The sequence below is a fragment of the Acanthopagrus latus genome, chromosome 24, assembly GCF_904848185.1.
Source record: "Acanthopagrus latus isolate v.2019 chromosome 24, fAcaLat1.1, whole genome shotgun sequence".
Lineage (NCBI taxonomy): Eukaryota > Metazoa > Chordata > Actinopteri > Spariformes > Sparidae > Acanthopagrus > Acanthopagrus latus.
Window position 1 is genome coordinate 9,327,181 of NC_051062.1, and position 226,965 is coordinate 9,554,145.

Consider the following 226,965-nt stretch of genomic DNA (forward strand, 5'->3'; position numbering starts at 1 on the left):
AAGTGTAGACACATGGCTTTAAAGTACATTTAAAACTCACGTCAGCACTTGCAAACTCAACTATTCCTGCTATTTGTTACCTTTTGTACCTTTAAATTTACAACGGCAAATTAAAATAAAACAACGGTAGGCAGCGAACACTCACATTTGAGAATCTGAACTGAGAGATCAATTTGCTTTAAGGCCTTAAAACATGACAAAATCAATTAATTGATAAACTATCAATATAACTGCCAAATAAAATTCTAATAAATTAACTTCTGTCAGTGATAATGCAGATTATACTCAAAAATACTTGTTGAGTTGGCTTGGTAAATGAGTAAATTTGTCGACTCTACGTTGTTTTTCTTTCATTATGTTTTGTCGTTAACATTACTGTGACTTTTAATCACATTCTTGAATGATCGACTGATTGGCTGTCAGTCAAACCATCCAGCCAGTCCTGACGAGCACTTTTAAACACCTTGTAATTAGGGTGAGGCCCATGTTCTTTTTACTACCGCTCATATTTTAAATGTATGACTCAAAGCTGTCGGTCTCTTTTAACTGACAGGTGACAGGTAACTGACAGAGTTATGTATCAGTTTCAGGTTCTCAATGTTACTAAATCATCTAGATCTGTTCGTTTTGTTTTACTGTGTATAAAGATTCATCAACTGTTTGCCATTTTTGAGTGTGCATTAAATAAAGTCTGTATGCTGAATCTAAATCTGATTAACTCATGAGATCAGGAGGGTTGTAACATAACAAATGACTTACCTGAATTCTGCAAGTCATGCTGTTGTCATGAGAGTCTTGTTTCACAGTGACCCCCTCCGAACAATACCTGACAATGTATCGAAAACATCTGAGATGAGATTTTAAAAATGAAAATATTTCAACTCGACAAAACCGGTCAGGCGGGGTTGGGGGGGAACAAGGCTACAGCGGCAGCAGGGTGACATATAATAGATCACTGAATGAGACATAACAAACAAGGGAGACCTTTGGCTTTAAATGGAAAACTGATAAACAAAAACACTCATTACTGTAAAAGTTAAAGGCAAATCAGATGTCAGTTCATGTTGTGCAGACTGTTGTGTTGCTCAGTATAGTAAATATAAATTATCTGATACATTTATCTTGCAGGGGAATAGTATGCTGTATTGATTAATGTACATTATATGTGCATATTCCAACACAAAATTTGAAATTAATTAAATTACTAAATGAAGAAGCAAGTGTGAACCTGAGGTGTTCAGGGTCTCTGGGAATCTGGGGCACTGGTTCTGGACTTATTCATATGAACATGAAATAACAGACATCTAACGTGTTAATAATGAGTTTATTTTTGTTGCGTTTCAGAAGATGAACAACCCTCATAGATTAATTTTCACCCCCTCACCATCTAAAGACTGCTGCATTGTAATAAATGTATTAATGTATAAGTATAAACATGTGGAACTTTTGTGAAATAATAAAACCAACTAGAGCAAAAACAATTATGAGTATAGTTGGAAATGATAATACAAGCCTTTTTTGTAAATAACATCATTATTGTTCTGTTTACTTTCATAGAGTTCCTCTGTGAGTTATGTACTAAACAGCTGTATTTGTGTGGGCTAAATAACAGTGAAATATGTAAGAATTAGTACACCAATAAATAGGGAGCTGCATGTCCATGAGTAGCTACTGACTGCTGATATGTAGCGGCTGTTAGCTAGTTAGCTCAGTTAGCCATGCAGTAAGCTACAGAGGTCCAAGGTGGGAGCTCAGAGTGGTTTAAGTGGTATCTCTGCAACACAATACATATGGCATATTGTATATCTTTACATTCTTTTGATAGTTGTAGTTAATTTTTTATTTTCTATTATTTATTCTGACATTGTGCACCTTTAATGGTAATTTTGGTGAGAAGATATTGTTGTATATTATGCTTATGCTGTGTATTTTGACACTGCGGGGCTTTAATTGTGTTTGATGCAAAATCAAAAAGACAAGTTAATAATAAACCATCTTTTTACTCTCTAATCTGCCTAAACTGTCAATTACTGTCATTACGAATTTATTACAGGCAACACAGCGGGCAGCCTCGTCTTATGGGGTCCTGGGAGTAAAATACGCGGAAGCGACAGGCGGAAGGAGCCTCGGCGGAAGCGGTTTGGTCTGTCAAGGGAAGAAAAATTTGCAGAATTTGACACAAAGCGGTTAATCCCACCGTGTAGCTCCGATCATTCCCCCTTTTCCTCGACACCGGCGTCCGCTGCGATGATCCTGTTAGAAATCAATAACCGCATTATAGAAGAGACGCTCACGTTGAAGTTCGACGGCGCATCCAACGGGTGAGAAATCATTGTTACACCTGGCTAGCCATGCTAACGACAGCTAGCTTCCCCTTTAGCGTTTGACTGGAGATGGTGGCTGCGTTAAAGGAAGCCGTGGGGGTCTCGGATGCAGCTGATAAACGTGTGCAGCGTTGTGAAAGTTAGCTAACTAGCCTCATTTGAGTAATTAAAAAATGTTGAAAACACACTGAATTAGCTTGCAGACTCGTCCGTGACTGGGTTGCCTGAAGCTGGGGTGTGTCTGCACGGTCCGTGTAGTGCCAGAAATTGTAACCCCATTGAATTGCATGTCCCCTGGCGGTCCGCCCCCACTGTCCGTGAATGCAAAATAACAAAGTATTATATATTAATTTTCGAACACTGACTTGTCAAATAATAAATAACTAATTTTAATACGTTTTCCGTGGATCCATAGCATTAGACTGACGTTAGCTAGCTGCTATACAGCTGATGTGGGATGCTAGCTTCCTCGTCGGTAACGGAGGATCCATTTTTGGATATCCTGGTATTAACCCAAAACGTATACAAACGGCTCCATTAGGCATTTATTATAGACATTTTACCCATATTAATTGGGGGATTAAACCGGTTAAACCCATTTTTATGAGGCTTACAGAGTTTGACACAACAGGTCTGTCAAGCTAGTAAAAACTGGCCATATCCGGTGTCCTTTCCCCCACGTCATGTGTCACAAACCGCAGTGTTACAGCACAGGGCTGATTATATTTCATGAATGTTGCTGTTTCCAGGCAATACAGACCATTAATTTGCTTTGAACGGTACAACAGAGCCAGTTTAGCGGCTACTTGTTAGCTAACCATCGCCCGTCTCTCCAGCTTCCGCATTCCTGTAGTCAAGCTGAGTCAAGTCTGAGCGCTGTGTGCAGCCAGCTGCAGCTGCTGAAGCATGCAGACTATATAGAGGAGACAAGCTGCTGCAGCATCCACCTTAGAAATACTCCTTTAACAGCACAGGCCAGTATAGTAGTTTGCTGGTTTAAGAAAATATGCCCACAGGGATTCATTTCAGTTGAAAATCCTCTTTGTTTGGGCCGGACAGCTGATGTCAGGGGGTTGAAATTTAGAATATGAAGATTAATGTTTTCACCAGGTAATGCGATGAGGTCATATTGTGTTTTGTTGGCGATGGCACATGCTGGCCTGTAGAGATATTGATCTTTGTGTTTTATGCTCACGACTTTGAACATCTGAAACAGATTTGTTTCTCATTTTTCTCCTGCTTCGATACTCGTATCGCTCTCTCTTCCCCCTGACTCACATTAACCTCAAATGCCAGATCCAAACAGAATAAATGCAGATGCTTCCTGAAAGAAATGTGATGTTTAATGTTTAGTACAGTCATTCTGCTGCTCTCTGCTACTAGTCAAGGAAAGAACGGTCATAACCTGATGTCTTGTCATAGCTTTCATATAGTTATCTTTTAATGAAACACCTTTTAATTGTGTCACTTCTCCCCGTGGTGTCAAATTGCATCATTTTTCAAGGCACTGCACTAAAGTGAGAAATTCCAGTATGAACAACACTGTTATTAACTTGTTTACAGGTTATTTCCTGATTATTTTGCCAGTTGTGTAAACTAAAAATGTCTGGGATTGGTAAAAAAAACAGTGAAGCCTTGATATTTTGTGCCACTGATGGTGTATGAAATTCAATTCAACATTATGTCTGTTGCACCGTCTCATACAAACACAGATATCAGTGCTTGCAATAAAAACACAAAGGAAAGGAAAGAAAACAACCAAGACATTCTAAACAAAGCAGACACATCTGTGCATACATACATACTTTATATTAAAAAAATACATGCATGTACACACAAACACACACACAATTACAGTGTGTACATTGTTGAATTCACTAATAAAGATCCTCACAGTTGAGAAGCTGGGACCAGAGATTGATCATATCAATTTTATGAAATAATGTGCACATTTGAAGTGACATATTTACAGAATTTTCAGTAAAATGTAATGTCTGTCTAATCAGAGCTTGGGTTAGATTAGAAAGCTGGGCATCCGTTATTGATCTTAACAACAGCACTTAACTGTTTCAACCTGGATGTAGGATTGCAAATTTTTTGTACAGTTGTCCTAATTTTTGACCGTTTTCTGAGTGTTTTCTCACTTTTAGACAAGTCAGCTATTTTAAGTTTAAAAATGCAACTGAAATGACCTTTTAGGAACTTCTCTAATGTATTTATTCGTAACTTGTTTTTCCTCTGCTTGCAGAACCAAACCAGAGGCCGTCGATGTGACGTTTGCAGGTGAGAGACAACGTGGCACCTTATCTAACAGCTTTTTATTAGATACTGCATCAGATTCCTTTTGTATGTCCTTTGTTTGGATCAGACCACACAGTTGCTCAACAGCTTGGTTGCAGATGTTGATTTTCACCACTAGGTATATTAGAAGGTTTTAAGGCTGTTGCAGCAGGTGATAGTGATTCATAGCTGCGCTGCTGCTGTCATCACACAACTTATCTTCCTATTATGCAATTAACCTGTTGCACACGATCGGCCCTGCCAGTAATCACTGCCAGATAGCGCCGAGTTACAGCTCACTTGTGAAATTGACTGAAATAATCTTGTGCCACCAGCATGAAACTGAGGTTGCTAATTAAGAGGGGCGCATTCATCCGAGCACGAACTGTGTCGAGCTGCTGGGAGTAAAAGGGTCGGGGGGGGGGGGGGGTCCCTCAATCATCACCCGCTTTATTTTCTCATTTCTGCCGCAGACTTCGATGGCGTCTTGTACCACATCTCCAACCCCAATGGGGACAAGACCAAAGTGATGGTCAGCATCTCCCTGAAGTTCTACAAGGAGCTGCAGGAGCACGGTGCTGATGAGGTACGACACGAACGCGCAGAGGAAAAAAAAGTTTCCCCTTTGCATGCCCTGACAGAAAACAGGGCCTCGCAGACAGTTCTGGGTGGTTTTTAGAATTGTTATGCTATTTTCACAACCTTCAACACAGGTGTGCACACAGTATATAAATATTAAAGCACAATCCAGGCTGGAAAAGCCCTGGAAAAACCTTAGAGTGTAGAAATTATGTTGAGGGGGAACTGTGTAATTTTTGGAGCAGAAATTCAAATTCAGAAATAAAGATTTTCCTTTAAGGATCAGTCTGTTCGATTTATTCAGTCATAAAAACAGAGAGTTTGTTCATTCAGTTTTTTTAGGGGTTTGAAAAAAAACAGTGAATGAAGATCTTTCTCTTCTTCCCCCGAACCTTCACAGCTCACACCTTTTAAACGTTTGTTTTCTGTTTGGTTTGGGTGTCGATCTAAGATGACGGCGTATCAAAAAATATAAAGCTGACTGAGGTCATGATTTGCTACATTTAGACAGCACACCTCCGCCACAAGAGCTCCGTTGCCATGTAAGGAAGAAAGCAGCTGCCGAGGCCTCTGGCAGAAACAGGAAGTGAGTCTCGTGTGACTCACCCCGGGCGAGGAAGTGCTGACTGCGAGCAGTGAGCCACTGTGTGCGAGTGTCTTGGCTGCCGTCCAGACACTTCTCTCCTTGTTCCCTCAATCTGAAGAGTGGAGGGATAAGCGAACAGCCCCGACAGTGTCACAGTCAGTTATTGGGCCTGTGAAGAGTCTTATTTGGATGGTGGAGGTGGAGGTGGAGGTGGAGGGGACGGTGTTGTAATTGATCGGCTCTCTGCTTCGTGTTTTTGCATGCGGCTCAGGTTACAGTTCGCTGGAAAAATAGCACAACACCGTCTTTTGTCGGGTCTATTATTGCCATACCTGAGTTTGATTTGCATATATCTCCACAAGTCCCCCCTCGCATTCCTCAGTGACAGGTATCCATTATAGCGGAGGCCCCCGTGTTATGATTGTAACCTCCAAAAGACAGAACACCTCCTTCCTGTCTGCTGCCGTACAGAGACTTTTTGTTTCTTTGCTCAGCTTTCCTAAGTGTTGACGTTTTCTTCTCTCAAACAGCCGGCTCAGGGGATCTCCACAATCACTGAAAAGTGTTAATAATATTGAAAAATCAAAGGACAGCTGATCGTCACTCTCTTTAACTCTTGTTTCTCATTATTCGAGCATTACAGTAGAAACAAGTGAGCGTTCAGTCACGTCCTCAGTTGCTGTCTTTCCCCGTGTCCTTTGATTCTGCTTCAGATTCTGCGTCGTGTCTTTTCTGTGCTGTGCTTGATTTAAAAGAGAAGTGCAATATAAATAAATGTCTTTCTATTTTTTTTTTATTTCAGCTGCTCAAGAGGGTCTATGGGAATTTCCTGGTTTCACCAGAGGCCGGTAAGTTCTCGAAAGTTTACTGATCGTTCTTTTTTCTACTGCGGCCAACAGAGCTGCCTTTACATCCTATCGTGATCATATTTAGATCTTTAACATCAGATTAGTTTTTAAAATCTGAACACCAACGTGACACTTGATCACGTAGCAGTCCATGTCAACGTATTTCCTCATTTCTAGAATATCTTGGTTCAGTATTTTCTTACTGGCTTCTTGAGGAGAAAACTTCAGGGTTGATGGGAAAATCGAAACAGCCCTCATGTAATCCTCGTCATTTCCTCCCAGGCTACAACGTGTCCCTCCTCTACGACCTGGACGCACTACCAGCCAACAAAGATGAGGTCGTGCACCAGGCGGGCATGCTCAAGAGGAACTGTTTCGCCTCCGTCTTTGAAAAGTACTTCAAGTTCCAGGAAGAGGGCAAAGAGGGCGAGCAGAGGGCCGTGGTCCACTACAGAGACGACGAGTCCATGTACGTCAGGGAGGGTTTGGAAACGTCTCAGGATTACTCTTCTGGTCTTAACTCCTCTGGAGGTCTTAGCTTACTGACATGTTCTGTCTTCTCAGGTATGTGGAGTCCAAGAAAGACAGGGTGACGGTGGTGTTCAGCACAGTGTTCAAAGACGACGACGATGTCATCATCGGCAAGGTCTTCATGCAGGTGTGTGAGGCCACGTGTGCATGAAACTCACTGTGAAAGACAGCACCTACAGATCAGGACAAACTGAAGCAAAATGGCTTAAATCCAGAATTACTCTGGTTCAGCTTCTTTAAAAAGAGGCCATTTACAATTAATTTGTATCTGGTTAACAGTTAAAAAAAAGGAGACAATAAAAATAGCACATTTAGTCTTTAAATAGTGTCACCACCAGGCTGGCAGTGTGGGGAACCATTTTAGAACCAAGTGTGAACATTAAGCTAACATAATAATGTTTTAAGCTAATATAATAACAATTGAGGTAATGTTATGATGTTCTAACATAATGTAATAACACTAACATTTAGGAAGCTAACGTCCTTAAGTATTTTCTTGAGGATTAACTCAATTTAAACTCAAAGTGTACTAATGTAATACATATTTTCAGACATGAATTTTATGTTTTTTCTTTTAATGCTTGTAGTTTGTAATTGTAAGGATTGTATTAGCAGTGATAAGTAATTGATTATACTCCGTTATGTTGCATCTTACTGTGAATAAAAAAATAAAACCTCTAAATCTGGTACTATACGCTGCTTGTTCCGTCCGTAGGAGTTCAAGGAGGGTCGGCGAGCCAGCCACACAGCCCCTCAGGTGCTGTTCAGCCACAGGGAGCCTCCGCTGGAGCTGAAGGACACAGACGCCGCTGTTGGGGACAACATTGGATACATCACCTTCGGTCAGTACCTGTACAGCAAGTTGCACGTGTACCTCTGCGATTGTTTAACTCATTTGACACTGATCTGTTGATGTCTTCAGTCCTGTTCCCACGTCACACCAATGCCAATGCCAGAGACAACACCATCAACCTCATCCACACCTTCAGGGACTACCTGCACTACCACATAAAGTGCTCCAAGGTCAGTTCCACTCAAACCCTGGTCCAGTACCAGAACCAAATGCTGCATCAGTTCTTTTACAAATCGTTCTGTAGGATCAGGGCATTTTTACCGTGGAAGGTCCGCCACAGCACCTGTCGCACACCCACTGAAGCTGAACGTCTGTTTTAATCACAGGTTACACGCAGGTTGTCGTCCGTAATCGTACGTCTTTAGTACTTCTCAGTGCCTGACAGTCCTGTCTCCACAAAGTCCAGCCGCGGGTGAGATCAAACGAAGGCTGTAAACTGATGACGACTCGCTCTGCCTCTCTCAGCGATCGCACAGGTTTTCAGCGCTGCACCTGTGTACACATTACACACGGCGACTGATGGCCCCGTCACTGCTGTAAACCCTAATCAGAGTCATTTTAGGATGACTTGCATGTCAGAGGGATGTGTCGGGGCTATTGTGTGTCGCGTTTCGTAGGCGCCCAGCGTCGAGAGTGCAGGTAATGGAAGTGGGCGTTTCTGCCTGCATGGGTGACACGGCAGATAGATTTACGGGCATCTGTGGGTGGGTGACACTTCAGAACGAGGAGGTTACACGCCGACCAAACAGCGGCTTGCTATTGTCCCTCTCTGCCGCGCTCTGTGTTTAAGCACCTGGCTCAAAACGTCAACATTCCTCGGCTGCATTGTAAGATGTTTGTTTTTGCCCAATGAAAACTTGATGGAAATCTTTCTCCCCACAGGCCTACATCCACACACGTATGAGGGCCAAGACGTCAGACTTCCTCAAGGTGCTGAACCGGGCTCGACCCGACGCCGAGAAGAAGGAGATGAAGACCATCTCGTAAGTAACCCCTGCCCACACCCGCCTCCCGCTTCTACGCCGATTCGTCGTCACTGAGCATTCGTGTCAGGACAAGTACGCGCGATAAAACCAGATTTGGCTCAGACATACGCTGTCTTTGCGTTTTGTTTCTTTCTGAGTCGACTGTAATCTGCAGCTTTGTATCTTTAGTGTGTTTTCGAGGCGTGTGGTCACTGTTTTCGCAGTGTTTGAAGTGAGTCAGAAAGGAATTTTTACAGACCTCCTCTCTTCTGAACCCTCCAAACAGTTGCACACAAACTGTTTTTAGCCTTCTAGCCCCGAAATAATTGGAAGATATGTACCGCCAGAGCACAGAGAGTCTTTGTTCTGTGGTTGATGTGTAACCGGAATGGGCAGAGAACCCCCCACAGCTGTCATCTTTGTGAGTTTCGAACATCTCACACTAACCCTTGGCTGCAAGATCCACAAGTGTTGCCAGCTATGAAATTCGCAGGAATAAGGAAGCGAAATGGAAGTGTCAATCACACGCCGTTTGTTTTGTTAATCAGCGAGATAACGAAGATGAGGATTTCACAGTTGCTCTCCCAGTTCCAAAACAAACACACCGTGGCAACTAATACAGGCTCATCAGAAAGGGCCGACGTTTTGGTACAGCTTCAGGCTTTTGGTTTTGGTTTAACAGAATAGGTTCTTGATCGGTATTTGCTTCCTAGCCAAGAGTTTGATGAGACGATTGGTATCACTCTCATACCTGTGCAGCAGGCTTAACTTAGCACAAAGACCGAAACTAAATTTAGCTATCGGCACTTCTAAAGCTTTAACACATTATGTCATGTTTGTTCAGTCGGAGCATAAGCCAAGGTGTCAAAATAACAAGTGGGGTTTTGGTGGGAGGTTGTGTGCCGGAATAGTTCTTGGCGGGGAGCAGTGATTTCCTGGTGCCTCTGCTGGCCGCCTCACAGTGACAACAAACGAGATATAAATGATAAAAAAATGGTGAGGTTTTGAGGACAGGTAGATTTATTTACCCTCAAACCGAGTCAGTGTAGCCATTTCCTCATTTCTCGTCTTTTTGCTAAGCTAAGCTAACCGACTGAGCTATGATTTACAGCACAGGCGTGTAAGTGCTATCAGTCTCCTCGTCTGACTCTCGACAAGAAAGCAGATATCCTAATTCCCTGCTGAAAGGTTTTTCCGTGATGTCTAACGTGTCTTTTGTTTGATTTTCAGTGGAAAGACCTTCTCCCGCTGAGGCCGACCCCCCCACACCAGAGAAATTCAAAACCACCCCCCAAGTCGGACACGCCCAAACGCGCTACACCGAGACTCAACGCCACATCGGACAGGACTCCAGGACGCCTCTAAATGCCCTCGCCCAACCCCTGAAAACGTGTCCACAGTCTTTGTTTTTTGTTTTGTTTTGTTCTTTTTTCTTCTTTTTTTTAATGAATAATAATGTTGGCTGTACTTAGGGAAAGCCAAGGCTCAAGATAAATGGAAAAAAGGGCATTCCTTGCTTTGCATAGTTAAAGAGAATTATTAGTCCTATATAAATATATATATGAAAAAAAAGATTGAAATTTTTGATACGATATCTTTTACTCCATTTGGTACTCTTGCTTGCCCCCCTCGACCCACCTCACCATGCAATATCCACCTGTTGGATGAATTCAGTCCCCCTCTTCCTCCCTCCCTCCCCTGTGCTTTCATGTCGTCTGTACCATCTTCATTTGAAGAAATAAATAAATCACTCTTACAAAAAAAAAAGCTCTATGGCAGTTGTCTGCACTGACAACAGCGTGACTCTTATACAAACGCATGTGGTGTTTCTGTTGACACGAACAGACTTCGGTTGAATTTATTTAGTCGACAATTTCCTTGTAACGAGATCGCTAGACTGCTACAGTAACAGACACTGGATGTTGACTCCATTTATGGATTCAGTTTGATTAATTTTGTCTTTTGTTGCTGATGATATTTCATTTCCTAGTGTGCAGGGAGCATTTTCTATGCAGCTGGTCCATTATAGCTGGTAGTTCACTTGTCATATTGATATTGAATGTCGTACATAGAGCTACATATTAGAGCTAAAACAAAGATTTAATGGTAACAGTTTAGTAAATGCTCTTACACTAAAGTAAATGTATTTTAAACTTATGTTCCGACTTAAGAAGAGGTTTGCTCACATCACTTAGTTGTCAAGGATATTTTGTTGAAATATAAAATCAGCTGTGTTATCTCAATATTTTTTGAAGTACATCATATGAAGGTAAACAACAATTGCCACATGATTAACGTATCAACAGACTAAATGAAACACTCCTGGGTGACTTTTTCAATACCATATTTATTTATTTATTTATTCGGCGACATGCGAGGAAAAAACCAACTCCCTCAGGAGCTCATAGTGGCTTTACAGGTTTGGCAGCGACAGTGAGAAACAGTTTGATACGATGCTGCGATAGAGGAGGAACAGAGCAGAGCTACTCCTTGGGCTTTTCATCTTCATTATCAGAGGAGGAGGAGGAGGAGGAGGAAGATGAGGAGGAGGAGGAAGAAGAAGAGGAAGAGGATGAATTTTTCTTATTTTTGGACTTTTTTGATTTCTTCTTCTTTGCGGGGCCGTCGCTCGCCACCTTCTCAGTAGCGACCGTCTCGGCCTTGATTGGGTCCTCGTCCAGCTGTTCTGCCTCGGCCGGGGCGTCTTCAGGGGCTTTTGGGGGAGTGGATTTGTCAGCAGGGGCACTTTCTTGCTTCACCAGGGCTTCTTCTTGCACTTCCTCCCGCTTCCTGGGCACCTCCTCCTCAGGCTTTGGCGGATCTGCAAACAAGATGAATCCAATTTTTTTCTTTCTTTTTTTTCTTACAGACAGTTTCCAGGCCCAAACATTCAGTCTAATGAATCTCTGTGTGCGTCTGCCAGAGAATCAACGAGTGATCAAATACGGGACAAATAAATCATATACATGGTTTTTTTTGTGTGATTGATTTGTGATTGCATGCAATTAACAGGGTGCAACGTGACAGCTGGGTGCAGTTAAGTGACGTGAATAGCTTAAAGGAAATCATTTGACTTTTTGAGAAATAATGACAATGAGAAGATTGACACCGCTCAAATCTTGTCCGTTAAATGTTAAAGGGTTAAATTTCAAGTTTTGACGAGGGTCAAAATCTGACAAATTAAGGAGCCAACTGAGTGTCAAGACCAAACTGCTTTAAAGGCTTCCCAGTCAGTATTTTGACCCGGGTCTTTCCTTGGCAGCAGAAACAAACTTGTTCAATCAGCGTCACAGCACAAACATGGCGGAGATGATCTTCCCCTGGTGGGATCCAGAACTTACCGCTCTGCACCGCGTCCTCTAAAGAAAACTCCAAGCTGTCGGGGGGAGAGGAGGATAAGCATGCTAACGTAACCAGTGGGAAACAGGCACACCATGTTTTGTCCTTTAAACCTTGTTAAAAGATGTGGTTTGACATCTTGGGAAAGATATTCATTACCTTTTTCTTGCGAGGAGCTAGATGATAAGATGCTATAGCTATTGTATACAGTTAGCTTAGCCTAGCAGGAACAGGGGGAACAGCTAGACGAACTCTGTACAAAGCTAACAAAATCTGACAATTAGCATGTTGCATAACCCTTTGTAAACCCACAAGTAGTTATTTTTTTATTTTTCATACTGATTAAAATCTTTTGAGGAGGGAGTGTGCAGACTTTTGTAATTTTCTGACAGAGCCATGCTAGCTGTTTCACCCCTGTTTCCATTCTTTGTGCTAAGCTAGGCTAAGCTAACTAGCTGTAGCTTAACACTTGCTGTATGAAACATGAGAGCAGAATCCATTTTCTCATCTAACTCTCTGCCTGAGAGCTCCAAATGATGTTTTCCCAAATGTCAACCTCTCTCTTCTGGACAAATATGTCATTGTAAGTTGTTTTTTTTCCAAAAAAATATAAATTTGCATATTTAAACATCACACGGCTACAACAACCGTCACACAGTATTTCTGAGCCGTGGCCAGCCTCACCTTTCAGGATCGGCCGTCATGCCTTGAATCAGCTGTTGGTAGTGATCTATTTCCGCCTCCAGCTTCATCTTGACACACACCAGGTTGTTGTTGGTCTCCACCTGGTGCTCCACCTGCGCCCTGACCTTCCTCAGCTCCTGCTCCAGGTCCAGTATCACCTGGTTGAGGGGGGCCAGGCGCTGACCGTTGTCTACTTTGGTGTTCTTGAGGGTTTCCTCCAGATGGTAGATCTGAAAGAGAGACATGCAGTTGATTTATGGGGTCATGTACTCAAATACTTGTGGCTTTTGAGCCTTAAATACATAAAAAAGATCTCTGCGACTTGTTTGTTTTGTTACGTCAGAGCAGGTCCAGGTGGCCCTTCAGACTGCAGTGAGACATGTCAGGCTTAAAGCAGCAGGTTTGTGTAATGACAGGGCCGACAGGAATGCTAATGAAGAGGTAGACTAACATCCTGAGGGCGGTTTTTATCTTTCCTGACATGATAACGTACTGATAATTTCATAAACAAGTTGCTCGATACACCTCTGGAATAATCGCTTCAACAGGTAAAAGGACTTATTCTTGAATAGCTGTGCATTACCGTGCTGTGCAGACTCTGGATCTCGACCTCCAGAGATTGCTTCTTCTTGAGCAGATCCTTGAGATCCACCTTTCCGGAGTTCAAGGCCTCGTTGTTTTGGGCCTCCTCCACCTTGATGTTGTCAAACTGCAGAAAGAAGGAAGAAGACGATGAGATGAACAGAGGATGAAAAAGAGTCGACCGGCTTCAAGCGCCTGAACGTACCTTGCTCTGATACCAATCGTCCGTCTCCTTCAGGTTCTTCTTGGCCAGTTTGTCGTACTGGGCTCGGATCTTGTTGAGCATCTCGGCCAGGTTGGAGTTCTGGGAGTCGATCTCCACGTTCACCTCCGAGTCCCTGATCTTCTCACGCAGGACTTCCACCTCCTAGGAACCACAGCGACATCTTTACCCCAAATCCAACACGTTCAAATGTTATTCCCCCCTGATGTCTAAGTCTCAGATCTCACCTCTTTGTGCTCCTGGTTGAGGCGAGCGAGCTCCTCCTTCACCAGTTCGATCTCCTTCTTCGTCTGCTTACAGTTCAGCCTGGTGTCTTCTTTGGTCTTTTTGAGATCTTCGATGTCTTTCTCCAGCTCCTTCCTGGCCTCCGTCTCATCCTTCAGCCTGCACATGAGGGGAGGAACCCAACCATCATCGTCTCCCAGTGTTTCGTTTCAATCAGCTTTGTGATCCGAATCATCGTCAACTCACTTGTTCTTGAAGTCCTCGTCAGCCAGCTTGGTGTTGTCGATCTGGAGCAGCAGCTTGGCGTTATCCATGGTGATGTCTCTGATCTGAGGAGAGGGATGCACACTTCATACTGAGGGGAAGTTCCCAAATGTTAAACTAGAGAATAACAAACCCAGAGTATTGTTTTTCATCACCAACCTTCTTCTTGAGGTCCTCCAGGGGTTTCTCCACATCATCCCAGTTGCGCCCCTCCGGTGCTTTCCTCTTGGCCAGAATATCATCGATCTGTTTCTCCAGGTCGCTGTTCTCCTTCTCCAGCTGCCTCACCCTGCCCAGGTAGCCTGACAGCCGGTCGTTCAGACCCCGCAGGGTCTGCTTGTCGTCGGCGGGGGCGGCAGCAGCAGGAGCGGCAGCGGGAGGTGGAGGCGGTGCGGCAGCGGCGGTGGGTGCCGCTTCCTTCGGGGCGGCGGAGTCTCTCTCCGGATCGTTACGCATCACGTTACGCAGCCCCTGCAGGCTCGCCACGGACACCCTGGAGCCTCTGCCCCCGGCTCCACCGAACATGCTTGCGGCTGTGTTAGAAGGCATGACTGCAGACAGAGAGCGCTGGCTCGGAGAGTCAGAGGATGGATGTGACGGACAGGTACAGGTGGGTTTTATACCCGCTTTTACGCACCAATCCGTCCCCCGACAGATGCCATTGGCTCACCGCGTCTGGACAAACTGGCACAAAGTGGAAAATCAAGTATTTCATGCAGATGTTTTATGATTCCGCTCACTTGTCCTCTCTGGATTGGACGCGTGCAGAGGTGAGGGGAGGTGAGGGGTGGTCCCTGTCCACCTTTAAAAGCAGGTGATCCGGAGCGCTGCGGGTATCTTCCAGTCTTCAAGCCTCCAGTCTTCAGCGTACAGTTCCAAGCAGCAGGATGTCTAAAGGAAGAGACTACAGCAGCCAGTCCTACTCCCCCAGCGGCACCGGACCCGCCCGCAGCTACCCGACCGCCAACAACATCGACCCGTCGGGTAAATCCCGCGAGAAGGAGGACATGGTCGGACTGAATGACAAGTTCGTCAGGCTGATTGATAAGGTCTGTACAGTACTTTATCATTATTAGTGTTTAGTCTATTATTATTATTACTACTGCTCTGTTAAATTAATGTATTGGTTAAAGGGGCACTGTGTAGTTTTGATGAGGAAAATTTAACTTTTAATATTGTAGTTATAAATATAAACTCAGAAATATTTTGTTTTTTCCTTATCTGAATAAACAAACTGTTCTCAGAGGAAAATAATGTTCACTGTCTGAAGCTACAGAGGTGGCAGGGTCCGCCACATATAAACAAAGTACAGCATTATGAAGCTGTGTTGTCTTTTATGGTCAGTTTTTTTTTTTTAATTTAATTTATTTTGGCATGATTAAGATTTCCTCCCCGTAAACTACATATTGTTCCTTTAAATACCATTGATTGTAACTTATCATCTTCAAATTGAACCACAATCAGGTTTAATTAGACTAAAAAGACTAGAAATAATTTATTTGATTACAGATAAAAGGCAAATAAATACATTATCAAAACATGGAGAGAAAAATAACAGAACAGTATTATTATTATTTTTGACATCTTTTGGGGTTTATTCTTATTATAAGATTTCATATCATTCAATGTTTGTGCATCATTTATAAAGATAATTAGTTATTGAATTAATATTGTTTATGTACAGTGATGCGAAAAAGTTCATATATGTTCAGAAGATAAAGTTGATTACTTGATAATGTCAATACAAAATGAGTACTTTGTGCATGTGTAGTGTGTGAAGCTCTGTATTTATAAGATCTAATTAATTGGGTATTAGATTATCTAAGTGTACACCTTGGCCTTTTTCAAACATGCATTATTTTTTAAAATAATTTCTGGATTAAAGATAAAGGTTTTCTCTCTTTTATGTTTTCATTATAATTTCATGAAGAGTTTCAAATGCCGGAGCTCGACTCGAAGCACAAAACCAGCGTCTGCGTTTGTGTTTGATTCGTGTGACCTGAGGCCATGAAAATCACCTCCCTCTGCAGGATTCAGGAGGGTGGAGACTTGTGTGTGACGCCACCTTGTGGATCATAACATAACTTTAAGTCTGAGGTCTAAAAGGTTCAGCAGTTTTTGAATGTGAGCTGAAATAAATTGGGTGGGAATGAGCAGAAAGATTTGCATGTGATGGAAGAAGGTCTGTGAAGTTTTGATAGGACGATACACGTTCATGTTTGGAGCGAGCAGAACTCCTCAACACCAACCACATAATGATAACATGTCAAACTCTCAAAGGCTTCTGGCCACAGTATATAATTAGACCCACCATTCCTTTTTTTTTTTGTTTCTCTCTCTTTGTTTTGACCTTTTACGTCCGTCTCCTGCCTCAGGTGAAGAGCCTGGAGGACGAGAACAAGAAGCTGGACACGAAGCTGAAGATCCTGAAGGAGCAGGAGGACTACGACGGGAAGATCGACAACATCGTGAGGCAGATCGAGGACGAGCTGCAGCAGCAGATCGACAGCTTGCTCCGCGACCAGGAGAAGCTGCAGGCGGAGCTGCGCAAGAACCAGGAGGAGGTGGAGGACACCAAGAAGAGGTCAGGAGGTCACGATGGAGCTCATTTGATGGAGTTTGTCTTCTTGTTCACAGTTTGAACCTCAATCAACTTTGAATGTGTCTTTGTTTTCTTTTGGTTTCCAGCTACGAGGACGAGTTTCAAAAGAAAGCTGATCTGGAGAATGAGTTTGTCGTCAACAAAAAGGTACGGGAGGCTTCTTGTGCTGCGTATTTATTCCACTTCTTTCAAAGTGATTTCTTCACTCTATGCCTTGTTTTTGTTATTAACCATGTGTGTAATGTGAACCAGGATGTAGATGAAGGTCACCTGGAGGCAGTGGATCTGGCTCTGGAGCTGGAGGACCTGATGGGAAAGCTGGACTTCCTCAGGGTTGGCTTTGATGAGGTACCGATGAGTTATCATGTTCTCGTTCTTTATGAAGTTTTAATGAACTCATCAGATTCATGCGCTGATGTGCTGAGAGGGAAAACATGGCAACAGATATCATGGAAAAGGAACGATACGATAAAAACTGAACTCTGTTATGCCCACTTCTGCCCCCTGCAGGAGATCAAGGAGCTGGAGTCTCAAGTCCAGAACCAGACGGTGATCCTACGTGACGACAGCAAACGGTCTCTGGACCTGGACGAGATCATCGAGAGCGTCAAGAAGCAGTATGAGAACATGGCGAACCGCTCGAGGCAGGAGGCTGAGCACTGGAACCAGAAAAAGGTGGGTTAAAACAGAAGATCACGCTCAAAGAAGACGACTTAGCGCTTGTTTTTTTAAGATCACTCTTGATATTGCTCACATTTTTATGTTTCTCCCACACTAGATGGACGCCTTGGTCTTACATGCAGGACAGCGTGAGCAGGACGTGCGTGATTTAAGGAGGGACATCTCCGACGTGGTGCGCCACATCCAGAGGCTCAAGGGCGACCTGGAAAGTCTCATAAGAAAGGTTTGGATCACACACACACACACGAGAAACTCTCAGAGTTCAGCCGAACGTGTCGCTCATGTCTGATCGTCTCTGTTTTCAGGAAGAGTCCCTGAAGCAGGACATCAACGAGGCGAGGGCAGAAGGGGACGGCAACGTGGAGAAGGCACGGGACGACATCAGCCAGCTGAAGGAAGCCCTGAGACGGGCTAAGCAGGACTTGGCCGGGCAGATCCGCGACCACCAGGAGCTGATGAACCTCAAGCTGGCCCTGGACATCGAGATCGCCACCTACCACAAGCTGCTGGAGGGCGAGGAGCGGAGGTACGCCGTTCTGCAGCACATCAACACGCATGAGCCTCTATTCAGTTTATCCACTCATGATGCTGTTTGCTGAAGTATACCATGACGTATTAATGCTTGCACTAACACCTGTCTCTGCTTCATCTTTGTGAAGAATGATTGACCTCATGCGCCACTCAGGTGAGAACCATTTTGTTACTTTACTTTTGTTGTTAGCAGCCCTGTTAACCCCGTAAAAATCTACTAATATGGCTTCTCTTGCTTCATTTGGTTGCTTCGTGGTGTATTTGACTTTTTTTTCCCAACCAGATGATGCATATAATAATAATATAATAATATAAACATATGGATATTATTTATTATTTATTTGAAGCGGCTCAGCATCAAAATAAACTCATAGTGCATAAATTTACAGCTGCAATGTGGAAGAAAACATTCAAAATGTACCTAAAATTATCAACAAAACTCGACCAAATAATAGTTTTGACTTCGGGATGTCTTTGCATTGTGTTGCAGAGATACAGTATATCTACAGGAAGTTAGCATGCTAACCAGCTAGCCCTGGTTGGTCCTGTCACATAATAACAAGGAAAACTCCCAGTCTGGACCACTAGCTGCAGGGCTAACTGAGCTAACTAGTTAAAGGCAGATACAGTTTGCGATGCCCTCTATGTGTTTTCGGTATTAATTTTGACATCCATCCATAAGTTCTAATTATGCATGTCATAATAATATATTTTATATTAAAGGGTTATACTGGCTTACAGTTTAGTTAACTTTAAAGTTGCGTTGTACAAAAACTTTAGTGGAAAACATGTTAAAAAGAATTCTGGGAAATGTAGGAAATCACTATGTAAAGACATATGTTTATTTAGTTTATGGTATTAAAAAAACACACATAGTGCACATTTAATATAATACATTAAATAGTTACACTATAAAACTCAGCATCAGTTTAATACATACCAGCTTATTCATGATTGCCTCGTGTTTTGTATGCCTCTAAAATCAAACCTTTCTTTCGCTCAGATTTCTAAAACCCAAAACCAATCCAAGTCCTTACTTGCACGCAGACGTTCACCTGCCAGTGAAGCCACGAGCGCCAGGACGCACCATCATCCCTCCAACCACCAGCAAACGGCCGACCACCACCTCTGTCCTGGCCGACGACATTATCCCAGCAGGCACCGTCACCCCACCAGAGGACCCCGCCTCCAAGAAGCGCCTGCTGATCCGGGTGCAGGTGGAGGCGGGCAGGGTCGTGTCTGAAAGCTCCCATTACACTGACGAATGACAGTCGCTGTCAGACACCTCTCTGTCTGCAGCATTACAGCAAATCCACAAAATGTGAATTAAATTAAGATTAAATTAAATTAAATTAAACACATCAAGAATCATCATGTAAGTTACTTTCAAAGCAGTCATCATTTTCCTCTGTGCGCCTTCTGGTAGCGTGAACTGTCTGACAGTTGCTTCTCGGCAGGTTGAGCGTCTTTTTCCCAGAATCTGTGCTGGACGCTGGAGACATTTTGTTTATGTCGGGCTGTTTTTAAAAAAGGCTTTCTTATCTTTGTTTGCATTTTGAGACTTGCAGTGTTCTGTTAAACCTTTGTGAGCTAAAAGAAAACCCCCACCTATCTAAAGATGTAGAGGTGAGCAATAAAATGAGGAACTTAAAGGCGTGAAAGGTTTCTGTTCTGTCATTCCACATCTTGTTAATATCAGGCCGTACTCAGATGTTCCTCAAACATGGATCTGGGGTAGCGACTACGTGCATGATCTGGCTTTCTTCTGAATACCATAAATAAAGACACTCGTCTTTGTCTCTGTCTCAGTGGTGTTATATGCTGTTTTTCCCCCTGAATTTCTTCTTCTTCTTTTACTTGTATTTGCATATTTGTACCTCAGACATGTCAAATTAAAGACGAGGCAATCAGAAGGCATTGCAGAGTTTACTGTGAGGGTGACATGTACTTTCAATGGATATACAGTTAATAAATAAAGCAACATGAACAATATGTCTGCTCTGTTTTTCTTCACACAAACACAGACAGTATCCTGAAAGGAAACATTGAGACATTTTGGGAAATATGCTGACAGTATTTGCATCCTTGCTGTGAGTTAGATCAGAAAATCGACACCGCTGTCATATCTCTGCAGTGTACGTGTAGCTGGAGCGAGGAGACGGTTAGCTTAGCTTAGCATTACACCTATGTGTGTGGATGTGTAGGACAGGACCTTTGTCGTCATGGTGACAACAATAAATGTCATCAAAACTAGTTAGTTAGGTTTAGGAAAAGAACCATGGTTCAAGTAAAAATAAGTACGTCACTTATGTTAAGTATGTAAGGGTGCGCTCCATTTGAAATGGGAAGTTAACATTTCCAAGTTCCCCGCCAGCAGTTTCAGCCTGAACAGCCCCTGAAGTGAAAGTCGGACACACCTCAGCAGCCTCGACCTCAAAATCCAAGATGGCTGTCTGGTGTATCAGCGGCTGTGAAAGCTGCAGAAAATTAATAGCACTTCTGTCTTATTAAATAAGTATTACACACAACTTCTGTCTGTGGACTTGTTGTTTCTGCGTTTGTATGCACAAAATGCCAGTCTGTGGTTGGAACACGGTTAACTCAGGTGTGGATTCATTCCCAGCTCCGACATAATAATCCAATGGGACATTTTTTCTGGCTACTGGGGTTTTGTAAGTAAAGGCTGTCGTAACATTGGCATGGCACCCGTCCAAAGATACCCTTTAAAACTCGCTTGATTACACAGTTTATCTAATTATTTTAGTCCCAACAAAAAAACAATGATAATTCGTCACGTTACGAGTGGTTAGTAACGTCTACCTGCCAAAAACAGAAAGCACAAAAAGTGCTGAGAATCCACACTGAGTTTTGGTCCAGTGTGATCGTTAGATACGAGTCTACTTGATTAAGACAGCGTTCAGTCATTAGGAGCTTGGAGCCTGAAAGTCTCGTCCTCTCTTCATTTTCCTTCCTCCTCCTCCTCCTCCTCTCCCGGTTCTCCTCTGTCTTCAGGACACATGCGTCCATGACATCGTGATGTGGAAAACATACTGGAACATGGCTTGGCACGGACGAAAAGACACACTGTACCCTGACCCCATGATGATATCCCGTCCCTCCTTAACGTCCAACAACAGTTCAGACCTTGTTTGCTCTTTGATTTGATTAAAGTCTGCTTTTCCTCCCCGGCTCCCCTTCGCAGACCGTCTCTTTCCCACCCACACGCTTAAAACCACATTTTGATCGGGGAAACAAATAGAACGTCAGACAGTCAGCGTTTAATCAGGTCTCAAATAAAAATCTAATTCCCCTTTGAATGGATCTGTACAGCAAATACGAGATTTAGCCTTCAGATACAAGAGATGTTTCTGTGAACCACAGGCCTGATTTCTGTATGTTAAACCATCCTGTAACAAATCGGATGGAAGAAAAACCATTTCTTCCATCTCGTGTTCACGCTGAGGCTCTAATCCTCTTCCCGTCCTGCATCGCGCACCGTGGATGATTCCCTCTCCCCTCTTCAGCTTGCATACCAGTTTACAGATAAACACTAATGAGGGAGGTGGGAGTAAACATTTCAAGCAGGCGGGTGACGGATGAAGAAAACCCACGACCGGTTAAACTGCCGTCTGGAGCAGACAGATACACTGAGCTGTGTTTGGGGTCGTTTGATTCAACTTCGCAATGTGATCGTAATGAGAATTTACACTTTACAGGCTTTTGATTTTAATTTGATTTTTACCCGAACACACAGCGAGACCTCTTTGAATAATGAGAGCCATCAGGAGAGCAGAACCTTTCTCAGAGCTGTGATGAGAAGCCTCTAGATGAGGCTGTAGTGTCACTGGAGATGATGGCTGGTTATAAAGCTTTGCCATAAACAGCATTGACTTACTCATCCCTCACCTTTTCAACGATAGCAACTAATACAGTAGTATATTCAATTAAATTAGTACCATGTGATGGTCATCCTTCATAAATGGACAGCTACAGACAGAACCTATATTTCAAAAGCCAGTGTCATGGTTGTAAAACAACATGCAGCCTTCTTTAAGGAACACTGATAAATAAATTGTGAATAAATCGATGCAAATGTGTTTTTTCTGCCGGACTGCAATAATTCTTCCTGGTGCACTTGATCAATATACTGTGTGTGTGATGTTCATCAACCCCTAGCAGCATCATTTCCTGCAGAAATATTCATAGTCATCGGTACTTCCTCAGACCGCCACTTCCTCGGATCCCTGCGTCCTCCGCCGCCACCGGTCTCGGAGTTTCTGGAGCAGTTTGCATACAGGCTCTGTGTACTGCCTGTTGGCCAGGCCGAGCACCAGCGGCACCACGGCCATGCTTCCTATGCCGGTGCACGACAGCACGATGTGAGTGGTGGAGCTCCACTTGGTGTCGCTGATCAGCAACGCCACGCAGACGTGCATGTAGATGAGGTAGGGAACCCAGCACGCCAGAAACGTCAGCGACACCGCCACCACGCAGCGGGTGTACCGCAGGTTCAGCCTCTGCTCGCGGTCCGAGGCCTGACTGCCTCGCTCCACCGAGCGATGGAGGCGACAGATGTCCTTCAGCTGGCCTCGGGTGATCCACAAAACGCGGCCGGTCATGCCAGCGATGGTAAGAATGGCAGGTAGGACGAGTCCATACACCTCCAAGTAGATAAAAGCATTGGAGAACACTCGCCTGTACGAGCAGCAGGCGGTTGCGTTTGTCGAACAGTTTGAAAGCGGCACAATCTTTTGGCTCCCTGCGCAGCAGTCGTCCCAGTCTGGCCCCGACCAGTTGTTCCACCCAAAAGCAGGAAGTGACGCATACAGAAGCGGCGGCGCCCACACCGCAAGCAGCGCCAGGGGAAAACTGCGGTGCATCCACAAGTTGCTGTAATGCAGGGGGTCGACGATGCAAATGTAGCGCTCGTAGTGGACCATCACCAGGTTGAAAAGGAACGCCAGGAAGAGGAAGTTTGGGAAAATGTGAGCCACCATGCAGGAGTTCAGACTCAACTCCCGGTTGAGGCCCATTAAGGGTATGAAAGGCAGAGCGACGCCGGTGCACAGATCCGCCACCAGCAGGCTGAGGAAGAAGTAGTTGGGCGTGTTGTGGAGCTGGCGGTTCCAGGCGATGCCCAGGATGATGAAGAGGTTGGCCAGGATGATGGACGTCGACAGCGGTATGGTGATGGCGTAGATGAGCTGCTCCCCGGCGAGCAAGGCATGGGAGTCGTTGTAATCCATCTTGTGTTTAATCTGCAGACTTCCTCCCATTCGCTGTCCGGCTCCACTCCCATCAACATGCAGCTAGCCTGGCGGGAAGGAGACACATGGTTATGAAACATATGCAAAGGAGGAAATAAGAAGTATAGTCCGTATCGGGAGGAGGCTGGAGATGGACGGTCAAGTTAAACAAGCACAGGACTTTTAATCAGGAGGCTGATGTGTGAAACTAGAAGTCAGCAGTGACTTAATTTGACTTACTAACACAGCGAAGTTTCGCCCCAGAACAATGCTGTTTCCTGAAACCAAACCAAATACTTTCAGTGCCTTAGTTGCACAGTTTTGTCAAAGGTACGTTTGTAAATGAAGTTACAGAAGGAACGTAGTTATTTTAAGCTGAACCACGATGTTGTCCTCAACCTAACCAAATCGTTGAAGTGTTCAGCGAAGGTCCGGCGACTGTGTCATGCATGTGACATCGGGTTATTTTGGGAACAGTTATTCACTGTGGGGAGTCGCCGGCATTTGACCTATTCACTGGTTTTGACACTAAACTGTGCTGCTTTTTTTTTTTTCTTTTTTTTTTGGTGACTATCTGGTTTGCCGTTATTGCTCAACGTGCGTAAACAAAGGCCTCGGAGAAGCCCGCGGAGGAAATGCAATTGAGCAGAGATGGAGAAAAGATGTGGTAGAAAAACACAGCAGGAAGCGAAGCAGAGCAGATTATCAGAAACAGATAGGAGGCGCTTTCTATTTATAAAGACGATAGAGATGTTACTGATCGAGCAAGAGATGTTCATTCAGGCCGCTGGGTCGAGCTGCTCCTCTGCAATCGGCAGTCGGCAATCTTACATCGAGAAACCTTCCTTCTTTAAATAAACAGAGAGTGTTTGGAAGGACGGCGTCGTGTTCAACCTCAAAACGGCGACCACTTTTCAAAGCAATCTCAAGTGGATGGTGGAAAGATGTTTTGAATGATTTATTCAAACGGAGTCTGGATGGACGAGGAGAAGGGGAGGGGAGTCAATGTCAAGAGCAAAGATTGACCAAAGTGCAGCCAGGGAACATGAAACTGATAATATTTACAAGAGCAGCCTCTTCATAATGCACAGCACATTCTCTCTTTGGCGTATTCGAAGGAGTGAAAGAGACTTGAACAGCAAAGGAAACACCAGCGACAGCCCAGCGACCACATCCTGCTGTGCTCCTTTTCTGTCATCTCGTTTGACCACCGACACTAAATTCAGCCTCTTTTGTTTGCTAACAGCCGAGATAAGAGCGCACGTTAATGGACGCGGGGCCACTGTCATTCAATAATTCATCGGGGCAGGACTCTGGAGTTACACCTCCCTTTGTGTCTTATTATATGTTTTAGAAAGTGATACACCCCGTGGAGACAATCCAAACAAGTCCGTTTTACCTACATCACACACAGTTTTATGTCTATACGCGTTGCGATTGCGCTTTATGACGTCCTGTTTATGTGTGGGTAAGTGCTTTATAGTGTCTGTTTAACTTGGACTTAAAAAAACACAAGAATCATTGACATTTAGAAATGAACACATTGCAACATGCCAGTATTTCAACATTACATCCAATCTGCAAGCTCATTCAGAGGAGTCTTACAGTGTCAAAGTTTCAGTTTCAGCTTCAGCAGTTACTGATATTAAAAGGTCTTTAGTGCTTGATTTTTACGCCTGCTGTCTGGCTGTGTTGGATTTATCAAAAAAAAAAAGAAAAAAAGAAAAAGCAGAGTCAAAATGTGACTTCACAATGCAAATACATGTTTCAGAAAAGCAATCACACGACTTTAAATGTTTAGAAACAGAAATGCACAGTGATCAGCTGCAGATTATGAGCAGTGAGTCTTTTACCTTGGGATGAACGGTCCAGTCATGTGTCCCTTCACAAAGGCAGCGCTCATAAAACACAGCTCCTTATCGCTCCCTGATAACTTAAGCCTGTTCCCCTGCATGTCATGTCCACGAGCAGAAGCTGCAGCATCCGCCGTGACCTACAGGAGCTTCTCTCTGGTTTTCGTTTTTTTAATCCTTTAAGATCCCTTCAGTCACAGCAGCCTTTTAAAATGCTCAACAAGCGAGGAGCCAAGTGTGTGGCTGCTCCTCTCAGATACTTTAAAGGGGAAGTGCACACTGAAGGAGGAGGAGGAGGTGGTGACGGCAGCTTTACTGGACGTCTTTTCCTGAAAGGGTGGGGGGGGGGGGGTCGCTCTTTCACTAACCCTTCACCGACTAACTTTTTGCTCTTCTTTTTCGCCCATTGGCCTCCTGCTGTTTCATCACCGTCCAGGCCCCTGCAGAGCGTCTCCATGAATGGAAGAGGATGGGAGGCTGTTATCACGGCAACCCTGAAAAATGATAAGTGCATTCCAGGGTAACATCAGGAGGCCCGGCATGTGGTTTCACACCCGGCATGATGCTCTCCAGATGCTCGGGAGACAGACTCTGCAACGTGTAATGTCGATATTAGTTTGAGAATCATGGGGGAAAAAACATCCATCTGTTAATATGTTTTTTTTTTCTTTTGATACACATCCATGAAAGTCTCACGGTCCTCTGTGAAGCTCACGCATACGTTTTTAGCATTTGTAGCTTAAAACTCAGTTTTCCAGATTATTTAAAAGCTGTGAAGAAACTTAATTCTAAAGAAATGGGGACAGGAGAGGGAGTTTGGTGTAGGTCTGTAGTTTTGAGGAAGTGGGGGATATACCTCTTTTTTTTCCAACAGCAATGAATGAAATAGGCCTGGAAGTAAAAGTATAAACATGCATGGTTGGTTGGTTTGTCAGCCTGATTACACAAAAACTACTGGACAGATTTTCATGAAACCTTAACAGAGGATGGCTCTTGTCCCAGAATAGACCCCTATCAACTTAAATAAAGGGACGGATCCAGAAACTTTTATCGGCGGCTTACTGTGGCTGCGCAGCGCAGCGGCAGGCTAACACTCTCAGCAGAGACAGTGAATAAGCTTATGTTATTCTCAAAATGTCCATTTCTTTAAATCCAGTTAGGTGTTTACTAAGTGAAGCCACCTTTCGCGTAAGGTTAAGCTGCGTTTATATCATTTTCTGACCCAATCACTTTGTCATTTGGTGTAAAGCACGTCAGGAGCAGCCGTACTGTGTGTAAGGTCAAAACAAATGCTAAGATGTATTTGCTCCCCTTTTTTTTGTTTTGGCCCATGACCAATTTAAAACATATACATACAACAGTGTGTACGTCTGAATTCATAACAGCTGTCAGACGCACCTCACATTTAAACACAGCGCTGGATGGAAAGCCAGCGGCGACCTGTTTTGTTGGCCAAACACGTAAGACTCCTTTTGCCTGATAGCACGGAGCAGACGTGGAGCTGGTGGAGATGGACGAGCTCCAGTCAGATAATGGTTTTAAACAGAAATGTTCCTGCGCCGGGGAACATCTGGGAAGACACTACACAGGGAAGACAAGCCGGACACGAAAGCACAACATCCGAACAATAATAAGGAGAAGAGCATCTGGGCTTTCCTGGAACGCCTTACTTAACACGATATCTAGAATGATGTGGGATAATCTTGTTTTTCTCTATAAACAGTGGAAAAATGTAATGTGATATGATTAATTAAGGTTATTATTATTACATTCAGTCATTTACAGACATCTGCAAGCAAAGAAGCTCAAAACTGTCTCGTCATGTTAGCTAACGCTCGCTAAAATCTGTGACACCATATATATATATATATATATATATATATATATATATATATATATATATATATATACACTTATGTTTTCCATGACAAAAGTGAGGAAACCACCCCAAGGTAGAGATGAAATCTGCAAAATAAGGCCAGAATTCAATGATAACTCCAAAAATATGGGGGAGGCATAACCGCTAAATGCTGCTCACTGTATTTGCGATAGCTATCTTTGGCTGCCACAAGGTTGTTATCTCTGCTGGCCGTGGTTAGTTTTTGTAAGGGTTTTTTGTTATTGTTATTTCAGAGTATCTAAATCTTTTTTTCCTTAAACAGGCAATAAAGTGAGCTGAAAGCTACATGTCAAGGAAAAACGGAGACAAAATAGGGCTACACCATTAGCTGCCATTAGCTAATTAGCTCAGTCAGCCATTCATTTTTGTCTGTTTGTTCATTTATTTTTTCAGAAGATCTGGGTCTTTTTCCTTAAATAGGCCAGAAAGTGAGCGAAAAAAAACACCACAAATTGATAAAAAAGAAAGAAAGAAATTAACCTGCTGCTGGCTAATTAGCTCAGTTAGCCATTTCTGTTAAGTGACAGGTACATTTCCTACTTAAAAATGATATATCAGTCACTTAAGTACCGACTGGATCTCTGTTGTTACCCTGGTCTCTTGCTTAAACATGTTTTCTCCCTGTGTCGATTTTTTCTCAACCAGATGTATTTTTAATGCGTTTGCCTCCTCGTCCTCCTGACATGTTTACCTTGGCACCTGCACCTCTCTCTCTCTCTCTCTCCCTCTCTCTCTCTCTCTCTGCTTGTTGGGCATCTGTTCTATCAGCACAGCAGCGCTCGGAGAATATGAGCCGCGGTTTAATGGATCAGGCTCGGGGGCCCCCCATCAAGGGCCGAAGGTGATAATCCTTTAGGCCACTCCTCGCCTTTGTCTGCACACAGGCTGACCTTTGAGGCCAAACACACTGCTGTGACAAATGAGGAAAATATGCTGCCGCTACCTGAACGCCACACTTGGCAGGTGTTATTTTATTTTGTGCTTCATCTTCTGTCCTGAACTGACGCAACGACAGTGTCACGCTGCCTGCAAAAAAGCGAACAAACATGTTCGAGCATGCCGGTTGATTTCCTGCCTGGGTGAGTTATGCATGTCCAGGTAGGAGGAAGAAGCACTTGTGCACAGGATGCTGGTGTTTATGAAGTCAAGCGGCGAGAACAACAATGGAGTGAGGAAAAGAGCAGATTTCGGCCTCGGATGTCATTCTTTAACAAACGTACGCTACATCGGCAAACACTCAGCCACACTTACGACCAGCTGCTTGGCCTATATTAAAGCACGGACATGGCAACAAGCGACAAAGTGGCCGGTGAGCTGATGCATTTCCTGATTGCGAGGGCAGTAAAGTCTCATAATTGCTCTATTTTTGTGCAGTGTTCACAACACAGCATCTACGTATTTCATAGAAAGCATAGCTGCTAGACAGAGCTGTGCATTCAGTCAGGCTCACGTTTTGTTTCACAGATAACTGGAGCCTTTTCACGTGTTTTCTGAAAGTGGGACACTAAAAAAAAAAAAAAAAAAAAAAGGGTGGACAGGGCAGATGGTTGCAGTTATGTGGTGAGGCCCCTGTAGGTCACCATAACACACATGCGCAATTCAACATCAGTAAATAAGTTGCTCTTAAAGGAGCTCTGCTGAGCTTCTGTGTTGTGTAGAAGCCCGTCCATATGTTTAACGGACTTGTGGACTTGGAGCAAAATTTGCATCTACATGTTACAAGAGTCTGACGCAAACCACAGCAGGGGACAGATCAAACTACTGTCCTCCTATTCACCTCAACATGAACTGATCTACTCATTGTATTATTTATCATTTATAACAATCAGATCCAAACTGCTGTCACTGCTTGAGATCCTCCTCCTTAAGGGTCGTGTCGTCTGCGTACTGACTCACCTCCTCCTCTATACCCCAAAATCTGATCAAATAAATAAAAAGGGACCACAGTAAAAAGCTCAGTTGGATGGTAGTCTAAACACGCAGAGAGCCCACTTGAATTCAGAAAAGATTTTACAGTTAATTGCGTCTTCTTCTCATGATGCAACATGTCGCCGTGACCCAGCAGAATGACTTTTGTCCTCAGCAGCTTGGTTCAATCCAAACCGATGCACGTGGACAAAAATAGACGCAAGTATAAACGATGTCCTCGGATGCAGATGAGGTTCAAGTGTTTTAAGTGGTCGGGGTGGACATTAGTCATGAATGACACGGTCCTCGGTGAACCAGAAGGAGGTATACTATTTATTATTTGGTATTTACACTTGAGTTGGCGAGATAATTCCTGACTGATCCGTCTGAGACCTGGAAGACCACACACATGAATAAAAAAAAAAAAAACTCCAATTGCGGGAAAAATTATAATGAATTCCTCTATTCGTACTTGTGTTATCTCTAAAACATTTCGAACATTAAAAAGGGATGTCAAAGGAGAAGGACTGTAATGTATCACTCTGTGAAACTCTGTTTACTCTCTCAGATTCTTGGACAAGAGCACACTTAGAAGAAACAGCTTGTTCTACAGAATCAAGAGGTGAAACTCCGGACATACAAGATGGTGCCGGAACACAATGTTTTAAAAATCCTGAGGAGAAGGGAAAACATTCTCCGGTGTTGGAGAAGTAAAAAGTCTGATCATGAAAAGTCTCTGCTGTTCCTCCTGGAATATTTCCTCTTCTCTTCTCTTGACTCTCTTTACCGATCTGGTCTCTGTAGGCAGAAGACTTTCGCCTGGTTGTCTCCGGAAGCGGTGACAGCGACGGATGCTTCCCTGAAAGAGGATGACGTCAAGAAGGAAATCAACATTCCTCAGTGACTGACGAAACATTGAAGACTGAGAGAGAGCGATGACTGTATCAAAGTGGTACCTGTTGATGGTGAAGTCGAGGATCTCTGCGGTGTGGCCGCGGTACTCGGACACCATGCTGCCAGTACGAGCGTCCCACAAGCGCAGTGCTCCGTCTAAGCAGCAGGTGGACACCACAGAAGAAGACTCTTCCCACTGCAGGTGAACGATGCCGGCCTGGAGGAACACAGACAGGGAATTTAGGTATGTTAGCCAATTAGCTAACCATCACAATATCAGTTACAACTTGTTTCCAAGTTGGTCTAAAATCAGCACACGAGCCACAACGACTCAACTGGACCTCCCTGGTGGTACCAGAGGTGCCTCCTGGGAGATCTGTGATCTAACTGCAAAGCCTCCGTATGTTATGGAAAGTCAAGACAAGTGAGAATCTGTAGTGGTTATGCACGGGGAGCTGACCTCATGTTGACACCTGTGCCTCAGGACCTGTGTGGAGAGGTCGTATATAGCCAGAGTTCCCTCCAGGTACGCCACAGCTATGAGAGGAAGACTGGAAGGAGAAGAATGACGGAACAAAGAGGAAAATTTATAAAGAGCTTTGATCCTCAGTAAGTCTGAAATCAGGCTGCAACTAGTGACTTTCTTTATTATCAATGAATGTGACAATTATTTTCTGGATTAATGTATTTCAGATACTGGAATAATGGAGTGGGTAGATATCCGGTAGTTATTATAAAGTTGTCTGATATCTTATTTCATCTTCTTCCAGCTGCACTACTGGTCTAATTACTTTGTGTGCTTGTGTTTAAGTGTATTTGTTACAACTTACGTGTTGCAGAACCCCACAGACTCCACGGAGTTGGTTTCTTCGTCGTCTTTTGATGCTTTGGCTTTGCCTCCGTCCACAGAGAACGATCCCACCACCTGTAAACACAGAGATCGGACGCTGTAAAGAACAATTTATCCTACAAACAAACCCTCTTCTCCATCTTTTCTTCCATCACTCTCACACCCACCTTGCCCGTGGCGGTGTTGATGAGCTTGGCGCAACCGTCCACTGACCCCGTCAGCACCAGGGAGCCGTCCTTGTTGCACGCCAGGGTGGTAAGCGCCCCCTGGTGGCCGTCCTGACCTGTTGAACAAACAGACCATTCATGAAACAGTCATGCATTTTATACTGTAAACAAATCACAAATTATAAGTCACCTAGATAACAAAAATGCAGCTGTGACAGCAGGATAAAGCGGCCAGACTCACCTTTAATGACATAGACGGCGTTTCCCTGCTTCAGATCCCACACGCGTACTGTTCCATCTTCATAACCCACGACAGCCCGTTTACCTGGAGAAACATTTAAATTAATACGATAAATACATTTCTTTGTGTTCGCCGGCATTTTAAATACAGCTGCATGGTTTTTAAACTGTGCTTTTAAATCCTGCAAGGCATCTTTTTTCCTCACCATCAGGGAGGACTTTGCCGCTGGTGGCCTGGCACGCGGAGCTCTGGAAGGTTTTACAGTCCCCCGACGGGATCTTCCACATCCACACATTACCGTCGTCTGTCCCCGCCAGCAGCACCGGCGCGCAGGGATGCCACTCCAACCACTGAGGAGGAAGCAAGGCAGACAACCGTGATTTAATAGCTGCTGTGCCTTGCTAAAGGGCAACTCAGCGGTCGCGGTTGAGGGAAGGGGTGCATGTGTGATCACTCACTTCCTCCGCAAGACCACAAATTCTCAGCGCGAGCGGCTGTCCTCTCCTAATAAATTCCTTCAGCCCCAGTAAAAGACTTCACACAAGTGCTTACAGATGCACAAACTAAACAGACACACAAATACACAGTCGGGCCGAGGCAGCGTTTCTGGATCACACTCTCTCTCATACCTCCAGATCTCCCACTTCAAACGACCAGATCTCCTCTTTGGTTTCCACTTTCCACGCTTTAATCAAGCCGCTCATGTCACCCGTCGCCACCAGGGACGAGTCGTGGCTGAACACGGCGCACGTCACAGAGTCTTTGTGACCTGTGGGGGCAAAGGAAAACATACCTTTGAAGATCTCTTTTTAAATTTGTCTCAGCTAAAAGCAGAGAAACACAACACTGTTTATGTCCTGGCTGCCTAACTGCACATGAACAAGTCACCTTCTATTAAACACTGATCGATACACCTCACAAGTCAGAGTTTACTGAGATTGAATAATCTGAATCTGCAAAGAATCTGATATATATCTTCCTCTCATGTCTCAATACATTGCCTCTTGAACGTCTGTATAACCAGCCCTCAACACTCACCCGAGCACTCCAGCAGAACTTCTCCATCGCTCAACCTCCAGACATACGCCTTGTCATCCTCTCCTCCTGTCACCGCCATGCTGTTCGTGGCAGGATCCAGACTCACACAGAACACTGAGCCTGGACAGAGGAAGGGAAAAGAAAAGTAAAGGTTTAACAGACTGAATCAGCCTGATCACAAGATCACAATAAACCCAAGGTAAGGTTGCTACCAGAGTGTTTGGAGAAGGTGAGCTCGCTGTCATCCTGCTCTGCCTCCATCTCGTCCTCTGTCTCCCAGCCTTCATCATCCGCGTTTCCAGCGTCTTCGAAGTCAACGTCCCCCAAGTCATCGGCCAGATCATCTGACAGTGAGAGAAAAATATGGAAGTGTCATTTAGCTTTTAAGTCTCATTCCAGCTAACAAAAACAATAATCTAGCCTAACACAGAATGTCACAGGCATGGTTAGAGTTGTCAAAAGCTACTTGTAAACAGTTTTCTACCCACCAGGACCAGGCTCCGTATCGTCCAGGTCGATGACTTCAACAATTTCCTCATCTCCGTGGAGTTCAATCGCGTCCTGCTCCGTGTTATCCATGCTGTTAGCAGGCTAAAAGCTAGTAAAACAGCTGAAAAGTAACCGTCCGAGTGAAGCTAGCTAACCTGACTTTAGGCTACCTCACTTTTAGCAGCTCACGGAGTTCTTACGTGAGTCAAACGTACACTTTCACTCGCGTACTTCACATTTAGTGTCGTATGAATGTAGATACACAGTTGTTAAATGTCAAACTGTCTCCCCATGTTTTTCTCACGTTGCTGTGACTGGAGAGACAGACGCGTGATGATGACGTAGGTAAATGGGCGCACCATGGATGTCGTGTTGCTTTTTCGCCACAAGATGGCGGCGTCGCACAAAGTAGCTTGAGCGGCGCCACTCGGAGAGTACTGGCTGAGGTTGGAGCATGTTTTAATATCTGGAGCTCGTTTATAAGGATGTTTCGACACATTTGGTGAGTTATTATTCCCTTTGATATTGGAATGAACATAAAACGTATCTGTTTTTACGTTTTTTCTGGAAAAAAGTGGTTTTCGAGGTCAACAGACTGCTTCTTTTAGCATGATAGCTGCTACTTCCACCACAATACAGGTTGTTCACGGCTTATTTTGCTTTAAAATGTTAGTATAATGTATTTTAATGTATTATCTGTAATAATTTTTGTTTGCTTTTTATTTTACGCATAGCTTACAGAACAATGTCTATAATTATATGAAGTAAATAAAAGAGCTAGGCTCAGTGAAGAGATAATAAGCTAATGTTACTTGTCTGTGTGTTTGACAGGAAATTAAGGCGACAGTAAGTATTATTTTTAATCTTTTAAAGGAGAGAAGCAGATGTGTTAAACTACAGTATCTGTCCTAATAATGTAACATTTTTGCTAAGTTTGTTTAAATCGGCTAATATTGGCTTTATCTACCAGTGTAATATTGCTTGCTAATTTTGTATGTGTATATCCTTAATATTTTCTTCTATTAGTGAACGGTATTTGCCTCAGTTGATTTGAAATGGCCTTTTCCCCTTAAGTCCTGTTTCTTTTGTTCTCTGTATCTGTAACTGTCCTCGAGAACTCATTGTTGGATAAGAAAAGTGCTCCCACATCTCCTAGTAAGGATAATATCACCATTATCAACAGCATCATGAAGATAATGATTATTTTTTGCCCACAGCTTCTATTTTTGAGCTGTTTCTGGCCCAGGAAGCAAAAGTCCTTGCATGTGCAAAATTTTCTTCGCCAGACACTCACTCTTAAAAATGTCACTGTGAATAGTTCCTCATTGTGTGTGATGGTAATAATATGTCCCTTTTCAGTCTCATTATGATACCGTTCCTGCCTCTTACAATGTGATTATGCTGCTCCTCCAAGGAAAGGAATCTATTTTTATTAACAATCAGTGGCCTTCGCTGTGTTGAGTAGTAACTTGAGAGTTCAGACACTTGAAATCATCATCATTCTGTCACAAAACTGTTATTTAGACAGCTGTTATTACTGGAGCAAGTATGAGGCAATGCGTGCATGCTATTGACGCTGTCCATCTTCATTCCATTGTGGGAATTTTTGAAGCCACTGCAGGGCATAGATGTTGCACATAGAGCTAAGACACTCATACTTAATGGCATTAAGTTGAGATGGCATAAGTTGAAGTGAAAAACTGATGGAGGTATTTCTGTTTTCAGACATTATCTAATATTCCCACGTTGATGGAAAGTCAGGTGAAGTGTCATAGTCCACAAAACCTTCCTGGAGATTTACAGCTTTTGTGTTACAGAATTCTCCAAAACGGCTGAAGTAGATGGAGACTTGGCTCAAAAACAACTGGAACTAAACATACAATGACTCAATACAGATCCTCCAGTGTAATACAAGTCTCTGAAAACCCCCCAGATCCCAGATTAATTTGAAAAGAAGTTATTTACCCCTTCAACGTTCAGTCAAGCTCCTACACCCACCTCTGACAGAGGGGTTATTAATGCTTTTATCTTAGCAGCTCCAGGGAAGATTTGGGGTGTAAATAACATTTTTTTTGTCAATTTGGGAGCTTCCAGAGACTTGGACTACACCAGAGGAGCTGAGCAGAAACATTTAATGATTTTTTTTGGTAGTTTTTTTAATTTTGAATCCCCATCTACATAAGCTGTTAAGGAGAATGCAGCAAACACAACAATCGGAGCAAACAGCACATTTTTAAATTAATTAATTTCATTAGCAATCAGATAAAACATTATTACTTTTGATACTTGAGTACATTTATTGCTAGAAAAGGTTTAAGGACGTTTCCTCAAATACTCTTCGTATGGGTAACTTTCACTGCTACCGAAGTTAAATCTTAATACAGTAACTTTACTTTTACTCAAGACTGACTTTTGGGTACTTTTTACAAAACTGCTGGACATTCATAAAACACTGTTAAAGAGAGTTAATCTATCTGAGGAGGAAGAGGAAGAAAGAAGGTTTTTCTAAAACTGAGAGTCTTACCAGTCACCTCCAGGAAATCAAGCCAAAAATGTTTCCAGAATGAATCCCTGCCAACCTCGGGTATGCCGAGCCTGACCTCTGACCCCCTTGTGCAGGAGGGAATGTGATGACAAAGTTTCTAAGCTCGTATTTAAGGATATTTGTGAGACTGCAGTAAACCACAGGAATAACATTAGCAGCAGAGCCGTAATCCATTTTCAAAGGAGCTCCCCTCTCTTCCTTAATCTTGCCATCAAAAGTTCCCTCGCCAGGGATATTTTATGAACACTTAACACAGTTTGTCTACTTCAGGTTTTTGGGGTTTTATGTCTCTTGCTATATGCTCCTGGCAGGGCTCAGGCACTGCATGCCCAAAGAAGTTTTACTGGCTGCCCAGGCCCTCCATTTCAAGCCTTCCCTGGAAAAATACAACCACCTCATGATGTGGTGAGATGTGGAAACATCAGGGTGTACGTTATTTAGACATTTTAAATCTGCAGTGAGTGAGAGATTTATAAACTCTCCGTTCGGTTATGAGTAAGGCTGGAAGAGGCCGTTGAACTTTCACGCTGGAAAGTTAGATGACATTAGTTACGACGCTGGTTACAGACTCTTTATTTCATCAATCTACTTCTGCATTTCGTCGGTTTTTCTGGCTGTCGTGCCAGCAAAGGACTTAATTCAGCCCCTGTTCATATAACTTAAGAGACATTGCTGGATAAATTTGGGAATATTGCTCAAGCTTGCGGACATTTTTACTACCGTGTAGAGGTTGATTTTGAAGGATGATAGAAATACCGATCCAAGAGCTGATATTTTTTGTTGTAATTAGATTAACTCGTATTCATGTGAAAACATGGCAAGTGAAGACACCATTTTCCAAGAAAAGGCCTTTGAAACAGCAGTTAAACCGTCATGAGACACTAAAACCCTGACTTAAGGAATTCCTTTAGGTTTAGCGGCCCTTCGAGGCAGTGTGGTTAATAAATAAGATTCAGAAATGTCCACAGAAGTAAAAATAAAACTTGACTGGTCACGTCTGAGGTCGACAGCTTGTTGAATATAGTTGGGCAGATGCAGAAGTTTAATCCTAGTTAGGGGCTCTGACTGTATGTAGAGTCAGGAGTAACAGGAAATGCCATATATGCAGCCGAGATCATGAGCTGGTTTGACCTCAGAAAACATGTGATTCAGTCCCCTGAGCAACCAGGACATCAACTGAAACACAAATCATGAGCAGAAACAAGTCATTTCACCACTTTCTGTTACTAAGTTTGTCTTTTTTTCATTTTGTTGACAGATGTTGGTTGTGAACGTATATTTAATCAGGTACTGTAGGCCAACTTTAGTTCAGCTTTGATGCACTTGTACTTTGAATATTTCCATTTCCACAATGTTATTTATTTAGGTGGATGTAAACAGAGAGACAAGAGGGAAGAAATGAAAGTTTTCAGTAAGTTGTACTTTGTGTAGCAATAATTAGCAAATGTTAGCAAACTAGCATGCTAGACTTCGTGTAAAGGTGGAAAACACTGTACCTGCTGAACATCCACATGTAAACGTTGTCACTGTGTGACTAAGGATGAGAGCATGCTGACATTGACTAATTGTAGTGCTAATTATGTCACAGAGCTGCTAGCATGACCGTAGGCTCTTCAGTCTCGCTAAACAACTAAAACTAGAGTCATTAGACAATACAAGGCAAACAATGTTGCCTCTATATTGATGAGATAATATTGTAAAGTTGTATGTACAGTTTTCTGTATAAAAAGTACTTTTACCTTTTTAAGCTAGGCTACTTAGCATACATTTAGCCAATCCCAGGCGACGTCTGTATTTTTACCTCAGTAGGATTGTGAATGCAGCACTTAAACTTGTAATGAAGCACATTTGCATTGTTGTTTTGGTAGTCCAGTAAAAAAATGTCTGTGCATTTCACAATACTGAACCTCATTCAAATTTTAGTCAAATTTACACTTTGACAACACTGACAGAAGTTGATTTGCAAGTGTAAAGTGTGTAAAGATGACAGGAATGATGTCTTCAGGTGCAGCAGCAGACTGAAGGTTTGTTCAGCGCTAGTGGAGGTTTTCTTCCTCTGGGTGCATTCCAGTTTGGTTTTGTCTCAGTCTCTTGAATCTGCCTATTTTTACCCAGACACCGTGGAACAGCACTTTGGGTGGGCTCCTCTCTGCCGTCATCCGAACAGCAGAGACCGGGAGCGACCCGTCATAACAACATTTCTCGGTTTATCACTCCGGCAAGCTGGTTTATGTCTGAAAAGCAGGACACTCTGGGGTGCTGTTGCTTTATAGGCACACACACATGGAACCACACATCTGCCTGACCAAGACATGGAGGCATATGCATCTACTTTTGTGTGTGTGCATGTGCACTACACGCACCTTTACCCACACACACACGTACACACAAACAGTATCATTAATAAGGCCTGGGAGCTGTTGCTGTGTGAGAGGTAATTACTCCATGCAGCTCAGCGAGGCTTTGATGGAAAGTTTTAGACTAACTGGCTCGACTGTAAGAAGCCTTGACTCTGCTTCTTTTTTAACAAGAAGTCTTTATGGCTCCTTTTGCTCTCTTTTCTCTCTTAAACGCTCCAGTTTCACGGCATCCTGGAAAGATTTTATGTCTTGTTTTTTTTTTTTTTTTTTTAAATATAGGCATGCAAATGAACAAGAAAAGACCTTAATTCGCTTAATAACGCTGATTAATGTTGGAGGCTGTTGTTGCACAGTTCCATCACATGCCGTCCAACACGCTGTGAGATGTTTAGAAGTGTTTTCTTTCTTGCTGGCGAAGCAAACTTCTTTATGACGCTGAGGTCTGCCTGCTTTGTCTGCATGCTGCGTCTGACTCATGTGGGACCGTGTTGGGTGAGATGACGGCTTCCCTTCTCAAACCACTAACAGCCAGTTGTGTGTGTACTGCAAGAGGTCTGGTCCACAGCCTGTGTGTGATGTGTCTGCTGTGGTAGCAGAGCGGTAGTTTGCGCCGGCCGTACACGCTCGCCTGTTGACTTTCTAGCCTGATTGCTGCTCCTCTTCCAGCCGCTGGCCAAAAACATGGTGTATTTTTGGAACATCATTACTCAGGATCTGTGTTTTTAGCCAGAGCCATGTAAGGTACTTTGGTACAGACGCTTTTAAAGGCATCGCGCTCCAAATAGGAGGACTTATAAACCTGAAATGGAAGGAGGTGATGAGCACTCCCCTGGATGCAAAATAGTTAAACTAACATAATCAGCGATTTGGCAACCCCAGTGCGATGTTCACTGAATTGCGAATGTGCTGCTCTGGGCAATATAAGCCAATCTAATCCCTGCTTTGACATCACTGCTCTGGACACACTCACTCTCACACACGCACGTATACACACATTTGAGTGTTTTATGCGAGTCTGCGTCAGCAGAAGCCCATAGACAAACAATGCAGATGCAGATGTCCAAGACCAATCTGTGCTCAGTGACAGAACGAGTGTGCATCTGTATGGAGTGTGTGTGTCTCAGTGACGTCCGTCTTACTGAATACGATGAGAAGATTGTGTAAATTGTTTAACAATTTGCAACGTATCTGTATCTTCAGGTACTTCTCTTTCTCATCGAGTTGTTCCATTTTCTGCTTTTCTGCTTTTTACTCGTACTCCACTAGATTTTGGAGGCAAATGTTGTACTTTTCACTCCCGCTGCATTTATTAATAACTTATGTCACAGCAGATACAAATAGAAAATATAATCAACTGAAAACATGCTGTGTATGTATAAGATAGTGAAGACTTTATTGATCCCCATGCAGGTGGACATTCACAAGCTACCCAGCAGTATATTGTATACACTAAAACAATAACTAAAATATTAAGTGTTAGGGTAAATGTACACAATACTGCATCTACAGTTACAATTCAATAATTTAATATGCAGTATGTTATTCAGAAATGAGTCATACTGCATAACAGGTAGACCTACAGTTGGTTTTTGTTTACTTTCAGAACTTTAAGTTAACTGTTTCCATGCTAACAGTTTTGTTCTCTTACTTTTTTAAAATCTTTAATCTGTGACTTTTACTTTTAGGTAACAGTATTCCTATATTGTAACCTCGCTACACTAAAAGTAAGAGATCTGACCTCTTCTTCCATCTCTGGAAGTTACATCAGTCTTTTTTCCAGGTTTTTGCAGGTTGTCACAAAAACATGAAAATGGCTTCAAGCGTGTAAACACAGGTATATATGTAATGTTTGTATTTATATACAGTATATACAGAGGGAGATGGTCTGCAGCCATACAGCCATGCAGGCCTTAAAGAGCTTACTCAAGCACAACAACATCAGAGATGCCTCCAAGACTGACTGCCTTACGTAACCAAGGCTCCATAGCTCATCCACAGAAATTATAATCCTCTGTTGCTATGGATACGGCTGTCCCAGCGGGCCTCCCCTGTACTCCAAAAGAGGAGCGACCTCGATTAATAAATTCAACTTGTACCCGGGCAGCTCAGAGATGGAAATGAGTTAAAAAAATAATGAAAAGGGGACTTTGGACAGTAGTAAAAGTGGTGATAGTGACCAGGAGGAGCAGGGCTCGAGAAACCCTGCCAGAGTGCCCTTGAGCAAGGGATTGTTGTGATCTTCTAATCTCCCTGTAGAGGAAAAGAGAAAACAGAAGTAACAGAAGAAAGGATTATACACTATGTGAATAAAACATTACAGTTGTATTATAATGGTACAAGATGAAAACAATCATTCCCAACCAGGATATGAAGTGAATGCTACGTCTACCATTGCCTAAGGTTTGCCTGCAGAAAGTTTGTGCCCAGACTAATTTGATAAAAACAAAACAAATGGAAAAAATATCTACCCATTGAGTCAGGTATTGCACAGGAACCCTGTCAGTATGTGTTTCCATTAAGAGTACATACAAAAAAAAAATAAAAAAGATATAATAATGATATAGATAGAAGCTAGAAATAAGCTGAAATGGAATCAAACAAATAAAACCAGAGAATAAAAATGACTGTGCAGCAGACGATATGAATGATATAGTTAAAAGTATTTAATTAAATATATAAGGCCTGGGAGCTGTTAAATTAAATACTATATTGGTTGAACTCTTCTGCTTCTTTCATTCCAAGTGTTACTAGTCGACGTTCTTGACCTGACTGAATGCAATAATAACAGTTAATCTGTGTGAAAACATTAATGTAACAATAACCACAATTATATTATCAATAGAGAACACAATTAGAAAACGATGGGTGATGTTTTTGAAGAGGTCCTTTAGATTATCTTACTTTGAAGAGTAAGGATGTTGCAATGATACTGACACACCTGACCTTTAACTCCTGGAAGATAAGGGTTTGAAGAAATGAAGGTAATATTATCCCTTCAGCTATAACTAAAAATATTCCGGTCAAGGTGAAATGCTGTTTGTCAGAGTTTATTTCCTTTTCTGAGTGGCACCCTTAACAGATCTTGGCAGTGATGAAGTTTAGTCATGTTACAAACACTTCTACTCCTGGCTCGGTCCATTCAGGAGCTAAGTTGAGCTGTATAGTCTACCTGCACGTGGAATAATAACACTGTCTACGCCTGCAGATGTAGCCTGTATAGAAACTGGTTAGCATATTACAGTAATCAAGTCAGCTAAACCAGGCAGTGGTGTCGCAGTTTTGCCCGTGGGTGGCTGCTGAGACTCAAAATCAAATATAAAGTAATGGAAATAAAATCAGATTGGATTAGAGGAGGCAGTGCGGAAGGCGTTTCATGTTGCAGTGAGCGAGAATTGGATAAAAACGCTTGTTTCATTTTGCCACTATGGAAAGTGTTGAATAATGGAAGGAAGGTTAATGATGTTGATGTAGATTTCAGGCAGCAAATTGCTTTCCATCATTAATAATTACAACACAAATGCTGTAATAACACAATGTGCAAAACATGTTAGGCCAAAATCTATAGATTAATATAATATTTATTTATTATATTTATTAAAGAATTACAGGAACGAGTAGTAGGTGTTACAGAGGTATGACAGCAGAACTTCAACAAAATAATAGCATTATCAGTGTACTGTAGGCACATTTGTCATAACGTTGAGGATGACAGCATGAAATTGGAACAAAATCTGTTTCAAGAGACAACTACAGGAACTTTCTATCTTAAACTGCTATGTCATAATGACACACCATAGCAGATGAACCCATCTTAAAGCAGAAATACACCACTTAGATGTGCAGGCCAACTGTAAATGACAGCCTGTTGTAATTATTGTAAAGGACATTAACTCTACAATATTGACAATATGGTAAACATGAACTGTTATAATGCCACTGTAAACTAACTTCTGCATAGAAAAGACACACAAATTAAAAGTCTTAGGTATGTTATTTTTGTAACTACTGAAAACTAACATGATCTTTTACATTTTGACATCTATGTATTGTGTTGCAGAGATGCCTACTATAGCTGGCATGCTAACCTGCTAGCCTCCTGTGCTAACTCCCCTGGTTCTGAGCTCTTAGTCCAGACCTCCTAACCGAGCTGACTAGCTAACCACAGCTCCAGTAAGCAGCAGTTAGCAGTTACTATGGTGATATCCTATGGACCAATGGCCAATGGATAATGATGCATTATTATACATTATTCTGCAGTTTTAGTACTTTTTTTCTCATTTTGAATACTTGACTTTTACTTGTAACAGAGTATTATTTACACTGTGGTATTGTTATTTAGTTGTTACTAAAAATGCAACTAAAGTTATTGACGGAACATGAAGCAATGGCAATTTTTAAGACGTTAAGTATTGTGTTGCATCGTATTGAGATATACTGAAGTTAGCATGCTAACCTGCTAACCTCCTGTTAGTGGTGTCAGCACCAACGTTTCCCTGGTTCAAGCTCCGAGCTCTGTGCTCAGACCACTACACCAACTGCTAACTCAGCTAACCAGCTTACAACAACTCTAGTAAAGTTAGTGGTTCATATGGTTTTGTTTTGAGTATGAACCTGACAGGTGGCCAGTTGTTACATATTGCACCTTTTAAGTGACGTATATTTATGTATTATTATACAGTGATGTACATTATTCTGCATAGTTAGTACTTCTACTTTTGGTACGTAAAGCATGTTTTTGAAGCAGCTTCTGAGCTCCTAGTCTGGACCACTAGATGCATGGCTAACCGAGCTAACTACCTAGCAGCAGGTCTAGTAAGCTGCAGTTAGCAGTTACTATGGCGATGTCCTCCTCCTTGTTTTGAGTGTGAACCTGACAGATGGCCCATTCTTACATATTGCACCTTTACAGTGATGCATTATAACACAGTAATAATATATTATTCTACTTTTGATACTTTTAGTATGTTTTGATGCTAATACTTTTGTACTTTACTGGTTATAAACACGTGTTTTTTACTTGTAACGGAGTATTTACACACTGTGGTTTCTGCTACTTGCACTTCTTCCACCTCTGCCTTTAACACAGGACACGCCCATAGACTTTTTTTTTCCTTATTAACAACACAGCCGTAACTACAACCTCACAGCCAAACTGTTCACACACACATATGATACCACGCTGTACACTAGCAGATAATCACATTTTCATCCGGCTGAGCCCGCCCCTGGTACAAAAAAAAAAAAAAAAAAGTAGGGGCGCTCCATGTGACGCTGGGGCTGTAACAAAAATCCAGTATGGCGGAATCTATCAGGAGATGAATTTCTTCGTCCCCCCCCCTCCTGCGCCGAGAGAGAAAACCACCGGAGTCTAGCATGGGAGAGGAATAAAAAAGCCCCTGCGGGACACATGTTGGGACGACTGGCCTCCTCCGGGCCCGTGTAGGTGAGCTGCTGGTGCGTTTGTGTGCTCGCGGGATGAACGTGTAGCCGAGCTGCGCCGCTTTGATGTTGATATTCAGGCAGCAGGGGATGCGATGCACAGACAGGATTCATCAAAACAATGTCCGGCTGAAGTTTCCACTCCGCTCCAGCTCCAGCTTCAGCTCCGGCTTCGGCTTCGGCTTCCCCCGGGTTGTGTGTTTATCTCACGGCTGCAGTTAAGCACGACTTGTGGTAGGAACAATCTCGCTTTTATTTTACGTTTCCATACGGTTTGTTGAAGCTGTAGCGGGCGGGAAGTGTGTAGGCAACAAGGAGGAGGAGGAGGAGGAGGGGGGTGGTTGGACAGCCGATGTTTATTATGCCGATTGTTGCTGAGCTATTTTTAGTGCACGGCCCCAGCCTTAGGCTTTAATACAATATCCACACAGCCAGCGAGACTCTATCGCCTCATACTCGTGTTGTTGGCGAGATAAATGCGTAAAAACGAAGGCACAGGCCCTGCGTAAAGTGTGTGTGTTTGAGTGTGTGTGTGTGTGTGTGAATGGTTCGGGATGGGCGGTGGTAATTCTCTGCATGCGTCAATCTTTCGTTCTTTCTTTTTTTTTTGTGAATGGGGGCGTACGGGTTGTTGGAAGCTGTTAAAGCAACATCAAAGCTGCATATTAGTGCAGCTGTAAAGTGTCCTTAAGCGGTTTGTGGAGCAGGAAATATTAGTCAGAACATGTGAATTGTGTCGTCGGATACGTTTAGGGAGTTTGAGTTTTGAGACTGTGAAGCTAACTGAGTGCACACACCTTTTTTGTGTGTGTGTGTGGCATGCTGGTGTGATTATTAAAGCTTATTGGATGTTGATTCAAACTTCTTCCCCTCAGTAACTCCTGTTTTTAACCCATGTTCCCGTCTGTTTTTGTATTATTTCTTCATCTCGGCCTCCAGGGCTCGTCTCCCCAGATCTGTCACCCTGCATCAAGCAAGCTCCTCTTAGGGACAATGGCCTAGGACACACACACACACACACATATGAATACCCCTCCCGAGACAGATGAGATGCCCTGGGAGAATGGTGTTGCATGAAGCCCCCCCGGAGTGTCAGCTACTCCCCGTGACACACACGTTCGCCTCCCTGCCCCTCCTTGCTTCAGCTTTTCTATCACAAAGCGCAAGAGTGCGTGCGTTGTGCAGTGACCGACTTTTTTTGGGGGGGCAATTTGTCCCGCGGCAGCACTGTCTGGCCCTCTTGTCTTGAGACCCACCCCCCTCGGTGCACACACACACACACATCCGCGCATCCATCCCGCTTCAGAGGACCTCAGAGACCTCTGCCAACACACACACAAGGGCGTGAACATGCACACTACCCCCCATCCACCTCGCCCTCGGGCAGTCTTACCCCTTCTTTTTCTGCGGTGCTGAAGTCGACTTGATGCTCTGGGCTCAAGCCGTGATTACATCTGACACTCCTGCTTCAGGCCTGAGGAATTCAGGCTACTCCCCGAAAAAAACAAAGAAAAAGAACAATCATTTATTTCCAGAAACAGCAAAAGGGCCAATCAGCCGCTTCCAAAAACAAAGGAGAGCTCATTTATCCGCAAATCAAATAAAAAGAATCGCAGGTTTCTGCTCTGTAAAATTCACATGTTCATGAGACAAACAGAACGGTTCCACCCGGTTCTACAGTGGAAGTAATACATCATAGTTTTTCCATATTTTTCTTAATCTTGGAGCGCCCCAGTCAAAAAGCAACATGTCTGGGACAAGCAATTTATTGCCTGATTGGTTTACAGCGAGGTCGAACTTGAGGCTGTATTGAATATTGAATACTAGATGGTGGTCTTGGATCGGCACAACAGCAGTATTTCACTTAAAAACATTTTTTTTAAAAACCCGACATGTATTTCAAGGTGCTGGAACTAGAATAAATGTGTTAGAGTCATTTGAATAAATACTCTATTTTAGGCGTTGGCCTTTTTAAAAGTATTTTACTCATGTTAAAGGTGCAATAAAGTAATATCTGCATCAGATTTTAGCTAAAAACATTCAAAATTAACAAAAGATTATCATCAGTATATGAAGAAATATCACTTTTAAGATTATGTCAAAGACGGAGAAACCACTTGCTGCATAGCTAACTGAGCCAACTTACTACAGCCTTAGATAGTGAACAGCACTTAGCGCTTATTCTGGTGATATGCTCCTTGTTTGGTTTCACACATTTCACCTTTAATTTTAGAAAAGAGATTTAGAAATAATCACCACAAATTTGCAAGGGACAAGCTGAATTTATATTTTAGTCCTTTTTACTGAAATTATCCCCCTGAATGTGATATCGACGCTCCGTGTAACATCAGTGTTTCAGAAGCGCAGCAGCTCTTTCAGTCAAATAACAGATGCTTTGTGGCTGTACTTGAATATGACAATCTTTATTTCCTCCTAACCCTCTCTGTCATCGCGCTTTTAAACGTCAATATAGTCAATCTCATAGCACAGCTGTTGACTGTTGTTAAACTTATTATGAGCAGCGATCAAATTTCTCCCTTGTTCCGTTGCCTGAAAACAGAAAACAGATGTTTAAAAAGAAACAAGGACGTATCAACAATAAGCCGATTCTCTCAGGACTGATATTATCAAAGGACCTCTTGTGCCTGGAGGAAATATAGTAGGTAACATGTGGTGGAGTTTTTTACAAATTACAGACATGGCAGATTTGCATGGGATTAAGATCACAGACATCCTCCGCAATCATTACAAATTACATGAGGTCCACAGGTAATATTAGTCCAGTGTGTATAGGGCTTAAGTGGATGAACAGTCTAGTGAGTTCAGAAAATGACATCACTTTAATGTAATGCAGCCTTTAAAACCAAGAAGAGACAGACAGAGGTGGATATACAGTCTGTAGTCTCACTTCATGATGAGGAAAGAATATTGATAATAAAGAAGATTTGATGAAAATAAAACTGTCTGACTTCTTGGAACAGTTACAGATGGTCAGATCGTATCAGCTGTATACCATAAGTGGAATCCAAGACAAATCAACAGTTGTCACAGAGATCAATACTATAACTGGAAAATGAGCTGTGTGTGTGTGTGAGACATCAATAAGGATATCCAGCTCTCTCTCTCTGTCACGATGCTGACTCAACTCATCCTGATATCACTGCTCCCTTTTTCACACATTTGAAAATCGGTATCAGTTGTGTGAAGTTCACATGAGGCCAGGGGTTGATGTGGCACAGAAAGCCGAGCTGGCAGCCCTGAATGAATGTACCTGGTAGGGGAACTTTCAGAATGAAACTGACAGAATGACTCCGCTCAAAAAGATAAATATTGGTGCCAGCACCAGTCCAACTTGTTTATGTGCTGCACTGAAAGATTGATGCTTCTTATTTGGATTGCAGTTTCCAATCCACAGTATATATAAACCTTTAAAAAAAATCAAATGAAAACTGGATTTGTTCAGAAATTAGATATAATTTTAAAGAAAAGTAATGACACATTCCTTTTCTTCCTCTCTGATAGGTTGGTACCGGTGCTAGACAGCGATCTTCCGCTCTGACTGGACTAGCACAAAGCAAAAGCCTCATGGGGATTGGCTGCTGCCACTGGACGTCTGCTTCCTGTTTCCAGCCTTGAGGGATTCTTGAGGGACCGTCCTGAGTGTTGGATCAGCCCTAACACACACACACACACACGCACACGCACACACACTCCCTGACATCCACAGTGTTGGCAGGATAACAGCAATCAGATTGCTGTTCTGTAAATCACATCTGCACTCACCCAAACACACAAGCCTAGCCGGGTGCTCACCTGCCGCACTGCGCGGACACCGACCTGTCAGCGATGACATCACACAGCCACCAAGGTAAGATCATCATCATCAAACCTCTTGTTTCCTTTTGTGATAACATGGAATTCAAGAAGGTTTACTCCCGTGACTCGAACTTATGACACAGCAGGATGCAGCATGCAGGATAAAGTTGTGTTATTGCAGATTGATTAACAGCTTTTTTGGGGTAATTTTTGGTCTGTTGTGAGTAAATACCAAGAATACATCCATGAACCCAGATGATATCGTCCTTTCACTAAACAAATGTAGAAATCCATAGTACAGTTAGATTTTTAGTTGTTATTTTTATACAGCTGCAGACTCTAATAAAACAGCACCACATATATGTGGTAGAGCACAGGCGTGTAGAAAGTTGTGATATATTTATAGTGAAGAGAGGGCGCTCTACCATGTTTTGACCATGGGAAGGCGGCCATAGAGGTCATGTTTTATCTATGATAGGGGCTTCCAAGAGGACACTTTCGCTGTTTCGTGTTTCGTGTTTTTTCAAACATCACAGTGGGTGAATAATTGGAGTCGCTAAAACTTACATAACCCTCAAAGACCTAGACAGCCGCTGGTCGCCAAAATTTGTTTTCTGATATGTTTAACAGCTTTTGAACCGCTTTTCCCATCCATAATGTGTAAGAAACGTATGTTAAGTTGAGTTTCTCAGCTTTACATTGGTCATAGTGGTATCAGTTGGCAACGAGGAGCTCTGTAGTCGATGCGATTATGTCATCAAGGTCTGCAGCAATGATTCGTCAAGGGAACCCACATCATTTTTCTTTTTTCCTTTCCAATGGGCAGCAGTTGATGATGATTTAATACCCTTTATATTTACTTGCTGCACTTTTTTTGGACACATCTACATGGTCAGTAAATGAATTATAGGATTACTCCTGTTTTTCTTTGAAAAACGCCAAGGATAATATTAAAAATAAATGGCTGCTACTTGCTCAGGAAAGGTCTGATGAGGACAAAAAACTCACATGGAAGTCTAAAACACCCAAGTGCTTCTTTTTAAAAGAGAGAATAGAACTTCTGTGTGAGTTCGCAGTCAATAACATAACATTTTGACTGATGTTTTTTAACAGTTATGCCAAATTTGTCCATTTTCAGACAAAACAAATGTAAAACTTGGACTTTGAATAAGCCAGACTGACAGGCTGATACATATTTGGAACTAATATTTAAAATAAACGCAGCTTCTGCCTCATTTATGCAGGCAGATGTTCTAATGCAGGTTCTGTAAATCCTTTAAGTTTTCAGGAGTTTCTTGATGTAGGAGAGCATCGATGTTTACTAATTTTATTAAATTAAAACTTTAAATCTTGATATGTTGGCACAAAAAGATCCAAATAAAATTGTGGTTGTGCACAAATCCCATTGTAGGATATTGATGAAATATGTTAGATTAAGTTGAGAAAAATCATGTTTAACTTCCTGTAAGAACTCAAGAGAGGCAGACCGATGATGAAATGTTGTAGCATCTTCTCACTGTGTGTGCTGAAGAAACACCCATCCATCACTGCTGCTGAAACGCGTTGGGAATCTTCAACCGAATTTGTAACTGTCACGTGAGGAGTAATGAGAGTTTAGCTCCTCAATATGGTCACATTAAGGGAAATCTCTCTGCTGCTCTCTCTGCTGTGTTGATATATGTGAACATGTTGAACACAGACACATCACCGCTCACGAAAACGCAATAAAACATTTTAATCTGGTCTTATGACTGTTAATTGGCGCGATTCAATATGAATGAGCTCCGGAGGGTGAGAGAAAAAGTCTATAACACGGGCTCATTAAGAGAGTCCACGTTTTGTCTTTGACACCTAATCAAGCTCAGTTTAGAAGCGTCGCGTTTGCGTTTTAGTGAGATGATGAATTATTCGGTGAGCAGCTGGCAGATGAAAAGGTTAGCTTCCTGCCCCGGACGGTGTGGTACCTGACAGTATCGGCCTTGTTTACTTTGTACACCTGGGAACGTGTGCACTATAAATACCACAGCTGAGGTAACCGCCGGGCCCCGACAGATACGAGCGAGCTGCAGCCTCAGCCGGCGCCCTCGGCCCTCCAACATCTCCATCGCTGGCACATGAGTACAAGGAACGCAGGGTAGAGCAGCTTTACAGAAATCATGCAGCATGGACTCACTTTCCCCATCACCAAGTCTGGCCAAGCACTTTATATTGTTAGAGCAACCTCAGATTAGTGCAGCTCAACAGTTAACAGGAGACAAGACTGACAAGATGAAACTAATCCTAAGAAATTATTTTCAGAGCAATTAACACGAACTGATGTACAGTGACATGTAAAATGGTAGGAGGTGTGTTACAGTAGTTTGATGAGATATCTGTTGGTGAACATATTTGAGTTTTTATGATCAAGTCAGAGAATAGAAATTGTTTATTTCACTGATTGCTATAATTATGTCTCAGCAGTACATTTGGAAGTCGATGCTGAAAATGAAAATGTTAAATTATCCAAGCATTAATCCTGAATGAAGTTTTTCAGTAGAATTTTGACTCCCATAGATTTGTAGAGAAAAAAAAGGAAATTAAACCATCTGTGTCATCTTTAGTCTTCCCCAAAATCAAGTGTGGCTTCACATTGTCATTGGTTGCACCAGTGTACCTTGAATTTAGCAGTTCAGATTTTAAAAAAAGTACTCTTCTTCCTCTTCAATTTCTTGTTGAGTGTTCTGTCAATGAAACAAAGAAAATAATTTATGTGCATCTGTTTTCCTGTTTAAAACTAATTGAATCATTGGGTACACCTACATTATGTGCTGGTGCACCTGTACAACCTGAGTATAAAGTCAGAGAGGAGCCCTGTAGAGTGATTTCATTCTTTATGTTGTCTTATATTTGGCTATCACAGATCATAAGGTAGTAAGTGTAAAGGATCCTGCCACAATATATCAGTTTACATATATATGTTGATTGATGTGACGTTATAGTTTACGTAAAGCTCCAAAAACACTGGCTCTTACATTTTCTATAATACAAATCAATAGCTTCTTTCAAAAGACACAATGAACAAACACAACTCCACGTATAAAATTGGCCAAAAGCCCCTAAATAGGAAATTAAACCAGTCACGCAGACTCGTTTAGCCTTTTTTCGAAATCAATAACGGCTTTATTTCCAAAAGTTAATCTCCAAATGATGCCTCTATCATTATTTTATCATAATACAGTTCTGTTGGATGAAGACAAACAGCGATATTGAATCAATGCCCAGCTCTGAACACAGCCAAGGCAGGAAACTTCACTCCATTCTGTCCACGGCTGCAGCAGCTGATAAAGCAGATAAACTAACCAGCTCCTGTCAAAATATGATAAGATTTAGCCCTTTTTAATTTCCCACCCTGCCCTCCTTTACGTCTCATCTTCACAGTTTGCTTCCCAGGAGAGCACCAAACACGGATACCCACGATCTGCCCGCCGTCACCTGTGCTAACTCACCTCTCGCCGAAAACAAAAATAGCTGCGGTCTGTTGTTTGAGTCCAGGGGAAACAATTCATACCTGCAGCGGCTGTTTCTCACTGTCTCGTTTTCCTCTGAAAAGCCTTCAGAGGAGACGCTCTCGGTCCTCTGAGTGCTGCCAAGTGTGGGCGTCAATTTGAGGTGTTGCTTCTCTCGTTTGAATGACAGCTTAGAGACACACTTGTTGGATGCTGGAGCGCGGAGAGAGACAGAAACAAGCAGCCAAGAGACATTTAAAGACATGAAATGTGAAAAATTGGCCTTGTGGTGCTTGTCGGGCTATGGCAGTGATGTTTATAGGAGAGCAGGGGAAGGAATGTGTTCTCTTTTAAGAGACGCATCAGTTTGATTTCTCTGTTCTTGAGACTGAGATGCGAGGGAAATTGATCCTGCGGCTTCTGGTTGCATCAGGGTTGTCTGCTACTGTCTGCTAAATTGAATCTGTTTTATATTGAGAGTAATTAAACAAGATTGGCTTTGTTCTCGGGGTGAACAATGAGACTTTCAGATCCGCGGCTTTGTTGTGCTCTTATGTTTGCAGTGCGATCCGAAGCTGCCAACTTTCTCTCCGCACTCGCTTTGCACTTATTTCCAATCATGCACCAGCCCTCTAAGTAAAGCCATGAGTGTGTATGTGTGTGAGAGTGTGTGTGTGTGTGTGTGTGTGTGTGTGTGTGTGTGTTTATGTTCACCCTCATGCAGCAGCAGCTCTGGCGGGTGTTTGCGAGTGCGTGCCTGCCTGCTTGTGTGCCATTTTTGTAATCTGTAAATGAGCTTACTAGCACGCATGTTTTTTTTTTTCTTTATTTAATTTTTTTATTTTTATCCAGGACTTACTCATTTTCTTTATTACAGCAGCAGTGGGATTTTTAGATTAAATATCATTTACCGCAAATCTCTTCCTAGAAAAGTGAAATGTAAAACGCTTTGTTGGGTTTATAATTCCCAGAACAAAAGGGGTCATGCTGATAAGGGCCCCTCACATCTGACTTTTTCTTTTGTGAGACATATCAGCAAAGAGTCTGGAGTGTTTACACAAGAGTGATTACTCTGTGTACTGAGAGCTGTTGCACGTTAGCCAGCAACATTTGTTTTGCACTTGCGCTTTAGCAATGAGCTAACGTGTTGACCGTGTTTTGTTGAGCGGGGTGGTTTCTGTAAACGCCAGGATGAGTTGTACGTGTCGTGGCTATAAATGGAGGACAGTACATTGAATAAAAACACACTCAGATTCAAAACAGAAGCATGATGATGAACTAGCGCCGACTGCTTGACATAATTATCCGTTGAACATTTGTGGATGGAAGCGAAATAGTTTCCACAACTAGTGATTGTCTTGATTTATTGAACCTTTAAAAACTTTATTATGCTGTCAGACATGTCTGTTTCCCATGATTCTCCGGGGCCCCTCTGTGGTTGTGGTCGCTTGCCAAGCTCTCTTATCAGTTCCTCGTGACAACCCGGGTTGCCCTCTCGTCGGATAAAGAGGGAGAGCACATAAACCACATGTGTCTGTGTAAGTATTATGAGAGCAAGGACAGTAATGACAACAGAGGTAATCCTCTCCCTCAAATCATCATTTATATCACGGCTTGAAAAGGTTACAACAAAAGGATGAAAAAATGAGTGAGAATGAAACATTATGAGTGCAGATGACAGCAGAGAACATGTACAACATGTACCATACACCCAGAACAATAACTATGACAGATGAACCAATATGGAAACAATAACTGCTAATTATCTCCTTGTTGTGACAGGTACAATAACCTTTATTATTGATCTTACAAATGCAGTGAAGGCTAAGTTTTTAGACTGACACTTTTACTTGATGTTACAATAATTATTATCAGGTGAGACCTTATTTCCTTAATAACAAGATTGTTTAGGCCACCAAAACTACCCAAATGAATTGCACTGATTAAAAGTAAGATTAAAAGTAGGTATTCACATACAAGGAATAAAACTTTTGGTGCAAAACAAGCACAGTAAGTAGAACAAATATAAAGTATGATAAAAACAAGTACTGCCAGTTGAGAAGCAGACATAGAAAATAGACAAATGACAGCAAGGCTTCATGGTGTGACGTGCACATGAACCCAGCTAAAGATTTTCTTTGAAGAAAACATTTATCTTTGCATTTACAGTTATATAATGTCTTAAGAAATTCAATCAAAATGTATTAATGGGTGCAGCTAAATGAAAAAGTTAGGCTGATCAGTGCAGCTAGTGAAAAAGGTGTGGAGAGTAAATTAAATAAATGTATTAGAAAAATATGTACCATATGTTTTTAAATGTGAAAAACACTCACCAGGAAATGTTTAAAACTTGATACAATACTTAAAAATATTGGTATTGGATGCCATTTTTGATTCCCCAGGGGACATTTGGCAAAACACTGAGGGCACACATTTTTAGGTTTCAGGCTATAACACAACAACCAGGTACGATTTTTCTTGCCTAGAAATAGACAAAAGCTTTAGATTAGCTCTTGAGGAAAAATGTGGTAGTTGGAGAAGCGGCTTGTCGCACAAATGACAGTAACTGCGCCACCTTAAAGGTCAGTCCACCTTAAGTGAGCCTGGTCGTCGACACAAACTTGGTGACTAACTTTACTTTAATCAGCAGTTTGCAAGGAAGTTACGAGAACCTGGCTTATCCTGAGGATTTGTAGCATTAATTCACTGAAAACAGCCAAAACGGTACGCACAATTTAGCCTACTTGTCTATTGATAAATAATCAAACTCTATATGCACTGAAAAATCATTATTTTTGTTGAGGTAAATCCTTTAACTCCACCGATATAAACCTTACATAATTCCGGTGGCTCCTTCAGGTGTTACAGTGTCTTATTAAAAAGGGAAGTTGATGCCACAAGCTGGCAACGATTTGTTTTTGTCTTAGTCTTTCCAGGAATATCTGCAGTGCTAACACTGGAGCAAAAACTGGGTCTGCACATGAGTCATCCACACACACACTCACACACACACACTGAGGCCAGTAAGCGGTTGGTAAGTAAGTGCCAGGTACAGTAAGTGATTATTTGTGAATGAGAGGTTTGAACTTTACATTTTTGCATGTAAGGATGAGGAATTAACACATTCCACGAGCAAAAGAGCATCCAGAGCAGGATACAAAATGTGTTGCAGGTTAGGTTTTTTTTTTTTACTGCTTTATTTTGCACTCTCTGTGTGGGCGTGAGCGCCTTTTATGGCTCTGAACCGTTGAACTTGACACAGTGCTCCTTTCCTCGAAGGCTCAGCTGTATCTAGGTTACAAGCGCAACAGTTTCCAGGTTTATACAGCCTTGAAACACAACAAAAACAGTGCGGAAAATCAAACAAACTAACACAAACGCTAACGAGTAAGGTCAGGAGATTGTATGATTTGGGCTGGTACCCAAGATTAGATAATGTCTCTTCAGGCTTCAGGCGCTGGTAGATATGTTGATTTGCAAATACAGATTTATGTCTTGTACAAACTGGTCTTGAGTTGTGTTTGCATTAGTCGAGGTTAGATTTAATTGACACTGGGTAAAAAGGAATACCATTGTATCAGGAATATAATTCATGTCTGTTTGAACACCAGCCAGTTTCTATGAGGTTAGAATTGAGTCAGTAAGATGTTTGATAGGCAAAGGAATCTTTCATCCAGACACAGGAAACTGAGCAGAAGCATTAGGTTTGAGATATCTCATTTGCTAACAGCCATCTTATAATTTAAGATACCTCATGGTGCCTTCGTACTACAGCACGACTGGCCGTCCCATCTAACGTGGCCCGGCTAGCTCAGTCGGTAGAGCATGAGACTCTTAATCTCAGGGTCGTGGGTTCGAGCCCCACGTTGGGCGAGCTTTTTTTTTTTTCTTTAAATTTCCCCGAAAAGAAGTATTTGTGGTTCTGACAACTACCAGCAAGAGAGCAAATACCATACCACAATTCTCTAGATGTCTAATAGTTGTGTCGTAATGTGTCGTAATCTGTGTTTTCTGAATTCAAACCTGCTGCATTTTGTATTTGTGTGTCTAATTATGAAAGCACGTTTACTAAATGGTCTGTGGGGAGTTTTGGTAGTAATGGCGAGAGACTGCCACTGACGTCAACAGTACTACAGACGAGGTAGTGACACACACACACGTTAATGCCCTGGTGGATAGCTTTTGCCTTGCTGGTGTGGGACAACTGACACAAGGGACAAAGAGCACTACAGTGCAAGCGCCTATCAATGCACAGCCTTTACTGATGTTACCTTTAACAAATAAGACCCTAAGGTGTTTTAAACGCTCACACCGTGACGATCGTGACCTCCTGGATTGAAGCGTCTGCTCCTGCTGTGTTGCTGTGTTGTTCATGCCAGTCCTCACGATCCTATCTGAAGTGATAAAAAATCCTGGAGGCCGTGTCGTCTATCCCTCTCAAGGTAATTGTTGTCGTGGCCAAAAACTAATCTTGTAGGTTTATTAGGGCAGGCTCTCATAAAACTCCTGCACTATCCCCCTGCTGCTGGCAGACTTGGATTTTGCCTCCTCATATGTAGAAGGAACAGAAAGAAGATTTCACCCAGGTTTTTGTGACATTTTGTATTCATTTTTACTCAAAAATTACAGCCTATTTTTGTGTCATCTGAACTGTCTTTGTGTCTCACCCCAGTATTTGATAAACACCGCGACTCAGTACGCACACAGATCTCTGGATGGCTATAAGTCTATATTATGGATTCGCTTTTTATTACACCTGCCAGATACTATTAATGGTGGCAGCAGTGGCATAGAGATTTAAGGAACAGGCTCTGGACTGGAAGATCACCGGCTTGTACTGGCTGGCAAATGGAAAAAGTGAACGGGGAGCACTTTTTCTTCCCTTGGTAGGAGAAAGTGAGGAAACTTCGGTGTCCTTGGGAAAGACACATAATTCTTAAATGCTTGAGCAGAGCTGCCACAGAAAGGCTCATGTCAGATGTAAAACCGTTGAGAAGAGCAAAAGGAAGCTTCCTAATCTGTCATCTTTTCATAAAAAGTCAGAGCTTCACTGCAGCGGTGCCCTAAACAGCTGTGAGGCCAGAATGTATATCTGCTTAATGTATTAAATGTACATGTCTCTCGTCCTGCCTTCCAGTCTGGACCCATTCGGTGACCCCTTTTTCATCCTCTTATCCACATGCATGCAATCACACATCACGCTGCTCACATCCAGGGTTGAAGGGGTTAAAAGTTTTCGCTGCAATAAAGAGGGCCCGGCTTATCCCTGAGTCTATTTTTAGAAGCGCGCACACACACACACACACACACACACACACACACAAGATGTGAGCACGTGCATGCATGGCGAACAAACAATCATTATTTTTGGTCTCCCGTGTTGATTCCCCTCTTCACGACTGAGCGGTTTGTTGTCGGCTAAAAATGGAGCGCGGGACGAGTGCATGCATGACACAACCGCTGCCTCTTTTGTGCGCCGGTCAGTGTGATACGAGCATGAGCCTCATTCAGAGTAATTTCAAGCCCTTATCGTCACGTTTCTCTGCCGTCCACTCGTGGCGACATGTTGTTTCAATCCTTCAAAACCAAATTACGAAATTGTGGCAGATTGCAAAGGGCACTTCAGCGGCGTGTTCCCACAATGCCGCACCCTCCCTCCCTCGCTGAACCCAGCGAACAGAGATGAGGTTCCTGCCAGCCAGACAGTTCGTCAGTTCTGTCCTCCCATGTGCCGTCAACTTGGCTGAACATGACGAACAGTCCATCCATCCCAGAACAAACCCAGGGGGGTCTCTTGTGCAACGGCCGACCCCCTACATGCACAAGCTCCGCTTTGTCCTTGTGCAAGTGGGGCGCAACACCCATCTCGACCACCCATCCCCCTCCAAAAACAAACACCTCACACAGGGTGGATGTCCTGGTGTATTAGAAAAGCTCTGTATTTAATTGGTATTAGGACAGAAACCGCAGTGCGGGGACATGAGCTAATGAAAGGAACGGGACACATCATTTGTCCCTGTGTCTTTTGTCTCATCCCGGCTGAGAAACGGGATACACTGTGTTCTGCCAACGAGCTGTCAGCCGCAATTACGGTTTACACCGGCGCTTCGAAGCCCTATCCTTGTGCCTTTTGACATTGTGCTCCACGGTGCTTGACAAGAAGCATGAATGTCTGGCCTGGGCACCAAGGAAATACTGCCATTATGCAAGCAGATCAGAGTATGATCGTTGTTGGGACCCAAAACATACGAACGCTTGCAGAAGTCAAAACATCCCAAATGTTATGTGGTGCACCTGTTACTCTGTATGCATAGTAGCTGTCATCACACATGTTGTGGGTGTTTGTTGTTGTATGGCATTAGACCAAGCTACAGAGGCATTACAGTTGCATCACAGATATCCTAGCAACCGTGTGCGGCACCATCATGGACGTCCTATTAAGACTGTGGACGAATAAATCTCAAAATACATGAAAAACACTCAGCATAGAGAGGGATAGAGTATGTCAAAAGTGGTGTGTGTTGGTCAGTTCAATAATTCATGAATCTTTCCATTTTCTGTGGCTAATTATTGCTGCACCTCAGGGGGCCGCAGTATATCCCAGAATGCACTGGGGAAGAGCAGGAAAACACCTTTCACAGCTCGACCTGCAGCTCTCTGCCATTGATGCTCAAAAGCTTTAATTCACACAGAAAAAAAGTCATTTTTACAACAGATTTAAATGCAGAAAACAGTCAGAAATCTGACTGTCATAGACTTATTTCAGTTTCCTGATTGACTAAGTACCAGAAGAAAAGAAATCAGTCTGTTAACTTTTCACGCAGATATCGAAAGTCTAATCAAACGAACCAAAGGTGTCAGCTTCACCGCAGGTTTTATCCACCTCCACTTTGCTTTAATGGCTCTCTCTTAATCAAGCTGCAGCTCATGCCCATAAATTTGCTGCCTTTTTTGAATAGTAGCTCTAAAGTCACACAATTATTAATGAGCTAATAAATCACGTGCAAATGCTTATCCGACAGTCACGGTCATATTAAACGTATAAATCTGAACGGATTTAACGCTGGCATTTCAGCTCTTTGGATCTGAGACTCTTTGTTAGAGCTCCATCCTCTCTGCACTTGTAGTTTTTGGCCCCTTTATTGGTGGACTGACCTCATGACTTTAACGTGTTTTGGACTTGAAACAGACAGTCGCCAATTCCCAACTAATTTGTGATCGTACATCAAATGACGGCATCTCTGAGAATACAAAGAAGCGCTGAGATGCCATGCTAAATTGCATTACCGCTGTGTTTTTCCAACTTAAATGAGGGTCAAATGGTTGTTTCCGACTGTTCACGGGACGCAAACTGGTGGCGGCTCACACAGGGGTCACCCATTCTCTTTTATCAGTCGCTGTGACGTCAGCCGGTGCCCTCGGGAAGCAAATTTGCGACCCAGAGGAAAAGGCTCTTCAAGGAGAGGCGTGTTTGATTAATCGTATTGTTCCTGTCTGGTTCACCTTGCTCACTGGAGTCACCCTGGACGAAGCAGCCAGAACGGAAGTGCACTGAATGTAATGAGGCCGGAGCATCCTTCCTCTTTCGCTCTCTCTCTGTCACTGTCTCTGTCTTTGTAAACGCCACAGCAGCACAGACATCTCATTTCTTCTACATAACAAAGGCCTCTGTCAACATGCAGCATGCAGACCGGGGGTCAAGCTCTTCCATCTCTCCATGCTGTCACAAAACTACATTCATGCAGTGCAGCGGACAGGGTCTCTCCACCATTCGGTCAGCTCATTACTGCACCCCTCCCCGTTAAAAGCGCAGATCATAACATGCGTGTTTTCGACGAGCGGTAGCTGCATTAGCTCGAGCCGACTGACTCTCCGCCTGAGGCTAGCTGAGGCTATTTATAGCTCCCCGGCTCCCAATGCTTGCCTAGTGGGACCGAGAAGAGAGGAAAGAGAGAAAGAAAGAAAGAAAGAAAGATAAGGAGGGAGGGAAGAGAGCGGGAGCTGGAAGGAGGAGGGGGCTGCTGGGTAACTAGGCTACATTCAAGATTGATGGAGCATGTTGCCAAGGTGTAGGGCACTTCTCCTATGCAAGTGTGTGTTGTGCTTGTGTAGGTCCTCGCAGGATGTGTGCGTGCATACACACCTGTGCGTCTCAGGTATCAACTGCGCGGTTTGGACTGAAAGCTTACACACTTTGTCTAACTAACCACAGACAAAGACATCCGTCCCCCTAATTCCCCACACTTAAGTCAGAGATGTGAAGCCGCTGCCGGCAATTTGTGCAAAAACCGGCGTAGAATTACCCCGAGCCACAGGTGTCATCACACACAGATGCACCTCATTTCCATTGCAAAACACGGTGATGTGTGTGCGCCATTTGAATGGGCTCGTCAAGAGATATCAGCTATCATTGATGTGTTTGGTTTGGAGGCGGCGTGACCACCTGTCTGCTGCTGCAATATTTCCTGAACTTTTACATGAAACATGACACAATGTGTTTGTACGAGACCGCAGGTTTGACCTGTGTCTACATTATAGTAAATCAAGCGGCGATGTGTGGCAGCCACTGCTGAGGAAATCAGGGTAAATACACAAATGTGTCGAGATTCGTTTGAACAGGACGGAACGCGATGATCAAGTCCACACCCAAGTCCTCACGCAGGTTGACCGCAAGATTTCCCTGTGTCTCGCAAAGGTCTGGAGTTTGAATTGCACCTTGTTTTGATGTAGTTTCTTTTTTCTGCATCATGATGCATCAATCAGAATATGTGGCAGCCACTAATCAGAAGATTAGGTAAATAAATGTGTGTTGGGATTTGTTTGAACAGGACTGAACCAAATGTGATGATGGAGGTCCACACCCAAGCCCTCACAGGGATTGACCGCAAGTTTGACTTGTGTCTTGTAAAAGTTTGGAGTTTCAATTGCACCTGTTTTAATTTTTTTTTTTTTTCGGCACCAGAATACCTCAAGCATAAATATGTGGCAGGCACCGGTGAGAAGATTTAGGTAAATAAACAAATGTGTGTTGGGATCCGTTTGAACAGGACTGAACGTGATGATCGCAGTCCACACCCAAGTCCTCACAGGGATTGGTGCATCAGGGGGTGCAGCCATTCATGCAATGTGGTGCGAGACCAATACACACATAATCAGCGTGCGATGCATCCTCCAGCTTCATGGCTAATTAAGTGTGTGTGTGTGTGTGTGTGTGTGTGTGTGTGCGCGTGTATCGGTGTGTATGTGCCAGTCTGGTCCAGGGAGAATTCCAGAAATAGATCGTGCACAGTGAGACACTCGCCTGTTTTCCTCTCTTTTATTCCTCCAAAGGGATTTTACATGGCTTTTCATCTCCCATCCAAAGGAATAATTGCATGTTTGCATGCCTTAGATGTCTTTAAGCCTTGCGCTCAGAATATATATGGATCAGGTGCTCATCGTGACTAAAAATACATGCATGTGTGCAGAATGTGTGTGTTAGTAGTCACTGATTTGATGTTGCATGTCAATTCCATCCTCTTCTCTAGCCTCCGTTTTATTTTTTTTTTTGCGCCGTTTCGGTGTTTTTTTCATCCATCGCCTCATCCTCCTCGCCTCCCTCTCCTCTCTCCTCTCTCCCCTCCTTACCTCTGTCTTCCCCCTCTCCCCCCCCAATGCACCCTCCTCCCCCTCCTACACCACCCCCCTCTCTGTCGCTCTGCTTTTTATAGCCATGTCTTCCCAGGGCTCGGCAGCTACAAAAGCCTTTTCATGTTGCCACTATAATTACAGCCTACACACTTGCGCACACACACGCACACATGCACACACACACACCGACTGACATGCATGCATACACACACTAACACAGGAGAGGAGCAGCAGCACTGTGTCTTTGTGTCTGCATGTGTGTGCGTGCTCTGCATGTGCTGTTATACACAAAAGGGTGAGCTATTTTTACCTCTCTCCCTCCCTCCCTCCCCTCCTCTCCATCACCCCCCGCCCCCCTCCTCCCCCCCTCTTCATCCCTCTCTGCTGCTGCCAGCCACATTTGCTATGCTGAGCACAGGCAGTATCAGTCGAGCCCAACATCCCTCCTCTCGCACACTGAACTCACACACGAGCTGATGAAGGCTGCTCCCTCGGTATCCCTCAGATTTCCAGCTTATTTTAGAGCACCTCTGCAGCTGAGCATCCCGACACATTCACAGCTTTCGCCGGTCATGGATCAGGCACTCGCTCGGGTGGCGGTAGCGGTGCCGCGGCATGTGCTCGCGGCTTTGCAGATGACCTGAAGCCCGCGCGCTCGGACTGTGGTCTTAACTGCCTGATTAGCAGGTTTGTGACTGGAAGCTCGTCTCAATGTTGCGGACAATATTTGAAGCGGAGTGTGCTCTCTCTCCCACAGAGGGGATCCTGGGAAAGGATCAGCCGCTGGAGGTTCTGAAGACATCGGCGCTCAACCACATCCCAACAGGTTGGACACTCTATGTTTGTTTGTTAGTGTATGTGTGCATGTGCTGTGTGTGTGTGTGTGTGCGTGTGTGTGTGTGTGCACCTACGTGATTTCACTATTAACCACATCCTGTGTGACTTTGTGTGTTTCTCAGATGTGTCCGATTGTCGTTCATGTTTCGTTCTAATCACTGATGTGTCTTCACTTTTTAAGGTGTCTGTTTTTATGCAGCAGCACTGTGACTTGCAACTCAGAAATATGGTTTGAGCTAATGGACAGTGATGCGTTTCCAAAAGTCTTCAAAAGAATCCATGCTTACTCTCCCATCCGTTGTAGTGATGCAGTTATCTCACAGTGCCATTTTGTTGAATGGAAGCACAGACGCCCTGAATGTAGGCGCTCTGTTTGTGAGCTTAGGTGAAACTGTTGTTGATATCTCAAGAGCATCGGCTGCCAGAAATATACAGCAAGACGAGCATTTGTGCATCTCGCTGATGCGTTTGCAAGTTCCAGAGAACATCCCAAAAATATCAGAGCTAACCTTTACAACTGAAAATATTAAAGGATTAGGTTTCGGTGTCCTTTGCGAGGACACAGTCAAACTGTATTTACACTAGCTTGCTCTACCTCCAGTGAGAACGAAGCAGTATAGAGGGAGGCGAGAGTGCAGAAATGAAAAGGGGCACAGATGGAGATGAGGTAATCTGAAGGAGAAATGAGTCTGAGGTAATATATGCATAATGCATTATCTAATTCCATAACGAGGAAGCTTAAACTCTTCTGCGAATTCCATTTCTCACTACGGAGTACGATTCGGATTTTCCCCTTAAAAGATAATGAAAATAGTACGAGTGTGATTCATAATTTACTCCCCATGCTGCTCTGTTGCTCTCTGTTTCTATGATTTCACAGCAGCGTGCAGGTGGATCAAGCAGCAACGAGCTCACTCAGCCTGTTGCTTTGGATCACATGCGAGCAGATAAAGAGCAGCTTCCTCTCGTCCCGGACCTTTCTGAAGCCTCACATGTGCTCCCGTGTTGTTGTTGTTGGGGTTCATTTTCTGCGTGCCTCGGGCTAGGCTGTTGAAATATTTAAATTCACTGGAGTGACTTCATCAGATATTCTTGAAATCTGTTGTCTTGGATGCGGAGCTGCTGGGACTTCCACGCTGTTAAGAGTGTGTGACCTGGACTGTTTGGATCGGGCACAGGATGAGGAGAGTGCACCCGTCTGAGAGCATTAAACTGCACTCTGTAGCCCCCCCGCTACATCCCAGACTAGTTTCCTCATAGAAAATGCAATTGTTGCATTGAAAGAGTCCTGAATGCTTTGCCATCTAATCTCTGTGTAATCAGATCCTGGTGGATGCATTCAAGCTCCAACACACATTGCCTCTTTTTGTTTGGGATGCAAAGCTGTGGTGGCTGCACCTGCAGGGAGCTCCATGACTCAAAGTAAATACCTGACATGTGTGGGTTGTTTTAAGTGACTCTGCTCTTTTGACTCTTTGAACTTTTGTTATGATTAACTGAGGCTGCATAATTAAGAGAAATATAATCAAATATTACCAAGAAGCTGCCTTTTTTCATAAGGGTACTTTGTGTGACAAAATGGCAATAAAATGCAGTACTGTAGTGCTGCAGAGACGTCCTGGCTTGTAAATCTTGTTCTGCTGATGTCAAAAAACGTGGTTTCATTTCAGGGTGCAAACTTAGCTTGACAGGTTGCATATGGAAAATGAAATGGCATGTATAACCAACAGACAAAGAATGATTTGCACAATGAAATGCATGAACAAATGTAGTCTTTAAATCTCTTCCTTTGTCCAGCTATCAGTACAAAAGCCAGATAATCTTCATTTACTGTCATAAATGAGAAAAAAATCAGCAAATCCTGACATGTTAGAAACTGGAACCACCAAATAAGTGACACTGAAATGCCAGAAATTATTAATGGATCATCAAAATTGTTGGCGATTAATCTTCTTTTCAGCCGACAAAAGAAAATCGCGCTAGCAGCTTTGGTAGCAAACCTATAAATCATCTGGTAATTGGTGGTTTTGTGGCCCAAAACCAAGAGACGTTTAATTTACAATCACATAAGACAAAGAAAAGTAAATCCTCATGAATGACGAGCTGTAAAGGGAACGTCTGGAGATTTAATCCAAACATGAATCAACACATTGATTGATGATAAAAATAATCATTAGTGTCTGTACATGCAACTGTACATGCGGGACAGCGTAGGATCTGACTTCTTCATCTGGTACAACCAGTCGGGAGTATCCTCACAGCACCAAACACGTTTCTGCACGTACTACCCCTCAACCTTCACACGTCGCCCCCTCCTTCTACGTCTCACGTGTTGTGTCTCTGCCTCGCGTTCAACCATCTCCTTCCTCTACAGCTGCGGTGCTGCAGACCGTTTGTATGATGTCACTGAGGCGGCGACAAGTCAGAGCTCGCTTTTTGGCAGAACGAGACTCGCTGCACCTCGGCACGTCCCTCCGTCACACCCTCCCTCTTCTTCTCGGGGAATTTAGTCTTGTTTTTCAAGAGGTCACGCTGCCATTTTGGCAAAATCAGACGATCAGGAGAGGCTCTTATCGTCTCGGGGAGTTCGAGCTTGCACTGAGGCTAATTCAGAGCAGCTGAGAGAGAAAGTAACGAAAGCTTGATGCTCACCAAACCCACCCTCGGAGACCAATCAGGAAGCGGGACGCGGCTGTTTTCCCCCATCAACAGATGTGCTACTTGTTGCCGCTCATCTCACCCTGCTGCTAAATTCACTGTGAAGCGCTGTGCAGAATATCTCCTCTTTTTTTGTCATCTCTTTGCATGGTTTTTAAAAAGAAAAAAAAAAAGATCATTTCACTGAGGCCGCTCTCAACAGCTCTGCTCGGCTCAGTGTGACATCTATTAAGCCTAACGAGTGTTGAGCTCAGGCAGTCAGACCGTGGGATATACACTCGGCGAACCGAGTCTCAAATCAGAGACGCCAGCCCTCTGCATTGTCTGGTATAAATAGATCTGCAATTGGAGCCAGAAGAGTTGTGGAGTGCGCCCGAGGGCTTGTAAACAGATTGTGATTTGTTGCGGGGAGATGGAGGGAAGAAAGGTGGGAGGGAGCGACTGAGCAGAGAAGGACGCAGAGCAGGGGCCGGAGGATACTGTAGGGCGCGAAGGAGGAGGACGGAGGGTATCGAGGCGAGAAACCTGCAGAAGGAGAAGGTGGTGGAGGAGTAATGGGTCAGAATCGGAGCAGGAGGAAGAAAAACGGCTTCATAAGAAATAACTGAGATGACGAGATGTTCAGATCACGTCGTGGAGATCCCCTCTCATGCTTAAAAAATGTTCCATATCAAACTGCAGGAAACTTTTAAAATGCTCAAAGGAAAGACGAGAAATGTGAGGTTTTCTCTGCTTCCCTTCACACTTCAGATCGTAGCGAAAATGAGTTTGACAAACGTCTTTGCTCTTGTCAAACTCCTGTTGTTCCTGGTGAGGTTGTCAGTTGTGTAAGACTCCTGGAAGCGCCCCCTGGTTTCCCGCAAGACGGCACGTTCGTCTTTGTTTTGGTGTTCTCTCCGTGCCCCCATATTGTCGGATATCTTGTGCACATCAGTAAACCGAGGTACGTGTTTGACGTCACAGCTTGTACACAAAGATGTGCTGATATCAGAGTTTATCTTTGAGAAGTGGCAGCCAGGTTAGTCTGATAGGCTTCTCATCGACCATCATTGTCTTTTATAACTGGCCTGTGTACCACAATGTTTCTGGGTAATTAAGTCAGTGTTGTGTTTTGACCTGTGAGAGACGAGGTTTCTCCATGTTTTTTTTAATTTTTTTTATTCAAACCTGTGTAGCTGGATTTTATTGAGCAATTTAATGAGCTTGACCTGCAACCGATTGTTCATTAACCTTTTTTTAAAAAAAAATGTATGTGATCAATTGTTTGGACAAAAAATGTTACATAATAGATAAAAATGCATATTAAGATGGCTTTAATGCATCATGCAAACAGTAGAGCACAAGTAAAGACAAGAAAAATCATCATTTCTCACTTTTCAGTTGCTGGAACTCAATTTATTTTGTTGCATTTTTGCTTGAAAAGTTGTATAAATTGTTCATCAATCAAAAGCAAAATAGTGCCAATTAATATTCCTATGAAATGACAAATAAATTAAGCAACTGACTGTTTCAGCTCTAACCAAATATATATCCTTTAGCTGCTAAGCTAAAAGCGTAAGAACATAAGCTTGTCCGCATGTCGTGTCTTTTTTCTTTTGGTTTCCCATCTAGTTCAGTTGTTTAGGAGAATGCTGCAACGCTGTTTTGCAGAGAAGCTCCAGATATGATTTGTGGACGACAAAACCGTCCATTCAGACTTTCCATCGGCATGACGATGAGTAGCTAATGACTGAATTCTGATTTTCTGGTGAACTTTTAACTTCTATCCTGGCGTTCTCAAACATGTACAATTAAGCAGAACTTTAGCAATAAAATGTCAAAATAAGAGATGCGTACAGTATTGGATAAATAAAAAAACTACAGCAACAACATAGAAAGAATAAAAAAACAGTAGTCTAATGCTAATCCCTCATTTTATTATGATCCTCCAGTATTTAAATATCAGGGGAGCCTCCCTGCAGGGAAAGTCCTCACCGGCTTCACCTGAAACCATTTTGTGGATTTATTTGTTTGGAATTCCAGGCCTGGAATTTGAGCACACAGTATTAAAACCGCACAAGAGCGAGATAGAGGGGGAGAGAGAGGGAGGGAGGGAAAGAGAGAGAGGGTGAGGGATGGCTATTATAAGTAGAGGAGGGAGGAGGGAGGGGGGAGCCAAAGGAGACATGCAGCCGAATGGGACGCCTGCAAGTGTGTGGGAGATATTTGATGCACTACAACCGGCAAGGAGGGTTTTCCTTGGCCTTGGAAGCAAGGAAAGCAGGTCGAGCAGGGAAAGAGTGGAGAGGGTGAGGAGAGAGAGAGTGAGAATGCAGCGTGTGTGTGTGTGTGTGTGTGTGTGTGTGTGTGTGTGTGTGTGACGTCTGTTCCTGGAAAAGCAGAGAGCTGCAGAATAAACAGGCTGCATGCCTGAGACTGCCCTGTGATGTCACCACTGGGCAAACGAGGGACGAGGGGAGGAGAGAGAGAGAGAGAGAGAGAGAGAGAGAGACGCCCATCAGGTTAAAGAGGAGAGGGGATGAGCGAGGAGCAAAAAGTGGCAGAGGTGGAGAGCAGGAGGAGAAGTCAGAGTGTATTGTCATCCTCTGTCATAGACTGAAAGAAGGGAGGAGGAAGAGGAGGAGGAGGTGCAGTGATAAGGAGGAGAGGACGTAGAGAGGAAGCTGCTGAAAGAGAGGAGGAGGAGGAGGAGGAGAGCACTGATGGGTACGTTTAACGACACCACTGATTCTGTATCTGCATCTCCCTCTTTTGTGCTGCGAGCAATTAGCGCCGACAAGGATGCCATGCGAGGTGTGTTTGTGCATGTGCGTGCGCGGGGCTGTTAGTGTCGAGCAGGAACATTTTGTACGGGTGGAGATTGTGTATGAGTTATGGAATTGCATCGGCCAAGCCTGCTGTTTTCAGTCATGATCACGTGTGTCCTGCGCTGTCTTTCTTTTATTTTCTTACACGTCAGACTACAAATAATTTACTTACTAGTTAAGAAAAAAAGCAAAAAAAAAAAGGAACTGAAAATGCAGCTTCTTTCCCACCCGGAAGTCCCCATTCACAGCACATTTATCTTTGACGTCAGCTTTGAACTGACCCTGAAGACTTAATATGGAGTCCTTGCTACTTTCAGCCTCCTGAATAGTCAGGGAGACTCAGGATCTCAAACTGCAAAGTGACTCATGCAGATCAAGGTACAATGGTGACATAACTACATGAAGCCAATGAAAAAAGTTTCAGTCATTTCAAGATCCAGCATCTTGTCGCCGAAACTCAAACTTTCTCCACAGTGATTCAGGACTGTAGGAGTTATAGTCTTTGCTAACGAGCCCCCGTCTCTCCCTCATCAACTGCCAAACTGCAGCCGCCGTTGCTTCCAAAACGAGCAAGGGCCAATTCTGAGGGCGTCACTGCATTTAATTAAGCATCGGGGTACCTTGTTAGGCAAATTCACAAATGGCAAAAAGCGTGTAGCTCCTTTTCTTGTATGGAAATTAATAGCGATATCTTATGACAAGGGAATGTCAAATCTCATCTCCTGTGGGTCAAAACAAAAAGATTCATTTCACCATGAACGCGTTGCAAGGAGCTTGTAAGACGCCTGAGTCATGTGTTGTTGTCATCCTTCACATGACGGCGGTCCTTAAGGACCTGGTGCATGTTGTTGCTGCGTTCTCACCTGCTGCACGAAAACATAAAACAGTGAAGCTTGTTTGGATGCAAGATCAGCCTGAAGATGAAAGTCTCCTTACCGAGGACGGTCCGTGAATGTTTTATGTCTTTATTTTTCAATCGTGGCACATCTCTTAGAATGATATATGAAGAGAGGTTGTCTGTGAAATGGGAAGGAATAGAGAGCAAATTTTCCAGTGATGTGTATATATTTTTTTTTCAGACATCCCTCAAGTCAGTTTGTCGCAGTAAAGTGTATTTATGATGAGTCTTAAGTCCTGAGGTATTTTCAAACTTGGATTGAGTACAAGTGCGACATCCTAAAAATAATCTGAAGAAATCTCTCCAGGTGTGCAGCCGAGTGTAAATTTGCCACAGGATAATGCTTCCCGTGTATTTTTCTCATGTTAAGCTATTAAGTGTACCAGCGGTGTTTGCCTCTTTATTAACACAAAGTTCCGGGTAAGTATCTCTGGCTCTCGCCGCGCTCTCTGTAAACATGTAGGTAAATAATCAGCCAGTCGCCTCCTATTTATTCAGATTTAATGGGGAGGAAGCTGCGTGATTGGGAGGCTTCCTGTGCAGTGATTTGTGGGTGGCTGAAGCGGCTCAAGGCCTGCACCTCGCCGGGTCAATGCAATCTTTGTCAGATGTCGCCGGGCTGCATGTGTGAGTGCAGCATCAGTCATAGGCTGTGTGTGTGTGTGTGTGTGCAGAGGACAGTCAGAGTTGACGTCGCTGCAGATGCTTCAATGCTGTGTGACGCTTTACGATTCCCCTGTTATTTTCTCTTTCACCAGGAGGTCAGAGGTCAGGGTGAGCTATTGAAAAACACTCCTATATTGTATCATTTCAAAAAATGGAGAACAGATTGATTACTTTTTGACACACACCAAAGATTTAGACCTTTTGCTTGGGATCGCCGGTCAAATAACAATCAATACTTCTCAATTAGAGGCATCTATCATGTTGCACATGGCTATAGTTAATATTGGCTATTTTGATTTATCGCTCTGATATCACTGTTGGTGTTTTTTGCTGAACATATGAGATTGGGCTTTAATGACAACTGCATTTTAGGAGAATAATCCCATAAAGTTGTTGAATAGTTGATTAATTGCATTAGATTTATAAAAAAAATTTCACCCAGTAACATTTATAGCTCAATCGATGTTCAAATTTTGGGGGAAATGCCAATACCAATACTAGGGAGTCTAAAACAACTGAGGGCTTTTTTAGTTTTGTCCTTATTTAACAAGCTTAAATTGAAATTGGAATAATACCACTAACATATGAAAGATATGGTATATTTCAGGGTTTGTTAAAAGCTGATGCTAAACTGCATGGCTGGCTTTCATCTATTTGAGGTCACAACAGCCATAATAGTGTGGTAAGCATGAAGGATTCAGAATGTAGACTGGGAGCTAAACTGCATTGCCATATTTAGTTTGTGTAGAGAAGTAGCTGATTTCCTTTATAGTGCATGTAAATTGAAAGCTTAGCTAAGAAAACTACAAATGTGCCTCTCTCATGCGTCTGTGTATTTCCTTGACTGCAACTGCAGAAAAGCTGGTGAAAATGAGAACAGGCATTAATTAAAAATCACAAAGCTTTGAATCTCTTTTGAAACCCTTTGATGCTTCAAGAATTGATGCTCATGCTGAAGCAGTTTGGTGCCAACAGGTATGCTTTCTTTATTAAGCTCGATGCTGCACCCCAGAGCAGGCAGACCCATTATAAATGTTTTGAAGAGCTTTGATTTAATCCCAGTCAGCTACACTGAGTTTATCCTTGCAGTTGTACTAACCAACTGCGCAAACACCAAGGTGCCTTGTAGGATCAATGGGACGCAAAGGAACAGGTTATTTTGGAGCACTCTGGAAAATGATAAGAAAAAAGGACAGACAGTGTCGACAACCCCCTCATCATCCCTCTGTCTCTCTTCGCCCTTGCAGTGGACATCAACTCTGCGCTTCCCCTGCGTCTCCCTCCGGCCGCCATCCCAATGGACCTACGCGTGGACCATCACCAGCAACAGCAGCAGCAGCAGGTGTCCTCGCTGTCCCCGCCCGGTCAGCAGTCGTCCTGCCCGGGCCAGGCCGGCGGGGTGGGGGCCTCGGTCCGCGAGCAGCAGCTGCAGCAGGAGCTGCTGACCCTGAAGCAGAAGCAGCAGATCCAGCGGCAGATCCTCATCGCCGAGTTCCAGCGGCAGCACGAGCAGCTGTCCCGGCAGCACGAGGCCCAGCTGCAGGAACACATTAAGGTACGCAAATTTACATATCTGTCGGGTAACTGGAGTAATTCCATTTTATGTCACGACAATATAGTTTGGAGGCAAATATTGTGCTCTTTATTTGACTTTAATTTGACAGATGTAGTTACTTGTTAGCTCGCAGACTCTGTTTATTGCTACAAAAATGAATCAACTACTAAACTGTGATGTATTAGTGTAGATTTATCTTCCAGAGTTAAAAATATCTGCAGTATATGCATGCATCAATAGTTAATTTAGTAATATAACATATATCATTCTGTAACTGGCCATTCCGTGTTACGAGTAATTTGATTTTTTGTACTTTAACTGAATTTCAACCCCAAAATATCCTTCACCATTGAATATGTATCATAAATGCAACTAAACACATTACAACTGAAATAAAAGTAAAGTTATAGAGGTAAAAAACAACATAAAATGATTTGTGAAAGTCAGATTTGGAGTACAGAGGAGATGAGAACAGCCACAGACATTTCAAGGATATTACAGCAGTCCATGTCATCATAGTTCAAGATCTGATTCCATTAATGGGTATTTTAACAGATAAAAATTGTATAATTCAGGCAGCAAATGTATTATTTACACCTGAATGATGAATAATTCAAAGATTTAAACTCTCATTTAGTCAGTTCCTCCACAGTTTTGCAACCCTTTGATTCTGAAAGTGGTTTTACAGTCCAGAAAAGCTCTGAGTGATCTCAGATCATTAAAGAAACACAACGGTGCCTCTTCACTCTACTCAGTGGTTAGATTGAAGATGTTCAGAGTTGTCTTTGTCTTTTTCTGCCCTTTCCATCGTCATTTTTCCGTGCACAAAAGTAGCAAATAGCATTGTCTGTTCCTCTAGTATTCCTCTCAGTTACATATCTAATTTAACTTTTGATTTTGAATGGTAGCATTTGTTGGAAATATCAGTTTTTGGCTGTGAGCGTAGAGCATGCCATCATCCTCAAAGATTTAGTATATCAAGGGAAATGGACCTTTATCCGAGGGAAAAGTGGCGTCATCAGTCATTAAAGCTGTCGACCAACAGCAGCCAGCAGCGTCCATAAACAAATACAGTTAAAGCTGCACAACAGAACCAGACCAAGTTTTTATTTAACTCCTCCAAGTGGCAGGCTCGTAGCCCAAACCTATTTAAAACTTTAGGAAACAAAGCAGAGGCAGCTCTTAATTTAGTCTGCCACAGGATTCTTCGTTAACAGAGCAAACTCGCCAACAGAGAGCAGCTCTGTCAGCCTTAAATCTCTGTGCTGCGAGAGAAGAGGGAGCCGAGAACAAGGAGGCACTTTGCCTTCATTTACTTCAACTTCAGGGATGGATAGCAGCAATCTAAGGATGTGCTCGGATTCAGAAAACGTGTGAAAGACAGACTTGCACCGGTGGTGTGTTACATAACTACACTCTTATGCACCAGTCCTGTTGTGGCCTTACTTTAAATATCAGCGTCCAATAATACATCCTGGATGTTCAGAGGGAGCGTGAAGACTCTGGTTAATAAACAAAATGGCACTTTGCAGCACGCATGGAGCGCGACATGACACGTAGCAGATGAAGGTGTCGTAGTGACCTGGAAATACAAAGTGAATCTAGATCAGCACGCCCACACTCGGCAGCCTTAATACATCGGGGCCCCTGAGAGCACCGGAGAGCTCCTGTGGGGCTGAAATGTCATGTAAAAATATTCCAGTGTTTGTTCTGTGTGAGAGTTTTACAGCTGTAACGTGAGTTGTAACACTCGCAAGCAGCACATACAGCTGAACTACTTTGAATAAAATGTCTAGAAATGGATCGTGGGGGCAGGAGATTAGATCGCAAAGCACAGGATTATATTAGTTTGAATGTAATGATATGATTCAGACTGGAGGAGTCTGTCACTTTCATTCTTTCTTTTGTTCTTTCCTTTTCTCTTCATTCATTACTTCCTGTCTACCTCCTGTCATTCTTCTCTGTCCCTCGTTCTGTTTTTCCTCCGCATTTACTCCTTCCTTCCTATCTTCCTGTTGTGTTTCTTTCTTCTCTTCCCTCTAAGTCTCCTCTGTCTTGTCTTCCCTCTCTTTTTCCCTTCCTCTGTTCCTTCCTTCCTTTCCTCATCATGTATTTCTTTCCTCTCTGTGGTTCCTCTCTTCTTGTTTTTCTGCATTTCTTTCTTCATTCATTACTTCCTGTCAAAGTCTTTTCTCTCTCTCTTTCTTCTTCCCTCTTTCTGCCTTTTTCTTTCTTCTCTTTACTCTGTCTAGTCCCCTCAGTCTTTTCTGTTTTTTTTTTGTCAGCCGTCTTTCCTCGCGGTTTCACTTTCTATATTCATTATGTCCTCTGTTCCTTCATCTCTCACGACCTATTTTACTTCTTTCCCGTCGTCTTTTTTTTAGCTTCCTGTTTGTCACCTACATCTTTCATCGCTTACTGTCTTTTGTTTTGTTTTTTCACTGCATTTATTCCTGTCTTTCCGTGTTTTATCTTTAGTCCCTTCCTTCCTTTCTTCCTGTCTCTCTCCTCTCATGGTTTCCTCTCCTTCTTTACTCATTTCCTGGCTTATTTCTTTTTTCATTTCTATCTATCTTATTTCATTCTTTGCTGTCTACGATCACCTTTTTTTTATTTGTCAGTGTCATCTTGTCTTCCTTCCTCCTTGTCCCTATGTGCTCTCCTTTCTTCTCTCCTTTCTGTTTTAACGTCCTTCTCTCTTACCACACTCTCCTCATTTCTTCTTTCGTTCTTGCTTTCTTTCTTTTTTTTTTTTTTTTAAACAATCAGTATCACAGAGTTTTGGTATCATCAAGTTTCTTAGCACTTCTCCAGACCATCTGTAATGAAAAAAGCCTGGTGCAGATGCATCATTCTTTCAGGACTATTACAGCCTGTACTGTGGGAGCGCTGAGGCTCCTCTGCTGGGTCGTTTGGTGATGTTGAGAGGGATGAGTGATGCTGTCTGAAGGGCCGTCTGGCCTGTGGTGGGGCTGCAGGACCACTCAGGTGGAGACCAGTGACGCACAGCCAGAGCAGGGAGGCCCGGCCTCAATCAGCCCCATTCACAGCCCCTCTGTGTACACACACACACGCACACACACACACACACACAGGCGTATAAGCATTAAAACATACTCAAATATCAGTAAACACACAGTCACACGCATGCTTCCACACACACTCAAATGTCTGCAAACACGTCGACAACAGGGAGCTCTGATAAAGTGAGAGCTATCCTGAAGCTCTTCTAGTCAAAAAGGGAGAGTGTGTGTGCACATCTCTGGTCTGTCGAGCCTCAGGGGTCTGTGTGTGTGCATGTGGGCGAGGAGGTTACTTTGAGTCTTCCCACCCACTCAATCCCCTATCCCCAACGTTGATTGAAAGGCAAAAAAAACACACACAAAAAAAAAACGGATCGAGGCTCTGGGCTGGAAGCGGGCCAGAGAGCCGATGCGCTTTTCTCACGAGCCCCGCCTCACCTTCCTCTCACCTTCAGCCACTAATATATTCACAGGCTTGTCTCAAACATTTGATTTGCCCCGGCGGTAAACACGGGAGCATGTTCCGGCTACTGAGCGTCTGTTTGGGGTGTTTAAAAACGCCATCAGAAGTTGATTACACGCAGTTACAGTAAACTGATCAAATATTGCCGTTGGGTGTGCGATGATGGGGGGGAAGAGGAGGCACGTCAGAGAGAGGTCGTTATGGAGTGCAAGCACAGACTGCTCGCCTATTTATCGTATATTACAGAGACATTAAAGAGTAATTTGGACACTTTATTTGGTGCCTTGGGTCAAAGATGTGTATTAAGGCTACGAAGGAGGTGAGAGCAGTGTGCATTTGTAGCATTTAATTGGTGCTCTTATCCTCAGTGACTCACTGTGCATTCTGGGCCTCATTCAAGGACTCTTCAGTGGGACGAAGAGCACATTTGGGCTTTTATTTGTGACCTTTTGGTAAAAGGACAAACTGTCAAGCCACAGTCGGGCTTGTTCCTCCCATATAAAGGGCCTGAGGAGGACGGCTTTTTACATTTAAAGCATTTAGCAGATGCTCTTCTCTGTTTATTTGGATTGATGAGGAAGTGAGCAGATTGGATTATGTGTCTTGCGAAAGCCTCATCCCTCGTTAAATTGTTTATGTTTATTTGAAGGATTAAGCTTGTGGCCTGAGGTTTTTTATGGAATTGCAAAAGGTTTTATTTTATTGCCTCAAACAGCTGTCAGACTTAATTATTTCAGATGTCAACGTAAGCTCACCCGGAGTAGAATGTAAATAGACGTCGAAAGAGAAGCAATTAATTGATTATTTTTAGAACAGGAACCCGAGGATGTGCACTTTTAAGCATTTATCCAACAATTACCTTCCACAAACTCTCAAATATGAGTCCGATTTCTATTAGACTAAGTCTTTTGCTGACGTGATTGTGACGTTTGTCTTCCTGCAGCAGCAACAAGAGCTCCTGGCGCTGAAGCATCAGCAGGAGCTTCTGGAGCACCAGAGGAAGATGGAGAACCATCGGCTGGAGCAGGAGCTGGAGAAGCAGCAGAGGGAGCAGAAGCTGCAGCTGCTGAAGAACAAGGAGAGGGGACAAGAGAGTAAGTTGCAGATACAGAAACAAGATGGGAAACTGGAAAGTGCTGCTGTGGTGAAACGGTCAATTAAAGCATACTGCATGTTTGTTGACACATGTTGCGATTATGACATGATTTACAATTAGTGGGAATTACAATTTTTGTATTAAAGTTTTCATGATGAAGTGTCATTTTTCTTACTGTTGGACAAGGAGCCTGACCTTTAGGCGAAGCTAACCCTGCTGCGCTACAGTACTGCCTGCAGCTTCTTCTGATTTTTTATATTTGACTTATATTTGACTTGTATGGTGATTTTGATTGATGGATTGAATTTGATTAATTGTGCATCCTCACTTTGGAGGACCGCCAACCTGTTTTCTTGGCACATTTCTGATCCGTCTCACATAATTACCAAAGTATGAAAATCACACAAAACCTCATTCCTACTTTGAAAATTTGAAAGCAAAACTCAGTCTGACACCGAACTCAGATTGTAAGTGTTTCTTTTTTGTTTTGTTTTCTCTCACCTTCAATGGAACATGTATTCACACATAAAGAGCAACAACAAACATTGGAGCGATGAAAACTAGAGTTTCACACCTCTTGTCAAAAATTCTGTACTAAATACACAACACAAGACCAACCAGAATTAAAACGCAGGCACAAGCTCATAAATAGCATCTAGTTATTGTGTGCACTCTCTTCATATTAGTTCTGTCGAGGTAAATATCCGCTGCTGACCACCGACAAAAAGTTTCCCATTTTGAGTCTGGTTGCAAGACCTCTTTATACAAAATGATCCAAGGTTGAAAGGACCGTTGAGATCAGTGTTCACAGAGTGTGTTTGTGTGTGTATGCGCATGCGAGCTCGTCCGTGTATTTCCATTTTACTTGGAGAACCTGTGTGTTTACTGTGGTAAACGAGCTGTATTAGCCGGTGGCCTTGGCTAGGGCTAAGCCAAGTTATTACTGCTGCCTGCTGGATGTCTCTCAACAGTTCATTGAAAGCGAGTGGACAGGAGTCCTTGAGAGCAGTTTACACACTATATGGAAAGTGGTTACAGATCGAGGCTGCATCCGTGCGAGTCGAGGGAGGTTGCTCAGTGTGTTTGCTCTCACGTGTACCTGAGCGGGTGCAGTTTGTGGTCAATTACTCAACATTTTGTGTTTTTTAATTTCTTTTTTCCGGCATTCTTTCTTTCAAAAATCCCTTTAGGTGTTATAATCAGACTCCAAGGACGTGTCAAGTAGTTTCATCATTAATGAATCTGCTAATGATTATTTAATTATTTATTTATTTTGTTCACTCTTAGTTTTATGAAGCTGAAGGTGATGTCTGTAAATTGCTTAGATTTTTGAGCTGGCCTTGTACTGGATTATGTGGTCAGTGCAGAAACAAATATCACAATATGTATACACAGCATATATATATATATATATATATATATATATATATATATATATATATATATATATATATATATATATATATATATATATATAAAAAATCCTATTTTGCAATTATTCCTCATATGTGGTTATCAAACACTTGGAGTTGGGATATTTAACACTTTAACTTACAACTTTTTTGGAGTTATTCTGACTCTGCCCCCTTTCTGTCTACAAACAGTGTTCTGGGGAGCTTATTTTCTTCTGAGAATAGCTTGTGTTTGTTTTATTACCTCATTGATTTCGTAAATATTAAAATTCTGACATTGAATCAACACAGTGCCCCTTGAATTAACCGGCTTTAAATGCACATGACTGCTTGTATTCGAGCCATTTCATAAATATCTGTATCTCAGTCTCACTCAGCATGTCATAGTAAATGTTCCCAGTTCGTGTTTTGACAGAGACCCATCTCTCAGTTTCTTCTTCTTCTTCACTCCACAGGTGCCGTGGCCAGTACTGAGGTGAAGATGCGACTCCAGGAGTTTGTCCTGAACAAGAAGAAGGCGCTGGCTCAGCGGAGCCTCAACCAGGGAGGCCACCCCAATGATGCTCCCTACTGGTACCGGTGAGGGACAGTTGTTGTTTAAACACGTAGAGACAGAAAAGTAAAGAAGATGCATTTAGATTTGACTCCACTAACTCAAGGAGTAAAAAAAAACTTGAAGGCTGTCGTGCGTTGACAAATCACTGTCACTCCTGTCAGTTGTGAGCTGGAAAACAATTTGAATATATTTGTGTTTCAACACTTAGTAATGTTTGTAAGCAGTTGAATACAGTAAATGCTTCTTTAAAAGGTTCGGACGGTAAATTTTCTCCCTGGCAGCTGATGAATAATGTATTGGACTGTGTCTTAATCTGTCACCGGGCCTCCACTCTTCCTCACCTGCCACACTGTATGAGCCTGACTGAGAGATGGATCGAGCAGGGCTGTAAAACAAAGATGGGAAAACACATTCACGCTCACACAGATACACGTGAGAGCAGGATATTGGAACCTGATGATAGGGGCTCTTACAGTGAAGGCTCGGCCTTGAATATTTATTATAGCATCTCCAGGGCACTTTGCAGGTGTGTACATTTGGTGTTTCCTCTTTGTTCGCTCTGGCTGTCACATGCTGTTATTGAGTCCGTGGGTAAATGTGGACGCTTCGCATGACTGCAGGCATGGTTATGCAAACCAAAGAATTTAATATGGAAATGGAAATGACAGTCGAATTTGTGTAAAACAAAAAATCTGTCGGACTCTCAGTCATTAAGATAATTTACTACTTTTGCAGTTTTTGAATGAAAGATGGAAATTATGTCAATTAAATTCTAGATCTTGTTAGTAGTGACACTGAAAGATATGGAGTTGTGGAAGAAGTAATCAGCTACTTTAATCAAGTAAAAGTAGGATTACAACATTGTAATAATACTTCAAAATATTACTCAAATAAAATAACAGACATATCTGCAGTACTTTCAGTAAAAAAGGTAGAGGTACTCCTAGTGGCTTGCCTCTTTCATGGTGTTAAATGTAATATAGGATTGTTGTCACAGTAATTGTATTTACATACACATGCAATAATATGTGAGCAGCAGTCTTTTTTGTAGGTGGCTGCGATGGAGGTGATTTTAACAACTTCATATAATGTTGGTTAGTTTAATCAACAAAACATCTCACATAATAAATGTACTTGCTGCTGTTTTGTAACACCACCTAACACAACCCTGAAATATTTGAACACTGTCGTTGTGCGCTGGCCACAATTTCCAAACGATGTTCTCCACGATTATGTATTTCACGTTGGCACTCAAACCATAAAATGCAAACACATAACAAAATAAATAACGTTACATAATCTTGACGTGTGACCCAATAAAACACCCACAAGTGTTGACTTTGAGCAGCTCAAAGCGGCACAAACTTTCTCTTTCTATATCCGTCTCTTTCTTTCCATAAAGTGAATTTTTCTCCTTTCATTGGACTCATCAACCCCCATCAGTTTTGGAAGAGATGTGTGTGTACATCCGCTTGTCAGGAACACAAATTTGGTGTGAAGCCAACTCGGCTTAACTTTGCCGACAAACACCACCTTATTCTGTAGGCAGTGAGCAGATGGCAGCGCATGTCTGCGAGCCTTGCCAGGGGATTTGCATGATGCGTTAATCATACAGATCTTTGACAGCCATGAAGTTAGTGGCTTGATTCATTCAGTCCCTTTAGGTCCACTGAGTTATGAGTGTTGCCCTTGTTTTGCATGAGTTTGTGATCTTTGTGAAACCATTAACACCGTGTGTGTTTGTCTTTTTGTTCTATAGCAAAACTCAACACAGCTCTCTCGACCAGAGCTCGCCTCCACAGACTGGCGTGTCCACCTACAACCAACCTGTGCTGGGTGTCTACAACCCTCGGGACGACTTCCCACTGCGAAAGACCGGTACATCACACACACACACACACACGCTTACACACCTAGTTTTGGCAGCGCTTTCACATTTAGAGAGGATTAGACACACACATGCACGCCTGCTAGTGTAGCGTCCAGTAGCTGCTATGCAGACTCACATCCAGCATAATTTAGATGGCATCAGGGCTCTGCAACCTTAATCACATCCACATTAGGTTGTCAGGGTCTCCCAGCATCCCCCGCATGAGTGTGTTAGAGAGAGTACAAGCGTAGGTAGTCCAAGAGTTCAGTAGAGTGAAAGAGGTTTTTACCTCTTTAGCACCTGACGTTTTATTAGTTTTAATGTTTACCTATCCTGTGGGGTTGTTTTGAATCAGCTGTGGTTTGCAAAAAGTATTCAAAAGTCATACTTTAGTTAAAGATATCTTGTTACAATACTATTTTGAAAAATAAAAATGGTAAATGGAGAAAGACGGAGAGTAAAAAGAGCCTGATCTTGTACTAATAATTACAAATCAATTATTTAAGCCAAGACTTAAGAGCGGGGAATACATATATATATATATATATATATATATATATATATATATATATATATATATATATATATATATATATATATATATATATATATATATGTTTAGCTCAGGTCAGATTTAAGGTCAGTTAAGGTGACGTTCAACAGAACTCTGATGCTTCCTGTTGTATTATTATGTGTTAAACGGACATTTCTGCTGCCTTCAGTTTGTTGGATAATTGCATATTAAAAGTAATTGGCCCCAAAAGATCCTTTTTGGGGGTTCTGTCAGTAGGGAACATCTCCTCTAGTAGAGCAACAATTACTTTTGGAGTTCCCCAGGGCTCTATTCGCGGCCCTTTATTGTTTTCAATCTGCATGATACCTCCGGGTCAAGTAATTCACAACTGCAATTGCTCTTTTCACTATTATTCTGATTATCGTGCATAGTAAACCCATCAGACCTTTCCTCTACTCACATACTCATAACCTTAGAGATGTAAAATCTTGGACGTCCAATCATTTTTTGATGTTAATTGCTGCTAAAACCTTTGGGCCTGTAACAAATTGATCTCCTTCCCTCGTACTAAGAAAAAAATCTTTTAGTGTTTTTCCATGACACACAAACTACACACAGTAAACATATTGCAACAAATTTACATGTTGATGAATATAGATTCTGAATATTTGAAAATATTTCAAAACGTAGTTTTCACAGTATCGATGTTCCTTCACTGCTCCTTCAAATTGTAACTGTACCACTGTGTAGAGCAGCATGTTTTCTTTAAAGCGAGTGACAAATCTTGTCAAAAGTCACTAAAGCTACTAAACTAAAACACTGAAGAAAGCACCAGTGGAAAGAAGTTTTTTTGTGGCCAACAATCTAATGTCCTCGTGGTTCAGTGCTCAAACTAAAGAAACCTTCACAGAGTAAAACCAGCTGTCTACAGCATATTTTTTGTCAGGTGTGTGTATGTGTACAGCTTTGTGTGTTTGTGCAAAGTGTGAGTGGTGTGTGCGGTGGTGTAGCTGTGAAGCAGCGGTCGTCTTACAGTGCAATTATTCACTTAGTGCAGCGGCAGGCGGCTACAGCCCAGCCCTGTTGACTCTGAGCCTTCGGGCTGCTGGCTACGACGGCAGATAGACCACAGTTGACACTGGCCCACACAGCCACATTCCACCCTGGGAGAGGAGAAGAAGATGAGGGATAGGAAGAAAGGAGGAGAAAGGGAAGAGGACAAAAGATGGAGAGAGGGAGATGACAGTGGAAAACCGTTGAGTGGATTTAAACTAAATCCAGCAAGTGGCACGATAATGCCACAAGCCCCAAAACTTTCTTCATGCAGTTAAGGGGAAAGAAGGCAGGAAGATGGTGGGGAGTAAAAAGATCGTCCCTGGAGCGTCAGTTCATCGCTTGATTTCTATAAGGCTAAGGATTGTACTCCGCTGCAGAGAGAGCAGAGAACCTGTGCCACCCTGATATTTGCCCACAGCGATGACGTGCTTTGCGGGGTTTACTTATGGTAATGCCAGCTCGGGAGAGGTTAGAGGCCCTTTTATATCACCGCCTGGCCATAAAGTAGAGGATTGGCACCCAGCGCTCCCAGCAACGGTCAATGGACGCAACAGCACCCTTTTGTGCATCTCCCATCTCACCTTTTACATTTCAGAAATATAGTGGAGCTGATACTCCTATGTAGAGCACAATTAGAACAGTGCAGCAAGAGATTAAGCTAAAAGAAAAACATTGTGAAATTCTAATCCTCAAGATTTCAGTTCTGGTTGATTTTGCGACCTCTGTGATTACCGATGGTCGAAGCAAGAGATGTTAAATTATACAGAAGCAAACTTTAGCGGCTAGTTTTTCAGAAATACAACAGAAGAGCAACTGAAAATAAGCTCACATTGTTTTGACGTGATTTCATGCTGCACACAGCAACAGCAGGACATAGCTGTTGGACGCCTCATTGAATGTTTTTAATGTGGCAGCAGCTGTAGGAAGTCTGAAGTTAGCTTTAGCAGTCATTTAATACAGGTCTGCTAGAGTGTTAGCGGTGGGAAGAGGAATCATAGCTGCATTGTTTCCTTGAAATCACTTAAAACCAAATCCGAATGCTGCACAGTAGCAGTAGACTCCTGCAGTATTCATTCTATACATGCTGAACAAAGTGCAGCCGTAAACTAGAATGTCAGTCAGTAGAGCGCATTCCTCCACCAAGGCCAACAGTCCCCTTTAACTCAATCAAGCCTCATCCAAAAGCATACCGAAATCTTTCCAGGTCCAGATTGTTATCAGGATCTGCGACAAATTGTACTCACTCAGGGATGTCACCTAAATATGCCAGATTATTTTATCATCAAGATTCATTCATTAATCCCTTAGAAATTAATGACATTTTTGAAAAAGGCCTGGAGCCGTCCCTTTATCTAGGATCTACACCAAAACTGAATGGGGTCTATTCTGGCTGAGACCCATCCTTCATCCAACTTTTGTTGATATCTGTTCAGTAGTTTTTCTTATATCCTGCTGACAAACCAACCAACCAACAAACGGACACAGGTAAAAACACCTTACCTCCTTGGTAGAGGTAATAATCTAAAAAAATCAGGTCTTATGATCCAGTCCAAGAGATGCTTCAGCCAAATGAAAGCCATAAACTCTTGTTGCACAGGACACGTTTAGGGGTGAGAGGACATCGCATTTACATGTTCACTTGTACATGAATGGCGGATGGGAAAGTTTGAGGCCCTGGGACCTTTGATCAAGGCAGAGCAAGGCATCCTATCCCTTCTTTTCACTGTCACCACTAATATGTTTTTTGTGGCCTAACTGGGGCAGCCCGTCCTTCACATGGATACAATAGCACATAGGCAGACTGGTACTGTACAGTGTAAGCCAGATTGCTCGCTCATGAATACAAAGCAACATGCGGCTGTCTGAACACAGGATGTCACACAGTGAACCTTTTACTTCGGTTGTGAGGCCCATTTTTAACAGGGTGACAATGCACCATCTGTGTACTAAATATCATGTGTGATTGTATGTGCTCATGCTTCCCCGAGGCCTCTAACAAAGCCTTTCATTTTTGATGAAGCGGTCATGTTAGTCCATAATTTCCTATTCTAATCTGAAGTAACAATCTTTTAAGTCATGTAGTCATGCTTTCCCTTAAGTTATATGATTACCAGAAATGACGTAAGATGGATCAAGACACTTTTACAATCACACAACCTCCCTAAAAAAGTAACTGATATCAGATTTTCTAATAATCCTTGAAACTGCTATTTCGTGTCACATTATGTTGTTTTCTCTTTAGTCCACTCAAAGAGAAAAGAGAAAAGGTATTGACATTTTCCCCCATCGACTCCACTTGGCTGTGACTTTACCTTTGCTGTGATTATTTCAGGTGCCGTCATATTCGATCGTTTGTCTTTTGAAAATGAGTTTTCACTCTTCTGAAATAGGGAGCACAAACCCAATTACTCTACTTGAACAGGCTAATTACTGCTACTGATGGTGTGTTATGATCTTATGTGTTCAGCTTTCAGGGTAATATAAGTAAATTTCTTTAAAATATTGAACAAAATCATTTTCAAATGACGGATTTGTTTGATTTCATCATGCAGACGAACGATTTCCAGGATCGTTTTCTTCGTAAAAGAGTTTCAGCCAATTTTTATGAACTTAGATTGAACTTTTATTCTCTGCACAGTGGAAAGACAAGTGAATTAAGCCTGGTGCCTCACATAACAAACTTTTCTATCAAACTTAAAGCTTCAGTTTTTCCCAAAAATATTTCCCACAAAAGAAAACTCTATCAATCTCTAGCAATTGTCAGATAATGATTAAATAGATAGATGATTAAATGTAGCTACTTATTTAAACACATGTAATTTCTAGATTTTTCCAAATGTAGTAGTTTTTTTCAGTCACAGAAACAGGTTGGAGAATATTTCTGCAGCAACACTATTAAATAGTCAAAAAAAAACAACTTTTAACTGTTACTCGACTGTTAAATATCTGTTAACCGCTTAACCAAGAATTATGAATATTAGTTGCAACTTTACAATAACACTTGCAGAATAAATGATTTATGAGGCATTTCATTGGTTGCTCACTGTCAAATAAGTATTATCTAATCTATAAATTCAGCATTTATCATTAAATGTTAACATGTTGTATATGTATTTGTACAGCATGATAATTTATACTTAAGACCGGTGTTATACACTGTTTTACTATTCAGTGTGGCTTTGTTTCCAATGAACTGTCCCTTGACCTAGATTGTTAATGCCTTGCTTTGTTTTTATTTTGCAGAATACTTTAAATGTTATTGTCTCCAAACATCTAAAAATGAAATTCAGTGACAGGATCAGAAATCTGGATTTGTAGTACAAACACTAATTGGTTTGACTCCATCTGGACTGAGCTTTCCCTCCCACTTTGTGCTACTGTACATTCACACTTCATAGTTCACACTTCACACACACTCTTGATCACACGCTTATTATTATCTGACACTGTGAATGGGAACATGTTCATTCTTGATGAATGTTTCCAAAAAGGATTTTTCTGAGGGGTGTTTTTCAGGTAAAGTAGCCTTTCATCGCTGTATAGATAAGGAATAAAGTAACAGATTAATCTGGTTATGTCATAATCAGGGTTAGCAGTGTACCACATTGGATTTAGCCCTCCTTTGATAATTAAAAATTGGATAATGAATAGTGAAATTATCCGAGGTCACTGATTGGCAGGGCAGAGTAAACAGAACATTAGCCTGTGTGGCGGCAGCCAAGGTGACATGCCGTTCCCTTCTCCCTGTCTCTATTCACAAGTCTGTGACAGTTTACAAAAAAGACCAAAGGGCCTTTAGACAATCAGACATGGCTACCAAATTGGAGCTAATTGCTTTTTAGCCGCGATGTCGTTAGGAAAATAGATCAGAATTTGGCAAATTCAGAAAGCATTTAAAAAGGAGGGAACAGTAAATGAATAGCAGCATACCAGTGTGTCTCCCAAACAGGTTTCATAACAGAGCAGCTCTGTGGAGGGGCGCTCCATGACAGATCAATGCGTGGAGCTCCCAGTTTAAGATGAAAGCCTGTGAGACTGTAGCTGAGGTAACTCTCCCACCCTTCTGATTGATTTGTCCAAAGCTGCACCGCCGCCAGTTCGCTGTGTAACATCAAGGAGGCTCAACGAGGGTGTTGGCGCCTGAGTTGGCAAGAAGTTGTAGTGTGCCAGTAGTTGAAATGGCACACTGCAGTTCATGAGAATAAACTCCTGAAATAAGAGTAATTTGTTCACATGAAAAACACAACAAAACCTTTTCTCAGGCTACAACAAGAACCACTGACACACCTCGTTAGAAGTACAACAGATAATCAGACACAGGTGTGGCTCCTAATGAACTCTCATTAAGTGAGACAGACTGCATTCAGCTGTGTTGGAGATGTTCACTCAAAACTTATAATTTCCTTTAATTATATCCCAGAATAGAGAAGTGTTGAACGTCTTCTCGATTGTGCTTTGCTGAAGTGAACAAGAAGATGCAAGTGTTCTGGCAAGCGTTTTAGAAATTAGGATGAGCTTCTTGAACGTGTCCTTTTGCTACAGTTTGTATTTCTTTTCACACTGGACAAAACACCTTCCAACACCTACCTGGCTCTGTGGAAAAGGATACAATATGTATTCAAACAACAGTTTTCTTTATTTCGCTTGCCAGTTAGTTATCCATGATGGTGCATGATATGATCTTGAAAAGGCAGGGGAAGAGCTCCACCGTATACTTCAGAACGTCACTCAGACAGTGATTGAATGAATGAATCATGTTCAGTGGTTCGCCTCTCTCCATCCTCCTTTTAGCCTCGGAGCCCAACTTGAAGCTGCGCTCCAGGCTGAAGCAGAAGGTGAGCGAGCGGAGGAGCAGCCCGCTGCTGCGCCGCCGAGACAGCCCCATCACTACCGCCAAGAAGCGCTCGCTCGACATGGCAGGTGAGGGATGCGCAGACACTCAGCTGTCCAGTGATCAAAAAGTTCTCCTCCAGGCTGCTGTATGTTCTTGTACGTATTTGATTTGTGCGCGTTTGCTTCAGACTCGGCATGTAGCAGCGCCCCCGGCTCAGGCCCGAGCTCCCCGAATAACAGCTCCAACAACATCCCCAATGAGAACGGCATCACTGTGTCTGTCTCCAACAACACGGAGGTAACACACACTCACACACATACAGTGAGCCACTTCAGTGAACTGATATATGAGTTTGCTGATCACTTTTTTGTACAAGTTAGACATTTTATTGTTGTTTGCTTTCAGAGTAGCTCCATTGTTAAATGTGGGCGGTAGGTGCTACTTATTAGGTTTTAGACTTAGCCGTCTATAGCATGTACAAAACCTCTGAGTGAAGCATGGCGCTGCAGAGGAGGAAGACAGCCGAAGAGCTGGCAAGATGCTATTTGTGGCAGCCATTAGGGGCACTCAGGCAGCATGGAGGAGACTTGTGGCCGTGACGATTTTGATATCGCCAGTAGGGTGCAAGTGTAGCTCTTTCCCTGTGTGTGGACATCTACTGCTGCAGTGATGCAAACAGATAAATCATTTAAATGTGCTTCCCAGGCGTCTTTGGCCCAGAGGCTGTGCAGCAGTGCTGAGCGGGGCTCCGTTAACCAGCTGTCCCTCTACACTTCGCCATCCTTACCCAACATCACCCTGGGGCTGCCCGCCACTGCCACGGCCACTGCTGCTTCCAACGTGAGGACGGAACGGTCTGTGCATCTGTTTATCTGTGAATTTATCTGTTTACTAACCAACTTTAACCATGTTCTCCAGGTGACGTCAGCCCAGCAGGACGGAGGACTGCAGCCGGCCCTCTCCCTCAGCCCTCCCTTTCTCTCCGGTGGCCACTTGACACCCTACCTGACAGAGGCTGGAGCGGGAACCGGCGGACACGGTGCACACAGTCCGCTGCTTCAACACATGGTGCTCATGGAGCAGAGCCCAGCACAGAGCCCCCTAGTGACAGGTAGGAGTACTAATGGATGTTTGATTGAAGGTAGGAGTGATTAAAAGTGATAAAAGAAGCATTGGCAGCTTTATTAGAGGATGCGGCTCTGGAAAAATTGATGGAAACAAGAGGAAAAAGAACAAGAAGCACAACTCTGAGTAAAAGTTAAAGTATTATGCAGTTTTTCGATCTCTGGTGACACATGAATAAAGAAAATCATGGCCACACACTGAGGGATGTGTGTCTGTGGTACACTGTGTACCCCCTCACACTGACAGACGTCCATTCATTTGCTCAAACTAATGAGCTCCTTTCATATGTCAGCGTATGCTACGAGAATGTGACATAGTCGCATTGTGCGACCTTTCCCATCAGCTCATTCATTGACTACCATTTCGCTGCTATTTTGAGCGGGGCACTAGCAGTGAATGGGCTAATGACGCACATACAGACGCATGTGCGTGCACAATAAAACGTACAGACAAGGACGTGTGCACACCCACACACAGACCAGCAGCACAGAGCGAATTACAGCCCAGATGCAGTAATTTACCTCTCAGCTCAAACATAAAAAAAAAAAAAGCTGACAACGTGACAGAAACAGTTTGAAAGCACTCTGTGAGTTTAGTCATTTCCTCTGATATTTTCACAGTAATCAAGCTTCTCAGATCATTTCCCCAGTCTGTTTTTCTTACACCCGGATGATATACTGTAAATGCACTGGGCTGTTCACTTTCCCTGGCTCGGATCATCACAATAGAAGGACTGCAGTATGGCAGCACAGATGGTTGTTTTTATTTGGTTCACAGATACATCTGCTGACTAATCTTAGGTCCAACACCAGCGATGGTGAAAGTAGGAATTATGTTTTTATTTTGTGTTTCGGGAATTTATCTCCTCAGAGCAGCTTTTAGTTAAATGTCATGTCTTCTTTACTGACCCGACTGGAGATGTTAAAGTCATTGTAATCAGCTGCTGCACAGTTTTTCCGCTTCATTCAGACATGGATAATATAAACCTGTCCTTGACTGGAGGACAACATAATAATTCACTGACCAAATTTTAATTTAGGAATCTGGAAAAATGTGGCATCTGTTCTGGTCGTCACCAAAACTCTCCCCGCAGACACAGAACGATACATCATCATGACACTTAGTCTAAATGTGTTTTAGAATTGGTTTTTGGTCATGTCATCAACAAAACACTCACCACTGAGGACTGTAGTTTTCTGAAACAGCTGCATGAGCCTGATACTCAGTCAGATTTAAACTAAAGCTGCAACTGTCTGAAGAATAAATCGTCTTTTTTTTCTGTTTGGGCGAGAGCTCACATTTTTTTATGTTACAAATTTTCAAACCTGCCACTGAAACCGATACTGTCTTTTACCATGTTGGCAAAATGTGGATGAACCTTAACTCACTCTAATAACCATTTTAAACAAACATCACACACACAGGAAATACTGACACGTTTATATTCAACTGCATTGCAGTCTTAAATGTATTTAGAAATTCTCTTGAAAAGCTCTTTAAGGACTAAGTTTGTGTGTCCGATACTCACAGAGACTCTATGAAAGCCTTTTGTGTTTGCTCTCCTAATACCACTATAATCAAATATGATGTATGTAAATATGCTGTAAAAACCATATGAAGACAACACATACAGCATCACAATGTAACGATATCCAACATCTGTGTAACTTGAGTCTTTCCCTGTTTGTGTCCAAGGCGTGAGCGGCCTGTCCATGTCCCCAGCAGCATCCATGGCCAAGCTGCAGCGGCAGCACCGGCCTCTGGGACGGACCCAGTCGGCCCCTTTGCCCCAGGGGAGCGCGGCACAGGCCCACGCCCAGGCCCTGGCCCTGCAGCAGCTGGTGGTCCAGCAGCAGCACCAGCAGTTCCTCGAGAAGCACAAGCAGCAGTTCCAGCAGCAGCAGCTCCACATCAACAAGGTAAAGGGTGGAGACACATGCCTATTCTCCTTCTTTTTCTGTTTGTTTTACTTCTCTCGTGTTTTCTTGTTTGTCGTGCATCATTATTATTGTTATATAACGTGTTATAAACAGTTTTCTCACTGTACTGATGGAGGGGCCACAGATCTGACATCACATTCAAATCAACTGATAATTAATTAGGGCTATAAGGCAGCGTGGGCCAGCAGGAGCTGTAGTGTAGTTGTTTGTGTAGGCGGCAGCCACACAGTCTCACAGCCAACAACTTGTGTGCTGTGGACGTGTGTGAAGTCCTCGATTTCTTTCTCTTTCTTTTTCTCTCTGTTGTATTTCTGTTTGCGTGTAGGCGGAGGCAGGTATGGGTTAACACGTATAGCAGAGTGTGTGTATGTGTGTGTGTGTTTGCATCCACGTCTCTGTGACTGTGGCCGAGACAGTTGCCACGGACTGCGAGGTAACTGTGCGCTGCTGCCATGGCAACAGAGCGGAAGCACCCTGCTTTATATGGTCAGGGAGGAAGCGAGCAGCCGTCGCTCTGGATGGCTTTACCTATTCGAGCAGAGTACTCGCTGGAGGAGAGGTGGGTGGATGAAACAAGGGATTTCCTCTCCTCCTCTTCCTCCACCTCCTCCTCCTCTGCCTCCCCCTCTCTCTCTCTCACTCCCTCCATATGTTTCAGAGTTCTCCTGTGGCTGCTTTTCACACAAACATCTCTATAAGCCTCTGGCACGCCAAGGAGTTTTGTCAGGACAGAAATGAAAATCTCCACTTCAAACATTGTTTTGTTCTGCGGAATTAATCAGAATACAAGCAGGCGAGGAGCTGTGTTTTATTCTCAAATGTATGATGTGACTAGTGGTGTCAGTTTACTCAATGAATTCCTTGCTTTTAAAAGGCAAGAATGAAACACCATCTCTTGTTTCAACCCCTTTTCTGTGGAGATTTGCTGTTTTTCTGTGTTTTTTTTTTTAACATTTTGTGGAAGATGTTTATGTATTATCATGCCTGGAGTTAGATGAGAAGATCGTCACCATTCTCGTGTGTACAGTGATATGAAACCAGGAAATGTTATTTCATCGGGATCAATAACATTTCGTCAGCTCTAAATCTTCAGGTTTTCGGCTTTTGGTCTTAAAAATTGGTCTTTAAGACTTAAAGATTAATGTACTTGTCTGAATTGAGTGAGAGGTTGACTTGAATTAAGCTGAAGTACATTTGCTCCTCAGTCTTGGTCAGCATTACAGAACATAAACCACCTGATAATGGAGGGCACCTCTATGGAGCGTTGCTGCAGTCCGGTAGATAAACAGGAGTGAAGATAAATCCACTTTTTACTCCCAACATTTAGAATATAATCTCTGAGCTCTCCTCCTGTTGGTTAACGAGCAGAATCCGATGTGACTCAGAGTGTTTATTCTTCTAGATGTTTTTCTCTGATAGTAAACAGAATATCTTTCGGTTTTGGGCTATTGGTCAAAAACAGTGGTTGGTCATTATTGAGTCCTTGAACCATATCTGCTATTTAAGCTGGATAAAAGGGAGGCTTCTGGGAAAGTGGAGCAGAACGGTATGGGGTGACGGGGACTGAGAAGAGGTGATAACTGGGGGGGAAAGAGAATGTTTGCTCGGATGTAAAGAAGACAAGAACAGAAGGGGGGTTGTTTGAATGTAAGGTGGTGAATGCTCTGATGTACTGAGTCGTCTCTGTGCCATGGGACCCACAAGCCTTTAGCTCTGGGAGACACACACACTTGTAGCTGTAACCCACTCTTGAGACTTCCAGCAAACACGCGCACATCATGGAGGCGAGCACTCCGCCTTGAATGGCACATTTTGAATAGCTCATGTCATTAAAAGTGAATGAACAGACAACCGAATCACTACTAGGTGAACAGCAGGCCCCAAAATGAGCCGATGAAAAGCGACACGACGGGGAGTGTGGAATGTCTCTGTTCGACGAGACACAGTTTGCCCCGGAGTACAGTCGGCGGAGCGGCCACTCACATTCAATTAAAACGGAGCGGTTTGAAATGAGCGGGACACCAATCTGACTGAGTAATCCAAATTAAGCTTGTTAAAAGAAGAATGCTCCAGAGAAAGGAGTGATTTGCCAGGAATTTGATTCAGAGCAGAGCGTCTGAATGCATCCTCACACGTCGGAGGGGATTTGTCACATCCTGCTGTTTTATTGTGAAAAAAAATTCACATTATAACATCATCAATGCCTCCTCCCCCCCTCGCTCCCCCGTGTTTCCCGCAGATGATGGCCAAGCCTAGCGAGTCCCCTGTTGGCCGTCAGCACCAGAGCCACCCGGAGGAGACAGAGGAGGAGCTGAGGGAGCACCAGGACGGAGGCGCCCTGCCGCCAGGGGTCACCATCAAGCAGGAGCCCCCCGACCCGCAGGAGCTGCAGGAGGAGGCGATGCAGCAGCACAGGGAGCGGGAGCGGCAGGCGGAGCAGGAGCTGCTCTTCAGACAGGTAGACGACAGTGAAAAGTGAAACATGTGCTTGAATATCCGGCTGTAAAACAACGTGGGCTGAGAGAATCAATAGGAAGTCGGAGAATTGATTCAACTTGACTTGGCACTTATGTATTGAAGGTGTTCCCGGGGACGTCCCAGAGAGGTGAACATCAAATAAACACACACAGAATTACATTTTGGGCTGTAGAAACATTACGCTGTCTGTACTTAAAGGCTCGAATCGAAGCTGCATCATTTGTTTTGGCTGCCATCTTTTGGCCATAAGTTGCACCTGCAATAGAAAATGTCAAAGCTAATTTTTATACCCTTCAGTTGTCAAACACATTTACATTTTCTCCAGACAGCTCACCACAACAACCACAGGATTCATCTTGTTGATGTGTTTCCCTCTGTGTGTGTGTGTGTGTGTGTGTGTGTGTGTGTGTGTGTTTTCGAGCAGCAGGCCCTGTTGTTGGAGCAGCAGCGGATCCATCAGCTGAGAAACTATCAGGCCTCCATGGAGGCTGCTGGCTTGTCAATCTCCTTCCCGGGACACCGCCCCCTGTCCAGGGCCCAGTCGTCTCCGGCCTCAGCGTCCTCCTTCCCAATCAGCGTCCCCACTACTGATCCTCCCACTAAACCTCGCTTCACCACAGGTCAGCACCATCACTGCTGAGCTGTAGCTACTTCTGCTCATCTTCTTTGATGTTTTGCCTGTTTTCAATGTTGAATTTCACTGTTAAAAACACTGGGGAGTAAAAAATAGATTCTTCCATCCAAAAAGCAGGTGAATTGGCCAAAGAATGGTGTAGTGGATCTGGCCTCCATCTGGTAGCAGTGGAGGCAATCTTGCCAAAACCTTTTTTTCTCACCCACTTCTTCCTCTCAGACATCAGACTCTTAAAACGAAATGAAGACAGAACTAAGACTTGTGTATCTGCACTGAAGTGTTAACACCATGAAGACGCTGCATAATGTGGCAGCTTTTTGTGTTCATGCTACAAAGATGAAGATATTTTTGTAACAGTTTGGCCTACTTTACTCCCACTCGGCTCCAAACTGCATAGAAAATGCAAAAGGGAGAGTGAGAATATCTGTAAAGTTTGACATTTTGAAAGAAGTTTGATTCTTCATGTTCATGAAACAGGGAGAATGTTCCACTTCGGTCTTTTGTGCCTCTTTGGTGTCTTTATTATTAACAGAAAATAATAAAACTGGCACCCCACTCTTAGCTGGAAATATCAGTGTTTATGCAACAACAGTTACGTTAACATTTACTTTTATTTGCTCTCAATATGTCTCTTAATCTCACAGAAGAAACCTTAAAACAGTTGTCATTGATTTTATATGTAAAACAATAAAGGAAATGAAGCACTTTAACCATTTTTGTCATTTTAAATCTTTTTTTTAATCTGACAGATATTTTCTGGATAAACTGATGCATTTTTAGGTATATATATCATTGAATGTGCCGTCTTTAAATTGCTTGTTGCATCCAAGCAATTTGAAGAGAGCCCAAAACCCAAAGATTCACCTTTTACACCAACATTAAACAAAATAAAAGTGGTGTAATCTCAGATTTGAGAAGCAGGAATAAGGGGATATTTGGCACATCGCTCATAAAAACAGCTCCTTATTTATTTCCTGTCATTTGCCTGATTGATCTCCATCCTGTAGTCATTAATAAGTGTGTTCCTGTGTGTTTCCTCAGGCCTGGTGTACGACTCTCTCATGCAGAAGCACCAGTGCATGTGTGGAAACACCAACAGCCACCCGGAGCACGCCGGCCGGATCCAGAGCATCTGGTCTCGTCTGCAGGAGACCGGACTCAGAGCGCAGTGTGAGGTGAGTTATCAGTAGAAGAAAACACTCTGCTGTGAACATCACACAAAGTTGTAAACTGCATATGAGAGTTGTATCCCTCTGTGTGTGTGTGTGTGTGTGTGTGTACGTGTAGTGTATCCGTGGGAGGAAGGCCACGCTGGAAGAGCTGCAGACGGTTCACTCTGAAGCCCACGTCCTGCTGTATGGAACCAACCCTCTCCGACAGAAACTTGATTGTAAGCTCTCACACACACACACTCGTACACAGCATTAGAACTGCTAACATTTAGTCGTTAACTGTGAACTGTGAACCAGTCTTTAATAACATATTTATTTCCTGATCACCAGGTTCAATCACTCCCATGTTTGTAAGGCTACCGTGTGGAGGAGTGGGGGTAAGTTACACTCACATTTATGTCTAAGCTATTTATTTAGTAATAATCTGATAGTGTTTAGAAATTATAGTACATTGTAAGTGTGTCATTGTGTGGAAAGACAAAGCGTCTTTCTTTGTATTGCACCTTTCAAACTTAGACCATACACTAAAGCCAAAGCTAACAGGTTTCATCAGGAGGGTTGCATTGAGAGTAAAGTAGCTGTCGACACCGAGAGCGATAACACAAACAATAACTCTAATGTGAGCGTCCACACTAAAGATTGATAATGTTCTGTAAACAGTGGCGCCAGGCTGTGCGCTCCAGCTGTGACGGCCACTTAGGGAAATTGATATGAATGAATAATGACTGCTGTACGCTGCACGAAGAAACAAACAAAAGAGTTTTTTGTGCTCAGATACAACTCTAACCTGTAGTCTTCCCTCGATTGTGATTCAAGCTTTAGTAAACTCGTCTCTTGTGTCTGTAGGTGGACAGCGACACCATTTGGAACGAGGTCCACTCCTCCAGTGCGGCTCGTCTTGCTGTCGGCTCGGTGGTGGAGCTCGTTTTCAAAGTGGCTACCAGAGAGCTGAAGGTGACCACGATCACACCCGTCCTGCTTTAGAAAAAATAATAATGCATGACCTTGACTGATTTTGACTTCCCATCCCATCTTTATGTTCCGAGTGTGTGTTAGTTTAAATTACAGGGTTTTTGTGATGGGTTCACCACTACTTAGTAAACACAGTGGAAACACTAACTGGTGATGGGTGCCGTGACTCAGACTCCTGTCACTCCTGTCTCTCTCTGCAGAATGGTTTTGCCGTGGTCCGCCCTCCTGGACACCACGCGGAGGAAAGCACTCCCATGTAAGGCCACAGCCGTCACCACACTCAGCTAGGAACACTTAATCCGTGCATATACAAATACCAGCGTCGGAACAGGCTCATCTGGAATAGAAACAACATAAACCATTGAGCTAATCTGCACATAAAGTACTGAGTGAAGGCTGCTTTATTTATTTTTCATGTCCTCCTCACAGTGTGTTTGAAACACACTATAAAAACATGGAAATGGAGCAGGAAAGTGATTTAGCGCGGCTGAATCTCCTCCCTCTTTTTTTCTGCTGTTTCAGGGGTTTCTGTTATTTCAACTCTGTGGCCATTGCAGCCAAACTGCTGCAGCAGAGACTCAACGTCAACAAGATCCTCATCGTGGACTGGGTCAGTCTCACTCCATCTCTCTCATGTGGCGCAGTTGTATTTATAGTATATCATACATCTTAAAAGCCACACTGCACGGCGTAATTGTGTGTTTACTGTCTGACTGCAGGATGTTCACCACGGCAACGGCACCCAGCAGGCTTTCTACGACGACCCCAACGTCCTTTACCTGTCTATACATCGCTATGACGACGGCAACTTCTTCCCTGGAAGCGGAGCACCTGACGAGGTGACCTCATTTAGCTTACTTACCTTAATTTGCAGATGAATATCAACAATGACGCTGTGATAGTTTGCCATTCGTTGACACTCTCTGACTACTGCACTTGTTTAGTGATACACCCATCAATATTCAATTTACAAAATACGATGACGAGAAAATACATTAAATTATTATCCTTTTAGTGCATTAAACCTCAAGTGTGTAAATAGCTAACTGACATAGATTATGTATGAATGTGAGTCACAGATGTGCATCTCTCTGCAGGTGGGCAGTGGGCCTGGAGTCGGGTTCAACGTCAACGTTGCCTTCACCGGAGGCCTTGATCCACCCATGGGAGACGTCGAGTACTTGGCTGCCTTCAGGTACAAAAAACGTCACCAAATCACACAAATTCAAAGCAGCTACCCAGAGAGAGAGGCCAGTTTAATTTCACAGCTCCTTTACTTCCAACGTTTTAATACTCAACCTGACTTTTTAACGCCAGCATCATGCGAGTGTAGAAAATTTGGAAAACCATTTCTGTGTCTAATTTGTTATTTTATTGGACAGAGATATGTTGTCACCCGTGTTAGTTTTGTACTCCACTGCTTCCTGGAATATAAAAAAAACCTAGTGATTATTTTAATTTCTTTCTCCATTAACTGACCATTTATGTGGTAATTTGTCAGAAAAGGCTCATCGTAATTTTCAGACAGCTCAAGGTGATGCTGTCAAATGTGTCGTTTTGTCTGACCAACCTTTGAAAACTCAAAGATGTTTAATTTACTAGCTAATAAAAGCAGCAAATGTCAAGTCACGTCTGGTCATTTTGCTTCATAAATTAAATACTTACTGATTAATTACTTGGTTGAGGTGGTTTGAAAAATAAAAAATCTCACTTGGTGCTCTTCCATATTCACTTTGAAACGTCGTCCATTATTCTGTCTAATCTTTATATACCACATGTGCCCCCTCAGGTCAGTGGTGATGCCCATTGCCAACGAGTTTGCTCCAGACATCGTGCTGGTCTCTTCAGGCTTCGATGCTGTTGAGGGTCACCCTCCACCACTGGGCGGCTACACATTGACGTCCAAGTGTGAGTGCCAGATTATGTGAAGTTTCTTATCTTGCGCTCCAGCCTTCGGCCGCACAAAACACATAGTTTGGTGCCTGAGAAAGTTTAAAATTGTTTCCTGGGGGGGAGACAAACGGCTGAAATGTTAATTAGATTCAATGCCGAGTCATTTACATTAATTCGCTTCCTCTCCTCAGGTTTCGGCTATCTGACCAAGCAGCTGATGACCCTTGCCGGAGGCCGGGTGGTCCTGGCTCTGGAGGGGGGTCACGACCTCACCGCCATCTGTGACGCCTCCGAGGCCTGCGTGGCCGCACTGCTCGGCCAGGAGGTAAGGAGGGCACTTTGACAACACACAGGATCTGAATTCTAATTAGTGAATAAAGAAAGAAGGATGGGAATAAGGCTGTCAGCCAGGTGCTTCAAAACTCTAGCACTGATTAACAGATGTAATTAATTTGAATTACGTTTTAATCTGCTGTGTTTGCAGTGAAACGGAAAGAACAGAAATAGATTATTTTGAGGATAAAGCCTCACTAATCAATCAAAATGATCATTGCTTCCACTATAAAACATAAAAAACAGTAGTAGAATTAGTTTTATATTGACACATCTGATAAAGTACTGTGAAATAGACTCATCAGGCATTAATAAGGTTTCATGTCAGCGTGTCCTCCGTCTGGGATCCAGTGGGAGTGAAATGAATTGATGTTACATGGTGCATTATTTCCTGGTTGTCCCCCTTGTGGTAACTATCAGAACTGCAGCCTGCTTCCAGACTCCATGTTTATATATTCTGTGTGTTTGTTTTTGTCGTGTGCAGCTGGACCCGCTGCCTAAGGCCGTCCTGGAGCAGAGGCCCAACGCCAACGCAGTCCGCTCTCTGGAGAAGGTTTTAGAGACTCACAGTGAGTTCATCATGTAAAAACATTAACTGTCAGGTTGCTTCCACAAAACTGGTACGAACTCTCTGATTTCTGTCCTCCTCTCCAGGTAAGTACTGGCGCTCGGTGCACCGCTACTCACCACGGCTGGGACTCTCCCTGCTGGAGGCCAAACGAGGAGACTCGGAGGAGGCCGAGGCCGTCAGCGCCATGGCTTCTCTCTCCGTGGCTAACACCAATGCCATGGATCAAAGGTGAAGCATCCAAAGTCACATCTACAGGACATTTTTATAGGCCTTTTGTCACTTCTTCTACTACTCTCTGTATCCATCCTCTGCCTGAGGATTAATATCTGTGAATCTGTCTTTCAGGCCAGAAGAGGAACCCATGGAGGAGGAGGAACCACTGTAACAGAGGGAACCACGAGGGTGTCACACTGTAAACCATTGACCTCTCCGGAGAACGCCTCTTTGAGCTGCGAAGAGTCTCGACTGACCCCTTCATTTAGTCCCCCTAACCCCACTCACCACGTCAGTCACCTTGATTGGCGGCCCCTCGGCCAAAACACGAGGGAGAGGGGGTGGGCTCAGCCTCAGAGTAGGGAGCCAATCAGGAGACGGAGGACTGAATTGGGAAAAAAAGAATTAGACATACCGGCGGCGCTTGGCGGCGCTCGATCAGAGACACTCATTTTTTTTCTGTCAGTCTTCGCACCCCTACGTTAGCCCACTGCGGCTAACCAAGTGACCAAGGCAGCAGCGGGCGAGTGTATTTGGAGTTTTGGGGCGAGCTCAGGTCTCGTCACGGAGAGGTGCGGAAACATAACGGTGCTTTACACAGCTGCCTTCTGACCACACACAGTATGGACACCAGGGACAGCAGATGATCCCAGCTGTCAAACGCAGCGCGGGAGTTTCTTTTTTTCTCTTTTACTCAACTATTTTTCCCGACGAAACAAACAAAGGGCATCGCGGCAACTGAGATACTGTTTTACAACGATGCGTTCACTGTGGCCGAAAAAAAAAGTTTGAGTCGGCTTTTTGCAAAGATTTGACGGGGAAGACTTGTCGCCTCGCCGGATGCAGCCTGTCGTTGTGAAGGTTGACGAGTGAGAGGAGTGCCTTGGTGAGGGGTCCGCTGGATTTCAGGATTGTTCAGGAAAAGATTGCCTTAAGTCTAAAAGATTTTTCTCGCTGAGGAGTCGGCGCGAGGGAGGGAGGGCGGGAGGGAAAGAGGGAGGGAGACGGAGAGTTTCACACTCTCCTGTTTCCGTGGGGGGGATGACGAACATAAAGCAAACAATCTTTCAGCATGTTTACTTGGAACGTGACGACGACAGCATTTATGTCTCTCACAGCCTCTCTCGAAGAGTTACTTTACTTTTGGATGGATCTATTTTTCTGTAAAACAAAAAAAAGAGAAAGAAGACGCTTTGTAAAGGTAGTTGCCAGCTTCAGTAGAGGAAAAAAACCACACAACGGTGCAAACATGGAGACCTTCAGACGAGGAAAATTAGATTGAAAAACTCTCAAAAAAAGCCTTTGATGTAGCTTCCCTTTAACTGAAGTCATCGCTTTGTAAACACATGAAGCATGCATCCGAGCAGAGAGAGAGAGAACCAGGCGAGTTTTTTTGTTTTTGTTTTTTTTGCAAGATTCTTGAATGTTATCCAAAAGAGAAAAAGCCAAGCAAAGAAAAGCCAAAGCATGAGTTTGCATTTTTACAGTAGTACTTTTCACTCCTCTCGATAAAAACACTTCTCATCTTGGTCCTTTCAGACAAAAAGGCTTGATGTTTACTGATTGAACCCGTCACGGATCAAGTGAGCATCTCCGTGCCGACTGCTTTGGCCTCCCATGCTTTGCCGGTTGGCAGCTACCTTGGTTTTCGCTAGTGTGAGCTCAAACATTAGTCATGTATATTGAATTGAATATATTTTGAGAGGCAGTAATCGAGTATTGCCCCGGTTTGTATCTACATGTATGATTTCCAACATCGAGTTGTCAATTTTTTGCGATATCGACAAACTGTTGTTTGGTAAGCGTGTCCACTTTTCTTTTTTCTTTTTTTCTTTTTTTTATTGTATAAGATTATTTTTCTAACTCTTTTTTTTTCATCCATAGATTTTTGTTCTGTATTTTTATCCGTTTTCTGGATAGTTATAGGGCTGCCATTCACACAACTTAGTACTCGTGTCACTACTTGTTCAAAAACTTTCTTTCTTTCTTGTATTTATCAGAAATAAGGAGCGACTTTCTTCCTTTCTTTCTTTCTACGGCTCTCTCGGCCTTTTTCTGCATTTTCATCAACTGTGTATTTATAACATGTACTTGTTTATAGGAGATTTGTATATGGAAAATTTATAAATGTACTCTAACTAATGACAGCTATGATATTGTGAGCGACAAACAGTATGGTGTATGATATTACTCCATGAACTTTAAAGAAGAAGAAGAAGCAGCATATTTAAACTCGTCATCGACTGCACTGTTTCGCCCTCGAGTGAAATCATTACACGGCACTGCAATTGACTTTTTCCCGATCACCCCCCCACCTCGGAGTGATCGCTTTGATGCCTAATTGATACGTTTCTCCTCCCGTGCATGGCGCCGTGTGCACATTTCGACTGTGACAACACATCCAAAATGAGGTTTAGAGGCCGTTTTATGTAGCGAGCTGAGTTTACAGAGGGTCGAACGTGTCGAAAAAATGGAGACGTTTCCGACGGAAAGCATCAGGCGATAATTTAAGAATCTCTTTCTGAGCATGTGTTGCACTCTCACGACATCAGTGCCTCCTTCTTCCCTCCCCCCCTGCTTTGACTTCAGCTGACCTGAAACCAGTCGGAGGTCAAATCACATTCAAATTGATCCACATCTGTCAACTGCTCTATCGACTATCATGTTCACTTTGAGTTGATATCATTTTATAAACTTGTAAAATTTGAGCTTAAGTTGATTTTTTAAATTTTGTTTTTGTTCACGTCTGTCAAACATTCCACTTGTTACATGTTCAATTTGGCTTTTTTATTTTATTTTATTTTTTTGGAGTTTTATTTTGTAGAAAACTTTAATACTACTCTTAAGTTTTTTTGCCGTCTGCTCGCGCCAACTTTAACTCTTTGCATGGTTTGTGAGTCAGCATGCCTGCTTGTCTATGTAACAAAAAATGTATTTGCACAATAGAAGAAGAAACACTGGAGGACTTAAGAAAAAAAAGGAAAAATACTAAAAAAAAAAAAAAAAAACCTCCCCGAGAGCAACCAGGTAGGACAGGTTTTCTTCCTCTCTGGTGTGCGAGCAATTCAGAAGACTTTGTCCAAATGACTCCGCTGAGAAACATTTGATATTGTTCTTATTGAATATCGTTTCCAATAAGTGATTTTAAACATGATTCAGCACTTACACGATGTGTATATGGACTGTGCTAAAGAGAAACACGCTCTGCCAAAACCTCTGCTACATTCACACCTTATCAAAAGACTCTCCCAAAGAATGTTCCTCTTCTCAAAGATCTTTGAACGGGCACTAGAAATCGACGGATATCGGTTTTGGGGGGTTAAAAAAAAGGGCATCGTCGTTTATTGATTGTCACACCCACCTCGGCCAGTTCTACACATATATATATATATAACCACTGTGGCTCAAGAGCATTTCTCGGTTTACATGTAAATGGATAAAAAAAAGTTATTTTTTGTTTGTTGTTTGTCTCTATTGATGAAAAACTCTTTCTTTGGGACCTACGCTTTGGACATTTCATCTCTGACATCATCTATAAAATATATTTCTGAAAAATACTAGAGTCTTGTAATCGTGTGGTTTTTTTTTTTGTCATGATATAAAATCTGGGTTTTAAAAGGTCAACAGGAACTAATCTGGACACAATCAATTCAGCAGTCAGTCCTTGACAGGATGTCAGATTTTCAGGTTATCTAACTGATGATGCAAAGGCAGATTATCAGAGGGACAGAACTCCTGAGGAGGCTTTTCTTCTGTTTTCTGTCTCGTGGAAATGAAACACTCAAAGTCCATCCGAGTGTAAACAGTCAATAGTGGTGGTTGGTGTTAAACTCCTGAAATGTGTTGAGGTCGACAGGAAAGCTACATGGATGTCTGCAATGCAAATCTTCCTGCTCCTGAAGTAAATCATCCGGCCAGCACGTGACGACAAAGATGGCTGGTCAGGACATGCGAGAGGCACGAAGTCTCAGCTGACCTGTGGCTGAGTGGAAAATCTAATTACAAAAACCAATATCACAAGTGTGCATTTTGGATTCGAATTCCAAAGCAGCAACAGCTATCAGGTGACCTCCTCCTCCTCAAATTGGTCCCTCAAAGTCACAAAATGGTGAAAGATTTACTTAATTATTCCCAAAAAGCCTGAGTTGAAACATTGAAACAGCTTGTTCTGTTTGGCTAAGTGTCCAAAAATTGAAGACATTTGGTTTGTTATCTTAAGACAGCCAGCAAAATGTTCTTTAAAGAAGCAGAGAACACAATTTGTTGGCTTAAAAGTTACATTTGTTGTGGTGAATATTAATTGTAGCAGCAAGATATTTCCTTTCCTATAACAGAGCAATTAGCAGAGTATTAAAGGTGCAACATGTGATAATTTTAGTTTGAAATATTCAAAAACTGACTAAATGTAACCATATATTGTGAAGAAAATAACAGGTTTGATCTCATGTTATGACTGCTAGCTGCACGGCTAACCGAGCTAATTAGCTAACACCAGCTACAGATAGCCGCAAAAATGAATAATAAGAAAGTGGTACCGAGAAAATTTGGCTTCAGTTGTACAGGGTCACATATGAATCAAAACGAATGACAATAATGTGAGAAATTATTATTTAAAAAGTTGCTGGCTGTGAAGTAGGAATAGATTGTGATGGTGTACAAAATTTCACATAACACCCTAGCTAGCAAACTGAATAGCGGGATACAGTTAGCTAGCTAAAATGCTTTAATTAATTAATAAATCAATGAATAAACACTTTAAAGTGACTGCTATAATAAGGGCCTTTTTTTATTATAATGAATCACATTAATACATAATATATTTTGAGGCTTTAAACATGAAAGTTGGGACACTATATGTTTTTAGCCAATTACAAACTTTATTTAAATATATATATGGCAACACAACAACAGGATACAAATAGTCATGTAAAACAAATAATTACAACAAAAAAAATAAAAACAATAAAATAAAATAACAAAACGTCAGGTGAAATAAAGACACGTTAAAAGCCGTTATAAAAGTTAGAAAAACTGTCTCGTGCGTGTTATTCGACAGCACGGCAGCGTAACGAGTGTTGATGTGCGGCGCGCGGTCCAATGAGGGGAGAGCACTTCCCTTTTACCGTGCAAACACTGACCTGATATTTCCTCTCTGCCCACTGTCCCCACCGCCGCTCCACTGCGATGCCAGAGCTGCAACATTAGCGAGCTAATCTTCCCCCGTTTTCACAACCCATCACCGGGAAGACCTGTCGCGTTTTTCCATTCACTCTTCCCCCCCTTTTTTTCTCTTCTCGAAGCTCAAGCTTTTGTTTTTTTTTACGGACATGCCGAACATCGTGCTTTTTAGCGGGAGCTCTCACCACGACCTGTCCCAGAAAGTGGCTGATCGACTGGGGCTGGATCTGGGGAAGGTGATCACGAAGAAATTCAGCAACCAGGAGACATGGCGAGTGGATATTCTTTTTAATTTCTACACCGCGCACGTTGTTCTGACTGCCGCACATTTACAGCGTGTTTCTCTCGTTTGAGCGGGTGTAAGCTCGCTCCTGTTGCCTCAGCCTGGGCATCACATGTGGGTAGGTTAGCTTGAAGCTAACAATAGTTTACTATTCAGCGGGTAGCGCTGAAAACGTCCACACGTGACTAGCTAGCCACATGTAAACACACCAGGCTAGCGAGCTTATAGCGAGTTAACTTCTACGTGTCCTCCCTCGGACAGCGTTTCCAGCCCGTCAGTCTTTACTCTGAGTTTTGACGAGCACGCATAGCTGTTTTTACATGGATCGGAGTCGTTGTCAAATTACGTAACTTTACATTTCGGCTCGCTGCGTATCATGCTAACTCCGCTAGCACGTCACGTCTGGTTCCCGTGTGATGGGGATGTGGAGGCAGAAAAGTGTCCGGACGAATCTTTTGCATGTGTTGCACAAGTGTCCCCCCTCCCACTCCCCCCAAAGCTCACATGTGGTGGTCTGAACTATGTAAAATGATAAACCATTAAATTGGGAGTACGTTGCTGTTTTTAATTCGTGCTTTAAGATTGTAATGCTGTGGTTAAAAGTTAGCTAGCTCTGTCGTGGGAACACATTGTTACGGGAGTACGAAGTTTGACGTGACACCTTTTGACGCCATCACCTAGTAAAGTTAGCTAGCTGGATACTGTTAGCTAGCTATTAAGCTTGAAACCTGTGGGTTTAACTACAAAGTTAGTACGACATTGGTATACCTGACTGAACAGGAAGGTTTAGGTGACAGTGTTGTCAAATATCCGTCGAAAATAAGTTGAATAAATGGGATTGGAGAGTGTGTCCGATAATGGATGCTTGCTAGCTTGCTGTCATTTAAACGTGGATTTGCGTTAGCTCGCTTACTGCAGAGATGACATCTCGCTGCATATACAGAAACATTTGACAGGTTTATAAGCAGCAAAACAATCAAATTCAACCACAGCTGTTACTTGGACAGATGTATTTAAATGTCTCATGTTGTGCCTAAACTAAAGAGAATACAGTTTTTCTCCATTACTTGCAGGAGAGGTTGGTTTATTCTCCAGCGTGTAAATCACATGAACTTGATTTGTGCTTATTTCCAAAGTCCAGCTGATGATTAGTGAAATTACTGACTGCATGCTAGCTGCAGGCCTCAGTGATATTTGCATCACAAAGGGCTCCTCCTGTGTCCCCTGCTTGTTCAAACAAAGTTATTTAAGGATGAGTGTCACGTTTGAACTCTACTCCAGGGTGATTATCTGTCTCACCCTGGCCTGTCTGCTTGAGTGTATTGATTTGAACTCATCACACATCAATTTATCTGATGCAGCATTAACTTAAGCATACATTCAGGATGTGATTGTGTCTTCTAACCTTTAATTTAAGTGTATTATATTCTGTTTTTAGAACTTGAGGCTGAGCGAGAATGACTTTAAAATAATCAGAGTTGGATTTCGTTCCCCACTGTGGTCGCTCCCAGATGCACTCTGGGTAAAAGCATCCACCGTCGGCATATGTTGCTTTTTTTGTAATCTGCTCTTCACACCAGAACTAAAGAATGAGCTACCAACACCACAGTTTCCTCCATCAAAGCTTTTAAAAGGGTGGCATGACCCCTTTATCCTCCCCTCTGCTCTGCAATGTTTTCCACCCACAGCTCTCAAAATCCAAGCAAAACTCTGATTATCCGTGCTGACGCTTCTCTCCAGGGAACACAGCTGTTTGGGCGACACGGAGCGCAAAACAAAGATTATTTTCTCATCCTCGCAGACTAACAGGGAGGTGAGAACGGGACTGTAATAACAGCTCTTCTCACAGCTCCAGCGCAGGTTTTTTTTTTTTTTCCTTCTGCCAGGTGACCTGCAGAGGTCACGGACCAGGACGGAGGGAGTGGATTTCTGGGAATTAAAATCGCAGGAAGACTTTTGTGTTTGTTTTGCAGAGGAAGAAAAATGTCCAAATACAGGCTTAATTAACGGCAACACTGTCTTGTTTTGTGTTGAAGGCACAGTTGTTCGAGTCTTCATACCCAGATTTTATTGAAAGATGGCAGAGTTGTGACAAATGAAGAGGCTGCTCTCTTCCATCTTTCTTTTTTGTGGAGTCTTCTCCCACATTGATAGCAGTTTTGAGATTAGCTTCTGTGGCAGGAAAGCCTCTGGCTGAAAGTTGTCCCTTTCTATCCTAAATGTGTGAGCACATTTTATGCTTTTCTGTCAAATTCAGTTGTCTGGCAAATTAAGCTCATTAAAAATCTACCTGTTTGATCCACGAGTGACTTTTTAAGTAGAAATATCAAACATTTTATCAAATCAGCATCTTAAAGTTTGATGAAGTCAGCTGAAGATGTCAGTAGACTGTGATGGACAGTTTCCTTTTTAAGGTTATTTTGTGTTCTGCTCATCCGCTTTGTTTGGATAGTGCCGGCTGATGTGAGAGGGGAGAGGCAGGGGAGACAAAAGTGATGACATGCAGCAAAAGACAAAGACATTTAAGTTAGTGTGGATCTTTCCTGCAGCCCTAGGTGGGAATGTTTTCTTCCAAATGATCTCCTACCCAAACCCTCCATTTTGAGTCTGAAAAACTTTCTCTGCAACTTCTGCATTGCTCAGATATTCCAACTGAAGAAGGCTCTGACATGAGCTCACACAGTGTGATTAGCAGCCTTTATTCCCAGTGATTCACTACCTTTACAGGCTGATTTGTAATCGTGGCCTCCCTAAAAGAATAAACTGCAGGCCTTGTGACTCTGTCTTTACAACTGTACATGTCCATTGATCACATGACAGAGGCCGGGGGGACCTGTGGTCATGTCCCGCAGAGGAATGTTTCACACACACATGCTGTCTGCTTTAGACTCTGTGTGTGTGAGTGCATGTGTGTGTACCTGGCAGGGCCGGATTTCTTTCACACATCGTCACAGGAGTGCAGGGACTCGGCCCAAACTTGTTTCCTGACACTCATACAGAACTTGATACAGGTTTGATCTGAGTTGAGTGGGTGAACACTTATTGCTCATGAATGCATCATCCTAGCTTAACAATGAACTGAATGTCATTTTAATGTGGAAGTGATTGCGGCTAAATGTTAGTACAGCTGTCGAAATCGCCCAGACTTGACATGTTTCCATCCCCTTCTCGTCCCAACAGCGTGGAGATCGGGGAGAGCGTGCGAGGCGAGGATGTGTACATCGTGCAGAGCGGCTGCGGCGAAATTAACGACAACCTCATGGAGCTTCTAATCATGATAAACGCCTGCAAGATCGCCTCCTCGTCCCGCGTCACCGCCGTCATCCCCTGCTTCCCCTACGCACGGCAGGACAAAAAGGACAAGGTAGACACCCCCACACCATAAATACTGATGTGATCAGTTCATACTGTTAAACTATTGTCTTGTTTCTTAACATGTTTCTGCACCTCTGATATCTCTTTGAGTAGGAGCTATAACAAAAATATTACAACACAGTTCAGTTGGACGCCAACATTGAACTGTGTTTGTGGTAAATAAAACACAGAAAAGCATGATTGAAGCATTTTGCCCCACAAATAGTGTGCTTAATGCAGAACGTCTCTAAAATAAAGATCCAGACCCAGTACTGACAATACACTCATAGTATTGATTGTATTCATACTTGGGTGATTCTTTGCTTTAACCTCCCCCATTTAATATTCAGTGTAGTAATAAATTACTTTTAATGTTGTTGTAAGCAGATCAGGGTTTTTCAGCACTAAAAATGCCAAAATTGCTGTTATAATGTGCTTTTCAACCTCCAGTGGGCTCCTGTATGATCAAATAATGTATTACAATATAGTGAAACACAGTTATAATGATAAGAACTATGTCATCATAGCCTGGGCAATAGAAACTGTGCATGACTCAACACTATGATCTGTATAAATGTTAAATACTGGAGTTATTACGTCTGTATCACTGCATGTTGACATGTTGGCTAACTGCAAGTAATTTGAGCCGTTTGCTGCCCTCGGAAAACAAAAATCAGAAATTGACACATCAGACATTCTGGCTGGTTGAGAAACTGGTTCACACAACCTGCTTATCTTGTAAATCATTATCTGCTGTTGCCTCAGTTGTTTATGTAGCTGCAGCAGTCAATCGGCTCCATATAAGGTGACAAGAGAGCTGAACCTGGAGACTTTTACAATGAATTAATCTGTTCTTCTCTGACCTTAAATCGCCTGTTATTCAGTATGTTTTTAAAGCAGTGTAGTCACACAGAGGTGCTACATTGGAGGTCAAATCTCTGCAAACTCTTCCTCAACTGCACGCTGAAGGTTACAGGAAAGGTTTAAGTCCACTCAAACACTAACTGCCGTCGAGAGAAGCCTGAATGTTTAATACTATTTTTTAAATACATTTTAAAAAGTGGAATTTGAATCTAGAGAATGTTTTCAGATGGGTAATTTGTCAATCTTGCATTTCCTGTGAGCGCTCACAAGCTCAGCCATCGTCTCCAGGTAGTCAAGTGTTTTGTCAACATGCCCTAAAGCCGACTGCCTGACGTTGTTAATCTGCACCGTGCTGGCTTTTCTTGAGTGAACAAGGCTGTGGCGGCAGCAAGGTGACCGACTATAATGGAAAAGGTCATCGTTAAAGCCTGACAAAATGTCCCGAGGCCGTCTTAAACCCACTCTGTCAGATCCACCAGAAGCACTGCAAGCTCACACAGAAGGATTTTAATTGCACTAAAAAGAAAACTTTCAAATTTCCACATTTTTCTTACTTACCTCAAGCGACTGTGTCTTGCTGCTTGTCCCAGAGTCGAGCACCCATATCAGCCAAGCTGGTCGCCAACATGTTATCCGTGGCCGGCGCTGACCACATCATCACCATGGACCTCCACGCGTCACAAATCCAGGTGAGCACGCGAGTTTCACAGCAGAGCGTGTTTGAAGACTACTGTGACTAAGTCTACCATGTCTGATATGTAACCATGTATTTCATGATGTCCTGAAGTTTAAATACCGAGGGAACTGGTCTGCTGAGGCACTTTCACTGTGCCCGGACTGTATTTTCAACACCTAGAGGCTCCTCACACCTGAAGCGAGGGTTTTGTTGTTAACCGTTGGTTCTGGGGTTCCTCAGGGTTGTATACTTGGCCCGCTTCTGTACTCATTGTACACAAACCACCATATTTACCGCTCCAAGTCTGTCACACCACTGCTATATTGAATAAAGTGAAAAGTAAATACAGGGACAGTATGGTGCAGAAATGGTAGCTTTCCTTGTTCCAGCATCACATGTGTAAGTACCAGAACAGCAGACATGACTGATTCTTCCTAGAGTTCTCTGTCCTGATTGGATAAAGTGGGCAGGAATACCAGAAAAATGTATTTTTTTTACTGTGTGAAAGGACGCAGGAGATACGTTTACTGACCATCACTTAATAGTGATTACTGTATTTTCTTCCAAGGGCTTTTTTGACATCGCTGTAGACAACCTTTACGCAGAGCCGGCTGTTCTGCAGTGGATCAGAGAAAATATCCCAGAGTGGAAGAACTGCATCATCGTGTCTCCAGACGCCGGCGGAGCAAAGCGGTAAGAATACACAGACGCTGTGAAACCTCGTTAATGTGCAGAAGATCTTTTTAGAGGATCTTTGGTTTGCAGGTGCCGCTATCATCGCCTCAACCATCAAATAAAAGTCAAGTTGTTGTGTTTTTTTACGAGCAGTTAAAGATTCAGTCCGCGTTTAATGTGTCCTTCTTCCTGTTTTCTGTCCAGTGTGACGTCCATCGCAGACCGCCTGAACGTGGACTTCGCCCTCATCCACAAAGAGCGGAAGAAGGCCAACGAGGTGGACCGCATGGTGCTGGTGGGCGACGTCAAGGACCGCGTGGCCATCCTGGTGGACGACATGGCCGACACCTGCGGCACCATCTGCCACGCCGCCGACAAGTCAGTGTCATTCAAACCTTACGTTTCTTGTTCTGTCTGTGACGTGTGATGGACAAAGTGAAACAGGATCGTAGAAGCAAAGAGCAGAAGTTAATCTGGATCTAAATGAGGATCACAGTCTGATAAGTGTTGAACTCTGTGCAGACTGATGCATATTATTATTATTAACCGATAAGCTGCTAAGAGAAAGCTTTTGATCCATTAAAGAAATCCCCTCATCATGAAGTCAAAACTACATTTCCCCTTCCTCCCCTTCAGGCTGATCGATGCCGGTGCAGTAAAGGTCTACGCCATCCTGACGCACGGCATTTTCTCCGGTCCCGCAATTTCTCGCATCAACAGCGCCCCGTTCGAGGCCGTGGTGGTGACCAACACCATCCCACAGGAGGAGAAGATGAAGGCGTGCCCGAAAATACAGGTGCACAACACACACACACACACACACAGTTTCTACACTTGACCACGTGTGATCTGTTTATGGAAACGGTTTTAGGCTGCTGTTACTTGAAATATCACCTCATCTAAAATGAGCTAACTTGAGCTCACTCCTAGCTTGTGCGTCTCGAGGCGTTGTTGCTTTTAAAGTGCGTTGCATCAGTCGCACCCTCTGCGTTTTCTGTTGACACCCAGGCAGCATTTTGATGCACTTTAACTCCAGGATAGCAGTTTTATACATCGTCTGTGTCTTCAGATAACGTTGGTGCCAAAGTGTAATTCTAATATCTGATGAACTGTGTCGTAGTGAAAGTGAAAGTTGGAGTTGAGGCTTATCAGACGTAAACATGTTGAAGCTGTATGCTGTGACGGACTTTGTACTTTGCAGTTTGTCTTCTATAATTACTATAGTGTTAGACGTTAATATACAAATCTGGAGGTGGAAGTTATTCCTTCAAAAATATATATTGTTCCTCTTGCGCGTTGTTCATTCATCTAGATTGTTTGGATGTGAAGCTGTCGAGATGTCTTCTTTTGAATGTAATGGAACTAGATGGTTCTAAAAAAATACATTTGAAAAGCTCAACAACATCGTCTCTTCTTCAGAAATCATGACAGAGTTATTTAATAATTCACAGACTTTCAGAAAGAGAAGAATCCAAGGCACTCCGTCAGGCAGAAAGGTTAAAAAGCTGTCGATGCACGGCTGTTTCATGCTGAAATTCTTAAACATCTACACAGTCGGGCTTGTGGATGAAGAAAGTTGCTCCTCAGCTCATATGTTTTCTCATTATTGTAAAGAATTTCAGCATTAAAAAGAGATCTTCATAAAGGCTGTTTGACCTTGTTGCCAGAGTGCCATGGATGTTTCTCCTCTCTGTTCCCTTCCAAGCAGCACCTTCATCACACTTTGTTTGACTTCCCCAAGCACTCTGACTGTCTCTCTGAAGTATCCACAGACCTCGCTGTGAGCACTTTCATGTAGGAACTATTTATTTTCTACCAAACAACACTCGCCAACCGTACCGCCGTATAAAGAGAGGGAGGCGTGCATCTGCTCGCGGTCGAGAGGCTCGAGCTTGTGACAGCGCGGGATGTAAACATTGACGCCGAAGGGAAGAAGGAAGCCCGTGTTTTCTCTGCGATGTGATACAGAAAGAAAAATTTTTCCTACATGAACCTGCTTTCAACGAGGTCTGAGAATGACCTCGAGGCAGCCGGCGATATCTCCAAAACTCAGCAGAACAAACTAGGTGAAAAGACGAGCTCTGCAGGTAACAGGAAGTGTCTTTGTTTGTGTGGGGGAGCTGAACTGTCACTTTCACACTGTTCACAGCTGTGTCCTCCACATTCTGTGCCGTACTGCTCACAACAAACACCCACCGGGCTGTGCGCGCTTGTTTGACGGCTGTTATTCAGGACTTTGAAATCACCAGCCTACGTTTATCTGGTGCTGCAGTTCAGTGAAGAGAAGAGCAGCAGCAGCAGCGAGTCGGTTACCTTAAAAAGAGAAAGAAAAGGGCACAAATGTCAGAGTTGCACGGTGTATATAGAGTGATGCATCATCAGCAGGGTATTGGGGCATTTGTATTATTGACTACTTATAGATGCCAGCAGAATTATAGCCGATAGAGGAGGGAAAAGTTCTGACACAACAAATAGCATTATAAAAGAAAGATATTACATCACTTTGCTCGCTACGTCTGAGTCTTTTCTTACCGTCTGATGTGAATAATTTACTCGCTGCTCACTCGTCTCATCAGTATCAGCCATGAGAAGCAGGTAGATTTCTTTTGGTGAGAACAAACTCCGCCCACAACAAGTTTTCTGTAAATAAGAAACCTCCGAATAGAGAGAAATAATAAAAGTATGACTGCAATTTTGAAGCAAGGTTTTTAATCACGTCGGACTTGTTCTCTCCAGGTCATCGACATCTCCATGATCCTGGCGGAGGCGATCAGGAGAACCCACAACGGCGAGTCAGTGTCCTACCTCTTCAGCCACGTACCTTTGTAAAGAACGAGAGAGGGCGACCCCCCCCTGCCCTCTCTCCTCCTCCTCCACCTCCCCCCGTCAGGCCACCCGACTGGCATTTTCTGCCAAATATCCACCACAAAAGGCTCCACAAAAAGGTGCCTGATGGTTTCTGGCCAACCCCCCTCCCCCATCCCCCCCATGTGACCATCTGAAGGTCACGCCAACACATTGTTTTGACATTTTCACCAGGAGACAGAGAAGAAACATCACTTCATCTCTGGAGACCAAGTTTGTATTTATGAGCATCTGTTTATCTTTTTTCCTCTTGTTTCAGTTCTGCCGGCCTTTACCACGTTCCGAGGCCAGCCTTCACTTTAACCAAAGGGTCCATTAGCCTTCACATCATGTCTTCTTTGTACCTCACTAATAAAGCATTCCACGTTGTCATGATTAGAAATATTTTGGACCTTTTTCTGCTTCACAATCTAATAAAAAAAAGTGAAAAATGTGCACCTTTCTCCCCGCTAGTGTTCGCTGCAGCAGCAGCTAAAAGTATTAAAATAAGGGAGGCTAACCTTAACGAGCTAATGCTACAGTGATTTTAATGAAGCGCTGCCGTCAGGCTGCAGACACACACGTCAGAATTAATTTCATCACATGTTCTTCAGGGTCCTTTTTTTTTTTTTTTTTTTTTTTTAAAGTGAGCTTCACGAATGTGCCGATGTGTCTTTACCTCCCACGACAAGCTGCTGTCACCCTTCTTCAGTTCAAGTCTCCGAAACCCTCCGACAGGTCTGTTTTAACGCGTGTCTGATAACAAGGTGCAAGTGGGCGCCCGAGCCCGCGTTCCAAAAGGTCATGAAACAAACGAGCCCACAGCTCCAATGATTCTAGTGTTCACAAATTAAAAAAAAAAATGGTGTAATTGTCATCACAGCTGTAAACGGGTCACTTTAGCTCCAATGAGGCAGGTTTCACTGTTTGCCTGTAGGTGGATAAAAAAAAACAAAAAAAGAAAAAGAGTTGGTGGAAAAGATGATTTAATTTTTTTTTTTATATGTAACACTTCGAGCTGTTTCTTTGACAATAAAGCTTTGACAATGGCTTAAATACAAACTGTCCTGCTTCTCTTTACTGTCACTGGAATTTCTAATGATTTGGAAAGGTAGAAAATGCTCAATTCCCTGTTTTGTTTATTTATTTTAAAAGCTGAATACACATGAATTCAGATGTACTCTTTGAAAAGATTCTTGATTCCTGAACACAATCTGGCGTTTCATCGACACAGTCAGTCATGTAAAACAAACCTCTTTCAAATATTTGAATAATCATCGTTCAGAACATATGATTCTGAAAAATGTAATCCATGTAAAAGTGGATTTGAACAGGTGAAATACTCTGCTTTACACTTTTTCAGATATGCGTATGACAGCTGGTCACTTTTTAAAAACTTTCCTTGAAGCATTTCCATGATAACCTTGTAAACACAATGCATTATGAAACATTGTGAGCACTTAAAAGAAAACAAGCATGGAGTCATGTTTAAAAACGTCTGACTCGCTTCTCCTCTTGACTTTTACTCCGGTTTCACTTGTTGGAGGCTCGAAGAGGAAGATTCCCAGTTTGAATGCAGGAAACTCTCATAGTTGTTTCAGTATTAACTTCATCTGAATCTTCCGTGAATTGATTATATTAGAAGCAGCAGCTCAGTGTTTGTGTGGCTCATGGGGTCATGGGTCACGCTCAGCAACTTATCTTAAACTGATTGGGAATCAGTGTTCTGCACTCTAGAGGGATTAATTGCACACTTTCAGCCTAAAATTTAGTTTAAAATTGATGAAATATTGTTCTTTTAAATCTTTTGTCTTGAACCTTTATGATTCCAGCAGAGGGGGAGTCATTTATTTTCACTATAGGTCCATAAATAAGTGAGACTGTGACATATTTTAGTATAGTATTTCACCTGCTGCGCAGTGACGCCACCTCGCCACCAGGGGGAGCTGCTCCTGCACAAATGTGCAGCTGCAGACACTGAAGTAACGAGGAGGGATGATGTGCAGTGGAAGTCACATTTTTCAGAAGAAACGCAGCTGAACTAAATGATGTCTGTTAAACGGAACCCAAAGAGAACTGAGATGGAGATGAGAATGTGTGAAACACGAGATTTATTCACAGTTCGATGGTGAAATCGAGACTCCGGTGAGAGGTTTCGGTTTGAGCTCTGTGGATGGATGGTGTGTGAGTGCGTGAGAGTGTGCATGTGTGTGTGTGTGCGCGTGTGTGTCAGACGGAGGCTGGGAGCTGGTGATGTCAGATGTCATTAGCATATTTCTGACTATATCTGAGCGCTTGCGCAAAGACGCGCCACTACTGCTGCACCGCACCGAGCAGAGACCTTCCAGCCGTCAGAACACACTCCGGTAAGACCCCGACCCAACTCATAACAGCTCCACACTGGGTTTGGATCATAATCTGATAGTTTGTCCGGGTGTGTGCAGGAGAGATTAATAGTGTGTGTGTGTGTGTGTGTGTGTGTGTGTGTGTGTGTGTGTGTGTGTGTGTGTGTGTGTGAGGACTGTGGCGCAGAGTAGGCTGCGGCCAAAAGAAATTATGATGATGATGATTTGGATTTTTCGTTTTGTTTTTTTTTGTTTTTTTTAAAGTGATTTTGTGTTTTAAAAATGTGATAGTGACACAAGGGCAGATGGCGATACGTGTGTGTGTTGTGTCTTTGTCCTGACGCGTTCACTCATACACACACACACACACACACACACATAGACACACACCAGCCTCCTTTGTTGCCGAGCTGCACCGTTATAAAGACGTGACGCGCTTCGGACGCACCGGTGGATGGTTTTTACGCGTTTTTTGTGTGAAAGAGGTGCGTTTAGTTGAACTTGGGCTTTTTTAGATGAATTATTTCTCGGTTGGAGGAGCGAGGTGGGGGTGCATAGCGACACAATCTGGGCGGTGGTTCCTTCAGATTGCACCCCAAGAAGCAGAAGAAGTACGTGACAAGTGAATGTGCGGATGTCGCACAGGCTCCATGTGGATCTCTCCTGATTTACGCACATAAATCCACATTTTAGCTCGTTTTTTATTTATTTTTATTTTTTATCCATCTGAAGTGATTTCATATCTTATTTTATTCCATTTTTACGCGCACCCGTTTCTTCATATGCCTCCTCTCGCTCTGCCCAGCATGGGAACTCCTATTGTTATGTAAATGTCGGCTGGGATTTGAACGCCTTGGACCGGCTTCATTGTCTGGAGCGGGCTGAATGTGTGTGTGCGTGTGTGTGTCGCCGTGTTGGATAACGGGGATGGATGCCAGTCGAGTCCGGGTGAACAAAAGAAGGCGGACGCACATTTTGAGGGGAAAGTAGTCCGCATGTGCCTCAACTGAGCAGATTTTTTTTTTTTTCTTGACCACTGAGATTTAGGCAACGCCCTTCCACTGATCCATCCAGCCTGAGCCACGTGCTCCCACGGTTTTATATAAACATCCTGAACACTTGCAACAGCTTGATTTTATAAACCTCACATGGTAGCTTATGAAAATCTCTCATTATTTTGGGGGGGTTTTTTTGGCAGATCTGCAACCATGAGCGACAAGCCCGACATCTCAGAGGTGACCAGCTTCGACAAGAGCAAGTTAAAGAAGACGGAGACGCAGGAGAAGAACCCCCTGCCGACAAAAGAAAGTAAGTGTTGAGTACAGAAGCTTAAGCTGGTTTTTTGTTTTTTTGTCTGCCCTCCTGTGCGAGTCTAACGCCTCCTCCTCTCTTTCTCCCTCGCAGCCATCGAACAGGAGAAGGCGGAAACGTCATGAGGCCCCTCTCCTCCCGTCATGCACTGTACACCCCCCCACCCTCCTCCCGCATTGCCTTGTTTTCAGTCACTTCTTTTAGCTGTATAACCTTGTAACCGAAATTATGAAACAACAATAACCAAGCTGCACATGCCTGCGGACGGATGTTGCCTTCGCCAGGGCGGTCGGCCCCCCGTCCCCCCCAACAAATGCCACCTTTCGCCGCTCGTCTTTCCGTAGGGGGGGGGCTAGGATGAGGAGGATTTGTCTGAGGGCGGAGGGGTGGACCCGCCGGAGGTCTATCCTTCGACACCACCTTGTTGACCACCAACTTCGACGTACAGTGGAGAGAAGCGGGCGGGACGAGGGCGTGGCCTCGCGTCCCCAGGGAGCTCATCATCGTCTCACCACCGACACCCACCACCTTCCTGTGTGGCTGCTTTTGCGCCAAAAAAAAAAAAAAAAAAAGCTGAGGCGTCAAGCTTTTTAATTTTTTTTCTTGTTGTTGTTGTTCTTCTTATTGTTTTTTCTAATTTTCGGAAAGAAAAAAAAAATGCACAACTTTTGTTTGTACGCTGGCCAAAATGTAAATGCCCTCCCCCCCAAAAATTGATTGTTTGTCACCATGTTTTTTTTTTTCTTTTTGTATGCACACAAGGATTGAAAAGTGTAGCGGATTCCATCTAGATCTGGGAGATGCTCAAACGGACCTAATTAACGGTTTACTTGTAACAACCTTTCTTGTCAAGAGTCATTCGGGATAGCTTCTGTGTGTCGCAATCTGTCTTTGAATCGTCTCGAATGAGGAAAAGGAGATAAAAAACAAAAGTAAAGATACTGGTGATTTGATTCCATGTGTTCGCTTTCAACCGTAGATTGAAATTCTTTGGAATTCATGTTTATCTGCCACAAACCATTACAAGAAATGGAAAAACCGTGAAATGTTGTAATAAAAAAGAATTTGTTACTAAAATTCTAGCTTTCTCTGGCAATCTGTTTTTGGAATTTTTTTAGCCTTACGTTACGTTAGCGAACATTCAGGTAACGTTGTATCTCACTTTAACCAATTTAATCACAGTTGGCCTCATGTTTCATTAACAAATGTTTACATAGAATTGTGGTAGCTTATTTTAATCCATTTTATCAGAGTTAGCCTCAAGTTTCATTAGCAAACATTCATCCAACATTCCTCTATCTTATTCTAACCTATTTGTTCACATTCAACCACAGTTAGCCTCACGTTACGTAAGCTAATGTTCATGTACCCTTGTTGAAGCTTATTCTACCGTATTTTATCACAGCTAGCCTGCATGTTACATTAGCAAACATTTGTTATGTTGTCCTAGTTTATTGTTATCAACTTTGTTTAAATCCAACAGGTAGTCTCATGTAGCATTAGCAAACATTCATGTAACATTGTTGTAGCTTATTTTAACCCATTTTATCGTATTCAACCACAGTTAGCCTCACTTTACGCTAGCTACGTTGATATAACATTGTTGTAGCTTATATTCCGCCTTTTGTTTTACAGTTAGCTTCACGTTACGTTAGCAAACTTTAATATTATATTGTTGTAGCTTATTCTAACCTATTTTTTCACAGTTAGCCAGCATGTTACATTAGCAATCCTTCATGTTATGTTGTCCTAGTTTATTGTAACCAACTTTGCTGGAATCCAGCAGTTAGTCTTACGTAACGTTAGCAAACATTCATGCTACATTGTTGTAGCTTATTCAAACTCATTTTTTCACAGTTAGCCTGCACAAACATTCATGTAACATTGTGTCAGCTCATTGTAACCCATTTTTTTCTAAATCCAGCGGTTGGCCTCGCCTTACATTAGCAAACACTCACGTAACATTCTCCTAGTTTATTCTAACCCACTTCTCACACTACCTCACACTCTTCAGGCGCTTAGCAATCCGTTAACGTTACTTAAGGGATGAGGCTGTGCACTACTGCAAAGGCTTAAACTTCTCCACAGGGATTTAGCAGCACAGGAGTCGCTGCAGGTTTGTGCAGGGAAGTGAAAGCACCTGTCACGGAAACACATCATGATCATCACCATTAGCACAAAGCTGGCTTCAAAACCAGAGAAATTAAAGACAAACGTTCCTGTAAATCCAGGCGGTAGACTGTGCCGACTTGAGGAGCGGCGGACAGTATATTTAACACAATTTAAATGCACATCAGCGGACGGTCCTATTATCTGGTTTGATTCATTGGCGAGCAGTGGCTTATGTGACAGCGCGCCCTGACCCAGAGAACAGGGTGTAGCCTCAGCAGGAGATTTACTCAGCCCTTCGTCCTAAATTAGCCACCGTGTACAGAGCCTTAATGGCATTAGCATGACACGGCAGACATTTCCTGTAAACGGTGTGCTTTGCGGAACATATATGTTACGTTAGATATATAGAATATTAACCTAACATCAGATACGTCTTTGTTTCAATAATTAACCTATTTTGTAGGTTTTACAGTCACATAGTATTTAGTATGACTGAAACTGCTTCCCAAGTCGATGGTCAAATTGATCTCAGGTAGCCCAAATGGTACGCCAATCTTACATGTTAGTGTAAGTGGATTGGTGTTAAGTCAGTTGCTCTTAATAAGGCATTAATCTGATGAGGAGGAGGAGGAGGGTGGATGTGGTAGGTTAGTGGGCTAGCCAGCGCAGGGAGACTAGGCCAAAGCCTCGCAGGTCCTCCCTCAGATGGGATTAACACCTCCCATCTCCCTTCCCTCCCTTGATCTGCCTCTCCTCTCCTCTCCTCTGCACAGGCCTGCACCAGTCAGCCGCCCGAGAAAGTGACGGAGGATTTAAAGGTGGGGGGTTGGGTGGGGGTGGGGGGGTTAAGATGTGTCAGCAGCGAGCCTGTTGAGATCCGAATGGGTGTCCTTCCTGGTAACCCGTGGCAACAGCTGCTGCTGAGTCACTTCCCGGCGCAGGGCGGTCTGTTTCTCATCGTTAAACCCCGTCCCGTTGGCATGTTTGAAACACTCAGGAGATTACGAATGCGGCGCATTCTGCTCCGTCGTCTGTGTTCAGACATATTCGACCATCTGTCTGCTGCAGGATTTTGGTCCACGCTGAAGGAATGTCTTTGAAACGTGGCCTGATTTAACGGAGGGATTGATTGATTGATGGTTACCAAATGCACACGTGCCATTGTTTAAGCTCCATTAGCGGGCTGTGGCACCACTGGCTTTGCGGAGTCCCTGCACTTAGTAGTAGCTGAGGCACTGGAGGTCACTCGATGTGGTCAGTCTGTGACACAAACAGTGTTTACAGCCATGCACGGTTCAACTCTTGAATTATCCGATTGATTTACATGAACCATAGCACAGATATCCATAATGAACTCTCAAGACTTTGTGGGAACACCAGCAGGTCAACGTATTCTCTTCCAGACGAGGATCTATTGATATTTACTCGGTGAGACAATACTACAAAAAGACACAAGAAGATGCAAGTTAGATTGTATTCCACTTTTTCTGATGGCCCATTTTTCCGAAAACCCCAAAGTTCCATTGGATCAAAAGTCCATTTGTTCAGCAGCCTGTTATCCTGAAAACACCTGCGCATGGCTCCAAAAATAAACACTTTCCCAGCAGTTGTTGGTTCAGTGACTGCCGGCCCTGTCCCTAGTGCTGAATCAGGCCCTATACTAGATGTCATACTCTCAACCTAACCTAATACTGTGGGCAAAAAACACAAATAGAGTGTGTATTTTGGGAAAAAAGGGCCTGTGGAGCAATGGGCTTTTGTTTTAGAGTTAATGGGCTGTCGCACAAATGGGCTTTTGGACCCATTCGGACATTTCCTCAGACCACTGAGGTTTCTGAACAATGGACAGTCCCCATGACTCGACCCAAAAGACCTGTCTGTGTTTGAGTGAATAATTCACACATGTCCTGAGGTTACATGAGTCTGCTTCAAGACACATAAAGAGATGAGAGACAAGGCGAGACAGAGAACCAGAGGCCGGGGTGAGTGCTGAGTTCATTCAGACGCTGAGCTGAACATAAAAACACACTCAAGCTTGCTAACTCACAGCTAATCTACATTTGGTAGTTGACTGTAAGCTGTTATATTTGTGTTTTTTAGGTAAATGTGCCAACAACTGGCCAGTCAGGTGCCGCAAATTTGATTTAGTCGATCATGTTCTCCTTTCTAGATTCCCTATCAGATCAAAAATGGTTTTTGGTTTATGACCAGTATATATGTATAAATATCTGAAAAGCTCATATAGCAATCGGCTTCAGCTGTACTGTGTGCTGGTGATATTAAGCACAGCCGAGCCTCCTCGTGTGCTAAACTTAGATGCTGAAAATGTAGCATTGCTCAGATCACTGGAGAGAAGTGAACAGACACATTATCAGCGAGGCTCTCTTCTCTTGCTGTCTGTGCTGTACACTATCTGCAGATTTTACACACAGTCAGTCATCTTTCTGTCGCTCGCCGGCAGGGTCTGCTCTGTATTTCCATGGCAACAACCCACCCAGGAGCTCCGTCGCGCGTGATGCGAGAGGCGGCTGCCATCCATCACACCTGACCATTAGCTTTAATAAACATCCAGCTCGTCTCTGACTGCAGAGGTGCAAACAGAGCGTGGCGAGTAAACAGGAAAACGAGTCATTGTTGTGGCTTCCTGTCCAAACCATATCTCGCTGTAGATTCTCTGCAGTGTCATTATCAGCCCACCAAAAAAAGAGAGCTGACGTCTGCTGCGGCATGCAACACTTGTTCCTCCTCTGCTGCTGTGCTGGAGGTCACCGGCAACAGACGCTCGCCCCCCGATGCTTTTAATCGACACATGGCGATGACATGCGTATGTAGATATGAGCGGCCATCGAGGGCCGTGAGTGTGTGTTAGCTCGCAGGATGTGACTTCACAGTGTAATTCAATACAGCTAACAAAACACTCCACACAGAACCAAACCTTTAACTAAGATAATAGAATCGCACACGAGTCGATGCTATTACATAATAGCATTAATCACCAGACGACCTTTATTTTCTCAGGTGGTAGAACTGCAGGAAAACTCATCTCAGCTCCCAAAGAGAGCCTGCGGATTATTTCAAACTACGTTTAACTGTGAGGGACTCAAATCTTTTATCTCCTCGCCCCGGAGGATGTTTTCCACTCAGTGATCGTTTCTGTCTGAGGTCTTTCCAGTTCTTTACAGAAGGGGATTTCCTTGATTCGTGTCCAGAGTGACCTCAACCTGCAAAAGCCCAAGTCATCACAATCAAGGTTATATGTTTTACAACCTGACACGAAACATTAAAGTGATATCATGAAACAGAATTAGCATTTTTTTCACGCGGCGAGAGTTGACCCTCAGAGTGTTTTACCAGCCACGTCCTCTCTGTGCGGTGTGTTTACAAGATAAGTGCCGCTCTGCGTCCGGAGTTAGCAGGGGAGCAGGAACTGACTTTTTTTATAGCGCTTTTCTGAACAAAGACACACACAAAGCTCACACACACGAGCCGACACTGAGCTGCAAGAAAGAGCAGACATGAATTGTTAGCGACAGGAAGCCGCTCATGATGTCGCGCTGCATAAATGATCATTACAACAGATCCTGTGGATTGGTAAACGTCCGTTAAACAGTTGTGTGACCGCTTATTACACCATGGAGCTGATGCTATAAAGCACAGCCGGCCTGTTTAGAACCAGTGGAGCAGAGCGGGCGTGGTCCGACAGCACAGACAGGGCTCGGCTCTCTGCTGCCTGTCTATAGCTCGGGTTGATTATCCCAGACATGCTCTATTAGTCTGGCCCCAGGTGGGGCCCCGATCAATGGTGTCTAAATGGTGTTGATGTTCACCATTGCTTCAGCCAAAGCACTGCACAGAATCGATGCGGCCGTATAGACAGCAGAGCACTTCTCGGTGTGTCAGCCTGACTCATTGTGACTTGATGAGGTGGTCCTGAGAGTATCCACTCTGAGGAGTGTGAACTTTAGAGTCAGTGTGACTCCTCATATCAAGCTCGAGCGTGCACAATCGTGATCCTGCGAGCAGCTGCGCGAGCGACTGGCCTTCACGCATGCACGAGTCTCCTCAGTGCGTCCGTGAGGTGAAAGCACGGAGACGCTCTCAGTGGCTGCTCTCCTGAGGGTTTACACAGAGCGACAGGCCTGACATTTCCCCCCCCCCATCCGAGCGACGAGCCTGCGACTGCAGACCAGACGCCCTCCTCCCTCGCCGCAGGCACCGATCCGGGCCGCCCTCTGCGTCTCCGCTTCCTCCTCACGCAGGAGGATGTTGCTGCTGCCGACACCTTTTGGTTTCTCTTTCACAAAGCGTAGAATTAATGCTCCTCGCAGCCGAGCCCCCCCCCCGAGAGCTACGAATGTGGAGCCTGCACATCAATATTTCATAAGCTAAAGAGGATTCCCAGTCCTTTTTAGAAATGCATGTGGGATGATGCATTTTAAAAATGCAAGAAATGCAAAAATGTATATCTTATCCTCCAAAAAAGATGGATTTCCTGAACCTCATGATTCTAAGTTGCTCTTTTATGCAGCATCACTGCAAATGCTCACTTCTCCTTTTCACAAGACTGAGGCCTTCACTGCTTTGGTTGGACTTAAATAATATTCAGATCTAGATAAAAGGCTCTTTTGATAACTGAATAAATAGGATTTAATGTCCTGCTTCTGCACCTTTTCTAAGAATCTGTCTAGCAAAAGAAACTCTGAGAAAATATTTCTCCTCCATCAAATTGGAAGAGTCCCTGAGACGAGTGCACGGTGCCCAGAGACTCTCCGAGGCCGAGCTGCCGGGTAGAAGAATGTTGATCATGAGCGTTAATTACCCGGGCGTCCCAGAGAGACCTGCTTAATTACTGCCCCCTTGTTAATAACAAGCTGAGTCATGTCACGTCCTTATTTTAATAATCAGCACGGGACCCTCAGAGGAGAAGGCTGGGAAACTACCTGGCAACCAGAAACCCAAGCTTTTTATGTTGAAGACACTTCCTGTCAGCTCCTGGTGACCTCTGACCTCTCCAGAGGGTTTAAAGAGGATTTCAACTGATAATTCATAGATCACGCAGATGAGCTCCTGATTTATCTGTCGATCTACTTTCAAACTCTCACCTTTGGTCTTTGAGCTTCCTGTAAAGTCACAGGAAGAGCACGATCACAGATAGAAGCAGCTGAAATGAGTTTCCTGCAGTGTTTGGTCTCACACTGAGGAACACTTGTTGCAAACTCGTCAGAGCAACGTGTCGTCCAACAGTGTCCGAGTGTTCATAGGTGAACGTGATGACCTACTGATATGAAGAGGAGTGAGACACTTCTTTCCTAGAAGACGCTCATAATGTTGCACTCATTGTCACAAACAAAAAGTGTTGTGGTTGTCTAGTTGACGGCTTCGGAAAGATGCTGTTTGACCGTCTGATAACCTCCTCAGTTGAAGCGTTTGGATGCTTTTAAGACCGGAACGTGTTACTGTGGTTTGCGCAAAAGCAAATGTGTCATTTGGAGGCATTCATGTGGCTGTTTTCTGTGCTTGTACAACCGACAGCCCACATTCTCCTTTTGAACTCGTGATCAAAACAAAAAAGTAGGATCAGCCGATCGACTTGAAACGGCAGAAACGCATTCATCAGCGTCGGAGCAGCAGCGTGGTCACTGCCCACGCCATCTCTCCACCGGCCAGATGCTGCTGACTAATGTCCGGTTGCGGGAAAAATCAAAATGGACAAAATTGAAATCAGCTGGCCAAACATCGGGAAACTGAAGGCTGCGGTGCCCACATCTTTACAGAGATCTGTCTCCACCGCAAAATCTCAGACGCATGTTGAATCAAGACTGCTGCTCCTTCATGTCTTGAATGTGCAGTATGTGTGGATGGATAAATCTTCCATATGAGCTTCAGTCTATATGTGCCTCAGCTTGCAGCACCTTTGGATAAAGCGCTCCTCTCTGTAATTTTACAGCTCTGTATATGCAGGTTGGAAAGGTGCCCGGGCCTTTTCACGCCGTCCTGGCTCGAGTTGCGTGCGTCTGATGAAGTTTCACTTCTACCTCGCCGGCCGTGGACGGTGTCTCTCAGCTAACCATTAGTCAGGTTGTCGTCTGCACCATCAGGGTTAGAGTTGCACTGATAATTGAATCTGTCTGAGCTGTGTGTGTGCCACTTATAATTACCCAACACTGCCTCCCTGCTCGGCTCTTCACATGGCCTCGAGGAAGTGTTTTTATTAAAACCATGAATAACAGAGGTGCATGTGCCTTTTTTTGCCGCCATCTATCAGCTCATTATCTTTGTTTTGAGGCCCTGGGGTTAATGGCGTGCTCGCACTACACCGCTCTGTATCTCATCTTCTCTTCGGTGAAGACTCCTCGTGGTGTTACATCATCTGGCGTATGTGACATGAGACGTACAGAGTTGCTCAAACAGTGTTGCTCAAAGGCGTCATTGTGCAACCCCCTCGCAGATGTCTGCAGCGCACTCGATATTATCACCTCGGGCTTTAATGTGTCATGTGTGGAGTGGTGTCAGTTGTACATACTTAGAGAACTTGGGGGGAATTTAATGCATTAAATATGTTTCAACGAATGGATCTCACAGACACTGATTGAACCTCAAGTCCACACCACACCCATAATCTCACTTAACCTCACATCTCACAGTTGTCAGACGCAGTGTTTATATTTTATTTCCCTCGGTGAGGTCAGCCTAGTTGCGATAACGCCTGCTGGCATGGCAGTGAGTCACACTGTGCCAAGGTCAGCTCGAAGCTGTGTCAACAGCAGCAAAGCAGCGCACTTAACAGAGCAAGGTAGGACAACAAGGAAGCTGGACTCCCGCCATCGTCCCAGAGGTCGGGAGCCATAAACGCAAAACAAACAAATCAAAACTTATTGTCGATATGCAAAAAATTATATTATTTAATAGGCTATACACAACATATATCTGGTTCAATCATGTTGAAGTGTAAAAATGCCCAGAGCCAGGCTGGCTGTTTACCCAATTTCCAGTCTTCATGCTATGCTAAGCTAACTGTCACCAGCTATAGCCTCATATTTAGCAGACAGCTATTCCTGGGCCTTGAAAGCAAATAAGCTCTGTGAGGACTAATTAATCCCTGTTGTCAAATCCCCAGTTAATTACCAGAATTTGGGGAAGCTTAGCTGTAGCATGAAGACTGTAAGCATGGTGCTCTGTGCTGAACGCGTCCGTCACGTTTTTCAACCACAAATGAGAGAATGAATTAGCTACCATGCTATTTCTTAACTGTGTGCTCAGTGGTTATCTGATGTTAACGGGTTGTGTTTGTGTCTCTGGCAGTAAGGAGTGGCACCAGAGGACGAGTGACCCCGGGAGGAGCAGCGAAGACCAGGAAGGAGGCTGAAGAGGTGGGTGTGTTTACCTGGGAAACTACAGCCCATAAACCTCCATATCAGCACTGTAAATAAGACAGACACTGGAGCTACGCTGTGAGATAACAGATAGATAATAGAGCAGCTAGTGATACATACTGTCTAGTCCAGAAATTCACAACACACACAAACAAATGAGATGTAACGTGTCATCATGTCATTTTTAGAAGCGCTAATCTGCAGATTTTCCTTTAACATTTCTACACAGCCATGCTCGCTACTTCCCCATTTTTTTTTCTATCAGGCTAAGAGAACCATCTCCTAGCTGTAGCTTCACAGTTGGCATACAGACATGAGAGTGGTGTCAATCTTCTAATCAAACTCAGCAAGAAAGCATATAAATGCAGGCCTGGTCGCTGGAGAGGCTGGCCTCGATATTCGGTGAAGGCAGTCGTGATTACAGACATTTGGGTTCAGCGATTGACGTAAATGTGTCATACCTGAGCGGAATGCATTATTAACACCCCACTTTTTATGTGTGGTCTGATGGCTGAGACTGAAATAGATTATTACACACACACACACACACACCTGCATTAATGCCCACGGATCCACACACACTCTCCCTCGAATGCCAAGAGATCTTAAAAAGCGAGAATTGGCTGATTTTCCCCTCATTAGCGGAAAGTTCTGCCTCATCCTGAGATTTATGGAGGCTTTTTATATCTGAGGACAGGACGCTCGGGGACGTGCATAGAAATATAATGACGCCATTGATCTCAAGGCTCACTCTCTCCCTCGGCAGGTTGGATAATCACGTCGGAATTTGCTTGTTTTTAGAAGCAAACCCCTCTGACTGTGGACTCTGCATAACATTGTTACCATAAATTGAATTACACACCCGTGAAAAGGCACATTCATTTCCTCACTATCACAATGCAAATAAATTCCAAAAAGTCTTGAAAAGAAAAAAAAAAAAACAGCTTGATGATTTCTTCGAAATCAAGAGTTTTAGTTCCTATTTTGTCGAACAGCAGCAGAAGTGGCGTTCCTGGTTTAGATTTGGCTCGGGCTCCAGGTCACCCGCTCATGGAGTCAAGGACGTCGAAACAGATGTGTACAAAAACAAAACCTCCACTTACCATTCCCTCCTGGCATCCGAGGAATCCTGGACCGCGTGTTGTTTTGTCTAAAGGAAGTGAATTCTGTTATTGAGATGGCTCATTGTGGCAGAACACAAATGTTAGCGCAGTTACAGGGATGTTATGAATGTCACCCATTGTCACATCGCACCATAACGGAATAAGGGCCTTATTAATTGGATTTTTGAAGCACAGGAAGCATTTAAAAGGTAGTTATCCTGCTTTGAGCTGTGTGGAAGAGGAGTGTGTTGGTGTTCAGGCCCTGTGTGCCTTGAGAAAGTTGTTGAGTCTCTCCAAATCTCCTGGATGGCTGAGCCCGACCTTTGAACCCGCTGCGGTTGGCAGCGAGTGAATCCAATTTCCCAAGAGGGATCAACTGACTACGAGATTTGTGATCATAGCAGTAGTTTGCAAAATTGCATTTGGAGTAGATTTTTTTTTCCCCGTCTCAGCAACCAAACCCCTCACTTATTGCTGATCGTGATTTGTCAGAGGCACTTTTCGTCCAGCGAGGGGTCATGAGTTGAGCCCAAACCCGCAACACTGCAAATAAATTCTTTCTTCTCTTGTCTTAGTCCATGTCAGGATCCTCAGGGTTTTTTTTTTTCTTTTCACCCCATGCGGAGGACTGAGCTCTGGTCGGCGCCAAGATCTGCTCAGCTTCCTCGGCCTCCTGAATGTCCCAGCATGCTCTGTTTTTTTTAAGAATATGGCCTTTTGTGTTTGCAAAAAAAAAGGGAAGTCTTGCTGCACTTGACTTCCTCTCACACTTTATCAGCAATCACCGTGTTTGCTGCTTTGAGTCGTGAAGTTTCAGAATTAGTTTGTTTGACATTTGAAACAGCGGAGAAAAAAAAAGCAGTTTCACCTCTTATTTTTAAAATGTCACAGGATTTAATAAATGTGCCCTGCTGGATGAATTCTGGCGCAGCGATGAGGAGGAAGTCGAATCACATCGGCATGATTCACGGCGTCTTTAAAGTTTCACGAATACGTTCGTTTTGGCGGAACTCAAAATGATGGCGCCGTCATTTGTGGCTGAAGTCACAGTGGGTCTATATGCTGTCTCCATGGCAACGGACATGCAAGATCATCATGGGTATGCAGCCAGAGTGATGTTCAGCCCGCCGCTGCTGCACAGTAAATGTATCTCCGCTGATGTTTTCATCAGGAGAGCTTTAACGCTCCCTCATTAGGGGCCTGTGGAGGGTAACTAAGGTGTAAACTCGTTCGCTTTGCATGCAAAATGTGCAGCCTGCTGTTTGCTAAGTGCGCGCCGCGGTCTAACTTAACCCCCAGTTACCACCGGGAACGTGTTGGTTGTACCGTGTCGTGCCGCGGTGCCTGTTAAAGGTCCGTGATTTATTGATTTGTTCAGTAAGAAACACAACACAATCACCAATTATTGCTGCGCTTCCAAAGCAAATAATATTCCCAGGCTATGACTCACTGATAGCCTGTTATCAATCTGGGTCAACACCCAATCAATAAAGATAACGAGACCCTGATTTACTTTGGGTGTACATACAGTGGTAATCTCCATTGTTAAAGGAGTCCATGTCTACTTGGTGTTGTAAAAAGTACTCAGGAATCATGCTTAGCAGAAGTAAAGATATGGTGTTAAGATATTTTGTTGGTAAAAGTCTGATGTTTGCCACAACGGTGTAGTACAAGTACTTCTACTTTTTGTGTGCAGTCACCAGTTATGGTGCTGCACGTTCTGTCCTCCAAAACAAAACCTGGCCGCTTCTGCTGTGGGGAGGAAGTCAAGGAGGTGATTGCTCTTCCTGTTTTTGGTGCAGAAGTTTTTGGCTCAGCTGCTCAGCTCTTTTCTGCCAAGTTTCCTTCATCCGGGTATCAAAGGTGACACCGGGTTGTTCTGAGGTCTTGGTTAATGAGTTATGGCGGTTTTGTGGGCAGATGGGTCGTTTGTAGCGGGAGACGGTTCCCACGAAAAACAAGCCAGAGAGACGCGATTGTGACGAGGTTACCAGTGAGGACTAAAGAGGATCTGTGTGGTTTTGCAGAGATATTTTTAAGCATGTGTGCTAATTCTGCTCTGCTCGTACTGTAAATCAGCAAGAAGGACTTCCCGCAAGCTGCCGTAATTCCCCCACGACCACGCTCGCTTCAAACATTCGTGGCCGTTGCTGGGTGAATAGAATCCCAGATGCCCGAGTGCCCCTCCGTCTTTGCATGGGGAGACAGCCGGTCCCTGTGTCTTTTTTGTCCGTTGAGGCCCCCTCCGAACATAAAGGCTTTAGTCAGACGTGTGCCTACATTCCCTCGCCCCCCCGCCCCCCAATCCGAGTTCGACTGGACTGCGGCCCAGTTGAGCACCGACTCGCCCTCTTTGTCTGCAGAACTGGCACATGACCTGCTCTGGCACCGTGGGCTGCGCTCCAAACGCCACCCACACCCCCCTTTCTTTTTTTTTTTGTTCCTCATGCCCCATTTGTCCCCGAAAAAAACTCCCTGAGCCCCGACGTAGGCACGCCGCCAAGACGGGCACAACAACAACAACAATGGCGTCAGTGCCTGTGTGCAGTGAGTGTGCAGTATGGGGAGCCTCGGCGGGCACGCTTTGGCACGCCGTTGTTGTTGTTGTAGGGATTGTCGCAGCATGGTGGAATTAAGACAAATCTTTCTCTGAGTTTAGTGCAATTATCATGACGTCAGCACGTTTAAACAGCCGCAGCCAGGTCTTTATTATCTGCGTGGAGATCAGGTAGCGCCACTGTTTGACACTTGAACTCACAAATCAGGTCGCATCATAACCAAAACCAAAACCACTCGATAAAAAAAAAGAGGTAACCACCTTTAACCACAAATAAAAGCACCTGTCGAAGCCTCGGGCAGGAACCGGCTCTGAAATGATTTTCGGCTTTGGCATGGATGGGTGAGCCACGTCCAGGACGAAGGGAAATAAAAAACCTTCAGGCTTCATCTTGTGAAACTTGCTCCCAGAACTTGCTCATCAGAATGTAAATGTTTGGATTGGCATGGGGGGGAGAAAAGTGAGGTTTTGGCCCAAGAGATTAGCGTTCTGATGTAGCGCAGACGTCGCTGGATGTAGGCTGGAGTATCTGATGTGGGAGAGGAGGGAATGTCAGCCGTGAGCTGGAGCGCCCCGACCGTGTTGGCAAAACAAATCACCGAGGGGTGACTCCTCGAGGCTGATTTAAGGCCCACAGGTAAGCGCAGAGAAACTCATTTTCTCCAGATAAAACATTCCTATGATAATTGTTTCACTCTAATAAAAGCAGCTGAATGAAGCTGAAAAATATGCGCTCTGCTCCCGCGGCCAAAAATATTCACCGACGAGAGCCAGCTGAGAGGATCCCGACTCAATATCCCCATTGTTTTCACTCGGTTTAGAGGGAGTTTTTCTTCACACTGCAGCTTGTTATAAACATTATTTGGCCCTCGGCTGCGATGAGAAATCTGAGACAAAATAGCGGAGGATTAACATGAGAAAACAGAGGGAGAGAAAAATCGGGGCGGGGAGAAAGAAGGCTGCCACAATCCCAAAGAATCCTCCTCTCCTGCTTCGTCCACCCTCCCCCTGCTCTCTCCTCCGCAGAGGTCACAGCAGGGTCACTTCCCAGAAATGAGCCCACCCTCGATCACCGCTTTTCGCTTTCCATAACAAATCTTCCAAAACACAAGAGCACTCGTAGCCCGAGGAGCTACAGAACACGGTGCCCGGTGGAGTTGGATGGGTTTCACACAGCTACAGACTGCTGACAGAGTGTGTGAGGATGGATATGTGTCGCTGACTCCCTGTGGAGTTTCTTAGACTGTGTGAGGTCCTTTCATCATCTTGTCATCTTAAACATTTGCTTTTGCAGCTTAGTTGGGTTTAGAGTTCAGCTTTGGGTATGAGTCAAGCACTGTATTTTTCTATTGTTTGGCATTATACTCGTAGATCCAGACTAAATGATTGTGCATTGTTTCTTTAAAGACACGTTTTGCTTGCTCAGGTGTGTCGCACTTCTAAATACAGCGAAGTTCCTGGCTAACTTTCTTGCAAGCTGGTTGAATTAGTTAGCCAGGAACATAGTGAGCTAGTCTGGTGTTGATGTGTGGTGAAACACAGCAGATTGCCAGCTGTAGTTTCTCCAGTAAACATGAGTGACCCTGAGACGGCAGCGGAAGACACTGATGGATGCTGAACAGGTTGATGTGTTTACTGGGGGAACTATAGCTCATAAACCAACAGTGGAATCACAAGAAAAGCAGGAAATAACCTTCCACACAGGTCCAACAGTTTGAGTCGAGCATAGAGAATGGAGAACCAAAGAAGGCTGATTACAGTGATTTGATTTGATTAACTGGAGAACAACACAGTGGGACGTCCAGAGAAAGGGTGAACCTGGATAACTTTTTGCATCACAGTGAGGTGTCAGCTAGCAAAGCACTACGTTCGCCAATGACTTCATAACGCAATGTGTTGTAATAGTCTAATATTATCACAAGCTGCTGTGCAGTGTTTTGATGTCAGATTACGCATCAAACTCATGGATTTATTTTGGCTCAATCCAGGATTATTGGATTGTTTTTCATCACCTCGCCGATATTTGAAACAACATGCCGCTTTTGTGACTGTTTGTCCATCTGAACGTCCAGCAGGCCGATTTCAGTCGTGTTCTGGCACTGAAGGCGCAGAATTAGATGGTTCTGGCCCGGATACAGCTTCTGGAGTTGGATCCGGTTTGTGTGTATAGATTTAGAAGTAGCTCCAGTGTTCTTGGGCTGGTTCTTTTTTTGTGAAAGGAAGCGGACGTGCAAGCAGTGTGCCAGATAATGTGTTCATACTTCATCTGCATCTCGATCCATCTACGTAATCCGACATGGGAACGTCAAGTCAAATCCTGCTACAATCTTACTGTACCTGAACTTTTGCACCCTGTGGGCAAAACCAGGCTTGTCGAATACTTCTGAATCTTGACGTATTTACCTGCCATGTTCAGTTAAGTACTTAAGAAGACTTAAACCAAACAAAGTGGTCGAAACAATCCAGAGCTTGAAGACACTGTCTTTGAAGTCGCGTCCCGCTGAAGGAACAATGGTAAACAGCTCGGTAAGAGCGCTGATACTGTGACAGTAATTGCACACAAGTGCGAGAGCAAGTTTTTAAACAGCATCAAGCTTAAGTGGTCATAGTCAAACTCAAAAGGTAAATCAGGGCTTTTTGCATCACATTTACATTCCACCGAGCTAACAGTGTGATGAGATTAGATAGTGGTTAAGTCAAACCTCATGTCTGCCCACAATGCTGTTTCTCTATCACTCTGTCAGCATCTGATTTGATAACAATAGGCTAATGTTAGCAACTGGCTGCCTCTCGCATTCCCTGCAAACCACCGGACACATCGCCCCATAGACAACCCGTAGCCACTGGAAGCTAATCAATTTGCACAGTGATGAGAACAGCCCTGCTAAATGGATTCTCTCATTCACACATCCATGACATATCAGGGCCCGGCCGCGCTCGGCCTCCGTTTGCCAGAGGGGTGAAATGGCTCAGTTGGGCTGCGAGGCCGGCCGCGGTGCCGATAAATAGGACAACTGCTGCTCCTAGCTACAGTAAGGCTGCATGTGGGGAAGGTCTCAGCACAGCGACGGCTTACTTTTGCTGTCAAAGGAAGGGACATGTTGGAGCATGTTCGGATGCTTTCATGTGTAAGAAGATTTAGTGTGGGCTTAAGAGCGTAACGTTGATGTTTCCATGCAGCATGGCAGCTAAACCTCGTCCTTAAAGCTGAAGGAAAAAGTGTCACTGCACTGCAGAGTTTGTTGTACAGTGCGATTCTATTGTGCTGACATTAGCCAAATTACACCTGGCGCACAATTACAGAACATAATCAAGAATAGGCATGTGTCCTAACTGGCACCAGCTCTCCCAGCACCCACCAGACTGTCAAAGAAAAACACACACAAACACATTCACACACTCACTAATCTACCCTGACAAGATGCTGATCAGATAGAGCCGAGTGTTGCCAGATTCTTCAGATAGACGCGCAGGTCCTGTCAGACTCATGCAGCGTGTGTGTGTGTGTGTGTGTGTGTGTGTGTGGGCCCTCAGGCTGCATCTTATATAACCCATGACAGACAGACAGACAGACAAGACAGTCACAAAGATGGGGCTTGAAGTACCTCGGGGACATACATTCCAATCCTCTCTGCTTCCTGCCTGTCGGAGCTGAGGTTGACACGATTCACCTATATTTTAATCATTTCTCTGACGCCGTCACTCACTGAAACGTCTGCTGAGTTAGCAGGTAGTCCTCAAGCAAAAGGACACAAAGAAGTAGAAAAAAATCCAATTCAAGAGGAGCTACTGTGAAATTACTGGAGTTAAGTTTAACATTAAAGGGATTTTAATCTTGGGAAAGAGGCTGAGACATAAATGAGAAGCTCAAAATGAAGCAGCCAGGAGGCGTTAGCTTCAGTGTAGCATAGGGACCAGACACTAGTAAAGCTATAAAACAAGTTCACCAGCACTTGTACAACTCAGTTATTGTCATGATATAGTTGGTTTGATCATGCAACATGTCTCGTGGCTGAAGCTTTTAAAAACTAGCCGGCTAATCAAACCTTATGAGGGCGCCAGGTTGAAGTATATTGAAATAAGTCAAATCAAAAACCCCTCGAAACAAAACATTTCTGACATTTTGGGATGTCTGATGAAAAGATTGACGCCAGCTCCATCTGATTAAAGTATGAAGCTAGCAGGGAAAACTTAAGCTTAGAACAAACACTGTTAACGGGGTAAATATGTTGCTCCACTGTGTCCAAAAATAGCACAAAGCAACCTACTGACACCAAAAAAAGCTAAGTTTTTACGTTTACGTAGTGTAGAATATGTACAAAAACACAAATATTTAAAAGACAAGTCAGCTAGTAAAAAAAAATTCAAAAAAAAATTAGATAATTAAAAAAAACCTCTGATATTTAGGAAAATTCGCTTTCTTTTTGAGAGTCTGATGAAAAGATAGATACCAGATAATGACACGCGAGCTTCTTCTCACTGTTTTTTGTCATTATGCTAAGCTAACTGTCTGACAGCTGCCTGTGTGAAGGCTGAAAATGGAAATGATATTATGAAGAAGAAAAACAACCCTGGATGTCCAAACCATCTCAATTACAAGGTACTAAAACCTATAAAACGGATTAGCTTGTAACTGTCACGTCCTCTTTTTTTTTTACAGGCCTTAGTGTTTGAGTTGAGTCTCTGCAGGTCTTAACAAGAAACTTTTAAAGCGTTCAGTCTGGGCAGCCTCAGTATTTATATCTCCTCTTCCCAGTTTTAAATATACAGTCTGTAATTAAATACAAATGACAGTGCTGAAGCCCCGCTATTAGATCTGCCTATTGAGTCCTGAAACAGGCAACAAACTTCACCCTGCAATTCACGTCTGCGGTTCCAATACAAACACAGTATCCTATAACTTAACACGAGATATGTCCTAAGTCTCCGTGTACAGTATGTGCTGTATTGTGATGGCGATTTCCTTCAAAATACCTTCATTGTGACACTTTTTTCCCTCCTCATTCAACACAATTGAATTATGGAGAAAGGGTCATAATCTTTAGATAAAGCCGCAGTCCGCGAGTGGGAGTAGACGAACCCTTGAGGAATTGAAAACTCGTGTTTTAAAACGAAGGCGAGACAAAAGGTCAGAGGAAAGAGGATCTCCTCGCGCACAAAGGCAAAGCAACCTGTTTTCATGGGAACTGGAGCAGCAGCGGGGACGCTCTGTTTGTTTGTACGTCTCCAAAACCGCTCTGTAAACTTCCTCTAACTCTGAAATGATACTGAGAACTGGTGGAGAAGAATCCCAGCTGGGTGTAAAGTTAACTCGGTGTCATTTTGAGGGTATTTTCGGTGAGTTTCATGCCTTCAGCTCCTTCAAAACCATTAATAGAAATTCTTAAAATCCATGAGTACAGGCGGGTTGATGTTTCCCGACAGCAGCGAGTTCTCCTCCGTTATGAAAATGTTGATCCATGGGATAACGGCTCATCTCTGTCGGGCCATTTTTAATAAACACAAAAAGGAAGCGGGGCGGAGAATTAACCGCACCACATGAACAGATTGCAGACTTTAAATAAGACTCTCCTCCATTTTATCAACACTGCGTTGTCATGGCGATGCTCGCCATGGGCCAGGAGCGAGCAGATGGCTCGAGGGAAAAAAAAAAAAATCGATGGCGGCGACTCAAACTAGCTGATCCACTGATTTGCTTTCAGAGCCAGGGGAGGGAGAGAGAGTGTGTTTGGATTCTCAGCTTGTGTTGCGTTTGTGGGTGTCGGTCCTTTACGTTGTGAGATACGGGGCGAACGTGCACAGACCTGCCGCCATCACTCAACGTAAAAAAGGGCGCGTTATCTTCCCGTCTGTCTCAGGCTCAGACAAGTCAGACATTCCTCGTAATGTAAAGAGTGGGTGTGACCTGTCGCCTGTCAGGAGGCTCAACATCCAGCTGTGTGAGCTGTCAAGATGAGAGGCCAGAAAATGAGTGTTTACTGTATGTCTTCTAAATGTGAATGTTGGGAAAACGAATGAAACATGAATGAAAAGTCGACGGCTTCAGTCGATAACAGTCGAACGCCATGTTGGCTCTTTGAAGAAGTTGGGGAATGTCCCTCAGTTTAGACTTGGACTTTGTCAGACTTCAGTCAGCTGAACACTGCGTCCACAAGTACGTGCAAAAGCAAAGTGAGGTTGAAGTTGAAGTTTGACTTTAACGTCACGGGTTTAACAACAGCGTCCAACTATTAGGCTGCAGGTGCTCATGAAACTCGACCGCGCTGAACCTCTTTCTACTATGACAATGGCTTTTTAAAATAAATGCTCTTATGCAATCTTATATAATCTGCTCCATCGCTCATCAGTTTATTGTTCTATCCCTTAAACACTGACAGACTTTTATTTTGAAAGCTGCTGCATAAATACACATCACATCTCACTGTTTTTTCTCTGCTGCTGTATTAATATATAGAGTATTAATAATATCCATAGAGCCGGAGGACTCAGAGAGAAAGCGGTCGGACAGACAAACCGGTCTGTCCCTTAATGCAACTTTCCAATATTACCCATAATCCACAGGGATGCATCTGTGTAGCCCCGGTCCAGTTGTCATGCTTAGAAGCAGCCAATCAGACCTCATCTTATGTAATCCCTGCATCCATCTAGCGCGGCACAGTGGAGGCAGACGAATTTGTGGAGGAGTGGTTTTTGGATGTGGGTGCACACACACACGCACACACACACACACATGCACACACACACACACACACACACACCAAACCATTATTTTGTTTTTGAAGAGATCTTGAACTAGACATCGCCATTGTCCCTCAAGACACATTTTTCTTTCTTTTGTCCATCAGCCTTTCAACCCTATTACACACACACACACACACACACACACACACACACACTTAAACCTCATCCACCCGGACCAGCCATAATTGCGAACATTCCTCCTCCCTGAGCCAAATGTCTCCCGTTGTGCATTCCTCAGACATTAGACCGAGCCGCTGCGGCAGATGGGAATTACTGTAACCGCTTCTGCTCCACTTATGTCATCGCACACACTGTATGTGAATTAACAGTGACGTATAAATCTCTGGATGTTTGGGATGTTGTGAATGACGAGTGTGTTTCGTGGACTCCTAGGCGAGGCAACTGGGCATGTGCAGTGGGACAGAATGTGGAACGTAACACTTGTGTTTATTATACAGCGGGGGGATCGCAGCAGTAAAGTTGTTTAATATGAATGAATTCGAGCCCCATTTTCCAGCCTGCTCTCACTAAACACTAAATCTTTGAATGTGTTTACATGCTGTTGGCAGAGAGGCAGTTAGTGTATGGCTTATTTTCCTACATCTAAATGCCATTTGACTTCATTTTCAGAGAGGTTGTAAACACTTTTATTCCATTAGGTCATGTTTTGTGGCTGTGGATCAGATGTTGGCATGGTATATTGTGGATAAAATACCCTTTTTGTTCAAAACTAACTGTGATGTAACAGACAGAGAGTTGAATGTGTTGTCTTATTGAGAGGAGATTCAACCCTAGCTGCTGGAAATGTTAGCATTAGCGACCGTTAGCAATGTTAGCAAGCCTAAGAAAGGCTCGAACACAAAGTTGCGCTATATTATCTTCACTCTATTGATATTAGCACTCACGTTAGCAAATTTAGCTAACTAGCATCCTTTGTTTTTGGTGGAGACGAGTTAACCTTGTTTGTTGGCTTCCACTAACTATGAAGGATCCTCCCAAATGTTTGATATGTGGCTTCAGTTGCTTATAGTTGATATCAAATGCAATAGGGGAAACGTGTAGTTTATGCTATACATGTGTATCCTGACAAGAAAAACAGAAAAGTCATATGTTGAGAAGTGCTGGGTATAAAAAGCAGCAACTCTGGCTAACGATAGCCACAGTTTGGGCCTTTCAATCATAGCTTTTGGAAACATTAGCATTAGTTAGCAACATTAGAAAGGCTACAACACAAGTCAAACACAAAAAATATTTATTCTCCTGCAGTGGTAGAAGTAGTATTCAGAGTTAAAGATATTAAGGACCAACGGAGAGTAACGTTAATGCAACACTAGGTGATTTTGAGGGTGTTGTTATCCTTTAAGAAAAGTGTTTAAAGCCTCAGTTTAGACAGAAATTACTTAACAAGACAGGATTTGTTTTCTACAGCAGATGTTCTACAAGGCCCCTGATTTAAAAATAACCCAATCGTAAGACATCAGCTTAATCGAGTTTGCTTCCACTCGAGTCAAACGAAACGGTCCTAATGGCACCACGGAAGGAAGCAGCCTCTAAAACTGCAATGTGCAACTTTTTGATCTTGAGATAGGAAGTGTGCTGTCACTCTCTACTTCATGCCCTTCCATTGATAATGCTCCTCAACTGTCCCTCGTCTGGATTCATGTAACGTTAAACAGCAGAAGTAATCAGGCGAAAATAGGAGAAAGTGTTTCTTCTTCCTCTCCTGCCGCCCCCCAGCTACATTTTCCCCGTTGTTCTTTTCTCCAGTCCGTCTCTGTACAGTATTAACACACCCGTGGCGGGAAAAGCCGGGCGTGCCATTGTCTGATTGGGGGGCCACCGTTGGCTGTGGACAACAGCCGACCAATGAGGGGGGCCCCCTGCTGCGACAGCTGTCGTGCTGTTTCACTGATCTGTGGGCATTCCTGCTCATTAGCGGCCTTTGTTGTTCATTCTGTGAATGTGTGTGTGTGTGCGCACATAGATGGGTGATGAATTGACCATGGCAGGTAAAGTAAGAGGGAGAAGGATGAATATGCATGAGATTTTTCCCCCTGGACAGGCCAGATAAATAAGTGTGAGGGCATCTTTGTGCTGCAGGTAGAAGACTCACCGGCGCCTGTACACTGTTAGACGTGTCATCGCGTCGGGACCCCACCTGAGGTCAGAGGTCGGCTCTGTTGTTTTCACAGCGTGGGCGAGTTTTCCTTTCAGGACGAACACACGCACACACACACAAATCTGTCGCTCTTACCTCATTTTTTCGCTGCTTGCCGGTTGCCAGCACGCAGCCATATTTGGACACAAGTGAACATGCTCCCATTTTTCCTGTGCAGGAATTTTTTTTTCTTTCCCCAATCTGGCCTCTTATCTCTGCGGATCGAACGGATCCTTTGAGCTCGGAGGTGCAGGGGAAGAGAAAGAGGAAGAAGTGAGGAATAATTAATGACACATTTCTTCTTCTTCTTCTTCTTCACATAGCTCTCAGAAACTAGAAGCGCTGTTAAATATGTGGTTATGTGCTTCAGTGTTTGCACAAAAAGGGGAACTCTGGTCTTTCGCACGCTTTTTATTGTTTAATGTGACCATTTTGAAATTGTGGGAGAGATTGTGGCTGAAAATTCCAATAATTCCCTGTCGAGGAATGACAAACGAGAAGCAGCGATGACAGAAGGCATGTGCTGCAACCACAAACCCAAGCTCTACGTTTTTCGAGCAAGCAGGTAAAATGTTTTTTTTCGGGCATGAGGTCAGCGCTGAAGAATGTGGGCCGTCCCTTCCTCTGTTACACTGAAACCGGCCAGATAACCTTCCCATTGCAAAGGACAATATGTTACCACATCAAGAGGGATTTTTTTTTCTCCCCCCTCCTCCCGCTTCACCACACGTCCCTGAGCTGAAGAACCTCTGTTTTTGGTACTGAGAGCAGTCATTGTTTCAGGAATGTGGGAGGGATGGTGTGTTTATTAAGGCGAGGACAGAAGCTCCGGCCTGAAATGTCGCCCGGCAGCGCTCGACTTTTGTGTTTTTCAGGGAGGAAAAATGGAGAAAGCAGCTCATTATAACGCCGTATCGCTGCGTTCTCCTCCGTAAATCTAATGTTTTAAAACTCCGGACAAATGTACAAAAATACACCTCCGAATGTGTTGCTGCAGTTTTCACAGTCATCTGTCATCCTCTTTGTTGTCGGCGCGTGGGCGTATTAACAATCCAGGTGGTTTCAGTGCCGCTGCTCGTTTAATATGAAGCCAATCGCAAAAAAAAAAAAATCCCTGCTTGATCCGAGCTGTGGTTGTTTGGATTTAACTGGCTCGTGCTCAAAGAGTTCGCTGCTCGACCCCAGAGACAAATACTTAGACCAGGGTTGCCGGAAAGGTGACCAGGTGACTTTTTTGGCGTTTGATGGTGGGTAGTTTCCCAATGTATCAAGTAAAGTCGTATTATGTTACATCCTGTGAGCTATGAGGGCTAAAGGTTGGGTTATGCTGATAGCTGATTGTTGGGTCTCATTCCAAGATTGTGCAGATGCTTTGGGTCGGCATTCTGTATTTGACGACCCCGGAGTGACTCCACAGTCAGGTGTCTTTCTCCAGAATCACATTCCCTACCTCTCAACAACAAAATACAGGAAGAGGAAGAACACTTTACTCCACTTCCTGTCTGAGAGTTCAAAGAAATGGACGCGAATCGAAGGAAACTGCAAGTTAGATCCAGAACCATGAATAATGAAGCAAGCGGGAGATCATCTGCAGGAGAGTGTCATCGTTTGGTCCATGATCTCAGGTCTTCCAGTCTGATCGCTGGCTTACATGAGTGTCAACTGCAGCGTGACGTCAGGTTCTCCAAATGCTGAATCAGATTAAAACCAGCAATTTGTCCAAGTTAGGATATTTTAAAGGCCTCTAACAACATCTAAAAACATGCAGATCAGGTCAACTGGAGGTGTTGAACACACTGGTGACGTGGCCAGGATGTTGCTCAACTCTGGCCTGTTATAAGCTTGGCTAGGCTCTTGTAAATAATGGATAGATGGTTGAACCATCTCAGCTCAGTGCACCGTGGGAGTCACATGAGTTACTGTTTAGTCTGCCTGTGCAACTAGTTTTTCTTTGACAGGCCTCATAATTCCTCCGCTTCACTGACTTCCCTTTTCACGGCACCTTATTGCTCAAGAGGTGTTTGTTGTATCTTATCTGTTTCGCAGTCTGGACTCTTGCAGAAGTGCAGAATTTGGTACCTTAACCTCCTTTTGGATGGATTTCTCATCACAGCTGTTGACCGTACCAAAGGCTAAATGCTGCCACGGATGTTTCGGGTGTTATAAACGTCACTGCAAAGGTTGTTGTGTTGACTTAAAGTGTTGCAAGTTCTCTACGGGAGACAACAAACCGGGTTCACGGGTGATAACAGGGAGGACGCGCACGACGAGGAGCCTCAGATGGAGAACTGAGAGCGACCTTTCTGCCCCCTCAACCAGCACCACTTCTGCATTCGCTCTCGCCGAGGAGGAAGTGGGAGCGCTGACTTCCTGCTGCCTGCAGAAGAGGTGGGCGATGCGGGGGGGGGCATGCAGGGGATGAGGGGGCGGCGCCTGCGTCTTTACCCAGAATCCCTTGCGTGGAATTCAAACAGCAGAAAAAGGCAGGAAGTGCGACCCGGGCTTGATAACAGCGGGGGCGGCTATTTCTGAGCGGAGCGCAGACAAGGAGGTGTCTGTTCTGTTTCCTGTTGGTTGTTTTGTCAGATGCGAGTGGCTGAATGTGTCTTTATGTGTCAAAGCGAACTGTTTGTGCTCGGAGGTCGCCACACCGAGTCAGCGACACACAAAGGAAGCCCCACACGGGCCGAGAGGCGACTTTTTTGCCGATGGAAACCCTCATTCCCCCTTTCGTCTTGTCAGGAGTGCAATAAAAAGCTCATGATCAAGCTGGGATCTATCTGTGTTTACTTGAGAGACAGACTCCAGGCCTCAACATGGCTGACCTGGACACCTCCAGATATTATTATTCAGGCTTTGTGAGCAGGCAGGCCGAGGTTTAGAGGCCGCCGCCGCTGCTGACTCCACATCAGTCTCGCTTTGATAAAAACCCGATGTGGAATTTTGGCCCTCGTCGTCCCCTTTCCTTCCTCTTCTCCTCCCCCAGGATGCCAAATAAGGCCGGTTTGCCACATCTGCTGTAATCTGAGGGGTCTGCGTCGTTGCTCGCTCTCACTCAAAGAATGAAAGAATGAAAGAAAAAAAAAAAACAAAGTGTGATGTTTGTGTGTTTGCCCTGCTGACTCGATCCCCTGCTCTTACTATGAAACGCATGACATCATCCGTCCCTCCTCCCCCTTTTTTTCTCTCTCGCTCATTTATCTTTCCCCTCTTTTTTTCCTTCTCACATGTTCTCTTGTTATGTAACTACAGTCGAGGCAGCCAGAGTGAGATCGTGAACCCCTCGCGCTACACGGAGAAAAATTTCCCCCCCTTTTTTCTTTTTCTTCACCCCCGGCCACAGCTGCTCTGTTCCCCCGACTGTCGGTATCAGAGCACAAACAATTAACGCACAGAGAGTCTGCGAGCTGCTTCAGAAGAAACAAGATGGCCTAAAATGGTCATTTACTAATTCTCAACATCTGACGTCACTGCTGGCTCCTACAGAGGTTAAACGATATATTTGTTTCAGCTTCGATGCTTAAAAGGTCAGAATGATGGGATGTAACCAACTACATTTACTCAAGTACCGTACTTAGATATCATGTAGTGGAGTAGAAGTATAAAGTTCCATAACAGGGATGCAGTATTCCAGTAAAAGTACTCAGTTACTCTCCAGGTTAAGAACACTGGCATGTGATGAAATGAAATGCGGGGGAAGTGTTTTGTAATTACTTACTTGTAATTACTTGAGTTACTAGTGACTTTGCACATTACATGCAAATATGTGTATAATTTACTTTTACTATATTATATTTAAATACAGTGAATATCAGATACTTTATTCTGTTCTTATGGGTGACTTTCACTTTTACCAAAGTAATATTTGGAAATGATATCTTTACTTTTCCTCATGCAAGTATAATTTCTGAGTACTTTTTTTAAAAAACACTGCGAGGATGTTTGGTGCACGAGGTGCTAATGATGTTAGCAGGACTATTAAAAGTTTGGAATAAGTCAAGTTTTCAGCCTTTTCCTGCACATTTGATGAAATTATATCACTTGTCATCAATGCAAATGAACGTTATCAGGTCTCATATCAATGTCAAGTTTCTTACTCAGTTTGTTTTTAGCATTCGAGCCTCGCTAGCAGTGGTTTAGGTAAAACAAACTATCAAGTTTCAGTGCTAGACTACACACAACTCCATTTCCCTGTTATGTGTTGCTTCCTCTGTGCTTGCCAGCACATTGTGTGTGTGTGTGTGTGTGTTTGTGTGTGTGCGTTTCCCCTTTTCTGAAATGAGACAAATGCTATGTGGTGGCGGAAAGTGAGGAAGTGAGATGCAGCGCTGTGGTTTACCTCAGATCAACCGAGTAACAAAGGACACCGGTTCAAAGCTGGGGGGAATGAAAAGAGCATGACCCGCGAGTGTGTACATGTGTGTTTCATCATGCAGACCTCTTTGTAAGATCGGCCTTCATCCTCCGAACGGAGCCGCAGAGAAAGGGACTGAAATTCAGGTGTTTGTGTGGCCGACTAGCTGCAGATTCCACACGTCCTGCAGTCCAGAGGTCAACTATTTGCAGGAGTAATGTGACTGGAGCAGATCAGCAGCCTTCAGACAGCCACTCATCAGATGTGTGTGATTTCAGGGTGTGTTTAAAGCACGTCTAACGCAGTTTGCTTGACCTCTCCCCTGCAGAATTGACTCATTTAATCACACCGTGTGATGCAGTTTTATGGCTACAGTAAGGTGTATTTTGCACTGATATAAGAAGATGTAATTACAGCAACTGAACATAGAATTTGACCTAAATTACTGAAAATTTGCAAGCATCCACATCAGGTTAATTCCAGAGTCTGAATCTCATGTTTGGCTCTTTGAAGGAGTCGCTGCTGAGATTTGTCCAAGACTAACAGCCGCACTGGCTCAGTGAAGCTGTAGCTTATCAAAAGAGTTCACCTGAGCCTTAAATTAGAGTTGAATTACAGAACAATTAGTGAGGATCCTTCTTAGTTCAGGTTACAGCGGCTGAAACTCTATTTGAGAAAGTTAACAGCCGTGAAGCTCTAGTGTTACAGTTTAGCTGGAGGCAAGCTTGCTACAGGATGTATTATATTTTGTACAGGTTTAAAGGTACAATAACAACACCTGAAATCTGAAATTTGAGTCAGTTGAGACAGTGCTGAGATTTCAACCAGGCCAACAGCCAACTAGCAGCTCTTTGAAGCTGTACTTTGAGTCTAAACTATCTTATGCGTCTGTAGCAGCTAGCATGGCAAAAAGTTTGCTAACATTAGCTAACTTTAGCTAGGCTACTGGTCATACCTCTACTTTCAAAATGCACAGACTTAGTTTAAACCCTGATTGATCATTTGTTGACGCTGTGAAGCTCATGCAGAGATTTTTCAGTTTGTTCAAACTAAAGAAACTGTCGGTGTGACTGCACCCAGTTTTCACACTTGATCTGTTCACAGCTTTCTCTCATCTCATGGTTTAAACTAGACAGTGTGTGTTCGTGTGTGTGTGTGTCTATTGATTAGTCAAAGGGTGAATGAGGGAGATGCGGTGACTCCAGCGCTCAGTTGGCAGTTAATATCTTTGCCACATGACCAAGCAGGAATTTGTGGTAGCGGGTGTGAGCAGTGTGCACGAACACATGCTTACTGTAAAAGCGTGTGTGTGTGTGTGTGTGTGTGTGTGTGTGCATTCCCATGGCTCGTGCTCTGCCGCAGTCTGAAAACACACCTCATCCCACATTTTTCTCACTCCTCAGCTTCTCTTTTTCATACAGTATGTCAGCCCTGCGGCTAACCGATTCTGATTCTCCGGGCTGCTAATCGTGCATCCATCAGACGGCTGAAGAAGAGGACAGGCGCCGAGGGGGAGGAACTGGAGGATGTGTGGAGGGGAGGGGAGGAATGTGGGGAGCAGTGACGTGGACGAGGAGTGTGGGGGGGGAGGTAAAGGAAGGTGAGGGGCAGGAAATAAAGGAAAAAGAGAAGATGGAAAGAAGAAGGAGGGGAGAAGAATGAAAGGTGGAAGGGGTTAAGAAGTGTCCTGTCCGGACACACCGCAGGCCCATGAATCTTAACTGTGGGATATCTGGAATTCAGACGCAATCACCCAACGGAAATTACCACAGGAGAGGGGGAGAAGGGGGGAGATTGCAGGCTAAAAATGTCAAAAGGACAGTACACGCTGCCTCTGTGCTCTCCGTTCGGTGCGCAAGTTGAGCTGACTTTCTCATGTTCAGCAGCGACAGAATCAAATCCAGTAAAACTAAAAAGACATCCTGCTGCTTCTTATCGGCCTGACGGGAGAGATATGGTTTAAAACAGGTCACACCGTACAAAAAGCCCTCTGTTATACTTTACACACAAGGTGCGGCCCGTCCAAACAAAACCTCTTTCAGCCTCTTATCTTCTGTGTTTTATCACACCTGTTCAAACCTCGTCATATACGTAGATATTTAACTGTGTCTGCAAAAGGTTTGTGGCGGTACAGCTCTGTATGAGGAGGGAAGTAATGTTCGAATTCAAATTTTCACAAGCAGGAAACCTGCGTGAAACATCTGATTTAGTGTTTGGGTTCTAATTACAGATACCTGGGAGTAACTCTTTTATTCATCTTTTATTTCTTTTTCTTCCTTTGTATGCAATTTGTTTGGCGGAATACGACTGTGATTAGATATGATAAAACTAATCATGCAAGTGTATGTAGCAAATTAAATTAAAAACACTGGACTATGTTTTGCACTGTATTTTGTGTGTGTAATCTTTTTCAACATCTCCTGACTCACCGATTCCAGTAGAAACAGGTGATCGGGCATGTTTTGTTTTTTTTTACCCATAAATCCTTGCACTACGGAGGTCATTTCGAAGCCTGTTCTCTGTGATACTCACCGGGTCACTGGGTGCCACTTCATCACAGCTGAACCAACCTCACAGCCTCGCCCCTCCACTGCGATCGCATTACAAACGTTAGTCGAGTAGATGCTGCACAACTGCGAGCGCCGTAGGAGGATGTGGTCATTCGCAACCCAGGGCCCACTGTTAGAGGGATTTCCCACAAGGCTGTGCATGTGTCCAGTTGGTGTGTGTGTGTGTGTGTGTGTGAGTGGGGGGTTTCACGGGAAAACAAATGTGATGAATCAATGTGGATAATTATTTGTGCAGCAGAGGGAGCATATGGCTGGAGCCACAGAGGATTGGTGCGCCACGTCCTTCAGAGCAAAGTCATGTTTCTATTAAAATCAATAGTCATGCTTCCTTTGTGTGCTTCAGACCTTTGGTATGAGTTAACAGAGCCTGTCAGATGACAATAAACCCAGCTGGACGATGCAACTTTCTCTTGTTTCCACTATTTAGAAGAGAAGTGTTGCATCACATCAACAGAGGCGTTATGAAATATCGGCCCTTGAAAGAAAAGCCAACAACACAAACAATTAAAATGCGTCTGTGTCTCATGATTGTGCGTTTTGACTCATTCCTCCACAAAGAGGCTGATATCAGTTTTACTTCCTCGTTGTTTCTGGCTCAGACAAGAGTTTTATCATCAACGGACAGCGCTGTGAATCGACCAGAGCAGACATAACAGTCGCTCGCAGTGTTTGGGGAGTCTCGCTTCCTGCCCGAGGAGGTGCAAGACTGTTGACGAGCAACGAGGTTGAGAATCTGACGCTTTGTCTAATTTACAACACCGAAAATAGAAACCCAGTTTTTGAGCGTCAGTCAAAACAGAGATGAACCCTGCAGCAGAAACAGAGAGAGAAAAGAAAAACACAAAGAGAAAGGGAAAAAAAAAAAAAGTCCACTCCAGTCATCTGTGATCACCCTCAAGGTCGTGATGGGTGGGAGGGTGGGTGGGTGTGATGGGCAGGGAGCAGCCAGGCGGCCCCCTCTGTCAAGAGCATTAAGCACAGACATAAAGTAGGTTGATTTTGCTCTCGCAGCATGAAAGCCACGAGCCTCTCGCACGTGCTTTTTGCAGCAGCTGCACCATCCTGAACCTCTTAAAAACTAAACAGAATCCCCGTGAGCATCATTTATCATAAAAAGCATTCAATAGAACTTCAATAAGGCGCCGTAGGAAATTAGAGCTATTAACATTTTATTCTAATCTGAACCCCTCGTGAAAACAGCGACACCCTCTTAACTCTAAAATATAATTAATGCTGTTTGACATTTTGCAAAATAAGCTTGTTCACGTTCTCGCCGAGAGTTAGCGAAGAAGATTGACACCTCACTCTCATGTGTTTACAGTGAATGAGGAGCTATAGCCAGCAGCTGTTTAGCTTAGCTTAGCATAAACACTGTAAGCAGGGGGGAAAAAATGCTATGTGTTACCGCACATTGTATCATGCTGGTTAAATCTGTGCAAAAATAGTCAAATTTAATTGGTGCACACAAATCTGTGACAATTTTATCCCTTTTGTCGTTTGTTTTTTGCCTCAATCCTGCAGGCGAATTATAAATTATTAATTTGGGGTGATAGAAAAAGTAGAAAAGCAACACCTTCCTACCTTTTCTTCAGCAAAAAGATATAACCTTCCCTCTTTTCACTGCCCCCCCACCCCAATTAATTTGTGTACAGTCTCTAATTAGGTTGTATCTTGCACTGATAGAACAAAATTAAAGCTAAAAACCTTCATATTGTAGCATTTTATAGCTCAGGATTCACCATTTGTGAGAATACCTTTAATTCTTTTGTTCTGCTTGACGTGCACACGTGCTGTATTGATGTGTGTGTTGGGGGGTTTTCAGGTTGTGTGTGTTGTGTGTGTTGGGGGGTGGGTTGGGGGGGGGGGGCTTGCAGGGACTTACCATGTTGTCATGAATGTCTGTCCATGAAGAAGCTGATCACTTTAACAAGAAAGCCCCCCTCCTCTGGATTTCTCAAGCAAAGGGCGGGGTTGTGTGTTCGTATGTGTGTGTGTATGTGTGTGCTCATGCGTACACGCCGTCAAGTGTGGCGTGGTCTGCACAAGAGGCGGGGACAACAAAAGCAGGATGTGATACAGCAGGACTCCACTTCCTCATACGGCCTCCAATGAAACCAGCGCAGTGCAGAGAGCGCCACCTCTTGACGAGCGGGCGTCACGGCGATGGCGTGCTGGTAAAATTCCATTCCCTCAGATAAGGAGCAGACGGGCCGCAGTGAAATTATTTGATAAGATCCCAAGGAGCCTTGTGAGAGTTTTCGGGAATTCCAGTCATGTGTTGTTGGAGGAGGGGGGAAACAAAAGGCAGGGGGTCTGCTGCGGTGTGTCGACAGCTGAGAGGATTTTTCCCTTTTTTTGTATCCTACATGTGTTCAGTGAAGGCCCAGCTGGACCCCACCCATCTCAACACACACACACACACACACACACACACACACACATACACACACACACATTGAAGCAACACATCTTTGAGCCCTCAAAATCCCACTGAACAGCCAATAACGAGAACACAAACAGAAACTTGATGCACTTTGAATTGCCCGGATTCTCTCCGGCAGAGAAACTCCTTAAGCCAGCACGCTCGCATTCGGAAATAAGTTAAACATTAACGCTGCTAAAAGCCTCCTACAAGCTTCCATTTGGGGTTTTAAAAGCTGTGGTTTGAAGACTTGAGAGCCCAGAAGCTTTTAAACCAAGAGACACTGTGTCAATTTCCCCTCAGGCCACCGGCTGCATGAATCTCAAAAGCTAATTTCTTAGTGCAGGATTTAGAGGGTGATGTCATAGCTCGGCTTACACAATGGCACCATCTATCTCTATGTCATCGAGGCATTTGTGTGCGAATGATAACATGTTCAATTCGAGTGTGCTTGCTGCAATTAAATGTGGCTTGAAATAATATTAAAAACTGTAATTCTGGCCCTGTTTGTGTCTGAGTTATGATTATTCCATCCACAGTTACTGGAGCCGAGCCAAAGGGACAGTTGTAACACAGATTACAAGCCGGACTCAAATCCATCACAAAGTAAATGACAGATGTGACGATAATGCTCACCATGGACGTAAATATTGAATGAAATAGTCTGTTGGAGTGACACATGTTCGGGTCAGGGGGGCGGGGTCATCTTTGCCTTGCTGGACAAGCAGCTGCCATATGTAAAAACATCAACAGGATGTGAATCAATAAACGATTCTCATGTTGTGGCATCTATGTGTTATGTCAAAGAGTGTTTACTGAAGTTAGCAGCATGCTAACCAGCTAGTCCCATCCCATCTCCTCTGCTAGCATGGCTAGCTGCATGGCTAATTTAGCTAAATAGCTAATGGCAGCTAGTTTCAAGCAATTGATGGTTAATCTGGTGATATTGCACCAGGATATTGGAAGACATATTGTGGATGTTAGTTGGGAGAGCACACTTAAATATAGTTTGACTTTACAAATGATGGCTTGAGTGTGTGCTTAAGGTCATTGTTTTGAGTTGCAGTCGAGTTAAAGCGAAGGAGGGTTTCACGTTTTCAAAAAGTGGAAACACAAACCCTTTTTTTCTGCCCCCGTCTCGCTGTAATACTTCTGTACGGCCCCTAAACTGGACTCATCCTGCTGCCATGTTCAGCGACATTACCGTCTTGGATGCCCAGTCAGATAATGTTTGTGTTACTTGTCAGCCGCCCACAGCTTCTATATTTTCATCCGCGCACGTCACTCTCACAAGTATGTGATTATGTCAAAACAACCTCATTGGCTCCGAGGATGCAATAACAACTACCTGCAGGCTAGTCCGTCCACTGTGGTGGTTTTTTTCCGAAGCACGGAAACCGTTTCTTGTCTCGGCTCCGCAAACCAAGAATTATCCTCCAACGCTCATTCATCTTCTTCCCCAATAACATGTAATTGCACAACAGCTGAGAAGGCTTGCCTCATCCTGTTGTGAGATACCTTTCACTGCTGAATTCTTGTCTGGAGGCCGTTTGGTTATCTGTATACTATGGACGCATGTTTCTGCACGTCCAACACAAACATCCGTCTCATGCGAGGCCTCATCGAGTGTGACAGGCAGTCAGAGTAAAAGTAAAATGAAGTCGTACTCGTACAGATTCATCCAATGATCATTCAGTAAAGTGTGTCTTCACTGAACACTTTAATCGCTGCACCCTCAAACCGTTCGGTGCTTTGTGTTTATCATCCAGCTTTGTGTTTATCGTCATAGCACGGAAAGAGTTGTGAAAATAAACAGGAAGTTAGTCTGGGAATCAGCTGGAAAGCCAAACGGACTCACTTAAATCTCACATAATGAAGAGATGAAGAGTTACTGTGCTTTGACAAATTGCAGAATCACAGGGAAACTGCGAGGCCTTTGTGTTTTTGACACAATAAGATATTTAACACGTCACAAACAATCTACAAGGACGACTAGAAGACATTTGAAAATCTGCATCAGTGTTCACTCCTTAGAAAAAAGTCAAAATAACAAACATTTGGTGAAATAAAGTGGTGTTATTCATATCAAACTCTGCTCTACCGCAGAAACACTTAGTTCCTGAAGAGGAAGCTTGCAGTAAACTAACCCAAACCCTTCCTGATCACACTGTGTGTTGCAGTTCTGTGAGGCTACAGCTCCATCTAGAGGAGTCCAGGCTGCTTCCTGCTCTGAACACAAATCCAACATGGCTGCTCCCATGTAGACGTGTGTTGTGCTGCTGCTTGTAACTGCAGGACATGAAGAAGCTCAGGTAAACACACACAGACACACACACAAAGGATTGTCTGGTGACAGTTTCCGAAGGCAGGATAAATCATGTAGCTAATGAATGTTTAACTAATGCATGATGTTGTGTGTTGATGGATGTGTGTGTTGATGCATGTGTGTGTTGATGCAGGCTGTGTCGTGAATTCACACCTACATCCTCATCAGTTAGAGATGTAAACTCTCAGTTGAATCATACATTAGATTATATGTGATCAGATTGGATTTAAGTTTCTTTGAATGTGATTTTTGTGACCGTCTGTATGTATGTATGTTTGCATCTGATGACAGGTTTGATTTTAAAGGATAAGTTCACCCTAAAATTTCAAATTCAGTCATTTTCTCTGCAGCATTCTCAGAAACAACCAAAGTAAAATGTAAAAACAATATAGAAATGGATCCATACAGCTTGTTGGGTGTAATCCAAATCTTCAGAAGCACACATATCCCACATTGAAATGAAAAGATGCTATTTCCATCCATGTTTAAGCCTAATTCTTCACCGTAGCTCCTAAGATAAGTGGAAGCAGCTACAGGGATGATTTTCGGCTTTGAAAAAATGGTGTAAACAACGTATTTTTTATTACAGTTGCATGCAGATCATGGAGTGTAATCCAAGTCTCTGGGATTCATCATCGTACACTTAAATCTTTCCTTTAGCTCAGAAGCTAAGAGCATTAGCACTGGCGGTGATTCCTGCTCTAAAAAATGGTGTGAACGACGTCTTTCAAAATCAGTTTGCGATCTTGTTGCTTTCAGAGACTTGGATTATGTCGAATGCTGCAACATTTTTTTTTTCCTGTGAGGCTCCAGAAACATTTTGTGGGCTGCAGAACTTCACCTGACCTTCTATCAGCATTGTCAGTGAGCTTCTGGGTGAACTTATCCTTTAAAGATTAGACAGCTTGGTGTGATTTCACACTTGAAGCACCTCGCGTCTCTTTCTGCAGGCACCATGGATGCCAAAGAAGTGGTCCGCTGTGCTGTGCAGATAGAGAGATCCGCAGCAGACAGGAGCTACGGGGACGTCTCGACCCTCCTCGGTGACCTCGTTAAGCTGCGGGTCACAGCGGAGCAGCTGGAGACGACGGACATCGTCAGAGTCCTCTACAGGCTCCTGAAGTCCTGCCCCGACCACGGCGTGAAGAGGGCGGCAAAGGGCTTGCTGTCGAAGTGGAAGAGGGAGTACGGCAGAGATAGACGAGGTCAGAGGGAGGGTCCCGGGGTTTCTGAGCAGGGGGATTCCCACGCTGATCCAGAGCCGCCGTGTGACAGGAGGGAGGACAGCGTGAAGTGTGAAGACGGGGCTCAAAATGGCCTCCAGACTCCTCCTCCCCCTGCAGAGAGCTCATCTCCGTCCTGCAGCTTCTCCTCTGTCAGATCTAAATGTGTCCAGCTCCTCCTTGCCGCCCTCTGCCCCGAGCCTCCTGACCAGGACGAGGCGGCAGAGCTGGCTAAAAACATCGAGCAGCACATCCACCAGCTCCACACCTGCAGCCAGATCAGGTACAAAGCCTGTGTGAGGAGCAAGGTGGCCAACTTGAGGAACCCTAAGAACAAACACCTCCGTCGGGGCCTCCTGAGTGGCTCGCTGGCCCCCGAGACCTTCGCCCGGATGTCGGCGGAGGAGATGGCGAGCGCCGAGCTGCGGCGGCTGAGGGAGGAGTACTCGTCCCGCGGCGTGAGCGAGAGGCAGCTGCCCCGAGGGGTGGAGGGGACACGGACGCAGAAGATCCGCTGTGAAAGGTGCGGGGGGTCGGACTGCGAGGTGACGCAGGTGTCCAGGGGGGCCCTGTTCCTGCCGGCGTGGGTGAGGCGGGGCGGCCCCGACGAGGACGCCATGACTTTTGTGACCTGCAGCCGGTGCGGGCAGCAGTGGTACCACAGCGGCTGGAACTGCCTCTGAAAACCCAGTGACCCAGTTAACAGAACATCTAATGATACTGGACCCAACGGGAGGGTTAAAGATGTCAGAGGACAGTTTTCAGTACTTTCTGACAGCCGCTCATCCACGAGAAGATGCTCGCTTTCTTTTTGTAGAGCGATACAGAAAGACAGTAGTTCCCACATGAACCTGCTCACTGCGAGGACTGTGGATAATCTTCAGTATCTGGGTCATAATTTTATAAAACACTTTCTTTTCCCACCGTCCTTCTGCCCAAGTTGAAATTTATCCTGTTTCTTTTGTCTGAACGGTCCAAAACCTCGAAATACTCACTGCTCCTCATAAAATACATGAAAAATACAGCAAATATTCATATTTCTATCACAAATATACAATAAATTCAACAAATATTTGCTTTATAATCATAAATATACCAAATATTTAGTTTTCTATCATAAAATACATTTAAAAAACAGCACGTATTGACTTTTCTTTTATAAATATACCATAAATTGAGCAAATATTCACTTATCCGTAAAAAAATACATCGAAACTAAAGAAATATTCACTTTTCTATCATAAATATACAAAAAAATACAGCAAACATTCACTTTGAGCAGCTGTAACTGGTGCATTTTCAGCATTTTCAATTGATTTAATGAAATAAAACTGTCATTGTTGCTGAAGAATCTTTTTCAGCCGATTGATGACGAATCACTGAAATCACCTGATCGTTTCTCCAGTTGGTTTCTTGCTCGGCCTTCAGTGTCAAGACGTTATTATTCTGTGTCGATGCAGGAACTTTTGTAAACTTTTGCAGGACGCTGGGACGAGGCTTTGTGCTTCTTGTCTGGTTGAAAAGGTGCGAGACGGAAGAGTTTCCTGCATCCTGCCGACTCGCCAAGTATTTTCTTTAACGCTGGAGCCGGAGGAGACAGAGGACGGGACGTTCTGCACAGACCTGTGGTGTAAACTAGACTTTTCAGAGGATGTTTGTTTATTTTACCGTGCCAGGATTCACTATTTTAAACTGGGTGCAACTTAAATCTCAGGTGGTGTAATCACTTTTCTCTGGGGCTGAGAAACAGCCGAGTCACTGCCTGTTAACTGGAGAAGTTCATCCTCCCGCTGAGTCACTTCCTGCCTCGTTCACTTCGTCTGTACTCACCGTCAGCTGATTTAACTTCTCATCCTGCCTCCTGTCTCATCATCAGCTCAGGGGAGTAAAGTAAAAACCCCTGCAGCCTCACTTTTGACCTCGCTGATGAATAATTAGCCGCGGCACTCATTGTAAGTCTGGAGAATAGAGAATAAAAACCCCCTGGTCACATTATAATATCCCTTTCATTTGGCTCCGGGGGGCTCCTCCTGTGGACCAGACATGTGACCTTAGAAAGCAGCGAGCATGTGAGTCAGTAATCTGGCCTCTCTAGCGGCCTCAGGCGTGGGTATCCCATGATGCCTCGCTCCGTCGACGTGGCATCACATCCGGGTTCAGACACTGCGGTTGAAATCGCTCACTTTGATTCCATGTGTGGCTTCTTGTTTGTTTGCATGTCAGCCGCTCTGGTGCAAGAGATGAACTTCAGCTTTCCTTTCTCATGTTCCTGAGTCACTGATGTGACTGTAAAGCTCCTGTTTTCCACCCAACCAATCAACTTCTGAGCTGAAATGTGCATTTTATTGGTTTTTCTTTCACAAATCTGACTTTTAGTCTTCGTTTCTGTTTGCATTTCCTGCTTCGACACAACATCTCTGCTCTCTGCAGCACACTCAGATGGTTTTTAAAACTCCGGGAGGTCCAAAGATAAAATCCCCTGTAAGGAAAGCCCCCCCGTCGTCATGCCGACTCAGATACGGAGCTGTGACATCATCCCTGTCAGATCCAGCACAGTGTGGCGGCTCCGTGTCTGCTCTCTGCGTTGTGTCTCCTCTCAGATGCTCCTGGTCTTATCTCAGCCTGACGAATCGATGCTGCGCACCAACACACTGTGTGATGTGACAGTATCTGCAGGTTGTCAGCTCTGAATCCAGGGCCGCCTCACCGAGAGTTTCTTTCCCATAACTATGACTTTTTCTTTCATGACTAGTTGTTTTTAATCTCATTGAAAATACTTTTTCTTTTACAAGTTTACCTTTAATCTAATAGTTCTGACTTTTGTCTCATAATTCTGACCATTTGGCTCATAATTTGTTCTTTTTATCTCACAATTATGATTTTTGCTATAATAATTCACCTGTATCTCATAAATATGATTTTTTATCTCATCAGTTCAACTTTCTTTACCATAATTTTACCATAATCTTTAACAATTTTGACCTCTGAACCAATAATTATGACTTTCATCACATAATTTCAACTTTCTATACCATAATAAACATATTTTAAAATGGATTCAGTGTTAAAAAGGGTCTTTGGTGTGCATCGGGACGAACACAGAGATGATTGTTCTATAAGGCGACAGTCGGATGAATGAATAACATGAGCAGCGCTGTCAGCATCCAGGAGCGCCTGATGGGAGGAGGCGTGACTCGCGGGTCATATGAGCGTCATCAGCGGCTGCGGGGCCAGAGAGCAGCGGGGACACCGGAGCGCCATGTCACCGGCAGACAGCAGCACCCTGCCGGGATGAACGAGGGGAATCTCACCGCTGTGACCTCCACACAGACAGGTAACAGCTGCTGCGATGGCTAAAACTTAAATCTGAATTGAAGTAAATTCTCACTTTCTGTCGTTTTAAGTAGAGTCGTGAGTGTGAAACGTTAGTGCGCCCATTATCGGACAGCTAAAGTTTAGGTCAAGGCTTCCATTATCGGACAAGCACGCGTCAGCTTAGATTCATTTCATACATTCGTCCACATACGGACTGTAGCTAAACACAAGGAAGCCGAACGCAGAATTCAAGCATGTTGTCAAACGTTTATGCTAATTTAGAGATGATAAAGCTGTTTGTTTCCAGGTTGATTTCATGCTAGCTACTATAAATGAGTCAGGCGAACCTGCTGACTTTGTCCGAGCAACTACAGTCACTGTTAGCCACTTATATCGTCTTTTGTGTCTTGTACCGCCATGTTATGCTCTTTCATACATCTTAACATTATGAGTAAAAGTGTTGAATGGCGGATAAAGAGTTGGTAAAGAAGACTAAGGGGCGAAAAACACCGGGGTGGGCTGCGTGTCCGAAAATTGACCTAACGAGGGGTCGCTAGCTAGAAACTGCAGAAATATGATGTTGTACCCCAAAAGACGTAGTAATTATCATTTTAAACTGTAAACATGTATTGTGTGTGTAGCCGAATGTCTGCTAAGATCACTATGAACTATAAAATGTTGTTTCCGGTCGCTGTTACACCTGACAGCTGCTGTATCATGTAGTTAATGCTTAAAACCTCATTTATTTAAATGAAATACGTTATTGGCTCACTCGCAGCAATCTTTTCTCTGATTTGATTTTGCATATAAGCTCTTAAACATGACTGGCAGTATTATATTTTGTAGGTTGTATTCAGATCACGTGTTTGGAGGAAGCATGCACCGATTACAAATGACCCACAGAGCAGCTTTCTCTTGAAATAGTAGCATTCACATGACTTGTGAGTGTGTGTGTGAGTGGCCATTCATCCCTGCCTCTGTTTCTTTGCAACTGTTAAAAAAGAAAATAAAAATATTCATATTTTCCCTGAGAGACCTGACTGCAGCATTATGTGGGCTTAAAGGTCACCAGGACAAAGACAGCATTTACCCAGTTTTGTTTCCTCTGGGCTGAAAATGCTTATTGCTGCCAGTTCACGTGACAGAACTATCAGCCTTCAGCCTGAGCTCACAGCTCTTCATTCATCTTTATACTCTCTGAAGGAGCCTTACCTTCCTAACAAGCAGCAGATACTGCCAGTGTGGTCTGCAGACTGGCAGATTGGCTTATATTGTCTTTGACATATATACTAGTAAACTGAATATTTTGGGGTTTTGCGCTGTTGATCAGATAAAATAAAACATTCCATTACATCGGCTTAAACTGTGGGACATTGAAATGGGTAGTTTTAAAAAAATGTTCTGACATTTTACAGGCAAATCAATCAATTCTGAACGACAGAAAACAAACTTTCAAAACTGTCAAGTTCCCTCTATGACCCTTCAAAACAAAATAGTGACACTAAGTTTGACTTTTAAAACAAAACTGGGATTTTAGTTTGGAAACAAACAAACAAATTAAACAGGCTTAAAAGAATACATCAAGACTCTGTCTTCCTTGAGTTATATACTAAGGCTGCACCAATAAATCAATTAATTGTCAGCTATTAAAGGTTCAATATGTACAAGTTTGCGCTAAAAACATGCAAAATTAACACAAATTGTGAATAATTAGCAGAATGTGAATGTGAATAATTAGCAGTTTGGACATTATGATGTTGCAGAAGTTAGTCAGCTGACTTCGGAACATCTTCGTCCAAAGCTCCTGTTCCAGCTTCCAGGCCAAACTACCACCTGCACGGCTAACTGAGCTAACCTAAAGATGCTGGTTCATCAGGCAAACGCTGATCCTGTGACGTTGAGCGTTCAGTGATGGATGATCACAAAGCTCCTCCTCGTCTCCGGTTTAAACCCCCCTCTTGTTAAGATATTTTAAATCTCAGAGATTTGTTCTGGTATGTGGGAGGAATGACGGCCACTTAGCTTAAACTGGTATGCTAAGTATGTGAGTGTGTGGTAGGTGATTAAATTTGCAGTTAAACTCTCACTTTTCTCAGCAGCTGAGCCCCGAGTGGGCGAACTCCTTCGGACACTCGCTGATCTGTGACATTAAATTTGCTCTGTTTCTCTCTTTCTTCCAGATTGTTGACAACATGACATTCATCTGCCGCTCATAACACAGTGAGTTTAAAACCTTCTCTCTGTATTTGACTATGTTGAATTGCCACTTGTGGTCCTGTGATCAGGGTCCACATGACGCACAGCACAAATCATTTCATGCAGAACGTATTACACACAGTGTAGGAAGGTCATTAGCCACTAAATATAATGAGTGGGCTGCGGATGGTTAATAGGATTAGCTAGTTGACTGACTTTTATAAGTTGCGAGGGAACATGTAAACAGCTGCTGACAGGAAGTGAAAGCGGCGGAGAAGCAGCTTGGTCTTATCTCGATGAGCTTATCTGTGAGGACAAAGGTAGAAAACCAATAAAGTCATTTCTGAACAAGATGGATCTTGAGTTTACAGTGTGACTGTTGTTCTGCTGTCTAAGTTAAAGTGTTTGTGTTCCTCAGGTGAAACTCTTCCTCTGCTGTCTGCAAACATCAGCCCGAGCCGCCTCCCTGCAGCCATGATGTCCAAATCCGCCCTCCTGAAGGTGATCCTTCTGGGCGACGGCGGCGTCGGCAAGTCGTCGCTCATGAACCGCTATGTCACCAACAAGTTCGACTCGCACCTCTTCCACACCATCGGCGTGGAGTTCCTCAACAAGGAGCTGGAGGTGGACGGCCACCACGTCACCCTGCAGATCTGGGACACGGCGGGTCAGGAACGCTTCCGCAGCCTCCGCACGCCGTTCTACCGCGGCTCCGACTGCTGCCTGCTCACCTTCAGCCTGGACGACGGACAGAGCTTCCTCAACCTGAACAACTGGAAGAAGGAGTTCACGTACTACGCTGACGTGAAGGACCCCGACAACTTCCCCTTTGTGGTGCTGGGCAACAAACTGGATGTGCCTGAGCGGCAGGTGTCAGGAGAGGATGTTCGACAGTGGTGCCGCGAGAACGGCGGCCACCCGTACTTTGAGACGAGCGCCAAGGATGCTACGAACGTAGGGTCAGCCTTCGAGGAGGCGGTGCGACGGATTCTGGCGTTGGACGACAGAGCGGATCACCTGATCCACACCAACACAGTGGACCTGCAGAAGAAGAGTCCGTCTGACCCCACCTGCTGCTGAGCACAGTGCGACTCCCAGCAGGAGCCCATGTGACGCTCCAGCTGTCTGATGGTGTGACTCTGAGAAAGAGGAACTTCTCAGATAAACTCCTGACAGCCAGTTTTCAGACCAAAATGGACATTTTTGTGCCAATATTTAGCATTTGTACTGCAGAAGGGACACAAAGTGTACACAATGTATTTCTCAACCCCAATCCAGACTGTTTGTGTGGTTGTTTATTCATACAATAGACAGTTAATGAATTAACTTCCTGATGCAGTAAACTCTCTGCAGGTTTTATAGAAATACATGTGGTCAGAGACGCATTTCAGATGTATTCAAGGTGGATGGAACATGAGATTAAAAGGTCTTTATATCACCTGAAACAGTATCAGTTCCCTAAACACACTTTCTTTGTATCTGTCAGTAGTGAAACAGCAGCTCTGACGTCACTGATGCAGCTGTGGCCACAAGTTTTTAGCCCACAAAAAGAGAAGTCAGGAGATTTTTTATTTTTTTTTCAATTTCTGGGCAGGCGTTTTTACAGTGGAAGGAGTGTGATTCAGTGCTGATTGTCCTGGTAACCCCCTCCATCAACACACTGGAACCTGTTCACACCCCCACATTGATTTTAATAAACACACAACAATTGTGTTTCAAGTTCAAGTTAATTAATGCATAAAACACGTCATATTTTTAATTCTTATAGGTTCAGGACCTCAGAATACTTTCTTACTGTTGACAAACTGCATAAAAGAAACTATGTGATCAGTTAAATTATATACAGGAGCTCTAAACTGAACCAATCCCACCGTCTCTGTGGTCAGAAAAAATAATGATTTGTACTTACTTGCACCAGATTCACAGGTTTTATCACACGATTACCAGAATTAATAGTTATTAAATCATTTTTCAAATACTTTCTGTTCCGTCAGAGTGAAAACCAGAGATGTAAGAAATGTTGCGGATTCGAGAGATGGTAAAACAAATGACGCCATTATGGAATTATGTGTTTCTAATGAAGGAAAGAAGCTACTTGTAAGATTTAAATGACTCTAATTACACTGCAGACTGTATTATCTTCATTACGGTAAATTACGTCCACCTTCTTCTTTTTTTTTTTTACACTTGAAATAAAACAACAGCCATCAACGAAACTGAAGAAAAATCTTGTGTTTTGTGTGAAGTCTTTAATTGGAGGTGTAGTTCCCTGTTTGACCACAAGGCTGCAGCACATGTTAAAAGATAAGAGAGATAAACGCCCAGTTTGTGTCTTCAGACTAACAGTGGCTCTTTCCATCATGTAGTTCCTGTCACACTGATGTTGAGCTCCACTATCACTCCCACACAACATAAAGACTGTAGATTCAAAGTTGGTAAACACAGTGATAGAACGAGAGAGCTGCCAATCAGCTGGAGTCCCGCCCACACAGCTGAGAGCAGGTAGAGAGAGGTCACCTGTGTGGGAGCATCATGGATGTGTCGAGGCAGAGCTGCAGTCTGCACTGTGAGTATTTCAACTCCACTTCCTCGTTTATTTCAGATAAAATCAATAGTCACCTGGAAACCAACTGACAACCGTTCTCACGTCCATTAAAAATCTGCTGTGTTGTGGTCAGACAGGAGGCAGCAGGTAATTAAGTCAGTTGGAAACACCTGTTGGCACAACACATGCTGCTTTTTAAATCAAACTAGGGTGACAAGAAAGAGTGGCAGGTTTGTGCGTTAAATAAATGGATTTATGGATTTGGGTTATTACATTTTCTTGCTAGAAAATTACCTTCAGCCTGGGAATTATTTATTTATTTATTTATTTATTTTTTAAACCTTTTTTTAAAATGTTTTAGAGACCAATCAATTGTATAATTCATAAAAAACAACCCATAGTTCCAGCTCTAATGTTTGAGTTATGATGTTTATGTATTGTGTTGCAGAGATGTCTACAGTAGTTAGCATGTTACTCCGGTGATTCGCTGAACTTGATATTTTTGCTGCACCTTTTTAAAAAGAACGGCAGATATTCATAAAATCACTTCAGACCCGAAACACACATAAAAGAGACGGGGGACAACAGTGTCACGATAATAAAAAATATCGGTTTTACTAGAGAAGGTTACAAAAATCATCACTATATAGGAGTCATAGAACTATTTCCAACTTAAAAAATAAAACCATAATGAAACACCTACAGGGACTACAATGCCATCAAAGTACAATGGAGTTTTCTTTAGAAAAGAGAGGGAAGGGAGGGGAGGAGGGGAGGGGAGGTGTGGTGGAGGAGGAAGAGGAGGAGGAGGAGGAGGAGGAGGAGGAGGGCAAACACCGCCTACCATAGTTGTCAGTACATTTGACTACACATCACCTGAAAAACTGTAAAGACACAGTCATGTCTCCTTCATGCAAATAACGAGGAAACAACAACACCCTGACACGCATCGTCTTATAGGAAACTGAAGTTTTGCCTTTTACATCAACCTGCTGGCAAAGCACGTATATTTATCAAACATAACACACATGGCAATATAGTCCTTTTTTATACAGAATAGACAGCTGCACACATGGACGATACTGACATGCTTCATCTCATCAAAGTTTTCAAAAATGTGTCCTCTTCAGTGTTTTTTCTCTTTTTTTGTTTCTTCTTCGTTTTAAGGGTAAACTAACCAGTGATGATCGATATAGAATATAGTTCATGATTATTAAAGAATATCTGATTATAAAATTAATGTATGAAAATTCCTGACTTTGTTTTGTTTTTTTGTTGTTTTTTTTGTTTAATATTCAGAGTGTAAACATCCAAAACAGTCTCTGTGGCTCACGTGAGAGGCATGACGTCGAAAAAGAAAAAAGAAAAAAAAAAAGAAAAAAAGGAAAGCGTCCCGCTGACGAGTCGCTTCATTTGGCTGGCCGTCGACAACAAACTAAAAAAAAGAAAAAAAAAAGCACAAACGAGTTCAATTAAATCATAATTACTGAATCACAAGAAGAACCCAGCTGCCTAAAACTGATAAAACATTAAGAAATCAATTTCCGTATTTTCTTCACATTTTTAAATGTATACGTCACAAGCACCTCAATCCATCATATCACTGTATCCCTCTCACGACATATCATTGAAGATGTTACATTACAGTTATTATATCAAATGCAGAACTAGTATTTTGAGTGCTAAACACATATCTCAAAGGGTACATTTACATATATCTGTGGAAAAAAAAAAGAAGAATAGAAGAGCATGGCAAAAAACACTGACTGTGTTCTCCCTCGCTTTCGGGGCAGGGGGAGACGTGTGAATCGAGATCTTTTTAGGGTGATTCGGCTATTTACAGGTGAACTTCATTCAGAAAAAGGAGTTTTAGAAAATGACAGAACTGGTTTTTTACTGTAGAAGTCACACAGGGACAGCGTACCAGTCCGGTGAGGGATGGTGTGTTTCGATGGTGAAGCTCTGGAAAAAAGAACACAACTGGCTGAAATCAGATTTGGTTTGATACCTGAGGTGTGTGTGTGTGTGTCTTTTTTTTTTTGACTGATTCATCTTTGATTTCTGCTGCCGCTGGTGATGAGTGTAGCAAAAACTGTAAAAAGTCTGAAAAGGAATAATCTGTGGGAAATAGGCTTATTTGCCTTCTTGCTGAGAGTCGAGATGAGACACTGCTTTTGAATACGTTTGTTAAATATCAAGCTAACAGCAGCGGTTGGTTAGCTTACATGCTAAAAGCGAGGAATCAGCAATCTGTGGTTTTAATGTGGAGGTTATGGTTAGCCAAGCCGTTAGCAAGTCAGTCACCTCAACTTGTTTGTTTTTTACACTTGGGTTTCTCCAAGCTAACTAGCTGCTGCTCTTTTCATCTAAGTGAATTTGAGAAAGTGAATGCATCAGGTTTTCATACAGATTATGCAAACAAAATATCACGTGGTAATTAGTAAGCTTTAGAGATGCTCGTAGCTTAATTTTGTTACTTTTGTTACTATCCGTTTCCTGTCTTTATGCTAACGTATGTAGCATATTCATCATTCTTCTAATCTAACCTTGTGATAAGAAAGCAAATGAGTATTTTCCCGAAGCTATTCCTTTAATGAAGGTTTGCTACACCTCTGGTCTGAAATGAACGGTTAATACCTTGGCGGATAAATAAACTCTGATCATGTAAATGCACAAAAATCCTTGAGATACCACATGAGTTGAGTCTTTTAGGTATATCATAAGAGAGGGGTGGGGGGATGGGGAACTTCGTGATTTCAAGGGAAGTTTTTTTCATTCTCCCTCCGTTTTTTATGTTTCGTAGTAGTGCAACAACGTATCGAGCATTAGCGATAAAAAGTCTCAGATGGAGAACAAAGTAAAGGAGAGAAAAAAACCCCATGAGCGCAAAAAACATAAAGAAAGAAGAAAGATCATAATAGTACCTGGCATACTTTTCAGAGAGTATTAAAAAAAACAACAACATTCGTACACATTCGCACAATATATTCATATTCATATATATATGCATATAAAACACCAAAAAACAGAGGAAGTTGGTCGCTGCCTGGCTTCCCTGTGGCTGAAGCAGACAGTGAACAATGTTTTTTTTTTTTTTTTAGGCTGTTAGGAGTTGTTGTGTGTTGCGAGGCTGTACTAGCTCAGGGCGCGAGGCCATCACAGCCGGACCACGTTCACGAGCCGCCGCCCAAAAGCACGGGGGAGGAGAAGCTTCTGAACTGATGTATCGTACCTGAGCTCGACCCTGGCGGGGGGACGAGCTCTCCCGTTCTGAAGCGTCTGCCTCCGTCTGGGCCTGCTGCCGCTCCTGATCCGCTATTCTCTTCCCCTCGGGTGTGAGCCCACAGCTCTCAATCAACATCGTGGAAGGGAAGAGGATGGAGAATCAGGAGGTTGGAGGACTATCAAACATGACCGAGGTGGTTTTTGTTTTGAACAGAGGGAGGGGTGGGTGTTGCAGGGTTGGGGGGGGACGGGGTTGAGGTGTGGAGAGGAAGATGGGTGGTGGCGGGGAGAGAGGACCGCTTGTCCTTATGAGTAGGAGGAGGAGTTCTGGCCCTCCTTGGAGCGCGCCTCGGCCTCCAGGTCCTGGTCGTCCTTGGTCTTGATGTCCTGGTACTCGTGCGTGGAGACGGCGCTCCTCAGGTAGGCCCAGTTGGCCGCCAAAATCATCAGGTAGTGGATCTGAAGAGAAACGGAATCATTTATGTTACGGAGAGTAGATAATGTCTTACTGCCCTCTGACCTTGTGCTATGAGAGGGTGAAATGTCAGTTAGCCTCAAGCTACCTGCATGTTTATCATCGAAAAGTGGATGAAATACTGACAGATGACTCTCTACGTTTGCATCTATCGTTACAGAGACCCCCGAAAGACACGTGATTATGGAGCGACCATACAAAGACCCTCAGAAGACACCCGACTGCCGGGTCAGAGCAGCTGTCTATCAATGTGATACGTTGACGTCGACATATTGGATGTGGCAGCACTGAACTAATTAAAGTAGATTAGATCCTTGTATGTTCAGTATGCAGGTCACCAAACCCCTGTATGCATTTTTATGATGTTTTTATGAGTGTTTACAGCTGCTAATGTATGTAACTGTATAGCTGCTCCCATTCAAAGTCAAGAATATGCAACCTTTTTTACCATCATATTTAATAATGTTCTGTCATGGGAGTATATAACACCTTTACATACATTATCAGCTGTAAACACTCCACTCACAAAAACATTATAAAAACCCACCATGGTTTGATACCTGTGTACTGAACATATAAGGAGTACTTAACCTTTATGACATTGCTGAATATGAATATATCCATATGTCACTCTCTGCAGATGAACATAAGTAACATAAATTACAATGGTGACAAAACTAACAACCAAAGACATAAAGACACAAAATCCTAAAATACATAATCCTGTCACATAGACATGAAAAAGTACCACTGCACACATCCCAACCTATGTTACAACAACCTCACCCTCACAGGAACATACATACAAAAGAATCAAGTAATTTTTCCAACATTTTTGCTCCTGCCACTCCACCTTCACTCACCCACTCACCCACCTCTGCAAGACTTCAGCCTTTTCTAGTTTTCTGTACCATAACCCACCCCGTACATCTCTCCGAAAGGCCGGGGAGGAACGCTCCTCCTCCCCGACCCCACTACTGCGGGATTGTTCCTTTGTTCCAGGTACTGGCAACGGGCGGGATTCGAACCAGGTGCTTACGCCCCTGGTACCTTCAACGGTCACGAACAAACCCACCGCGCCACCGAGTCCCCTTCACACTCAAACCTTCTCTCCGAGCGCTTTTTAGTTTTCAGTTTCGGTGTTGGCCTTTAAAAGGCCCACAAAGGATTCGAACCAACATGCTCCGAATCTCTAACCAAGCCTCTAACACGCTGCGCTATCTGACCTGACAGTCTTCACCTGCGCGTCTGCAGGCTTTTCACTTCTTCCTTAGGATAAGTAACTTCAAAAGCCACACAAAGGATTCGAACCAACATGCTCCCAACTTCTAACCAAGCTTCTAACACGCTGCGCTATCCGACCAGACAGTCTTCATCTGCGCGTCTGCAGGCTTTCACTTTTTCCTTTGGATAAGTAACTTCAAAAGCCACACAAAGGATTCGAACCAACATGCTCCAAACTTCTAACCAAGCCTCTAACACGCTGCGCTATCTGGCCAGACAGTCTTCACCTGCGCGTCTGCAGGCTTTTCACTTCTTCCTTTGGATAAGTAACTTCAAAAGCCACACAAAGGATTCGAATGTTAAAGAAACAGTGAGTATCAGTCAGATCCAGTAGCTCAGGCTAATATGAGCCTGGTCAGCAGTTCTGAGGTTGTGGGTTCGAGTCCTGATTAAGTTTGGGTTTCATTCTTATAAAAGTTTCAAGTACAGAATGAAACGTGGCCAGAGAAGTTGAAGTGCTCGGCAGTCAGTACTTCAAACTTTTATAAGAATGAAACCCAAACTTAATCAGGACTTGAACCCAGCACCTCAGACTTGCTGACCAGCCCTCTATCAGCCTGAGCTACTGGATCTGACTGATACTCAGTGTTTCTTACACACTTCACCCTTTTGAACCTCAACACCCGAAACTCAATGAGGCTGAAATGTTAAAGAAATAGATGACATCAGTCAGGTCCAGTAGCTCAGGCTGATAGGAGCCTGGCCAGCAGTTCTGAGGTTGTGGGTTCAAGCCCTGATTAAGTTTGGGTTTCATTCTTATAAAAGTTTGAAGTACAGAATGAAACACACCCAGAGAGGAAGTTGAAGTGCTCAGCAGTCACTACTTCAAACTTTTTTAAGAATGAAACCCAAACTCACAACTGCTGACCAGGCTCCTATCAACCAATTAAGAGTCAAACCCACGACCTCAAAACTTCCAAGCCTGGTTTTACGCTGCTGAGCTAACTAGAAGTAACAATTACAGCCTCTCTCAGAGGTTTTCACTCCTTCTGAGCAGCGACTTCATAAAGAGTCAGGATCTTGGCAGGTGGACATCAGCCTTCAAAACTCTGTCAGGGTTTGAACCCACAACCTTCAGTCTTCAAAGCATCACTTTATCTTCCTGAGCTAATGAATTGGGGATAAATGTTTGTGTCTGAGAGGAGTTCACTCTTTGTTTTGGGCATCAGGTTTAAAAATCACCTGAACTACCCAGGGTTTGAACCCAAAACCAGCACACTTCACTGAGTATTATGAGAACCAAACCTGCACGCTCAGAACTGCTGACCAGCCCACTATCAGCCTGAGCTACTTAATCTGACTGATGCGCTTTGTTTCTTTCACATGTCACTTTTTTGAACGTCAAACCTTAAATTTTAATCAAGAATCGAACCCACAACCTGAAAACTTCAAACCCCAGTTTTACCCTGCTGAGCTAACCAGAAGTAACAATCACACTGTCTCTCAGAGGTTTTCATTCCTTCTTCTGAGCAGCGACTTCACAAAGAGTCAGGATTCAAACCCACAACCTCCAGACCAGTTCATCAGACACCTGAATGTCCTGCCTTTGACTGACTCGAGGATCCAACACACTGAGCTACCTGGACGTCAGGTGTCTGAACCTGAACTTTATTTTGTGTCCAGGCCGTCTCAGTTAGTCCGTCTGTGTCTCCATTGGATCGTTGCCTGGCCCAAACATCAGTTTAGCAGCAGCTCGTTGTATCAGGACGTCACCCTGCTGCTCTGGGATCCGGCTCCGAGATTTATAAAGATGATGGTTGCATTGTCGGATAGTTAATTTTACTTTATTAAGTCTCTTTTTCCAGTGTGTTCCGCAGGTTATTCCACTAATTAGTAATCACCATAGAACATCATTACATAAAATGTTCACATATATGTTAAAAGGCACAAAACTGTCTTACTGATTGGGCAAACGAGCAGAAGTATCTCTAAGGCTGTTGCATAATGTCGCTCACAGTTTGAAACAACCTTTCCACTCTGCTCGTACTCCTCTGTGTTTCCTTCTACCTTCCAAATAAATTAGCTGGAGGACCTCGCAGCGCTGAGAGGGCTGTCGGGTCGACCAAGCATTTCATCCAGAGAGCAGCTTAATGCCTGTTTTTAGCACCTCCATTTCCCTGGACGTACAACAAAACAGCCCGCCTCCACAGCGGAGTAAAACACTGACCTCGTCTCTACACACACTCACGCAGCAGAGGCAGGCTGCAGGGGTTGGATTTCAACCCATAGGATGACACGCTGACAGAAAAAAAAAAAAACAAAACGTGAGAGGCGGGGTTGCTACGGAAACAGATAAGCACGCCATGGCAACGTGCATATTCTGAGCAGCACATTATCATCAGCGGGGATCATGAGCGGCTTACCAATGCGATGACGGTGGCACCGGCGCCGGCCAGCGCGACGATGTAGAGGTGGTAGGACAGGTAGAACTGTGGATGAAAAGAGGGAGAGAGGGGGGAATTAGTGGGGGAAGGCACGAGAAAGATGAAAACGAATAAAAGGTCAGGTCCTCTCACCTCGCTGGTGTCGCAGATTTCACCCAGTGTAGCTCCACAAGCTTTTCCCGGTGTGGCGTTCCAGGGAATAATACCTACAGGATCAGAGAGATGAAACATCACAGGGCCGCTGCTTTCTCATCGGAGACAAGAAGCTTTTTCCTCCCCCCCGAGACTGTTTGATTGAAGGCATTATGAATTAGGCTCGGATAAAGATTAAAGGAAACAGGGCGGCTGCCTCTGAGCCTCTCCTACAGGAGAAATATGGGTCACTATTTTGATTTATTAAACTATAAGAAAACATAATCGACAACGTGCTGGTATAAGCTTATTCTGGGCTCTTTACTTTTTCCTCTTTTCATTAATATCATAACTTTAAATAAGATCCGAACGCCTCGCAGAAACAATTAACGTTCACACATGAGCTGTAACTCGTGAACTGCTGCTAATAACTTGATTTCAGGCAGTAATTGGGGTTAATATTTCATACACAGTTGTACAGTACCGCTGCCAAATGAAGCATTATGTGATCCTCAGCCTACTTTGCAAGCGGGCCAGCTGTCCTTCAAATGTGGGTCACATACTGTACATTAGGCCGTCACACAGATAACGAGATATGCAATCTCAGGAGAGTGTTACTGCGCAGTATTACTGCAGGAAGGTGGATTTTCATAGAGATCCAATCAGGCTCTCAATAATCTAAATGTATCTTTTTTTTTTTTTTTTTTTTTTATCTCTTCCTGTACAGAAAATAACATTTTAAGTGAAGTGGAGCTAGAGATGAATATGTGATGTTTATACTCCGGTATATAGAAACAGAGTAAGCCTTTAGAAATACATATAATATATCTGAATACTGGGTTTATTTTTACCCTAAGTGAGCTCAGTAATTAGTGTACCAGTAATCACTATGAGAAGGACTGTCGCTAATGGTGGCTAATGTTAACTAACGTAGGGTAACGTTATAACAATAAGACCAGTAGCCATTGCCAAGCCAGTGGCTTATGATGGCCAATATTAGCTTACTTTAGAGAGAGATAGCCAGTAGCTCATTAGCTAACTTTTGATTAACTTTGCTAACTAGAGAAAGATATGACGAGTAGCTTAGCTAATGTTAGCAACATTTATGACAAGTATTAGTAGTCGTGGTAGTAAAATAAAACTTAAACAACATAAAACAATATGCCAATCGCTAGCTAACTTGTGTAGCAGCTAACCAGTAGCTTATGGCTAACTCTGGAGTTAAGGAGATTAGATGGCAGTGGCTAATATTGATTAACTTTCCCTTTACTCTAAAGAGTTATGGCCAGTATCTTATGGCTGGCAAACTGTAGAGAGAGATATACACGGTGAGTTATGATGCCTGATGATGGCTGCGGTCGGCCTCTCTTCACATTTTCCTCTCCTGCAGGTAAAGCGTCGTGAAAACAGTGAGAGGCACCAGGATATTCTTTTTTATGTGCACAGTAAAAAGCTTTTATCGCCGAGGCTAGTCGGCATGTTTGAGAACACTCGCCTTGATCAGGGGAACTTCTCTTAAACTTGGAAGACATTTAACACAGCGTGCAGTCGGATCCTTTTTACTTAAGCTGCAGATCAAAATATCTGGGGGATATGCAACATGTTGCGCTTCAGTGTGCGGTTTTGGCTCTTGTGTTATGTTTTGGCAGTTGCTTTGTTGATGCTTTTATTGAATATATTCATGTTTACATGTATCCTTGATGCTGGCATAAGCTCGCAGCCTCTTTGAAAAGACGACATTCATCCTCACAAAGTTATTTTTTGCCGTCAATCCGTGGTTTCATAAACCTGGTTTTCAAGGCCCACCTGTCCTACGAGTCCTGCTCCTGCCCACCTGATCCAGTTAGACCATAATGGAAGTGTGTCACCCTTAATTAGATCAGGTGTGTAGAGGCAGAGCAGGAGTGAAAGTATAAAGGACATGGTGGCCTCGATGTCTTCGAGCGCGGGCGACTCACCGTACTGCCTGACGTCCACGCAGATGGAGTCAGGAGAGGTGATGTTGGCGTCAGGAGATCTCATGGCGGCGCAGGTAGTCCACATGTTAAAGAAGAGGAACACAGGTATTGCCGTGAAGCCAAAGATGGCAAGGAAGGCCAGGAAGAGGATGTAGGTCAGGAACATGAACTGAAGAAAGGAGGAGGGAAGAAAGAAAAGAGAGAGAAAAGTTTTGAGTTGAATTAAAGGAAAATAGGTTAATATTATTCCTCAACGACCTCAACCCGCCACCACACACACATTCACATGCAGAGTCTGCTTTCGAGCTAATGTTACCGGACATCTGCAGCAATTAGAATAATCAGGCTACAAAGGACAAAGTGTGCCAGAGTTTCCCTCAAGGGCTCGAGTGTTTGTGGGTGTGTGTGTCTTTCTTTCTTATGCATCTGTTTGTAGTTGTTGAACGCGTAGTGGAGGTGTGTGTGTGTGTGTGTGTGTGTGATTCAGCCCCTGCAACACTTTCATGATGACCCTAGTCCCAGCTTGTGAAACAACACGACTTAATTTTCTGTGCCTTTAAACAAATTAAAGCAAGAACATTATAAAAGGTGATTAAAATCTCATTTAGAGGCTTTACTTCAGAGTCTAACTGGGTCAGTGGGCGTGATGATTTGCGGTAGTTGTCTGTGTGTGTGGACGTACGAAGGCGGTGATGCAGCGTCCGCAGACGGTGGTCTTGAAGTCGCTCTGCAGCTCCTTCTTGATGGCGCTGGTGGTGTAAAAGCCCTCGGCCAGCAGGATGATGGCGTAGACGAAGAAGAAGGAGGCGATGCCGTAGATGATGTACTGAAAGATCTGGATTCTGGAGGCACACAGAAAAGAAAGTACAGAGTAAATAAAAAGTGATGCTCGGAAACGTCAGTGGAGTTGTTGCAGTTGTAAATGATGGCTAACATTCAATGTATATGACCAGAAACTTTTCAAGGCTAACGTTAGCCAACTTTAGCTAAAGTAAGATGGGTAGCTTTAACTTTTTAGATATGACCAGCAACTGATGATGGCTGAGGTTAGCTAGCTTTAAATACATATTTCCTGTATCTTATGCCAGCTAACGTTAGCAAACTTTAGTCAAAATACAACAAGTATATTATACGTAATGTTGGCTGAATTTACTGAGAAGTAACTTGTAGCTTCTGATAGCTGATGTTAGCGGACTTTATCAGTTTTCTAACCGCAGGCTGCTCTGCTTAAGATGGTTGCACATTGTAAATCTTCTAAATTTACATTTAGAAATCTTTTTTTCCAGTGTATTTTTAATAGTTTTTCATTGGGAATCAATCTTTGCTATGACAGTATGAATCATTCAGACTGAAATGCAGCTTTTGGGAATCTCTTTGACGGATGTTATGTCGTAAACGCCTCCTCCTCTATAGCTATACTCTGTAAATGCTTCCTCACTTGAGTTAGGAGACCTTCTATAGTTTTAGGGTGTTCTGAATTATGGCAGACAATGTAGGCGGCTCTCCTCGACAGATTTAATAACTGCAGTGGTAGTATACTCACTGCTGTTTCTGAGCTTTCTACTCAAACTATTAATGGTGCCAAGAGCTCATCAATGATTCATCTTTGCCTACAAGGACGTTAGGCTCCTTTCACTCTCTAAATATTACCAGGACGTCTTATTCCATCATGTTTTTTAGTGCTGTATTGCTTAAAGAATAGTGCAATGGCAGCGACTTACACCATGGCGAGGGTGGCGTGGTCGGTGGTGACCCTGGAGAAGTGGTTCTCCAGCATGGTCAGGGTGCCGGTCAGCGCCACGTGGCCGCAGCCGCAGAACAGCGCCACGCCTGAGAAGCAGAGGATGGTGGCCACCAGCGAGGCGTAGGGCACTCCGCCCAGACACTTGATGCAGCACTCGAAGCATCCTGCAAAAGGGGGGAGACAGCAAGAGGAGGAGGGTTGACCCACTGATACAAAGACAACCACCGCTCTGCGGGAACAAACCACAAACCAAGATGAAGCGAAAAAATGGAGCAGGCTGCAGCAAAATAACACATAACGCGGCTCGGGCGCCTCTGATGATGACACTCACTGCAACGCCTCTGGTCCACTGCTGTTTTATAGTTACTGTGCAGAAAACCTGCGTGGACGTTCACTCCGACAAGTGGAGAACGACACTTCTCCCTGTCAAGCTTGTTTTGCTGCTAATCATAGCATCTTTCACAGTTGGTGTGTGTTCGCTTGGAGCTCAGCTGGGGGCGCTGAATATTACATGGAAACTTACATTGCATGCTCTCATCCTGCTCCAAGAAACGACTCCCCCTTTTTGTCTTTAAAGTAACGTTTCAGAAGCTTTTTTGTGTGTTTTTTGACCAGAACGCATGAATAACTCATGATCGAATCCTAAATAAATGAATTTTAAATAAATGACTAGCCATTTATTTTCTAGGGCATCAGAGGAGGGACAGTTTTGATTTGGGTTGAACCTCTACAACACTGGAGGTACAGTTTTTTACCGCTGCAGATCAATGTGAGATGTTTTTGCTTCATTTATTCTCGCTTTCAGAGCTTTTTTAAACACAATGCAAATCACAAGTGTGTGTGTGCACATTTCCATCTCCGTTCTTGTCTTTCACAACTCGACAAAGATGACGACCGGTGGAAGAATCATCCCTCGCGCCTGAGTGGATTCTACACGACGATGCTGATAAATTAGTAAATTTGTTTTCCATTAACCGCGGGGCCGCGTGAAGCCTCCCGAGTGGATGGCGAGCTACGTTGGGATGCAGGTACGGGTTCTGCTCCCATCACAGCCGAGAGGATGAAAAGGATGGAAAATAACACATTGTATTGAGCACAAGAGTCGCATCTTATATAACACCCGCTTTAAAAATAGCTCCTCCGGCAAAGCAGGAAGTTACTCTGAAAGAGAAAAAAGGCAAAATGAACTGTCTTGTGTGTATGTGTGTGTGTGCCATTTTGCTGTTTCCATGACAACGTGCTCCAATTGGCAAATCTGAAGGCATCAATATTTAATCTTTCAGAAGTTTGCTGAATCTAAACATTTCTATTTGTAAAAAGCCTCAAATGCACGTTTGACCGTAACACACATCTGTCAGAGCCGTTACTCTACTTCCATTCTCGTTTCGATCGAGCACTCAGGCTGGGAGTGAAGCTCATGGATGTTTTTTTTTTTTTTATTGACGAGTTTTTAAAAGAGCTGATTCATTTCAGCAACGCTGAGGCAAAGACAGAATCATTGATAGCAGGACTCCTGGGAGAAGTCTGTTGGCTCACCGCTTTGGTCCATAGTGAAACTTCTCATCAACTATTAAAAGGATTTCCATGAATAATAGTAGAGACGTTCCTAGTTTTTGAGGCGATGAATCCTCCTGAGTTTGGTGATCCCCCTCGACTTCTCCTGGAGCGCTGAAGTTGACCTTTGTGATTTGGACTTATCATGGCCATCACCATCTTGGTTTTTTCGAGCCAGAAGTGACCATTTTTTGGAGGACACGCTGGGGTAGAAACTTTTTTACCACAACCTGAAATAAATCCGGCTTTATCGTCGATTTTACACACCACGCTATATTGAAGGCCTAGTGACTGAGACTACATCCTCATTAGGAAACTGTTAACTGAGGTAATAAGTCAAGAAATAGAGTCATTTTCTAATAAACTCACATTCAGCCACACTCCTTTTGAAACCAGTGGCACCACGCTGCCGCATGTGGCAACTAGCTTCAGTTTTCTTTCAGACCCTGGAGCTCAGTCCTTTTTTTTTTTTTAAAGTCAACGGTCACAACAGAGAAAGAACTGTATTATTCTGTTCACTTCTGGTGCCCCGATTTGTTTCTGACCTCGCCGTGGGGGTCGTAATGGAAAAACCCTTCCTCCTCTTCATGTCTGAGTGAATAAAAAAAAAAAAACTCAAGCCATAAATCTAAGATGCAACTGCTCCGACTCCTGCTGAAGACTCCGTGTTGCGTAACCGAGCGGAGGCCCGTTGCATAATAGATCCAAATCCTATTAATGTTAATGAAGGAAGCGGGGCTGATGGAGAGGTGGAGCTGATAAGGCTGGATGGTTCTAAAATCCCAAGCTGAGAAACAGGCCGGGGCTCTGGGGGGAAGAGGAGGAGGAGGAGGGCAGCGATGGACTCGGTGGTCGACACAATGATGACCGGGAGGCTGTTTAAAAAGCTGCTCTGCACCGACACTCCACCCGGCTATAAAAGGTCAATCTCAACAGGTAGTTCAGTGAGTTAGTCCACCTGCCTTTTTCTATTCAGGGAAGAGAATAAAACCTGCCATGGAGATGTGATTATCCTCTTTCTTTATATGCAAATCAAGAGTTTCCAGGTGACGTTATCTCGCCGCTCGTGGACTTCGACTAAACCTCCTTTTCAGAGCGGAGATTCGCTCGGTTGTTTTTAAGAAGACTGGTATTTAAGCCTAAAATCATTTCCGCTGTTAACTCTATCTCCTCCCCAGCCTGCATTCTGCTTCACGGTTGAATTGACAGGTTTTTCTTTTAAACACCGGAGTGGGGGGGCGCCCCTCGTCTGGTCCCGCCCGTGGCTACGACTGTTTGTCAGCCTCGGTTTTTTAAAGTGCGCTAATGGGAAACAGACAGGCCGGAGTGGTCAGCTCCAGCCGGCCCCTAATGGAAATCAATGGACTATTCATTAGAGGAGAATTTAGGTGACACGCCGAGGCCGGGGCCATCGCTCTCGTTTTATACCTCGCTGCATCTCGCTACCTCCGGTCTCCCTCTTTGAAATACGACTGCGTGCCCACGTCGCGCTTACAGTGAGCCAGCTGGAGTTAATCGTTTAGACAGTATGTTACGCTCCCGCGACGACGCTGTATCGTATATCATCTCGGCAAATCTCAGGCCGAGGACGATGCATCAGGTAGCAAGAACGTGTTTTTTAACAGGGAAACATCAGCCTGCCAATATTAAAATGAACAAATGATTCAGGAATTTTTCTGTTCATTTAGTCGAGCAACGGAACAGCAAATCATTTGACGGACAAGAGCTGCAATTAAGGATTAACATCCCCCGCTGTCGAAGCTTGTTCTCCTTCCAAAGGCGGCCAAAGGAAAATGTCCCAACGCTTAATTTTGGATTTCAAGCTGACGGTGACAGCAAAGCAAGATAATGACAATAGATTCATCCTCTTTTTGTTTTTTGCACTAACAAAGACAAAAAAGGAGGGATGAGAGAGGAAGACGGTGGAAAAAACTGAGAAGGAGTGAACGCGAGGGAGGGAAAAGGGAAAGCAGAGGTGAACGGAGAGGAAGACCGAGCAGGAGATCGATAGGAAGCGGGCCGAGGAATAAAGGGAAGAGGAGAAGGAGGTGAAGAAAAGAGGCAGAGTGAGCGAGGAAGAACAGAGAAAAAGAACAGAGAGAGAGAAAGTGCAAGCGAAAGGCAGCTCTTGGCCCCAGGGCCGGCAAATAGCAGTTGCCATAGAAACGCGTTACCCACGACCCAGTTCAGCGGTAGCGGAGTCCTTCGCCACCGCCACACACACACACACACACACACACACTCATACTCACTGACACAGAGTGATGCAACCTGAACCAAGACCTAAAGATTTGGCGCTAAACAACAAAAAATGACAAACACAGAACAGGAAGTGAACATGATGATCAGAACTATAGAAACAAAGTATCTCAAATCCATATTCTGCCGGTTCAGGCTTCAGGAAGTGGGTCAAACGGATATTTTATTGTATGACATCGTGTGATGAACGAGAGATAAACGTGCAGAGAGATTTTACGTTAACGGATCTGAATGAATACACGAGAACGTGATGCCGACCGTTGATATGCAACAAATACATCCATGTTGGATTTCAGACAGGAAAGTAAAGATTTTCTACCTCTCAGCAACTTCAGATTAAGCCCTCTGATCCTAAACCCAGATTATTCCATCCCCAGTGTATCTGTGAATTCATTCTGTTGTTGATGAAGTGATGATCAGTGAAGGTTTCAACCATTTGTTTCTACAGTAGATCCAGTTATCTATAGTTTTCATTGAGACATAAAACCTCCATGACTTGTGTTTCTTGTTTGACATGTCATCACCATCATCACCATCTATTAATTTACACATCCAGAAGATACAGATCAACATTAGCATTCATTTAAACTCTTGTCTGAGTCCACCTGATGTATATCGGTACAAAGCAATGAAAACATCGGTACAAAGCAATGAAAACATCTAGCTCTATGGCTCCTTAATGCTCCAATTTGTTCACCGACTTGTCCCCACATTATTTAGCCTGCCATTTGCTGCTGAACAGGTTGTGAAAATTAGGTTGAGCCAAATTCTTTTTTTGTTTTGTTTTTTGTCTCCAACATCTTCAGAGTGACGTATCTGCCTCTTTCGCTGCTAAACTCTGTTAGCTATTTGGTGCTGCAAAAACAGTTTACTGTGGGTTTATCTAAATTATTTTGCCATGAAAGGGAACTGAAAAAAAGTGAAATAGCGAGCTGTGAGACCAAAACATTGATGATACCGTAGGAGCTCTAAGTTTAGGTTACAGTCACCCATACAAGTTTTTTTTAGGATTAAATCCTTATACTCTATTCAATCAGTTTAAAAAGTGATTATGCCGTTGCAGTGACGTTAATGATTTGATAAAAGCTGTGTGTCTTTGTATCCACCGTCTCCTCATATTTACTCATCATTTACTCATCATCATTTTAACAGGTTTTGTGTCTTAGTAGTTTGTGTCAATACAAAACCTCCATTTGGATTTGTCCTATTTCTATCAACTCCATATTCCAAGCTTCTAATTGGACAGTATGTTCGATTGAAAGACGACGTGGCGCAGAGTCGTCACGGCTGGAGACAGAACTCGACATCCTTTGTGATTACGCTCCACTTCCTGTCAATCACCTGACACCCACGGCATGAAGTGACGAGTGTTTGCCATAAATAATCCCTTAATTACACGTCGTCTTGCGGACTTTAGTGCTTACGGTGTTGTGTAGTGTTTGCATTTTCAAAACAGCTTTAAGATTCAAGTACAGCATGCATTATAAAATAAGCAAGGTGAATATAAACTGACAACTCGGAGTGACTGTATTCTCTTTTAGGCTCAGCTTTCATCCGTCATCTCTCGATGATAATGCCCAAATTTATATGCTGTTTTTCTCTGAATCTATCGATTTCCTTGACTAAACTGTGAGAAAAAAAAGGAGACGGACGATTACATCGACTGTCCTGGGAGCTAATAATTCGCCATAAACTGCACAAACCAGTGGCAGAGCATGATTATGGCCAACTGTTTCGTACGCACAGTGCATCTGCCAAGAATAACAGCGTTAATAAAGCTTTGTGAATATTTCAGTGGCCGGTCTGCTCCCTGCCTGCGGCTCTATTCCAATTTAGAAGTGCTGTATTCATTATGGGGCAATTTCCTCACAGTGCATTATGGGTAGATTCCCACAAGAGCTGAGGGCGACCTCGGAGGGAGAGAGAGATTTTATTTTAAGTTTGTTCTTTTGTGCTTTTCTGTTGTTAATTTTATTTCACAATGGTTTTAAATGTGTCCCGTGTCAATAAAGCCGCCTTAAATAGAACTGCAGCTGAATCGAGAAAGAGAGGATTGTGGGAAAGTGGAGGAAAAAGCGATGGAGGGAGGAGGGTGGATGTGTGTGTCTCCACTGGTTCAGATGAAAAGGAAGAACCCATCTGTTTGACGGCAGCAGACTTGAACCACGACAACACTCACAGAAACTCGTAACCTCGTAACTTCAGCTCGGGGAGATTTCCGTCGCTCCGCTCGCTCCAAGCTTTTATGAAAACCTTTTAAAAAAAATCGTGACAGAACATCAAAAGCCGTCTCCGCCACGAAGTCAAAAACAAAGCTGTATTTCTTTAGACAATAATTATGTTTTATTACAAGTTGTTTTTGACTTGTTTTTCTCATTGTTCTATCAGTTGTGACACCAACGTAATTGCTTAAATCTGGAGACTTAGCGACACCAGCGCAACAATGACGAGCAGGCAAAGGAAACATCTGAACATGAGGGGAGCAGACTCGAGATGTGGCCAACAATCCCTCATAGCATCTAACAATTCATGAACCTGATGGTCAGGTCCTCATTTACTGGTTAATTGATGTCTCACGTTTGCTCGTTTTTTTTCTGACCGACAGCAGCAGCTGCAGTCCTCCATCAGCGTCCACACGTGATGCATTCAGGCGCAGGACCAAGTGAAGGTCATATGCATTTTGGCAGCGCTCAGAGCCCGATACACAGTCACTGTAGTGACAGACAAAACGTGGAAGACAATATACACGAGGTATGAAAACAGCTCTCTGGTCACGTGTAAAATGCCAGCTGTTGAGCCTATTGATGAGGTAGAACTGATCCGTTAGTTGTATGTGAACAAACAACTTAAGGATGTGTCCCAAATCAGAAGCTTCTCACTCCCAACTCATCAAATGAGGCAGCTGGGTCACGTTGTACCCTCTGGAATCTGCTTTGCCCGATGCGGTCACATAAGGTAAGACTTTCAAAATAAAGCTTGCTGACAGATAATTCACATGCAATGACACAGTATGACTTTTGGACTGTTCGATGTTCTGTGATGGTGCAGTTTGGTGAGGTTTATGTGTCAAAACTACTATGTAACCTAATTTGTCGTACGTTGCCTCACATCAGTCTTTTTTTTTTTTTAAACCATTTTTTTGGCCTTTTACGGCTTTATTAGATAGGTCAGCCCAGGTCCACTACAAGAAGCCTCGGTACATGGGACGCCACTCTACCAACCGAGCTAAGCGGCGCTCCCTCACGTCAGTCTTTACTCTAGGTCACACAAGGACTTGAAACTTGATATTGACAAATCTTTTATCAGTTAATGATTTTACCCTCCTTTGTTTTGTCTTCCAAACGTGTCTGGCTAATCTGGAAAGTGTGTTTTTAACCAGATGATCATCTGACTGCTGGTGTTTCCTGCCCCGAATACACAATTGTTGGATATGCCGAGTCGCCTTTTGCAACTTGTAATTCATCGCCAGAGTTCACATGAAGAAAATACTTTCGCAATGCACCTCTTTCCTCATCTGATACCCGACGCATTATCAAAGCAAAGACTGGCAGTAATGGGCTTGTTTAGGGCACTGATCAAGATGGACACAATACAGGTCAGAGGATGACGCCGGCCGCCGTCACTACTCCCGACCTTCTTCTCTGTTTTTTAAATATTTTTGTATCCAGTGGCACATAACTGACCTTAATCTTCTGTTTGTGTGAAACCCTTGCCTGTCTGGCTATATACAGCATCATGAATGCCACAAGGTCAGCATCGGTCCAGACGTAATTGAGCATGATGGACTGCACAACTCTTTTAAATCCTGTTCTCGGGCGCTCTGCTGCATGATCAATACTTTTTATCCCACTGATCTGCTGGATGTTGCTGCCCTCCATCCCTCTATCTCTTTTTCACAGCAGCCAATCTGGGGCTAGACTGTAACAGCTGGGTGAGGAACTCAATTCCCAAGACTCACAGCAAAACACACCCACTTACGTTAACTGTAAAAAAAATGCATACACAGATGGGGAACACACGAGACTCTACACACACGGACTCTTCGTCTGGTGCGAATTACAATCGGCTTGTTTGCACGTTTGCGTCTGAACCAAGCAGGTAATTATTGCAAAACACAGGAATTAATTTATATTCAAGCCCACCAGAGGAAAGGCAGCCTACATACGGCTGCATCATGCTCACACGCTCTCCTGAACATCAAATATTCACCTCTTCTCCGGGTGATTTAAGGTCCTTTTTGCATGTTTCTCTGTCTCTCAGATGCTGCCTGTGAGATGAAGTGCAGTGTGACACGCTTTCCCTACTGACCTGATGTTCTCTGCCGTGGTCCACCAGGATCAACAACACATGTGGGAGATTTGCAGCAGAGAGCAAGAGGCAATGATGAGATTTGACAAAATCAACAAAAGATTTTTGCTTTTACATGATGCATGTATAATCTAGTTGCTTACACCACAAAGACTCATTAATGAATATTTCTTTCTTATCAGAATAAACCATGTTGGTGTCTTTTAGTATTTGTTTAGCAATGATTAAAAAAGACAACTAGATATTGCTGCAAAAGTTGACAAATGTTAGCAAGATATGGTAGCCAACGTTAGCTATGTTAGCTAACATTAACAAAGTTTATAAATGGTGTATATTGTTGGCTAATGTTGGCAAGACATGGAAGCCAGTGTAAGCAAATGTCATGGTGACACGGTGGCTAAATGCAGGTAATGTTATCAAGGTAGCTGATGTTGGAAAAGCTTAGGTGGCCTTTAAGATTTTGACGTTGACTCGTCTTTAATTGACAGTCAGAATTATGTAACTTATCAAAAGCTTTTTCTCTTTATTTGGTGGAAATTAGTATCCATAGCCGACACGAACTGTTGTGCTCAAAAAAGTTTAGGGACAGCTGGCTTATCTTCAGGCAATCTCATTATTTGGAGTTTAATATCACACAATATGATGCAAGAAAGCTGTATTTGTGTCCTTTGGGGCTATTTTTTCATAATGAGGAGAGACCAATTAACAGCAGAATATCAAACAGGTTTATTTAAACCCGCCTGACTGCAGATCGCACAGACTTCACCTAAACTGAGATGGCAGATAGTCCACCGACCGCCTATGCAGTGTAGAAAGTGTCTTATCAGCTGTCTTTCTCGTTTCTAATCTTCTGCAATTCAGAAGCAGGATCACCTGTCCTGAGCTGCCGTCTGGCAGCTCAGTGGAGCGGAGTGAACGCTATTAGTTTGGGTCTTGTTCCACCAAAATGTAAAATGGCCCCCCTGGCCAGAAGTGCTCTGCCATTGAACTGAGTGGCTCTGCAGTTACGCAACCAACTTGGCTAATGTCACTTTGCCTGAGATGTCAAAGACGTTGGTGGCCCTCCCCTGGCCCCCCGCGCCTCTACTCCACCCTCCTCCCCCTGATGTGATTATGGAGATTCACTTTCCAGTAGCCTCAGGGGCTCGTGAACAGTGTGTGTGAGTGTGTGTGAGGCTGGCACAAGGGACCAGCAGATATGAGCTACTGCAGCACATTTACTGTAACACAGAAACACTTACTGTGGAGGCTGACTTCACATAATTTTTAATGATTATTCATTAAATATTAAGGAATTAACAACTAGAGTTTCATGATATATGTATAAATATATATAATGTAACACTTTTCTTTCGCTATTAAGTTGAAATATTAATTTGAGTCACCACCGCAAACCAAAAAACAAACCTTACATCATCAGAAATGATCTCATTAATAGTGTTACAGCAGGGCCAATCAGACCCCAGCCTGAAAGTGAGACACAGAGCGACCTACTCATCAAACGGGCCCAGTCATTTATCGATGTCAGCCGTGGCTAACGATGACGAGTGCTAATCGGAATCAGTCGTTTTTATGGGCCGTGGATGAGAGGAGCAGATTGGGCATCAGTGGGTGATGGAGGAAGGCCAGAGGAGGTTGGCATCTCTCAGGAACAAGGCATGCTGCGCCAACCTGCCACTTGCTGCTATTCATATACCGGCTGCAGACCGTGGTTCAAACATAGCAGTGCTGGAGGGTGATGCACTCAGATTATTGTCTTCAGATTCTTGCAATCTGTTGCTTCTGTCATGAATATTTTGCAATCAGTTCATTTAAAAAAAAAAAAAGTATTAATTAATCGTATAGTCCATAAAAGAGCCGATTATAGTATAAACATTTTCTCACTTCCCTAAAGCCTGAGGCGATGTCTTTAAATGTCTTTTTTTTTGAAGATTGAAGTGGCTAATGCAAGCTAACTTTATAAGGTGGCTGTTAGCTAATGTGGCTAATGTTAAATATAGTTAGCAAGCGAGCGATTTGATGGGGGATGGGGGTCCTGACTTGGCCTTGTATGCTAAGTATACCAAGAGCTTAAAGTTGCTAATGTTAGCTAACTTTAGACATTGTGGCTAATGTAAGTTAGCAGCAGGTTAAGGGGTACGGGGAGGGTGTGATCCCCCTTAGGAGCTAATAACCCAAATGCATCTCCCATGTTAATCTGCCATCTCTCTCCACTTGACTTGAGGTCAAAAATGGGTTGACTGCGGTCCGGATCTGGACCCAGACAGACACTTTTTCTTAAAGAACATCCTTTCTTTATATACAATAAATAAGCAGTTGCTTTTTGAAAAGCACTTTTTAAAGGGTTTTTCCGCAACTCTGTCAGCATCCGTGCAAAAAAGAAATGGCAACGAGACACATTCATGCTAAAAAATTGTTTGTTCTGTCGAACACACAGGCGGAGAAAGCAAATTTAAATATAAATGTGGCCGCAGCGTGGGGACAGAGAGGGCTGGACGTGAATGCAACGGCGTACCGCACGGTCTCACCCACACTCCTGCAAAAATAGAGCCTCATCCTTCAGTGCAAGCGAAGCACCGACACAGACATTCCCCTGAAACCACTCCTGGTCACTGACACGTAAACATACACAAGCATACACACACACACACACACACACACACACACACACACACACACACACACACACACACACACACATATCCAGATGGAGGCTGACAGCATGCTTTGGGCAAATGGCTTCAAATGAGGAACACATGAGCTTCTCCCTGTGTGACGGCTTTCACATGCTCCCGCAACCTCACACACCTCCGGGGCGAGAGGAGAATAGGGTGTGTGTGCATGAGTGTGTGTGTGTGTGTGTGTGTGTGTGGGAACGACAGATAAGGAGGAGAGTCGGTACAAGACAGAGAGGAGAAAGGAAAAGATGGAGAAGATGGCGAGGCGGACAAAAAGTGGATTGTGGCAGTTTGTTTAGCGGGGACAGAATCATGAGTGTGATAAATGTTTAAAAGCGTGTTTCCTTTTGGTTCGGATCCCTCTCACGCAAACTCGTCTGACCTGGAGACCACGCTGCATACCGTTCCCGTGATTTTTCTTTTGTTTGTCAACTATCAAAAATGTGGCCGCAACAGCAAGAATTATCACAATTATTATAATAACGCATCTGAAAGTCATCAGCAGGAGAAAAACAAGAGCGCACTTCAAGATTTGTGGTAAAAATTCTATTGTTTCCTCTCTGCAGCGTGATAACAGCTCCAACTTGTTTTATAGCTTATAAATCCTTTATTCTACTGTGTGTGGGAGCCTTTTTTTGTTTTCTTCATATCATCACTGAAAAAACCTGCCGTGAAGAGATGAAACTAGAGAGAGGGAGAGATTCAGCCAGAGTGAGGGGTGGTTATGTGTAACAAAGTCAAGTAGGAGATGGATGCCAGTAACAGCGAGTCTACGCATTCGAGTGTATGTGGGTGTGTGTGAGAGAAAATGTCCAAATCAGCTACTATTATAGTCAGTTTTCCTACGGATGTTAAAATGCATTTGTCCCGGACAGAACTTGGCATTTGTGTTTGGCAAATGGCAACCAGTGTAAAAATTTGGCGTCGTATACTTTACTTTGTTGAACATGTTAATGGATTTAAAGGAAATGTTCATCCAAAAATGAAAAATTCTGTCATTATCAATGGTTTTTGGAGTCCATAAAACATTTCTAGAGGTTCAAAAGGTGTAGCAGCATTCTCCGACACAACTGAAATATATGGCGACTTGTTTAAAAATGTTAAAAACTAATAAAGAACACATAAAATGGTTCTTTGACAGTTTGAACAGCGTAATCCAAGTTTCCAGTGAAGATTTCTATTCAATAAAGGCTGTAAATAACATCTTTGCAAATCCCAAATTGGGATCTTGTTGCAACATCTACAAGTTATTAAATATACAGCGAATGATGCTTGTTAGCATGGCTTAAAAAGTAAAAATTAAGGTGGTTTAAAAAGCATCATCCGAAGCAGAAAAACTAACTTTAGATCTGGTGGCTGTTAACTAATGTTAGCAAACTTAAAATGTTGAGACAATTTTGCTTGATTTGTGTCTTAAAGTTAAAATATTTGATCATTTTGGAAGAAGAATTTGCTAACACAGCCTCAGTCTTGGATGACCAGAAGCTTAAAGTAGCTAATGTTAGCTAACTTTAAATATGGAGGCTGTAAGATAAATTTAGCAAACAACTGATGCTAATGTAAGCAAACTTTGTATATTGTGTTATTTGGATATTTCTCAACTTTACCGTTTGCAAAGCTGCACTAGATAAATATGTGCAGGCGAACTGATGAATTCTACCCATTTTCTGCCCCGAAGTTATCACACACACACACACACACACACACACACACACACACACACACACACACACACTGAATAAAGAGTGTGGCGAGAAGCTTCTTAGGATTTATGTGTGTGGCGGCAGTGATTTGCTTCGGCCTCTAAAGTGGATTACAAGGCATAATACACTGAACGTGGGCAACAAGTTCATTCAAAAAAGAGCACTGGCCACCTAATATTTACAGAACAGCCACAATGATCCGTGGAGGATTAATATGTTTAATGCAACATGCTTGATCTACTGTGAGGTCGAGGAGACAGGGGAGGGAACTTGTCCAATATTTATCAGCAACACAAACTAAATGTCAGCACCGGCAGGGAGGAACAGTCTGGCTCCTCCGCCATCAAACACCAGGTTGGCCTTTAGATTCAAGGGCTCAACCTGGACTCAGCTGGACTGTAGCACTGAATGTTATTTTTTACTGTTGCGGCCTTGAAATCTTGTCCACATTGTCACACACTGAAGGTTTTGGTCAGGTCATTTGAGGGCTACAGTCAGCTGATTTTGCTGTTTGTGTTCAATTAGAAATGTCGGGAAAGAGTGAAAACACCCAGGTGACATCTTCATTTTGCTTATTTGTCAGACAACAGTCATAGTCACAGAAAACCAGCACATATTCACATATGAAGACCCATTGGCCTGGATAAATGTTGTCAACGTATGTTTCTGTGAGCCACAGACAAGACAAAACTTTAGATTTCTTTATGTTGCTATTTTTTCTTTAGGTTCAATTTCTCAATGTTATGTTGTGACGCTCTGTATCACTGTAAATTAGATATAAAGCAATCTGATCTGTGTTCATGCTATTTGTCATGTAGGGAATAAAATTGGGAGCTAGATCTGGCCCTAAAACATGCTTTTTTCTTTTCTTAGTGCGAGCTAGGTGAGAGGATTGACACCACTCTCATGCCTGTTTGTTAATTGTGATGCGATTAGCTTAGCTTAGCATAAAGACTGGAAAACAGGTGGAGAGAACCAGCCTGGCTCTGACCGAAGGGAGCTGAATCCACCTACCAGCACCTCTAAAGCTCCCTTGCAGCTCACTCTTCCCTGTTTGATCCGTACAAAAACTGAAGTGTAAGAAGGATAATTCGCTATTTCTTGGCCGGGAACGGTAACTGCCGGTTGCCTGGCAACTGCTCCTGATCTTATCAGCTACTTCCTGGCAAGAGCAAACAGGCGTATTTCCCAAAACAACATTCAAACATTGATCACCTCCACTCGAGTTCAAGCTCCAATTTCTTAAAAATCTGTCTGAAAGCATCTCCAGCGCAGCATCTTAACATCCCTGCTCTCCGCTCGGGTCAAACATCACGGGTTTTTACTGGGGAGAAAACAAACTTGAAAGACAGATTGCGAGGAGCTCTCTTTGTGCTCCGGAGGCTGCAGCGAGCTCTGCCCTTCCATGCAGAAAATTCAACAAAACCTGCGCCCCTCCAGACGATGATGTAATCTCTTACGGTTCTGATCTGAACATCATAACCAACGGCGGCGAGCCAGCGACGTGTTATGTAAGCGCGGGCACGCACACACACACACAGAGGAGAGAAAGGAAGGTGTGTGTGAACAGGCCAATCGTTTACAACAAAGCGGAGGACGTACAGACGCGGCGAGAGGAACTTGAAATGCTCTCAGGGCCACTTTCCAGCCCTCAAAGCCGCTTTAGGGAGCCGCATTTAAGGTAAAGGTTGTTTCTCTAATCAAACTTTCACACTAATGAAATCAGCTGTAATTGCACCTCAGAGAGCTCGGCTGATGTCTCGTTATCCGAGTCCCGAGCACAGTGCACCTCTGCAGACATACAGATTAGAGATTATAGGACGCAATCAAGCAAAAAGATCAATCCATACCCACAAACACCACCACCACCACCACCACTACCCATCCTACGGATTATCAACCCTGCCTGTGTTGTGTTCATTTTACAGTTTGTAATCACTCTCAGCTCAATGTCAGACAGAGACACGGCAAAGTGATACGACAGTGCTGCAATTAAGAACATACACCGTTTACCATAATTAAGGTAGCTAATGTAGTCACAGATAATCAACACGCTCCTCACAGCGCAACTGGGAAAGCAGCTAATGCATCGCTTTAAGTGCTCACATCACGTTTCTTCACATCCATGGTCATGTTGTGCAGCTCTTTACAGGTGCAGTATGTAAGAATTGGCCACCTGTCAAATTAATACTCAAAATAAACAGGAGCAGCATTTCACCGGAGAAACTGCTAACTGTAGCTGGGTTAGCCGTGCAGCTAAAGGTCCAGTTTGGGCAGATTTTGGTGTTCACGTCGCTGGTTAGCATGCTAACTTCACTAGCTATCCATGCAACACAACACATATTTACATTCTATTTCTAATTTTAGTTACAATATATGCCAGAAACTACAGAAAAATCCAACCATTTTTCTTTCAAGTAAAAGAAAATGTGACATTAACTTGCACAGTCTTGAACCAATAACATCAATACCATCCCATCAACCCATTTTGTTCTTTAGTTTTTGGTTCAGTGACAAATAAGATCATGACGATGCCTTATATTTAACCAGTAAAGAGTTGTGGCCAGGATGTACACAGAGTGAGATCATTAACAGTAGAAAAGTGAACTTGTCAGAGCTGTTTGGTAGACAGCTTGATGGTTTTCTTGTTCTTATTACTTTTTGGCGAACACAAATGCTAAACCCTGAGATCTAAGTGATTTTACTGATATTACTAATAATAGTAATATGTGTGAACAGAACATTTATAAGTCTGGCTCTAAAACACAAGCCTTAGCATGTAGATTAGCATCAATAGCTTTTACAACTGTTCTGAATTATCCACAGTAGAGCTCTGGTCACAGGTTTGTTTCAAATATAATCAACTGAAGTGAACATGACATTATATTTTGTTAGATATGAACCTGATGCTTCTTTTGACCTTTAGATACTGAGTCCCTGTCTGACCCTGGACCTGTCAGATTAAAGGTTCAGACGTTGCAGGAAGCACAAGATGATTTTCTGTTTGCTCACTTTATACAAACTTTTACAATCATGATGCGTCTGGGAGTTATGACCATTTATCTCAAACTTCCACATCAGCTTCCTGAATCAGAAATGTGTTGATGTGCAGCAGAAGAGGCAGCACTGGCACACACACACCAACACAAGCTCCTTACATGACAGCGCTCGCCTTCGTGCCCCCCACTGTAAATCTTCAGCTTCTTAACGGATGCTATAAGCTTATGGTCACATTCCAGATGTCAAAGGCACACACAAACGATTACACCAACAAATAGGCCATCCTCCAATCCCGTCTATTTTGGTCGTCTGATGTGGGTGGATTCGGTTGCGCAACATCACACCTGGAGCACAACAGTCCGGGCTGCAGAGGTGGAACTGGGTGAACGCACCGCGATGATTTATATGCTTCCACATAAAATGGTGATTAACGAATTCAGAGGTTTAATTGCTAACTGTAAGTATGGCCGCCCCTCCTGCTCAATTATCCGGAGGGTCTTCAAACACACGCGCCCACTCCGACAACTGAAGTTGCACGATGGAGGCTCTCATTGGACACCGGGCTGTGCGTAGCAGCGTGCCTCAGGAGAGGATGATGTAATGTCTTTTTAAAACATCACTGTTGAGGGACACCCCGCTCTTCTGCGCCTTACGTCACAGACTATGAGCCAGCAATATTGCTGTTGCTGGGCCCAAGAAGTGCCGAAGGAACTGCAACTAATGTCACTTTGAGTGTGTTGGCACTGAGATTTTGTAGTCATAAAATATATATTATCCAGAACCTTAACTTTAGACAGTAATTCTGTGATACTGAGGTTAAAAATCTGAGTATTAGTTTCCACAATAGACACATTTCATGCCATCGTCTAATAATAAAGCTAAAAATCTGGATACAAGTTCCAAAAACAGTAACATTTTATGCTGTAACATTGACACAATAAATTTAATAATTGCTCCCAAAATGCTTATTTTCCTGATTAGTCTGAATATTAGTTCCCTAAACAGAAACATTTCTTGCAATTTTCTCATGTGCTGAAAGTCTGGACATTCATTCATGACATGGTAAAATTGGATCAAGTTTTGTAACGCTGAAGCTAAAAATGTAAATAGCTGTCATGAAAATTGTGACATTTCGTATTAACTTTGTAAAGCTAAAGCTAAAAACTGAATATTACTTCCCAAAATGTTCACATTTCCTGCCATTTTTTTATACATTAGCCAAGAACCTGGATGCTAGTTCCCAAAAATTGTAACAGTTTTGCTGTTTTGTAACAAAAATGTGACATTTCATGCTATTTCGCAATGCTAAAAATGAAAAATTTGAAGATTAGTTCCCAAAATAGTAACATTTCCTGCCATTTCACACTGTCAAATCTTGATAATTCAGATAGTGCTTCAACAGTAAAGACATCCTCCGCTGTTATGTAACGCTGAAGCAACAAGGCACTTTGCAAAATGTCTCTTTTTGAACAGAAGCTCTTCATTTCAACACATCGGCACAGTGAAGTGCAGCAGAAGGAGGGAGCCATCAGGGGAAACAGTAGATAATACTGTGAGGTGAGTGTGTGAGGCCCCTCCAGACTGAGCCACTCTCACTTGGTTTCAACTCTCCTGCTCTCTGACAGCCAACAGGGCACAGAGACATCAGGCCAGATCATCTCTAACACTACTGCTGCTGACTCTGCATTGATCTGTCATTTAAAAAAAACAAAACAAAACAAAAAAAACACATTCACTGATCCACCTTTATTTCATGATGTACATCAGACAGAAATGTGTGTGATCTGCCTGCTCAGACGGGCTCTGCTGCTGCTGCCTGTCTCCAACCTGAAGGAGATGATTTTACTACCGAGCCACCACGAAAACAAATCGGTCACATCCAACATCCTGCACAGAGACACACCTACAATATTCCAACACACAGAGGAAGAGAGAGAAACAGCAACAGTTTGGCTGGATACAATCCACTCAGTCAGTCCCCTGGCTGATCTCTAGTGTGCACATGCATCTTAATTTCCTCCACATGCACACAGACGCTGGGTTTAAAGAGCGTGTTGGATTTAAAGGACACCAGATTTGAATATGTGCGCCCATGAACGTGCGGTGCAGCCGATGGACATCTGCGCATCCGAGTGCGCCTCCGATCGCGTCTCTCGCAGCCTGCAGCCTCCACATAAAGACACACACCACGGGCTGCACATGATGCAGCTGCGTCGACTAATCGCGCTCCTGCCGGATCAGACACCGGCGATAATAATCGAAGCGGCTGCGGCTCCACACCTGAGCCTGAACAATGCGGCCGTGCACACACACACACACACACACACACACACACACACGGAGAAAGCGCGCCGCCTCCTTATCAGCCGCTCATTAAGGCTCGGATATAAGCTCATGATGGCGCGGCGAGGCGATAAAAAAAAAGCAAATTGGCATTAATGTATGCACCATAAAACCCAGACCGTGCACGTCCCCACAACACATCACCCAAACCCGCCCACCCCTCTCTTCTTCTTCTTCCCCTCCATCAGCCTCCAAATCCCTCTGAAGGCGCGACACACAGAGAAAAACGTCAAATTACGCTCGGGAGAAGAGAGACTGGTGCTTTAATCTCGGTCATCTGCAGCAGAAAGATCGTTATTGTCTTTTTTTTCCTTCCCCCCTAAATCGCCCTCAAATAGGTGAGAGGCCACATAGGGAGGGGGAAAAAAGCACCGCTATTGTGTCGCGCACAGACGAGGAGCCATTGCAAGTAGGTTAAACCGCGGAGGCTGGCGCAGCGCGTCTCCAAACCGAGGAGAGGCGAAAACACGCAGAGACGCGCGGCTGTCAGCGGCCGCTCGGACGTACCTTTGCTCTCCTGCCCCTCGTCCTGAGTCTCCTCCGCGTTGGACTCCATGGCCGGCTTTGTTCCATCCATTATTTTAGCGGAATATAGTCTCCTTGTGGCACTTGTACCTCACAGTCTGTGGACGCTGGAGCCTCTCCTGGTGACTTGATGCTCCCTCTCTCTCTCTCTCTCTCTCTCTCTCCCTCTCTCTCTCTCTCTCTCTCTCCCTCGTACACACCCTCCCTCCCTCTCCCTCCCTCTCTCTCCTCCTCACTGTTAAAGCTCACAGCTCTGTCTCTGTATGTATAGTAACAAAATGCAAAGGCAACGTCAGATTGGGTTTATTTACCCCATGATGCCAGAAAACGCTTTTTCTGAGCCCACTGACTGTGGAGACTATGATGCTGTAATGTGCATCATAATCCCAACATAGTGATACAATTATACCATTTTGTAATACTTATGCTGAAAATGGGTGCAAAATTGTGTAATTTCAATCCAGTTTGTAGTGCTTGAGCAAAAAATCTGGATGTTAGTTCCCAAAATAGTAACATTTTATGTTATTGTCTAATGTTGAAGATACAAATCACAATGGTTGCATCTAAAATTGTAACTTATAAGATAAAAATTACTAATATTTGGTAACAAAGTGGTATTTCATTCTGATTTGCAAAGCCAAAGATAAAAAAAATCTGGATATTAGTTCCCAAAATAGTAACAAGTTGAAGCTTAATATAAATTTAAAAAATTGCTTCCTTAATATAACAGGTCATGCCATTTTTAAAACACCAGTATAAAATCTTAATATTTGCTTCTGAACAGTGCCACTGTGTGCCTTTTTATAATACCAAAGTTAAAAGTCTGAATGTTAGTTCCCAAAACTGTGCAAATAGTCATCTCTTCATGCCATTTGGTAAAACTGAAGCAAACAGATAATATTTTCTTACGCTGAGACTTTAAATTGAAAGAAATTGCTTCCAAATGAGTGACATTTTTGGCAATTTAGGAGCACTAATGCTAAAAATATAGACATTAGTTCTCACAACAGTAACACATCATGTCATTTTGTAAAACTCAAGCTGAAAATATCAATATCTGCTGCTGAAACAGAGCCACTTTGTGTAACTGTTAAACACTAAAGCCAAAAACAGTTCCCAAAATCTGTCTCTTTTCAAACACAAACTCTTAATTTCAACACATCTGCACATGTTGAAAATGCAGAGGAAGGAATGCATCATGGGAAACACAAGATGCCTTGAACAAACTTGGCACTGTTTTTCTTTTGCATATGAAAAAGGATGCAAAGATGCCGTCAGATTGCCCCAAAATGTTGCCAGAAAACACTTATTGACACTCAAACCTGCTCTTGACTCTGGAGAAAATCATCCTCGTGGTCTGATATATTTATAAAATATCTCCTGATGATACATGATTGTCTTTATGGAGGTCTGTTCGCCCCTCATTGTCTTTATTCACTCCCTAAATGTCACTTTGTTGCATCAGTGGCTCCCCTCTGTCCCTGCTGGTCTTTTCTTTTTTAGATCTCAGTGAAGCAGAGGAAGCTATAAGGACAAAATGTGCAGGAGATGTAAATATGCAAACTCATGGGTAACCATGCATGCATGATTACACACACACACACACACACACACTCACAACCACACACACTCACCGCCCCCTCTCCATCTGGTGAGCTGAGAGTCGAGGAGGGAAGGAAATACGCAAAAAAGAAGAAGATCTGAAGTGAGCGTGGAAGATAAAAGTCCAGGAAACAAACCATTCGTGGTTTTCGCTCTTAAATCAAAATGGCCCGTGCACATTCAAGTCAGAGGCCGAGACAATCAACACCCCACCGTAGTTAATAATTCAATGCTTTAAGATATTTTTAAGCATCCAATCAGCACTCAGAGGACAAATGAGGTTTGTGTTTGATTAAGATGTTTGCATGTTGCAGCAAGAACGCTCATTTCCACTGCTGTCAGGACGATATCCCCATCGGAGTAAAGACAACACACGGAGGAGGAGGTTGCTTTCAAACATAGCTGCTTCAAAACGCTTGTGGAAAAAACAGCTTCACTCGAATTTGGTCGGTGCGATTCGACCAATCGCAGCTCTTTACCTGCTAAACAGCCACGTGCCTGGCTTCATTTAAGAGGGGGAACTCTTTGTTTGCCACTGAGGGTGCCGATTGGCCCGAGTGCAATGTGTCACAATCCAATGAGGGAACAAAGCAAGGTGATACCTCGAATCCCTGAGACATGGAGGTGGGTGTGGTGTGTTTATTCGGGGATGAGGGGAGTGGGTGAGTAGGAGGGAGGGAGGAGGGAGGGGGTGCTGTTTCCACCGTTCACCCCATTTTCTAATAATAAACACATCCTCAAACAATGGGACGCCATCTGTCCCGAATCCTCTTAAATAAGGTTTTAATTCGGGCCCACGTGGCCCCGTTTCAGACAAAGCTCAGCCCACACACAGCAGTCCAGGAATCCCCCCTCCCTTCTCACACACTCACACACACACACACACACTGCAGACAGAGGTGACCCCACCAGACGCCGATGTTTTCCTCCAGTGCAGCTAACATGACAGATATGACATTCAGTGCGTCCATTTACCCCCCCAGGGCTGAAATTAACACCCGCTCTGCTCCATATGCCCGAGAATCAAAGAGGGTCTCCCATCAACACCCCGAATTCATGACACTTGAATGGCTCTCTGATATTGAGCCACGAGGAAACCCAATCCGCTTCATAAATGAATGGCTCAGAGTCTGTGTCTATGAAACATTAGTGCAAACATACTTGAATGCAGGAGCCAGATGTGAACGAACAAACATATCATGTTTTATCCGGTTATCTTGAAGTGTTATAGGACGCTGATGTTATTAAAACCCGAGGCCTACGTTTATATATCTTGGTGTTTGAATGACTAAAAGGTGGAACATTTAGGAAGTGGTTGATTTTTTCAACCATACCATAGTTGGTGGTTGTTGAAACAGCAGAAAAACAAACCAAGATGACTTTGGAAAGTTCTTTTTTGTTCTGCTGAGTTTGAATGAAGCGTGTTTTTATTACCAATCAAAAATGACCGCTTTGTTTTGGTGGATTAAGCGTGACTAACGTGGCGGTTGTTTCCTGTCAAACAAAAAAGGATTTTAGTCTTTAACTAACTGTGATGGTCACAGTTGCCCCAAAGCATCACACTGCAGCCAGTGGAGCAAATCTTTTAGTCAGTTACAAGTCCAGATTTCAAAATACATGAATTCCTGTTTAATTGTTGGTTAATCAGCTGTTTAATAACAGGCCCATGACATCCATGATCATAGTTTGACTGAGGTCAATCAGCAGATCCAAGCCCGGTCACCCGGATGTGTTAGCAGTTAACATTTCTGTTGGAAGATACACAGACATGTTTGTGGTGACCAAAACAGGTGGGCTGTTTTAATCCAAACCACCACGTTTTTATAACCTTAACCAAGTGGCTGTTGTGCCCAAACCAAAGCAAAGCATAAGCAATGGAACCAATAACAAACTTAAGTAGCAAAGAAACGATTAGTTTGAACTTAGCTGTGGTTTTATAAACATAAATGTTGATTTGTATGCAAGAGTGTGAATGTTATTGCAGGGCTGGTGATGTTATCTGGTTGCACAATTGACCTTTAAAGCAAACAACATCCTGTTTCTTATCACAATTCAGACATTAGTTAAATGTAGAACCAGAAAGGGATGCAGGAAATGTTTTCATGAAAAACAACACAAGTAAAAGTTTTTACCATTTTCATTTTCAGAGAGATATAGTCTGTTTTGTGCATCACCTTTGTTAATAAAAAGGAACAATCCTACTTTATAGCCTTGTACTGTGAAATCTAAATCAACTCCTACAGCTGCTTGTGGAGGAGAAGCATTTACACTGAGATTTGTTCCTTGTGACAAAGAAAAATAAGGCAGGTGTAAGTGATATAATTCCTTCTTACAGTTAAAAACCATGTGCAGCAGGAAAAAGCCCTCCTTTGTAGTGGAAATGAACACACATACACACACAAAAACGCACACAAACTCTGTGAACTGTCAAGTCATTAGGCTCCGAGGGTGAGTTTCAAGTCCCTTTTTTTCCTCCCAGAACCCCCATAATCCCTCGCTGGGTCACACAGATTAAAGTCTTGTCCAGAAGATGAGATACAGTGCTCGCTGGCACTCCTCACCACACGCACTAACTGACACAAACACACATAATGTTCAGTGTTCGGACCGCGGTCCAAATCTCCAACTGCGGTGACGTTCCAGAAAATCGGAAATCTCATAGTTACTCAACGAAACGTCTCTCCAAGTTTGAATTCCGAGTAGGATTCAGTTACATCACAGCTGAACTGACATTATCTGTGTGTGGAGAGACAGCACAGCAGATACCTGGACCTTTGACTAACAAATTATTAGTGGGAAATGCTGTGCCTGAGGACGGAAGAGAAGACACCTGCGTGATATCAGCAATAAGTACTTGATGCATATGTAGTTGTAAATAAGAGCAAATAAACGTTCGCTCTGAAATGCACACACTCCACCGATGCATAAAAACATGTAGTGGAATCTTCTGTATTCTGGTGCGAACTAGAGACATCTGCCATCAAAGCAGTACTTCCTGTTCAACCCCGGCGAACACGAACAGAGATCATGAGGGACAAAATAAAAAAGCTAAGAAACATGCTACAGTTATCAGATACACTGGACAAACAAACTGTTCGCTCCTGATGATTACACTCAATCAACTCAATTAAAAGTTGTCAGAATTGAAAAATCCACCCAATAGCTGTTAAGACGAGCAACTCAAAATCACAAATGTCAACCTCGTGCTGTCACAAGCGTTGAAGTCTTTGGGAAACGTTGCCTGGGAACCATGAACGTCTCTTCCAAAAGCTTTGACATCCATCCAATAATCATACGGTCGAGCCAGACTGAAAGCCAAATTAAAAGAATCGGCATTGTTTCCCATTTGATGTATGGATAGAAAGCTTTGTGAGAGATGATTTGTTTAGCTCCTCATATCAACAGCATGTACACTGTGTGTGTGTGTGTTTGGGGGCGGGAGAGAGGATTCACATATAATCCCCATTCGGCCATAGGAGAATTGAGATAATAAAACAAGGTTTAGGGAAGACAAAGGACAGAGACCGAAGATAAATCCACGTACACAGCCTGTAGTTTGAACCTTAAACCGTCTGCTTGTTTTGTCTGAGCGCTCGCGTAAATATCAGCCACATTTTTGAAAGCCTTGTGTTCAGAGTTGAGCCCCGTGGCCTCGTTGAATCATGTATCGTCTTGGGCGGTTTTGACCAAACGGGCCTCAGAAGGATCTCACAGAGCAACTTTCTTATCCACCTCCACAGCTCTTGGCGTCCATTAAAGGGAAAACCACGAGCGTCGAATGCCTGTCTCCCCTCATTACAGCGAGACAAGAAAAGAGAAAGTGGAGCCCATATGGGGGTCGTCCCAGAGTAATGAGGACATCGCTGCTCCTTCTTGTCATCAGCTGTGGAGTTAATGGGAGAGGAGTGGAGAAGACAGCAGTCCCTGCACACCCTCAAAAGACAGTCCTTACTCACTTCACACTGATTTCAAACTCACGGCTTGAAAGACTTCCACAACAAGCCGACACTCTCACGGTCACATCGTCAACATCAGAGTGATACTGACTCTGCTGTTGCCATGGAGACGCGTAACACCGCCGCAACGGCTCCACCGATTCAGATCTTTTTCAGAGATGCTATCAGTTCCCAGAAAACTTCTCATATGGTCTCGTAACAGCTTGAAGCCGCCGAGAGCCAGAAACCAAAACCAAATTTAAAAACGAAAAAGAGAAGCATCGATACAAAGAGCTCCCACTCCTACGGCCGGCTCAGCTGAAGGCTAGAGTTGTTGACATGCAGCCAGAGTGTTTAGAGCTTCCTGCGCCGCTGCCTGAAAGCATCACAAAGAGAATCATCTCGTGGACAGTTAAAGTGCTGGGGTGTGAATAAGTAAGTAAGTTGTCCCCCGTGAGGAGGCGCAATCAGCAACAAGATGCATCATGTCTTGTGGGTTTATCAAATTGAGCCTGCTGCTGCAGCAGTGGGTGAGAAAGCACTATTCTTAACCATTTGTCAGTTCCACCACCTTGGTCCAGACTGAAATAGCTCAACAACTACTGGTTGGATTGCCATGAGATTTTCTGAAGCCTGCTGAGTTTGGTGATCATCTGACTTTTCCTGCAGTGCCATCACAAGGTTACCAATCATAGTTTTGAGCCACATTTCTCAACTATTGGAACTATGGTAAACACATTCATGGTCTCAAGAGGATGATTTGACCACCTGAGGATGAGCCTTGACGATCAACTCTCTTTCTCCAGAATCGTTTACTGCACCTTGGGCTTAAAACAAAAGTATTCATCTGATCAATGAAGGAACAAATGGAAGTGAAAGCTCAAAGAGGGGACATACAGCAGTGAAAAGCACTACTGTTTGTTTACAAGCTAATTACTGTCTCCCCCTTTGTCTCCTGTGTGATGCTCATCCTCTCTGCGGGCGTCACGGTGACCTTTTAACCATCTTCCTGACACGCTGCTAAAGACCATTATGCATCTCTCATGTCGAGCGCTGAGGCTGACTATCAGGCTTTGAGCTCTGATCACAGAGGTTGACCTCATCGTGACCTACAGTTGTCGCAAGCCTTGGGAAATCTCTGCTGTCTGCTGAGAGCTATGGTGTCTGTCGCTAATACACAGTTCAAGGATGAAGATGCGTGAAAGTTGTGGGTCTTGGAGAACTAAAATTGTGATGCTTTGGGATGGCAGCAGACAACGTCCAATTCCAAAGGGTCAGTATTTGGCGAGGTGTGAATGGGACTCAAAAATCGTACAAATTGGACCTTTAAGCCCAAGACATATTTGAAACAATGGGTCAGACATAAGCGGCCAGTCACAGGATTATTTATAGCCAACTTAGGTGGATTTTGTTGGCTGAAATGGTTCTGTCAGCTGTAGCTAGCTACTATAGCCTAATGCTAAAACTGAAACGAGTGCGAGTTAGTTGAAAATGCCATCTCCAGATGTCGTATCATTAGCTTAGTTAGCTAATATCACGTCCCTTGCCTCTCAATGAAATGCACTGCTAAGCTGTAAGCTAGTTAGCCAGACATGCTAACATTTGCTGCAAAATAAATAAATTGCTGATAAAAATGCTGTTAAATAATACCTGTATCTTGTGTCTTTGGTAAAGTCTTCAAAGTCTCAAGTCTTTCATGTGTAGCTACGCTAACGTTAAGCTTATGACAAATTAATGCATTTTTTCCATCCACTACACATCCGTTATGCGGTTACAAGATGTTGGCTCACCAAGATAAACAGTTGGTTGAACTAATTCTACAGTCTTGTGCCCTGAAACCACAGAAGAAGAGTGAGCAACAAGATGACATCATTATCGAGCAGTGCCAAATGTAGAAAACACTGTAGAAAACAAAATGGAGAGCTTGTCCGCGTTATGTTTGCCATCGCCCTTCACAAATCTGATGTCATATTCTGTGTACATTTTTCGTGTATTCTGCTTTTTCTTGCACAGTTTGAGAATGCACATAAATACAGGTGGATCTGTGAAGATGATGTCCATAAGAGCAGTAACAGTGTTCAGGCGTATGTTTGATTACAGCGTCCCCCGCGCCCTGCATGGTTTTTATCTGTTTGGTTATTGATTTATCTGCCTCCATTAGTTAAATCGAAGTGTGTTATCAGTAATGCTGCAAACAGGCCATCACTTCAGCAAACATGAACGCACAAAGACTCTGGTGAACTCAGACACACACACACATGCACTCCCACACACACAAGCGGAGAGTCTCAGCGACGGCTTTATCAGCCTCCCGCTGTTGCTTTAGTCTAATCCTTGACATTTTAATGGGCTTCTGGCTTCCTCTAAAAGGGAAACCTTTGGCAGGGAGAGTGAGGTGGAGGCTCGGCACCTTGCACCATCTCCCCTCTCACCTGAGAAGTTCTTCTGATATCTCAGCGGTGATGTGACTTTGTAGAAGTGTGTATGTTTGCGTGTCAGTGTACGTTCTTTGGTGTATATGTGTGTGTGTTTCGAGATCTGGGCCCTTAATCTGTGGTGGTGATGATGACCCAGTTTCACCCCCCCATCCCTCCACCTCCTACCCCGCCCTCAGCCGCCGGTCGCCAAGGAGACGCTTCCCTCTCATCTCTGAACGCAACCACCGGATGCTGACAAAGTCTCGAACGTACACACTCGATCTAAAGCTTTCAGAGTGACCTTTGATGATAAAGTCGGCTTTAAAGGAACGTTCTGCACAAATGCGAGCATGTCCGTGTTTTCCTGCACCTGACAGGTGAGACGGAGAGCAGACACGTGGCAAACTTTAATGCAAATCCATGTAAACTGATACCATCGTGCTTCGTCATCATCTGCACTGGCCGGAACACCTGCACCTCTGTGTGCACCGAATTTGCATGCAATTCCAAAGTTTTGCTTTAATGCGCGATGGTTTCGTTGAACAATCAAGCGCAACAAGACAAGGAGGTTTCTATGTAGGCCTCGATTTTCCTCTCACACACACACACACACACACACACACACACACATACACACACACACACACACACACACCTGACTGAACACCTACCATCTCCTGGACCTATGTACAGAAAAGTGAGAGAGCATATCGCATATATCTTGCCACAGTTACAAGATCTGACTCCTGTCAGTACGGATGGCTTAACCTAAACACACCTCCGATGCAAACACACAAACACACACACACATACACGCCCACACACCCATCCCCCCACCGCCCCCTCTGCCAGCAATTTATCCGACGAGCCGCTAATCCCGCTGGCCCAGATTTGGTCCACAGTCTGCTCCACATGATGTTGGTGCTGTCATCGTCATCCCAACAACTGCACACACACACCCCAATCCCACACACACACACACACACACACACACACCCACCCCGTCCTTGTCCACGCCTGCCTTGCTGCATCACCTGACCTCTTGACGAGTCATGTGATTCAAGAGCGGTCGCACCTGTGACCTACTGTACTGAACCGCAGCACATGCCGGCAGCGACGTGGGATAAGAGTCGCTTCCGTGCACAGTATTCAAGGCGCACCGTGAGTCACACACACTGTGGAGGAAATGCAAAGCAGGGTGGGTTCATCATCTTCATCATCATCATCACTCCAGGGGTGGGAGATCAGCAGGGGGAGGTGTGGGAGAGCGGCAATCCCCTGCTGTCTGTGGGTCATGTGTATGTGTGTGTGTGTATATATATAAATTTATGCTCTGCCTATTTTTTGTCCGCGTGGGCTCCGATGTGTGACTGTTCGTATTCGAGATGACGCCCGCCTCGGAGCTCTGTGCATCGCCGTGTCGCCATGGCAACAGGTCCTCTCGACGACGACTGATTCTGACACATCAGCGTAGCCGTCAGGGCTGAGCCTCAAAATGCTCACATGCAGGACGAGGAAAAGACGAGCAGGCCCGTGCCTAAATGCAAAAGGGTGTGTTGAGCGCAAAGTATATTCCCGGACCACAGGTTGAAGGTTGTCTGTGTTATACTTTGGTATCGGATCCTCTGCACCCTGGGAGAAAACCAGTCAAGACTCTAAAATCAATTCCGAGATTAACACGAAAATGAGAAACACATGATGAAGAAGTTGAACAGAGCTGGAGGACAAAGAATGAGGCATTCTGCAGTGACACAGCATAAAAGCGAGGATGACATACTCTAAGTGAATTGTTAAAAGCCCAAGATGAACGACAACAAGGCCAAACTGATCAAACTGAGTCTGCTGTTCTGTCTCCAACCTGCGGGTGTCCTCACCACTAACCCTGAGCTGCACAGTTCTCATTGAGTGAAAAGGTGCAAAGCAAACAGTAGAATTCGGTAAAACTAGAATGCTAACGACTAAAGCTAATGACTAGCAATGGCCTGTTTCCAGCTAGTTAGCGCCACAGCTACAGTAGTTCAGCAGCTGATTACTACTTTAGCCTTCTTCTTTCTGCCTTTCTTCCTCTCTTATCACAACCTTTTTTATTCTGTCTTGCCATGTTAGTTTTGTTTTTTCCTGTTGTTGGCTGACACACATAGCACTGCTTCTCTCTGTTTCTTTCTTAGGCTCTCAGTCAGAATCATAACATTTCAAGGCAGCCAACTCCAAATTCGCCAAACGTCAGTCTTAATTTGACTCTCGGGGCGTGAAGTCGACAGTTACATGAGTGTTGATTGAAGTCGACAACTATCTCTTAATTTTACACTTCAAGGTAGCATCAGTCAGCTCACTGCCCCAGAGTCAAGTCAACGCTCATAAGAACACTGTGTCAGCTCATAATAATTAAAACTGAAAACGCTTTTGGGCGATCTGATGGGCCATCTCCAATAACAACATTACATAACTGAGACACACCACACCTGTATCAATGTTTAAGTGTTTCATTTGTGCAGATTTCAGAGCATAAGAAGTGAACTGTGAGATATAATGAGGCACTATTTGTGAGAAATTTGGGGGATCTGAATCACTCTGAATACTGTTTTTTATTCAGCTCTCCCCCGACTATTATCATGATGCTACTGATACAGTTTAACTGTTGGCATGTCGCTCTCCTAATCAGGTCAGTGGATCGTTCCACTTTCTCCTTTTCTTTTTTTTTTTTTCCAGCCGAGTGATCATTTATTCCTTCAGAATGAAACAGTCCTTTAAAAATCTGCGGCCCTTTGAAGTCTGTCTGTTCGACGGCACAACATCCAGTATCCATTCTGCATATCAGCGCGCGGCGAATCCACAGGAGAGGATGCAAGAGGAGGATATGAGTTTCCTACATTCAGTCGAGCGGAGACGAACTGCAGCGAAAAAAGAAAAAAAAAGAAAAAAGGGAACACAAAGAGTGAATTCACGGAGGAGGACGAACAGAGGGGTGGGGTTGGGGGGGAGGTGGAGGAAAAGAAGAGTGGAGGGAGCGAAATGGAAAGAATAATGATGAAGACAATGAGCGTGGAGATGATGAGAGAAGCAGATAAAAGAGGGGATGATGATGATGCTGACGATGATGAGACTAAAGCAGCGGTTTGGGCGAAACGAGGGGAGCTGAAAGAGGAGAAGTTTTACGACGGCTCCCTGCTGAAAAGCTGCTCCGGTTCCCCCGTCGCAGTAAATCATGTCACTTGGCTACATCCTGTCTGTTCCCAACTTCTCACCGGCCTGAAGGCGATCAACAGGCCTGTGCCTTATTGGAAACAGATGTTATGAATGGGAGGGAGGTAGACAAAGAAAGAGAGAGAGAGAGACAGAGGGGGGAGGTAAAGGATGAAGATAAATGCTTTAAGAAGTTAGTGGCTTTGGATCCTAATGGGATCAGTCCGAGGGGCTACTGGTTTCATGTCACGCTCCAGTGAAAACAACATTCTGGTCTGATTACTTCCTCCAAAACAAATCGGAAACAAGTGGGCGATCCCATCTACAGTCTGTTAAACGTCATCACAACCGTGGTGGAAAAGTTTGATATTTGGCAAATTTATAGTGAAAGAAGATCTGAGTCCTCTAGTTCACGTCCTTGTAATCTGCTTCACTTCCCTTCACTGTTTTCGATAAACAAGTAGAACACGAGCGTGACGACTTGGTGTCATCACTGTCAACATCGATCTCTGCACTTGTATATTAATTACACATTAAAGTCCAAAGCTTGTGTTGTTTTCGTTTCTCTGAAACCATGTTAAGGAACTTTCCATTTCATCCTGATTCCAACGATATAAAGCTGACGCCCGAACAAATGCTCATAAAATGTGTAGAAAATGTGAAAAACCCTCAACTTCCTGCTACATGCATCCACATTACAAAACAACAGCGACCGTCTCCTGTGGTTCAACCTTGTCCACCCTGTGTAATCCACGGTGACGGAGCCGATCACTCCCTCTTAATCCAATCAACATCAACTCTCACACGAGGAGATGACATGGGGAGGATGAGGGGTGTACGTCGAACTGCAGTCAGGTAAGATCACATTTTACCACATTTTACCAGGAGGTGCTGGCCTGAACATGACTCGAGTGTCACAACAGGAGTGAGGTTTTATTCAAATTCAGGTAAAACTGACATTAACAAAGTTATTTCAATTTAGAAAATGGAAGCAGTGATTGCATTTTTATCATTATTGGGTACACCTGAAGAAGGCGCAACCAGTTAGAAAGTTAGTTTAATGTTCCCTGTCAGTGTTTCACTCTTATATCTGATGTTTCTGGATTAATGCTACAGCCGCATTAACCTATATGTTGCATTTTACTGCGGCAGGTATGTAAAATTATCTTATTTCAGCTACTTCATGTACTGTTGCTCGTTTAATCTACAGCAGTGCATCATATTCTATAAGAACATCATTGTAGCATAGCTGTTTTGTACGAACGTGTCTGAAAAGTTTCCTGCGCTTTGCGACGAAGCATTTTCCGACTAATGTAAGACGATTATGTACAGTTGATTTAGCTTAAACGTGCAGTATGTAAAAAATCTAATTCGTGTTCAATGCAAATAGAGGGCAGCATAACCACTAACCACTAACCGCAGCTAGCTGTAGCTGCCTTTAGCTAGTTAGCTGCAGCTAGCAGTTTGAACTGGGACGTCAGTGAGCAGCTGAATTTAAGCGCTAACGTTGCTAGCACAAGTGCCTTGTACCGGGGAAGCATGTGGCTAATTAGTTAGCATGCTAACTCCAGCGGCATTTTGTCATTCATTTTGCTGTCAGACAAATGCAGTGAGGTAAAAAAGTATAATATTCACATGTAACAGAGTAAAAGTGGCCAATAGAGATGGATGCACAAAATTTAAATGCTCAAAGTTTAAGAAGCAAGAATTTGTACATTCCTACTGATTTATGAGTCTTAATACCACATGCACACATGCACACACAAACAAAATGGATTTTTCTGCTTCTGGCACAGTTTACAGAGTATTAAAAGAAGCCAACAGCACAAAGGGCGTCTAATACACACACACGAACACAAACACACAAGCTGGCACGCTCATTGTGAATGGTGCAATGTAAAACTGAGCCCTGATGTCCAAAAGCAAATCATAAAGCTGCTGAAAGGGTACAAGTGATCCCGAGCGAGACGGTGAAGCTGGGGGTTCCACTTTCCCCGTTTGAGCCTTTAAACTGATTAGCAGACGAGTAATTTAGAGTCAGCGACACCACATCACCCGCAGCACGAGCAGAGGACAGAGAGCCTGCAGCTGCCGGAGGAACGCATCCACATATCAAGAGACCAACAGAGAGAATCTGGGGTGACCTGATTTTCTTGTGCCAGTGTTGAAATGAAAGTAAAAAAAAAAAAAAAAACAATAAAAAATGCAGAAAGTAGTCGACTTACCCATTTTATCTGCAAACTGGCCCTGAGACAAATAAAGTGAGTGAGTCCTCTCCCAGCTGAGGCAGTCCACAGGTTGTTAGGAGGGGGGCGGCAGCACACAAACAACTGGACGTCCCGTTTGGGAGTCGGGGGTGGAGGAGTGGAGGAGTGGAGGAGTGGAGGGGAGGAGTGACGTCGCAACTGCAGCTCGAGATGGATCAGACTTCATTAATCCAAACACACTCTAAGTGTCCCGACTGGCTCTGCAAGCCCTCTGAAATGAAAAGGGCAGTATTCAAACGTTAGTGCACAAGATACAGAAACATCGTCCATGTGTTCCAATTTCTCTTCTTTACACCTGTCATTCATTCATTGGGGGAATCATTTTGTTGTTTTCATACATTTTAGAAATTCTACTGGAAAAAATAGCGGATGTAAAGTCTCGACAATGACTTGGAAGTGAAAGACTGGTGGTTTGATCTGACTTGTCTGTGTTCATTGGACTTTTTTCACTTTAGTTTTCTTTTTGTTTGTCTGCCAGTGTTTCACACTAAAAGTGATGGAGAGGGAGTACTTTCTATTTGATTGTGAAGAAATTAACAGAACAATAAGCTTTATATAAAGTTATTTGTTCTCTGATTACATTTACTTTACAGGGTATTAGTCATGCCTATCAATATATTGTCAAACCTTTTAAACAAGTCAAACTGCCCCCAAAATATCATTAAACAGTTATCAATCCTGTCCTTTTTCAGTATAAAAAGCAGGTAAGTGTGTATGTTACAGAGATACAAGTGACTTGACTCTGGATTTCATGACTGATTGCATTAATTAAGGATTTGACTGGACTTGCCCAATAAAAAAATTAAAAAAATTAAAAAGACTTGAGCCACATGTTTCAGTACATTTCATGGAAATATTGTACTTTTTACTGCACTGCATTAACCAGCAGCTTTGGTTCTTTGTTACTGTTAAGATTAAGATTTTATATATACGTAATGTTCTGTTATCAATATTAATACTTTTGGCTTGTGACAAAGCAGCATCCAGTTGGAGCTTCTTGTCACATTTCAGACCAATCAACCAAACTTTATTTATACAGCACCATTCAAATCAAAGGCAATTCAATGTTGACTGATAAAAAAATAATATGAAGATACATTCCAGATGTTTGTGGGTGTTGGCACTTCCACCAAGAGAACACACAATACAGTAATACAATTAATTAATACACTGATTGAACTCACTGGTTGTATAAATGGACTGGTAGATCGTTAACTATTTTGATAATTGATTGCGAGTCATTTTTCATAATTTCAGTTTCTTAAATGTGAATATTTTCTGGTTTCTTTCCTACTATTCGACAGTAAACTGAATACCTTTGGGTTGTGGACTAAAGACATTTGAGGACATCATCTCAGGAAACACTTTTTGAAGCATCTGTCAAAGTGAATCTTTTATTCTAGTAATCAAGTGTAAATAAGCTTCATTAAACACCGTGAATGTAGAATTGTCTTGCCCGTAAGCTTAGTAGTAGTTATGTAATCAACAGCCGTTACACAGAGTGGTGATGAAGACATCACTACTAACAAAGCAGGTTTATACATACAACATAAAATACTTTATTAATACAGAATTTATATTAAAACACACATCCCAAGCATTAAAAAAAGTAATAATAATAAAAAGGATGCAGGGTGGTTCGAGCACCAGATAAAAAAGAATAGTCGACGTCCCTCCCGAGGAACCACGCGAGCCGCTTTGAACGTGATGAAACGTCTGATGAATCAGAGAGGCACAGTTTAGGAGCAGCAACAACAAATCGCTCCGTGTGTGTGTTCAAAAGTGGAATATCAGAAGCAGCCATGCGGGAAGGCTTCTAAATTTGAGCGGAGGAGGACGGCGGGGGGGGTTGACAGTGTTTTTGTGGCTAAACTAAGTTGACAGGCACAAGAGGAGCTACTGCAGCATGTAACATCAGGAAGCTCCAGGGTAAACAAAAACAGATTAGGTGGAAACATGCAGGCACATGTTGTTTGAATATATTTACATCACCTACATGTATGGCGCCGGTATTACTGTACTTCTGACCCTCATTCTTTTTGCATTGAAAGGACTACAAGGAACTATGTAATCTGCTGGATGTGACTCTGCTGTAAAAATAACTCTGACAATATGTGTGGTATAAAATCATAAGTTGTCATGTGGAGCAGCAGCTGACAGGTCAGTGACATTCATGTCTGGCTGAGCAGGAACTTCGCTAATTCATGCAACATTTTTTTGTGCTTTAAATAACTTCTAACCCTCAGCTAACCCCGGCCATTAGTTCTACAACAGCAGCGTCGACAGCCGCCATCCATTACACGACAAAGCCGCCGTCTCACCCAGAGATCAGGGCAGGGATTTCCTCTAAATCAACAGCTCTGTTACAGTTTCAGCGGGATAACGGGCCAGTACTTGGGCTTTTTGAGGTCACAGTTTCTGTCGAAAGTGAGCTGCATTGCCGTCTCCATGGCTATGATCTTAGGCGCGTCCTTGCCGTACAGTTTCTTCATCTCGGCTCCTCGTCTCTCGCCAGGTCGCTCACAGGGAGGACCTAAGCTGCTTCGCCAGGAGACGCCGTGCAGGTCCTGGTCAGCCGGCACGTAGCTGTCATGCTGCTCAGCCTCTATCTGCTGCTGCTTTTCTGCAAAGAGGGGAAAACTAATTATTTTTAAGACAAATGGCAGCCATATTTGACTTAACAGTGATGTAAAAGTTTGGAGACTCTAGTCCAACCTGATGATTTCAAAACAGTAATATCATAAACGTTCCCATACTCAGCTCCTCTCTGTGTTTCTCGGTCTGGGCGAAGTACTGCCGAAGCTCCTCACTGATCTCCATGTTGCTGACGTCGCACTCAATATCACTGTCCGAGCTGCTCTCCTCCTCTCCCCCGTCTCCATCCTCTTCATCTTCGCGCTTGTTATCTCCAGCGTGCCAGTCTGCGTAGCGCCGGTGGGTGCTGGGATGCTGCTCCTGGCAGAAGCCGGGGCCGTAGGCGGCCTCCAAGGCCTTTCTGTAGGCACGCCTGTGTCTTTGGTGCCAGGCCATCGCCTGCTGGTAGTGCTGCCAGTAGCGGCTGTACACGGGGCTGGAAAACCAGGACATCACGGTGCTTATATCCTCCTGCTGAAGGAGAAAGAAACAGTTTTAGTGTTAAATTTTAACATATTCAGCCTCATAATTGTTTGGTTTCCGATGACTTATGTTTGGAGAATTTCACAACCAGAGGAGACAGATCTTTGTTGGCTGACGAACTAAATACACCAACTCGCTTTATTTTCATGACTGAAGAAACAAACCGACTCTAAAGGACAACACAATCTCAGCATGTTATTTATTTGTATGTGGCTATATGTAGCTTTCAAACAGTGTTCTGGGGACCGTATTTTGACCTTTGGAAAAAAAAAAAAAAAAAAAAAACCCTACATATTTCTGAGTTTGTATTATCACCTCCTTAAGATTCAGTTTATTTTCCTCTCCAAAACTACATAGTGCTCTTTTAAAAAGGTGTCATTTACCTGTGCACATAACTTATGTAGGTCATTTAATGGGTGTAACAAGCAGTCACAATTTGTCATTTAAGGTTACAGTCGGGGTGTATATACATTAATGTGTGCTAACCAACAGTGATGCTGTGGACTGTGAGACTTACCATGATGGGAGATGCCTGCAGTTCACTGAATCCTCCTGCTAACTATGCTAACCACCCGCAAACGTGCTAAACCTGAGAGACACAGACATGTAATAATGAATAAAAGTGTAACAATGTGCTTGGGATAACATAAAACATAGCCGTGAAACACAACAGTTAGGCTAACTTTGTCAGGAGGGACGACAGGGACAAACTGACGTCTTAAAAACAAAAATGGACGCGCTCTCGACGTCCGTCTTCGCACCAAACACCGCCAACAACGACACAATGCGACTAAACACACAGTACATCACTGTAAGTTAATAAAAGCTGTATTTACTCTCATTAAACAGCAATTTACCTACGTGGTGTCAACTTGTTTAGCGGCTCACGTTCATAACTGCTCCCCCCGCCACTCCGAGATGATTTCCCAGCATCCTTTGGGCCACAGCATAGAAAAGCCCGGCTGCGTGGCGCCACCTGGTGGACAAGGTGCAATCATGCATGATAATCAAGTACAGGACGAGTGCACCTGGGAGCTTTCGAGTAGCTAATCAACGAAAATCCACGCTCGGAAAAATTGCTTGAAATAAGTTGAAATAAGTGAAGGTTTAGTTTTGCATTTCTCTTTTATTTCCATGACGAATTGTACACATTTTATTGTGATGTCATTCTTTTTTTTTACCACTTGTATTATTTTACAATTTTGTATTTGCAAAAAAAACAACAACAGCAACCCAAAAAATGATTAACAATTGTTTATTTAGAATAAAGTTAGAGCGTGTTTGTGAAATATCGTTGTCATTTTTTTCTTCCACTCTTCTCCTCTTATTTTGAAAGCATATCCACTCACTTCCGCCGAAACCTTTGTTCAAACTGTAGATGCACATTATTTAATTGAAGGTAATAAACAGGGAAGTTTTTACAATTACAGTTTTTACAATCTCTTGTTTCTTTTTTTTCACCAACTTGTCAAGATAGTGTTGTGTTCACTGTCTATTCAAAGGAAAAATCGAAGATATACGGGAGAGTTTCTGCTCTGAATATGTAACAATAGCACAACAACATAAGATTAAACCAGTTAAGACAGTTAGCCTTAGCTAATTAACTGCAACAAACTTCTTCTCTCTTCTTGACCTCACCTTGTATAATAGAAACTTGAACGTTATCATTTTGTGTCATTTAGGACAGGTATTGACCAAAATGGTGTACATGCCATGGACACTTCGTTTTTTTAATGTTTGATTGTAGAAATGACGGCACTTGACATTGTAGTTTGTACATAAGTTTACACACTCTATGATGTTCAAAATGGCAGCAGCCAGTTCTGAAACTGGCCAATGAAATGTCAAGTTCACTAAAGCCATTTAATATTAACCCATTTAATTTGGTGTTAAATTAGCTCGCCGTTAAAGTGTTTTCTGGTGCTATCTTGGGATTACATTTAAAAAAGCTGTTGTGTTAGAGCCTTCTATCATACTCAGTCTGGTTTTTCTGTCTGGTTCATGGTGAGAAGCTGCGAAGGATGAGGATCTGCTGCAGGAGAAGAAGAAACATGTGGCCCTCTGGCTGGAGCGTTAACATCAAGAGGGAAACGGGGACTCGCTGTCGTCTTTGAAGTGTCTGACTCGGCCCTAATTTGGTTGGAGATCTAATCTGTTTATGCATTCCTCTGCCAGTCACTGCTTCAGTTTTACTCCTCTGGTGTTTTCATACAGGACAATATTCATGAAAGAACATCAAAAATCTGTGTCTCATGCAATATAAAAGACATGTCGCTGAAGTGGGCCTCAAATGTTTTCCTGCATCCGTGTGTCTGCTCAGTGAATATCACTGGAGTGTTGCTGGAACTGTTTTCTACATGTGTATCGAAAGAGGTTCTGACCAATTAATTGATTTCAATCAATTGTTCACAGATGTGAGCTGCACCCTCGGGCTCTGATCTCAATTGTGTGCATCTTAGTTGCCATGAGAATGTCCCAATATTAGTACTTTATAAGTACTTACTGTATTATAAGCACATTTTAAGTTGCACTGTCATGACTGTCATACTGCATGCAACAGTACGTACTTAAAGTAAAAAGTAAATTAAGCATGCAAATCTTAGTTTAAGTGATAAAAACATTTCTCTGTCGCTGAGGTTGGTATGTCACTGCCTGGTTGTATATATCTTTCATTGGCTAAAGGCTGCTGGGAAAGATTTATATTGCAATATTACTTTACAGTGTGTTGCACTTTGGCTGAAATCCCAGCATGCCAGACATCTGAATTCTTGCACATAAAACATTTGCAAAACTGCTTTTCTGTCAGATCTTTGTGCATCTGGTTTTAGTTTTTGTTTACAGAGGAGTCAAGATGCCAGAACGTAACACTGTGTGAGGAGCAAGGATTGGGTTGTGATATTTTAGGATGGGGGGGTGTAAAGCAAAATAGTTAGCAGAGTGTTTGAGTGCTGTGAGACATGTTTGACTGTATATCTGGGTCATGCTTTGGCTCCAGGCTTCAAAGCTTTCAGAGGAAATGCAAAAAGACAGATGTGCCTTTTCAAAACACGTTTCCTCCTCCAGTGTGCTGTTTGAAAGGACGTGTTAACACAAAACAACCAGTCTAAAAATAAAAATAAATCAGAATAAGGAATTTTTGCATTTTGTCACGTGTTGCTTCCTTGAATACAAACCCGGACTGTCGTAAACAGCGCTTTCTATTTATACATCACCTGGTAAATGACACCCAGTACATTGTGGATGATGCATTCAGTGCGTTGATATGTATTCAGTAATTTCATATATATTACATACACACATATACATGAATAAATAAATGATTAAATAAATATGTCCACACACTACTGACTTTATTGTAGGGCACATCATCAACACCCAATTAAATCGGTGTTATTTTTCACAACTGCATTGAAATTAATTCATATTTTTTCTGAATGTATGTCAGGATAAATGCTTCAGAATGTGTTTGTTTTACACACCCCTCCCACAGGTTTTGATGCTGATTCCTTCAATTACGCCATTAATGTTCTCATTAGTTTTTTGCCTCAGTAGGTGAGAATGGGAGCAAGATAAACTACCAGTGTTGTGTTGGGGCAACTGATAAAGTAACTGAACGACAACTAAAGCAGGGAAATATTAGAAATGTTTCCATGTTGTGCAAACTATGTTGCAGCTTTACATTTCTTATGGTCAAACTCTCAGCTGTATCTTGTGATAATGCTGTGCTGAGGTTCAAGCACAAAAAACACCTGGTTACAGTGAGACAAGATCACGTCCACAAAAATATCAGGTGTTTCTGCTACAGAACTTAATTGCAGGTTGTGTTGGTAATATGTTCCCCACCCACCCCGTCTCCTGTTAATCAGAAGGATAGTTTGTCAGGATATGTCCAGTCATAGAGACTATCAACTATCGGTCAAACATTATAATTATATTATTTTTTGTCTCCTATGCCCTCTGCTGGTAGGTCCTTATAGATCTTCAGGCCATCTTGAGTCTATGAGCCCTGCTGCCGGAGTATTTAATCCTGTACTGACTGTAGATATGAAGCACAATTCACGTTGTCTGTCACACATATGCATTGTATATAATTAACCTCTTTGCTCTCTAAAATTTAAAAACCAAGAAGTGAAACCCGTCGTCTGACTGTTATAACCAGCACTACAGTAAGGTGTGGTTCCAAACCACAACGCCCAGACCGGAAGTAAAAATATACATTTCTGAAGCTGTGGGTTCTGTTATCTGTGCGAGGAGCGCTTTGTGGATAGTCAGTGAAAACTGTGAGTCACCAGACAGGCCTGTCATACTGCAGCTTTCATGCTGCGTTCTGTGTATTTGATTAAATATGTAATTAGCTATGTATAAACTTATAAAGGGTTATTCATCAGTGCCTGCCGACCAAATAAAACTACAACAAGTGCAGTCAGTGAGGGTTTATACGCACCTTTTTCCCCATTGTCTCATGACTGTGGTGCAGCAATGCTTGACCTACTTTCATTGTTCAGTTTCTTGAATGTATTGCAACGTTTTAACCACAGTCTGTGGCTACTCTCACTGTCTCCTCCAGTCAGACCTGAGCGCTGGTTTGCATCTTTGCTAAACAGGTTCCTTAAACAGTTCGTCTGAACCTGCGTCTATTTACATCTGTCTTCCAGTCTGGCTCTGTAGTTTCAATTTGTGTCAGCTTGTTTCATGTCCAGCTTCCAAAATGTGGCCCCAGATAGCTTGTTGATGGTTTTAACAACCATGCATATGAAAGTATTTCTGTTCTAGTGGCTCTTTGTGGGTAAGAGTGCAAGAGGTGCAAGAGTATTCTATTTTAACAGGGGTGCACAACCTCAGGAGAGTCAAACAAAGATTTAAAGATTTAGAAATCTTGTTCAGCAATCTGAAAAACCTCATCGTGGCAGTGATAAAGTATATATGGTCTCAATGCAGTAGTGATGTGAGTATTCTGTCCACGTGAGGAACTGTTACACTACATGTGATGTGAGGGTGACGGGTGGAATAACACTTCAAATTATTCAACACATTTTCTTTGATTTTAACACATTTCTGAAAATGCGTAATGCACATTTTGTCCTGAAAGTTTCTCTTGTCCTACAGTCAGATCAGCATCTTTTATGTTTTTTCACTGGGGCCCGCAACACAAGTTTAAACTCCTAGAAGTTTAAATTCTAAGTGCGATATCATAGGCAGCTAGACTTTTTTCAGTTTCTGGCAGGTGTTTCATGTCTGATCCGTCAGTTCCAGAACTGAAGAAACCTCTTGGATGAGAGATGAAACGTCTGCCAGAAACCGATACAAGTTTAGCTGCCTATGATACGGCACTTAGAATAACCATGACCTTAAATTTTGACGTTAGGGATTCGAACATTTCATTTCATACTTACCTGATGTTTCATGTCAGTGTCTCTGTGTATCTATATTATACTGCATGCACTGTACTACAGAGGCATGGATGCTGCACCGTTGTTTCCCACTAATCTGCTCTGGAAAATAACCTCTGCCCCACGCTTTAGCCGAAATTGATGCATTTCAGTGAAACCAGCGTTTGAGAATCCCCCCACCATTGTCCACCCTTAAAAGTAGAAGCAGTCTTGTCTTGCACTTCCTTTGTAGGACCTTTCATTATCGGCTCCTCTGCTTTATAAGGTGTTTTTGTCAACCTTTCCCCATTTAATGCAGTTTGCTGGTTTCTGACAGCAGCGTCGTCGTTCAGACCTCTTCACCGTTATGACTGAATGGAAACTGCTGTTCGTCCTGCTTCTACCTCTGCATTTGTGTTCTCACACTGAAGGCACGTTACAGGAGAGTTTCTTTACATGTTATTCATGCAGTTTGGTAGCGTTATAAGTGTGTATTTACTCAATTCCTTCGATTGCAGAGGTTGTCGTGAAAACCATTGGGCGAGAACCGGATGTCACTCCAGTATGCGACTCCGCCACACTGCACATCATCACACTGATAGTGTGTAAGATCAGAAGGGAGATCAGTGGGGGGGAAGAGTGTCGTCTGCTCTATCAACATGGACAGGACTTTGTGCATGAATGTGACTCCAGGTTCACACTCAAGACAGAAAACGAGACTGTGTTCCTCCACCTGACCGGTTTAACACCAGAGGACAGTGGGAACTACAGCTGTGAGTGCTCACATGTTCGTGGGACGGATATTCTGCATGTCATAATCACTGTGAAAGGTAAATGTTGTATGTTGTTGCACGGCTACTCTTCCTGTACTGTATCTATAGTACATACATGTTGTTGTATTTGTTTCAGTGATACAGATGTTTTTTTATTTTGGTCTTTTACATTTTAGGGGAAGAAGAGGCCAGCACTTCAGTTATTACAATGCTCACTTATGCCACTGTGATCAGCTGCGGCACTGCTTTTACCTTTGTAACGTGTTTTCTTCTTGGGCTCGCCGTGATGAAAATACATCGCAGGTAAAAATGTTTTATGTCACACTTAGAATATAGGTTGGTTGAGAAAACACTGTAAATCATGATACTGACGATTTTCATAGCTCTAATAGTATTTGTATAAATTCTGTAATTGTGGTTGAAGACAATTGAGATGATCTGTTGTTAAATTTAAAGTTGATAATATAAGTATTGTCTATTGAAACTGATAGTACGAGCTAGGGATGATCATTTCTATATTAAGCAGTCAAATTTAAGTTGCCCCTTTGTTTTGTCTTCCCTTCTTATCTTCAGAGTTGATACCAGGTCAGGACCATCTGGACTGTCTGTCTGCGAAACCTCCTGCTCTTTGGTGGCCAAGGTATTCTTTAGTTTTATACCTTTCATTGTTTGCAGTTCTTCAGGAGTTAAAGAAAAGAAAATGCACCCACTGGCAGGTAATTACACTTAGTTCTGTGGAGGAAGCATTTCCAGTCCCAGCGTTGTCTCTTCTGTGAAAAGTCATTGGCACCTTTTTGGTTGTCACACCATTATCACCTCAACATACAGATGTGTGACCACAATGTTCATATGTGGTAGAAAACGTTAAAATTGCCGGAAGGACGCTCGTTTCTGAGGTGTTAAAACAAAAACGTCAGCTTGACTCATACTGTACTTGAGGGGCCTGTTTTAATGCAAATTATGCTACTGACCTACTGTGTTATCACCTTTTGTCGTCCTACTTGAGCGCTTGCTTGACCTCGAGCAGATAAACAGTATCAAGTGGCCACTGGGTTTACATGCTGCAGTAAAGGGCCAGCGGTGTCAGTAAAAGATCTGAGGATTTTCAGTCAGCGGTGAAAACTTCAAAGCTCAGGTTTCAGTATGACTCGTGTTTCCTGACAAGAGTTAAACACTGTCGACCCCTTTTCTCCCCTCACATCTTCAACATGTTAAGGTAAGAAGGTGGGAGGTAATGGCTATATCTTGTTAAAGCTTTATAGAGTATTTATGATTTCATATTTTCAAACACGGGCCCCACATCTGCATGTTTTTAAGCGATCCATTGTTACCAAAGGTTTTGAAAGCCGTCCAGTAGATCGCATCAGCTCACAAAGTCACGTCCACTAAAAGTTCTTCTTTTAGCCACCGACTTGTCTGACAACAGTACATAAGCTATTACGAATAATAAGATTATTTCTGTGACCATGAAAAACAAGTCTTGGATGCATTGTTAGACATTTTGATTTGTTTTTGTAGGACAAAGACGAGCCAGATAACCACTACACAAGCCTCCGACAGCCAGGAAGTGATCTCTACCAGAGTGTCTCTCCAACGAGCCATCAATACCACAGCATGGAAAATTCAGCCAGCAACAACACGGCGCCCGAACAGCTTTGTGAAATCTATGAAATTCTCTAAATTAAAGTCAGCAACGTCTCCTCTTGTCCCTAAGTAACATTTCTTTTGTCAGTTTTCCATGAATCTGCTGCAGGGGTTTCATATATTAAGTTACACCGAAGTTAATGCTGTAAATGCTCTACTATATAATTTCTTACATACAGTGCAGCCTTATTCATGTTGTCCTTTGACGAGTGTGGGTCATATCACCAATGTGCACATCTACCAGGGATGTAGCGTGTAGTACTACCCATGTCCCAAACATTCAGGAATCCTTGAATATGTTCGGATGAAACAAAATGTTATCGAGGTGAATGAAATGAACGACTTTGAAAATATTTGAGACTTTGAGCCTTGTTTGTTGTTTTGATGTCCAGATTTATTCCAACACATTGATACCTTAAAGAATAAATGATCAATAATGTTAGTGAGTGCAGCAGTCAAAGACACGCGTGTTTTCTTTGTCTTTGCATTCGTGCACCTGAAAGGGAATTTCTAGACGTTGGTTTTGACCATCAGGATCAACCTGATGCTTCCCAGAGAGGATGATATTGTATTATATTTTGGCCGCCAGGCTCACTTCTGTTTTTTGAAGGTTTCACATCAGGTTACACGCCTTAACAAGGTATGAAGAGTTTGAGGTTGTCACATGAGCTGTAATTGTACAGCTCACACAGTGTCAGTCCTCCTGTCAGCTCCAGTCGTACTCAGCTTTATATCTTTTTGGCCGGTATGGATGGATGGAGACAGTGTTTTTTTCTACTTATGCCACTGTGTGTGCATGCTTACACTAAAGGTACAGTTCAAACCCTATGTTATATTTATATGTGATTTATGAAGCTACTTTTATAATAAAAACAAATGTTTAGATTATACAATGAATCACTGATTTCATGGTCTGTTTTCTTGGGATTGCAGAGACTGTTGTGAAGACCGTCAGTCGACAACCAGACGTTACTCCAGTATGCATGAGTAAAAACTTGGGTATGACTATACTGGTAAGATGTAAAATCAGCACAGAGAGACACCAGGGGGAGAAACTCTGCCTGCTTTACATGCCTGGCAAGCAATTTGACCAAGAATGCGACTCCAGGTTCACTCTGATTAACAAGAATCGGACCGTATTTATCCACCTGGCCAGTTTAATGTCAGTGGACAGTGGGAATTACATCTGTGAGTGTTCATATGAAAGAGGAACACATGTTACCCACCTTAAAATTACAGTGGAAGGTGAGTTTAATTGGTAAAAGATCAATTAATCGCCAGATTGTTGCGTTGGAGGTAGAATACAGATTGACTTTCTTACCCGACTGTTTGACAGGTGAGGAGGATGTTAGATTTTCTGGCACAAAGTTCGCCGTCATCGCTCTCAGTGTTGCTACTGGATTCATCATTACAGCGGGGATAATCTGTGGACTTATCCTGAGAAGCATTCAAAACAGGTGAAACACTTTGACTAAATGCTTTGAACTTATAAAACTTTCTAAAGTTTCTGAAGTACAGTCCAAACAGAGAAAACGATCAGTGGACTGATCTCAAACTAAAGTAATTGGTTGCAGTGGACAAGTAATAATGATCTATTCAATAATTAACAATGGAATTGTAGACAATTTTCTCTGCAAGTACTTTAAAACTTTAAGTACATTATCCTGATGATACTCCCTCACTGTATTTTGCCCCGACTAACTTTTATCATTGTGTGTTTTTTTTGTTTTTGCTTTACCAGAGTCAACACAAGATCAGGTGCATCTGAACTAACCAGATGTGGAATTCCCCCGGTTCTGGTAAGCACGACAAAGCCCTGTGGTGTTCTTCTTCTCAATGATGTGTAATGACTCGTGATACAAGATTTTTATTTGCTTTGTTAGGACGCAGATGACGTCTACACGAGCCTTCAGCAGCCAGCCGCTGAAGTCTACCAAACTATGTCTTCAAGTCGGCCTCATCGTGATTCTGACGTGGATCAAACTGACATCTATGCAATTATCAAACAGGAAATAGTTGGCAAGGAGAAGGATTTCCATCCAAATAGCCCAATCTATGAAACTATAGGTTGCTTTAAAACTTTAGATACCTGTTGATGTCCAAGACACAGGCTTCTTATGTCGTATTTTTATTGCCAGCAGTAATGAAATCTGATGTCTTTTTGAATATGTGGTGACCTCAGGCATATTACCTTTAGCATATTACTTTTACTTACACTCAAACTGTTTTCCAATCTGGTATAGACATGAAAATCATCATTTTTAGTACATAGGATCCTGTAGCAGGGTCAATGCTGTTGCTGTAAAGGATATAACTGAATGTGCACAACCTTGTGCTGTCAAGTTACCTGCACACGTTTCTTACTTTGGGTAATCGTGTGGGTGTGTTATCGCAATAACAAGATTGTTAAAAGCTCTTATGTCAAATCATCAAAGTTGTAATTACAGCTGGGAAACACCCTGAAAACCAAACGAATTGGACACCTCGTACCAGTCGAAGTATGTAGTTTAAGGTGATTAGAGCCACATGTTATAGAGACAGTATTATATAGTCACTGCACAATATGTTTAATCCTTACTTGTTATCTCACGACTGTCCTGTGCTTCTTATTTTGGGTAATCCCGGTCGCCGTGATTACAGCATTATCTTATTTTATGGACATTCTTTATCAGAATAAAGGCTTGTGATTGGTTTGTTTGCTGTCTGTTTAGTCTGAGAGTATCTTAACATGAAAGCAGAAGCACCTGTAGCAGCACTTCCCTTTTAGACGACTTCACGCCTGCTCATACCCCTGTGTGAATCGAGAATTTTGGGTTGCGGTAGCTGAGTGGTTTAAAGATGCACGTCCGACCTTCTCGCTTCAGTACAACACACTGGGCACTACCAGCAGCAGCTCAGGGCTGTTAAGATGTCTTGACCAGGATGGGTAGATGGAAACTGTGGTTTGTTCTGCTTCTGCCGCTGACTTTCCAAACTGACAGCAAAGGTACGTTACAAGAACTACTTTTTACTAACTGAATAACTGTTGCAACATGTTGTTCTCTGTTGGTCTTGTGTACTCGGTTTAAGGAGAGCAACAATATATTTTCAGTAACTTGATCATTCTACTGCATTTAAAAATGTTATTGGAAACACATACATTAAATACATTGTCGCACTGTATTGATTTTAATTTATTGATTGCAGATGTTAAGCAGCTCCTTGTGAAAACAATTGGGAGCAAACCAGACGTCACTCCAGTGTGCAGCAATGAAACACAGAATCCCATCATGCTTATAGTTTGTAAGTTCAGAACAGAGAGAAGCAAAGAAGAATGTCGTCTGCTGTATCGAGACAACTTGGTGAACGAATGTGACTCCAGATTCAGACTTGTGACAGAGAATCAGACTGTGTTTCTCCACCTGAACAGTTTAAAACCAGAGGATGGTGGAAACTACACCTGTCAGTGTTCACGTTCTTATGGAACATCTAGCCTCCATCTGAATGTCACTGTGGAAGGTAAATGATACAATATTCCATGATTCTTTTAAAAAGAGAGTACAATCTTCAGTGTTTCTGTGTAAATAGAATGAATACCTGTACGACTTTTCTGACAGTTTCCTTTTCTTTTATTTTTTTGTTCTAATGTTAAAGCGGATGAAGACCCCAGCAGCAACACAAATATGCCTTACTTGTACGTTGTAATTGGTGTGTTTGCGTTCATCGTAACCGGAGTTATCGTTGGAGTCATCCACAGAAAAACTCATCATGGGTAAGAGATTCATATGATAGCTACTAAATTAACAGCACAACAGCTTTAAGTTCAGTAATTTCAAGTTTTGTTTATACATGAGAGAGTGAATTAATAATGTGTTATTACTTGTCCATTTCCCCAACAGGAGACGAGCAGAGCCGCTGCACGATCGTCCAAACACGGTACTGTGTCTGCTCTCTGGCTGCGGCTCATTTAATGGCAGACAAAACTACTCCAATTTATTTTACGCTGAAAATGTTTTGTTGTTTTGCAGGAACCAGGAATCACTGAGCCGTACATGACCTACATTCAGAGGGAGAATGAGCTTTATGCTGCCAGTGTGCACAGTTACACCAGTGCTAATAATTCAAACATGTTCCCTTAAGATATCACAGATTTAATGATGCATTTGTAGGGTTTTAGTTGTACAGTATTGTTTCTGATAAATGTTTTAAATAAAAGAGGGTTTGTTATCCATAAGCTGAATATTTTGCTTTGCCAGATAATTTGCAGTGCATTAAACCTGAAACAAAGCTAAATTTATATACATTTTATTTGTTTTTAAAGGAGCGGGTTGAATGCATTACACTGTCTGACAAATATGATGATAATAATAAATTCTGTAATAAATAAGTGGTTAAAACTAATTTACTTGTTAATTTGATTTCCACTATTTAGTTTGTTGAATACCTGTAAAATAATAATTACATAAAGGCTTAACTTTACACAAACATTTTCTGTGTCCCATTGACGCAAAAAAAAAAAAAAGTCAAAAAACTGTGAAGCTTTCACGCTTAAATTCTGTTGTGCTGCTTGTGATGTACAGTAGAAACCATTATGGCAGCTTGAATTAACACCAAGCATCTCAACTTCCTGCATGAACCTTCATTCGCCCGCCACATCCACCCCAAAGCTTTTCTCTGCAGCCACCGCAATGTTGCAGATGCCTCCATACCTCATTCTCAGGCAGTTCTCAGTCTTTAAAGCAACATTATGTATTTTTTCTTAACCTTTAAAGTAACAGCTTCAAAATCATTTTAAAGGTACAGCGTCGTGTATTCTGTAAGTAAGAGGGCTGGATCGCAGCTTTACAAACATGTTTAATTCAAGGTACACCTTTTAAAAAAACATAACATTATTACAATATACTGTCTTTTGTTAGCATCTGTGTTGCATCTAACAATTTGATACAGACTTGGGATTTTGAATTAACAACAGTGGTGTTGCACTCAGAAACTGCGGGGGGCGCCAAATCGCACAAAAGCCAGAAAGCAATTTATTACCAATAGGAATTTAAACCAATCAGGAATTTGCCTTGGTGAATAAGGTGCATGCATTGAAGACAATAATCAATAAACAAACAGTGACTATTATATATACAATATAAAGAAACAGAGACATAAGTGTGGGACGAGATAAATAAAGACATGATGCTGCTTTTAAAGAGGCATTTCACAGCAGAATGTGTTTGCTTTCACAAAAACGTGCCATGAAATCAAACATGCAACGAGAGGAAAAGCATAAAACACTACAAAGGGACTTCTCATTAGTCTATATGATATACAATATTAACACAACACGATATATGAATGTTTAGGTAAAAACATATTTTTTTGGATGATTTCTTACTGCAGGAGATTGACAGTTAACAAAAAATGTATCGCTTCACTGTTATGACCACAGTGTCACATTAAAACAAAACCAATGAAACTGTCGAAACCAAACTGATGGACAGATTATCTTGATCTTTCTAAACTAGTTTGTACAAATTGGGCCCTAATTTCTCTAACTATGTAAACTGTTTGCAGAGCCCAGCAAGAATAATAGTAATATAGAGTATTATCCCACATTTAGAAATACAGAAGCATAGTTTGTTAAATGTAATTTTATTGTGCCTGATTTGAATTCCCTTTGACATTCCCTGAACGTCTTACAGCATCAAGACATTAACTTACAGCGGGCTGTGTGCTTACCAACGCTGCTATACTGATACACATTCATAACTAACTACTGTTCAAGTAGTTCACTTTTGAACTGACTACTAATAAGTGTGTCTACAGTAAACAAACAGCAGATTCCAAAGCCCACTGGTTTGACTTTTACGAACACAGATGTACGATTTACATTCCGTCTTTTGCCGTCCTGCAGAGTCGGGAGTTGGGTCACTGCGGTGGACTCAGGCGGCTGGAAATGACCTTGACTTCACTCTGCAAACAACCAAAGCCCTGAAATACATCTTGCAAACCAAATGCACATATGTGACCAACAAGTGCTATAAATATTTTAACACTGACCAGTGATGCATCTCCCTTCAAAAATAGTCACCACGTGTTAACTATCCTAAACTCACATTTGATGCTCAATTTAAGTTGAAAAAAAAAAACCATCCATCCATCCATCCATCATCTGTACATATTCTATGTACGCCGCTTAATCCTCTGCAGGGTCGCGGGGAAAAAAAAACCAGACTGTGAATTTAAAATCTTACCTTATCTTGTCTGGTGTCTCATCTTTCTGTGAAGCGAAGGTTGTTATTTTCAATCAGGAAGGAGGTTTTAATCTAAACTGATGCTTTCAGTGAAATGCATGATAAACATTCACCCACAGAGCGTCTTGACTTGACACCAGAGGAAGTCGAGTCTTGTACGTCCCTTTTAGGATACGTCACGATCAGCTCGCAGCTTATAAGGTGCTCGATGTATTGTGAGGTTGGTATAGTTTACTTGATACTGAGAAGCGACACAGTCGCTCCACCTGTGTGGAAATGGATGGATGGAAACTCTGTTTTCTTCTGCTCCTGCTCCTGCCACTGTGTTGGTGTTTGGACTCTGAAGGTACTGTGAGCTTTTCTTTACATATGGTTCATGCAAATCCCATGTAGCTCGTGTAAACCGTCACACTATATGCTCATTTAAAAGCTCTTTCCCAATGTTTGCAGTGACGGTTGGTAAAGGACCAGAAATCTTTCCAATATGCACCAATAAACCGCAGAGTGATTTCACAGTTGAATGTAATATCAAGACAGAAAAGACAAAAGATGAAAAGTGCCTGCTGTATCGACATTCATGGGGCTTTGTGAGACAGTGTGACTCCAGGTTCACACTTCCTGAAAAGAATCAGACTGTGTTTCTCCGACTGGCCAGTTTGACACCAGTGGATAGCGGCAACTACACCTGTGTGTGCTCACGCCCTGAGAAAACATATGTTCTGCGGCTGAACATCACTGTGGAAGGTACATTTCTGACAGATAAATCAAAATGTATTCTGTTAACTTCAGAATTTAAATCTTAATAATTTCTTGGAATGGAAAATTTAAGTTTCCTCACCGATGAACATATATTCTCAGCCAACGTCTCAGCAGTTTGACTTGATTATGTTCCTTTGTATGTCGCAAATGATTATGAAGGGGAGGACGGCGGCGGTTTGGCTGGGATGGTGGCCGGCGTCGTGGTCGTTGTCGTTGTTTTCATCGTCGTGGCCGGACTTGTCCTTGGACGTAAGCTGAGAGAGGAAGACTGGAGGTGAAACTTTTTTTTTTTCTGTCTGCTTTAAAACATGTAAAATAATGCAGCTTCAAGTTAAGAGTTGTATTTCGAAGCTCACATGGACTAATTATGTGCGTTATGTGTCTCAAATCTAAACCAGACAGCTAATCTCTCGCCTAAGAGACCATGTGAGGTCAGACGCACCCGATTCTTCTGTCTGTGAAGCTCCCTGCTCTTCGGTGACTCGCACTGTTTTGCTTTCTATCTTTAAATGCATAAAATAGATATTTTAAAGTGTGTATTCACACACGCAGCACATGTATTTATAAATGCAAGGCACTGAGGTGAATCCCTTTTAATCTTTCATGTGAAAAAATAGGCGTAAGCAGACTTTATGACACAACAACTACACTTGTGTGGTGCAGTATGTTATTTGTGTCTTAACCACTCTGCTACCACATCGCATTTTGGTGGACTTTGCAACACAGAGGAAGCCTTTTGTAATCTCCATAACCCCTGTAACCATCAGCTGACATTACAGATTCAGATAGGAGAGAATGGGATTTGATCAGGTTCAGTCTTTGAGAGCTTGATGCAGCAACGTTTTGATGTTTCCACAGGACCAGGATGACCCAGACCACGACTACAAAACCCTTCAGCACCCAGAGGACGATCTCTACCAGAACATGTCCTCAATATACCACCAAGATAAGGCTGAGAGATGGCAGAATAACACAGGCAGAAAGAAAGCAGTTACCTTTCTGGAGGACGAGACATACGAAGTGACTCGTGAAAATGAGGAAATCTATGAAAACCTTTGAATCAAAATGTAAAATACTGTGACAGTGTAAACATATAATGAGTGTGTGATATGTTGACATTTTTGCTCTCTGAGACAATCGAGGTGCCAGGCCTGCTAAAACGCCATGATTTCAACACCAGCTGTCAGGCCCAGTGATGACAACAGCTGGCAGAGGTCACCAGAGTCAGACAGTGTAAGAAGTGACTGAACTGATACGTGTGCTCGTGCTGCATATCTTACAGAAAATCATCTGTGGGAGCAACTCAACAGCAGGAGGAGAAGCTGTGTCCTGCCGCCGTCTGTGGCTGACAGCTTCACAGATGCTGTGTGTGCGTTTAACGAGTGTCAGTGTTGTGAACCGTGACTTATATTTACTCTCAATCAAACTCTGTCACTTCTATAAAGGCTCAATATACTTACATTGTTTGGAAAAGATACTGTACGTTAAATGCATGTGTTATTTTGTAAAATAAGGTAAAAAATGCAAAGCGGCAACATATTTTTCCTCTCTGTGTGGCTCAAAATCTTGCTGCTTGTTACATTAAATTGAGCCAGTTTCTTTCTTATGGTTTAGTTTGTGGTACGTGCTATGTGCTTTGCTTTTTTGACGTGTTGTGGGACACATCGGTGGTTATTGGGAGGGTATTTTTGTCACACGGACGTGCAGCGACTGAGCAGTTTGGTTTGAAGAGCGTACTGGGTGGTTTTTAATAACTCGTGCACATGCATCCAAATGTGTGCCGAGCACGTAGGCAAGCATGTATCAGTTTAACATTTTACATGATGAGGGACTCTTTCGTGAAACATAAATGTGGGGAAAAATTGTGTTTAAACAGTGTTGTTGCAGCTGAAAGTGCCGTAGAGTGTAAAAGTGAGGCGTGCTTGTTTTAATTTGGGATGTTCAGGATGTTTAATAACCCATAAAAAGCCCCGACATGGAGGTTTGCTTTACCAAAATAAAAATAAATGTTAATGTTACATTTACCCCAAAACACACAAGTCAGTATTTGACTCCAACTTTGTTCGGAAACCTGCTTCAAGAAAACAAAGCATCACAAACACCTCAGCCAGGGTAAGTTGAATGTTTGTACCTGCTTAATAATAATTTGTGTAACCTTGACAGTATACACTGTGTTTCTGCATTAGCGTTCTGTCTGTGACTAACGTATGGGTGGCAGTCGTAACTTTAAGGTATATAGTCGCTTCTTGCACTTCCCTCTTAGACCACCGTCAGCTCACGCGTGCTGAGGGTATCTAAGGTTTGAGGTCAGTGTTTTCCCTCAGCCCTTCAGCACAGCCACTTACAGCAGCACTGTTACTCACACTCTCCACTGTTATGGAGCTTTTCACTCTTTGCTCTGTTCTGTTTCTGCCCATGAGTTTGTGTTCGGACTCTGACTCTGAAGGTACTGTACTCATATTCAAAGCAATGTATGCAAGTCTGCCTCTCGTCTTAACATCGTCTTAACATTTATGACACTGTTTGATTGATTCATTGCAGAGACTCGTGTGAAAACGATCGGGGGTGAAACAGATGTTACTCCAATATGCACCAACTCAACGCTTACTGTCATCACAGTTATAATATGTAAGATCAGAACAGAGCGAAGCAAAGAAGAGTGTCGTCTGCTGTATCAACATGAACGGGGCTTTGAGCATCAGTGTGACTCCAGATTCACACTGATGACAGAGAATCAGACTGTGTTTCTGCACCTGACTGCTTTAACACCAGTGGATAGTGGGAACTACACCTGTCAGTGTTCAGCACCTAATGGAACATTTATTCTGAATCTGAATATCACTGTTGAAGGTACGTGTCTGATTCACTTTCATCCTCTTTTTGACTTTCACTTATCTGTAATACTGACTCAGTTTAAGGAATATTACCATAAGATGCCTCTGCTTATATAAAACTAGATGAGACTGTGATTAAATAAGAACTTTGAATGAATTATTATGAATTTAATCTGAAGAATTTCTTCTTCGCGATGTTTCAGAGAATAAAAACACCAGCAGTCCAGCACTGACACCACAAACACAATTACGAGTGACTTCGCTGGCTGTAACCATCATCCTAACTGGAGCGATCGGCGTAACTATGGTCCTGATAATCGGAGTGATCCTGGAGATTTTCTACAGGGCAAAAAGTAATGGGTAAGATGCTCCATAGTTCTGATAGTTCATGTTATCTTTAATGATGTTTGTGCCTGCAGTTATAATGTAATCACAGCTGAATACTGGATTCCTGTGTGTATTTGGTGTTCAATTAATTATGATTTCCCTTTTTTGTTTAAAGAGGCTGTATGAGGTCAGCCACATCCGGACCAACTGAACATGAAACTCCCGGCTCTTTGGTGAGCAGTAAGCCTTTGTTCTGTACCTTGAAACTCAGAAAGTAGCTGTTTAATATTTTGTAACTATATGTAAATAAATATACATTCATATTATTGGCCCTTAGTTGATAACTAGCTACAACTACTAACTACTTTTTTGTTCATTTTTGTGTTTCTGTTGATTTGCACTGTGTAGAGAACTGCAGTAAACATCCTCTGAATCAGTGTGTTTAAAGACAGTTTAACTGTTGTTCAACATGATTAAAAAACACAACACATGTCTTCTTCGTAGGCAGAAGACGACCCTGATGAAGACTACACCACTCTTCAGCGGCCAACGAGTGATCTCTACCAAACCATCTCAAATCCAGCCAGCAACACTGTGACCGTCCACTTGGATAACCTGAAAAAAGGTAGAAGAGAGTCTGATCCAAGCTGCACAGACTATGAAAACATTTAACCCACAGAATTAAAAGGAATAAAATGAGTTTGTTCCTGACTCGCTAAACTGATGGTGGGAGTCCGAAACCCCTTCAGTGCTTTGAGAGATCCAAAATAATTGATGGCAGTGTGTTTGTGCAGCACCGTCGTCTTCAGATATCTGTTGAACGTGTGTGTGAACACATCCGTTGGAACTGTGCTTTGTTCTCCTCGTGCTACTGTGTGACCACAAAGCAACACACCACACATGATGCACTGAACATACAAACTGTACGAACCGAGCAGGCAGGGGTGAGTCGATCCAGCTCTGATGGACCGGCATCTTATTATCGACGTATAAAATAGACATGAGAAGTTTTTTTTGCTCACTTGAAACATCTTATTCTCCAAATAACACACTTAAATGTATTATAAATTCATTTACGTCACCGAAATAATCCCAGCCTAAATGTTTTATTTCTGTATTTCTGTATATTTTTTTGAGGGTCTTACTATGAATGCAGGAGCTGCTTCACAAGCGCCTCCGTCACATTAGAGCTCACATGGCTCACACTGCTGTGACGTCAGTACAGGATATCATACACCAGCAGTGGCAGCTTGACCAGTATGAGGGGGTGGAAACTGTGGTTTCTTCTGCTTGTGCTGCTCACTCCTCACATCGAGAGCAAAGGTGCTGAACGAGAACTGCTCGAATGTATAATCTATGCAATACATTAATCTCTGTTACTGTCTTTTATTAAATTTTCTTGTTCTTTGTGTTATTGGTCATAAATAAAAAAAACTTGACAACCGTTTTTCATATTGAGTTTTGATTGTGATCAGATGTTATTCCACTAGACTTATAGTGAGATCAGCACAGATCGGAGCAGAGAGGAGAGTCGTCTGGTTCGTCTGGTTGGACATGACTTTGTGTGTTGCTGTCCGTTTCATCTTAGAGTCTCGTGACAGTAAAGCAGAGCTCCTGCAGCAGCACCTTCTCTCAAGAAGACTTCCCACCAGCTCACACAGCCGTGCAGTGAGAACTGAGAATCTGAGGTTTGCGTCGCTGCAGAACAGAGAAAGATCATACGTTGTACCCGAGCTGCAGTCGCTTAGAGGTCTTGACCAGGATGGGTAGATGGAAACTGTGGTTTGTTCTGCTTCTGCCGCTGACTTTCCAAACTGACAGCGAAGATACGGTAGAGAAACTGCTTTTAAATAACTAACAACTTACACAAGATCTCATTCTGTTTTTGTTTCTTTTTTTTGCTTTTTTCATTTCTGTAATTTGCTCATTCTAGTGCAATTTAAAAAATGTTATTAGAAACACACAAATACAGTAAATACACTGCCACACTGTATTGATTTTAATTTATTATTGCAGATGTGAAGCAGCTACTTGTGAAAACAATCGGGAGCAAACCAGACGTCACTCCAGTGTGCAGCAATGAAACACAGAATCCCATCGTGTTTATAATTTGTAAGATCAGAACAGAGAGAAGCAAAGAAGAATGTCATCTGCTGTATCGAGACAACTTTGTGAACGAATGTGACTCCAGATTCAGACTTGTGACAGAGGATCAGACTGTGTTTCTCCTCCTGACCAGCTTAAAACCAGAGGATGGTGGAAACTACATCTGTCAGTGTTCACATTCTGTTGGAACATCTAGCCTCCATCTGAATGTCACTGTGGAAGGTAAATTAAGGATTTTCTTGTTTTTGTGATTCACACTTTCCTCACATATTTTCCACCTCATCATTAACATTATGAAGATTTTAAATAGAAATAGCAAAATGTGTTTTATTTCATACACAACAGTGAAGAGTAGTGTTTTTAAGTCATTAAAGCAATATTACATTATAGTGTGAATGTATGAGAATAGAATCAGTGTTTTTTTATATAGAGAGAGTAAATACCAGTGGCATTATTCTGACAGATGTTTTTTTTTCTCTTTACAACGTTTTCAGGGGATGAAGACGTCAGCAGCTCGACACGAGAACCAATTCCGAGTGTTTTAGTTGGTGTAACTGCAGTCGTCACTATAGCTGCAGTTATTCTGGGATGTATCCACAGGACAAAGAGTAATGGGTAAGACACTACTATATGTTTTATAGTTAAAGCTTTGGGTTTGGATGTAAGTCAATTTAGATTAACATGGTGTGATGCATTTACTGTATAATTCACTCAAAGATTTCTTCATTACACTATTTTGCTTTCCGAAAAGTTGTTATTATAATTATTGAGAAAATTCAGATAAACTGAAGAGAAATCCAGTCTGGACTTGTTTAGTGTTTCTGGCTAACTCTGATATCCCGTCTTATTTATAGAAACTGTTCGAGGACGGCCTCGTCTGCTGTTTATGTACATTATACTCACAGCTCAGTGGTGAGTAATATATTTCAATAATCACTCACAGTAAATTCAGAAAGGAGCCAATTTACATACACAAATAAACTTGCATGAGTGTTGATGCAAAGGAACTAAAAATGTTAAAGATATTTTAAATATATGTTTAAAAACATGACGTATTAAGATCCTTTATCGTTTCACAGGCAGGAGATCAGTCCGACACCAGCCTGCTGCATCCAGCAAGAGATCTCCACCAAACTGCCAAATATTCAGCCAGCAAAAAAGTGACCGAGGGATTTGATACCCAGTAAGAAGAAGGTGGAAGAGAGTCTGTTAGAAGTTTTACATGGTGTGAAAACATTTAAACCAAAGAATCAAGACAACATGACTTTGTGATACGTGGATGTTCCTCACTGCTGAGATAGTAGATAGTAGTTCAAAGCTTGTGTGATAGAGGATGTTTCCAGAAATATAGCAATTGGAGTGTTTTTATTAAAACAGGTATGAACAGATGCATCAGATTTTTTCATAATTATATCTGTCATCTGTCTGATTTGATTGGTATCTTCCCTGAATCAAGAGTGTGAATCATCCACAGCTGCTTGATGAGTCCAGCTTGTTAATAAATGCTCTGTAAAAAAACAAAAAAAACCTAAAACTATCACCGCTGTTGACAAATCAAGAAATTCAATAAAGTATTTCAAAAAATAATCACTCACTATCATCAGCGTAGAGGGCACTGCAGCATGTTTTCTGCAGTAGAAGGTCACAGGAGGGGAACTTTATCATGTTTTATCTACCACCAGTTGAAGTCTCTCTGACTGTCACAATGACACTTTTCTTAAAACTCTACTAAGAACAGTACTTACATAATTATTAGAACTTCAGGATTTATTGTAAGAGGTGGATTTTGAATGACAGTCACATGAACCAAGCAAAACTTTTTCCATTTGCTTGAAGTGTTGTGTGTGCTTGTGTGAAGCTGTAACTCTGCTGTGTGAATACATCACTGGTTTCCTATAAAAAGCTGCGAGGAACTTTTGATGTACATTTTAAGCTCAGGCCTCTGCGTGTGTGATGACCACAAGAGTAAACATGTTAACACACGTGACATAGGCATGAGAAGTTTTTCTTACATCCAAACATGAAAAATGTGTCTTTCAATTTAACCAAACAAGTCACTAATTTCATAGATTTAGACACTTTGTAGTTGTGTATTATGATGCCACCCTGAACGTTTGCTTTCTTTGTCCTAATATGAAGCAGACGTTGCCGTAGCAACACTTCCTTTACAGAGGAGTTCACACCAGCTCGCACCTTTGTCACAGTTTGAGGTTAATAGTCAGAGAACAACAGGGTCTGTGTGACTCCATTACAGGATCTTGTTCACCAGCAGCAGCAGCAGCAGATGATTCTCGACCAACATGGCGAAATGGATTATGTGCTTTTTTCTGCTTCGGCCACTAACTGTGTGTTTTGGCATCAAAGACAGTGAAGGTAACGTAGATAACTTAGTCTTCAATATGTAACATGTTGGCAAGTTATAATTCTCTCTGTCTTTGGTTTTAAAGAGGCCAAAACACATTTTCTGTTATTTTATAGCAATAAAAAATGTGATTTAATATTCACAAGATGCAAGAATACAGCAGTAGATCAGACTCAGATTAATTCATGTTGATTTCTGATTGTGACTGATTGCAGTGAGTCTTGTGAAAACCATTGGGAGTGAACCAGACGTCACTGAACTATGCACCAATTCAACACTAAGTATCATCACAATCATAGTGTGTAAGATCAGAACAGAGAGAAACGGGCCAGCAGAGTGTCGTCTGCTGTATGAATACGGACGAGGCTTTGAGCATCAGTGTGACTCCAGATTCAAACTTATCCAGGAGAATCAGACTGTGTTTCTCCAGCTGACTGGTTTAACACCAGTGGACAGTGGAAACCACAGCTGTGAGTGTTCAACACCTGAAGGAACAATTGTTCTGCATCTGAATGTGACTGTGGAAGGTAAACACATTTTATGTATTTTCACTATGTGAAAGGTAATTATTCTCCATCATGCTGCAACTGCATTATATTGTTACTTGTACTTTACAGTCCTTTAAACATTCATTAATTTGACCAAGAAAAGTCTTTTTATCTCTTAGATTTACATGTTTTTACTTTGATTTGCAGATTACAGTCATACAATATAACAAGTTTGTGTGTCAGTAGACATTTTTCTTAGCAACTAGAGCAAATACCAGATTTTTACCAGATATATATGAATGTTTTAGAGGTTGAAGACACCAACAGGTTCACACAAAAGCCAGTTCCATGGGTTAGGATCGGTGTCGCTATTGGACTCATTATAACTGGAGTTATTCTGGGATTTGTCTTCAGGACAAAAAGTAACAGGTGAGAAACTCATATTTTCACTGAAATAGCAGATTTTCTTATTTTTTAAAAATCTTTTTAAATGTTAGTATGTTCGTATCAGATGTCTCACTCTCGACTACCTCTGATTTCTCTTCTTGTTTAAAGAAACTCTTCAAGGTCAGTCACACCTGGACAACCTCAGCCTGAGTCTGCCAGATCTTTGGTGAGTGTTTTTATTTCCTCTAGCTTTAAAATAGCCAGTTTCATGTTCATTATCTAATATATATAAATATACATTTATGTTGTTCACCATACTTGAGTCCAATTCAAAGACATGATGCGTCAAGACTTTTTCTCTGTAGGATGAAGACGACCCCTACACAAGTCTCCAGCATCCAGCAAGTGATCTCTACCAATCCATATCATATTCAGCCTGCCATGTACCGACTGTCCACTTGGATCCTTGTCCTTCTGTTCATTAATTCCTCCTGTTCATTAATTTTCTCACTGTCTGACCTTTCTGAGACTGTTGATATAAATAAACAGAAGCCGCAGCAACACTTCCTTTACGGATGAGTTCTAACCAGCTCGTATCTCTGTGAGAGTCTGAGGTTAATGGTGAGAAAACAGAACAACAGGGTCTGTGTGAACCGTCGTCATTACTATGTGTTGCTCACCAGCAGCAGCAGCAGCAGAAGATGCTTCTTGACCAACATGGCGAAATGGAAACTGCGCTTTTTACTGCTTCTTCCTCAAACTCTGTGTTTTGGCATTACAGACAGTGAAGGTAACGTAGAGAAACTAGTTTTCATTGAATGTGAAATTTATGCAACTAATTTTTCTCTAATCTATTTTTCTTTGGTTTAGAAGAATGATTGTCTAGTTTTTTTCTTACTGCCAGTGTAGTGGAATTAAAAATGTGATTTAATGTTCCAAAACTGCAAAAATACAGCAATCACTTACTCAGACTTTATGGTATTGTGACTGATTGCAGTGAGTCTTGTGAAAACCATTGGGAGTGAACCAGACGTCACTGAAATATGCACCAATTCAACATATAGTATCATCACAATCATAGTGTGTAAGATCAGAACAGAGAGAAACAGGCCAGCAGAGTGTCGTCTGCTGTATCAGTATGGAAAAGACTTTGAGCATCAGTGTGACTCCAGATTCAAACTCATTCTGGAGAATCAGACTGTGTTTCTCCAGCTGACTGGTTTAACACCAGTGGACAGTGGAAACCACAGCTGTGAGTGTTCACATCCTGATGGGACATTTATTCAGCACCTGAAGGTCACTGTGGAAGGTAAACACATTTTTATTAATATTTCCTCATAGTTATAGTCCACTGTGTTGGCAGTGTATTGCATTTTTACTGATGCGTTGGCAATGTGTTGGGTGAATATCATGCTACAGCTGTATTCTGCAGTCCTGTAAAGATTCATTCATTATTTTTGACCCTTTTTACTCTAATTTGCAGATTCCAGTGGTGCAGTATATCATGTTACTGTCACACAGTTTTCTTCACAAATAGAGCAAA

The 226,965-nt window shown here is 43.1% G+C and overlaps 14 protein-coding genes, 1 long non-coding RNA gene and 1 other non-coding gene across 36 annotated transcripts; 10 read left to right on the forward strand and 6 right to left on the reverse strand.

Annotated features, from left to right (window-relative positions):
- Nucleotides 1–2,097: 2,097 nt before the first annotated feature.
- arpc2 (actin related protein 2/3 complex, subunit 2) lies at nt 2,098–10,733 on the forward strand. The gene is made up of 10 exons (XM_037090702.1): nt 2,098–2,321; nt 4,573–4,607; nt 5,078–5,190; nt 6,572–6,617; nt 6,900–7,086; nt 7,182–7,275; nt 7,864–7,990; nt 8,071–8,171; nt 8,884–8,984; nt 10,197–10,733. Exons 1-10 carry the CDS (start codon nt 2,248–2,250, stop codon nt 10,216–10,218), a joined length of 900 nt encoding a protein of 299 aa, XP_036946597.1. The 5' UTR covers nt 2,098–2,247; the 3' UTR covers nt 10,219–10,733.
- LOC119015076 (keratin, type I cytoskeletal 18-like) lies at nt 10,544–14,860 on the reverse strand. Of its 2 annotated transcripts, XM_037090695.1 has the most exons (8): nt 14,443–14,860; nt 14,266–14,348; nt 14,022–14,178; nt 13,777–13,938; nt 13,573–13,698; nt 12,990–13,219; nt 12,308–12,342; nt 10,544–11,787 (listed from the first exon to the last, which is right to left on the reverse strand). In XM_037090695.1, the coding sequence occupies exons 1-8, from the start codon at nt 14,830–14,832 to the stop codon at nt 11,450–11,452; spliced, it is 1,521 nt and encodes a 506-aa protein (XP_036946590.1). In that variant the 5' UTR covers nt 14,833–14,860; the 3' UTR covers nt 10,544–11,449. The 2 variants fall into 2 exon arrangements, with proteins under 2 accessions (XP_036946590.1, XP_036946591.1); XM_037090696.1 differs by lacking the exon at nt 12,308–12,342 and having other exon boundaries at nt 11,622–11,787.
- Nucleotides 14,861–15,134: 274 nt separating this feature from the next.
- On the forward strand, nt 15,135–20,089 carry LOC119015077 (keratin, type II cytoskeletal 8-like). Of its 3 annotated transcripts, none has more exons than XM_037090698.1 (9): nt 15,135–15,332; nt 16,659–16,867; nt 16,972–17,032; nt 17,138–17,233; nt 17,396–17,560; nt 17,664–17,789; nt 17,872–18,092; nt 18,226–18,251; nt 19,145–20,089. In XM_037090698.1, the coding sequence occupies exons 1-9, from the start codon at nt 15,171–15,173 to the stop codon at nt 19,363–19,365; spliced, it is 1,287 nt and encodes a 428-aa protein (XP_036946593.1). In that variant the 5' UTR covers nt 15,135–15,170; the 3' UTR covers nt 19,366–20,089. The 3 variants fall into 3 exon arrangements, with proteins under 3 accessions (XP_036946593.1, XP_036946594.1, XP_036946592.1); XM_037090699.1 differs by having other exon boundaries at nt 19,101–19,244; XM_037090697.1 differs by lacking the exon at nt 18,226–18,251 and having other exon boundaries at nt 19,101–20,089.
- gpbar1 (G protein-coupled bile acid receptor 1) lies at nt 20,009–25,470 on the reverse strand. The gene is made up of 2 exons (XM_037090701.1): nt 25,197–25,470; nt 20,009–23,411 (listed from the first exon to the last, which is right to left on the reverse strand). The coding sequence occupies exon 2, from the start codon at nt 23,371–23,373 to the stop codon at nt 22,318–22,320; it is 1,056 nt and encodes a 351-aa protein (XP_036946596.1). The 5' UTR covers nt 23,374–23,411; nt 25,197–25,470; the 3' UTR covers nt 20,009–22,317.
- A 3,840-nt stretch (nt 25,471–29,310) lies between these two features.
- Nucleotides 29,311–32,990, reverse strand: LOC119015086 (angio-associated, migratory cell protein). The gene is made up of 11 exons (XM_037090718.1): nt 32,683–32,990; nt 32,407–32,538; nt 32,195–32,314; nt 31,786–31,925; nt 31,362–31,506; nt 31,157–31,240; nt 30,916–31,031; nt 30,729–30,823; nt 30,359–30,449; nt 29,961–30,115; nt 29,311–29,863 (listed from the first exon to the last, which is right to left on the reverse strand). Exons 1-11 carry the CDS (start codon nt 32,771–32,773, stop codon nt 29,788–29,790), a joined length of 1,245 nt encoding a protein of 414 aa, XP_036946613.1. The 5' UTR covers nt 32,774–32,990; the 3' UTR covers nt 29,311–29,787.
- An 85-nt stretch (nt 32,991–33,075) lies between these two features.
- Nucleotides 33,076–99,091, forward strand: LOC119015085 (histone deacetylase 4-like). Of its 9 annotated transcripts, XM_037090710.1 has the most exons (28): nt 33,076–33,185; nt 33,515–33,529; nt 46,550–46,895; nt 60,716–60,784; nt 69,072–69,379; nt 73,809–73,959; nt 75,829–75,952; nt 77,689–77,807; nt 84,161–84,289; nt 84,391–84,500; nt 84,909–85,043; nt 85,122–85,314; nt 87,024–87,247; nt 89,508–89,726; nt 90,171–90,366; nt 91,422–91,555; nt 91,668–91,770; nt 91,883–91,929; nt 92,399–92,506; nt 92,725–92,780; nt 93,047–93,134; nt 93,244–93,363; nt 93,622–93,719; nt 94,314–94,432; nt 94,609–94,742; nt 95,235–95,319; nt 95,405–95,549; nt 95,667–99,091. In XM_037090710.1, the coding sequence occupies exons 3-28, from the start codon at nt 46,874–46,876 to the stop codon at nt 95,704–95,706; spliced, it is 3,276 nt and encodes a 1,091-aa protein (XP_036946605.1). In that variant the 5' UTR covers nt 33,076–33,185; nt 33,515–33,529; nt 46,550–46,873; the 3' UTR covers nt 95,707–99,091. The 9 variants fall into 9 exon arrangements, with proteins under 9 accessions (XP_036946605.1, XP_036946608.1, XP_036946606.1 ...); XM_037090713.1 differs by lacking the exon at nt 33,515–33,529 and having other exon boundaries at nt 33,078–33,185; XM_037090711.1 differs by lacking the exons at nt 33,076–33,185; nt 33,515–33,529 and adding an exon at nt 41,236–43,261.
- On the forward strand, nt 54,129–54,201 carry trnak-cuu. The gene has a single exon. It is a non-coding gene; the product is annotated as a tRNA-Lys (tRNA).
- LOC119015088 lies at nt 73,792–84,145 on the reverse strand. Its single transcript, XR_005073178.1, has 3 exons — nt 83,300–84,145; nt 79,347–79,476; nt 73,792–73,931 (listed from the first exon to the last, which is right to left on the reverse strand). It is a non-coding gene; the product is annotated as an uncharacterized LOC119015088 (long non-coding RNA).
- Nucleotides 99,092–100,647: 1,556 nt separating the features above from the next.
- On the forward strand, nt 100,648–110,470 carry LOC119015092 (ribose-phosphate pyrophosphokinase 2). Its single transcript, XM_037090738.1, has 7 exons — nt 100,648–100,983; nt 104,176–104,359; nt 105,804–105,902; nt 106,458–106,582; nt 106,769–106,942; nt 107,201–107,360; nt 109,301–110,470. Exons 1-7 carry the CDS (start codon nt 100,862–100,864, stop codon nt 109,391–109,393), a joined length of 957 nt encoding a protein of 318 aa, XP_036946633.1. The 5' UTR covers nt 100,648–100,861; the 3' UTR covers nt 109,394–110,470.
- A 1,147-nt stretch (nt 110,471–111,617) lies between these two features.
- LOC119015093 (thymosin beta-4-like) lies at nt 111,618–114,141 on the forward strand. Its single transcript, XM_037090739.1, has 3 exons — nt 111,618–111,774; nt 112,952–113,061; nt 113,158–114,141. Exons 1-3 carry the CDS (start codon nt 111,662–111,664, stop codon nt 113,187–113,189), a joined length of 255 nt encoding a protein of 84 aa, XP_036946634.1. The 5' UTR covers nt 111,618–111,661; the 3' UTR covers nt 113,190–114,141.
- Nucleotides 114,142–122,531: 8,390 nt separating this feature from the next.
- Nucleotides 122,532–149,391, forward strand: LOC119014971 (transcription elongation factor A N-terminal and central domain-containing protein). The gene is made up of 3 exons (XM_037090444.1): nt 122,532–122,546; nt 146,635–146,766; nt 147,731–149,391. Exon 3 carries the CDS (start codon nt 147,736–147,738, stop codon nt 148,684–148,686), a length of 951 nt encoding a protein of 316 aa, XP_036946339.1. The 5' UTR covers nt 122,532–122,546; nt 146,635–146,766; nt 147,731–147,735; the 3' UTR covers nt 148,687–149,391.
- Nucleotides 149,392–151,198: 1,807 nt separating this feature from the next.
- LOC119014974 (ras-related protein Rab-9A-like) lies at nt 151,199–155,735 on the forward strand. 5 transcript variants are annotated; one of them, XM_037090452.1, is made up of 3 exons: nt 151,199–151,337; nt 153,499–153,538; nt 153,933–155,735. In XM_037090452.1, the coding sequence occupies exon 3, from the start codon at nt 153,989–153,991 to the stop codon at nt 154,592–154,594; it is 606 nt and encodes a 201-aa protein (XP_036946347.1). In that variant the 5' UTR covers nt 151,199–151,337; nt 153,499–153,538; nt 153,933–153,988; the 3' UTR covers nt 154,595–155,735. The 5 variants fall into 5 exon arrangements, with proteins under 5 accessions (XP_036946347.1, XP_036946348.1, XP_036946349.1 ...); XM_037090453.1 differs by lacking the exon at nt 151,199–151,337 and adding an exon at nt 153,030–153,373; XM_037090454.1 differs by lacking the exon at nt 151,199–151,337 and adding an exon at nt 153,030–153,349.
- Nucleotides 155,736–156,649: 914 nt separating this feature from the next.
- LOC119014972 (neuronal membrane glycoprotein M6-b-like) lies at nt 156,650–200,263 on the reverse strand. 2 transcript variants are annotated; one of them, XM_037090447.1, is made up of 7 exons: nt 198,994–200,263; nt 167,239–167,425; nt 166,200–166,359; nt 165,518–165,686; nt 163,560–163,633; nt 163,407–163,472; nt 156,650–159,743 (listed from the first exon to the last, which is right to left on the reverse strand). In XM_037090447.1, exons 1-7 carry the CDS (start codon nt 198,995–198,997, stop codon nt 159,591–159,593), a joined length of 813 nt encoding a protein of 270 aa, XP_036946342.1. In that variant the 5' UTR covers nt 198,998–200,263; the 3' UTR covers nt 156,650–159,590. The 2 variants fall into 2 exon arrangements, with proteins under 2 accessions (XP_036946342.1, XP_036946341.1); XM_037090446.1 differs by lacking the exon at nt 198,994–200,263 and adding an exon at nt 185,614–185,770.
- Nucleotides 200,264–200,415: 152 nt separating this feature from the next.
- Nucleotides 200,416–203,125, reverse strand: gemin8 (gem (nuclear organelle) associated protein 8). 3 transcript variants are annotated; one of them, XM_037090448.1, is made up of 4 exons: nt 203,014–203,125; nt 202,670–202,741; nt 201,792–202,143; nt 200,416–201,658 (listed from the first exon to the last, which is right to left on the reverse strand). In XM_037090448.1, exons 2-4 carry the CDS (start codon nt 202,670–202,672, stop codon nt 201,399–201,401), a joined length of 615 nt encoding a protein of 204 aa, XP_036946343.1. In that variant the 5' UTR covers nt 202,673–202,741; nt 203,014–203,125; the 3' UTR covers nt 200,416–201,398. The 3 variants fall into 3 exon arrangements, with proteins under 3 accessions (XP_036946343.1, XP_036946344.1, XP_036946346.1); XM_037090449.1 differs by having other exon boundaries at nt 203,010–203,113; XM_037090451.1 differs by lacking the exon at nt 203,014–203,125 and adding an exon at nt 202,836–202,956.
- LOC119015673 lies at nt 203,071–210,425 on the forward strand. The gene is made up of 5 exons (XM_037091896.1): nt 203,071–203,140; nt 208,040–208,351; nt 208,471–208,597; nt 208,868–208,934; nt 209,813–210,425. Exons 1-5 carry the CDS (start codon nt 203,071–203,073, stop codon nt 209,972–209,974), a joined length of 738 nt encoding a protein of 245 aa, XP_036947791.1. The 3' UTR covers nt 209,975–210,425.
- Nucleotides 210,426–210,608: 183 nt separating this feature from the next.
- LOC119015603 lies at nt 210,609–214,302 on the forward strand. Of its 3 annotated transcripts, XR_005073401.1 has the most exons (10): nt 210,609–210,749; nt 210,872–211,183; nt 211,275–211,395; nt 211,680–211,737; nt 211,822–212,924; nt 213,125–213,220; nt 213,348–213,436; nt 213,572–213,689; nt 213,817–213,853; nt 213,946–214,302. XR_005073401.1 is itself a non-coding variant. In XM_037091764.1 (4 exons), exons 1-4 carry the CDS (start codon nt 213,058–213,060, stop codon nt 214,054–214,056), a joined length of 645 nt encoding a protein of 214 aa, XP_036947659.1. In that variant the 5' UTR covers nt 212,935–213,057; the 3' UTR covers nt 214,057–214,302. The 3 variants fall into 3 exon arrangements, 1 of the variants encoding a protein (XP_036947659.1); XR_005073400.1 differs by having other exon boundaries at nt 213,125–213,436; nt 213,817–213,957; XM_037091764.1 differs by lacking the exons at nt 210,609–210,749; nt 210,872–211,183; nt 211,275–211,395; nt 211,680–211,737; nt 211,822–212,924 and having other exon boundaries at nt 212,935–213,436.
- Nucleotides 214,303–226,965: the final 12,663 nt, after the last annotated feature.

Bases quoted from the DNA above. Each gene is read 5' to 3' on its own strand.
- arpc2 (XM_037090702.1), top strand. From the start codon at position 2,248: ATGATCCTGTTAGAAATCAATAACCGCATTATAGAAGAGACGCTCACG. The intron at 4,608-5,077 runs GTGAGAGACAAC...TTTCTGCCGCAG, and splicing joins CGTCGATGTGACGTTTGCAG to ACTTCGATGGCGTCTTGTAC. The intron at 8,172-8,883 runs GTCAGTTCCACT...TTCTCCCCACAG, and splicing joins ACCACATAAAGTGCTCCAAG to GCCTACATCCACACACGTAT.
- LOC119015076 (XM_037090695.1), bottom strand. From the start codon at position 14,832: ATGCCTTCTAACACAGCCGCAAGCATGTTCGGTGGAGCCGGGGGCAGA. The intron at 13,699-13,776 runs GTACGTTCAGGC...TTCTTTCTGCAG, and splicing joins ACGATTGGTATCAGAGCAAG to TTTGACAACATCAAGGTGGA. The intron at 11,788-12,307 runs GTAAGTTCTGGA...TCTTGTTTGCAG, and splicing joins AGAGGACGCGGTGCAGAGCG to ATCCGCCAAAGCCTGAGGAG.
- LOC119015077 (XM_037090697.1), top strand. From the start codon at position 15,171: ATGTCTAAAGGAAGAGACTACAGCAGCCAGTCCTACTCCCCCAGCGGC. The intron at 17,234-17,395 runs GTACCGATGAGT...TGCCCCCTGCAG, and splicing joins TCAGGGTTGGCTTTGATGAG to GAGATCAAGGAGCTGGAGTC. The intron at 17,790-17,871 runs GTTTGGATCACA...CTCTGTTTTCAG, and splicing joins TGGAAAGTCTCATAAGAAAG to GAAGAGTCCCTGAAGCAGGA.
- gpbar1 (XM_037090701.1), bottom strand. From the start codon at position 23,373: ATGGGAGGAAGTCTGCAGATTAAACACAAGATGGATTACAACGACTCC.
- LOC119015086 (XM_037090718.1), bottom strand. From the start codon at position 32,773: ATGGATAACACGGAGCAGGACGCGATTGAACTCCACGGAGATGAGGAA. The intron at 30,450-30,728 runs GTAAGTTGTAAC...TTCTCCTTCCAG, and splicing joins TCTGTGGGGTTCTGCAACAC to TCTTCCTCTCATAGCTGTGG. The intron at 29,864-29,960 runs GTACCACTTTGA...ATCCTCTTTCAG, and splicing joins CTCGACTTCACCATCAACAG to GGAAGCATCCGTCGCTGTCA.
- LOC119015085 (XM_037090709.1), top strand. From the start codon at position 60,670: ATGTTGCGGACAATATTTGAAGCGGAGTGTGCTCTCTCTCCCACAGAG. The intron at 91,771-91,882 runs GTAAGCTCTCAC...CCTGATCACCAG, and splicing joins TCTCCGACAGAAACTTGATT to GTTCAATCACTCCCATGTTT. The intron at 92,507-92,724 runs GTGACCACGATC...CTCTCTCTGCAG, and splicing joins TGGCTACCAGAGAGCTGAAG to AATGGTTTTGCCGTGGTCCG.
- LOC119015092 (XM_037090738.1), top strand. From the start codon at position 100,862: ATGCCGAACATCGTGCTTTTTAGCGGGAGCTCTCACCACGACCTGTCC. The intron at 100,984-104,175 runs GCGAGTGGATAT...TCGTCCCAACAG, and splicing joins TTCAGCAACCAGGAGACATG to CGTGGAGATCGGGGAGAGCG. The intron at 107,361-109,300 runs GTGCACAACACA...TGTTCTCTCCAG, and splicing joins AGGCGTGCCCGAAAATACAG to GTCATCGACATCTCCATGAT.
- LOC119015093 (XM_037090739.1), top strand. From the start codon at position 111,662: ATGTCAGATGTCATTAGCATATTTCTGACTATATCTGAGCGCTTGCGC. The intron at 111,775-112,951 runs GTAAGACCCCGA...TTTTTTTGGCAG, and splicing joins AGCCGTCAGAACACACTCCG to ATCTGCAACCATGAGCGACA. The intron at 113,062-113,157 runs GTAAGTGTTGAG...TCTCCCTCGCAG, and splicing joins CCCCCTGCCGACAAAAGAAA to CCATCGAACAGGAGAAGGCG.
- LOC119014971 (XM_037090444.1), top strand. From the start codon at position 147,736: ATGGATGCCAAAGAAGTGGTCCGCTGTGCTGTGCAGATAGAGAGATCC.
- LOC119014974 (XM_037090452.1), top strand. From the start codon at position 153,989: ATGATGTCCAAATCCGCCCTCCTGAAGGTGATCCTTCTGGGCGACGGC.
- LOC119014972 (XM_037090446.1), bottom strand. From the start codon at position 185,683: ATGGATGGAACAAAGCCGGCCATGGAGTCCAACGCGGAGGAGACTCAG. The intron at 165,687-166,199 runs GTACGTCCACAC...TCCTTTCTTCAG, and splicing joins GACGCTGCATCACCGCCTTC to TTCATGTTCCTGACCTACAT. The intron at 159,744-163,406 runs GTAAGCCGCTCA...GTTTCTCTTCAG, and splicing joins GTGCCACCGTCATCGCATTG to ATCCACTACCTGATGATTTT.
- gemin8 (XM_037090448.1), bottom strand. The intron at 201,659-201,791 runs GTATGGGAACGT...CCCTCTTTGCAG, and splicing joins GAAACACAGAGAGGAGCTGA to AAAAGCAGCAGCAGATAGAG.
- LOC119015673 (XM_037091896.1), top strand. From the start codon at position 203,071: ATGATTTCCCAGCATCCTTTGGGCCACAGCATAGAAAAGCCCGGCTGC. The intron at 208,352-208,470 runs GTAAATGTTGTA...TTTACATTTTAG, and splicing joins TGTCATAATCACTGTGAAAG to GGGAAGAAGAGGCCAGCACT. The intron at 208,598-208,867 runs GTAAAAATGTTT...TCTTATCTTCAG, and splicing joins GTGATGAAAATACATCGCAG to AGTTGATACCAGGTCAGGAC.
- LOC119015603 (XM_037091764.1), top strand. From the start codon at position 213,058: ATGTTATTGGAAACACATACATTAAATACATTGTCGCACTGTATTGAT. The intron at 213,437-213,571 runs GTAAATGATACA...CTAATGTTAAAG, and splicing joins TCTGAATGTCACTGTGGAAG to CGGATGAAGACCCCAGCAGC. The intron at 213,690-213,816 runs GTAAGAGATTCA...TTTCCCCAACAG, and splicing joins CACAGAAAAACTCATCATGG to GAGACGAGCAGAGCCGCTGC.